General features: G+C 38.1%; 2 protein-coding genes and 1 pseudogene across 4 annotated transcripts; 1 reads left to right on the top strand and 2 right to left on the bottom strand.

The window, feature by feature from the left end:
• ABCB5 (ATP binding cassette subfamily B member 5) lies at positions 112,081 to 227,722 on the top strand. Its single transcript, XM_005679028.2, has 27 exons — positions 112,081 to 112,133; positions 114,200 to 114,254; positions 114,582 to 114,732; positions 118,051 to 118,105; positions 127,889 to 128,080; positions 128,166 to 128,337; positions 131,737 to 131,861; positions 132,624 to 132,801; positions 134,136 to 134,249; positions 134,560 to 134,670; positions 136,780 to 136,905; positions 138,673 to 138,876; positions 145,505 to 145,675; positions 165,255 to 165,416; positions 168,099 to 168,239; positions 176,504 to 176,647; positions 177,595 to 177,699; positions 177,880 to 177,957; positions 185,289 to 185,372; positions 196,450 to 196,653; positions 200,263 to 200,363; positions 202,069 to 202,209; positions 211,181 to 211,337; positions 214,210 to 214,407; positions 215,877 to 216,083; positions 225,097 to 225,243; positions 227,475 to 227,722. Exons 1-27 carry the CDS (start codon positions 112,081 to 112,083, stop codon positions 227,670 to 227,672), a joined length of 3,774 nt encoding a protein of 1,257 aa, XP_005679085.2. The 3' UTR covers positions 227,673 to 227,722.
• Positions 161,720 to 163,448, bottom strand: LOC102176492 (annotated as a pseudogene). Its single transcript, XR_001918000.1, has 2 exons — positions 163,424 to 163,448; positions 161,720 to 162,823 (listed from the first exon to the last, which is right to left on the bottom strand). The product of XR_001918000.1 is annotated as a solute carrier family 25 member 39 pseudogene (transcript).
• SP8 (Sp8 transcription factor) lies at positions 248,841 to 253,387 on the bottom strand. Of its 2 annotated transcripts, XM_018047527.1 has the most exons (3): positions 253,276 to 253,387; positions 252,439 to 252,535; positions 248,841 to 252,285 (listed from the first exon to the last, which is right to left on the bottom strand). In XM_018047527.1, the coding sequence occupies exon 3, from the start codon at positions 252,250 to 252,252 to the stop codon at positions 250,792 to 250,794; it is 1,461 nt and encodes a 486-aa protein (XP_017903016.1). In that variant the 5' UTR covers positions 252,253 to 252,285; positions 252,439 to 252,535; positions 253,276 to 253,387; the 3' UTR covers positions 248,841 to 250,791. The 2 variants fall into 2 exon arrangements, with proteins under 2 accessions (XP_017903016.1, XP_017903015.1); XM_018047526.1 differs by lacking the exon at positions 252,439 to 252,535 and having other exon boundaries at positions 253,276 to 253,381.

Raw genomic sequence — 288,358 nt, 5'->3', positions numbered from 1 at the left:
CCCTGGGTGTTCATTGGAAGGACTGGTGTTGAAGCTGAAACTGCAATACTCTGGCTACCTGATGAGAAGAGCTGACTCATCTAAAAAGACCTTGAGGCTGGGAAAGATTGAGGGCAGGAGGAGAAGGGCATGACAGAAGATGAAATGGTTGGATGGCATCACCAACTCAATGGATATGGGTTTGGGTAGTCTCAGGCAGTTGGTGATGGATAGGGAGGCCTGGTGTGCTGCAGTTCATAGTGTCACAAAGAGTCAGACACGACTGAGCAGTTGAACTGAACTGAACTGAAGATCCCTTCCAAGTAAAAATTCTACTATTCTATTACATGAGTCTGGTTTCCCTCATGTTCTTCAGTTTCAGGTAATCATTTACAGGTAAATCAATGTATGTGATACATGCTTTTGCTGAGGAAAAATTTATGGATATGTTGAGATGACTCGCTCAGGCTTCAGTAGTCACAGGCACTTGTTATATCAATCCCAGTGTGAAAACCAATATTATCGTTTCCTATACATGCCCTGAGTTTGAAATAGTGATAACTACAAAGATAAGTATACAAATACTTAGATCTGTTTTCCTGTTCTTTAACTTTCTTACAGCACAGATGACAGTTCCCTTTTTTACAGATCAACTCTGAAAATATCTAGAGAAATTCATAGAAAAGCAAAGTGAGGCTTTGCTTTTATCCATTGGCCATGAAATTCTGCAATATTTTTCCTATGATATTTTGTCTGTCTTTGAAATGTTCCTAATATGTTTAACCTAATAAAATACATTCAAAAGACTGCTACTAATCAAGGATTATTCATTGTTATGGGCTGAATGATGTCTCCTTAAAAGTCATATGGTGAAGTCCTAACCCCCCAGTATCTCAGAATATGACTATATTTAGAGACAGATTCTTCTACAGAATTAAACTAATTAATTAGCATTAAATTAGATCATACAGTTCAGTTCAGTTCAGTCACTCAGTTGTGTCCGACTCTTTGCAACCCCATGGACTACAGCACACCAGGCCTTCTAGTCCATCACCAACTCCCAGAATTTACCCAAATTCATGTCCATTGAGTCAGCGATGCCATCCAACTATCTCATCCTCAGCCATCCCCTTCTCCTCCCGCCTTCAATCTTTCCCAGCATCAGGGTCTTTTCCAGTGAGTGAGTTCTTCGCATTAGGTAGTCAAAGTATTAGAGCATTCAGTTCGGCTCAGTTGCTCAGTCATGTCCGACTCCTTGCGACCCCATGAATTGCAGTACACCAGGCCTCTTGTCCATCACCAGCTCCCGGAGTTCACTCAGACTCATGTCCATCAAGTCAGTGATGTCATACAGCCATCTCATCCTCGGTCGTCCCCTTCTCCTCCTGCCCCCAATCCCTCCCAGCATCAAAGTCTTTTCCAATGAGTCAACTCTTTGCATGAGGTGGCCAAAGTACTGGAGTTTCAGCTTTAGCATCAGTCCTTCCAAAGAAATCCCAGGGCTGATCTTTAGATTGGACTGGTCGGATCTCCTTGCAGTCCAAGGAACTCTCAAGAGTCTTCTCCAACACCACAGTTCAAAAGCATCAATTCTTCGGTGCTCAGCTTTCTTCACAGCCCAATTCTTACATCCATACATGACCACAGGAAAAACCATAGCCTTGACTAGACGGACCTCTGTTGGCAAAGTAATGTCTCTGCTTTTGAATATGCTATCTAGGTTGGTCCTAACTTTTCTTCCAAGGAGTAAGCGTCTTTTAATTTCATGGCTATAGTCACCATCTGCAGTGATTTTGGAGCCCCCCAAAATAAAGTCTGACACTGTTTCCACTGTTTCCCCATCTATTTCCCATGAAGGATGGGACCAGATGTCATGATCTTCGTTTTCTGAATGTTGAGCTTTAAGCCAACTTTTTCACTCTCCTCTTTCACTTTCAGCAAGAGGCTTTTTAGTTCCTTTTCACTTTCTGCCATAAGGGTGGTGTCATCTGCATATCTGAGGTTACTGATATTTCTCCCAGCAATCTTGATTCCAGCTTGTGCTTCTTCCAGCCCAGTATTTCTCATGCTGTACTGTGCATAGAAGTTAAATAGGCAGGGTGACAATATACAGCCTTGACGTACTCCTTTTCCTATTTGGAACCAGTCTGTTGTTCCATGTCCAGTTCTAACTGTTGCTTCCTGACCTCCATACAGGTTTCTCAAGAGGTGGTCAGGTGGTCTGGTATTACCATCTCTTTCAGAATTTTCCACAGTTTATCGTGATCCACACAGTCAAAGGCTTTGGCATAGGCGGCCCCTAATGTCATATGACTGGTGTCCTTATAAAAAGAACAGATCAGGACACAGACATGCACAAGGAAAGACCACGTGAAGATATACGAAGAACATAACTATGTACAAGCTAAGAAGAGCAAACTCAGAAGAAATCAATGCTGCCAATACAATGCTCTCAGACTTTTAGCCTTCTGAACTCTGAGAAAATCAATCTCTGTTGTTTAAGCCACCTGGTCTGTGCCACTTCATTATGGTAGCCCTAGCAAGCTAACATACTCATATTTACCTAACATCTTGCACATCAGTGTTCTCAAACACATGCTCTCCCAACTCCTAGGATAACTTCGGCTTTCTCTAGAGAGGATTAAGGAAACTTATTACAAATGAAGATAGCCATCTTATCCAAGGGACTTTTTCACAGCTTAAAATTATAAATGATATATAGTAGGGCCTATAGTTTCTCAAGTAAGATGACAGTCTTTCAGGCATGGAGAATCAGCCCTCTAAAGCAGGCTCTAAAACAGAAGACAAAATTCCCATTTAGAAAACATTTGTACCAGTAGCCTCTTCCCTTGAGAAGGCCTCCTTTAAGAGACTTGATTTCAGAGCAATACTTAGTCTAGTCTTACGTAGGGATCCCAACAATTTGCAATTTTAAATTTAGAGACTGCTTCCCAAGGAGACACTTTTTGGGCAAAAGGTACCAAAGCACAATTTGTTAAATCACAGTGTTCACCAAGAATATCACTATCAACATTATGAACAGAGGAAAGAGGAAGAACACTCTGGCTGGGACACTTTCAATCTGCATCCCTTAAAAAGGGATAATTTGTCTTACTGCTATTCAAAAAAAGAAAAAAAAATTAATAGAAAAAGAGGAGTAAGTACTGAATGGGAACCTTTTTCAGTGTGTTCTTGTGGAAGACAGCAGTGTCTCCCAGAGCAATCCTCTTAGAATTCTAGCTTTAGTAGATGCTCATTATAAGAGTTCATGATGAAGTGGATTTTGAAAATACTGCACTCTCAATCACACACTTAGGAACTCACAATTTACAGAAAAATATATAAGACCTTAAAAACCTTGCAAGTAAAATATAAAAATAACCAAGTCTGTTAAACCCAGAATTTCTCAAACCTACCTAACCAATCAAGCTTTATGAGAATTATTAACACACACCCTGTGATACAGTTGGGGACTAAGTTTTGAACAGGGTGTCAAGATGAAACCCTGCTATAAAGTGATGAACAAGATGAATAACCATACAGTAGAGTTAGAATGTCAGAGGAACTGAAATTTCTTTTAATAATACATAGTTGTTTAGAGAAAAGCAATATATTTCCACCACAACCTCTCACTTCTTAAAATGCCTATTTGATTATATACTTCTTTAATGGCATACACTATACTAAATGCTAAAACAAATACACAAGTTTATAATTCAGCCTTCCTTTTTATTTCCAAAGAATGTTTGGCATTTATTTGTAGTGGAATAATGGCCACTCTGAACTGGGTTAAGAGGCAGCATGAAGAACAAAGAAAAAACCTTCTGTAAGCATGACTTGACTCCAATTACTTCTAACTGAGTAACCTCAGTAGTTCTATAAATATCTTTCAAAAATATGACTGGCTCAGAGAAGCTTGGCCCTAATCCCTTGGCAACCATTTTAGCTTTGTGATTATTTATGCCAAAACAGCCCAAACTGTACACATTTCAGATGGGGGAAAAAAAAAACTTATCCAAAATGGTATGAAGTGAAGTGTTAACCTTTTCATATAAATTGATAATTTTACAGTTTTACATGGAATATTTTCCTACCAGCCTTGACTCTAAAGGGTAGCAAAGCAGGCAATCTATGTTTAAGATACAAAGTTAATATTGGGTTGATTTTGTTTAACTTTAAAATAGTTAGCTTGCATTCTTTAAAAAGAACCTGGCATTTGGAAATTTATTCACATTCATCTGAAAAAAATCAGGTATTGTCAAACCTAGGAAATATAACCAGGGTGACTCATTACAATGGAGTAGTTGAATGCTAATAATTTCTCACTAGCAAAGACCAAATTGTTTAATTACCCCCAATTATTTCCAAAGATTCACAAGCAAATGAGCTAACTGCCACCATTGGTTACATGAGGTTTTAAGATGATTCAGAGACAAACTGAGCCTGGCCTATTTCTAGATAAACATGTCCCAATATATATAGCTCAATCAAAGGAATTTCTCCAGTATCTGTCATTGCTGAGGAATAAGCATTCCACTTAAAAATTCAATTAATTCTAGCTACTAATTACAATGTTATTATCATTGTTGTTATAATGTTTTTAAGAAACAGTATCAGTTATAAAATATAAAATCAACAGGAACATTAAATAATATATGTTCCTTTTTTCACAAGAAAATCTCATAATTGATGACATCTTAAAGGAAGAGGTTCCTTAATATTTTTTTCTCTATAGAAATCTTTTGAACAGCATTGGATTAATATTGTATGCTGGTTCATGAGACAAACTCATTAGTCTGTAGATGTGCCTAGTAACAGAACACCAAAATGCATGAATCAAAATTGATAGCAATGAAAGACAAAAGCGAAAATTCAACAGTGAGAGTCAGAAATTTCAATAACTCACTATCAATACTGGACAGAAGAGTTAATAAAAATCAACAGAGGCAAAAGACTTGAATAAAACTCTAAATCAAATGGGCCTAATCGACATCCATAGATTATTCAATATAACAACAACAATAACAGAATATATACATTCTTTTGAAGTACACATGGAACATTTCTCAGGACAGACCACATGTTAGGCCTTAAAGCAAACCTCAGTAATCTGAAAAGACTGAAACAATACAGAGTATATTCTTTGACCATAATGGAATGAAAGTACAACTAAATAACAGAAAAAAAACATATCTGGTAAAATCAAAAATATGTGAAAATTAAACACTTCATTCCTAAATAACAAGTGGCTCAAAGAAGAAATAAAAAAGGAAATAATATATATTGAGACAAAACACAACAAAACTTAGAGGGAAACTTATAACTATAAATGCCTATATTAAATAATAATGATTATAAACTAATAACTTAGTCTTCCTTCTTAAAACACTGAAAAAGAGTAAATTAAAACTAAAACAAGTAGAAGCAAAGTGAAATTGTTAGTCACTCAGTGATGTCCAGCTCTTTGTAACCCCATGGACTGTAGCTTGTCAGGCTCCTCTACCAGAAGGAAGGGAATAATAAAGATTAGAGCCAAAACATATAAAATAGAAAACAGAAAAACAATAGAGAGTATCAATGAAACTAAAAGCTAGTTCTTAGAAAAGATCAACAAAGTTGGAAAGTATTTAGCTATATAGACCTAGAAAAAAATACAATACTCAAATTACTAAATAGTAGTGAAAGAAGGTACATTACTGCTGACATTAGAAAAATAAAAATAATTACAAAGGAATATAATAAGTAATTAAATGTCAACATATTAGATAACTTAAAGGAAGTGAAAAAATCCTGGAAAGACACAAAGTAACAAAATTTACTCAAGAATACTCTAAAATGTGAAAAATATTGCTGAAAAATACTAAATGTGATCAAAATAATTCTCTAAAAGAGACTTCCAAAGTAGAACTCATACTTCCTGACTGTAAAATTTAACTACAAAGCAACAGTAATCAAAACAATGTGAGACTGGCACAAGGACAGACATATAAACCAATGGAATAAAACTGAGAGCACTGAAATGAGAACATTGTATCTGTAGTCAACTGAATTTTTAATAGGATGCCAAGATCATTCCATGGGGTAAGAATAGTCTTTTCATCAGATGGTGCTGGGACAACTGAATAGCCACATGCAAAATAATGAAGATCTTTACCGCACACATTCACAGAAATTAACTCAAGATGGATCAAACACATAAATATATGAGCTAAAATTATAAAACTTTTAGAAATAAGCATGGGATAAGTCTTAATGACCTTGGATTTGGCATTAGATTCTTAGCTTTGACATCAAAGCCATGAGCTTAAAAACACATACATTGGACTTGATCAAATGTAAAAACTTCATACTCTGAAGAACACAAAAAAGAACATAAAAAACCCACATGATTTTAAATATGTATACATATACACATATTGTATATATGCCTGATATCTGACAAAGTCTTATATCTAGAACATGTTAAAAAAAAAAAAAAAAAAAAAAAACCTCTTACAACTAAATAAAGATAATCCAATTTAAGCAATGGACAAAGTATCCAAACAGGTACTTCTTAAAAAAAATTATGGAAATGGCCAACAGGCACATCAAAAGATGCTCAGCATCATTATTCATCAGAAAAATGCAAATCAAAACCATAGCAAGATAGCACTTCATACACACTCAATTCAGTTCAGTCACTTAGTCGTGTCTGACTCTTTGTGACCTCATGAATCGCAGCACGCCAGGCCTCCCTGTCCATCACCAACTCCGGGAGTTCACTCAGACTCATGTCCATCGAGTCAGTGATGCCATCCAGCCATCTCATACTCAGTCGTCCCCTTCTCCTCCTGCCCCCAATCCCTCCCAGCATCAGAGTCTTATCCAATGAGTCAACTCTTCACATGAGGTGGTCAAAGTACTAGAGTTTCAGCTTTAGCAGCATTCCTTCCAAAGAAATCCCAGGGCTGATCTCCTTCAGAATGGACTGGTTGGATCTCCTTGCAGTCCAAGGGACTCTCAAGAGTCTTCTCCAACACCACAGCTCAAAAGCATCAATTCTTCAGCGCTCAGCCTTCTTCACAGCCCAACTCTCACATCCATACATGACCACAGGAAATAGCCTTGACTCGACAGACCTTAGTCGGCCAAGTAATGTCTCTGCTTTTGAATATACTATCTAGGTTGGTCATAACTTTTCTTCCAAGAAGTAAGCGTCTTTTAATTTCATGGCTGCAATCACCACTAGGATGGATCAAATAAAAAAGTTGGACAATAATAAGTGTCAATGAAGATATGAAGAAATTGGAATCCTCATACACTGAGAGTAGGAATGCAAAATGATGCAACCATTTTGGAAAATAGTCTGGCATTTCCTTAAACAATTAAACATAGAGTCATAGTAAGATCCAGCAGTTCAACTCCTAACCATATATTGAAGAAAAACAAACATGCATGCCATCACAAAATTGTACATGAGTATTTACAGCAGCAGTATTCATAATATCTACATGATTTTTAAGACTCCAAGATGTTGGAGTAGAAGGATGTGTGCTCAGCTTCTCCTGCAAGAACTCCAAAATTACAACTTGTTACTGGGCAATCGTCAAATGTTGGATCCCACCAAAAAAAAGATACCCCATATCCAAGGGCAAAGGAGAAGCTCCAACAAGACAGTCAAAGGGGCAAAATCACATTTAGAATCAAACCCCATACTCACCAGACACACAGAGGGCTCAAACAAACCTTGTGCCCACCAGGACCCAGAGACCCCACAGAGACTGAGCCAGAACTGTGTTTGAGTGTCTCCTGTGGAGATATGGGTCAGCAGTGGACTGCTGTAGGGGCAGGGCTCTGGGTGCAGGAGACCTGGGTATGGCATAAGACCTCTTGAAGGAGGTTGCTATTAACTCCACCAGAGAGCCGTCAGAACTTACACAGGACTGGGTAAACAGACTCTTGGAGGGCACAAACAGAACCGTGGGGCACACCAGGACCCAGAGAAAGGAGCAGTGACCCAACAAGAGATTGACCCAGATTTGCCCACGAGTGTTCAGGAGTCTCTGGCAGAGGGGTGGGTAGGTGGTGGCCTAATGCAGGTTGGGGCCAGGGAGTGCAGCAGTGCCTCCTGGGACCTTTTGAAGGAGGTCAAACTATCTTCAAATTATCTTCATTACCTCCACCAAAGCTTGGCCTCACAACAAAACACAGGGAGGGAACACAGCCCTGCCAATCAACAGAAAATTGGAATAAAGATTTACTAGCATGGCCCCATCTGGTGATGTCCATGTGTAGAGTCTTCTCTTGTGTTGTTGGACATCACACATGGACATCACCATATGGTCAACACCGAAATCAGGTTGATTATATTCTTTGCAGCAAAAGATGGAGAAGCTCTATATAGTCAGCAAAAACAAGACTGGGAGCTGACTGTGGCTCAGATCATGAACTCCTTATTGCCAAATTCAGACTTAAATTGAAGAAAGCAGGGAAAACAGCTAGGCCATTCAAGTATGACCTAAATCAAATCCCTTATGATTATACAGTGGAAGTGAGAAATAGATTTAAGGGTCTAGATCTGATAGATAGAGTATCTGATGAACTATGGAATGAGGTTTGTGACACTGTACAGGAGACAGGGATCAAGATCATCCCCATGGAAAAGAAATGCAGAAAAAGCAAAATGGCTGTCTGGAGAGGCCTTACAAATAGCTGTGAAAAGAAGAGAAGCGAAAAGCAAAGGAGAAAAGGAAAGATATAGGCATCTGAATGCAGAGTTCCAAAGAATAGCAAGAAGAGACAAGAAAGCCTTCTTCAGCGATCAATGCAAAGAAATAGAGGAAAACAACAGAATGGGAAAGATGAGAGATCTCTTTAAGAAAATTAGAGATACCAAGGGAACATTTCATGCAAAGATGGGCTCGACAAAGGATAGAAATGGTCTGGACCTAACAGAAGCAGAAGATATTAAGAAGAGGTGGCAAGAATACACGGAAGAACTGTACAAAAAAGATTTTCATGACCCAGATAATCATGATGATGTGATCACTAAGCTAGAGCCAGACATCCTGGAATGTGAAGTCAAGTGGACCTTAGAAAGCTTCACTACGAACAAAGCTAGTGGAGGTGATGGAATTCCAGTTGAGCTGTTTCAAATCCTGAAAGATGATGCTGTGAAAGTGCTGCACTCAATATGCCAGCAAATTTGGAAAACTCAGCAGTGGCCACAGAACTGGAAAAGGTCAGTTTTCATTCCAATTCCAAAGAAAGGCAATGCAAAAGAATGCTCAAACTACCACACAACTGCACTCATCTCACATGTTAGTAAAGTAATGCTCAAAATTCTCCAAGCCAGACTTCAGCAATATGTGAACCGTGAACTTCCTGACGTTCAAGCTGCTTTTAGAAAAGGCAGAGGAACCAGAGATCAAATTGCCAACATCCGCTGGATCATGGAAAAAGCAAGAGAGTTCCAGAAAAACATCTATTTCTGCTTCATTGACTATGCCAAGGCCTTTGACTGTGTGGATCACAATAAACTATGGAAAATTCTGAAAGAGATGGGAATACCAGACCACCTGACCTGCCTCTTGAGAAATCTGTATGCCAGTCAGGAAGCAACAGTTAGAATTGGACATGGAACAACAGACTGGTTCCAAATAGGAAAAGGAGTACATTAAGGCTGTATATTGTCACCCTGCTTATTTAACTTCTATGCAGAGTACATCATGAGAAACGTTGGACTGGAAGAAACACAAGCTGGAATCAAGATTGCCGGGAGAAATATCAATAACCTCAGATATGCAGATGACACCACCCTTATGGCAGAAAGTGAAGAGGAACTAAAAAGCCTCTTGATGAAAGTGAAAGAGGAGAGTGAAAAAGTTGGCTTAAAGCTCAACATTCAGAAAACGAAGATCATGGCATCTGGTCCCATCACTTCGTCCCCATTCACAGATGGGGAAACAGTGGAAACAGTGTCAGACTTTATTGTTTTGGGCTCCAAAACCACTGCAGATGGTGACTGCAGCCATGAAATTATGACACTTACCCCTTGGAAGAAAAGTTATGACCAACCTAGATAGTATATTCAAAAGCAGAGACATTACTTTGCCGACTAAGGTCCGTCTAGTCAAGGCTATGGTTTTTCCTGTGGTCATGTATGGATGTGAGAGTTGGACTGTGAAAAAGGCTGAGTGCAAAAGAATTGATGCTTTTGAACTGTGGTGTTGGAGAAGACTCTTGAGAGTCCCTTGGACTGCAAGGAGATCCAACCAGTCCATTCTGAAGGAGATCAACCCTGGGATTTCTTTGGAAGGAATGATGCTAAAGCCTGAAACTCCAGTACTTTGGCCACCTCATGCAAAGAGTTGACTCATTGGAAAAGACTCTGATGCTGGGAGAGATTGGGGGCAGGAGGAGAAAGGGACAACCCAGGATGAGATGGCTGGATGGCATCACTGACTCGATGGACAAGAGTGAGTGAACTCCGGGAGATGGTGATGGACAGGGAGGCCTGGTTTGCTGCGATTCATGGGGTCGCAAAGAGTCAGACACGACTGAGCGACTGAACTGAACTGAACTGAGCATGTCCCCGCCCATCAGAACAAGACCCAGATTCCCCCTCAGTCAGTCTCTCCCACCAGGAAGCTTTCATAAACCTCTTATCCTTCTCCAACAGAATGCAGACAGAATGAAAACCACAATCACAGAAAACTAACCAATCTGATCACATGGACCAAGCCTTGTCTAACTCAATGAAACTCTGAGCCATGCCATAAGAGCCACCCAAGACGGACAGATTGTGGTGGAGAGTTCTGATAAAACAAGGTCCACTGGAGAAGGGAATGGCAAACCACTTCAGTATGCTTGCCTTGAGAATCCCATGAACAGTATGAAAAGGCAAAAAGATAGGACTCTGAAAGACGAACTCCCCAGGTCAGTAGATGCCCAATATGCTACTGGAGATCAGTGAAGAAATAACTCCGAAAGTATGAAGAGATGGAAGCAAAGCAAAAACGACACCTAGTTGTGGATGTGACTGATGATGGAAGTAACGTCTGATGCTCTAAAGAACAATATTGCATAGGAACCTCGAATGTTAGGTCCATGAATCAGGGCAAATTAGAAGTGTTCAAATAACAGATGGCAAGAAGTGAACATCAACATTCTAGGAATCAAAACTAAAATGGACTGGAATGGGCGAATTTAATTCAGATGACCATAATATCTACTACTGTGGGCAAGAATCCCTTAGAAGAAATGGAGTAGCCCTCACAGTCAACAAAAGAGTCTGAATGCAGTACTTGGATACAATCTGAAAGACGACAGAATGATCTCTGTCCGTCTCCAAGGCAAACCATTCAATATCACAGTAACTCAAGTCTATGCCCCAACCAATAATGCTGAAGAAGCTAAAGCTGAACAGTTCTATGAAGACCTGTAAGACCTTCTAGAACTAACACCCAAAAAGGATGCCCTTTTTATCATAGGGTACTGGAATGCAAAAGTCAAGAAATACTTGGAGCAACAACAAATTTGCCCTTGGAGTTACAAAATGAAGCAGGGCAAAGGCTAACAGAGTTTTGCCAAGAGAACACACTGGTCATAGCACCCTCTTCCAACAACACAAGAGATGACATCTGGTGATGTCACAAATGGTCTATAACTGAAATCAGATTGATTATACTCTTTGTGGCTAAAGACGGAGAAGCTCTATATAGTCAGCAAAAACAAGACCAGGAGGTGACTGGCTCAGATCATGAACTCATATTGCAAAATTCAGACTTAAATTGAAGTAAGTACGGAAAACCACTAGACTGTTCAGCTATCACCTAAATCAAATCCCTAACGATTATAAAACAATGGAAGTGACAAACAGATTCAAGGGATTAGATCTGATAGACAGAGTGCCTGAAAGACTATGGATGAAGGTTCTTGACACTGTACAGGGGGCAGTGATCAAGACAATCCCCAAGAAAAAAAATCCAAAAAGGCAAAATGGTTGTCTGAGGAGGCTTTACAAATAGCTGAGAAAAGAAGAGAAGCAAAAGGCAAAGGATAAAAGGAAAGATATATCCATTTGAATGCAGAGTTTCAAAGAATAGCAAGGAGAGATAAGAAAGCCTGCCTCAGTGATCAATGCAAAGAAATAGAGGAAAACAACAGAATGGGAAAGACTAGAGATCGCTTCAAGAAAATTAGAGATACCAAAGAAACATTTCATGCAAAGGTGGGCTCAATAAAGACAGATATGTTGTGGACCTAACAGAAGCAAAAGATATTAAGAAGAGGTGGCAAGAATACACTGAAGAACTATACAAAAATGATCTTCATGACCCAGACAACCATGATGGTGTGATCACTCACCTAGAGCCAGACATCCTGGAATGTGAAGTTAAGTGGGCCGTAGGAAGCATCACTACGAACAAAGCTAATAGATGTGATGGAATTCCAGTTGAGCTGTTTCAAATCCTGAAAGATGATGCTGTGAAAGTGCTGCATTCAATATGCCAGAAAATTTGGAAAACAGCAGTGGCCACAGGACTGAAAAGGGACAATTGTCATTCCAATCCCAAAGAAAGGCAATGCCAAAGAATGTTCAAAATACCAACAATTGCACTCATCTCACACACTGGCAAAGTTCAAAATTCACCTTGCTAGGTTTCAACAGCAGGTGAAGTGGGAACTTCCAGATGTTCAAGCTGGATTTATAAAAGGCAGGGGAACCAGAGATCAAATTGCCAACATCTGCTAGATTACTGAAAAAGCAACAGAGTTCCAGAAAAACACCTACTTTTATTTTATTCATTATGCCAAAGACTTTCACTGTGGGATCACAACAAACTGTGGGAAATTCTTGAAGAGATGGGAATACCAGACCACCTGACCTGCCTCTTGAGAAAACTGTATGCAGGTCAACAAGCAACAGTCATAACTGGACATGAAACAACAGACTGGTTCCAAATCAGGAAAGGAGTAGGTCAAGGCTGTATATGGTTACTCTGCTTATTTAACTAATAGGCAGAATACATCATGAGAAACGCTGGGCTTGATGAAGCACAAGCTAGAATCAAGATTGCCAGAAGAAATATCAATAACCTCAGAAATGCAGATAATACCACCCTTACAGTGAAAGCAAAGAAGAACTAAAGAGCCTCTTGATGTAAGTGAAAGAGAAAAGTGAAAAAAGCAGGCTTAAAACCCAACATTCATAAAACTAAGATCATGGCATCTGGTCCCATCAGTTCAGTTCAGTTCAGTCACTCAGTCATGTCTGACTCTTTGCGACCCCATGAATCACAGCACGCCAGGCCTCCCTGTCCATCACCAACTCCCAGAGTTCACTCAGACTCACGTCCATCGAGTCAGTGATGCCATTTGGTCCCATCACTTCATGGCAAATAGATGGGGAAACAAAGGAAGCAGTGACACATTCTATTTTGGGGGGCTCCAAAATCACTACAGCTACAAAATTAAAAGACATTTGCTCCTTGGAAGAACAGCTATGACCAACCTAGGCACCATATTAAAAGCAGAGACATTATTTTGCCAATTAAGGTCCATCTAGTCAAACTTATTTTTTTCCAGTAGTCATGAATGAATGTGAGAGTTGGACTATAAAGAAAGCTGAGTGCCAAAGAATTGATGCTTTTGAACTGTGGTGTTGGAGAAGACTCTTGAGAGTCCCTTGGACAGCAAGGAGATCCAACCAGTCCATCCTAAAGGAAATCAGTCATGAATATTCATTGGAAGGACTACTGCTGAAGCTGAAACTCCAATACTTTGGCCACCTGATGTGAAGAACTGACTCATTTGAAAAGATCTGATGCTGGGAAAGATTGAATGCAGAAGGCAAAGGGGATGACAGAGGGTGAGATGGTTGGATGGCATCACTGACTCTATGGACATGAGTTTGAGTGAGCTCTGGGAGTTGGTGATGGATAAGGAAGCCTGGCGTGCTGCAGTCCATGAGGTTGCAAAAGTTGGACATGACTGAGAGACTAAACTGAACTGAACTGAAGTGTTCATCAGTGGACAATGCATAAACAAAATGTTGTAAACTCAGTTCTGCTGACCACAACCAAGGACAGACCCTCAAGTCAACTGTTGCAATCCAAGGAGGCCTGTCCACATGGCAGGCAATACTGAGTTTCAGTTGAGTCAGAAATCTCTTTTGTGTTCTTGTGCACTGGCTTTTCAAGCTCAAGTAAAGGCACTTTCATTCTGGGTGAATTTACTCTTGGTAGACTAGATGTAGGCTGATCTTTGGAGAGAGATCAAGTCCTGAGCCTTTGGAGTGAGAGCACTGACTCAAAGACCCTAGACTACCAGAGAACTAACCCTACTGCTGCTGCTGCTGCTGCTGAGATGCTTCAGTCGTGTCCGACTCTGTGTGACCCCACAGATGCCAGCCCACCAGGCTCCCCCGACCCTGGGATTCTCCAGGCAAGAACACTGGAGTGGGTTGCCATTTCCTTCTCCAATGCATCTAAGTGAAAAGTGAAAGTGAAGTCGCTCAGTTGTGTCTGACCCTCAGCAACCCCATGGACTGCAGCCTTCTAGGCTCCTCCATCCATGGGATTTTCCAGGCAAGAGTACTGGAGTTGGGTGCCATTGCCTTCTCCGAGAACTAACCCTAGTGAGTATCAAATAAGGAGAACTCACCCAAAGGAAACCACTTGGATACAAGACCTGGCATCACCCAACCACCAGCAGCACACTGTGCATGACACCTCATCTAAACAACAAACAAAACAAAAATGCAAACCCAATCATCAGCAAACAGGATTACCACCTCACTCAGCCTTGCTCATCAGAGGAAAAACAAACAAACAAACAAAAACTCAGCACAAATGTCACCCTATACAGGTCTTACAAAAACAACTGGACCAGCCTTAGGAGGGCAGAAACCAAAAGGAAGAAAGAATTCACCTTCTTCAAGGAAAGAATTCAACTTTCCTTCAGCCTGGGAAAAGAAGACTTCAAGCACAATAACTTAAAAAAATATAATGGAAAGGCAGAGAAATACTGCACAAATGAAGGAACAAGCTAGAAACACAGAAGTCCAAATAAATGAAGAAGAAATAGGCAAACTACCTGAAAAAGAATTCAGAATAATGATGGTAAAGATGATTAAAAAAATCTTGAAAACAAAATGGAGAAAATGCAAGAATCAATTAACAAAGATCTAGAAGAATTAAAGAATAAGCATACAAAGGCAAACAACACAATTACTGAAATTAAAAATACTCTAGAAGGATTCAATAGCAGAATATCTGAAGCAGAAAAACAAATCAGTAGGCTGGAAGATAAAATTGTGGAAATAACTTCTGAAGAGCAGAACAAAGCAAAAAGAATGAAAAGAGCTGAGGACAGTCTCAGAGAACTCTGGGACAATATCAAAGACACCAAAATTAGAATAATAGGGGACCCAGAAAAAGAGGAGAAAAAGAAAGGGTATGAGAAAATTTTAGAAGAGATTATAGGTGAAAATTTCTCCGAGATAGAGAAGGAAATAGTCAATCATGTCCAAGAGACACAAAGAGTCTCATACAGGATAAACCCAAGGAGAAACACGCCAAGACACATACTAATCCAACTAACAAAGACTAAACAAATGAAAGAATATTAAAAGCAGCAAGGGAGAAGCAACAAGTAACATGCAAGGGAAACACCATACACTTAACAGAGTTTCAGAGAAACTCCGCAGGCCAGAAGGAAATGACAGGATATATTTAAAGTATTGAAAGGGAAAAAATCTACAACCAAGATTACTGTGCTCAGCAAAGATCTCATTCAAAATTGATGGAGAAATAAAAAGCTTTTCAGACAAGCAAAAGTTAAGAGAATTCAGTACCACCAAACCAGCTTTACTACAAATGTTAATGGGACTTATATAGTCAAGAAACACAACAGGAGAAAAAATATCTACAAAATCAATCCCAAACAATTAGAAAATGGCAATAGGAACATGTATATCAATAATTACTTTAAATGTAAATGGATTAAATACTCCAACCAAAAGACACAGACTGGCTGAATGGATACAAAAACAAGACCCATACATATGCTATCTACAAGAAGCCCATTCAGACCTCAAGACACATATAGACTGAAAGGGAGAGAATAGAAAAATGCAAATGGGAAGCAAAAGAAAGCTGGAGTAGCAATCCTCATATCAGACAAAACAAACCTTAAAATAAAGAATATTACAAGAGATAAGGAAGGACACTACATAATGATCAAGGGACCAACCCAAGAGGAAGACATAACAATTGTAAATATCTGTGCACCCAACAGAGGAGCACCTCAATACATAGGAAAAACACTAACACACATAAAAGGAGAAACTGACAGTAACACAAGAATAGCAGGAGACTTTAACGCCCCACTCACACCAATGGACAGATCATCAAAACAGAAAGTTAATGAGCAAACACAAGTCTTAAATGATCCATTAGAGAAGATGGATCTTGCTGATATCTTCAGGACAGCCCATCCAAATGGAGAAGAATACACCTTTTTCTCAAGGGCACATGGAATATTCTCTAGGACAGACCACATCTTGGGTCACAAATCAAACCTCGAGCATCTTTTACGACCACAACACTATGAGACTAAATATCAATGACAAAGAAAAACTGTAAGAAACGAAACTCATGGAAATTCAACAACATGTTTCTAAATAATCAACAGGTTACTGATGAAAACAAAAGGGAAATCAAAAAATCTCTAGAAACAAATGACAATTAAAACACAACAACTCAAAACCTATGGGATGCAGCAAAAACAGTTCTAGGAGGGAAGTTTATAGCAATAAAATCCTTCCTTAAGAAACAAGAAAAACACTGAACAATCTAACTTTATACCTAAAACAACTAGAAAAAAAAATTGGTAGAAAAAAAAAAAGATCTGCGCAGAAATAAATGAAAAAGCAACTAAAGAAACAATAGAAAAGATTAATAAAACTAAAAGCTGGTTATTTGAGATGATAAAATTGACAAACTTTTAGTCAGACTCATCAAGGAAAAAAGAGGGAAGAATCAAACCAACAAAATTAGAAATGAAAAAGGAGAGGTTACAACAGACAATGCAGAAATACAAAGGATTATAAGAGACTATTATGAACAACTGTAGGGCAATAAAATGGATAACCTGGAAGAAATGGACAGATACTTAGAAAAGTTCAATCTTCCAAGACTGAACCAGGAAGAAATAGAAATTATGAACAAACCAATTATAGGCACTGATATTGAAGCTGTGATCAAAAAATCTCTGAAAAAACAAAAGCCCAGGACCAGATGGCTTCACAGGAGAATTCTATCAAACATTAGACAAGAGCTAATGCCTATCCTTCTAAAACTCTTTCAAAAAATTGTAGAGGAAGGAACACTTCCAAACTCATTCTACGAGGCCACCATTACCCTGATACCAAAACCAGACAAAGACAACACACACAAAAAAGAAAACTATAGGCCAATATCACTGACAGATGCAAAAAATCCTCAACAAACCTTTAGCAAACAGAATTCAGTAGCACATCAAAAATCTCATACACCATGATCAAGTTGGATTTATTCCAGGAATACAAGGATTCTTCAATATACACAAATCAATGAGATACACTATATTAACAAATTGAAAATTAAAACCATATGCAGAAAAAGCCTTTGACAAAATTCAGCACCCATTTATGATTAAAACTCTTAAAACAATGGGCACAGAAGGAAGCTACCTCAACATAGTAAAGACCATATATGTTAAGCCTACAGCAAACATTATTCTCAGTGGTGAAAAACTGAAAGCATTCCCCCTAAGATCAGAAACAAGACAAGGGTGTCCACTTTCACCACTATTATTCAACATAGTTCTGAAAGTCCTAGCTTCAGCAATCAGAAAAGAAAAAGAAATAAAAGGAATCCAGATCAGAAAAGAAAAAGTAAAGCTCTCACTGTTCACAGATGACATGATTCCCTAATGACAGTATCAGAAAATTACTAGAGCTAATCAGTAAATTTGGCAAAGTTGCAGGACACAACATCAATAGACAGAAATCATTTGCATTTCTATATACTAACAATGAAAAATCAGAAAGAACAATTAATTGCTCAGAAAGCAATTCCTTTCACCATTGCAACAAAAAAAATTAAATGTCTAGGAATAAACTTACCTAAGGAGACAAAAGAACTATACACAGAAAATCATAAGACACTGATGAAAGAAATCAAAGATGACATAAACAGATGGAGAGATATTCTATGTTCCTGGCTAGGAAGAATCAATATTGTGAAAATGACTATACTACCAAATGCAATCTACAGATTCAAAGTGATCCCTATCAAATTACCAATGGCATTTTTCACAGAACTAGAACAAAAAATTTCACAATTCATATGGAAACACAAAAGGCCCCAAACAGCCAAAGTAGTCTTGAGAAAGAAGAATTGAGCCGGAGGAATCAACCTTCCTGACTTCAGATTATACTACAAAGCTATGGTCATCAAGATAATATGGTACTGGCACAAAAACAGAAATATAGACCAATGGAACAAGGTAGAAAGCCCAGAATAAGCCCAAGAACTTATGGGTACCTTATTTTTGACAAAGGAGGGAAGAATACACAATGGGGCAAAGACAGCCTCTTCAATAAATGGTGCTGGGAAAACTAGACAGCTACATGTAAAAGAAAGAAATTAGAACATTTCCTAACACTATACACAAAGATAAACTCAAAATGGATTAAAGACGTAAATATAAGACCAGAAACTATAAAACTCTTAGAGGAAAAATAGGCACAACACTCAATGACATAAATCAAAGCAAGACCCTCTAATACCCACCTCCTAGAGTAATGGAAATAAAAACCAAAGTAAACAAGTGGGACTGTTATGCTCAGTGTCCGAGTCCCCAAAACTGAGAGAATAAGACATCCACAGCAATGCAAAAGCATAAAGGGGTTTATTGCTAGCTCGAGCCAGGGCTCCTGTCACATCCAACACAGTGGAGTAGAACAAGAGCCCCGAGCCCAGATTTACAGCAGTATTTATAAGTTTAGAACAAAGACAGGGAGTTGGCAAGGGTTGATTGGCTGCAGGGGTTTCCTGGTATTTACTGATTGGCCAGTTATCATCCCTCTGATTGGCCAGAGTTATCATCCCCTGAAGCCCTGAAAGCATGACTCAGGGATTATTTTTGGCCTAGTGCACCTCTCTGAGCTTGTCATGGCTCTGGTGAGGTTGTAACAGGACCTGATTAAACTTAAAGGCTTTTGCACAGCAAAGGAAAGTATAAGCAAGGTGAAAAGACAACCTTCAGCATGGGAGAAAATAACAGCAAATGAAACAACTGATAAAGGATTAATTTCCAAAATATACAAGCAGCTTATACAACTCAATACCAGAAAAACAAACAACCCAGTTAAAACGTGGGGTAAAGATTTAAACAGACATTTCTCCAAAGAAGAAATACAGATGGCTAACAAACACATGAAAAGATGCTCAACATCACTCATTATTGGAGAAATGCAAATCAAAACCACAGTGAAATATTACCTCACACCAGTCAGAATGGCCATCATCAAAATGTCTACAAACAATAAATGCTGGAGAGAGTGTGCAGAAAAGGGAATGCTCTTGCACCATTGGTGGGAATGTAAATTGATATTTGGAAGACTATGGAAGTCTTCTATAGAAGACTGTATGGAGATTCCTTAAAAAAAAAACTAGGAATAAAACCACTACGTGACCCAGCAATCCCCCTTCTAGGCATATACCCTGAGGAAACCAAAATTGAAAAAGACACATGGATCTCATTGTTCACTGCAGCACTATTTACAATAGTTAGAACATGGAAGCAACCTAGATGTCCATCAATAGATGAATGGATAAAGAAGTTGTGGTACGTATACACAATGGAATATTACTCAGCCATAAAAAGGAATGCATTTGAGTCAGTTCTGATGAGGTGGATGAATAGAGAACCTATTGCATGGAGTGAAGAGAGTCAGAAAGAGAAAGATAAATATTGTATTCTAATGCATATATACAGACTCTAGAAAAACAGTATTGAAGAATTTACTTACAGGGCTGCAATGCAGAAACATAGAGAATAGACTTATGGACATGGGGAGAAGGGAGGAGAGGGTGAGATGTATGGAAAGAGTAACACAGAAACTTACATTACCATAGGTAAAATAGATATCCAACAGGAATTTGCTATATGGCTCAGGAAAATCAAACAGGGGCTCTGTATCAATCTAGAGGGGTGGCACGGGGTGGGAGATGGGAAGAAGGTTCAAAAGGGAGGGGATATATGTATACCTACGGCTGATTCTTGTTGAAGTCTGACAGAAAACAACAAAATTCTGTAAAGTAATTATCCTTCAATAAAAAAAAAGTTTATAAAATGTGGTAAATTCAATCAACAGAATACTATTTGTCCATAAGAAGGAATGAATACTAGTACATGTTACAATACAAATAAACCTTGAGAATATTATTCTAAGTGAAAGAAGCTAGTTATAAAAATGCACAAATTATATGATTTCATTCATATGAAAGTTCAGAATAGGGAATCTCAGAAATAGAAAATAAACTAGCAGCTATTAGGACAGGAAGGAAGAGTATGAGTGATGGTCAGGTGACAGTCAAACGGTACAGGGTATCTTTGTGAGATGATGAAAATGTTCTAAAATGAGAGTAACAATGGTCACATATATCTGTGAATATACTAAAAACCATTAAATTTACACTTTAAGTGGGTGAATTATATGATTGTATGTATAGTTTCCTGGAGAAGGAAATGGCAACCCACTCCGGTACTCCTGCCTGGAGAATCCTATGGACGGAGGAGCCTGGTGCATGGGGTCGACAAAGAGTTGGACACGATTGAGCGATTTCACTTCACTTTATGTATGATACAATTGTATGATACATGAATTGTATTTCTAGAAGACTATATTAAAATTGATAACACAGCAAAAATAGTTAATAATAAGGCAAACTGATAAAAACTGACAACACAGAAAAAAGTATTAATGGAAGAATTAGACCACTTCACCAGCATAATGAGCGATTTGAACATCTCTCTTCCAACTATTGACAAAGCCTCAGTAAAGAATCAGCTTACTAAAGAAAATCTCAACATTACTAAATAATATGGAATGAATGGTCCCAAATATTGGGTATATATTTTTATGAAATACATGGAATATTTACAAAATCAATCTTGTATAATGCCATAAAATACTTCCCTAAAGTTGAAAAAATTGTCACACAAAATCTCATTCTTTGAATAGAATGTAACTTATAAATTAATAACAAAAAGGTTTTTTTTGTATATATGCTGTAGCTTTTCTTTTTTTTAATTTGTTTTTTTTTTAATTTTTATTTTTCCTTTATTTTACTTTACAATACTGTATTGGTTTTGCCATACATTGATATGAATCCACCACAGGTGTACATGCGTTCCCAAACATGAATCCCCCTCCCAAAAAGAAGTTTTAAGCTTACATATTTAGAAACTAACTCCTTGGTCAAAGGAGAAATCATAATAGAAACTTTAAAAATATTTCCACATATTTTTATCCATTTTGGAGAAATCTAAAATATAAGGCTACAAATACTACCTATAACACAATAAAATTTTTCACAAATAAGTATATTAGAACTTTGCAGTTTCTCAAGGACTGCTGGGCTTATAAGCAGCAGTACCAAAACACAAGTAAGAATAAATGTTAGCTGATAGGAAAGATTACTCAGATATACACAAGAAATTGGATATTGCTGAAAGACTCCTCTATGAATGGTCCTATGGGTAAAAGCTAACAAAGCTAAACTTTTTCAGCTATTCTTATAAACATAATTCTCCATATCTATTTCCATGGGAGAAGTGTCAGAGTGTTTCCGATTTTTGAGATCACTCTCCCAACAACAATTATTTCAGTCAAAAAGATATTCAGATAGGAAGAGTCTGAATAAATAAGGCTTTATAAATAAATTCTTTCCTAAGATTTTCCTTTCCCCACCTAAATCCAGTCAAAGTTTAAATACATCTATTTTAACAGGCTTCCCAGAAACAACATCAGAACTTCAACAAGCAAAAACAAAACCATATTTTTGTTTCATGGGGCACTAGTTGACATAATAATTGCATAGATGTGATAGATATTTTATTGACCAGCTTAAAATGTATTTTCCTTGGTAAAAATGGTATGGTACATACAGAAAAAGGTTGTATGGCACTAATACTTGAGTGAAGATAGTGAGGAATACCATGAAATTAAAATGCACTATTTTCTATGTTATATAAATACAACTTCCAATTTATTTTTAGAAAAAAAGTAGTTGGCTAAAATATGTCAATCATATTTCTGGTACATATATACAAGTTTAGGTACCAAATTGACATTTCTGGAATCTAAATTGTCTTTTGGCATTTAGAACAAAACTCAAAAATCTCAATGCTAAAACTGAAGCCATAGAACACGGTAGGATTTTTGTTCTATACATGTATCAGAAACATGAAGTATTATCAGTAACAAAAAGCTAAAAAAGTTTCAAAAATATTGTTACTGTGTGAAAATTCTCAGTAATGTTTCAAGACATATGATGATAGTTATTTATAGAATGTTTTGGTTTCCTCTGGACGGCTCTCAGAATCAAAATCTCTCTTTTCAATGCTTTACCATCATATACACTAGAGCTGATTCTGTTAAACAGCATACATGTTATGAGCATGCCTATGTGTGTGCTGCCTCTGGACTGTAGCCCACCAGGCTCCTCTGTCTGTGGGATTCTCCAGCCAAGAATATTGGAGTGGGTTACCATGCCCTCCTCCAGGAGATCGTCCTTACCCAGGGACTGAACCCATATCCCCTTGGACTTCTGCATTGCAGGCGGATTCATTACCTACCAAGCCACTGGGAAGCCCTGTTGTATCATATTTCACTTCTATTCACTCTCTATTTAATGAATGTCACTAATAATGATGATGACATATGTTACCATTAACTATTTTCTTTATACCAGGCTTTGTGTCATATACTTACCATGTTTATCTCTAATTCTCATGATAACATAACAAAGCATCAGTTGTTATTATTATTTCATTTTAAAGAAATCACATCTGAGACGACAAAAGTTTAGTTAGATCATCTACCCAAGAAACAATCCCTAATCCGCAGTTCTCAAGGGTCCAGAATCTTTCCTCCACTCCATGATTTAATCTGCATTTCCCTGTTGATCAGTTATAAAACCAAATTCAAATAGGTATGTCTATACTCCAGGCTGTGATAAATACATTTGACAATATACTATTACAAAAACATACACTTCTTTCAGACTTTAGAATAAAACACAAGAATTCTGTTAACCTTGGATTAGAGACTCCTTTTTCCTGCCTTTGGCTGTCTGTACCTACCAGTGAATATCCATGTATCCCTCAGGCTTCCTTTATAGAGTTGGGGCTGTTGATTTACTTAATAGTTTCCCATTCTCAGGAAATTGTGTGTTACATATGGTTTTGAATAACTTTAAAAGGTGAAATGGGGCACGTATCATTTTCAATTTATGTTTTTCCAGCTTTCAATACCCTCTTCTAAAGCAACAGCTCTCAAGTTTTAATGTACATAATTAAGTGTGTATGGGACTTGTTATAATTGCCATATCCCAGAACCTCCTCCAAGATTCTGGCTCTGTAGGTCTGGAATGAAACTGGGGGTTTCCAAATAATCCTTTTTTTCCCAAATGATTCTGATGCAGGTGGTGTTTAGATGACAAAAGGACTGGATGTTATCCTTTTCCAAGATAAACTAAATATGATTATAATCATATTTAAATAAGAGTGGCAAGAAGATGAGCTCCAGGTCTAGATTAACCTGTGGTTATGTTCTACTTCTGCAGCTTTCTATCTCTGAACTATGACAAATCTCTTAAACTCTATGAGCCCCAGTTTCGGGAGGATTTAATAAGATAAAATGTAAAAGCCCTTAACCCAGTGCCTACTGCTCACCAAAGTCCTAAAAAAACATTTGTTCCCTGTCATTCACTCCCCCCTTTTAAAGCTCAGATCTTCATATTCCCAACCTTCCTTTCTTTCTTCTCCACAAATATGACTAAGAGCAAAATGCTGCCTGCTAGAACTGCTACATCTCAAAAATGCTGCCTGTCTTTTTAAATTCCTATGCATTAAACCAAAGCTACTATTCATTTCCTCGATGATTAATCTTCTAGTCGCCACTAGATGAATTTTCCACCGGCACCAGTTTGTTTTGACATTTCGAGCCTTCTGTGGACAATAATGCCATTTATTTGGAGAAAATAAAATGATGACGGAAATTCAAAACTTTAAAAAAAAAAAAAACACATTTATAAGGTACTATGTTCCAGGCAGTAGGAAGTCACCCGAATTTTGTCAGAGACCTATTACTTTTCTGGTTTCCTTGTGAATATGGCTGGCAGATAGCTTCAGTCATCATGGCCTGTCCAGCTTTTACTCTGGCTAAATAGACATAAATTACCTTCTATTATTGGACACACTTCAGGAGACATAAATGGCTTGGAAGACACTAAAAGAATACATTCTTTACATTGTAAAATAGCTGTGCTATGGAAGAGGACAGAAAAATCGTGTAAAAAGTTGGGTAATTGATACTTCAATCTTCATGTATATAGATCTTTGATATAAATTATAGGTTCAGTTTGGTGAAATACAAATATTCTCTCATTTTTTAACTTCTCACAGTCTATGGACATTTTATCTTAGAGAAGTTCTTAATTTTAAATGGTTTTCTAATAAAAAGTAAATGGTAGTAAAGGTTAAGAAAGAACAGAATGGTATAGTCATTAAAACATTATTGAAGGAATATGAAATACTTATTTGAAATGACTACTGGCATAGCCAGAAAGGATTTTTAACCTTTCAGTTAACTTTATAGCTCTGATTCTTATTCCCAAATTTAGATTTCACCAGTCCCAACAGAAAATATAAGAACAGTATCCTCACTGTAGGTTTGGTATAGGATTTGTTTTGATCATCTTTCACTTATAGTTCTAAAGATAAAAAAATAAACATTTGGAAACAAAAATGAGATACAATTATATTTATTAGTACTTTATTTGCAGCTTATTTCTTTCAGACAATAAACTACCATCAGGAGTCTAATTCTCAATACTTATTTCATCCAGAACTAAATCTGGCTGTTTTTAATCTGTGCTGCTTAAAAACTGGCTCTGCTGCTTTTAAGCTGTGTACCATTGGTAATGTTACTCAGCTTCTTTGATCCTTCATTTTCTTATGTGTAATACAGAAATAACATTAATTTGCTTATAGAGTTATTGTGAGGATTAAATTAAGCATCTATAACCAATGCTGAAACATAGTGGGCAATCAACAAATAAGAATTTTTAACATACTCTGGATATTTAAAAATAAAATGAAGGCCAATTAAAACTACAAAAGAAGACAGGCAGAGCATTTTCACACAATATCTACTTGTTTGAGGACTAGAATAATAAAAACTTAATTGCCAAGGGAAACTTAGGAAGTCAAAATGTATGCATTTCTTTAGAACCAAAAGTTTGAGCTTTTGCTGTTTTAAGGTTCAGTTCAGTTCAGTCGCTCAGTCGTGTCCAACTCTTCATGACCCCATGAATCACAGCACGCCAGGCCCCCCTGTCCATCACCAACTCCCGGAGTTCACTCAAACTCATGTCCATCAAGTCGGTGATGCCATCCAGCCATCTCATCCTCTGTCGTCCCCTTTTCCTCCTGCCCCCAATCCCTCCCAGCATCAGTCTTTTCCAATGAATCAACTCTTCGCATGAGGTGGCCGAAGTACTGGAGTTTCAGCTTTAGCATCACTCCTTCCAAAGAACTCCCGGGGCTGTTTTAAGGTTGGGTCATCACAATTAATCTTTGATTTTAATGAATTAATTAGTGCTTATAAGTATTGTGTCTGAAACTCTCTACAGCATACCTACCTCTTCATTAATGTGGAGGTCTACAGATAGAGAATATAGCCTACTATACAGTGATACCTAGGATTTGAAAGCACATTTATTTATTATTATAACTATAAAAAATTAAGGATATAATTTTCAAATTTTTAATTGTGCATAGGCAAAATTACTGAAGCCCCAAAATATGCAACAGCTTGAAGTTTAATTGCAACTGGAAAACTATGCTTTGGAAAGTGTATGTGGATGGAAATATTTATAAGTTAGCACCAAGAGCTGGCACAGTACATTTGCTATGGAATAATTTTAACTGTTAACCTTGTTTTACAAGCTGGATTTTATCTGGCACCTTTATGGGGGAGCGAACAAGGCTATTATATGTACTTTAAGTGCTGAGATTTCTGTTTTTATTTCAATTCCAGATATGCTTGAGAAGGTTTTAGTAAACTTCTTACAGAAAAATGATCAAATGAAACAAACTAGAAACATTTTCCATATAAGAATGACATGATATTCACGTACTCTACTGTTTCATATGTCATCAATTTTGCACCAGATTTTGGCAAAGGAAAAGATCCTGCCTCCAAGAATTTTTATTTCTTGGACCACAAATAAAAATCCAAAAGTAAACAAAGACCAAACCAAAGAAGAAGGCATAAAACAATGAAAATCAGAACCATGACTTGCATGTAAACTGGAAAAAGAAATCATACAATAAGCTTTCTGCTCATTCTGATTATAATTAATACTTATCAAAACAGAGCAGTCTTGCTCACAAAAGATTCAAAATCCTTGTTTACTCTTAAATATGAAAATAGCCCCACTGTGGAAATAATACTTCGTGTTCACCTCTGAACGCATGCCTCAAAAATACTAAATTTTAGGAATATCTTATGGAAATACCATGAGTCTACCAAATCTGTATGCACAAAGATGTCCATTCAATATTATTAAAATAGAAAAAATGTTTAAAATCTATATTTTTCTAAAGTAAGGAGCTGATGAAGAACATACATTCACAGTACATTATTCTGTAGTCATTGAAAAAGTATATGTAAGAAAATATAATGAGGTAGAGAACTGGCATTTGATCTCAAGTGGAAAAAAGTAAGGTGATTCTATTTTAGTTGAAAAAAAATGTGCTTATGCATCAGAAAAATTTTTAGTTTTATTCACCAGCATTTATCTCAATATGATATATAATTTCAGCAGTTTATTTGCATTGAAATGAAATATATTTTCTAAAATTTCTAGCAATGTACATACTATCTATATGATAAGAAAGCATTTATTACAATAAATAAAAATCTGTATAAATAGTGGGAATTATCTTTTTTACCAATAGGAAGACTACTTCTTAATTGATATTTCTGCTTTCAAACTCATGTCAGAATGTTCACGTATGTCTAACTAGGACAAATCACCATCAAGGAAAAAAACTGAACAAAGGACAAAAGCAAGTTAAGAATTAGGGAACCATGCTCAACACCACTCATTATTAGAGAAATGCAAATCAAAACCACAATGAGGTACCACTTCACACCAGTCAGAATGGCTGCGATCCAAAAATCTGCAAGCAATAAATGCTGGAGAGGGTGTGGAGAAAAGGAAACCCTCCTACACTGTTGGTGGGAATGCAAACTAGTACAGCCACTATGGAGAACAATGTGGAGATTCCTTAAAAAATTGCAAATAGAACTACCTTATGACCCAGCAATCCCATTGCTGGGCATACACACTGAGGAAACCAGAATTGAAAGAGACACATGTACCCCAATGTTCATCGCAGCACTGTTTATAATAGCCAGGACATGGAAACAACCTAGATGTCCATCAGCAGATGAATGGATAAGAAAGCTGTGGTACATATACACAATGGAGTATTACTCAGCCGTTAAAAAGAATTCATTTGAATCAGTTCTGATGAGATGGATGAAACTGGAGCCAATTATACAGAGTGAAGTAAGCCAGAAAGAAAAACACCAATACAGTATACTAACACATATATATGGAATTTAGGAAGATGGCAATGACGACCCTGTATGCAAGACAGGAAAAAAGACACAGATGTGTATAACGGACTTTTGGACTCAGAGGGAGAGGGAGAGGGTGGGATGATTTGGGAGAATGGGAATTCTAACATGTATACTGTCATGTAAGAATTGAATCGCCAGTCCATGTCTGACGTAGGGTGCAGCTTGCTTGGGGCTGGTGCATGGGGATGACCCAGAGAGATGTTGTGGGGAGGGAGGTGGGAGGGGGGTTCATGTTTGGGAACGCTTGTAAGAATTAAAGATTTTAAAATTTTAAAAATAAAAAAAAAAAAAAGAATTAGGGAACCAGAGCAAGGGTGGAAGCCAGGGAACTTGAGAAGGCTACAGAGGTCATCCCAGTGATCAAAGGGCCAGATGCTGAAACCCAAAGAGGTCAAAAGCAACTGTTTCCTGCCCAGATCCATCTTCCACATTAAAGGGTCTCTCTTTCTCTCAGATTTTAATAGAGTTCTAGGAGAGCCCTAATATTCCTGAAAATACATTAGGAAAGGCAACTTTAAAATAAATGCATAAATTATGGTTTTCTCTGAATATCTGTCCAGGAATAGGATTGCAAGATTATATGGTAGCTCTATTCTTAGTTTTTTCAGGAGCTTCCATACTGTTCTCCATAGTGATTGTATCCATTTACATTCCCACCAACAGTTTAGGAGAGTTGCCTATTCTCCACACCCTCTCCAGCATTTACTGTTTGTAGACTTTTTGACTATGATCATTCTGGTTGGTGTGATGTGATATCTCACTGGAGTTTTGTTGTGCATTTTTCTAATAATTAGTGATGTTGAGCATTTTTTCATGTGCATCTTGGTCATCTGTATGTCTTCTTTGAAGAAATATCTATTTAAGTCTTTCTCCCATTTTTTGTTCAGGTTTTGTATGTTGAGAAGCATAAACTGTTTATATATTTTGGAGATTAACCCTTTGTTGGTTGCTGTCCTTTATTGTTGTTCAGTCACTAAGTTGTGTCTGACTTTTTTCGACCCCATGAACTGCATGCAGCACGCCAGGCTTCCCTGTCCATCATCTCCTGGAGTTTGCACAAACTCACATCCACTCGGTGATGCCATCTAATCATCTCATCCTCTGTTGCTCCCTTCTCTCCTCCCACTCAATCTTTCCCAACATCAGGTCTTTTCCAACGAGTAGGGTCTTTTCCAATGAGTCAGTTCTTTGCATCAGGTAGCCAAAGTGTTGTCCAGCACCAGTCCTTCCAATGAATATTTAAGATTGGTTGATTTGTTTGCAAATATTTTCTCTCATTCTGTGGGCTATCTTTTCATTTTGTTTACATTTTCCTTTGCAGTCCAAAAGCTTTGAAGTTTAATTAGGTCCCATTTGTTTGATAGGGATTACACTGAATCTAGATTGCTTTAGATAGTACAGTCATTTTGACAAGACTGAGTTTTCCAATATAAGAACATGGTGTATCTCTCCATCTGTTTGTGTCACCTTTCATTTCTTTTATCAGTATCTTATAAGATACATATATCCCAGTGTTCACTGCAGCATGATTTAAAATAGCCAAGATGTAGAAGCAACCTAAATGTCCATCAACAGAGGAATGGATAAAGAAGATATGGTCCGTATATACAATGGACTATTGTGTGCTAAGTCACTTCGGTTATGTCCAACTCTGTGACCCTGTGAACTATAGCCCGCCAGGCTCCTCTGTCCACAGGATTCTCCAGGCAAGAATACTGGAGTATTTTCAGTACTGAAGTGGGTTGCTGTGCCCTCCCCCAGGGTATCTTCCCGACCCAGGGATCATACCTGCATTTCCTGTGGCTCCTGCATTGCAGGTGTATTCTTTACTGCTGAGCTACCAGGTAAGCCACATGGAATATTACTCAGCCATAAGAAGAATGAAATGCCATTTTCAGCAACATGGATGGGCCTAGAGATTGTCATACTGCGTAAAGTAAGTCAGAGAACGACAAATATCATATGATATAACTTACATGTGGAATGTAAAAAAAAAAAATAGTCACAAATGAACCTATCTACAAAACAGAAATAGAGTCACAGATATAGAAAACAAACTTATGGTTACCAGGTGGGAAAGGAGAGGGAATAGAATGGGAGGTTGGGATTGACATATACATACTACTATACGTGTGTGTGTGTATGATATGTATGTGTGTGTATATATATATATATATATAAAACATATATGTATATACACACATACACACAAAAGATAACTAGTAAGAACCTTTTGTATACTACAGGGAACTCTACTCAATACTCTGTAATGGCCTATATGGGTAACTAATCTAAAAAGGAGTGGATGTATGTATATGTATGGGCTTTCCCTGGTACCTCACCTGGTAAGGAATCTGTCTGCAATGTGGGAGACCCCAGTTTGATTCCTGGTTCAGGAAGATCCCCTGGAGAAGGGATAGGCTACCCACTCCGGTATTCTTGGGCTTCCCTGGTGGATCAGCTGACAAAGAATCCAACTGAAATGCAGGAGACCTAGGTTCTATTTCTGGGTTGGGAAGATGCCCTGGAGGAGGGCATGGCAACCCACTCCAGTATTCTTGCCTGGAGAACCCCCATGGACAGAGGAGCCTGTTGGTCTACAGTCCATGCAGTCGCAAAGAGTCAGACACGACTGACCGACTAAGGGCAGCACAGCACAGCACAAGTATATGTATAACTGATTCACCTTGCTGTACAGCAGAAACTAACAGAACATTGTAAATCAACTATACTCCAAAAAATTTTAAATAAAATAAATACATTAAATTCTACAGGAAACCAATAGCCTAAATATAAATTCTAAACTCTAAAAAAAAACTTCAGTCTTCAATTCCAGAGTGGTTTTGGTATGCACATTATGAAGAGAAGAAGAAGCTGTACACTGCTTGGGAATGTACCTGCTAATGTACCCCCAAATTATAAAGACCATGCCAATATTACTGATCACTATAATGGGAGATAACTACTTAATGAATTTTAAATTTTTATCTCTAGATTAAAATAATATTGATTTAACTGAATTTTCTTTAAAAGCTGACAAATGCTTTTCTTTCTTCAACTGGTCCCTGAACTTCTCAAATGTTTTTTCTGAAAAAAATGTCCAAAATTGAAGCTAGACCTGCTGCATTGAATATCATAGGATTCCATTCTCAGCACTTCTATGATATTTAATCTCATATTATGAATAGACAACAACTTTTAGAACAACCTGTTCAGTTCAGTTCAGTTACTCAGTCATCTCCTACTATTTGCGACCCCATGAACCATGGAATGCCAGGCTTCTCTGTCCATCACCAACTCCCAGAGTTTACCCAAACTCATGTCCATTGAGTAGGTGATGCCATCCAGCCATCTCATCCTCTGTCATCCCCTTCTCCTCCTGCTCTCAATCTTTCCCAGCATCAGGGTATTTTCAAATGAGTCAGCTCTTTGCATCAGGTGGCCAAAAGTATTGGAGTTTCAGCTTCAACATCAGTCCTTCCAAAGATCACCCAGGACTGATGTTCTTTTGAATGGACATGTTGGATCTCCTTGCACTCGAAGGGACTCTCAAGAGTCTTCTCCAACGCCATAGTTCAAAAGCATCAATTCTTCAGCACTCAGCTTTCTTTAAAGTCCAACTCTCTCATCCATACACGACTACTGGAAAAACCATAGCCTTGACTAGACGGACCTTAGTCGGCAAAGTAATGTCTCTGCTTTTCAATATGCTATCTAGGTTGGTCATAACTTTCCTTCCAAGGAGTAAGCGTCTTTTAATTTCATGGCCGCAATCATCACCTGCAGTGATTTTAGAGCCCAAAAAATAAAGTCTGACACTGTTTCCATTGTTTCTCCATCTATTTCCCATGAAGTGATGGGACCAGATGCGATAATCTTCATTTTCTGAATGTTGAGCTTTAAGCCAACTTTTTCACTCTCCTCTTTCACTTTCAGCAAGAGGCTCTTTAGTCCTTCTTCACTTTCTGCCATAAGGGTGGTGTCATCTGCATATCTGAGGTTATTGATATTTCTCCCAGCAATCTTGATTCCAGCTTGTGCTTCCTCCAGCCCAGCGTTTCTCATGATGTACTCTGCATAGAAGTTAAATAAGCACAGTGCCAATATGTAGCTTTGACATACTCCTTTTCCTATTTGGAACCAGTCTGTTGTCCCATGTCCAGTTATAACTGTTGCTTCCAGACCTGTATACAGGTTTCTCAAGAGGCAGGTCAGGCGGTCTGGTATTCCCATCTCTTGAAGAATTTTCCACAGTTTATTGTAATCCACACAGTCAAAGGCTTTGGCATAGTCAATAAAGCAGAAATAGATGTTTTTCTGGAACTCTCTTGCTTTTTTGATGACCCAGTGCATGTTGGCAATTTGATGTCTGGTTCCTCTTCCTTTTCAAAAACCAGCTTGAACATCAGAAAGTTCACGGTTCACGTATTGCTGAAGCCTAGCTTGGAGAATTTCGAGCAGTACTTTACTAGCGTGTGAGATGAGTGCAATTGTGCAGTAGTTTGAGCATTCTTTGGCATTGCCTTTCTTTGGGACTGGAATGAAAACTGACACTTTCCAGTCCTGTGGCCACTGCTGAGTTTTCCAAATTTGCTGGCATATTGAGTGCAGCACTTTCACAGCACCATCTTTATCTCTTCTTGCTATTCTTTGGAACTCTGCATTCAAATGGGTGTATCTTTCCTTTCCTCCTTTGCTTTTTGCTTGTGTTCTTTTCACAGCTATTTGTAAGGCTTCCTCAGACAGCCATTTTGCTTTTTTTCATTTCTTTTTCTTGGGGATGGTCTTGATCCCTGTCTCCTCTACAATGTAACAAACCCCTGACCATAGTCCTTCAGGTACTCTGTCTATCAGATCTAGTCCCTTAAATCTATTTCTCACTTCCACTGTATAATCTTAGGGATTTGATTTAGGTCATACCTGAATGGTCTAGTGGTTTTCCACTTTCTTCAACTTCAGTCTGAATTTGGCAATAAGGAGTTCATGAACTGAGCCACAGTCAGCTCCTGGTCTTGTTTTTGCTGACTGTATAGAGCTTCTCCATCTTTGGCTGCAAAGAATATAGACAATCTGATTTTGGTGTTGCCCATCTGGTGATGTCCACGTGTAGAGTCTTCTCTTGTGTTGTTGGAAGAGGGTGTTTGCTATGACCAGTGCATTCTCTTGGCAAAACTCTATTAGCCTTTGCCCTGCTTCATTCTCTACTCCAAGGCCAAATTTGCCTGTTACTCCAGGTGTTTCTTGACTTCCCACTTTTGCATTCCAGTCCCCGATAATGAAAAGGACATCTTTTAGGGGTGTTAGTTCTGAAAGTCTTGTAGGTCTTCACAGAACCTTTCAACTTCAGCTTCTTCAGTGCTACTGGTCCAGGCATAGACTTGGATTACCATGATATATAATGGTTTTCCTTGAAAACGAAAAGAGATCATTCTGCTGTTTTTGAGATTGCATCCAAGTACTGCATTTCGGACTCTTTTGTTGACTATGATGGCTACTCCATTTCTTCTAAGAATTCCTGCCCTCGGTAGTAGATATAATGGACATCTAAGTTAAATTCATCCATTCCAGTCCATTTTAGTTCACCGATTCCTCGAATGTCGACATTACTCTTGCCATCTCCTGTTTGACCACTTTCGATTTGCCTTGATACCTAGCATATTCTAAAACCATCAGATGATAATTTCAATTAGTGATTATTATTTATTAAGTTGGTAATAGTAATGACAGTGATAACATAGTTTTACTCATTACACCTGTGATAAAAATATGACCCAAACACTGGTTTTTCAAGCAGAAGTTTTCCAGCTGGCTTCTCAGATATTCCCAGCTTTCCATAGAGTCCCATTATCTCCCAATGGCAAACCTCAAGGGTCAGTTTCTTCTTCAAGCACTTGACTCCTGCTCCAAAGGGTCTTTCCTTGCACTTCTTATGAGACCTCCTTCACAGCTAATTTCAGTAGAGCTATCCACAACAGCTACTTAAACTGCAAAAGCCACCTCTCTCTGTGTGTGGATATCTCAGTGTACAATACATTTCACCAAGTACAGGCTGGCTACTCAATTTATCTTAGTTTAGGTTAACATATAAAGCCAGGATTTACAGCCATCTCCAACTCCAATTATACTCTACGTTCACTCAGTGTGACATCTGAAAATTTGTGCTTAACCACACACCTTACTGAGCCAACCTGATTTCATACGGTCCACTAGGCAGCAGAGGTGTTTACAAGGAATTGAAGATGAACAATACCCAAAGTGAAGATGTGTGTTAGTCGCTCCGTCGTATGGGACTCTTTGCAACCTCATGGACTGTAGCCCACCAGGATACTCTGTCCATGGAATTCTCCAGGCAAGAATATTGGAGTGAATAGCCATTCCCTTTTCCAGAGGATCTTTCCTATCAATGGATTCAACCCAGGTCTCCTGAATTGCAGATTCTTTACTGCCTGAGCCATCAGACAATGCCCAAGGCTCCTTGAAGAGATCAGCAAGGAGAAAATGAAAGACAACCTAATTAGAGGAATATATGGTATTTATAAGTTATATAATACACATGTGGAAGTGCAAGTGAAAGTCACTCAGTCATGTCCAACTCTTTGCAACCCCATGGACTATCCAGTCCATGGAATTCTCCAGGCTTTGGCCTGAAGAATACTGGAATGGTTAACCATTCCCTTCTCCAGGGGATCTTCCCAACCCAGGGATTGAACCCAGGTCTCCTACATTGCAGGTGGATTCTTTACCAGCTGAGCCAAAAGGAAAGCCAAAAAAATACTGGAGTAGGTTGCCATGCCCTCCTCCAGGGTATCTTCTCAACCCAGGGCTCAAATCCAGGTCTCCAGCATTCAGGCGGATTCTTTACCAACTGAGCCACCAGGGAAACCCAAAGAAAGTGAAAGTCGCTCAGTTGTGTCCTATTCTTTGTGACCCCATGGACTATACAGTCAATGGAATTCTCCAGGTCAGAATACTGGAATGGGTAGCTGTTCCTTCTTCAGGGGAACTTCCCAAGCCAGGGATCAAACCCAGGTCTTCTGCATTACAGGTGGATTCTTTAACCACCTGAGCTCCCAGGGAGGCCCAAGAACACTGGAGCGGGAAGCCTATCCCTTCTCCAGCAGAGCTTCCTGACCCAGGAATCGAACCAGGGTCTCCTGCATGGCAGGTGGATTCTTTACCAGCTGAGCTACCAGGGAAGCCCTATGTATCATATACGTATCACATATGTATCAAAATGTGAAACCACACACACACATAAACACAAATTTGAATTTTAAACAAGATTCAAAATCTACCACAAATAGCAAAAGTTACCTAGCTAGCTAACACTGCTTGTATTTAATAATTATTTAAATAAAATGTGCCTCTTTTATAATTCTTTAAAAAAAGCTGACATTAAGAGGCTAAATGGGCAGTGTGTAAGGTCCCACTTTGGCACTGATTCTGACTACACCATTGCTCAAAACATTAATGATGGGAATAGTATAAACATTATTAACCAGGAAGGGCATAAAGAGGCAGATAAAATTTAAAAATATGCATGCTTCATTGACACTGGCCTAAGGCACCATGGAACCTTTTCTTTGTTATTCTTTTTCATTATATAAACTGTATATCTAATTCCTAATTCTGCATGACCTGTCATTATGGAGAAATAATAGAGAATATATCCAGGGTGAGTTGTGGCTTCCCTTAAAAATGAAAATTCCATTTAAAAAGGATGAGGGCTCCCCTGGTGGCTCAGTGCTAAAGAGTCCACCTGCTAATGCAGAAGAAATGGGTTCGATTCCCAGTTCAGAAGGATCCCATGTGCTGCATTGAGCCTGTCCTCTAAATCCCAGGAACCGCAACACTGGGCCCACATGATACAACTACCGGAGCCCATGTGCCCTAGGGCCAATGCTCCACAACAAGAGAAGCCACTGCAATGGGAATCCCTGCACTGCAACCAGAGAGTAGCCCCCACGTGCCACAGCTAGAAAAAAGCCTACATAGCACCAAAGACCCAGCACTGCTGCTGCTGCTGCTGCTGCTGCTGCTGCTGCTAAGTCACGTCAGTCGTGTCCGACTCTGTGCGACCCCATAGATGGCAACCCACTAGGCTCCTCTGTCCCTGGGATTCTCCAGGCAAGAACACTGGAGTGGGTTGCCATTTCCTTCTCCAATGCATGAAAGTGAAAAGTGAAAGTGAAGTTGCTCAGTCTCTTAGCGACCCCATAGACTGCAGCCTACCAGGCTCCTCCGTCCATGGGATTTTCCAGGCAAGAGTACTGGAATGGGTTGCCCAGCACAGTGAAAAATAAATAAATAAATAAAATTTTAAAATAATAAGAATGAAATAAGATGGTAATGATAACCCTGTATGCGAGACAGCAAAAGAGACACAGATGTATAAAACAGTCTTTTGGACTTTGTGGGAGAGGAAGAGGGTGGGATGATTTGCGAGAATGGCATTGAAACATGTATAATATCATATATGAAACGAATCGCCAGTCCAGGTTCGATGCATGATACTGGATGCTTGGGGCTGGTGCACTGGGACGACCCAGAGGGATGGTACGGGGAGGGAGGAGGGAGGGGGGTTCAGGACGGGGAACACGTGTATACCTGTGGCGGATTCATGTTGATGTATGGCAAAACCAATACAATATTGTAAAGTAATTAACCTCCAATTAAAATGAATAAATTTATATTTAAAAAATAAATAAAATAAGAATGAAATAAGACTGAGCAGAAACAGAGTTAAAAACAATGGCTACTCTGATGATACAGAATAGGAACTTTAGATTTCAACATTCATAAGGTTGGGGTAGCCAACATAAAGAAAATAATCACAGAGATATGGGCAAAATTGAACCCCGAAAACCTGCATCCAGAGAGATACAACTCTTTTCTTAGCACACAAAGTAGGACTTTCAAGGTTTCTTGCAGTACAAGTTGAGAGTACCAGTAATAGGTATGCATCATACTTCGATTTTAGAAATGAATCAATATTCAAAGTGACAATTTTTAAAAGCATTCTAAATGGCAAAACAATCATAGCCATAGTGTGAAAAACATAACCTATAAGATATCATAACAACCAAAATATCATATTATTAAACTATAATATTATACAAATCATATAAAATCACAGTATTATTAAAGCTCAAAGTATTGTCATTGGCAGTTAGAAAGCAGCTTGCATACTGGAGTTCTCAAATGGAAAAAATATTGGGTCTTTTAAACTGCGATTTAGAAAACACAAATGGAGGGAATGACCAAGGATGACCATATAAGGTCTAGTTATAAAGTCACTATAATTAAGAGATCTTATAAACCTTAAAAGGAATTCTACTGCTTGAAGTGATAGAGTAAACTGAAGTAAAAATTAATTTACTTTGCTGAACTTATTTCAGTCCTCTGTCCACCATTTTAGCCAATTTTTCTAACGCATATTACCAGCCCTCATTTTACCTGGCATAATCTGTTATGCCCAGAGTCCGAGTCCCCAAAACTGACAGAATAAGATGTCCACAGCAATGCAAAAACATGAAGGGGTTTTATTTCTAGCTCGAGCTAGGGCTCCCGCCACATCCAACGCAGTGGAGTGGAGCAAGGAGCCCCGAGCCCAGATTTACAGCAGTATTTATAGGTTTTAGAACAGAGAGTTGGCAAGGGCTGATCGGCTGCAGGAGTTTCCTAGTATTTACTAATTGGCTAGTCTTTATTGGCTGCAGGGGTTTCCTGGTATTTACTAATTGGCTATTGGCTGCAGGGGGATGTCTTTTACATCCTGATAAGCTCAAACCAGGTTACGGGGAGTATGCTGATTAGACAAGTCCTGACATCCGCGGGGATGACCTCACTGGGCAATGACTCAGCCTTTCCTGTAGTCCTACCTTAGTCCCTGAAGCCTATCATGGCGTTTGTTAGGTCCCAACATAATCCATACAAGCTAACAACCCAACTGCAGCTTCCCCAGGTGCCTACGACTTAGCGAGCATGCACACAACAACACAATGATCCTATTTTCTGACTTACAGTCTGATAGGGACTTTTTTCCCCAATTTTTGATAATCTTGCAATGGCATAAGAATTAAATATACTTATGAAAGCATGTAAGAAGTTGTTTTTGTTGAAAAACATAAAATAACATGAAATAAAGACTAGGAAAAACTGAGACAGTTAAACACAGTTAATGTTATCTTTTTTTTTTTGAAAGTAGCAATCAAGACTTAATCATACAGTTAATCTTATATTTGAAGTCAAATAACTGATGTATAACCAACCAAAGATGTGTGACAGCATCTGTAATGCAAAATCTTAATGTAATGCAATACTTTTGTATTAATATTTCATGTTTAAGGTGTTCAATTTATTTATTCCTTAAAATTATACTTGTGTGTGAATAAATTTGATTAGCATATTCACATAATTTATTTCTTATTAAAAGGAAGAAACTAGAAATAAATAAAACTCCTACCTCTCCCCACCATGCAGAGTGGAAGAGGCAGTTCTCCAGGGGCATTTGTTTTCGGTCCTGACAGGAAGGAAGCACTCAGAGAATCCATTTCCTGTAGTTGCTATTATCAGTCTCCACAGCCATAATAAAAGTCTCTCACTCTTCCTTGCTTTCAGATGTCCTAAAAAGTCATAGATATGCTTTCTCATTATTTTAAAAATACAATAAAATACACCAATTAAAGAGAAGGGAGTATGGTGGCCAGAAATATGTATTCGCTTTTGCTTAACTCTTAATTTGAAGGTATGTTTTATCTTTTGTTCTGAAATAATTTCAAACTTACAGGAATGTTGCAAAAATTATACAAAGGACCCTGTACGCTTCACTCAGATTCATCAACTGTTAATTTTTGGACTCATTTGCAGTCTCTCTCTCTCTCTCACTTTCTATATATATGTATCTTTATATACACATAAAAAAATTTCCAAAACAAATTGAGAGGAAATCTTAGACACTGTACTTCATTATTCCTTTAGTACTTCAGTGTGATCTGTTGAGAAAACGACATTTTCTTACAAAGCTCCAGTATATTGAAAAATTTTAGGAAATGAACAATGATGCTGTTATTTAATCCACAGTCCATATTCAAAATTCACCAATTATTTAGCCACATCAATGCCTTCCTTCTGCTGAGGCATTCTTAGGGCTTAAAGTAAAACCTAACCTTCATACCATGACAGTTTACAATGAAATTATCAATATGAGAGAAATGGGCTTAATAATTCAATCAATAAGGGGACTTCACAGTAAGTAGTCTTCACAAATGAACTGGACATTCTATCTTCATTAAAATACAATGGATAACCAGAAGTTGTAAAAAGCCATTTTTTCCCAGAAGGCATAGGTACTAACATATATTTATAACTATGAACAAACATAACAGAATGTCTTCTGCTGTCTACATAGAAAAAAATATATTGAACTATGGTAACATAGCCTAGCTACCTACTAGAAATGGGCAACTAGGAGAATATACAAATAACAGAATTAACATTTAATCAACTCTTTTATTATATGATAATCATGAAAGAAAAATAGAATTCAAACACATTTACAGTCTGTAGAATCCTGATCTCACAGATTCATAAAGTTAATTCACCTACTGCCGTTTTACAAGTTTAACAGTGTGAAGATCTTCCAATAAAACAGCAAAGGCTAAAGAACAAGTGTTTTTTCAAAGTTTGAGTTCAGTATTTGCGGAATTAGGGCTTAAAGTAAAACCTAACCTTCATACCATGACAGTTTACAGTGAAATTATCAATATGAGAGAAATGGGCTTAATAATTCAATCAATAAGGGGACTGCTGAAGCAATCTATTAAAAAAAAACAACAACACAATATCCTTTACATCACTGTACACACTGCTCAGGAAACCTTGGAAGACGTCCCAAAAGATAAAAGTACTAATGTTAAGGCTAATTCCAGGACAACTATACAAGATGAAGACATCATGGACACTTCCCTGACCAAACTGATGAAATAGGAAATTCCAGCAGTTTTCATTAAAAGATAGTCAATATTTGACTTTGTAAATGCATAAACACATTTAATGAACACTGTTATTAAAGTTAGAGCATTATAGTCCAACAAATAATACTAGAATGAAGATTAACTTAACGTACCATAGTACTGTAAGGGGTACAGGCCTGTAAGGGGCAAATATGAGTGGAAATCTCAGCTCTCTTACTTCTTTACCTAAATAAAATCTTTTTCTGTTTAAACTTTCAGAATTCCAGCCACTCCAATACCAAATTTATCTGTATCTGCAACAGACTCTCTTAAATATTAATAAAGAAAAGTAATTGAGTCGTATTCTACTGACTGTATCACACTCCAGTATTCTTGCCTGGAGAATTCCAGAGACATTCTGGTGGGGTGTGCTGTAGTCCATGCAGTTGTGTATCACTGATCATATTCATAATGCCAATTGTCTTGCTGTTTACACTCTTCCCACTGTTCACTGAACCAAGGGTAGGCAAGGTGCGAGCTAACAGGCTGGAGGGAGACTCCAGGAGCTGTAGGAACTACAGACATGTTTATTCTCTCCTAGCTGGCATGGCAGCCATAACACAACCTCTCTCCTGACTGACAGAGCAGCCGCAGCAGCAGCCACAACAAAACCATAATATAGCCATAACGGAGCCATAACAGAACCTCATATAACACAGTCATGATGTCACTCCAGTGTAGCCCCAGTGCAGCAGCAGCCAGGGCTTCCCTGGTGAAGTTCATACAGGCTTACCACACACAGGAGCCCATGACCAAGCAAGTACCTTGTGACATACACGCACAGTGCTTTAAGTGATCAGAGTTGTTACAGTATCTTGCTAAGTCACTGCTTACAGAACACGGGGCAAGAAGTGTGAGAGCATGGGACAAGAGAGCTTGACTGATGCCATCTTGTTAATTTCCCCATAGGTCACAGAGTCAGGCATGACTGAGTGACTAACACACACACACAGAAGGAATTTTTACCATAACTGCTGCTGTACTTTAGAACTAAAATATGTATAAACTTTTCTGTCAATTCAAAATTTTAAATATTAATTTTTAAAGATATGCTATGCTCTCCTTTTAAAAGGAAATTATGTATTTCAGGTTTTTTTAATATAATAAGAAAAGTTTTCACAATTACTTAGAGTTTTGCTTCTTGTTTTTTTCATTTAGAGACCATGTTTAAAAACTGCTAGTTGGAAATTTTGTAAACAATATTTATAATCATTTCAATCCCCTCAGTATGCCTCTGTAAGCAAGTCTTCTATTTTGTGCAATTAAATTATATATATATATATATTTGAAAATATATATTGAATATATATTATATAATTGAAAATATATATTATATATAATTGAAAATATTTTGTTTTTTAACAAAAGCAAATTTAGCTAAATTACAGATAAAAATAAAAACTTTAAGGTGCTTGGCAGATAATTCAGTTATAATATTCAACTTGCAGAAAAGGAAACTTAAATAAAGCAAGACCAAAAAAAGTTCAAACAAAATCAAATTTGATATCTCATTTGTGCACCACGTTCACATGAACAATGTGAAAGAAATTACTTTCTCACTTTACATAAATTCATTCTTAGCTTCATTTTTAAGGATAATTAGGTTTTAATTTGAAAAATTCTTTTAAAATGTATTGTCTGCTGATGCTATTACTAACAACCCCAAGTACAATATTCCTGGAGCCATGCCACCCCCAACAGTCCATCTGGCACCCTCCCTGCATAAATCATCCATCTAATTCACATCTTTACATTGTAATATTTAATCCCCAAGTCAAAATTTTGAAAACAATGGTCAACTAGGGGTAAAAAAAAAAAAAAAAAATCAAAGTTCCTCGGAATAGGGAATGTGAAAACATGGTAACAGCTGCTAGGTACTGATGAAGAGTTTTTTTATTTTGCATCCAAAATATAAATCATTAAATTCTCCAAGAAGAGTCAGAGACAGCCTTAACTTTCTGTGCTGTTTTTAAAAGCTTTACTACATTTCCAAGGAAGGGAGTGGCTACCTTTAACATTTATTTGGTAGCTATTTACTTGGAGCAAAAACTGAGGGCACCTAACGAGCTGAATAAACTATAAGTATCACATTTTCTTAGATTCATCTCCTCGGGTTTCAAATACCCACTTCTTCCTTCTGCTTTTCAAACCTGAATCAAGAAGAAGCACCTGGGGTAGGGGTTCACTTCACTACAACTTGGGCTTCCCTGGTGGTTCAGACCGTAAAGCGTCTGCCTGCAATGCAGGAGACCCGGGTTCAACTTCTGGGTCGGGACTAGAGGGGCTTATAAGCAAACAATATAAATAAAACAGGTTGAGTTGTCTGCTTACCAGGCTTTCTTAAGCTGCTCTTACTAAAGTATATATTTCATAAATGTGGGTAACTTTGTCACGGAACCATTCAGGGAGGAAAAATCCAATGAAGGAAGTTCTACTGCACTTGGACTCCAAAACATACAATGTTTGTATGAATTCCATGAGGGTATTTATCAGCATTATAGGCTAGAATCTGACAACTTGATTTTGAATTCCAACATAATGCAAGAAGGGAATATCCCTTGGAGAAGGAAATGGCAACCCACTCCAGTACCCTTGCCTAGAAAATCCCATAGCCTGGTAGGCTACAGTCTATGGGGTCGCAAAGAGTCAGACATGACTAAGCGACTTCACTCACTTCAATGCAGGAAAGATCACAGAAGAGCAAAAGAATTAACTTCTCCTCATCTCTTTACTTCATTCATACATAATAGCTGGGAAGATCCCCTGGAGGAGGGCATGGCAAGCCACTCTAGTCCTCTTGCCTGGAGAATTCCATGGACAGAAGAGCCTGGTGGGCTACAGTCCATAGGGTCGCACAGAATCAGACACAACTGAAGCGACTAAGCAGCAGCAGCAGCAGCAGCAGTTAGCTCATCACATGGTAAGAGTGAAATTTAACAGAATGTGTAAAACTTTCATGGCATATAATATTTAACCATGCTTTGGGCTCCAAGTACCAGACTTCTAGAGTAGCAACATCTTGAACTCATATACCAAGTTGCTGAAGGTGGGCACCTGCACACATGGGCTCAATGACTCAACACTATGAGGGTCACATCTCTATTAGATTCATAGCCTTTTTCTTGTGTTAATAAACTCATGGTTACAAGATGACTTCCTTAGTTCTGATCATCACATTAATGTTTTCTAGCCAGCCTCACCCCAGGTTTCATTAACTGAAAATATGCAATCTCTATCAAATTACTAATGACATTTTTCACAGAATTAGAGCAAAAAAATTTACAATTTGTATGGAAACACAAAAGACCTCAAATAGCCAAAGTGATTCTGAGAAATAAAAATGAAACTGGAGGAATCAGGCTCCCTGACTTCAGACTATACCAAAGCCACCATCATCAAAACAGCATGGTACTGGCACAAATACAGATCAATGGAATAGGACAGGAAGTCCCGAGATAAAGCCAGACACCTATGGTCACCTAATCTATGACAAAGAAGGCAAGAATATACAATGGAGAAAAGACAGTCTCTTTGATAAATGGTGCTGAGAAAATTGGACAGCTACATGTAAAAGAATGAAATTGAAACACTCCCTAACACCATACACAAAGATAAATTTAAAATGGATTAAAGACCTAAATATAAGGCCAAACACTATAAAAACCTAAGAAGAAAACACAGGCAGACTACTCTTTGACATAAATCACAGCAAGATCTTGTTTAACTCACCTCCTAGGGCAATGCAAATAAAAACCAAAATAAACAAATGAGACCTAAGCAAACTTCAGAGCACAGCAAAGGAAACCATAACAATATGAAAACACAACCCTCTGAATGGCAGAAAATATTGGCAAATGAAGCAACTGACAAGGGATTAATCTCCAAAATATACAAACAGCTCATGCAGTTCAATATCAAAAATAATTGGAAATAGATGCTTTAGCTTCAAGAAAGTGCCCAAGGGAGAGAGGGTGGAAATGGCTGTTAGAAAAAATAAGGAACAGTACCTGCCACATAATTTCCTTTGAATAACTATAAAAAGTATGTTAGCAATGTTAATAAATCCCCATAAAAATATTTTGTTTTTACTCTACATAGTGTACATTTACATTTGTCCTATGGTTGCTTACTTCATCAAATCCCATAAGCCTCCCTCACTCTGACCTCAACAGTACATGATAACAGGTGTTTTTCACAAAAGGTGATTAATATGCCTTCTGTAAAACCTGGCACAGTCATCAGAACAACAGCGGGGACATATCATGGGATCATCCTAAGGAATAAAAGATCAAATATATCCAATTATTTTATTTAGTCAATTTACTAAAATTATATTTTTAATAACTAAAATATCAAAGTGTGCAATTTAAATACAATGCTTCCTTTAAACAACTACTCTAATTAGTTCAGTGAGGTAAGATGTCCTGCCTGAAGTTGCAAAACCTGACTCTATACTTTGCACATTGGTTCTGCTAGCTTACACATGCTTAATCTTTATTGCCATCTTCTGGACGATGTGCTTCTATATACAAATAAGTAATACTCGGCCAATACATTTCCTCTGGAAACACATGCCCTTTTGGGTGTCTCAAATTAAAATATAGGTCAAATGCCATAATCACAGAGCATCTTAACCTGGGCCATGGAGACAAGTCACTTTAGAGTGCATTTCAGAAATAACAAGAAAGCCACTTGCCAAGAAAAACAAGAGCCCATTTATAAGCAAAGGTTTGTATTTCCACTATTATAGTTCCATATTAATAGATAAAATGAACCATGGCAAAAAACAGGTACTACTGGAAATAGTGATCTTTCAAATGTATCAATCACCTCCACATTAGTGTAAATGAGTTTGGAGTGCCTTCTTTTTATGACAGATGATGAACGAGGTGCAGGGGTGAAGAATACAATTCATGAATGGCATGAATATCATTTTTCTAAACATCACATAGTTCAGCCCTGCTGCCAAATAGGTAGACACAAGAAGTCACAGTTTGAATCTGGAATTGCTTAGAGAAGGAAAGACCAAGCTGTGAAAGAAACTGATTTTATTTGGCAGCCAAGGCATGGCATCCAAGGGAGTATGGCACCACAATTTGTAAACAGTTCGCATCTGGGAATCCAACCTCAATTCATTAATCATCCACAAGGCAAGGTGAGCAGTCATAGGAAATAGCTTAGGTAGAGGGGCTGACAGCTAAAACTGGAGAAATCCATCAGCACAGTGTAGCAACTCAGTCACCTAGCCATGGCTCAAGATTAAATTCCAGTCTCTGAGTCCATGGCTATGAAAAGGAGCACAACAATTCAGTCCTAGAGTTACTGGGGTATTGAAAGTGTATTATGGCAAGAAACACTAGTACAGTGCATTTTACCCTCCTTGCTTTTAGGTTTACAAAGAAAATGGATGCAGGTGCTCACAGAAGAGGCTCTGGGCACTCAGCACTTCTATAATCCTCCATCTCCACATACCAGAAGGGACAATGCAATGGGGAGAAGAGACTAAAGACTGGTTCTCTGAATCACACCCACGGGCAAAGCCAGAAGGAAGAAAGTAAGAAGAACCTGAAGCTCAAACTCAGGTCTGGAAGGTACCTAGGGTTGTGGCTGAGCTCTGAATAGAAAGCAGATGGCTCTTGCCATGCAAGTAGAAGACCCAGTACCTATAGTGTCCTTTATTTAAAGGATATACTCATATTGTTCATTCATTAATGAAACAAATATTTACTGAATCTGTACTATAGGAGGAGCATAATGTTAAGCACTACAGATGCACCGTGAAAAAAATAGATATGGTCTGCTCTTTAAAATATTACTGACATTAAGTAACAAATTCAAAACTTTTCTTACATATTTCAGTAAGTATCATATGGGAAAAGAATACAAGACTTGTTCTAAGAAAGAACAGAGCCAGGTGGCCAAATACTTTTTGAGTTAAGAGATCAAAAGTGATCTTTCTAAGAAAGATATGTTACAAGAATAAGCAACAGAGAAACATAAATTCTTTTCTAACACTTTAAATAAATTTAAACTTTAGTATCATTATATATGTGATATTATATAGTAATACATAATAATATATACAGATATATTACTATAGAGGGATTATCGTCCAATGATTAATGGCAAACAACTAATATCAACTTTCAAAAGACTGGTTTTACTATGAAATATAACACTACTGCTGGATTCTTAACGACCTGTCCTTTCAGGTAAGAGAAGAGTTTAACCTTTCATGAGAGACCCAGAAGATGAAGAGAGAAGATCATATCCCATATACTAGTTATATATAGGTATATCTACTTCTAAAACAGCAATATTTAATCTTGGTTATTATTTATGCAATCTGAATATAACAGCTGAAATTTGGGCAAACAAGCAAACTCAAATGGGTATCTATGTTCAAGATCAGAGGCTTCCAAGTTGATAGAAGAATCTTGAGCACTAGTGGGTACACCTAGTTCTGGGAAAAATATCAGAGTAATTTCAAGGAGTATTTATAGAATAAGCAGACAAACTTATTGGGGTATAATGTACAATCAAATTCACAATGCTATCAATTCCCAAAGGAGGGTAAGAGTTCTAAAATTTGAATGACTCAACTGGAGGTTAATGGGCCTACAAATTTTGCTTTTATATATAAAAGTTTGTGAGCATACAGAAGGAAATATGAAGGGGCCCTCCAGGGGTACATTTTATATGGTGTCTTAAATGTGTGAAAATTTCATCAAGTATATGCTTATAATTTGCACAAACTTTTCTGTTGGTATATAATATGAAAATGCCAGTTAAAATTTGTCTGGCATTTGTTAGTTTGAGAAGAAAAAACTCAAGTCCAGGAAAATTCAGATATACTTTTATGGGACACAACAGAAGAATATCTTAAAAGGAAATCACAATTTAGAATTGTGAATCAGTTAGGAAGCCATTCCCAAGCATGCTACTTATTTTAAATAATGGGAGAATTTTCAAGAAGTACACGAAAGCTAATAAAATCAGAAATCATTGTGTTTACCTAAAACAAAATTTCACCTTAACTGCAGATTTTGAAAATCAGTATCATCTTTTAATCTGTATTTTAATCATAACTTTATCTTCACATATGGTCTAAATTTACACATACCTGGAAAGTTTATATTTGCTCTGTTGCAATTTCAATCACTGATGCCTAAGGCAAGTGCTCATAAAACTATAAACACTGTGTTTGCATCTTTCATCTATCAGGCAAAAAGTAAAAGGAGCAGGATGCTTACTCCATAAGAACAATGGAGAAAAATCTGAAGTTGTACTTATTAGTTATGAAATCATCTAAGCTAAAGTAAAAATGTTTCTCTTTTGAGACTCATTTTGCTGTGCTTTTCTCTACTCTGTGTTTTAGATACTTTCAGACATGAAACAATTTCTTCCAAATGTTCATCCTTATTCTTCTGGTTATTTCCCATTTACTAATATATTTTTTATACCAATATCCACTTGAAATTTTGGATTTCTAAATAGCAAGTAATTATACAAGGATAAGGTTCTCTTCTATTCTGTCCTCATGGATTTTTCTTAAATAACATACAGTTGATAACGATTATCCCCTCTACATGTATAATAGCAATGAAGCGGTTAAAGAGAATTGGGGTCAATTTGTATATTGTACTTGTACTTGTGTATCCTTACTCTTAGAAAGTTCTACATCATTACTCTTAGGGAACTGGTCAGACAATAACCTAGGACACAAGTTATACAGATTCATGACAGTCATTTATTTGTGAGCAAATGACAAAAGCAAAGAAAAGCGCAGAGTTTGAATACAATGAAAAATCACAATTTTCCATATCTGTGATTTTCTTAACAAATGAAACCTTAAATTCACTGGAGAAAAAAAAAATCCCTGAGCACTTGCTAATGCTGCGGTTTATTCCAACAGTTGCTTCACATCAGATCATACAATCCTTCATTCACTTTGTGAAACCAGTTACTCATGGTCACTCAATTTCATTTTCTTTCTTATTGGACTCTAACAGAGGCATTCACCAGGCCTTTTGTTCTCAAAGGTTAAAGTACCCCATGAACCACTACATCACTTTTAAAGTATGTCCCAGTCATAGGAACAAACTCAGCAACATAACTCCAGGGAAGGGAATGGGGAAACCTTAATTTTAATCTGATCTCTGCTACTAACTAGATGAGGAAAAACTCAGCTAATTTTCCATCTCAAGTCTCTGCCTCAGATACAGTTTTTTAATAAAAAAGCAGTTTTCTAGTGCAGAAGTTCATAAGATGTATTCCAAAGCACTAAAATGCTTCACAAAAAGTTTGGGCAAGACTATATATATAGAGAGAGAGACTATATAATAGACTATATAGCTCTCTTGGAAATCCACAAGGAGCATTAACACAGCAAAGGTTCTGAGAATTCCTGCAGCTCTGTTTAATTGTGTTCAACCTATACAGACTATTTTTTATGACCTAACATCCCTAAACATCTATGGAACCTGTACTGAGAAATGCTGCACTGGTGGTTTTCAAACTATGTTCTGCAAAATGGAGGTGAAGATCAGGAAGCACTCAGCAAGAAGGACATTGGGTCCTCCACCCCAACTTCAATCATTTTACTTTTGAGCCTCAAAATACAACATTACTTTGAATAAAAGAATTCATTACTTTAAAATTCTTTTGTGTTTCAAACATTTTCTGACTTAGAAATGATTTCTTTGTAGCCTGAATCAACAAGTTGAGCTTATTATGGGATTGCACAGAAAGAGTTCACACTAATTCCAAGAGAAGTTCTTATGATAGGCTGAATTATTATTCATGTCACTACCTCCACATCCTTACTGTGCTTTCCTGGAGGCTGAGTTCACTTCTCTGCCCCTATGATTTGAGGCTAGGTCACATGACCTGCTTTGGTCAATGGATTATGAGGGTCCAATGTACTTATGTGGTTTACTCCCTTGATCTCTCTTCATCATGAGAAGAGAATGGCCCAGACATTAGAAGAGACATGAATCCCAGCTGATACCAACAAAGCCAACGAGCAACCCACAGGCCTCATGTAAACATGAACAAGAAATAAATGTTTACTGTTGCAAGCCTCAGGTATTTGGGGGTTACTTGTTGACATAGCAGAAGCTGAAACTGTAAATCAGATCTACACTGATTTGACTCTAAATCGTATCCCTGCAATATTACCCTTGAATAGCTTTGGATTAGAAAATAAACTTAAAGGTAGGTATTGTTAAAGCCACCAATAGTCTTGCAATACATCTGTATAACTTTGAAAAAGTAAAATAATGCTATGTTTCCTCACTCTATAACCAATTTCCTTTCTTCACTCTCCAAAGGTAAATGCTTTACCCACCATGATTCATAGGGACAATCAATGGTTAACATCAGTGTCAATAAAATTCACTATATGGTGTTCAGTCATGAAAATCAAGTGATTTTCCCTTTGTTCATGAAGCCAAATTCTGCTTTTGAGTTGAGATTTAATAAGAAAAATCTAGTATGCTTTATCCATGCTTATAATTATTTTCAGACAGCTAATTATGTCAAAATTAAAACTCAGTTATATTTAATCAAGCTGTAACTCAAACAAGAGCCTTCCCAACCAACAGGCATGAAAAGCAATCCAGAAATAATAATAAAAAAAGCTACATTCATTTTCATTCTAAAACTGAAACCACAACTACTAAAAATGGGTACATAGGGAATGAATAAGCTTTCACTTTACTCAAGTTCTTTAAATTTACAGGAGAGTTATATATGAAAATAGGTCCCATACTACATGGAATGACCATGGAACTACTCTATTTAATAGAAAATACAGTCAGAAAAACACTTAACTCTGAGAAAAAATTCTACCAGTAAGGTATCAACCCATGGCCATGCATAAGTAAATGCAAAATGAAAACCTTCTGGAAGCAGTCTATCTTCATGGAGTTAAACATGTGCACAGAAGGGCCAAACAATTAAAAGGAGAATTATATAGGAATGATAAGAGACAAATAGAAAGATTTAAAATTACTAAGCAGTAAATACTAATGATACACGTGAACTTACACTTCATTATTCTTTTGAAAAAGAATGAGAAAGGGATTTGTGATCTATAGGGAGAGAGGAATTCCTCTTTTACTTAAATAATTTAAAATAATAGCCGGGTCTCCCGCATTGCAGGCAGATGCTTTACCTTCTGAGCTACCAGGGAAGCCCATTTATTAAGCACCAGGAATGTGACAGTAAAGAGTTTAATGTAAATAGGAAACAACAAATTGACACAGTAATGATATGTTCATTTTACAGATGAACAGATGAAAACTTCCACAGTTTAAGTAACATGCACGTATAGCATGCTCAGTAGCTTCAGTTGTGTCCAACTCTTTGCGACCCTATGGATGATAGACTGCCAGGCTCTTCTGTTCATGGGCTTTTCCTGGCAAGAATCCTGGAGTGGGTTGCCATGCCCTCCTCAAAGGGATCTTCCTGACCCAGGGATTGAACCCACATCCCATGCATCTACTGCACTGCAGGCAGATTCTTTACTGCTGAGCCACCAGGGAAGCCCTTAGGTAATACATTTTCACAACTATTAAAAATGGATGTGCTTAAATATAAATTAAAGTGATAAACAAGTGACAAGATTAAGATAAAAAGAGAAAAGACAACTAAAGTAAGAAATGAAAGAGAAGATATTATAACTAATACCACAGAAATAAAAAAAAAGTCACAGGGGACTATTATGAATGCTGCTGCTGCTGCTGCTAAGTCACTTCAGTCGTGTCCGACTCTGCAACCCCACAGACGGCAGACCACCAGGCTCCGCCGTCCCTGGGATTCTCCAGGCAAGAACACTGGAGTGGGTTGCCATCTCCTTCTCCAATGCATGGAAGTGAAAAGTGAAAGCGAAGTCGCTCAGTGTTGTCCGACTCTTAGTGACGCCATGGACTGCAGCCCACCAGGTTTCTCCGTCCATGGGATTTTCCAGGCAAGAGTACTGTAGTGGGGTGCCATTGCCTTCTCCACTATTATGAATAATTATACCTAAAAACTGTACAATCCAGGAGAAATAGGTAATTTCTAAAAACATACAAAGTACCAAGGCTGAATTATGAAGAAACAGAAAATATGAACAGATTTATAACTAGTAAGGAGGATTAATCAGTAATTAAAAATCTCCCAACAAGAGAAGAACCAAGGACCAGATGGCTTCACTGGTGAATTCTACCAAACATTTAAAGAATTAATATCAACCCTATTTAAACTCTTCCAAAAAAAGAAGGAACACTTCTAAATTCATTTTATAATGTCAGAATAACCCTTTATATAACAAAGCCAGAAAACACACTACAAAAAAAAAAAAAAAACTAATTAAAAATCATGATCTCCAATTAATACTGATGCAAAAATCCTCAACAAAACACTAGCAAACCAAATTCAATGGTGCATTAAGAAACTTTTACATCATCACCACCAAGTGGAATATGGTTTATTTATTCATTTATTCTTACAATGCAAAGGTAGTTCAACATACAAAAATCAATCAAATGTAATCACCACAAGACAAAATGAAGGACAAAAAATTACTTCAGTTGATGCAGAAAAAGAATTTGAGAAAATTCAACACCTATTCATGATTTTAAAAACTCAACAAACTTAGAAATAGAGGGAAATCATATCAACATAACTAAGGCCATATATTAAAATTTCTGCAGATCCACTGCACAATAATGTGAATACACTTAACACTACTGAACTATACATTTAAAAATGGTGAAGATGATGAATTTTACATCATGTGGTTTTTTTCATTTTTATTTATTTTTTACTTTACAATATTGTATTGGTTTTGCCATACATCAACATGAATCTGCCACGTTCAGGATTGGGAACACGTGTACATCATGCATTTTTTATAATAATTTTTAAGAAGTGAACATGTATCCAGATTGTTTCACAGATGTTTTCCTGAAACATGTACCTGGAGGAGATTGAAAGGAACAAACAGTAAGCAGTCCAGGTGGAATGAAGTGGTGAGATGAATAAGTACTGACAGTAATATGTGTCAAATGATAATAACACGGTAGGAAACCAGAACTGTTTTATAAGTACCAATATAAACAGTAGCCTGTAGTTCAAATGTCAGGATATGTACCTTTATAAGAGATTTAAATGACAATAATTTTCTTCAAAGATTTAGAACCTACTTCATTATCATCACTGTATTAGTTGCCAAGATAGCCATAACAAAATACCACAGACGTGTTTTCTCTTACAATTCTTCAGGCTGAAAGCCCAAGGTCAACAGGTCTGCTTTCTCCTCAGATCTCTCTCCTTGGCTTCCAGGCGGCCTTTTCTCAGTGCACATGCATCCCTGATGTGGTTCTCTATCTGTCCTAATTTTTTCTTATAAGGACACCAGTCAGACTGGATTAGGGCTCACCATAATAGCCTCACTTAATCATAATTAACTCTTTAAAAGCACTATCTCCAAACGCAGTAAGTCTTTAAGGTAACAGGGGTTAAGGCTTCAACATACGAATATAGAAGGAACAGAATTCAATGCATAACAATCACACTGTTTAATGCCTTAGTTAATTGTACATGTGGTTTTTGCGAAAGAAAAACAGAACTTATGGGTGAATGGTTCAGGTCATATGCTATCAGCCAGGGATAATAAACTCAATGGACAAGAGTTTGAGCAAATTCCAGGAGTTGATGATGGACAGGGAAGCCTGGTGTGCTGCAGTCCACGGGGTCACAAAGAGTCAGACATGACTGAACTGAGGGAAAATAAGAGAATGTAATTCTTTTATGTTCTCAGCATCACCAGCCACTTATGATTTCACAAATTATACACTTCTACAGATGTAGCTTTTTTTTTGTTTGGTTGGTTAGTTGCACGATTGGTTAACTATTCTATATTTTACTCAGTAGCAGGGAAAATAAAAACATCAAAAAGCAGGCTGTCAGGGCCAAGTGAAAGTTTGAAAGAACATCTCTATAATTCTGCAAGATTGTTCCCAAGAGATTTCACATTTCCTTGGGGAAGTCTGAGAGCATAACTTTTCTTCAAAAAGTTTTAATATTCTGGCCTTATCTGATGTTCAGGACTTACCCTGGACTGGGACATCTCTAAGTATTTTTAAATGAAATTTTTTAAAAAACTGTAGGACTATTTCAGAAGTTTTTCTTTTAATATCGTAAACGAAAACGTGACTTAATTTTGACCCCTGGAAACCAGGTATGTTTTCTATTTCTCATGTTCATTTTATAGTCACTTCTGTAATACACTCAACAGCCATTTCTCTTCTGAATTTTTAACTGATTTAAATTCTTAAGAAAATTATATTCTTGCACACACTGACTAATTTTCTCAGTATCACTAACATCAGTAAATATTTATGAAGGCCAGCTGCATTAACTACATACATACACATATATTCTTAACAAAATACAACACAAGAGCTATTTTTAATTTAAGAGCCTAAATAACTGTGTTTCTTTGATGATTTAGTTTCTGTTAATGGAATCTGACAGAATTAAGGAAAACAACCCAATTTATGATGCTGCTGCTGCTAAGTTGCTTCCGTCATGTCCAACTCTGTGTAACCCCATAGACAGCAGCCCACCAGGCTCCCCCATCCCTGGGATTCTCCAAGCAAGAACACTGGAGTGGGTTGCCATTTCCTTCTCCAATGCATGAAAGTGAAAAGTGAAAGTGAAGCCGCTCAGTCGTGCCCAACTCTTTGCGACCTCATGGACTGCAGCCTACCAGGCTCCTCCATCCATGGGATTTTCCAGGCAAGAGTACTGGAGTGGGTTGCCATTGCCTTCTCCAACCCAATTCATAACTGTCTATAATTTATGAAGAGCTATGTAGCAGAGACATTACTTTGCCAACAAAGGTCCGTCTAGTCAAAGCTATGGTTTTTCCAGTAGTCATGTATGGATGTGACAGTTGAACTATAAAGACAACTGAGCACTTAAAAATTGATGCTTTTAAACTGCGGTGTTGGAGAAGACTCTTGAGAGTCCCTTAGACAGCAAGGAGATCCAACCAGTCCATCCTAAAGGAAATCAATCAATCCTGAATATTCACTGGAAGGATTGATGCTGAAGCTGAAATTCCAATACTGTGGCCACCTGATGCGAAGAACTGACTCACTGGAAAAGACTCTGATGCTGGGAAAGACTGAAGGTGGGAGGAGAAGGGGACAACAGAGGATGAGATGGCTGGATGGCATCACCGACTCAATGGACATGACTTTGAGTAAACCCCAGGAGTTGGTGATGGACAAGGAGGCCTGGCGTGCTGCAGTCCATGGGGTCGCAAACAGTTGGACACAACTGAGGGACTGAACTGAATTGATGTACCAAATATATTCCCTTTTCAATAATATGAGATCTGGCACATTTTAAAATCCATAAAATAGAGAAAAATACAAGATAATAATTTAGAACAATTTCTAAATGGATGAGAAAATAAGATTGTTCAACTTTAAACATAATTTGAGACCACTTTACCATATCAGTAAGCACATCTCTGTTTACACAGATTTGATGTTCCCAACTATCATATTTTTAAATGGACAAGCAAATTCATGAACTTTACACCCCAAATACTGTTTACAAAGGCCCAAGTTTTTTTCTCTGATTATCTTACAAATATTGATCTACATGAAACATTATTTTAAAAGTAACATATTTCTATTTGTAGGTTAGAGTGATGGTTAATTATTTAATCCCTCTAGTACACTAATAATATTCTTACATTCAGCTTACTGAAGGAAAAAATTCATTCTAGTTCAATAGGAATATCAGCTAGAATACTGAGTACCAAAAGCAGGCATTCCACATTCAAATGCAGTGACTAAATGTTAAATTTTAAATAGATTGATATAACATTAAATTTTCCTCTATAAACCTAGATATATAGACACCAAATACTCTTCTACTTCCCTGAAAAGTTCAAGAAACAAAGCAATGTCATGTTAGTATTTAAAATGTTAACATCAAAGAAATAGTGATGATGATTTATATTCTGCTCCCCTTTTTTAAAATTTCTTTGAAGACACAGAAAAACCAATTTTTTATAACTCCTGGATTAGACTGGACCCTGGTGTCCATTAATATAGCAATAAAGGGCTTCCCTGGTGGTCCAGTAAAGATACACCTTGCAATGTGGTAGACATGGGTTCGATCCCCGGTCCAAGAAGATCCCACATGCTGTAGGGCAACGAAGCTCATGTGCCATAATTACTAAGCCTTCACTCTAGAGCTTGCAAGCCACAACTACTGAGCCCGACTTTGCTGCAACTACTGAAATCAGAACACCCTAGATCCTGTGCTCCACAACAGGAGAAGCCACCGCAGAAGGCAATGAGAAGTCCATGAACCACGAGAGTAGTCCCTGTTTGCCACACTAGAGAAAGCCGGCTTGTAGCAACAAAGACCCAGTACAGCCAAAAATAAAAATAAATAATTAAGTAATTTTTTAAATATAGCATAAAACAGGGGATAGGATGAGTTGACACTACATCATATTTAAATGTTAACTTCTATCTAACTGTCAGAGCACTGATGTCTTCTTGGCTTCTGAGGTCATCCTACAAAGTAAATATGAGAGCATAAATGCCAGGCAATATTCCTTCCAGACAGTCTAAAAACATGAGAAGACAAGTCTGTGACAGCCATTTAGAATAAGCCCTCACTCTGCATAAGACTTACATAAGGCAAACATTTTCATCTCCTAATTATCAGCCACCCTGTGTACTTCTGGACTATCCTTTACCATTAATTTTTCCGCCTAATGAAACAAATCAATTGTAGTACAATTTTTTTCACTTTTTATTGAAATATAGTTGATTTACAATGCTGTGTTAATTTCAGGTGTACAGCAAAGTGATTTAGTTATAAATATACATTAATATATTCTTGTCTTACATTTTCTTCCATTATAAGTTATTATAAGATATTGAATAGATTTCCCTATGATATACAGTAGGTCCTTTTTGGTTATCTATTTCATATATATTCATGTGCATATTTGAATCCCAAACTGCTAATTTATCCTTCCCTTTGACAGAGTCAATTCCTAGGCAGGTTGATAAGAAGTCCAGGGGTCCCTGAGGAGAGAGGGGTCTGGAGTTCTCAAGGAGGAAGAAAGGATAAGCTATTTTTTTCTCTACATTCCTTCGTTTTAGTCACATAAAACGTGTTTTGTTTTTTTTTTCTTTAAACCCGGAACTGATGATTACACAACAACTTAAACTCTGTACTAAGGATTATACCACAACAATGTATCCTGCTTGAGGACAGTTTCTCCTTCCTGAAAACCTTCTGGCTAATCCTGTTATTTAAAATGTAAATTATGGGAGTGAGTCTAGTAAGATCTTTACAACCTTGAGACATTCTTTTGATCTATTATAATAACCAATCAAAAAAGTATATAACTCGCTTGCTAACACTAGAGAGGGGGTACTCTCCATCCCCCTTCTCATGTCTATGTCAGAAGCCTTTCCATACCTTAATAAAACTGCTACACAAAAGCTCTTGAGTGATCAAGCCTGGTCCCTTGTCCTCAAGCTAAATCTTCTTGGGAGATCACGAATCTGACATCATTCACTGTAAACTATCATCTTCCTCCCCTTTAGTAATCATAAGTTTGTTTCTATGTCTATGAGTCTATTTCTGTTTTATAATAAAGTTCACTTGTATCATTTCTTAAGATTCCACATATAAGTGGTATCTTATTGTATTTGTCTTGGTCTGGCTTACTCCACTTAGTATGATAATCTCTAGGTCCATTTATATTGCTACAAATGGCATTATTTCATTATTTTTCATGTCTAAGTAATATTCCATTGTATATGCATACCACTTCCTCTTTATGCAGTCATCTGTCTATGGACATTTAGACTGCTTGCATGTTTTGGCTATTATAAACAGTGCTGCTATGAATATTGGAGTGCATATATCTTTTTAAATTTTCTCTGGTATATGCCCAGGAGTGGGATTTCAGGATCATATGGCAGCTCTGTTTTTAGTTTTTCAAGAAAAAGCCATACTGTTCTCCATAGTAGCTGTAAAAATTTACATTCCCAGCAACAGTGCAGGATGGCTTTTTCTTCCACACCTTTAACATTATTTTCAGAATCTTTAATGTTGGCCATTCTGATTGGTGTGAGGTGATACCACATTGTAGTTTTTAATTGTATTTATTGAATAATTAACTATATTGAGCATCTTTTAGTGTGCCTATGGGCATCTGTATGTCTTCTTTGGAGAAATATCTTTTTAGAGTTTCTGCCCATTTTTCTGCCCATTTTTTTTCACACAGCCATGAAATTAAAAGACACTTGCTCCTTGGAAGAAAAGCTATGACCAACCTAAACAGCATACTGAAAAGCAATGACATGACTTTGCCAACAAAGGTCCATCTAGTCAAAGCTATGGTTTTTCCAGTAGTCATGTATGGATGTGAAAGTTGAACTATAAAGAAAGCTGAGCACCAAAGAATTGATGCTTTTGAACTGTGGTGTTGGAGAAGACTCTTGAGAGTCCCTTGGACTGCCAAGGAGATCCAACCAGTCCATCCTAAATGAAATCTGTCCTGAATATTCACTGAAGGGACTGATGCTGAAGCTGAAACTCTAATACTTTGGCCACCTGATGCAAAGAATTGACTCATTTGAAAATATCTGATGCTGGGAAAAACTGAAGGCAGAAGGAGAAGGGGATGACAGAGGATGAGATGGTTGGATGGCATCACCAACTTGATGGACATGAGTTTGAGAAAGCTCCAGGAGGCAGTGATGGACAGGGAGGCCTGGCATGCTGCAGTCCATGGGGTCACAAAGAGTCAGACACAACTGAACTGCTCATTTTTTGACTGGGTTGGGTTTTTGCTTTTTGGATACTGAACTGTAAGAGCTGTCTGTATATATTGAAAATTAATTCCTTGTCAGTCATATCAGTTGCAAATATTTTCTCCTGTTCTGTAGGCTGTCTTTTTATTTATGATTTCCTTTGCTATGCATAAGTTTTTAAGTTTAATTAGGTCTCATAATTTTAATTAGACCTAATTAAGTTTAATTAGGTCTCAAAAGTTTTTAAGTTTGATTAGGAAATGGATCCAAAAAGATATTGCTTCAAATTATGTTAAAGAGTGTTTGTTCTATGTTTTCCTCTAGGAATTTTATAGTATCATCTTAAAATCTAGGTCTTTAATACACTGTGACTTTATCTTTGTGTATGGTGTAAAGGAAGTGTTCTTAATTCATTCTTTTACATGTAGCTGTCCAGCCTTCCCAGTACCACTTATCAAAGAATCTATCTTTTATCCATATATTCTTGCCTCCTCTGTCATATATTAGGTGACCATGGGTTTGTGGATTTATTTCTGGACTTTCTATCCTGTTCCACTGATCTGTATTTCTGTGTTTGTGCCAATACCACACTGTTTTGATGACTGTGGCTTTGTAGTATAGTCTGAAGTCAGCGAACCTAATTCCTCCAACTCCATTTTTATTTCTCAAGAATAAAATAATAATAATTTTATTTCAAGAATAAAATAGTAAAATTGCTTTGGCTATTTGGGGTCTTTAGAGTTTCTACACAAATATTAAATCTTTTTGGTCTTGTTCTGTGAAAAATGCCATTGGTAATTTGATAAGAACTGCACTGAATCTGTGAATTGCTTTGGGTAGTATAGTCATTTTCACAATATTCTTTCAATCCAAGAACATGGTATATCTCTACACATGTTTGTGTTGTCTTTGACTTCTTTCATCATTTCTTATAGTTTTTTGAGTACTATTCTTTTACCACCTTAGGTAGGTTTATTCCTAGATATTTTAATCTTTTTGAAAGATGCTTACTACTTGGAAGAAAGTTATGACTAACCTAGATAGCATATTCAAAAGCAGAGACATTACTTTGCTGACTAAGGTCTGTCTAGTCAAGGCTATGGTTTTTCCAGTGGTCATGTATGGATGTGAGAGTTGGACTGTGAAGAAGGCTGAGCGCTGAAGAATTGATGCTTTTGAACTGTGGTTTTGGAGAAGACTCTTGAGAGTCCCTTGGAATGCAAGGAGATCCAACCAGTCCATTCTGAAGGAGATCAACCCTGGGATTTCTTTGGAGGGAATGATGCTAAAGCTGAAACTCCAGTACTTTGGCCACCTCATGTGAAGAGTTGACTCACTGGAAAAGACATTGATGCTGGGAGGGATTGGGGGCAGGAGGAGAAGGGGACGACAGAGGATGAGATGGCTGGATGGCATCACTGACTCAATGGATGTGAGTCTGAGTGAACTCTGGGAATTGGTGATGGACAGGGAGGCCTGGTGTGCTGTGATTCATGGGGTGCCAAAGAGTCGGACATGACTGAGCGACTGAACTGAACTGAACTGAATCTTTTTCTTGCAATGGCAAATGGGATTGTTTCTTTAATTTCTCTTTCTGACCTTTCATTTCTAATGTATAGAAATACAAGAGATTCCTGTGTATTAATTTTGTGTCCTGCAACTTTACCAAACTCATTGATAAGCTCCAGTATTCTGGTAGTATCTTTAGAATTTTCTGTGTATAGTAAGTATCATGTCATCTGCAAACTGGTCTTACTTCTTTTCCAATTTGGATTCCTTTTCTTTTCTTCTGATTATCCTGGTGAGGATTTCCAAAACTATGTTGAATGAAAGTGGCAAGAATGGACATTCTTTTTTTATTCCATATATTTTAGAGGAAATGCTTTTAGCTTTTCAGCACTGAGTATGATGCTAGCTGTGGGTTTGTCATATATGGCCTTTATCATGTTGAAAAACACTAAAATGAAAATATGGAGCTACACTGAGTACATAATACAGTGAAATAAAAATGCTTTTATGTTTTTTGCCTTTGCTCACCTTCTGAGTGAGAAGTTGGTTGCATTTTATAACTGATTTCTATGCTTCTATTTCTCCATTAAAACATTACTAAGTCATCAATGATTCTACCTTTGGTTAGTGGTCAGAAAACCTCTCCTGTCAGCACTTCTGTCTAATCTTACAATGAAAAAACTGACATGTATACATATAAGAGCAGATATTGACTATGTTCGATAGTTGGCACAAATTGGAAACAAAACACATTACCTAACACATTATCCACATTACTAAGAAAGCAGGCTTCTTTTGTAAGATTTATTCCTAATTCTTTTGAGGTTAGAGAGCAAAATGTAGTAAGAACGAAAATTGCTTTTGAAACCAGTTATATTCCTCTTGCTTCTCTGTAAGGACTCTCCTGTTATCTCAGCCATCATTTTGATGTGGATAACTTTAGCCCAACTCCTTCCCTTCCCTCCAGGACAACATTTCAGCTTTCCAGTCCAATGGCTGACACTTCCATCTGGATGTTCTGCTAACACCTCTGGCTTTAAAATGTATTCAAAATGGAGCCTCTTATCTGGGTCCTCCGTCTGCCTCCCTTTCTCCTATCTTAATAAATCTCCCTTATTATTATTTTAAAGATTTTTTTGATGTGACCATTTTTAAAGTCTTTATTGAATTTGTTACAATATTGTTTCTGTTTTATATCATGCTTTTTGGCTGCTAGAAATGTGGAATCTTAGCTCCCCAACCAGAGATCAAACCTGCACCCACTGCTTTGGAAGGCAGTCATAACCACTGGACCACCAGGGAAGTCCCATCCCTTCTTACTTTTCTGCTTCCTATTTGCCATTATTATCCCCATCTTTGAAATCATAGTATGGGTCCTTCATCCATGTGGATGTTACATCAGCCTGTCCTTACCAAGTTAAGCTCCTATTTTTGTGTCTACTATTGTTAAAGCCTTCAGTCCCTCCTTGAAGCAACTGGTCCTATAATCTGCTCTAAGATGTGTCTCCCTTCAGCACATCTGTCCCAGGCTACTTCTAGCCCATTTGATGCTTTTGTATAAATCAGAAGACATCCTACCTTCAATACATTTGACTTATCTGTCAGGAAACTTGCAATAACATATTTACAATGACTGAAACATGGTCACAAAAGAAGGAAATGGCAACCCACTCCAGTACTTTTGCCTAGAAAATTCCATGGATGGAGGAGCTTGGTGGGCTACAGTCCATGAGGTCACCAAGAGTCGGACACAACTGAGCGACTTCACTTCAAAGAGTTTCCATGTGAATGGCACCCTCTAAGATTTTCAGTGGAAAATCTGCATACAACACTGGGCAGCCCTATGACCCTAGTGTTCCTCAACCGTATACATTTTAACAACCCCATCACCTGTGGAAATAAATGCACACCTGTCAGCTTAGTACAGGAAACTCATCATACTTGGCATCAGCCTGCATCTTCTGTATTATTTCCTATTTCCTACATTTTTACATACCTATGCTCCACTCTAGCTAGCACATTTTTCCAGAAACAACTCACACTTGCCTGTCATCTTGCGTTTAATCCTTTGTCTCCTTGGTATGCCCTCTATCCCTTTTTTCACCTGTAAATATCCCATCTGTTTTTCAAATGTCATTTCTTCCATGAAGACATGTATCTTTTTCCCACCCCAAATAGAAGTGAGCATTCTCTTTGAATCTCACTGAACTTTGTTTACACCCCAGTTACAATATTGTAATTTACTTCCTTTTATTAGAGTTATAGGCTCATTTGATTGATCCTGTACTATATTGTAAACTTCGTGAGGCTCTGGGTATTGTGTTTGATTTTACATCTTCTTTAGGGTCAAAATGACTTCCCTGGTGGCTCAGATGGTAAAGCATCTGCCTACAATGAGGGAGACCCAGGTTCAATCCCTGGGTCAGGAAGGTCTCCTGGAGAAGGAAATGGCAACCCACTCCAGTAAGTATTCTTGCCTGGAAAATCCCATGGATGGTGGAACCTAGTAGGCTATAGTCCATGGGTCGCAAAGAGTCAGACACGACTGAGCGACTTCACTTTCTTTCACTTAGGGTCACAATGAGGATTTCATGCAGAATATTTTTAATTTGCTTAGTTGAACTAAATTAGTAGGCCTTACTTGCAATAAGTATGTACTATATTTTTTTGGTTAAAAGCCTTCCTTATTCCTTAGGAACATCATCAAGGAATTTTTCTTTACTACTGAATTGGCAAAAAAAATAGAATAAATAACTATGTTTCTAGTCTTCTTATCTGTATCACATTTCATTTGATTTCTCCTTTAGCCGAATAACAGGCAATTGCTATAAAATGTATAACTCATAAGATATATGCTCACTATTTTATTTTGTTCAACCAAGCAATGTTAAATATAATTCTTTCTTGCCTACAGGCTAACTATAAAGTCAGTCTATCCCTAATTATATAGATCTCATTCCTCTGACATTTTCACTGCAAATAAATAAGAAAAGTCTTTCAAAGAGAGTGGGTAATAAAGTATTTTCTTATTTAAAAAGGACCAGATCCAGCTCACAAACAATTATGGGACAGAAAGCATCTTCAGTCTTTCACCTGCTGTGACTACTATGCCACTATGGATTTTAAAGGGTTCAAGAGCTCAACTGAGCTGAGCACTAGTCATTCATTTTATCAATATTTTTCAAGTTATTTATTTTACTTTACAATATTCTTTGGTTTTGCCATACATTAACTTGAATCCACCATTGGTGTACATATGTTCCCCATCCTGAACCTCCTTCCCACCTCCTGCCTCATCCCATTCCTCTGGGTCATCCCAGTGCACCAGCCCCAAGCATCCTGTATCATGCATCAAACCTGGACTGGTGATTTGTTTCACATATGATAATATACATGTTTCAATGCCATTCTCACAAATCATCCCACCCTCTTCCACTCCCACAGAGTCCAAAAGACTATTCTATACATCTATGTCTCTTTTGCTGTCTTGCATACAGGGTTCTCATTACCATCTTTCTAAATTCCATATATATGTGTTAGTATACTGCATTGGTGTTTGTCTTTCTGGCTTACTCCATCTGTATAATAGGCTCCAGTTTCATCCACCTCATCAGAACTGATTCAAATGTATTCTTTTTAATGGCTGAGTAATATTCCACTGTGTATATATACCACAGCTTTCTTATCCATTCATCTGCTGATGGACATCTAGGTTGCTTCCATGTCCTGGCTATTATAAACAGTGCTGCAATGAACATTGGGGTACACGTGTCTCTTTCAATTCTGGTTTCCTTGGTGTGTATGCCCAGCAGTGGGACTGCTGGGTCATATGGTGGTTTATTTCCAGTTTTTTAAGGAATCTCCACATTGTTCTCCATAGTGGCTGTACTAGCTTGCATTCCCACCAACAGTGTAAGAGGGTTCCCTTTTCTCCACACCCTCTCCAGCATTTATTGCTTGTAGACTTTTGGATAGCAGCCATTCTGACTGGCGTGAAATGGTACGTCACTGTGGTTTTGATTTGCATTTCTCTTATAATGAGTATCACTTTGTGGTTAAAGTTATACAGACAGTGCTAATGAGACATCATTTATTTGAGTCAATTTATTTAACTTGTAAATATTTGATAAATATATGATTTTTAAAGAATATGTTTCTCAGGCCCTGAGACATACTGAATAAGCATGTGTCAGAAATTGGGCCCTAGACGTCAATCGAAAATGGTGATCAATGACACAAGGATACAAACGCAAACAGGGCTGACAACATTAATAATTTAAAATCATTTTTAAATCCCTGTTATTTCATACTTCTTTCATTGATTGAGACGCTTCACATTCAATTGTCCTCTGAGATTCAGTTCAATCGTGTCCGGATCTTTGTGACCCGTGGACTGCAGCATATCAAGCTTCCCTGTCCATAAAGAACTCCCAGAGCTTACTCAAACTCATATCCATCCAGTCAGTGATGCCATCCAACCATCTCATTCTCTGTCATCCCCTTCTCCTCCTGCCTTCAATCATTCCCAGCATCAGGGTCTTTTCAAATGAGTCAGTTCATCACATCAGGTGGCCAAAGTATTAGAGTTTCTGCTTCAGCATCAGTCCTTCCAATGAATATTCAGGACTGATTTCCTTTAGGATGAACTGGTTGGATCTCCTTGCAGTCCAAGGGACTCTCAAGAGTCTTCTCCAACATCACAGCTCAAAAGCATCAATTCTTCGGCATTCAGCATTTTTTACAGTCCAAATCTCACATCCATTCAGGACTACTGGAAAAACCATAGCTTTGACTAGATGGACCTTTGTTGGCAAAGTAATGTCCCTGTTTTTTAATATGCTGTCTAGGTTGGTCATAACTTTTCTTCCAAGGAGCAAGCGTCTTTTAATTTCATGGCTGCAGTCACTATCTGCAGTGATTTTGGAGCCCAAAAATATAAAGTCTCTCACTGTTTCCATTGTTTCCCCTTCTATTTGCCATGAAGTAGACCAGATGTCATGATCTTAGCTTTCTGAATGTTTAAATTTAAGCCAGCTTTTCATTCTCCTCTTTCACTTTCATTGAGAGGCTCTTTAGTTCTTCTTCAGTTTCTGTCATAAGAATGGAGTCATCTGCATATCTGAGGTTATTGATATTTCTCCCAGAAATCTTGATTCCAGCTTGTGCTTCATCCAGCCCAGCATTTCTCGTGGTGTACTCTGCATATAAATTAAATAAGCAGGGTGACAGTAGATAGCCTTGACGTACTCCTTTCCCGATTTGGAACCAGTCTGTTGTTCCATGTCCAGTTCTAACTGTTGCTTCTTGGCCTGAATGCAGATTTCTCAAGAGGCAGGTCAGATGGTCTGGTATTCCCATCTCTTTAAGAATTTTTCCACAATGTGTTGTGATCCACACAGTTAAAGGCTTTGGCATAGTCAATAAAGCAGAAGTAGATGTTTTAGGGCAAAGAAAAGGTTCACTTGCATTGATAAACTAAATTTCTACCTGTTAATCAACTTGAGAATGCATTTTCCCTCCTTGTTTTTTCTCTGAGGAAAATCAGGATTAGACTTGACTTTAAACTCTTACTTTCTAGGCCCGAAAATGCATATGAACTCTGACATTTAGGAGCTTTCAAGGGTGATAATTTTCAATCACAAGGAGTGAAATTCACCTAGTCTGCCATTCCCACTCATATCTGAAATTCCTCTACAGCTTCTCTAACATATGGCCATTGAATGCTCACTTTAACATGTCTAGTATTATAATAGGAAGCTCAGCTTCACAAAGACTCCTTTTCCTAGAATTAATTCAAATTTTAGAAAACCTTTCCTTATGATGCACTGAAATCTACGTTTTTGTCTAATTTCCCTTTCATTCCTATCTGTTCCTCTTTTACCCTCCAGGGCTACAAATATATATATATATATATATATATATATATATATATTTTTTTTTTTACTTTACAATACTGTATTGGTTTTGCCATACATCAACATGAATCCACCACGGGCGTACATGAGTTCCCAATCCTGAACCCCCCACCCTCCTCCCTCCCCATACCATCTCTCTGGGCCATCCCAGTGCACCAGCCCCAAGCATCCTGTATCCTGCATCGAACCTAGACTGGCGATTCATTTCTTACATGATATTATACATGTTTCAATGCCATTTTCCCAAATCATCCCACCCTCTCCCTCTCCCAGTTAGTCCAGAAGTCTGTTCTATCTACACATCTGCATCTCTTTTGCTGTCTCACATACAGGGTTATCATTAATGGAAAAGAAAGCTGTAGTACACATACACAATGGAGTATTACTCAGCCATTAAAAATAATACATTTGAATCAGTTCTAATGAGGTGGATGAAACTGGAGCCAATTATACAGAGTTCAGTAAGCCAGAAAGAAAAACACCAATACAGTATACTACAAATATTTTTTAAACTCCCTTTTAAGTTATGTTCCTCCTTCAAAATTTTAGTGAAAATTATCTCGCTCTTCATTATATTTTAATCCTAGCTCTGCTACTTGCCAGCTTTGTCATGCTAGCTTTATATGTCTAAAAATATTAATGACCCTGGAAAAGTTACTTAGTATCTTTAATTGTCAATGTTTTCCTCTATAATATGGAGCTAAAAATACGATCTGTCTCATACGGTTTATCTTAAGGATTTCATGAGAAAAACACTTACAAAAGTGCTTCACACATTTTCAGTACTCCCTTTGACTATTACAAAGACCTCATTTTTAAGTGTCCTCTCTCACCTATCTGGAAAGCCCTCTTTTTCTCAGTCCATCACCATCCCTCCTTTTTGTTTTTGTTCAAATTGCTCTTTTCAGTGCCTTTTCTACCTGTCTGGCAAACAAAGAGAAAGTGGCAGTGATGTTGCTGTGGCCTCACACAGTTCTAGTGACTCCTGATAATATATTCAAGTCTTATTTGTTCCTTTGAGGTATACCTTCTCTATAGCTTGGAGCTCAGCGCAATGTTAAAGAAGGCCACAATGCTGACTGGCATCGCCTGCTTTCCTCTTGAAATTTCCACTCTTTCCACCTGAGAACAACTTCCCAAGTGGTGCAAGTGGTAAAGAACCCACCTGCCAATGCAAGAGACATAAGAGACTAGGGTTGGATCCCTGGGTCAGGAAGATCCCCTGGAGAAGGGCATGGTGACCCACTCTGGTATTCCTGCCTGGAGCATCCCAGGGACAGAGGAGCCTGGCAGGCTACAGTCCACAGGTTCACAAAGAGTCGGACACAACTGGAGTGACTTAGCACACATTCATGCTCCCCTCTTGAAATTTCCACTCTAGGCTCCTCATCCCAGCCGTTAATCCCCTCTCTGAGCTAATCCCCTCTCTGACAAAATCTAGACCATCACAGATACTCTTTCTCCTCCAGCTTCTCTGGCACTGCAACAGAGAAAAAGATAACTAAGCTTGTATGCTCCACGTTCTTTTTCTGTCAGTGCCCTTGCATTAGCCAGCTAATCTTACAAAGCAATTTTGCTATTGAGCTAATGGGAACTAATGGTCTAATATTTTGCCCTTCTAAATAACAAAAAATGCTATATTTTAGACCAACTACAGAACCTAGATATGACTTCTACGTGTTGGATAAGACTTAATTTTATCCTGTAGGTGTTTTAACAATTATGCTTATAAGGTTATTTTTCCTAGCATTTTAAATTTACCTTAATTTATTGTCCTGTGTGCTGGAACCATGTGCTGCAAGAAATGATGACCCAAACGAAACTCAACACAGCCACAGATTAATAAATATGTATTTTTTTAAATGTGCATGTATGCAGCACTTCACAGGTCTCCATATCTATTAATAAGAAGTGGAAACTACTTGGAAAATCAGTGACGGCAATTTCAGGCATCTCACTAGTGTGAGATGGGCTTCTCAATGAGAAATTTTGCAACATTTTTGTGCCCATAAAAGTTCACACCATGTATTGCTAAGTCCAATCCTAAAACAAATTACGTCTGATTCTATTCTAGAAACATGCTTATATGTAAAGAGTTATTTCATAACTATTGCTGTTACTTTTGGGAGGTGAATGTTCACTGTCAACAGATGATTACCTAAAGATTATGAAATTAACCTAAACAGAGAAAGGAAGAGATGAAATCAAACTTTTAACCAAAGTCAACAAAAGCACAACTTTCCTGCCTATTCTGTCTATCTCCAAAACAGGAAATGATCGAAATTCTTCTAATATTTATTCTTTGCACAGCATTCCTTCAACCTTTTCCATTTAGAAGTTGTTCATGCTAAGTATGAGATCTCTCTTTGAAGTAAATTTACAGTAATATGTACAAACCAAGATTGCTTACATTAGTGGCTGGCTTTTCTGAGAAATATACTCTATTGGCTTATTTTCTATTTTAAGGGAAGTGGTAAATTTCAAGAAGCCTATCTTATAGAAATTTAGATGGAATTAAATTGATATTAATTAATATATTAAGATATTAGTATCTGATAGATAGAGTGCCTGATGAACTATGGAATGAGGTTCATGACATTGTACAGGAGACAGGGATCAAAAACATCCCCATGGAAAAGAAATGCAAAAAAGCAAAATGGCTGTCTGGGGAAGCCTTACAAATAGCTGTGAAAAGAAGAGAAGCGAAAAGCCAAGGAGAAAAGGAAAGATATAAGCATCTGAATGCAGAGTTCCAAAGAATAGCAAGGACAGATAAGAAAGCCTTCTTCAGCGATCAATGCAAAGAAATAGAGGAAAACAACAGAATGGGAAAGACTAGAGATCTCTTCAAGAAAATTAGAGATACCAAGGGAACATTTCATGCAAAGATGGGTTTGATAAAGGACAGAAATGGTATGGACCTAACAGAAGCAGAAGATATTAAAAGAGGTGGCAAGAATACACAGAGGAACTGTACAAAAAAGATCTTCAAGACCAAGATAATCACAATGGTGTGATCACTCACCTAGAGTCAGACATCCTGGAATATGAAGTTAAGTGGGCCTTAGAAAGCATCACTACGAACAAAGTTAGTGGAGGTGATGGAATTCTAGTTGAGCTTTTTCAAATTCTGAAAGATGATGCTGTGAAAGTGCTGCACTCGATATGCCAGCAAATTTGGAAAACTCAGCAGTGGCCACAGGACTGGAAAAGGTCAGTTTTCATTCCAATCCCAAAGAAGGACAATGCCAAAGAATGCTCAAACTATCACACAATTGCACTCATCTCCCATGTTAGTAAAGTAATGCTCAAAATTCTCCATTCCAGGCTTCAGCAATACATGCACCGTGAACTTCCTGATGTTCAAGCTGGTTTTAAAAAAGGCAGAGGAACCAGAGATCAAATTGCCAACATCCGCTGAATCACCGAAAAAGCAAGAGAGTTCCAGAAAAACATCTGTTTCTGCTGTATTGACTATTCCAAAGCCTTTGACTGTGTGGATCACAATAAACTGTGGAAGATTCTTCAAGAGATGGGAATACCAGACCACCTGACCTGCCTCTTGAGAAACCTATATGCAGTTCAGGAAGCAGAAGTTAGAACTGGACAAGGAACAACAGACTGGCTGCAAATAGGAAAAGGAGTACGTCAAGGCTGTGTATTGTCACCCTGCTTATTTAACTTCTATGCAGAGTACATCACGAGAAACGCTGGGCTGGAAGAAGCACAAGCTGGAATCAAGATTGCCGGGAGAAACATCAATAACCTCAGATATGCAGATGACACCACCCTTATGGCAGAAAGTGAAGAGGAACTAAAGAGCCTCTCAATGAAAGTGAAAGAGGAGAGTGAAAAAGTTGGCTTAAAGCTCAACATTCAGAAAACGAAGATCATCGCATCTGGTCCCATCACTTCAAGGGAAATAGTGGAAACAGTGTCAGACTTTATTTTTTAGGCTCCAAAATCACTGCAGATGGTGACTGTAGCCATGAAATTAAAAGACACTTGCTCCTTACAAGAAAAGTTATGACCAACCTAGATAGTATATTAAAAAAACAGAGACATTACTTTGTCAACAAAGGTCCATCCAGTCAAGGCTATGGTTTTTCCAGTGGTCATGTACGGATGTGAGAGTTGGACTGTGAAGAAAGCTGAGTGCCGAAGAATTGATGCTTTTGAACCGTGGTGTTGCAGAAGACTCTTGAGAGTCCCTTGGACTGCAAAGAGATCCAACCAGTCCATTCTGAAGGAGATCAGCCCTGAAACCCCAGTACTTTGGCCACCTCATGCAAAGAGTTGACTCATTGGAAAAGACTTTGATGCTGGGAGGGATTGGGGGCAGGAGGAGAAGGGGACGACAGAGGATGAGATGGCTGGATGGCTTCACTGCCTCGATGGACATGAGTCTGAATGAACTCTGGGAGTTGGTGATAGACAGGGAGGCCTGGCGTGCTGTGATATATGGGGTCACAAAGAGTCGGACATGACTGAACTGAACTGAACTGAACTGAACTGAACTGAAATTAAGAAAAACAATCAGTGACTTGAAGGGTTGTTTCCGCTGTTAAACAAGGTATTTTGGGTCTTCCATTCCACTCACCACAAAGAGACCATTTGTGTCAATTAAGTTGATTAAGCTAATAAAGACTAAGGCATCAATAAAGTTCATCTTCTGTATTCACATTCAAAATTCTCATTTATAAAACAAGGAAGAACATGTTCATGACTTCACAAAAATTACAGAAACAACACAAACACATCATGAACAAAAGTCATTTAAGAGATCTCCTCTAGAAACTGGATGTCAGGTGTGGGTGAAAGACATGAGACAATGGGAGAATTTAACTGGGGTCAACTAGTTAACCAGTTAACTGGACTTGCAATCTGATGTCTGAGATCTTTAAAATAATCAAAGAGTAAAACACTTAAGTATCTCACATTGTTAAAAACTTTTAATTTTTAAGGAGATTAAACTACTTTTTGATTCAATATTCTATATATCCTAGATGTGCCACTGTTTTGAGGAATATGACAGTTTCCTAACACATGTATTATCTTACTGTATAAAAGCCCCTCTTGATCTCAAGCTTCCTTTCCCTTTCCCCTTTAGAACATACATGAAGGGACTTTGCATAGTTATATGCCATCCTAATGGTCAGCCCCAAGCTGCTGAGACCTTAATTTTGATAAGGAGTAACACAACGGCAGTAACTTACTCTGCAGTTCATCTTTTTATCCCTGGCAAGTAAAGAACTGGAAAAATCCTTAGACAGGGAGAAAGCAGTCTTTGGATGTCATATTAACTATGCCACCTGTTAGCTATATGACTTTGGGCAAATTACTGTACTTCATACAAGTTCAGCTTTTTGTGTGTCTAATGAGAATAATACTTTGCTCATTTACTCATTCAGGAAGGACTGGAGCCTAAGGCCAGGCATGACCTTCAGAGCTAGAGACATCTCTTAAAACCAGACACTACCTCTGGCCTTGAGAGGTCTATGATTTAAAAGAGAGGAGGCAGACATCTGAATTGGCAAGTAGAATAAAGGGTGATAAAGCGTCAAGCAAAGGGGCCCGATGACCTCCCTAAAAAAATTAACATTTCTCAACATTATTGAAAAATATATTCCTGACACTTAAAGTTGTAGCAAAACAGAGAGAAATATAAGTCAGCTAATGTACTGTCAAAATGTATACAAATCAAACAGGGAATTAAAAATTTTTTTGTGGTTGCTAGTAGGGTATCAACTAGTAGGGTAAATGTGTATATAACTGCAGTTCAGAGGATAACTAACAATGTATGCATGATTTGGTGAGTATGTTCTAGAAACAGGGTCCTTAGCTTTTATCAGATTCTCAAAAAGTTGAATGACTCCAAAATCCTAGGGGTCAATAGTTTCTAAGATAGATACATTTTGGAAGAATTATAAGTAAAATGCTTGGGAAAAAATATAGACAGGTAGGTAGGTAGATGGATAATAATGTAGCTCAAACTCTAGATATATGACTTTTTAAATATGTTATTTATATCACTCTTGGCAAAACTCTATTAGTCTTTGCCCTGCTTCATTCCGCATTCCAAGGCCAAATTTGCCTGTTACTCCAGGTGTTTCTTGACTTCCTACTTTTGCATTCCAGTCCCCTATAATGAAAAGGACATCTTTTTTGGGTGTTAGTTCTAAAAGGTCTTGTAGGTCTTCATAGAACGTTCAACTTCAGCTTCTTCAGCATTACTGGTTGGGGCATAGACTTGGATTACTGTGATATTGAATGGTTTGCCTTGGAAACGAACAGAGATCATTCTGTCGTTTTTTAGATTGCATCCAAGTACTGCATTTTGGACTCTTTTGTTGACCATGATGGCTACTCCATTTCTTCTGAGGGATTCCTGCCCGCAGTAGTAGATATAATGAGTTAAATTCACCCATTCCAGTCCATTTTAGGTCACTGATTCCTAGAATGTCGTCATTCACTCTTGCCATCTCCTGTTTGACCACTTCCAATTTGCCTTGATTCATGGACCTGACATTCCAGGTTCCTATGCAATATTGCTCTTTACAGCATCAGACCTTGCTTCTGTCACCAGTCACATCCACAGCTGGGTATCGTTTTTGCTTTGGCTCCATCCCTTCATTCTTTCTGGAGTTATTTCTCCACTGATCTCCAGTAGCATATTGGGCACCTACTGATCTGGGGAGTCCCTCTTTCAGTATCCTATCATTTAGCCTTTTCATACTGTTCATGGGGTTCTCAAGGCAAGAATACTGAAGTGGTTTGCCATTCCCTTCTCCAGTGGACCACACTCTGTCAGACCTCTCCACCATGACCCACCCATCTTGGGTTGCCCCACGGGCATGGCTTAGTTTCATTGAGTTAGACAAGGCTGTGGTCCTAGTGTGATTAGATTGACTAGATTTCTGTGAGTATGGTTTCAGTGTGTCTGTCCTCTGATGCCCTCTTGCAACACCTACCATCTTAATTGGGTATCTCTTACCTTGGGCGTGGGGTATCTCTTCACGGCTGCTCCAGCAAAGCACAGCCGCTGCTCCTTACCTTGGATGAGGGGTATCTCCTCCCACCGCCCTTCCTGACCTTCAACGTGGGATGGCTCCTCTAGGCCCTCCTGTGCCCGCACACCACCACTCCTTGGACATGGGGTTGCTCTTCCTGGCCGCTGCCCCTGGCCTCGGGCATGGGGTTGCTTCTTCCTGCCGCCGCCCCTGGCCTCGGGCACCACCCCTGGCCTCGAGAAAATGCACTGGTCATAGCAAACACCCTCTTCCAACAACACAAGAGAAGACTCTACACATGGACAACACCAGATGGTCAACACCGAAATCAGATTGATTATATTCTCTGCAGCAAAAGATAGAGAAGCTATATACAGTCAACAAAAACGAGGCCAGGAGCTGACTGTGGCTCAGATCATGAACTCATTACCAAATTCAGACTGAAATTGAAGAAAGTAGGGAAAACCGCTAGATCATTCAGGTATGACCTAAATCAAATGACTTATGATTATACAGTGGAAATGACAAACAGAATTAAGAGCCTAGATCTGATAGATAAGAGTACCTGATGAACTATGGAATGAGGTTCGTGACACTGTACAGGAGACAGGGATCAAAACCATCCCCATGGAAAAGAAATGCAAAAAAGCAAAATGGCTGTCTGGGGAAGCCTTACAAATAGCTGTGAAAAGAAGAGAAGCGAAAAGCCAAGGAGAAAAGGAAAGATATAAGCATCTGAATGCAGAGTTCCAAAGAATAGCAAGGACAGATAAGAAAGCCTTCTTCAGCAATCAATGCAAAGAAATAGAGGAAAACAACAGAATGGGAAAGACTAGAGATCTCTTCAAGAAAATTAGAGATACCAAGGGAACATTTCATGCAAAGATGGGTTTGATAAAGGACAGAAATGGTATGGACCTAACAGAAGCAGAAGATATTAAAAGAGATGGCAAGACTACACAGAAGAACTGTACAAAAAGGATCTTCCCGACATGGATAATCACAATGGTGTGATCACTCATCTAGAGCCAGAATCCTGGAATGTGAAGTCAAGTGGGCCAAAAAAGCATCACTATGAACAAAGCTAGTGGAGGTGATGGAATTCCAGTTGAGCTGTTTCAAATCCTAAAAGATGATGCTGTGAAAGTGCTGCACTCGATATGCCAGCAAATTTGGAAAACTCAGCAGTGGCCACAGGACTGGAAAAGGTCAGTTTTCATTCCAATCCCAAAGAAAGGCAATGCCAAAGAATGCTCAAACTATCACACAATTGCACTCATCTCCCATGTTAGTAAAGTAATGCTCAAAATTCTCCAAGCCAGGCTTCAACAATACATGCACCGTGAACTTCCTGATGTTCAAGCTGGTTTTAAAAAAGGCAGAGGAACCAGAGATCAAATTGCCAACATCCGCTGAATCATCGAAAAAGCAAGAGAGTTCCAGAAAAACATCTATTTCTGCTTTATTGACTATGCCAAAGCCTTTGACTGTGTGGATCACAATAAACTGTGGAAGATTCTTCAAGAGATGGGAATACCAGACCACCTGACCTGCCTCTTGAGAAATCTGTATGCAGGTCAGGAAGCAACAGTTAGAACTGGACATGGAACAACAGACTGGTTCCAAATAGGAAAAGGAGTAGGTCAAGGCTGTATATTGTCACCCTGCTTATTTAACTTCTATGCAGAGTACATCATGAGAAACGCTGGACTGGAAGAAGCACAAGCTGGAATCAAGATTGCCGGGAGAAATACCAGTAACCTCAGACATGCAGATGACACCACCCATATGGCAGAAAGTGAAGAGGAATTAAAAAGCCTCTTGATGAAAGTGAAAGAGGAGAGTGAAAAAGTTGGCTTAAAGCTCAACATTCAGAAAACGAAGATCATGGTATCCGGTCCCATCACTCCATGGGAAATAGATGGAGAAACAGTGGAAACAGTGTCAGACTTTATTTTTGGGGGCTCCAAAATCACTGCAGATGGTGACTGCAGCCATGAAATTAAAAGACGCTTATTCCTTGGAAGAAAAGTTATGACCAACCTAGATAGCGTACTGAAAAGCAGACATTACTTTGCCGAGTAAGGTCCATCTAGTCAAGGCTATGGTTTTCCCTGTGGTCATGTATGGATGTGAGAGTTGGACTGTGAAGAAGGCTGAGCGTTGAAGAATTGATGCTTTTGAACTGTGGTGTTGGAGAAGACTCTTGAGAGTCCCTTGGACTGCAAGGAGATCCAACCAGTCCATTCTGAAGGAGATCAACCCTGGGATTTCTTTGGAAGGAACGATGCTAAAGCTGAAACTCCAGTACTTTGGCCACCTCATGCAAAGAGTTGACTCACTGGAAAAGACTTTGATGCTGGGAGGGATTGGGGGCAGGAGGAGAAGGGGACGACCGAGAATGAGATAGCTGTATGGCTCGATGGATGTGAGTCTGAGTGAACTCCAGGAGTTGGTGATGGACAGGGAGGCCTGGCGTGCTGCAATTCATGGGGTCACAAAGAGTCAGACATGACTGAGCAACTGAACTGAACTGAACTGAACTGATTTCACCCCATGAAGTTCTTTAAAGCATTTTTAGAGATTTGCAAATACATAACTATCTCCCTTGCACAAAAACAAATAATCAAAAAAAAAAAAATAGCTGTATAGTAACTATCAGAACAAGAGAGACAGTATTATAAATTAAAGTAGCTATATCGCTTCATGACAAATAGATGGGGAAAAGGTGGAAACAGTGACAGATTTCTTTTTCTTGGGCTCCAAAATCACTATGGATTGTGACTGCAGCCAGAGAATTAAAAGATGTTTGCTTCTTGGGAGAAAAGGTACAACAAACATAGACAGCATGGATCGGAAGAATCAATATAGTGAAAATGAGTATACTACCCAAAGCAATTTACAAATTCAAGGCAATCCCTGTCAAGCTACCAGCCACATTTTTCACAGAACTAGAACAAATAATTTCAAGATTTGTATGGAAATACAAAAAACCTCGAAGAGCCAAAGCAATCTTGAGAAAGAAGAATGGAACTGGAGGAATCAACTTGCCTGACTTCAGGCTCTACTACAAAGCCACAGTCATCAAGACAGGATGGTACTGGCACAAAGACAGACATATAGATCAATGGAACAAAATAGAAAGCCCAGAGATAAATCCACACACATATGGACACCTTATCTTTGACAAAGGAGGCAAGAATATACAATGGAGTAAAGACAATCTCTTTAACAAGTGGTGCTGGGAAAACTGGTCAACCACTTGTAAAAGAATGAAACTAGATCACTTTCTAACACCACACACAAAAATAAACTCAAAATGGATTAAAGATCTAAATGTAAGACCAGAAACTATAAAACTCCTAGAGGAGAACATAGGCAAAACACTCTCAGACATAAATCACAGCAGGATCCTCTATGATCCACCTCCCAGAATTCTGGAAATAAAAGCAAAAATAAACAAATGGGATCTAATTAAAATTAAAAGCTTCTGCACAACAAAGGAAAATATAAGCAAGGTGAAAAGACAGCCTTCTGAATGGGAGAAAATAATAGCAAATGAAGCAACTGACAAACAACTAATCTCAAAAATATACAAGCAACTTAAGCAGCTTAATTCCAGAAAAATAAACGACCCAATCAAAAAATGGGCCGAAGAACTAAACAGACATTTCTCCAAAGAAGACATACAGATGGCTAACAAACACATGAAAAGATGCTCAACATCACTCATTATCAGAGAAATGCAAATCAAAACCACAATGAGGTACCACTTCACACCAGTCAGAATGGCTGCGATCCAAAAATCTGCCAGCAGTAAATGCTGGAGAGGGTGTGGAGAAAAGGGAACCCTCTTACACTGTTGGTGGGAATGCAAACTAGTACAGCCACTATGGAGAACAGTGTGGAGATTCCTTTAAAAATTGCAAATAGAACTACCTTATGACCCAGCAATCCCACTGCTGGGCATACACACCGAGGAAATCAGAATTGAAAGAGACACATGTACCCCAATGTTCATCGCAGCACTGTTTATAATAGCCAGGACATGGAAACAACCTAGATGTCCATCAGCAGATGAATGGATAAGAAAGCTGTGGTACATATACACAATGGAGTATTACTCAGCCGTTAAAAAGAATTCATTTGAATCAGTTCTGATGAGATGGATGAAACTGGAGCCAATTATACAGAGTGAAGTAAGCCAGAAAGAAAAACACCAATACAGTATACTAACACATATATATGGAATTTAGGAAGATGGCAATGACGACCCTGTATGCAAGACAGGAAAAAAGACACAGATGTGTATAACGGACTTTTGGACTCAGAGGGAGAGGGAGAGGGTGGGATGATTTGGGAGAATGGGAATTCTAACATGTATACTGTCATGTAAGAATTGAATCGCCAGTCCATGTCTGACGTAGGGTGCAACATGCTTGGGGCTGGTGCATGGGGATGACCCAGAGAGATGTTGTGGGGAGGGAGGTGGGAGGGGGGTTCATGTTTGGGAACGCATGTAAGAATTAAAGATTTTAAAATTTAAAAAATTTAAAAATTTAAAAATTTAAAAAAACAAACAAAAAATAAATAAATAAATAAAAATAAAAAGCCGAGACATTACTTTGCTGACAAAGGTCCGTCTAGTCAAAGCCATGGTTTTTCCAGTAGTCATATACAGATGTGAGAGTTGGACCATAAAGAAAGCTAAGCTCCAAAGAACTGGTGTTTTCAAACTGTGGTGCTAGAGAAGACTCTGGAAAGTCCCTTGGACTACAAGATCAAGCCAGTCAATCCTAAAGGAAATCAACCCTGAATAGTCACTGGAAGGACTGATGCTGAAGCTGAAGCTTCAATATTTTGTCCACCTGATTCAAAGTGCCGACTCACTGGAAAAGACCCTGATGCTGGGAAAGACTAAGAGCAAGAGGAGACGGTTGGATGGCATCACCAACTCTATGGACATGAGTTTGAGCAAACTCCAGGAAATAGTGAAGGACTGGAAAGCCCGGCATGCTGCAGTTCATGGGGTTGCAAAGAGTCTGACAGGACTTGGTGACTGAACGACAACAACAGTAATTGGAGAGAGCCTGCAAACTTTTACAAGGACATATGCAAAGAAAAGGAGATTCACTTTGTTCTATAACTGATTTGATCTTGTTCTCAAGTCATACACTGCTACATATTAAGAGAAAAAAATCAATTAAACATATTAAATTTCTCTTGTGGCCTAAAAGAATAGTTATACAAGGTATACACCCACCCATCCACACATATAATGAGAATCCCTCTGAATCCCTTGCATGCCAAGGTACACTATGAGGAACCAGAAAACTTTACCTCAGTTTTGTATATTGAGAAATCTCCCTTTGCTAATCCTGCATTTTGACTCTGAATCAGGATGTGTAACTCTGGAGTTTAAATGTATAGAATACCCTAGATGCCTTGCCAAGGGAGCAGGCCACCAGGCCACACATCTCCCCAGATTTCTCCTGTCCATCTGGATGTAATTATGGCACTCCACCTCATCATGTCCACTGCCACAATATTCCTCAACAGAGAAAAAAGCAAAGACATTGCTCTTTGCTCCATTTAAAATCATTTCCAAAAAAAAAAATCTTATATTATCAAAAGTTCTAAATATGAAAACCACAGAAGCCAACTGTATTGCTGATCCTGTCAGTGATGCCAACTGTCTTGCTGTTCACACTGTTTGCTGAACCCAGGGTAAGAAAGGCTGGAGCTAAAAGGCTGGAAGGAAACTCGAGGAGCTGCAGGAACTGCAGACATGTTTATTGTCCCCTGGCTGGCACGGCAGCCATAACACATTCTCTCTCCTAGCTGACACAGCAGCCATAGCAGCAGCCACAACATAACCATGATGGAGCCATAACATAACTTCAATGCAGCAGCAGCCAGGGCTTCCATGGTGAAGCTCATACAGGCATACCACTCACAGTAGCCCGTGACATGCATGCACAGTGCTACAAGTGATCTCAGCAGTTACATAACTGTGCAGTCATTGTTTACAGAACATGGGGTGAGAAAGCCTGACTGGTGCCATCTTGTTAATTTCCCCACACCATAGGCCAACTACATGACTTTGGATAAATTAGAACCTCAACTAAAGAGTAACATTGGAAGTTTAGGTCTTCCAGTTCCAATTTCATTATTTTTTCCGGTGTTCCTTGTTTCCTTAATTATGTCTTTGATACTTCATAAATCAGATGCAGTCCATATTTTAAAATCACTGGAGTTGAATATTAGCCACAGAGTGTCTTCCATGTAATAGTTATACACACAATGTTATTTACATTACAGTCAGAGTGATACTTTTCAAAATACCTTTACTAATGTAGTAAACATTTTGATAGCACTTAGTATGTACCAGGAACTATTCAATGTACTTTAAAGATATAAATTACTTTGATCTTCATTCTAACCTCATGCTACATGTGCCATGGTCATCCCATTTTACAGTGAAGAAAACAAACACAGAAAAAAAAATTAACTTGTCCAACGTCATCAGCTAACCTCAGGGAAGCAAGATTCAATGGAGGCAGTCTAGCTCCTAGACCATTCACTCAGATAATGTCATTCCCCTACTTGGAAACATCCAATATCTTCCCATACTATACAAATGCCTTACTAGGTCCTATATGTCTCTGGTCTACCTTAAATGAACCAAGTAGCCTCCCATGTCAGGATCTTGGAGTTGTCCCTCCACCTGAAGCATTCTTCTCCTATTTAATGTTTGGCTTGCTCTCCTGCCTTTCCCAGCTTCACACCCAGACTTTGCCCATCTTTGCTATTCTGCTTTACTTTTCTTCAGATCACTTAACTGCTGCCTAAATATGTATTTTTTTGCTTTTATTTTCCCACCATTCAAAATACAAGCTACCCAGCTCAGTGCTCTGTGATGACCTAAGTAGAAAGCCAGTTGGTGTGGGAAGGAGGCTCAAGAGGGTATGTATATGTACACATATAGCTCATTCACTTTGTTGTACAGCAGAAACTAATATAACATTGTAAAGAAATGATACACCAATAATAAAATTTTAAATGGTAAAATAAAGTGAAGCTCCCTGAGACAAGGGCTTTGTCTTTTGTTCATTGCTGTTTATCTCCAATGCTTAGAATAATAGCTGGCATATAGCAGAGACACACTGAATGACCCTCTGTTGGACAACTAAATAATGATTGGATGAATGTGCAGAAGATGTATACATATATTTGGGGGGAGGGGAGGAAATTTGTATTCTACCTCTTTCTAGCCTGCCTTTTTGATCCCAGTGCTATTTGATCTGACATTCTGACTCTGCTGCTTGTTTTGTGTTTCAAAAGGACACAGACTGCAAAGTGATTCAAAGTATACAGAAAGTTAGACTTATTTACAGCAAGGCGATCCTGAACATGGGCTTCCCTGGTGGCTCAGATGGTAAAGAACCTGCCTGCAATTCAGGAGACCCAGGTTCAATCCCTCAGTTGGGAAGATCCCCTGGAGGAGGGCAATGCACTCCAGTATTCTTTCCTGGAGAATCCCCATGGACACCGAAGTCTGGCAGGCTACAGTCCATGGGGGTCACAAAGAGTCAGACATGACTGAGAAACTAAGCACAGCAACCCTGGACATAGACTAATCCTAAACTATTTGTGGGAAATTATCAGCTTTCTCACAATTAAGCTAAAATCTATGTACAACATTTTAAATAATTTATAATAAATACTATTACTAGAAATCAATATATTTTCTTCACAACACAATTTTTACAGGTTGTGGGCTAGTTGCTCAGTGGTGTCTGACACAACTCCATGCACTGTAGCCCACCAGGCTCTTCTGTCCATGGGATTTTCCCAGCAAGAGTATTGGAGTGGGTTGCCATTTCCTCTTCCAGAGGATCTTCCTGATAGGGGATTGAAATCACCTCTCTGGCATCTCCTGCATTAGCAGGCAGAGCTTCCATGGTGGCTCAGAGGTTAAAGCGTCTGCCTCCAATGCGGGAGACCCGGGTTCGATCCCTGGGTCAGGAAGATCCCCTGGAGAAGGAAATGGCAATCCACTCCAGTATTCTTGCCTGGAGAATCCCATGGACGGAGAAGCCTAGTAGGTTACAGTCCACTGGGTCACAAAGAGTCGGACACGACTGAGCGACTTCACCTTCACCTATTTATCACTGAACCACCTGGGAAGCCCTTTTATAGGTTAAAAACTGACTAAATTTATTAACAGAACTTATAGCTACAAAGAGCAATAGTCATGTATGGATGTGAGATTTGGACCATAAAGAAGGCTGAGCGCCGAAGAACTGAGGCTTTCAAATGGTGGTGTTGAAGAACACTCTGGAGAGTCCCATGGGCTGCAAGGAGATCAAACCAGTCGATCCTACAGGAAGTCAATCCTAAATATTCATTGGAAAGACTGATGCTGAAGCTCCAATACTTTGGCCACCTGATGCAAAGAGCTGACTCATTGGAAAAGATCCTGATTCTGGGAAAGACTGAAGGCAGGAGGAGAAGGGGATGACAGAGGATGAGATGGTTGGATGGCATCACTGACTCAATGGACATAAGTTTGAGCAAACTCCAGGAGATGGTGAAGGACAGGGAAGCCTGTTGTGCTGCAGAGTCAGACATGACTGAGCAACTGAACAACAACAATAGCTACAAGAGCAGAGAAACTAATAATTGTACTTTATACAAATAAATAATAAAAAATTGAAGTTAACAGTCTTAAGTCTCTGTACTTTTTTCACTTACAAATACCTAATAGTTTTTTTTTATATAGTTCCAGCCACTACTCTGAAAGCTTTAACAAAAACATAGTTTACAGGCATGTGTTTGCGCTCAGTCACTCAGTCGTGTCCAGCTCTCTGTGATCCCATGGACTGTAGCCTTCCAGGCTCCTCTGCCCAAGGAATTTTTCAGTCAACAATACTGGAGTGGGTTGCCATTTCCCCCTCCAAGGGATTGTCCTGACCCAGGGATTGAACCTGCATCTCCTGTGTCTTACAGGCATACCTCAGGGATATTTTGAGTTCAGTTCCAGACCATTGCAATAAAATGAATATTGCAATAAAGTGAGTCACACATGTTTTTGATTTCCCAATATATATATATTGCAAAAAGTATGTGTATACTATACTGTAATCTATTAAGTATGCAGTAGCATTATGCCTTAAAAAATGTACATACCTTAATTTAAAAATACTTTAATGCTAAAAATTGCCAAGACAATTGTAATAGTGACATCAAAGATCACTGATGACAGATCACTATGACAAATATAATAATGAAAACATTTGAAATATTGCAAGAATTAGCAAAATGTAATACAGAGACACGAAGTGAGCAAATGCTGTTGGAAAAAAATGGTATTGATAAACTTGATCGACACAAAATTGCCACAATCTTCCACTTGTAATAGAAGTAGTAGTATAATGTACTAATTCCTTTATTATTGACTAGAATATTAAAGAATATTCACATCTTCCTACTCGAATTCATATCTGCAAATTTTGACACACTCAAACTGAGCTTGTTAGAAATAATGGCCATAAAACTCTCAAAGCATATAGATCAATGGAACAGAATAGAAAGCCCAGAGATAAATCCACACACCTATGGACACCTTATCTTTGACAAAGGAGGCAAGAATATACAATGGAGTAAAGACAATCTCTTTAACAAGTGGTGCTGGGAAAACTGGTCAACCACTTGTAAAAGAATGAAACTAGATCACTTTCTAACACCACACACAAAAATAAACTCAAAATGGATTAAAGATCTAAATGTAAGATCAGAAACTATAAAACTCCTAGAGGAGAACATAGGCAAAACACTCTCAGACATAAATCACAGCAGGATCCTCTATGATCCACCTCCCAGAATTCTGGAAATAAAAGCAAAAATAAACAAATGGGATCTAATTAAAATTAAAAGCTTCTGCACAACAAAGGAAACTATAGCAAGGTGAAAAGACAGCCTTCTGAATGGGAGAAAATAATAGCAAATGAAGCAACTGACAAACAACTAATCTCAAAAATATACAAGCAACTTAAGCAGCTCAATTCCAGAAAAATAAACGACCCAATCAAAAAATGGGCCGAAGAACTAAATAGACATTTCTCCAAAGAAGACATACGGATGGCTAACAAACACATGAAAAGATGCTCAACATCACTCATTATCAGAGAAACGCAAATCAAAACCACAATGAGGTACCACTTCACACCAGTCAGAATGGCTGCGATCCAAAAATCTGCCAGCAGTAAATGCTGGAGAGGGTGTGGAGAAAAGGGAACCCTCTTACACTGTTGGTGGGAATGCAAACTAGTACAGCCACTATGGAGAACAGTGTGGAGATTCCTTAAAAAATTGCAAATAGAACTACCTTATGACCCAGCAATCCCACTGCTGGGCATACACACCGAGGAAATCAGAATTGAAAGAGACACATGTACCCCAATGTTCATCGCAGCACTGTTTATAATAGCCAGGACATGGAAACAACCTAGATGTCCATCAGCAGATGAATGGATAAGAAAGCTGTGGTACATATACACAATGGAGTATTACTCAGCCGTTAAAAAGAATTCATTTGAATCAGTTCTGATGAGATGGATGAAACTGGAGCCAATTATACAGAGTGAAGTAAGCCAGAAAGAAAAATACCAATACTGTATACTAACACATATATATGGAATTTAGGAAGATGGCAATGACGACCCTGTATGCAAGACAGCAAAAAAGACACAGATGTGTATAACGGACTTTTGGACTCAGAGGGAGAGGGAGAGGGTGGGATGATTTGGGAGAATGGCAATCTAACACGTATACTATCATGTAAGAATTGAATCGCCAGTCTATGTCTGACGCAGGATACAGCATGCTTGGGGCTGGTGCATGGGGATGACCCAGAGAGATGTTGTGGGGAGGGAGGTGGGAGTGGGGTTCATGTTTGGGAACGCATGTAAGAATTAAAGATTTTAAAATTTAAAAAATTTAAAAAAAAAAAACAGAAAATGTAAAAAAATAAATAAATAAAATAAAGTACAAACAGTAAATCACTAAAAAAAAAAAAACTCTCAAAGCAAAAGCTAAAATCAGTGTGATATGATATGAACAAAACAACTATGAATTAATAATTTATAGGAATTTACACAAAAAAATAGTTGATTGTGAAAATATATCAACCATTGATTTCTTTAAAAAATGAACTTTTTAAGTGACCTAAGTAGGCAATACAAAACAGTTATCTAAGAGTGAAATAGGTTTTATGGAATCTGCTTGTCTATACTAGTTGGGGTAGGCCAAGGAAAGCTATGGTAATAGATGATAAATACATTCCAGTTACTTCAGTGGTGTGAAACTGAAAAGTTCATTTTTCATGCATGCTATATGTCTTACATTTTGGCAGGGGGTTCTATACCCATTTTTCTTAGCTGGGACTTTCTGGAATGCCATTGACTGAGGTAACAAGCATCATCTTTTATTTCTTTCACCACAGCAAGTCATATGGCTGTGCCTACCTTCAAGCAGGTAGGGAAGTGCTATCAGAAATAGAGGGGAAGTATTAGTGAGGTTTTCAATCAAGATTTATTGACACATAGTTCCTAGATAAATACATAAAATCAGTACTCAGGTTAAAAGGAAGATAGAGAAGCAGGATGTGATTATAGATAAGCAACCAACATTTTCTGCTACCATCAGAAATGCTAGAAATAATAAATATGATAACAGTGGCCAACATTCATTGAGAACTCACAAAAAGCCAGTCACTGTGCACTGTAGCCACTGTCATTTAAACCCAAATCCCACAGAGAAAGTGCTTTTTTGTCTATCTTCTAGAACACAAAACTGAAGAACAGAGAAGTAAAATATCTTTCTGGACCTCAGAGCTGGTAACTTGGAGCTAGGTTCAAGAAACTAGATAACCTGGTAATACTCCCTCTTAGAATGACTCCCCAATACCACTTCCTGTATAGAGCTTCTCTTCTGAGTTGCACATGATTCAGCGTTTAGAGCATTTTACCTCTGGATATTACAGGCTTTGCAACTATATTCATCACTGGATCATGAGTGCAAAGTAGACACTGACCCTGGTGGTTTAACTATAACCGAAAAAGACAACTTCCACAAAATTTTCTCATTAAGCCTGTTGCCAAGATTGTTGAGAACAACATGCGCTTTCCCAGATTACAGTGATAAGAAGGTCAATGTTACTGAGGGCTGCAAGTCCTAACGAAGCAGAAGGTCTCCAGGAGAGGGATATTTCTGCTGGCCTCCACAAAAGCCTGTGCAATGGTTTCTTGGGGAGGAGCTGGCTAAGTTGGTTGGAAAACATTGACTAGATTCATGCTGTTGGAAGGGCCATCAACAGGAAATGGTCACTAGATTCTCTTAAATCCACTGAGCTTACAGTGGGGTACTGCTGCAATCAGCTGAGTATTACCATGCTGTCCATTTACTTGAAGACTGCAAGACTCCTTCTGTTCTAAAGAAGGAGTAATTAAAGAAAAAAAGAGTGTCTGCCAAAATTAAAATTAACTATTCAAATTACTCACCCACAACTGGGAATTTACACCAATCCTACCAAGAAAAAGGTAACTATTTCAGTGTCTGGTATCTGCTGAGCTGTAAACCTCTTCAACAGGTGTTTACTGTCATGCGCTGGCAGGTGCTAGTGTCAAACAGCCTCTAGCAAACACATACAAACACATACACACTCCAAGTCTTCTTTTCATGTCCAAGTTCTTTTAAGTCCATTGGATCTCTGCACCTCCACTGGATCCTTTCTCTCACTCTTGGGGTACACAAGACTCAGAGGGGATCCTCAGAGATATTACATAAGGCTCTTCATCAGGCCATGGCTGGTCTGCTACTTCAGCCCCATGATAAACAAGGGGTTTCTCTTTATTTTATTTTTAGGCTGTGTTAGGTCTTCACTGCTGCACTCGAGCTTTCTCTAGTTGTGGCCAGGCGGGGCTACTCCTCATTGCAGTGCACCAGCTTCTCTTGTTGTACAGTACAGGCTCAAGGGTGTGCAAGCTTCGGTAGTTGCAATGTGTAGGCTCAGTAATTATGGCACACAGGCTTAGCGGCTCTGTGGCACATGGGCTCTTCCAGGACCAGGGATTGAACTAGTGTCCCTTGCATTGCACGGTGGATTCTTAACCACTGGACAACCAGGGAAGCCCCCAAGGGGCTTCTAACAGTACTCCAGTCTCCCTGGTTACACCTTGGAACCCTGGGAAGTGACGTACCAATTTCCTTCTGCTTAGGGTGAGGGAATACAGAGCAGGATTTGGGTCTCTCTCATTAACTCTTACATCATCATACATTCTTTGATTTTGGCATAATCTCCGTGCTTTATCACCTTCAGGACCTTGGATTCTAATACCCAAAGCCAAGCACTTGAATTTTAAAGTGCCTTATCTGTCTCAAGCACTTGGTTCCTAAGAATTTCACCTCTGCTCTAAGTTTCAAAATCCATTCATCATTCCAATTATTTCCTTTCAAAGCTACATATGCCCTCCCTCTGTGGGTGGTGTATAAAGAAAATTATATTGTGGAGAAAAGGTAAATGGGTTCCAAGCTCCCCTACAGAGGAGTAGAAAATGGGGTCAAGAACTCTGACTAATGTATCTCAAAATATAACATTATTTGTTGGATATGTATGGGTGTTTCTCCTATTTTGAGGTTATTCTAATAACTGTAATAGCTACACTTATGTAGCATTTGATGATACCATGTGTCAGTATCTTAGATGACTTTATCCTCTAACCCTCACAAAACATTATGAGTTGGAGTTTTTATCTCCTTTCACAGATAAAGAAAGGGAGTCTCAGACATGCTTATTAATTTGGCTAAATTCACACAAGTTAGTAGATGGTGGAGCCAGGCACTATGTTAGGCCCTGAGTGTTGAAAGATTAACGGTACAAAGATGAATGTACCAACAGGTACAGACATCAGAAACTTAAATGGACCCAAGACAGCCCATGTGACTAGACCTGCTGATGAGGTTTACACACACAGGAAGGACATTTGACTAAGGACTATGAATGACTTCCTAAAGAGATTAAGTCCTGAGTTGATTCAAGAAGACTAAGCTGGAAGGTTAGACAAGTGAAAGAAATGGGAGAGGAAGAAAATAAAGGGTATTTCAGGCCCAAGAAATAGAATCCACAAAGGCACAGAGGCAAGATTACATAGAATGATTTGCTCCCTATTTAGGCTTATTTCTCTGGTTACTGACTTCTGTGTAACAAGCCACCTGAAAACTTAATGTCTTATAACAGCAGTTATTTTGCTTACAGAGCCTGCAATTTGGACAGGGCTTTGTGGGAACTCCTTATCTTATCTCTGCACTGCCTGGCTTCATCTGGGAGAACTTAAAGGCTAGAGCTAGAATCAACAAAGGCTGACTCATATGCGAGCTGATAATGGCAATAAGCTGAGACTTCAGATGAGTCTGTGGGCTGATAAATCTAGCCCTGGCATGTCCCTGTGGGTTAAGCTTCTTCACAACATGGTTGCTGGGTTGCAAGAGTAACCACCCTGAGAGAGAATAAACTAGGTAGAAGCCATATCACATTTCTTTATGTCACCTTTTAGTCACCAAGTGTCACTTCCACCACCTCCTCTTTGTCAAGAGAGCCACAAAATGTCACCCAGATTCAAAGAAAGGAGCAAAATCTCAACCCTTGAGGGCATATGGCAAAGTTTTGGAGGAGCACATGGAACTGGAAATAAGTCTGTGATCACTTTTTAAACATACAATCTGATGGCGCTATAAACATGAAAGAATAATATACAATGCAGATAGCCCTCTCCCATAACAGTCATGTCATTCCTGATCTAATCACACTATTAGCTGTATGAGATCACTGATTGACTCATCTCTTATTAGGAGGAGGTTAACAGCACTAAGTCAAGAAAAGTATTTAAGTCATTCACTATCCATGCACTAAATTGGACACAGGGAAATCCTGTCATCACTCCACAAAATTCAAAGAATACATTCATGAACTGTCTACAACAAAGACTCAGCTAAAAATTGTGTCCAAAAGCTTGAATTTGACTTTTGCAATTAAAAGACCATTTGAACCTTTGTCCCATGCTGCCATGGGACATGTGGTAATCTGTATGTCTTCACCAAGAATGCCTAACAGTTTTGCAGTCATTCAGGGAAGGTTTTATTGTTTGTGGAAATGTATTCAAAATGGCTTAACCACTTTTAGCTTCATCTCACTTGCAGAGTACAAAAATCACAGCCCCATGCCATTTAATCATAAGATTGTAAGATGCTGAGGTTTCTATGCCCTACAGGGCTCAGAGAACAAGTGGGTCAGTATTTCTTGCCATGTTAAGAAAATGTAAAGTTGCTTTTCTCAGGCAACTTGGAATGAAGCTAAAAAGATAAGAGCTCTCTTATCTAGGAAAACTTAGCTCTGAATTTTCAGCTTTTTAACCACCTCATCTCCACTCCCCTGGGGTCAAAACAGACACAGAGTAGAGCTAAGGTTTTTTTGTTTTCGTTTTTCCCAGGTATCTCAGAGATAAGTTTAGAACTAGAAATGAACAAATGCAGACAGGAACCCTGTTACCAAGCAATTTAATTCTAACAGGCACAAAGGTTTATCAAAGTCACACAAATATGGGATGTAACTGAGAAGATAAATGCTATTAAAAAAAAAAAAAAAGCACCTGAGACTACTAAGAAAGAAGAAAGAAAGTGAAGTCGCTCAGTCATGTCCGACTCTTTGTGACCCCATGAACCGTAGTCCACCAGGCTTCTCCATCCATGGAATTTTCCAGGCATGAGTGCTGGAGTGGGTTGCCATTTCCTTCTCCAGGGAATCTCCCCGACCCAGGGATTGAACCCGGGTATCCCGCATTGCAGGCAGACAGTTTACCATCTGAGCTACCAGGGAATCTCCCGAGGCTACTAAAGCATACTATAAGTTGACAGATGCCTGGGGAAGGCTTCCCAGAGGAAGTGACAATCGGGCTGAAGCTACAGAACAAGTATAGCTAACTTGGAGTCTGGCCTGAGAAGGGGAAAGGGACAGAGGCTGGTTCCAGACAGAACTAAATGAGCCTGGTGAGCCCCAGGAAAGAAGGCACAGCATACAGGATGCTTGGAAGTTGTGGAACTAGGTGCTCCTGGGGAGGCTTTGTCCTAAACCTGGTGCTGTGCCCAGGGGACACACACACACACACACACACACGCCTCACAATGAAGAAACAAAAAGCAACACACACACACACACACGCCTCACAATGAAGAAACAAAAAGCCACACACACACACACACACACACGCCTCACAATGAAGAAACAAAAAGCAACACACACACACACACACACACACGCCTCACAAAGAAGAAACAAAAAGCATCAGACCCTTATAGCCCGGCTCGCCATGTTGCAACTGTTGCAGAATTTTCAAGCCTTCTTGGGCAACATGGCTTGTCTTTTTCTCTCATATAAGGAAAGGTATTCGTCCTGTTCTCTCCTTTCCAGTAAAAGGAAAGTATATGTACCCCACGCAGTCAACAAGTGACTCAGAAAGATTTCTTTGTTCCCCAGCTATAAAAACAGGGAGATGACCCACGTTCCTTGAGGTGACCCAAGGTTCTAACAGCATCTCCCGCTCTAATAAACTCTATTCTCTTCATTCTGCTTCCTGTCTGGAAATTCTTTTCCAACACATGCATGGACTAGGACACTGAGGTCAATGAGAAGCCATTAACAAGATGTTAGTCCCTCGGTTTATAAATTCACTGCATTCAGTATCATACAATTTTCAACTAAAAGGAAGCCAAGCCAGAGCAGGGCGGCAGTTTCGGCACTGAGGTACACGTCTTCTGTCACAGCCTGGCCCTTGGACACTACCGCTACCGTCCGCTTTGTTTAACCATACGTTGTATCCTTACCCTGTGCTCCTCTCAGAGCGTCTTCAGTGGTCCACACGGCTGGTAAGTGCCCAGCTACCTCAGCACGGACCCCGGCCGTGCGCCGCTATGGCGGCGAGGACGCCAGCAACTCCTGGACGCCGGCGTAGGACCCGGATGGTGAGGACGCCCTCTCGGTGAGAGGAACCAGGCTAGCAAAGGGGCCGCCGAGAGCTTCGTGGCCCTGTGGAACGTGTTGCCTGTCTTCCGCTATGGCTTCTCCATCCTCTTGGTGTTTGGCAACATCTTTCGTGGCTTCTCTGCCTGAGGACAAGATGCCCGAGTGGGCGCGCGGGAAACTGAGAGGCCCGTGAAAGTCCAAGAAGCCCAAGGCTCCGGATCTGCCTCGACTCCACTGAGGACCGCCTGCCGGACCGTAGTGAGGACGTACCAGTTGCCGCGGGGGTTCAAGAAGTGCCGCCTTCTCCGCTCGCCGGCCGCCCTCTGCCCTCTCCTCAGAGCACTTAAGCAAAGGAACTGAAAGGCTGAACTCCACCATCCACCCCCAGTGCTTTCAGAACTTTATTAGGTGAATTTTGGGCAGAAATGAAAACCCTTGAAACTGGAGAAGTGGGGTAGAGGCGCCTTGGCTTGGAGACGTTTCTCTCACTGAAAAGAAAGCCATCTGGTTTGGTTTGTTTGTTTGTTTTTCTCTGTTTTTTGTTTGTTTGTTTTTTTTTTGTTGTTTTTTTTTTTTTTCCTAAAGAGGAGCTGACTGGCTGAGTAAATCTGAACACAAATTATGTTCAGAATGGAGAACCAGAGGAAGGCAAGTCTCTGGGCACAAGACCAGACGAGAAGCAGAAGCCCCTGCTCTATAGGAAGGCAGACAGGTGCCAGTTTTATGTTGGGCACGGGAAAGTTAAGGGAAGGATATCTCTGCTCTTTGTAAATCGACATTTGGTGAGAAGGAAACCTGAAAAATGGCGAAAAGACCGGGATAAGGGATATAGTCACACGGGGAAGAAAACAGATAACGGAGCTCAAGAAGTCGTGATCCTTCTTCAGCATCTGCCTAATACCCAAGAGTTCATCTTCCTACAGTGAAATATTCCTCATGTCATTCTGCTCAAAAACTTTTAGAGGCATATTCAGAAAGAAGAATAAATTCCTCCTCTTTGTTATTTGTCATTTCTGGTTCTATACAATCTGTCTCCACAGCCAGCTCCCACTCTTCCCCAAATCTTTCGCTTCACCCGAACTCAGTATTTGTCGCCACCTCCTCGCTTGTGCTCGTCAGTAGGCACGAGCTTGCTCTCTTCCTGCCTTGGCCAGCTCTTACTAATTATTAGAATATCACACTAGTCCCACATCTGTGGAAAGTTACATTTTACATTTATTTCTCTGAGAGCTTATAGCTCCCGTTACCTATACCCTTTCTATTTGCTAAGGCTCTTCAGTCGTGTCCGACTCTGTGTGACCCCATAGACGGCAGGCCACCAGCCTCCCCCGTCCCTGGGATTCTCCAGGCAAGAACACTGGAGTGGGTTGCCATTTCCTTCTCCAATGCATGAAAGTGAAAAGAGAAAGTGAAGTCACTCAGTCCTGTCCGACTCTTCGCGACCCCATGAACTGCAGCCTACCAGGCTCCTCCATCCATGGGATTTTCCAGGCAAGAGTACTGGAGTGGGGTGCCATTGCCTTCTCCGCTTTCTATTTGCAACTAGTCACAAATGAATGCACACGCCTGTGTTATTCTGTAACTGTTCACATAGGTCTGTCTTGTCTCTTCCAAGAAAAACACAAGTTCCTTGTCAGAAACCTTGCCTTTAATCTCTTGAACATTAACCTGCGTTGGCCGTTCCATTTCTTAAGCAACAGTGCCATCTAGTGGTTGGAAGTTTTCATGGCTTCGACTGAATTTAATAGTTACATTTATAAGAAGGTTATAGATTAAGTAATGAACTCAAATGATTCCCATCAATTATGCTTGCTCATGAAGGGACTTAAAATGCATATTTATGTGCTCTCCCTTCCCAGTGCTTTCCCCATCCTCCTGTGGTCCAGTGGCCCACAAACTGCTGGTAAGGGGTCTCTGCATGTGCTCCCTGCAAACCACAACATCCCTTTCCCGTAGGAAGATCACTAGACGCTTTTATGGTGATTATGCGATTTTTAATTCTGTGCTTCCTGTTGACATAGAGGTTTATGTGCATAAATATTTATTTTGGAAATAAAATATGTACTTGAGAAAGAAACTTGAGATGATAAATATGATAGCCAGAGCAGAAACTCATTTCAAAGCCAAATGGGAGAGGCAGTGTGGTGTAAAGGAAAGCTTGTGTACTTTGGCTTCTGAAGGACTTGGGATCAAATGCCAGGTCTTTCCATTAAAGTCATGTGGTAGTTGTGACAACTAACATCTCTGGAACAGTTTTCTCATCCCAAACAAAGAAAATGACCTATACTTTGCCAAGCTGCTTTGGATAGGATTAAATAGAATCGTGTACCAAAAAATTCTGGTCCAAAGTAGGCAGTCATAAATGATAGCTATTATTATTGTTGTTGTTTACATTTCGCTAAGAATTATTACCATCGTGCTTCCAATTTTGTATCTTTTAAAAACAAAATCCTAGTTTTTAAATTTGGAAACATCAGTAACTAATTTTGATTCTGATTAAAATTACCTCATCATTCTTGGTTTAAAATGATAAAGCTATAAAGTAATGAATTTGGGAAAAGTATTTTAAATCTCTGAAAATGAAACAGGAATTCTAATCTTCTGTAGACATCAAAATTTGAATAGTAATGAAGGATTTAGAAGAAATGAAGCAGACTGAAATTATCTTTACATAGAGAACTTGAAAAACAGCCACTTTAACTCAAGTTATAAATTTCGATGACAACCTGGATTTCTGGAGGGATAAAAAAGCACCAGGACTAAATATGCAAATAAGTTTAGCATAAGAAAATATAAAGTGCTGACTTGTGTGGCCCCCTTGTGGGCAAAATGTGAATAACAATTACCCTTTTTAAATGTACTTTTTTTGTTTTTAACAATTACCCTTTTTAAATATGATTTGAGTTTTATCTGAACTTTAAGGTAAACCAAGAATTTGTTTTAAAGTTCACTTTTTTGCCTATTATTTGGAAAACTTTTTCCATATAAGGGATGTTATATATGGTGGTTTATTTTTCTGTCAGCCTCAGATTAATGCTACATTTATGCCTCAACAATATAGCCCCACAAATTGTATTAGCCCAAGTAGCAAAAATAGACAATGATGTTTCTTTAAGCACATCAAAGAACAATAGAATTTCTAGTTTGGAAGAAATCTGAGATCTCTATTCTAAATTCCAGCTAAGTATACCAAAAACGGGCTTTCCTGGTGGCTCAGATGGTAAAGAATCTGCCTGCAATACAGGAGGCCTAGGTTTGATCCCTAGGTCAGGAATATCCCCTGGAGAAAGAATGGCTACCCACTCCAGTATTCTTACTTGGAGAATTCTATGGACAGAAGAGCCTGGAGGGCTGCAGTCCATTGGGGTCACAGAGTCAGACACAACTGAGCGACACACACACACACACACACACACACACACCAAAAACACTCCTTCCCCCCAACTGCCATCCCATCAATGGAAACAAATAATTCCTTCTTCTCTTAGATCAGACATAGCTCTCTTATCCTGTTGAGAATTATAATAGAAACAGCAAGTCTTGGACAGAAGACCTGGGCTCAGATTCTCACTTCTTTTATAGTTGTTGTAGAAGAAGAGTAGAGAGTTGGGATTATCATCCCAAAATTTCATAAGAGTAAGCAAAATTATCCTTTGTGCTCACGTTAAGGGCCTCCACAGGTTGACTGCTACTCTCTTCCCAAGTCTTTTTCATTCTGCTGTCTTGACTGAGACAGCAGCCACTGACCAGGAACATGATAGTCTGGTGGCAGAAGGGAAAAATAAATTGACCAGTGAAATGCCTCAAAGTGCCTGCTTGGAAGCAGCGTGGGCCTCTTCCGCTCACATTCCTTAATCAAAGCAAGTTATAGGACCAAGCCCAATGTTAACAGAATAGTAAGTATACTCCTTTCACAGGGTAGAGCTCCAGAGAAGGGCAAGATAGGGAAGTCAGCAAATATTTTGAACAAATACTGAAATGTATCATTTTTTGTGGCAGTAAATAGATCACCTATGATCTGTTAGTCTTAAGACTCAACCCCAAAATTGGAGGTAACAATCCTCTCCAGCCTAAGCTCAGGATTGTGGTAAAGATCAAGTATTTGTTATTTTATCTTTTCCCATAGATTTTGTACAGCAAGTCTCATGTGGAACCCTGCTATCTATATTTTTTAAATGTCCCCATACATTTCAGAACCCAGAGAGCTTTTAGGGAAGACATACTTTTGGGCCTTATGCCAAAAATTCTGATTTCACCAGGACTGGGATGGAGTTCTAGACATTGTATTTTTAAAAGCTCCTCCAAGTTTCTGATCTAAATCTGGGCAAGAAACCCTGAACTATAGATCGTTTTTAACAACAAAATTCTGTAATGGATATAGTCAATAACCTCTCCCTTTTTTTTTTTCAGAGAGCAGGGTATTTTTATTAACTGTTTATATAGCTTTCTTTAGAAACGTCATTTTTTATATCTCAATCTAATACTGGAAAAAAACAAAAAAGATAGGTAGCAGATAAGTAAAGAGGAAATAAAGGAGAGAGATACCTAAAGTGACTACATAGCACTGAGTGAAGAAATAACAATGACGGCACTCATTAATTCTGTGATCTCAGGCTCTGGCTTGACATGTAATATTTCTCTGGAACCTCAGGATATCATTATAAATTAAGAAATATTATACTATATTAACCTGGGTGCCAAAAAAGTTAAGTCAGAAATAGATAAAGCAAGATTCATGCTCAAAACTGTCTAACTCAAATCTCAGGAATACTAGAATGTGTTGTCATTTCCCTTCTCCAATTTAATCTGTGCTACATTCTCAATAGGTGGCCAATAAATGTTTATTCAGTTCAGTTCAGTTCAGTCGCTCAGTCGTGTCCAACTCTTTGCCACCCCACGAATCGCAGCACGCCAGGCCTCCCTGTCCATCACCAACTCCCGGAGTTCACTCAGACTCACGTCCATCAAGTCAGTGATGTCATCCAGCCATCTCGTCCTCTGCCGTCCCCTGCTCTTCCTGCCCCCAATCCCTCCCAGTATCAGAGTCTTTTCCAATGAGTCAACTCTTCGCATGAGGTAGCGAAAGTATTGGAGTTTCAGCTTTAGCAGCATTCCTTCCAAAGAACACCCAGGACTGATCTCCTTTAGAATGGACTGGTTGGATCTCCTTGCAGTCCAAGGGACTCTCAAGAGTCTTCTCCAACACCACGTTTTTTATTAGACAACATAAAAAGAAAAATTAGGGCTTCCTGATTGATTTTCATGATCCCAATATACACCTGGAAGCATTTTTCTTCTCCAGTCAGCTTTCAGAATTCTGCTTCTTTGGCCTCACCTAGGAAAACCTACAGGAAGAATCATCCTAATCCAGTGAGCACCTTGGGGCTTCCAAAATGAGTGCCTTGGCCCACAAGCCTTCCACATCTTCTGGTAGAGTGAGACTTGGAGAAAATAATACTAGTTCCCCATCCCACCAACCTTAAGTCTTTGTTTTATGCTAAAGCTGTTTGGCACTGGCTTTCTGTCACTTGTAACCTAAAGAGTCTTAACTAATATGTTCTACTCAGAAATATCCAACTTTTAACACATAAAATTTAAAAAGTAAAGCAGGCAGGTAACCTGGTTCTTCAGACCACCAGTGCTAAAACAATTCATGCCATACCACTGCTTCCCTTGATGTTGAGGCCTTTTAGTCACTTATAGATGTCTCTATGGTACTAGAGACAGAAATAGGAGAAAGAAACGGCAACCCACTCCAGTATTCTTGCCTGGAGAATCCCAGGGATGACAGAGCCTGGTGGGCTGCCGTCTATGGGGTTGCACAGAGTCGGACACGACTGAAGCAACTTAGCAGCAGCATGGTACTAGAAGCCAGACTTCCAAGAAACATAAAATCTCTCATAGGTGTTTCAGGAAGGTAAAAGAAAAACCACCATTGTGACCAGATGAGGACATTTGGAAAAGGGAGGAATACTGTACTCAAAGAGCCTTCCTTCCAGGCTTCTCTGACTCTTCCAGTCCCTTTTGTCTACATTCTAACCACTTCTACTCCATACCTAAATCCTTTACCCCATTCCCCTTTTTCAGAGATTCTTTAGATAGCCTTAGCTCTATGTAATAAAGTATCCTTTTCATCAAGAAACCAAGGGAATCTTAGCTCACCTCCTACTCCAGTGCCTGTAGTGGCAACTTTTGAGATGTAGCTGTTCCTCGGATTTACGGGTTTCTGGAGCAGGTCTCCTTCATTCTTATCTCATAACATTCAATTCTTTGCTGCTCCAATTATTACTTCTCTTTGGCTACACACCAAATTTCAGAACAGATGGACTTGAATTGACAAACGCTGCTGTAAAGTTAAACTTTTTTCTTGCTCTAAATTTAAAATGTCACTATAGAACTGCTGGTCCCATCACTTCATGGGAAATAGGTGGGGAAACAGTGGAAAAAGTGTCAGACTTTATTTTGGGGGGCTCCAAAATCACTGCAGATGGTGACTGCAGCCATGAAATTAAAAGACGCTTACTCCTTGGAAGAAAAGTTATGACCAACCTAGACAGCATATTCAAAAGCAGAGACATTACTTTGCCAACAAAGGTCCGTCTAGTTAAGGCTATGGTTTTTCCAGTGGTCATGTATGGATGTGAAGAAGGCTGAGCGCCGAAGAATTGATGCTTTTGAACTGTGGTGTTGGCGAAGACTCTTGAGAGGTCTCTTGGACTGCAAGGAGATCCAACCAGTCCATTCTGAAGGAGATCAACCCTGGGATTTCTTTGGAGGGAATTATGATCCTGAAGCTGAAACCCCAGTACTTTGGCCACCTCATGCGAAGAGTTGACTCACTGGAAAAGACTCTGATGCTGGGAGGGATTGCGGGCAGGAGGAGAAGGGGACGACCGAGGATGAGATGGCTGGATGACATCACTGACTTGATGGACGTGAGTCTGAGTGAACTCCGGGAGTTGGTGATGGACAGGGAGGCCTGGCATGCTGCAATTCATGGGGTGGCAAAGAGTTGGACACGACTGAGCGACTGAACTGAACTGAACTGATAGAACTTAGTCTATTGAGAATTTAAATTTATTTATTAAAGTACTCTGTAAGTCCTTGAGAAGCAATATAACATTAACACATTACCTCAGAATAGAGTTAGTATATAGAAAACAATCCACCCACATATGCTACAAGTGCATCTAATGTATGAATTCAAAAATTTGTCCTGTTTTATACCAACAGCCTAAGAACTTTTTCTGTATTTTTCATGTTTTTTGTTTTCTTTATTTTCTGATGCTTTTACATCTTGGGGCCTTACTGATCCTAGAGGCAATAACCCTCCCAGGGTTAGCTAATACCTAGAGAAATAGACAATTCAAGCTCGAGTGTTCCTTTTATATGCAAACCATATGAAATCCAGAGCCCGTACCCTTAATCATCTCCTTTATTAGGCTGAGTAATAAACATGCTGAGTATGCCACTATCCTTCTGCCCTAATCACCACAAGGAAGGTCAGGTACCAGACAACTAGAGACAGAACCTACTACACCCCAGCATCCACAGAAAGTATTCAGATCAGCAAATTCTAAGCCTGCTTATCCTGCTTTGCTTTGGCCTTTTCACAGAAACTGCAGCAAAGCCTCTTATACATGGTTTCTTTTGCTTCCCCTGCTTCCTTTCCAACCCTGGTACTTCTTTATGTGCAACTGCATGAAGTGGTATGCTTCGTGTTCCTAGGCTCTAAGAAGTCTCTACAACCTCTTTTGATATGAATAAAATACTGTGAGTCACCCAAGGGAAAATAATTTCTCCTTTTGTTGATTAGAAGTGATACATAAATTTTTACAAAACTCTAGGGGAAAGGCATTGTTTCTAACAATTTACCTAATTCGAATCTGGTGGATTATCTTGCAGTTTATTTAAGACAGGGCTATTGAGAAGCAAGTGGCCCCTACATGTGACTAGCTAGTGTTTCCTTCCCTGGAGGAAATTAATCTTGTGGCAAATTATGCATTTTCTTTTAGTTAATCTTTAAATGAGTGTGGAGCTGATGGCCTACCTGGCTACCTGATGGGGAGATTTTACACACAAGGGTTACATTAATGTAATCTGTTGTAATTCATATTAAAAAATAAAAACACCACTGTCCCAGAGAAGTTATTTTTCCTCTATTTAGAAGAGGAAGTTTAAAAAAGAAATTCTGCACATGAAAACAACCAGGGGTAGAACCAGCTGTCCATTATTTTATACAATGGACCTCAAATTCTAATTTGAATCAAATCCTTTGTGGAGTGTGTTTAAAATGTGTATTTATAGATCATACTCTCCAGAGATTCTGATTCAAGAGTCTAAATAGAAGGTCAAAATCTTTATTTTATCAAGAAGTCCGTATCCTGCCACACGTGTTCCAAGAATCACAATTTAATAACACAAGGAAACCACCAGCCTACTTTGCCTGATTCTGAAGATTTATTGTTGAGTCACGTATGCAGTCAGCTGCCAGCTTTTAGGTCCTAAAGTATCTCCTAGTAACAGCTTCTCTCTAAACATTGGATTGATAATATTAATATCACACATATATTACATATACATTTATAGACAGATAGATCTAGCTATCTAGCTATAGATATGGTTTTGATATCACTTCATCTGAGCCAGACATAAATGAGTAAAATTTCTATCTCAGTCACTAACTGTCTGAGTCAGGGCAAGTTAAACACTTTGAATCTATTTCCTCATTTTTAAAATGGGATTATTATGCCACTTCACAGAATTGTGATAAGGATTAAGGGAGCATTTGTGTATAATGCATTTAAACCAGTACCCAACAAAGAGTGAGGATAAGAGTGGAGACAGTACTACTGATTGATGTTTTACATGTATAGAAAGTGTTACATGGTTTCCAGAGCTCTTTCACATGTATCATTTAATTATATCCTCAAAATGTGCATGTGAGGTAGAGGCTACAGATTATTGTTCCAATTATGAAAGTTTTAATCTCAGTCTGCCACCATGGTCGTAGGAAAGAAAGGAAAGTGTTAGTCTTTCAGACATTTCATAAATGTCCAACTCTTTGCAACCTCTTCGTAGCCCGCCAGGACTCTCTGTCCATGGGATTTTCCAGACAAGTATACTGAAATGGGTTGCCATTTCCTTCTCCAGGGTATCTTCCCAACCCAGGGATTGAACCCGGGTTTCCCATATTGCAAGTTAATTCTTTACTGTCTGAGCCATCCTCAGTGGGAAAAAAAAAAATGAGCATCAGAGTGTCTGAGAGTATAGGAGTTTCTTTCACCTTTTGAAGCCGAGGAATTAGTGTGTCCCAGAATACTTCACACTTCAGAGTTCAAGGTGAGTTTCAAATTTGTAGAATGGCAGAGTAGTAGTGGTTAGGAGCATGGGTTTTCCAGCAGACAAATTTGGCTCTGTCACTTTAATAACTGTATTAACTTGACAATGTTATTTAAGTCTTCTAAGCTTCAATAGCTTCTTAGGAAAACAAGACTTATAAAGCAATGGTTAAATAATTTTCATAAGTGTAATAATGATATCTAGTATTTATCAAAGCCTCCATAAAATATTTTGTAGAGTGTTTAGCAGAGTAGTGCTCATAATAGAGCTAGTATGTAAAAAACCATCCACCCACACATGCTGCAAGTACTACTAATGTATGGGAACAGTTATTACTATTGCTAACAAAGAATAAAGCAATAAATTTTTTAACTTGAAGAGATAGCTAATGGGCAAATTCTTAGTTACTATTATAACCACAGACTTTATTAGAAAGCAGAGTAAACGTGAAGAAACTATGTAGATAGACCCAGATCACAAAATGACTCCATAGCAGGGTCAGGTTTCTGCCCTGTCCAAGACCTTGTCTCTTCTCCAGGGATTACTATGATCCTTTCATTTTACTCAGAAGAAGGACTTACACTTGGAGAATTCCCTTGTAGAGTTCCATGGTTTTATACCAAATGCTCTGAGGTCTTGAAGATTGCCTTGTTTAATATGTTAAATTACCTTGTGTTTGATGTTCTGTGTTTATGTTGAAAATGGAGTTTTTGCAGAGTGAAAGGCCTACACAGTTCTTACAGGTTCCAGTTTGGAACCAACCCTAATTCTTTTGTGGCTTTGAGTTAGTCTTGGCAGAAGACTTCCAGAGTGGGAGGATTTTTAATGGTTTCTTTAAAAGATTCACTTTAAAACATTCATTTAGGCTCAAACCAAAGTAAACTGACCAATCTATTCCCATGGATTTTAGAGGAACAAGGGTTAGAATTCAGAGGAAATGTGGTAAGCAAAGCCTACTGAGAATTTGGTTGATACTGAGGGCCATTAAGTGAGCACAGTGTCACTAAAAGCAACTTTCTCACAAAGAAACTTTCTCACAAATATCCTACTATATTATGCTCCCATAATATTAGAGGTGTTTTGAATATATACATATATGTATACACACACATAATTTATATACCTTGTATCAATCCCAAAGATTGTCATAAAAGTGATATTTTGCTGAACTTAAAATCATAAAATAAACTTCTAGTACAAAAGAATAACTCTAAATTTTTTTTGTTGACAATAGTAGTAAAAATTTAAAGGTCTAAGATGACAGTGAAGACCTATAATTTTCTAAAGATTGTCATCTGTTAATAGCTCCCACGGTCATTATACAGCACATCTGTCTTACTAAGTAGCCATTTTTCGAAGTGAAATATAAATATATTTTCCCACAATACTTGTTTTCTCTCCCCCATAGTTTTTCTATTCATTTTTAGATCTGAAAATTGTATATGGTTTTGGAGCTTTTTCACCGTCAGGAATATTTGAGATGGCAAACTAGTATTCTGCTCTTAATTACTTCTCATAAGTTGTGAAGAATCTTAATTGGGAATTTTTCCTGAAAGAACTCATGGCTCAAATATATTCTAAAAGTTAAGCAATATGTGTTCTAATGATGACATTGTTTAGTATTGGATGAATGTTAGTGTCCAATAATTCTATAAAGATTAAAAGTATAAACCATTTCATTTCTTTTACACTCTATCTTTAAAGTCATATAGTGATTATTTTTAATAGTTTTCCTAAATCTATCTAGCTGAAGTACCTTCTCTTCTTTTAACACTCAATCAAATTTCTTACTTTGTTAATTCTTCTATTTTTTAAATTGAGATATAACTGACATACAATATTGTGTAAGTTTAAAGTATACAGCATGTTGAATTAATACCTTTATATATTGCAATATGATTACACTGTAGCATTAGCTAACATCTCTAGCACATCACATAATTTATAATGTCCTTTTTTGTGAGAAGACTTAATATCTAATATCTTAACAACTTTGAAGCATATAAAACATGATTGCTGACTATAATCACACTGCTGTGCATTAGACCTTCAAAACTTATTTAACTTCTAACTATAAATTTGTGCCCTTTGACTACTGTTTCTGCATTTTTTCCACTTCTCAGACCCTGGAAACAGCCATTCTACTGTTTCTCTGAATTAACCTTTTTTAGATTTTATATACAGACATGCATCAGAAATATTGAAGATTTGGTTCCAGACAACTGCAATAAAGCAAATATCACAATAAAGCAAGGCACATAAAAGTTTTGATCCTCAAAAAATTATAAAAGTTACATTTACACTGTACTATAGTCTATTTTGTGTCTTTAAAAACATGCCCATATCTTAATTAAATAATACTTTATCACTGAAAATGTTAACCATCATATGAGCCTCCAGCAAGTTTTCATCTTTTTGCAATAATTGCACCTGATATAACTGATCATCAATCACTGTAACAAAATATAATGAAACAGTTTGTAACGTTGCATAAATTACCAAAATGTGGCACAGAAGAGACATGAAGTGAACAAATGCTGTTGGAAAAAATGACACTGATAGACTTGCTCAACACAGGCTTGCAACAAAACTTCAATTTGTAAAAAACTGAATATCTGCAAAGTGCAATAAAGCTAAGTGCAATAAAACAAGGTATGCTGGAGTTTACTCAAACTCATGTCCACTGAGTTGGTGATGCCATCCAACCATCTCATCCTCTGTTGTCCCCTTCTCCTCCCGCCTTCAATCTTTCCCAGCATCAGGGTCATTTCCAATGAGTCAGTTCTTCGCAACAGGTGGCCAAAGTATTGGAGTTTCAGCTTCAGCATCAGTCCTTCCAATGAATATTCAGGACTGATTTCCTTTAGGATGGACTGGTTGGATCTCTTTACAGTCCAAGGAATCTTGTCTAACACCACAGAGTCTTGTCCAACACCACAGTTCAAAAGCATCAATTCTTTGGCGCTCAACTTTCTTTATAGTCCATCTCTCACATCCATACATGCAATAAACATGAAGAGCATATTTCTCTTCAATACTGTTTTTATTTTCTTTGTTTATCTACACAAAGTGGTATTTCTGCATCATTATGGCTGTTTTATATTGAATATTTTGAAGAACCTCCATACTGACTTTAGTATCAGGGTAATGTTGATTTTGCAAAATGAGTTTGGTGTGCTCCTTCTTCTTCAAATTTTGGAAGAATTTGAGAAGTATTGACATTAATTCTTCTCTGTTTGGTAAAATTTATGGGGAAACCATGTGGTCTTAGTCTTTTCTTTCTTAGGAGATTTTGGATTACTGATTGAATATTCTTACTTATTGCTGATCTGTTCAGCTCTTCTATTTCTTCATGATTCTTGATTGGTTGTCTTGAGTCTTGATAGGTTGTATCTTTTTCTAGGAATTTATCCGTTTGTTCTACATAGATTATCTAGTTTGTTGGTATGTAATTTTTCATAGTATGATCCTTTGTATTATCAGTTGTGATACCTCCTTTAACTTACTTTTCTTTTTTGGCCACATCTCACGGCATGCAGGATCTTAGTTCCCTGATCAGAGATCAAACCTGAATGTGCTGCAGTGGAAGCTCAGAGTTCTAACCACTGGACCACCAGGGAAGTAAGTCCCTTAAATAAATGTTTAATCTTTTTTTGACACTTTTAATTTCTGATTTTACTTGAGTCCTTTTCTTAGTCTACCTAATGATTTTTCAATGTCATTTATCTTTTTTAAAAAATTAGCCGTTAGTTTCTTTTCTGTCGTTTCTCTAGTCTCAGTGTCAGTTATTTCCATTGTGATCTTTCTTACTTCCTTCCTTCAACTAACTTTACGTTTAGTTTGTTGTCCTTTTTCTAGTTCCTTGATGTGTACAGTTAGGTTATTTGAGATTTTTCTTTTTCTTAATATAAGCATTTATCATTATAATCTCTCTTAGAACTACTTTTGCTACATACTATAAATGTTGACATGTTGTGTTTCCATTTTTGTTTGTTTCAAGATTTTATAAGTTTCTCTGTTGACTTTTTCTTTGATTCAGTGGTTGTTCAGTGTATGTTGTTTAATTTTCACACATTGTGAATTTTCCAGTTTTCTTCCATTATTGATTTCTAGTTCCAGACTATCATGGTCCAAAAGACACTTGGCATTTCAGTCTGCTTAAATTTGCTAAGACTTGTTTTGTGATCTAACATATGATATATTCTGGAGAATGTTCCATGCATGCTTGAGAGGAATGTGTATTCTGCTGCCGTTGGATGGAAAGTTATGTATGAGTCTGATAGGTTCATTTGATCTAAAGTATAGTTCTGGTTCAGTATCTCTATTAATTTTCTGCCTGGTTTAGCTGCTACTGCTACTGCTAAGTCACTTCAGTCATGTCCGACTCTGTGTGACCCCATAGATGGCAGCCCACCAGGCTCCCCCGTCCCTGGGATTCTCCAGGCAGGAACGCTGGAGTGGGTTGCCATTTCCTTCTCCAATGCATGAAAGTGAAAAGTGAAAGGGAAGTTGCTCAGTCGTGTCCAACTCTTCGCGACCCCATGGACCGCAACCTACCAGGCTCCTCTGTCCATGGGATTTTCCAGGCAAGAGTACTGGAGTGGGGTGCCATCGCCTTCTCCAAGGCTATCCACTGTTAAAAGTGAAATATTGAAGTTTCATACTATTATTATATTGCTATCTGTTTATCTCTTTAGATCTGTTAGTATTTGTTTTCATGTTTAGTGCTCCAGTGCTGGGTGTATAAATATTTACAATTGTTATATCCTCTTGGTGAATTTATCTCTTTATCATTATATAATGATTACCTTCTTAATCTCATTACAGTTTTGATTTAAAGTCCATTTTGCCTAAGTGTGGCTACTCCCGTTCTCTTTTGATTTCCATTTGCATGGAATATCTTTTTTCATCTCTTCACTTTGCACCTTTGTGCGTCCTTAAGGATGAAGTGAATCTCTTGTAGGCAGCATGTAGTTGGGTCTTGGGGTTTTTTGTTACTCTGTCCTCCACTTTATACCTCTCAATTAAAAATTTTAATCCACTTATATTTTAGTGATTATTGATAGGTGAGGACTTACTAATGCCGTATTACTATTTTCTGGCTAATTTTGTAGTTCCATTGCTTCTCTCTTCCTTTCTTGCTATCTTCCTTTATATATTCATGATTATCCATAAAGATATACTTTACTTCCCTTTTTTTATCTATTGTGTATCCACTGTAGGTTTTTACCTTATGGTTACCATGAGGGTTATTTAAAACATATTTTGTCAGTCTGTTTTAAGCTAATAGCAACCTAACTTTGATCATATCCAAAAAGTCTAACCTTCTACCCCTCCTCCCCCACCTTTTATGTTTTAATATAATAATTTAACTCACTTTATATTGTGTATCCATTAACTAATATTATAGCAATTGTTATTTTAATAATTTTGTCCTTTAACCTTTATACTAGAATTAAGTAGTACCACCATATTACAATATTAGAGTATTCTACATCTAACAATATACTTAACCTTACTAGTATTCTTTACGTTTTTATATATTTACATTACTAGGGTGGCTCAGGCAGTAAAGAATCTGCCTGCAATGTGGGAGACTTGGGGTCTATCCCTGGGTTGGGAAGATCCCCTGGAGAAGGGAACAGCTACCCACTCCAGTATTCTTGCCTGGAGAATTCCATCAATAGAGGAGCCTGGCAGACTATAGTCCATGGGGTCTCAGAGAGTCAGACACAACTGAGCAACTTTCACTTAGGGTTTCCCTGGTGGCTCAGATTGTAAAGAATCTACCTGCAATGCAGGAAACCAGGGCTCAACCCTTGGGTTGGGAAGATTCCCTGGAAAAGGGACTAATTCGTGTCCTTTCATTTCTGCTTTAAGAATTCCTGTCAGCTTAGGCAGGTCTTGTGGTGTTGAACTCCCTCAGCTTTTGTTTGTCTGGAAAAATCTTTATCTCATCTTTATCTGTGAATGACAGCTTTGCAAGGTATTCTTGGTGGACAGTTGTTGTTGTTTTTCTTTTAGTGATTTAATACAATATTCCACTTTCTCCTGGTCTGCAAGGTTTCTGCTGAAAAATCTGCTGTTAGCTTCATGAGTATTCCCTCACATGTGAGAAATTTCTTTTGTCTTGTTGCTTTTAAAATTCTCTCTTTGTCTTTAATTTTAAACAATTTATTATATAAGTGTGTCTTGGAGAAGATCATTTGGAGTTGAAACTGGAGACCTATGAGCCTCTTGAACTAGAATGTATAATCTCTCCCTAAAAATGGAAAGTTCTCAGTCATTCTTTTTTTGTTTTTCGTTATTTGTTTAAATAAGCTTTCTACCCCTTTCTCTGTCTCATCTCCTTCTGTAACTCTAATAAAGCTGGGCTTTTTCTCTTCATAGTGTCTTACAGTTCATGGGAGCCTTCTTCACCTTCTTCACTCTTTTTCATTCATTCATCATTTTATTTTCATTTTTCCTTTGTTATTCTCTTACCAGTAATTTCAAATGACCTGTCTTCCACTTCATAGATTTCTTCTTCTGCTTGATTGATAGGCTGTTGATTCCTTCTTTTTCATGTATCTCCATTCATTGTATTCTTCAGCTCGAGAATTTGTTTCTCTCTTACGATTTTTATTTCTTTTATACTTCTCATTTTGCCCATGTATTGTATTCCTGATTTTGTTGAATTGTCTTTCTGTTTCTTAGTAGCTCACTGAGCTTCTTTAAAACAATTGTTTTGAATACTTTATCAGGCAAATCTCAGTTCTCCATTTCTTTGGGATCAGTTACTAGAAAATTATTGTGTTCCTCTGATGATATCCAGTTTCCTTGATTTTTTGTTTCTTGAGGTTTTACATTGCTGTCTTTGCATTTGAAGAAGGAACTATCTCTTCTAGTCTTTCCTGACTGACTTCAGGAAAGAAATACACTTCTTCAGCCCTGTTAGGGAATTTTAGGTGTTCTTAGACCTTTTCTATGGTTATGTTTACTTTACACTTCTTGCTTCCTCATGGAGGGAGATTCTTAAGATTGTGTGCCTTCTCTTGATCCTGCACAGCCAGACCACATACTGACAGCTTCTCACTTTCTTTATTTTCCTAGGGCAGTGCTCAGTTTTGTGTGGTTTTTCACAATCCTGTAAACTTCTCTCAGTTTTCTGTGCATATGCATGCATGTTCACTAGCTGTTTGTAAAGCCTTGCTTACACCATCCTCAGGGGTGCACACAGGGAGCCAGTCACAGGTTGGGAGGCAGTAGAGTGTGCGTGAGGCATGCAGAATGTAGGGGGTACTCATGGGCCAGTTGAGGAAATCCGTAAGCAAGGCATCCCAAGAAACTTTCGAGCTGGCTTCTTGATATGACTAGTAGGATCATATCAAGACTAGTAGGATCTGCACCCCTTTGATATGTTTCATTCTGAGCCCTGGCTGCTATTATCCCAGCTACTCCCAGCCCCCTAGTCATGCAGCACACCTCAGTATTCTAGATAGGGCTAGAAAGAAATGGGCATCTTTAGAGGCTTCCTATATAGCTGAGAAAGTTAAACTATTTCTCTTACTCTCTTCAATCCATTTAGTCTCAGGTTTTTACTGCAATAGTGAGCTGAAACTTCTCTGCTGGACCATCCCAGACATCTCCAAAGGCACTCTTGTCTGTGAGTGATTGTCTAAATCAGTGTTTTTGGGGTGGGAGATGGTAGAAAGCTCCTATTTCACCATTTTGACCTCTGCCTTCACTTCTTTTTTTTTTTTTTTTAAATCCTGATGTTACACTGACATCTTGTGGTAATTGATATGGCTTGTTTGTCCTAAGCTGACAAAATGAACCAAGTAGTTACATACTTTAGAAAAGGAAGAGAGGTATTGAGTTGTAGACACTGTGCTTAGTGCTATAGTAAGGATTAAATGTCTTACCCAAAGTTATATGCATGGGGAGTACAGAATTTGAGTCTAGGCAGTTTGACTCTAGAAATGTACTTTCTAATATGATAGCCACTAGCCATGTGTGGTTTTTAAAAGTTAAATTAGTTAAATTATGTAAAACTAGAAACTTAGTTCCCTCAGTAGCTACATTGTGGTCATGGTGATTTGGTCGCTAATTCAGGTCCACCTCATGGGACCCCAGGGACTGTAGACTGCCAGGCTCCTCTGTCCGTGGGATTCTCCGGACAAGAATACTGGAGTGAGTTGCCATTTCCTTCTCCAGGGGATCTTCCCGACCCAGGTATTGAACCTGGGACCCCTGCATTGCAGGCAGATTCTTTACCAAATGAGCTATGAGGAATACCCCTAATAGCCACATTACAGGTGCTCCAATAGCTACACATGCCTAGTGACTACATCTTGGATGATATAGAGAATATCTTCATTTTTGCAGAAACTTCCATTGGATAACACTGCACTAGAAGCAAAACTCTTGACTTCTCTACTATACCACTTCACCTGTACTTGTATATAACATTGTCAGATTATTAAAGCAAGTTTATCCTCAGATTGAAATGGTACCCCACTCCAGTATTCTTGCCTGGAGAATCCCATGGACAGAGGAGCCTGGTGGGCTATAGTCCATGGGGTCTCATAGAGTCGGATACGACTGAAGCGACTTCACACGCATGCACGCATCCTCAAATTTTTAATCATTCATTCTGTGCAGATGACTATCACAAGTATTCATCTAGCTTAACAGTGTTCCTAATTATCAGTGTCACATTTCCATCTCTATGAAAGATATGTCCATGAAAGATTTGGACACACAAATATTAACCAAGCTTTCATTTTTAATCTAAATGTAACTTTTTCCCCTAACCAACTTTCTCTCCTGACTTCCCTATTACCATCTTTCTTACTCTTTTATTCCCAGTTTCTGAAGTTTAGTTATTGAACTTGTTCTAATTCCTTCTTTCTTGTTTCCTGACTCTATATCTTGTCAATTTTTCCTTAAAAATATTTCTCAGATTTGACTTTCTTACTGCTGTTAAACTAGATCATAATGGGTCAACCTGGATTTTATCTTTTCCCATGTCCTTATAATCAACATTTATCAGGTTAATTGTATCAAATATCAATGGCCCTGTCACTCTCATTCTCAGAAAATCATAACAGTTGCCCTAAAATTTGGTTCAGTGCATTCTACAATCTCATCTACCTTATCTCTTTCTTGATTTTTGCATGAACTGTTAATTCTAACCAGACCGGCCTCATTCCTCTATTATGAGATAATTCATCTTTGCATTCCTGAGATTATGTTCCTATTCCTCCTCCACACATCTCTACTTATTGACATATTAACCACCCTCCAGAGATTAACCTCAGGGCCCTTCTTGTCTTTGTGGTGAAACAATTTAGGTCATAATGTTCTTCTTAGATGCTAGAAAAGTCACTCTATGTACTATTCATCATATAACTTCCTGTCTTGCTGGGTATAATAGTCAGGATTCTCCAGAAACTACCTATTGGTTTTGTCTATGTCTATATCTGTATCTATCTATCTATCTATCTATCTAGAGAGAGAGAGATTAGAAAAGGGGAGCATTAAGTTTTAAAAATTGACTCACATGAGTGTGGTGGCTGGCAAACCCAAAATCTTCAAGAAAGGATAGAGGTTAGAAACTCTAACAAGAATTTGATATCTTGAGCCTCAAGACAGTCTAGAAGCAGAATTATTTCCTTTTTAGAGAAAAAAGAGAAAACTACAAACAAATATCCCTTATAAATATTTATATAAAATTCCTCAACAAAATGCAGTAAGTTCCCTATATATGAACCTAAAGTTCCGAACCTTCAAAGATGGGAACATGCATTCACATGTCCAATCACATAAGTTAGTTCACGTGTCTGATGTACGTTGTGATGTTCATGTATCCTCTACAAGGGTTTGTGCTTTTGTGTACTTTACTGTACAGTACTGTACAGAGTATAGTAGTATAGAATCTTTATTTCAAGCCCAGGATGTCCAAAAACTAGGGTAAAAGCTGTGGTGACGTAGCTGATACTGCTAAGAAACACTGTCTGTTTCACTGTACTACTATACTTTTTAGAGTACTGTACTATAAGACTAAAAGTATTTTCTTTACTTTTTGTGCTTGGTTTTTTGTGTATTATTTGTGTGGAAAGTATTTAAACCTATTACAGTTCAGTACTATATAGCCGATTGTGTTAGTTTAGGTATTATGTTAGTTTATGTTAGTTCAGGCTAATTTTGTTGGACTTAACAACAAATTGGACTTTCAAACACGCTCTTGAAATGGAACTCGTCCATATGTAGGGGACTTGCCGTACTAGCAACCAAATTCAACAGCTTATTAAAGTGATTTCACATCTTGAAAAAGTGAGATTTATTACCAGATTGCAAGGGTATGTGAACTTTCAAAAAGCAATCAATTTAATGCATGCGTGCTTGCTAAGTCACTTCAGTTACATTCAACTCTTTGCCACCCTATAGACTATAGTCTGCCAGGCTCCTCTGTCCATGGTTTTTCCAGGCAAGAATACTGGAGTTGGTTGCCATGCCATCCTCTAGGGGATCTTCCCAACCCATGGATGGAACCTGCATCTCATACCTCTTCTGCACTAGAAGGCAGGTTCTTTACCACTAGCACCCCTTGGAAAGCCCCAACCAATTTAATACATCTCATTAATAGACTGAAGAAAAATTTGTGTCTATCTCAGTTGATACAATAAAAACATATGACAAAATTCAACACCATTTAATGATAATAACACTCTACAAACTAAGAATAAAAGGAAACTTCTTCAACATGATAAAGACCATTTATTCAAAAACCTACAGGTGACATCATACTCAATGGAAAAAAACTGAAAACTTTCCCATTAAGATCAGGAGCAATTCTAGGATGCCTACTCTCACCACTTCTGTTCAACACAGTTCCAGCCAGCACACTTGGGCAAATAAAGGAAACATAAAACATCAAAATTAGAAAAAGAACTCTGTTCTCAGACAAGATCTTTTATACAGTATCTGTATACAAGATCTTTTATACAATATCTGTCTCTGTCACTCACACACACACACAATTGTCATAGCTAATACATGTGTTCACCAACATGCAAAAATCAGTTGCTTCTTACTATTCACATTAGCCAAGATATGCAAACAACTTAAGTGTTCAGCCACCAGCAGATAAATATATAATGTATATCAGTCAATGAAAATGTGTTGTGCAAATGTGCCATTGACATTAGAGACATTTATTTTACTTATTACAATTACTAACTCAGCTAATAAAATTATATGGGACTAAACAATAGAAAACTGGGTATATAAACACTACACATCTTTAAAAAGAGTGTTTATTTGGCTCAGTGAATTTTCTTTGCTCATTTTGTTTCCCAAGTACACTATGACAAGAACACGGTGTGCTTTACTTGAAAATTCACCCTTGCTGTAATCAGATATTAAGGTGTGGTCAGAAAATAGGCTTTAGCAAAGCACAGTTCTGAAAGTGCAGTTGTTTTTTTTGTTGTTGTTGTTGAAGAGGAGAAACCACTGACGAGTTTGGTATAAAGCAGCAGATCATGCACTTACCAAGGTGAGCCTAAATTGTTTTGGTTTCTTTTAATGAATTTATGAGTTTTATTATAGAATTGCTAATTTCTATGAAATGCAATGTTTGATAGATTCTATTTAATTACTTACACATATGTTAAATAACTGGAGATGGTATAACATCAGTATAGCAATTATGAAGATTTCTTGTATGAAGTTATAAACATTGGTTTCCAAAACAGGAAGAATATGCCAGTGTATTGGTATCATGCCTTCTTTCTCAAGGTCTCCCCTGGCGGCCCAAATAGTAAAGAATCTGCCTACAATGCGGGAGACCTGGGTTCTATCCCTGGGTTTTTGGAAAGGTTCCCTGGAGGAGGGCAAGGCAACCCACTCTCATATTCTTGCCTGGAGAATCCCCATGGACAGAGCCATTTCTGACCCATTGAAATCATTTCTTCATGGAGAAACTTACTATTTGAAAGTGTATTTTACAGGTTTTTACAGATGCTTAGGTAGTACAGTCCCTGGATCTCAAAGAATCAGACACAACTGAGCAACTAACACTTTCAGGTAGTGTTTAATTGATTACTAAGTCCACTCTACAGTTTAAGTCCATATATGTTATAATCATCTCAATATAGATATTACCCCATGAACTATACAGTCCATGGAATTTTTCAGGCCAGAATACTGGAGTGGGCTGCCATCTCTGGGGTCACACAGAGTCGGACACGACTGAAGTGACTTAGCAGCAGCAGCAGCCTTTCTCTTTTCCAGGAGACCTTCCCGATCCAGGAATCATACCCAGGGAGAACCCAGGTCTCCCACATTGCATGTGGATTCTTTACCAGCTGAGCCACAAGGGAAGCCCAAGAATACTAGAGTGGGTAGCGTATCCCTTCTCCAGAGGATCTTCCCAACCCAGGAATTGAACTGGGGTCTCCTGCATTGCAGGCGGACTCTTTACCAACTGAGCTATCAGGCCCATAGATATTACATGGCCTAACAAATCATATTGAGTCAGAAACATCTGTGTATTTGCAAAGAAATGATAATTTATGTTGATAATTGCAATCCTGAGACTAGCTAAGATCCTAACTGGGCTTCATTGGTGGCTCAGATGGTAAAGAATCTGCCTGCAATGCAGGAGACCAGGGTTCAGTTCCTGTGTTGGAAAGATCCCCTGGAGAAGGAAATGGTGATCCACTCCAGTATTCTTACCTGGAGAATCCCATGGACAGAGAAGCCTGGGGGGGCTACAGTCCATGGGGTCGCAGGAGTCAGACACAACTTAGTGACTAAATGACCACCTAAGATCCTAAAATATAATCTAAAGGAAGAATACACTATATTTAATATAATGAGGTCTTTTTAATATTCTAATTTTTAAAAGCTATTAATTCATATATAGTAGAAGCTCTAACTTCCTCATATTTAATAAACTAGAGAACTCTGCTCCCTCAAGCTACTGGCTAACAGAAACTATTGCACCAGTTTTTTATTTGTTTGTTTTTTGTTATTTTAACAGAGAAAACTAAGCACTAGATAATTTAAAGGTTTTTATTAGTAACAATAAAATCCAATATCCTGGGAAAACATGCATTGGTCATGAAATCTGGCTTTTCTCCTTTTTATTCTATTTCTAGAATTTTATTAGCTCCAAATCTAAGCCCAGAATGAAGCAAAGAAGTTATAAATTCATGTTAAGTTCTGAATAGGTGAGCTAGGTAACCAGAAACTTATTTGGTGTGTCAGGGTTGGGGGGGCATGGTGAAACTCAGCAGCATGCTTTTCTAGAAGCCCTTAGGGATGTAAAGAATGCTTCATATCAATTAAGTGATAAAAGTTCACATTGTCATGATATACTTGTTGATATTTTATTTCAGAAGAATTAAGTTGTAAATAAGATGGCAAATTCTGAACAAACTGAAGAAATGCAAAAAAATTACCAGAGAAATGGGTATGTTTTGCCTAAATTCTACAAAACATGTTCTGCAACTTCAATTATATCTTATCCTTTTCTCAACTGTAGCAAAATGTCAATAATATTTTCCAAAAATAACAGTGCTGTTTGCATTTTGCTAGACTTTAACATAGTGCTATAACTGGATTAATAGTAAATTTAGGAAGCATAATTGCTACAAGCTTTGATTTTGTATTTACTTCAGATATTTATTCTTCCAAATTTCTTATCTCTTACCAACATGTAGAGGGAAAATACTTAAATATTTTTAATTCTTTGTGAATCCTTCATTCCATGTGGTACAGTTAATAAAAGAAAATATTGGATTCTAACTATTTTTTCTATATGTATATTTGTATGTTATAAAATTTTCCTACACCTGTAATTCATTAACTTAGAGATGTAAAATGGAAATGATTTTAAATATTTTATTTCTATTTTTACCATAATAATTGAGTTAAATTTCAATGTATAAACTATAAAACTATAGAGGCCTGCTTTAGATCACTAGTTATATATTCCTGAAACAAAATTTATCAAAAGAAGATAGGGCTCACTAGATCTAGAGCTTTAAAAGTCCACATTTGAGCTGGGAGAAGGAGTTGTAGGGCTTTATCATCTTGAAGCAATAATTTTTGTCATCTATGAATTATCTCTGAGCAAACTGGCCCAATATGTTAGTAAATTATTAACTTCAGGTGGAATAAAATTAAGTGACTTGTCATTTATCAAAGCTGCCAGAACAATATGTTATGAAGCTGAAGAGAGGAGTCAGGAGTTCATCCTTCTGTGACATCTTTTTTAGGAAATTTAATCTGGTCCCCTCCACCCTTCTTTTAATGCTTCAGAGTCTTGTGTGTGTGTGTGTGTGTGTGTGGTGTGTATTTAAAGACAGATTACAGATTCCCTGAAATCAGTGGACAAAAATTTACATTCTTGTCTGGAACTCCTTGAAAGTGAGCTAAGAAATGAAATTTTCAGTGAGTACAAATTTCTCAATACACTTGTTTAATGTGTACCTAATAGAACTTCTTTCATTTAAAGTATACAGTTTCTCTTGAGCAATTTGTTACAAAGGGTTAAAAATCCTAATTCACCACCTCATACTCATTAGGATGGCTCCTATCTAAAAATAGCAATAATAATATAAAACAGAAAATAAGAAGTGTTGTTGAGGATATAGAAAAATTGGAATACTTGTGCATGGCTGATGAGAATGTGAAATAATGTAGGAAACAGTATGGTGATTCCTCAAGAAATTAAAAGAATTCCCACATGATCTAGAAATTCTACTCTTGGTTGGATACACAAAAGAATTGAAAGCAAGGACTTGGAGAGACATTTTTATACCTATATTCATAGCACTATTGTTCACAATAGCCAAAAAGTAGAAGCAACCCAAGTGTTCACTCCTGGTAAATGGGTGAACAGAATGTGAGATAATACTTGCAATGGAATAGTATTCAGACTAAAAAGGAGGAAAATTCTGACAAGTACTACAACATGGGTTAACCTTGAAGACATTTTGTTAAGTGAGATAAACCCTTCAGAAAACAATAAAACACTGTATTATTCCACCAAAATGAAGTTCTTAAAGTAGTCAGATTCCTGGAAAAAGAAAGTACAATGGTGATTGGCAATGGCTATGGGGGAGGAGTTATTTATTGGGTACTGAGTTTCTTTTGGCCAAGATGAGAGGTCTATGAGTGGTTGATGATGATAAAAGCAGTATGATTGTACTTAATACCATTATATTCTTAAAAATAGTTGAGATGGTAAGTCCTGTGTTATGTGTATTTTATCACAATTAAAAAAATTCTACTTCAGATGTGTGTCTTTCAGTTGTTACCTAATAATGCAGAGACAGCCAGTGATAAATTACTTTCCCAGTGATTATACTAAAAACCTTTGTACTGTATATCATTGTTTGATTTTAAAATTTCAGTGTTGATATAAACTTATTACCAAGAGTAAAATTTGATACTTCAACACAGTTTTAATTAGAAAATTCTACAAATTATATTCACATTGTAATCTTTCCATTTTAAACATTTGTTTTCCAGGAAACTCCAAGAACTGCCTAAAGTAAGAAAGCAAGTTGTTGGACCTATTGAAATAGTAAGTAAAATTAGTTAGAAAGTGTGTCTATGTATCAGGAAATTTTAGGGAATTGACGGGAGAATATAGAATAATCGTGTTTGTCTCATACAAACATAATTTATTTTTGTGTTTGGGGGGATTTTAAGAAAATAATTTATAAAACTATTATTTCCAACAGGAAAAATATATGTAAGTAACCCATAAATGCTATAATAAGAGATTTTTTTAAAATAACACAATACCTGTACAAAGATCCAATTTTGCCCAAACTAATGGCAAAAGCTAAAGGCTGATTTTTGGTGTTTATTTTTTAACATGCTACCATGTTTTATTCATTTTCCTCAGTTTCGCTTTGCTGATGGACTGGATATCACACTCATGATCCTAGGATTACTAGCATCACTTGTAAATGGGGCCTGTCTTCCTGTAATGTCACTGATACTAGGAGAAATGAGTGACAACCTTATAAGTGGATGTCTAGTCAAAACCAACACAAGTGAGTACAATATTTACCTTTCTATGTTGCTAGGGACTCAAAAGTATTAAGGAAAGCAGACATTAAACTCATAATACAGATTATTCTCTTGTCAAACTGTGTAATATTTATTCTTCTGTGTTGCCAGGGACTGAAGAACCAAAATCCATATTTGTCAGCCTTCTTCAAAGAAACAGAACCAATAGAATGTGTGTGTGTGTGTGTGTGTGTGTGTGTGTGTTTATGTAGAGAAAAAGAGAGACATGTATTTTTAAAAATATATATATAGCTCACATGATTAGGGGAGATCATAAGTCCAAAATCTGTAAGGTAAGTTGACAAACTGCAGACCCTCTGTTCCTTATTTGACTTTAAATATTAATTTATACCATATTATTTTCCACCCAAATTTTAATTTTTTAAATGCCCCAGTTTTGTTCAAGTGGAATAAATTCATAGTTTCCATTTCTATTTCCTTCCATGTGATGACATCCTGTCTACACAGTTATTAATTTTTTGATATTTTAATGATAGAGTCTAAAGATGTCATTTCATTTGGTAAACAAATGGAGCTGCCAATTCATTGAATATATGTTTGTTGATTGCCAGTTATGTCTGTCTGTCTCTTTCTCTGAATGAGTGAGTGAAGAAAGGGAAGGAAGGAGGGGGAAAAAGGGAAGGAGTAAGGACAAACTTAGCAACTTAAGACAATCTCTTTGGGAGTACTCCTTCAGTTGCAGGCAAATGTGCTAAGTAGCTTCAGTCTTAGATCTGCTCTGTAAATGATTACTTTGTTAACTTTAGATAGGGTAGTCATGTGTGAAAGCGAAAGTCACTCAGTCCTGTTTGACTCTTTGCAAACCCATGGAGTATACAGTCCATGGACTTCTCCAGGCCAGAGCACTGGAGTGGGTTAGTTAGTTAGTTCAGTCGCTCAGTCGTGTCCAACTCTTTGCAACCCCATGAATCACAGCATGCCAGGCCTCCCTGTCCATCACCAACTCCTGGAGTTCACTCAGACTCACGTCCATTGAGTCGGTGACTCCATCCAGCCATCTCATCCTCTGTCATCCCCTTCTCCTCCTGCCCCCAATTCCTCCCAGCATCAGAGTCTTTTCCAATGAGTCAACTCTTCGCGTGAGGTGGCCAAAGTACTGGAGCTTCAGCTTTAGTATCATTCCTTCCAAAGAAATCCCTGATCTCCTTCAGAATGGACTGGTGGGATCTCCTTGCAGTCCAAGCTGTTCCCTTCTTCAGGGGATCTTCCCAATTCAGGGATTGAACCTGTGGTCATGAGTATCTGACTGATATTGCTGAATTTTAATTTTATTTTTGTTTGAGCTGTGTTACTCAGGGTTTCATTGTGTGTTGTTTCAAATGTAATGAATACATAAAGAGGTTGAGAAATATCTAGGTAAATAATGGGTTTTATTTGTATAGGGATTCCCAGGTGGCTCAGCAGTAAAGAATCTGCCTGCCAGTTTAGGAGATACAGGAAATGCAGTTTCGATTCCTGGGTCAGAAAGATCCCCTGGAGGAGAAAATGGCAACCACTCCAGTATTCTTGCCTGGAAAATCCCATGGACAGAGGAGCCTCGTGGGCTACAGTCCGTGGGGTCACAAAGAGTTGGACCTGACTTAGAGACTAAGCACACATCCTATTATTGGTATAGCATATTATTTAAAAGAAGTGGAAATATTAAGGAGTATATCTTCAGCCTTCTAACATTGGTTTTCTGAAGGATAACAGAGGAGGATTTTTTGCTCCTACAATTAAAGATATATTTAATAACTATCATTGATCAGAGGCCCATTTTTATTCCAGCACTGAACTTTTTCACATTTTACCTCTATTAATATAATCTCCAAAATGAAATTATACCATTTTTATGTGATTCTAGGTATGATTTTTAGAAACAATATATATTCTCTTTGTTGTTGTTGTTGTTTTCCAAAAGATATATTGTAGGAAGAGAGCTGACTTCAGAGGCATTTCTCATTCAGAATGCAGAAATAGTTTTCTTCACAGTCTCCAAAAACCAAATTAAGAAATTGGCCCCATTCTTCACAAGACTCCTCTCCGCTTCAATAAGAGACCTTGTTCTGTCTAAACAAGTGCTTCTGAGGAGGAGCTTGTGAATTATAGCCACATGCAGAGTTCCCTTTCTCCATAACTCCTTACATCCCATGACCTCTTTTTTTTAATATAAATTTATTTATTTTAATTGGAGGCTAATTACTTTACAATGTTGTATTGGTTTTGCCATACATCAACATGAATCCGCCACGGGTGTACATGTGTTCCCCATCCTGAACCCCCCTCCCATCTCTCTGTTAATTCAGTTAAATTTCCTTAAAACTTTGTACTGAGGTTTAATATTTCTATGTCAACTTTGATATTTGTGATAAGCTGCTTTAAAAAAAGTTCCAAAAATGGAATAAAGGAAAAATGCACATAAAGATCATATACATCATCATATAGGATGTTATTGCGTTTATGTAAGAAATGAAGAGCATGAGGTCTGTTGATTTATTACAAATGTTTATTATGATCAGAAAGGAAATGGCAACCCACTCCAGTATTCCTGCCTGGAGAATCCCATGGACAGAGGAGTCTGGTGGGCTACAGTCCATGGGGTCGCAAAGATTCAGATACGACTGAGCGGCTAACACACACACATATTATGGCCCTTTAAGAAAGAAAATTATGATAGTTGATATCAACCTCTGTTTTGTGCTGTTGGTGAAATTACAACCTTGGTATACTAATTAAGGTATGATGTAGGCTATTTTAGAATATATATAGAAATTTTACATGGAAACAGGTAAACCAAGAATTACTTAAATACTATTTTATGATGTTGCCATTCTTGTACCCAACAAATTTCAATGAGCTTCTTTTAAATTTTTCCCATAACTACTACAACTTTCATTGGTATTCTTGCTTTTCCTGGACTTTCTATATTATTTCCTGGGGTATTTCAAACTGAATTCTAAATGCATAATCTCAAAGGAAAGGAAATTCTGTTACTATTACTTACATTCCTGTTACCCAAAATCAGAGATATCCTAAAGAATTATTTCCAGGTATGAGCTACATGGTTAATGTTTCCTTGCAATTTTTCATGTTGCATGTGTACTTCTTGTGACCAGAGATAATAAATTCAAATTTCAAATTTTAGTTTGAAGAATATAAAATAAAGATGATCATTAGCTATTGTGTTAAGTCCATTTTCTTGAGAAGGCATTATGTTTTGTTTGGAGGACTATGTATAAAACATATCATGGCCAATTATAAATAGATTAATATCCTTTATAATTTGAAAAACTTTTCTACAGCAAATTATCGGAACTGTACTCAGTCTCAAGAGAAGGTGAATGAAGATATGATTGTGTGAGTACAAATGAAATGTTAATATTATATTTATTGCATGCTGCTTTGTATGTAAAAAACTGAAATACCTATCTGATTATTAATATTACATATAAATAAGTAAAGTAAACATGTCCTCTTCTTTCATTAGATATATAAAACATAATTATATATTATTTTTTCACCTACTTGAAAGGTGTATAGCTTCATATGCTTTCAGTTTTGACAAAATTGTCATAATAGAAATGTTGTATTGGGATTTGCATTTTTGTATCAGCTTTGTTTCCTGGAACTGAAGACACATATCCCAGAGGTTAAATGACTAATTTTTCCTTTTTTTCAAGTAATTTTTCTTACAAAACTTCCAGAAAAAGTGCCACCCCAGTAAACTTTAAAAGCCAAAAATATGTGCAACAAATAGTTAAGTGAAAAAAAAAAAAAGTAAGGAATAGTAAAGTTTTATTCAGATGAATTTTGGAAATGAACTATTCAGATTATTATCAGTTCAGTTCAGTTCTGTCACTCAGTCGTGTCTAACTCTTTGTGACCCCATGAACCGCAGCACACCAGGCCTCCCTGTCCATCACCAACTCCTGGACTTTACTCAAATCATGTTCATTGAGTCGGTATTGCCATCCAGCCATCTCATCCTCTGTCGTCCCCTTCTCCTCCTGCCCTCAAACTTTCCCAGGATCAGGGTCTTTTCAAATGAGTCAGTTATTTGCATCAAGTGGCCAAAGTACTGGAGTTTCAGCTTTAGCATCATTCCTTCCAATGAACACTCGGGACTGATCTCCTTTAGGATGGACTGGTTGGATCTCCTTGCAGTCCAAGGGACTCTCAAGAGTCTTGTTCAACATCACAGTTCAAAAGCATCAATTCTTTGGTGCTCAGCTTTCTTTATAGTCCAACTCTCACATCCATACATGACTGCTGGAAAAACCATAGCCTTGACTAGATGAACCATTATTGGCAAATAATGTCTCTGCTTTTTAATATGCTATCTAGGTTGGTCATAACTTTCCTTCCAAGGAGCAAGCGTCTTTTAATTTCATGGCTGCAGTCACCATCTGCAGTGATTTTGGAGCCAAAAAAAAAAGTCAGCCAATGTTTCCCCATCTATTTGCCATGAAGTGATGAGACCGGATGCTGTGATCTTAGTTTTCTAAATGTTGAGTTTTAAGCCAACTTTTTCACTCTCCTCTTTCACTTTCATCAAAAGGCTCTTTAGTTCTTCTTCACTTTCTACCATAAGGGTGGTGTTATTTGTGTATCTGAGGTTATTGATATTTCTCCCAGCAATCTTGATTCCAGCTTGTGCTTCATCCAGTCCAGCATTTCTCATGATGTACTCTGCATATAAATTAAGTAAGCAGGGTGAGAATATACAGCCTTGACATATTCCTTTCTTAATTTGGAATCAGTTTGTTTTTCCATGCCCAGTTCTAACTGTTGCTTCCTGACCTGAATGCAAATTTCTCAGGAGGCAGATCAGGTGGTCTGGTATTCCCATCTCTCTCAGAATTTTCCACTTTATTGTGATCCACATAGTCAAAGGCTTTGGCATAGTCAATAAAGCAGAAATAGATGTTTTTCTCGAACTCTCTTGCTTTTTCCATGATCCAGCAGATGTTGGCAATTTGATCTCTGGTTCCTCTGCCTTTTCTAAAACCAGCTTGAACATCTGGAAGTTCACGGTTCATGTATTGCTGAAGCCTGGCTTGGAGAATTTTGAGCATTACTTTACTAGCATGTGAGATGACTGCAATTGTGCAGTAGTTTGAGCATCCTTTGGCATTGCCTTTCTTTGGGATTGGAATGAAAACTGACCTTTTCCAGTCCTGTGGCCACTGCTGAGTTTTCCAAATTTGCTGGCATATTGAGTGCAGCACTTTCAAAGCTTCATCTTTCAGGATTTGAAACAGCTCAACTGGAATTCCATTAGCTTTGTTCATAGTGATGCTTCCTAAGGCCCACTTGACTTCACATTCCAGGATGTCTGGCTTTAGGTGAGTGATCACACCATCGTGATTATCTTGGTCATGAAGATATTTTTTGTATAGTTCTTCCATGTGTTCTTGCCACCTCTTCTTAATATCCTGTGCTTCTCTTAGGTCCATACCATTTCTGTCCTTTATTGAGCTATCTTTGCATGATTTATTCCCTTGGTATCTATAATTTTCTTGAAGAGATCTCTAGTCTCAGAATATTTATAGTAAAATTGTATTCAGATTAGAAATTGTAAATTCTGAAATAGATAACTTATAAGGACATTTTGTTTTTGTAGGCTTGTGTCTTAAGCAATATGCTTTCCTCTGTCACGTGTCGTTTGTTAGAGAAATGCAGTCTTACTGGGTATATTCACTGGATTTCAGTAGTGTCTCACTAAAACTATCTGTCTTATCAGACCTAAAGTGAAAGTAAAAGTGTTAATCGCTCAGTCGTGTTGGACTCTTTGCAACCCGTGACTGTAGCTTACCAGGCTCCTCTGTCCACAGGATTCTCCACACAAGAATACTGGAGTGTGTTGCCATTCCCTTCTCCAGGGGATCTTCCTGACCCGGAGATCAAGCCTGGGTCTCCTACATTGCAGGCAGATTCTTTACCATCTGAGCTACCAGGGAAGCCCTTATCAGACCTAGGGGATCTCTTATTCTTTTCCCCCAGAAGTGAAGCCTCCATGTTATATAACCCTAAGACACTGCAATGGCACTGTCTAGGGTATAATTCTTGATCTTCCACACTGTTAGCCACAACCTCATGTGACTGTGGCTTCATAATCTTCAATTAATTAAAATTAAATAAAATTTAAAAATCAGTTCCTCATCTTCAGTCACATGCCAAGTGCTCACAAGTCATGTAAGGCTGGTTGCCATATTGTACAGCATCAATATGGAACATTTTCTTCATCACAGAACATTCAGTTGGGCTGTGCTGTTCTGCAACTAAATGTGAATAGTACTGCCTCAAGTTTCGCTTTGCTGCAGTCTCATCTTTCTTTGAGGGAACGTTTCTAACTTTTTAAGCAATTTTCTCATAAAATTTATTGGTATTGGATCTTTTGAAAATTCCTAATTAGGATCCAGGAACTTCCTTCTATTGAATATACTAGTCTTACAGTATTAGAACAGGGCTCTTATGTTACAATCATGAAGTATGAGTTTCTTACCAAAAAAGTTTGGAACCTTTAAAATTAGGGACATCTATTTTAAAAACAGATAATAAAAGGGCTAGAGTAAGATATGTCTATGTAGTCTATGCACAGTTATTAAGAGATTACAAAATTTATGAGGAAATATTCCTAACATTTATAATGTAATATTTGTTATGATGTTGTTTCTCAAACTAGTGTATCAGTTTCGAAATATTTGAGGTATGTAATGAATAATAGTTCCACAGTCAAGCTGGTTTAGAAAACACTGTATATGACACCCTTGTTGGACACTTTGGACGGATAAGCATAGTTAAGGCTCAGTTTAACCCAAGTTTTCCAAACCTCTTTAATTATGGAAACTAAACATCCTGCTGAGCTAGTGTTTTGATGAACAGCTATCTGGGAAACAGTTTTTTATAGAACTCTTTTGGTAGGAATAAGGTTGTGCCTCTTACCTCTGTAATAATCAGGAACTGAAGAATTTTATTCTACCTCAGTCATTTTACAAAAAGAATCACTCATAGCTTTATGTAATTTTAATGTTTTAATGTTGTCTGTGCCTTATGTCTTACTAATTAGACAATTGTTCTGAAAATAAGATTCCTCCTTTGTAATCAGTTCTCATTTCCACCCCTCAGTCCATTTCAGTTCAGTCGCTCAGTTGTGTCCGACTCTTTGCGACCCCATGAATCGCAGCATGCCAGGACTCCCTGTCCATCACCATCTCCCAGAGTTCACTAACTCACGTCCATCGAGTCGGTGATGCCATCCAGCCATCTCATCCTCGGTTGTCCCCTTTTCCTCCTGCCCCCAATCCCTCCCAGCATCAGAGTCTTTTCCAATGAGTCAAGTCTTTGCATGAGGTGGCCAAAGTACTGGAGTTTCAGCTTTAGCATCATTTCTTCCAAAGAACACCCAGGGCTGATCTCCTTTAGAATGGACTGGTTGGATCTCCTTGCAGTCCAAGGGACTCTCAAGAGTCTTCTCCAACACCACAGTTCAAAAGCATCAATTCTTCGGCACTCAGCTTTCTTCACAGTCCAATTCTCACATCCATACCCCCAAGCAAATACTTCTCTGTTATCTTTAAAGATTTGCAGAATTCAGACACTGCATGTGCTTAGAGACATACAGTATATAGGATTTCCCACCTAGCTTCTTTTATTAAATGTAATGTTTTTGAGGTTCATCCATATTATAATATGTATTAGTAGTTTATTTCTTTTCATTGCTTAGTAGTAATCCACTGCAAGGATATATCACATTTTGTTTGTCTGTTCACCAGATGATGGACTTTAGGACTGTTTCCGTTTTCTTTTTTTTTTTTCATGTGCAATTTAAAAATAATGTTTCTATGAACATTAATATGTAAGGTTCTGTGTGGACATATGTTTTTATTTCTCTTGGAATTGCTGGGTCATATGGTAATTTCACATTTAACTTTTTAAGAAATTGCTAAACTGTTTACCAAAGTGGATACACCATTTTACTTTCCCACCAACAATGTGTGTTTCAGTTTCTCCGCATCTTCACCAACACTTGTTATTGTCTTTTTCATTATAGCTATTTTGTAGGTATGAAGTGGTGTGATATTGTGACTTTAATTTGCATCTCCCTGGTGACTAATAACGAGTATTCTTTTTCATTTACTTTTTAAGCATTCATGTATTTCTTTGGTAAAATACATATTCAAATATTTTGCCTATGTTGTTGTGTTTTTCTTAAATATTGAATTGTAAGAGTTCTTTATAAATTCTAGATATGAGTTCTTTGTCAGATATATGACTGGCATATATTTTCTCCTAGTGTGTGGCTCATTTTCTCATTTTTCTTAAAGATTCCTTTTGAGGCTGAAAAGTTTTAAATTTTGATTAGGTACAGTTTATCAAGTTTTTGGTTTATGAATTTCCCTTTTGGTTTTAGGAATTCTTTGCATAGGATCATGAAAATTCTCTTCTATATTTTCTTCTAGAAATTTCAACATTTAAGCTCATCCTTAGGTTTTTGATCCATTTGGAGCTTATTTTTGTGACTATTGTGAGGTAAGGGTCTAACTTCTTTTTTGCATGTGGCTATTCATTTGTCCCAAAACTATTTCTTAAAAAAACTTTTTTTTCACGTTGAATTGCCTTGGCACTTCTGCTAAAAATCAAATGCCCACAAATGTAAGGGCTTCTGTTCTCTCATTTTTGTTGCATTTATTGATATGGTTATCCTTATACTACTGTCGGGCTTCCCTTGTGGCTTGGACAGTAAAGAATCCCCTGCAGTGCAGAAGACCTGGGTTCGATCCCTGGGTTGGAGAGATCCCCTGGAGGAAGGCATGGCAACCCACTCCAGTATTCTTGCCTGGAGAATTCCATGGACAGAGGAGCCTGGCAGGCTGCAGTCCATGGGGTCGCAAAGAGTTGGACAGGACCAAGCGACTAAGTACAGCACATGTTGGTATCACACTGCCTTGAATACTGTAGATTTAGAGTTTAAATAAATAAATTTTTTAAAATCAGGTAATGAAAATCCTCCAGCTTTGTTCTTCTCTTTAGACATCTCATCTCTACATACATTTCTACATCTATTTTGGGATTATCTTTCAAAATCTGCAAAATAGCTTGCTGAGATTTTTGACAGGGGTTAATTGAATCTATAGATCAATCTGGGGAGCTCATCATCTTATCAACACTGAGTCCTCCAAGCCATTTATTCAGATCTTTAATTTCTCCCAACAATGTTTTATAGTTTTCAGTGTACACGTCTTCCATTTCTTCTTTGCATTAGGTTTTCTTAACCCTTTTTCCTCTTATGATATTGCAAACGTTTTCCCCACAACATTCCCCACAAAAAGTTCAATAAGATTTCTATTAAACCTATAGCATCCTGTGGTGTCTTTGGGCAGTCCCTTCTATTAGAAAACAGTCATTTCTCATTTTTGTAATAATTATCTTCTATTAAAGTCATCATGAACACTGAAATACCAATACTGAACCATCACTTCTAGGTTTCTGTGAACCTCCAGTCACAACATTTTCATTAATCAATTAATATTGAACTCATGGTCAACAGCACTGTAACTCGTGTCTGAATGACACTTGCCTTTCACATGTATTTTCATGCGCCATAGGGGACTTCACAGCTTCCTGCACTTAGGAACACTAGACAGGACTTCAACTTGCTTCTGGAGAGTTATTTTAAACAGTGAAATCATCAACAACAACAAAAAAAAAAAAACACAAAAATGAGGACAATTTGCCACTACCTAAATCACAAAAATGACATTGAAGGACAGGGAAGCCTGGTGTGCAGCAGTGCATGGAGTCACAAAGAGTCAGACACAACTTAGTGACTGAACAACAACAAAAAAACAATGAGAGCTAAAACAGAGAAGCAGAATGTTGCCTTGTTCAGCCTCAGCTGGGAACATCTATCTATGTTGGGTGACTCAAAATTTTTACCACTCTGCACACGTCCATAAATAACAATGAAAACAGCAATAACTGATTTTGGGGTTACAAGTAAATTTTATTGAACAGGCACATTTGCCAACAGAGAATCTGGGAATAATGAGACTCAAGTGTACATTTCTTTGTGCTTTTCTTGGTACTTTACTATCTTGGCTTTCCAATTACCTCACTGGCCATTTCTCAAGCTTTCTTTACTGGTTCTTTGTCTTCTTCTTAAACTCTACTATGTTTGGAGAGTACTTGAGCTCAGTCCTTGGCCTTATTCTCTTTTTCTTATTGATATCTACACTTTATTCTGTCTCTGTGGGTGATCTCAGCCAGTACTTTAATTGCCATCTAGAGCTGTTGACCCAAATTTTCATCTCCAGCCAATACCCCTCTCCAGCACTTCAGCTTCTCATTATCAACTTGTTATTTGGTATCCACTTTGATGTTTAATGGGCATGTCAGACTTATGTCTAAATCAGAACACTTAAAATCTCATGCAAATCTGTTCCTCTGTCAGCTGCCCACATATGTAAATGGCACCCCATTCACTCAGTTGCTCAAGACAAAATCTAAGCAGTTATGCTTGCTTTCTTCCCTTCCTGCTTTCCTCACATCCAGTACACTGGCAATTCTTGTTTGTTGTTGTTTTTCCAAAATATAACTAGAATCTGTCTACCTCTTTGCAATCAGCTTCCACCATCTACGTCCAAGCCTCCATCTTTCTTACTGTGACCATTGCAATTGCCTCCTATCTAAACTGTCTTTTTTTCTTCTTCTTTTGTTGTTGCCTTCATCCATTCTCAGAGAGGATCCAGAGTAATCTTTAAAAGTTGAATAGATAAGGACATTGCATGTTTAAATGGTCTCCTTATCTCTTGGAATAAAACTTGTGCAGTGCACCATAGCTAAGAGCCCTATGACACACCAAATTCTCCAGCCTCACAATTTCATACCACTTTGGACTTCTTTTTTACTGGGAATATGGTAAGCTCTTTCCTGCCTCTGAATGTATTACTTGCTCTTCTCTGTTCCTGCAATGCTTTTCTTGCTTTTTTATGGCTAGTTCAATTTCTTCTTTTGAATCCCAGCCATTATATCATTTCCTCAAAGGAAATTTTCTTAATCATTCTTTTTATCTCCACTAACTCTCCTGACTCACCTTTTTGTTAGTCGCTAAGTCCTGTCCAACTCTTTTGGAACTCCATGGACTGTAGTCTGCCAGGCTCCTCTGTCCTTGGGATTTCCCAGGCAAGAATATTGGAGTGGGTTGCCATTTCCTTCTTCAGGGATCTTCCCGACCCAGGGATTGAACCTGCATCTCCTGATATATATATATAGCCATTGATCCGTCAGTGACACTTGGGTTGTTTTCATTTCTTGGCTATTGTAAATAATACTGTGATGAATGTAGAGGAGCATATGTCTTTTCAAATTATTGGTTTTATATTCTTCAGACAAACACCCAGAGTGGAATATCTGGATCATATGATAGTTCCATTCTTAATTTTTTGAGGAATCTCCATACTGTTTTCCATAGTGCCTTCAGCAATTTAAGTTCCCAGCAACAGTGCACAAGGATTCCCTTTACTCCACATCCTCGCCAACACTTGTTATTTCCTGTCTTTGTGATAATAGCCATTTTAACAGATGTGAAGTGATATCTCATTGTGGTTTTGATTTGCATTTCCCTGATGATAAGTGATATTAAACATATTTTCATGTGTCTCTTGGCCATCTGTAGGCTTTCTTTGAAAAAATGTCTCTCCCGATCCTCAGCCCATTTTTTATTTGAATTGTCTGTTTTTTCCTTGTTGATTTTCATTAATTTTTATATATCTTGGATCCCAGCCATTATATCATTTCCTCAAAGGAAATTTTCTTAATCACTCTTTTTATTTTCACTAACTCCTGACTCACCTTTTTGTTAGTCACTAAGTCCTGTCCAACTCTTTTGGGACTCCATGGACTGTAGTCTGCCAGGTTTGTCTGTCCTTGGGATTTCCCAGGCAAGAATATTGGAATGGGTTGCTGTCTCCTTCTCCAGAGATCTTCCCAACTCAGGGACTGAACCTGCATCTCCTGATATATATATAATATTAGATATATGACTTGTAAATATCTTCTCCCATTCAGTAAGTTGTCTTTCTATTTTGTTGATAATTTCCTTTGTTGTGAAAAACTTTTTGGTCTGATGTCATCCCATTTGTTTATTTGAAAGCTTGGCTGATTCTAAGAACCCATCTATTTCTTCTAGGTTGTCCAACTTGTTGGCAAATAACTGTTCATTATATTCTCTTATAATCCTTTGTATTTCTTTGGTATCTGTTGTAATTTCTCCTCCTTTGTTTCTGATTTTATCTAGGCCTTTTCTCTTTTCTTAGTAAGTTCAGCTAAAGGTCTGTCAATTTTATCTTTTCAAAGAACCAGCTTTTAGTTTCATTGATATTTTCTGTTGTTTTTTTGTCTCTATTTCATTTATTTCTGCTCACCACTGTCTTCAAGCTTCATTTCTTTTTCTTTTTCTAGTTCCATGAGGTGTTGTTAGATTATTTATTTGAGATTTTTCTTATTTATAGGCCTGCTGTGAACTTCTCCTTAGTACTGAACTTGCTGTGTCCCATAGATTTTGGCATGAAATGAATAAATTTCTTATCTGGTCTCCCACTGTTAGATATTTAGAATGTTTACAATTTTATGTATTAATGCTGCAATAAACATTCATCTAGATTAATCTTTGTACATATTTCCTCAGGGTAAATTATTTAAGTTGGATAATTTTGGATTTAATGGTGTATATATATATATATAAAGCGTTTAAAATATATATTTAAAGCATTTTATAAAATGCTTTTGACTACTATCATTTCTTTACTCTGCCTTTTCCACATACAACTAAAATAATTACATCAATGTAGCACTTTCAAATGAAAGTATTAAAAATATGGAAAGAAGCTATAACTAACAAACATATTTTGAAATACTAATCTATGCTAATAATATAAGAGAGATATATTCTGAATATCATACAAGGGTAACCTAGATTCCTCTATCAGCATACTCAGTCTTTCTGATGGTGGTTTATTTTTAATTATGTGCTTTAGCACAAACTCTCTTAGTCAAATATGACAAATCTCATTTTTTGGTAACAAAGAAGAAAAAGGTGTACGTCAGTCTCACTAAAATTTCCAATAATCTTTTTTCCAGGATAACCTTGTATTATGTTGGAATAGGAGTTACTGCCTTGATTTTTGGCTACATACAGATTTCGTTTTGGGTCATGACTGCAGCACGGCAGACCAAGAGAATTCGAAAACAGTTTTTTCATTCAGTTTTGGCTCAGGACATCAGCTGGTTTGACAGCTGTGACATCGGTGAACTCAATACTCGCATGACTGAGTAAGAGAATGGATGTGCAGTGTATCAACTTTGTTCTTATACATGATGTATAAATGACTTAATTTCATGTGTTTTCTTGTTTCAGTGACATCAACAAAATCAATGATGGTATTGGAGACAAGATTGCTCTGTTGTTTCAAAACATGTCTACTTTTTCTGTTGGCCTGGCAATTGGTTTGGTGAAGGGCTGGAAACTCACACTGGTGACTCTGTCCACATCCCCTCTTATAATTGCTTCAGCAGCCATATTTTCTAGGGTAGGTAAGATGGCTAATGCAGTGTTAACTGAAAGCAAGAATGTGAAGATATTTTACTGAGATTGTATAAAAAGAAGGCAGTTCTATTTATTTATGTGTCCCCAGATAAGAAAGAATATTATTATATGCCACAAATATTTTTGATTTTGTTCATCATTAACCACCTTTCTATCTTCAAGTAATTTGACTACAATGAAGTCTGGTTTTAATATCTTACTAATATCTAAAAATATTCCTTTCATTTAGAATCTAATGCAGTTTCGAATACTAGCATGGATAAAGTTTTATGCCACTATACATTGAATGCTGGAAAAATCTTGCATATTTTCAATTCCCAGATAAATGTGTTTCAATTAATTTCACTAGAACAGAATGGAGAAATCATAAAACAGTAAACATTTAAGCTGTTATGTGACTATTTTATGTCAACCATTCCAAATTTATATTTTATAAGGTTCTGAATAACCATTTAAAATGTCTGCTAATGTATAGGTTTATATATTATGTCAATCTGTTTCAATTCTTTAAAACAAATTATGTATTTATACAAGTTATAGTTTATCACTGTTATGGTGTGAATATTAATCTTTTTACAAGATATTAATCTGTTTACAGCCTGGTTTTGAAATCAGTGCCCTTTGTCAAGGGCAAAATATATATATATCCCTGCACCAATATATCCTTAATATCTCTCTCCATGTTAAGTCTTTGGCAATACTACAAATGTGTATACCCATTTCCTAGATTGGAGGCACAGTGTACTCTTGAAAGATGGAGTTTTGTTTTGTTTTGGGGTTTTTTGAGTTTGAAATTTTTCAAAGCTAATTGTTTTTTATGGAAGTAAAAACCATAAAATTCACTGAGTTTATTTTTTAGCTATATACAAATTCAACCAGACAATAACTTTCAGCAATAAAAAATATTCTGTGATTAAAACTCCCTTCACAATAGATTTGGGTGTTTAGACAACAGATCTTTATTTAGTGAATTCTAGTGTTGACCTTGTAACCCTTGTAAAAATCTTCATCCCCAGCTTACTAGAAATGAGGACCCCTCAGTAGGAAAATTACCCATGTTACTAAAATCAGAGTTTTAACTTCCCAAGAAGTGAAGCGGACAATGAGTTTAAAAAGAACAGCAGTGGGGAAAACTAAGGTCTGCTCTTGTTATTAACTGGTTGCAATAGGAAGCAAAGTCAAAATTATCTAAATGACTGAAGAAACCAGGCTGGATGGTTTCTAGCATCTTTCAATTCAATTTAATTTGACAAGCATTTATTGAATACTGGATATGTATTGGGTTGGCCAAAAAGTTTGTTTGGGTTTTTCGATAAGATGTTACAGAAAAGCCCAAATGAATTTTTTGGCCAACCCACTACAAGGTTTTTTGCTATGTGCAGCTTCCCCTTCAGGGATACATTATAGAAATAGCTATCTTCATTAAGTGAATTTGGTAAATAATGAGGATTAGTCAGTTTATAATACCTTCTGCTTTAGCAAACATCTGAACATGTCTTACATAAAATTAGTTCCAATTCACTTCAGTTCAATTCAGTCGCTTAGTCGTGTCCGACTCTTTGCGACGCCATGAATTGCAGCACACCAGGCCTCCCTGTCAATCACCATCTCCCGGAGTTCACCCAGACTCAACATCCATCGAGTCAGTGATGCCATCCAGCCATCTCATCCTCTGTCGTCCCCTTCTCCTCCTGCCCCCAATCCCTCCCAGCATCAGAGTCTTTTCCAATGAGTCAACTCTTCGCATGAGGTGGCCAGAGTACTGGAGTTTCAGCTTCAGCATCATTCCTTCCAAAGAAATCCCAGGGTTGATCTCTTTCAGAATGGACTGGTTGGATCTCCTTGCAGTCCAAGGGACTCTCAAGAGTCTTCTCCAACACCACAGTTCAAAAGCATCAATTCTTCGGCGCTCAGCCTTCTTCACAGTCCAAATCCCACATCTATACATGACCACTGGAAAAAACATAGCCTTTATATAGACAGACCTTTGCTGGCAAAGTAATGTCTCTGCTTTTGAATATGCTCTCTAGGTTGGTCATAACTTTCCTTCCAAGGAGTAAGCGTCTTTTAATTTCATGGCTGCAGTCACCATCTGTAGTGATTTTGGAGCCCCAAAAAACAAAGTCTGACCCTGTTTCCACTGTTTCCCCATCTATTTCCCATGAAATGATGGGACCAGATGCCATGATCTTCGTTTTCTGAATGTTGAGCTTTAAGCCAACTTTTTCACTCTCCACTTTCCAATTATGTGGAGTGTATTTTGAAAGTGGATTGATTTGTTATGTGAGCAAGCCACAGTTACAGACTCATAACCCTAAGGACCATTTCCCTGCTTCCTTTCATTGAACTGTTATGCTAATTACTAAATTAAATCCTTCACTTATTAAAGGAATAGTAAGTGAGATATATAATAGAGAAAAAGGCACATGGTGATTAAAAATTTTGAGAAATCAAGTAAACTTGACTAATATCACCAAGAAATAGTCTCTCTCTCTCTCATTCCTCTTCTTGCTACAACTCTCTAAGTCACCCTTGGGAAGTGTTTTTCTTTTTTATTTTTTACATAGTAAGAAATCAAATCAAGTCAAATCAGGCACACTAATTTCCAAAATACACTTAAGAAGAATCATGTCCCTAATATTCTTCTCCAAATCAAATTTTTCCAAACTGTATTGAGATAGATACTCATTTTCTAAGCTTTTAAAAATATAGAGGAAAAAACAGTGAAGCTCCATTAGAAGGAAAAACAGAGATTTAGACTCTAGGTTATGTTAAGCTAAGCTTATTCACTGCTGTGAGATTCTAAAATGTCAGTATCTGTCATCATTGATTTCCTTATTTGCAAACTGACTGGGTTAGAATGTTATAAAGTATCTTTTCAATAGCAAAATTTTGTCATTCTAGATTCTACCTGAATTAAATTCTCTGCACATTGTTAGTATCTCAGGTTATTCTTTTTTTTTCTGATAATCGGTCACACTTTTATTTTTTATTGGGGTATAATTTACAATATTGTGTTAGTTGAAGGTGTACAACAAAGTGAATCTGTTATGCATATACATATCTCCATTCTTTTTTAGTGTCTCTTCCTATATAGGCCATTACAGAGTGCTGAGTAGAGTTCCCCGTGCTCTACAGTAGTTCCTTACTACTTATCTGTTATATATATGTGTTTGTATGTGTCAAACTCAATCTGCTAATGTGTCCCCTTACCCTTATCCAGGGTAGCCAGAAATGTATCTTTCACACCTGTAACTCTATTTCTGTTTTGTAGATAAGTTCATTTGTAGCTGTCTTTTGGATTCCACATGTAAGTGATATCATATGGTACTTGTCTACCCTAAGTTATTCTCAGGTTAACTGTGGTCTTTGTTTATTATAGATAGTTATTTCATTATCCAGTAAGGAATTAAATGCCTATTCCAAAGCTGGCGCTGTAGCAGAAGAAGTCTTGTCATCAATCCGAACAGTCATAGCCTTTGGGGCCCAGGAGAAAGAAATTCAAAGGTGTGTTTCTTTAATCATGATAATATACACTTGCTTTTATTTTCCCCCGAGGCTATTTCCACCAGGAGTCAGTGGTCCAGCTGTGATGGGAACACATCTCTGTCTGACGTCACAGCTGCAACTTTTTTTTTGGTGGTTGTTTTTTGTTTTGTTAAACAAGATCAGTAACTTTATTATTTGTGTAAAAGTGTTGCAGTCATATTATAAAAATTCAAGCCATTGGAGAAATACACAGAAGAAAAATAACTCATCTTGTTTCACCCTCTTCAGAAAAACATAATATTTAGTGACTATCATTCCAGGCATCTTTTCACATATATACACAGACATCAGAATAGGGAGGTCAGTGCAAAGATCAGTGAAAATTATTCTGCTAAGTGCGAGCCTACTCTTCATCTTATTCATAACAAAAATAATGACTTTAACTTTTACCTGAAGAAAATTAAATGGAAATGGAATTTGAAGAAATTGTCATTTAGACAGCAAATCTCTTCCCAGAAATAATCCTCATCCCAAAGTTATTCCTCTAAAGTGAAGAGGAAAATTATGGACTCATTTCATGGCTAGAATCTTTGTTTTTCAGCAACTTGTTTCACTTTATCAAGGTTGGAGAAGGAAATGGCAATCCACTCCAGTATTCTTGGCTGGAGAATTCCATAGACAGAAGAGCCTGATGGGCTATAGTCCATGGGGTTGCAAAGAGTCAGACACGACTGAGTGACTATCACTCAAGACTATTATATTTTGTTGTGTCTTTTAAAGGTATTTGCAGAATCTAAAAGATGCGAAGGATGTTGGCATAAAAAAAGCTATTGCTTCAAAACTCTCTCTTGGAGCTGTATACTTCTTTATGAATGGAACCTATGGACTTGCTTTTTGGTATGGAACCTCCTTGATTCTTAGTGGAGAACCTGATTATACCATCGGAACTGTTCTTGCTGTAAGTCTTATTTGAGAACAAAGGTGACTGGCTTAGATAATCTTTTCTTACCTAGCGTTTATTAAAAATTTCTCTTTGAATGATAGTGAATATTTAAAGATGAGTGTTTTAATGAACAAGTATTTGTTTCCTTCAAATGATTTGTATGCACCTTTATAGTTGTATGTTGTCAGGATTTACTCATCCAGTATGATTTAGTGTCTTCTAAAGCGTGATGCTTTTGAAAGAATCATAACTGAATTCTTCACTGGGGGTTAGAGTCATCTTAATCCAGGATTCAAAAAGACCAGTTTCTTGTAAGACTGTTTTCTTTCCATCTTGCTGAGATAAGAGGGTGCTCTGCATTCACCTTGCTAAATGTCTTCTTCTGGAAATATTCTCTAGATTGGACTCTCCTACTCTTCCTCTGTCCTTTCAGCTCATAGTAATGTTTAAAACAAACTATATACAGCTATGTTCAACACCACAACTTAGAGTTTTTTAAACTCTTAATGGTTATACATGAAATTATAATTTTTTCACTTACACTCCTAAGTTTCAATAATAAACATATCAGTTCAAGGTTAAGAGTCATTTGTCTTGATGAACTAAATGGATCTGGCTGATATACTTTAGTTCTCATTTGGCCTTCCCATTCTATGTAGATTTCTTTTTTGTCAACTAAAGTCATCTTTTAAAGTTTAGACTTTTAAGACTTTAAGCTATACATTAATTTCTGGTAAACAAAACTTGAGTTTGAGAAATTTTTAGCACCTTTTTCCTCTTCAATTTATGTGTGACTCTAGGCTTATAACTAACTTGCTAAGCTTTAGCTTCCTCATCTATAAGACAGGGAAACTAGCACTTAGCTTGTGAGATTCTTTGCTTATTTGTCTTTTGGCAGAGATGTGTCTGTCTGAAAATGGACAACTGTCCACTAACACAAGTAATCAGAAAAGTTGGGGAAGAATATTACAGCATCTCTAAGACAATGAAATCTATAACATCCTTCCCTTTAAAGTTAAGAAGTTAACCAGCATGCGAGAGAGTACAGCCTACCTCCTCACCTATCCAGGTTCATGTATGGCTAGCAGTCCTCAGTAAGCAGATTTTTCTGCTCAGCTTCCCCACAGGTAATAACAAGATGATTACAGGACAATTAGAAATTGTTCAACATTAAGAAAAGGCCAACTGCACTTGGATTAACTAATATTTCCTTTCTGTTTGACAACATCTTCCAATCTTTCCTATGTAATTTCTCTAAAATCCCGCTGAATCTCAACCAAGTATATACTTCATTCTGTGGTCCCTCTTATATAACTGTGAAGGATAAATATTATTTTTTGTTTCTGTAGGTTTTTTTTAGTGTAATCCATAGTAGTTACTGTATTGGAGCAGCAGCCCCTAACTTTGAAACGTTCACTATAGCCAGAGGAGCCGCCTTTAATATTTTCCGCATTATTGATAAGGTAAGACTCTCAATTGATTTGAAAGATAACTATCATTACTGCAAGAAGAAAACCAAAGAACAGGCACACTCATTTCAGTACGAAAAGGGACAAAATCCATGCTGACCAATTGGCTATGGAAAGAGGAATTGTTTTAACTCTTCTATAAGGAGATTGTGTTTTATCAAAGCCTTCATATCCAACTCAATGCCCTTCTAAAGCAGAAAGGAAAATATTGTAAAAGAAAACACATCTTTAAACTACTTTTAGAATATAGAGAGTGTCCGTTTAGTTTCTCTAAGATTTATAATGCCCTCTTTGTTTTTCCAAGAAACCCACTATAGATAACTTTTCAACAACAGGCTACAAATTGGAATGCATAGAAGGAACTGTGGAATTTAAAAATGTTTCTTTCAGTTATCCATCAAGACCATCTATCAAGGTAAGTAAAATTTAATTACGGAAATGTACAATTTTCTAATATTACTTTCCACTGGCTCGATCACTTCTTAGGATATTGTTTCGGATTAGTCTGACCAAGATTTGGCTGCTTTGTTTAGAGATTTGAGGGGAGAGATGGAGACAGAGACACATAGAGAAAGAGGAGAAGGAAAGAAGGAAGGATAGATCACAAATGCACAAATAACTCTGGAAAAACTACTTGCATTTTGCAGCCTCTTGTCTGTATTCAACTGACTAAAGTATTCTCACCTCCCTGGAATTCCTTCACTTTGAATTTGGGAGCACAGCAAAAATGTCTTGAATTGACGGTGCCACCTATTGGTGGTCCCTGGATATTTTCCCACTCAGCATAGACAACTTGGTGAACTTTTTGAAGTTTCTAATCTGGGGGAATTGTGTATATGCTGTGTCTTTCCCTTTTCCCTTCCCTAAAGCCTTTACTACACCAGCTTTTGTGCCTCAGCTTCCGTCTCTTACTTTTACACAAGCACACACTGACACACACACACCACTCAGCAAAAGTGCATCCTTCTCCGTTTATCATTCAGTCTTGGACAATTTCTAGTAAAAATACACCTGTCTGTTCTATTGTTTTCATCCTTTCATCTTATTAGTGTATGTATCTAAAAAAGTAGTTACTATTAAAGATTGTAAGGAATAATTCCTACTAAAATACCTGTTTTATAGAAAAAGGATGAATTTTAAGTGAAATAGGTAAAATTACTATTGCCATCAATCCTTACTGTCTTTTAAAGTGTCCAAATATCTCCTGCATAATTTGCATTGAAAAAATATTTACCTACTCCTACTACCTTATTTTTTTCTATGTATTTGATTGAAATTATTTTTTTCAAAGATCGCTATTTTAAAAAAATTTGTTACTCAATTACCATTATTGGAACAGTGTTGTCTTCCATCATTTTTCTTAATATAAATAGAGCATTTTAATTCCATTTTGCAACTACATTTGGGTTGGCTTCCTGGAAACTTAAGCAGCAGTTTTGCCGGTACATTGCTTGGTAAAGAGCTCTCTGGGTTGTTGTTGTTGTTGTTGTTTTTCTGGGTTTTAAACAACTATTTCTTAAATGAACCTTTGAAACATAGCCTTTTTTGTTAAATTTAAAAATGAATAATTCCCCCCGGAAAAAAGATCTACCCACTGTAAATAAACAAAACATAGATTCTTCGAAAGAAAGAACAGAAGTGAATTCTAGAGTAAAATTGCAGATGGGAGGGGAGGTACTCCCACTGGGTTCCCTTATTTCTCATCTCTTTTAGCGAATTTTTCTCTGCTTGGCCCTTTGAAGGTTTTACCTTTGGTCTCTTTAAAGAGTCTCTTTCTTTACAAATGTGGAGATCAAAGTGAAAGAATTCAAGAGAATATTCCCATGTTTGGGAGAAATGTAAGCAAAGATAGGTGAGTTTCTCAACAGGATTACTGTTGTCATTTTGGGAGGGCAGTTTTTTGGAGTTTCTCTCATAATGCAGGTTCCAGGACACTAAATGCTGGTAGCAACCCCCAGGTATTGAGAAAAGTATAAAAGCACTTACTCCCCCTAAGTTAAAATGTTCCTATGAGATCTACCACTAGAAAAGGAGGCTTTCTAGTGGTGAAATCCTATTCCAGTGAATCCCTAAGAAGTCTGCCAGTTGTTTTACTTTAGAATATATTTTGCAACAGTGTTAAATATATTCTAAGAAAGAACTTCCTTAAACTGCTCACAGAGATATCTGGCAAGGTTTCATTCCTGTTGTTGCAAGTTAGAAGATATAACTTTCTTTAATTTGGTAGTCATGAAATTCACATGAAATATTTTGACTTAAAAGTTGAAAAGTTTTCTGCGGCTCATTAATAGTCTGAGTACTCAACTTAGATCTTCTTTTTGTATAGAGAGATGATTAGTTCTTTACTGTTACTTTCTAAAATTGTGTAGGTAATACACATATATGAAAAAAACATAGCAAGATCTAAGTTTGTTGTTAAGTGCCAAAATTTTTCTGTTTGTAATTATACATTAAATTTCTGAAGATAGGAAAATCATATTACTTATCCTACTTTTATGAATTTTCCTCCCATACATTTCAATAGATTCTAAAAGGTCTGAATCTCAAAATTAAGTCTGGAGAGACAGTAGCCTTGGTCGGCCCCAACGGCAGTGGGAAGACTACAGCAGTCCAGCTTCTGCAGAGGTTATATGATCCTGATGATGGCTTTGTAAGTGCACCTAGTAAGATCATGTACAGTCCTCACAACGAGATATGGAAATGCCCACCTGTTACAGAGAGCTTACAGCTATGTCAACTTTTAACTTTTAACAGTGGGGCTGGGAGAGAAGCCATATTGTTTTCTCTCTTGGATATTAATTCATTCAGCAAGTATTTATTGAACACCTACCAAGAGCCAGACATTGTTCTATGTGCTGGGAATACACTGCTGAACAAAGCAAAAAAAGCCTCTCTGCCCTCATCAAGATTACATTCTAATAAGCGGAGACAGACCATAAATAAAATCAGTAAATTATATAATGTTAGAAGATAATAAATGCTGTAGAGAAAAATAACTAGTAATTTTTAACACCAAGAACTTAACAAGAATTTCAGTCTCTCAAAACTTCCCAATAGAATAACATCTGTAGAAAATAAGCACTCTCATTTTTTTGCATCATCCATATGTTGCACTTAATTTTTTAACCTGTAAATAGCATAGAAAACAAGACTATGACAGTCACAGAAGCATAATTTGCACTGCTTCTATTCAGTTTTTCAACTGTTACTTTTAAAAGAAAATATATTCTTCTGAAACATAAATTTAACATCTTAAGTCTCTATGTGGAGTATACTGCTGCTGCTGCTAAGTTGCTTCAGTCTTGTGCAACTCTGTGTGACCCCACAAACAGCAACCCATCAGGCTCCCCCGTCCCTGGGATTCTCCAAGCAAGAACACTGGAGTGGGTTGCCATTTCCTTCTCCAATGCATGAAAGTGAAAAGTGAAAGTGAAGTCGCTCAGTCGTGTCCGATTCAGCGACCCCATGGACTGCAGCCTACCAGGCTCCTCCATCCATGGGATTTTCCAGACAAGAGTACTGGAGTGGGGTGCCATTAGACCTACGTATTCATGCTAATATTGAATAAATTATTGGCCAAGTATCCCATATATAAAGCAGTTGCATGGAATGCCCGTGCCCTGACAGAATACCAGTTGGTGTGAAATACCAGAGTTACGATTATCATACCTTGGCTTCTGTCATTGAAATATGTTGGGATAATGGATAATGGCATTATCTATGGGGAATACAATGTTCATTTAAGATTATTTATAGCAGGGAGTAAAATGCGCTTTTATCTTTTGCAGAGGATTGTGGTGTTGAAGGGAAGGAAAGAATTTCCTAGAAAACAATGCAGAAGTCATATAAGTCTTAAAACAACAAAACTGAAGTTTTTTACATGTGTCTACATAATAACATTTGTGACTCCTAGGGTATATATCCTCATAATACCTAATTTGTGAATCATGTTAGGGCCTGTAGATCACGTTAGTCTTAGTGTTAGGGCTTCCCTGGTGGCTCAGACAGTAAAGAATCTGCCTATAATGCAAGAGACACTGGTTCAATCCTTGGGCCGGGAAGATCTCCTGGAGAAGGGAATGACTACCCACTCCAGTATTCTTGCCTGGAAAATTCCATGGATAGAGGAGCCTTGCAGGTTATAGTCTATGGGGTAGAGTAAAGATATTCATATAGTCTGACCAAATTTTAAGTCAATTTTTTTAGGTTTTAAGTCAATTTTTTTAGCTTTTATTAGTTCCCAACTGCCAGAAAAATTCTATTGGCAATGTACTTGTTATACATATTTTATCAAAATATAGTCAGTCTTTGTTTCCTGAAACAACCTGCTTCTCAGCTTATGTTTTGGAGTAGTAAAAAAGGTTTTAACCCAATGCAGTGAAAGGCATCACAATGATTCATTTCTTTGGATTTGTAGATCACGGTGGATGGTAACGACATCAGAACTTTAAATGTGCAGCATTATCGAGAACATTTTGGAGTGGTCAGCCAAGAGCCTGTTTTGTTTGGAACCACCATTAATAACAATATTAGATATGGACAAGATGGTGTGACTAATGAAGACATTGAGAAAGCAGCAAAGGAAGCAAATGCTTACGATTTTATAATGGAATTTCCCAAGGTAAGCACACTATGTAACCTATAATCTTAGCTTAAACCTAAAGCACTGAAATATTCCAAAATAAGTTAAATAATGATAACATCTACACAGTAAGGTAAGTGTGATTAATTTTTGCATTGTCCTAGATGAAACAACTATAAATGAGAGAGCATGATAACAACCCAAAGTATACATTGTTGAAAGGTCAATTTTTAAATCTGTTTTGTTCTTACTCGTTCTCACTGCTAATGGAAAAGAAAAATAAAGGATATGTTCAAATATAACAAAGAAATATGAAAGAAAATCATCAGTCCACCCTGAGAAATGTGTTATCTGCAAAATGTTGATTTGCAAGGCCATCTTGTGGCTAAGAGTGGGAATGTCACAGGCAATGTTCAGATTGGTTCTGTGTTAAGGCAAAGGAAAAAATTTTGTTTTTGAAGTATATGGAACTACTATTGGATAAGAAATGTGAAATTATAGTTGGAAAGAGATACAGTAAACTATAATTTGGGGTATTAGGACATATGAGATCCTAATGGAGATTTTCCAGGCAAGAGTACTGGAGTGGGTTGTCATTGCCTTCTCCGTTAAAATTGATAGAGAGCTACAAAAATATGTATATTTCTTAAAGTATTTGTTCATTAGTAGCATTTCATTTTCAGTTATTCATTTAATTTTCAATTTCATGCCAGTATCACCTGAAATTATTATGGGGAGCACCTTGTGAAATAAGAAAGGATGATACGTGAAAGTAAAACACAAATAAAATTCTAACATCCCAGAAGGCAATAATAACAAAAAAGTTATTTTAATGAATATATTTTACAAACCACATTCCATAGGTCATAATAATTTTGTTCTTTTGTTTTATTCATAAAATTTTTGTTATGCTATTTATTACCTCCTTTCCCCATTATTTAGGGTCATACTTAGGACAGAAAAGTTATTCTTTGAGGTCATTCTTTGCCTTGTGGTTTGGGAAAACACAAACTTCCTTTCTTTGACCTTCATTCAACACTTTCACTGACTTCTTTTCCTCAAAAAAAAAAAAAAAGATCTTCAGGTTTCCCCTTGGAATTAAGGAGTTTTCCGGTGTCTCTTGTCATTTTTTGAACTGCGGTGTTGGAAAAGACTCTTGAGAGTCCCTTGGACTGTAAGGAGAGCCAACCAGTCAATCCTAAAGGAACTCAGTCCTGAATATTCATTGGAAGGACTGATGCTGAAGCTGAAACTACATTGGAAAATACCCTGATGCTAGGAAAGATTGAAGGTGGGAGGAGAAGGGAATGACAGAGGATGAGATGGTTGATTGGCATCACCTAATTAATGGACATGAGTTTGAGTAAGCTCTGGGAGTTGGTGATGGACAAGGAAGCTGGCGTGCTGCAGTTCATGGGGTCGCAAAGAGTCGGACATGACTGAGCAACAGAACTGAACTGAACTGAAGTCATTCCCTGTAAGTTATGACTTATTTTTACTAAAAGCCCAATATTTACACAAAGGTGTCCTTGCTATAAATCTAATAGTAAATCCTAAAGATATAATCCAAAGAACAAATTAAAATTGCTGGTTTATTATGATAGAAGCTAAATCCCACAGCCATGATGGTTAAACTGGGACATAAGAATAAACATAATAATAAATAAAAGTTACAGAAGTGGTTTCATATAGGTGAAAATTTAGGGAAAGCTATACTCAAAAATAAATACCATTTCTGGGCTTTCTATCTTGTTCCATTGGTCTATATTTCTGTTTTGTGCCAGGACCATACTGTCTTGATGACTGTAGCTTTGCAGTAAAAGGGCTTCCCAGGTAGTGCTAGTGGTAAGGAACCCACCTACCAGTGCAGGAGACGTAAGAAACGCAAGCTCAATCCCTGGGTTGAGAAGATCTCTTGGAATAGGGCACGGCAACCCACACCAGTATTCTTGCCTGAAGAATCCCAAGGACAGAGGATCCTGGTGGGCTACAGTCCATGTAGTCGCAAAGAGTTGCACATGAGTGAGGCAACTTAGCAAACACGCATGCACATGAGAGTAAAATCAACATTTTCCTCAGAAGAAAACAGAACTGAGTCTCTTCAACATATTATGCATAGATTTCAATATGTATTCTACAATACCTAAATGTGCAAAGAAACAGGAAACTATGACCCATAGGCAAAAAAACCCCACCCATAATCTCAATATTTATTCACTTAAGCAAAATTTCAAGGGACTTCTGTGGCAGTCCAGTGGCTAAGACTTCCCCTTTCAGTGCAGGGACTGCAAGTTCGATTCCTGGTCAGAAAGTTAAGATCCCACATGCCTCAGGGCCAAAAAACCAAAAACATTAATAAAAGAAGAAGAAGCAATATTATAACAAATTCAATAAAGACTTTAAAAATGGTTCACATCAAAAAAATCTATAGGGCTTCCCTGGTGGCTCAGTCGTAAAGAATCCACCTGCCAATGCAGGAGACGCGGGTTTAATCCCTGGTCCATGAGGATCCCACATGACTTGAAGCAACTAAACCCATGCACCACAACTACTGAGCCTGTGCTATAGAACTACTGAGCCCTCCCACCGGAAATGCTGAAGCCCATGTGCCCTAGAGCCCATGCTCAGCAACAAGAGAAGCCACCGCTATGAGCAGCCTGCACACTGCAACTAAAGAAAAGCCCACACAGGAATGAGCACCCAGCACGGCCAAATAAATAAACAACACTATTTTTTTTTAATCTATGAAAAAGAAGTCTTTTCTTTTAAGTTTCAAAAAAATTTCAAAATGCATGAAGCAAAAAGAATACATCTGAAAGGAGAAACAGGCAAATCCACAATTTTAGCTGAAGGCTTTAATACTTGATAGAACAAGTAGGCAAAAGATCTGAGGATATACATAACCTCAACAATACTATCATCCAACTAGATATAACAGATATTTATAGACAGTTTCACCCAATAACAGCATAAAACATTTTTCTTCAGTGCATGTGGAATGTTCACTGAGATAAACAATATTCTCGACATTGAAAGAAAAAACGTGTATAATTTCAAAGTACATATAGTTCAAAGTTCAAAGGGAACATACAAAGTATGTCCTTGGGCCATAATAGAATTAAAATGTAGACATCAATAACAGAAATATACCTGGAAAATCCACAAATATTTGAAAATTAAAGAACCTACTTCTAAATAATATATGGACCAAATAGAAAGTTTCAAGAAAAATTAAAAACTTTTGAAGTAAAAATGAAAATACAAGGTATCTGTATTTGTGGAATACACTTGATCTTTCAACAACATGGGTTTGAACTGTACATATTCACTTATACAGGAATTTTTTCCAAAAAATACATACTGTAGCACTACATGACCCCAGCTGGTAAAATTCAAGGATGTGGACACAGAGGACTGATTGTAAAGTTATACTTGGATTTTTGACTGGGTGGGGGTTGGTGTCCCTAGCACCTATGTTGTTCAAGGATCAACTGCTTTAAGAGAAACTTATAGCATCAAGTGCTTACTTTAGAAAAGAAAAAGATCTAAAATCCATTAACTGAGTTTGCATCTTGAGAAACTAGAGTCAGAAGAGCAAATCAAATGCAAGGCAAGTAGAAGAGAAATAATATAGACTAGAGCAGAAAACAGTGAAATTAAAAACAGAAAACATTAGAAACAGTCACTGTGAAACTAAAAGCTGATTCCTTAAAAAGATCGATAAAATCAGTAAAACTATAGCAAACCTGATGAAGAAACAAAAAAGAGAAGAGAATATCAGGGATCAAAGAAGGTACATTATTATTAATCCCAAAGACATTAAAAGATTGATATAGGAATACTACAAACAAAGATATACCTATAATATTGACAACATAGAAGAGGTTCTATTCCCTGAAAGACACAAACCACAAAAACTCACTCAAAAAGAAGTGGGTAGGTAACCTTAATAAGATGTATAACTATGAAAAAAATAAACTGGCTCTCAGAATAGTAGCAACAGCTACAAATGAAATTAAAAGTGGCATTCACAATAGCATTAAAAATATAAAATAGAATAAATATAATGAAAGATCTGTAAATCTTCTATGTGAAAACTATAGAACGCTGCTTAGAGAAATTAAAGAATACCTAAATATAATAAATAAGATGTTATCTTATTCGTTGATTTAGAGGTTGAATATTTTTAAAGATATGCATTCTCCCCAAACCAATCTATAAATTTAGTGCTATTTCAATCAAAATCTCAGCTGTCTTTTTCATGTGCAGAAGTCTGCAGTCCATGGGGTCGCTGAGAGTCAGACGCGACTGAGCGACTTCACTTTGACTTTTCACTTAGGAAATGGCAACCCACTCCAGTATTCCTGCCTAGAGAATCCCAGGGACGGGGGAGCCTGGTGGGCTGCCGTCTATGGAGTCGCACAAAGTCGGACACGACTGAAGTGACTTAGCAGCAGGAGCAGCAATCAAAATCTCAGCTGTCTTTTTCATGTGCAGAAGTCAACAGGCTGATTAAAAATTTTATTTAGAAATCTAAGTGAAAGTGAAAGTGAAGTCACTCAGTCGTGTCCGACTCTTTGTGACGCCATGAACTGTAGCCTATCAGGCTCCTCCGTCCATGGGGTTTTCCAGGCAAGAGTGCTGGAGTGGATTGCCATTTCCTTCTCCAGGGGAACTTCCCGACCCAGGAATCGAACCCGGGTCTCCCACATTGCAGGCAGACGCTTACGCTTCACCGTCTGAGCCACCAGGACCAATAATCGTCAAAACAATTTTGGAAAAAGAGCAACAAACCTGGAAGACCTACGATAGTTAATTTTAAGACAGCAATTAAGACAGTGATAATTACCTAACAGCAGGTTTCCCAGGTGGTACAATGGTAAGGCAAGACGCATAGGAGATGCGGGTTCGATCCCTGGGTTGGAAAGACCCCTGGAGTAGAAAATGACAACCCACTCCAGTATTCTTGACTGGAAATTTCCAAGGACAGAAGAGCCTGGCAGGATACAGTCCATGGGGTGGCAAAGGGTCAGACATAACTGAGCATACACAGGCATTGACATAACAGTGGACGTGTAAGTCAGTGGGACACAACACAGAGTCTAGAAATAGACCCACATATATCTACTGAATTGATTTTTGACAAGGCCAGTGTAATTCAGTGGGAGAGAGGAAAGTCTTTTCAACAAATGGTGCTAGAAAAATTGGGTAGCCATGTGTTAAAAAAAAAAGAAATGTGGCCCTTACCTCATACTGTATACACATATAATTTACCATGAATCTTAGACCAAATGAAACTTAAGCCATCTAACTTCAGAAATAAGTGCACACTCTGTGATTCTATTTATATGAAATTGTAGAACTAGCAAAATTAATTTATAGTGCTAAATATCAAATCAATGGTATCTGAGACAAGGTGTGGGTTTTGACTGGAAAGGGTCATTTGGAACCTTTCTAGGATGATGGAAATTTTCTGTTTTTATTTGGATGGTAATAACATGGATACATGCATTTTTCAAAACTCATACAACTATTCTCTTAAAACAGGTGCATTTTATTATGAAAAATTATTCATCAATAAGGTGTGTGTGTATATATATATACTTTTTTTTTAATGTGGGGCTCCCCAGATGGTGCTAGTGGTAAGGAACCCCCCTGCCAATGCAGGTTATCCCTAGGTCAGGAAGATCCCCTGGAGGAGGGCATTACAACCCATTCCAGTATTCTTGCCTAGAGAATCCCATGTACAGAGGAGCCTGGCAGGCTATTGCCGATAGGGTCGCAAAAAGTTGGACATGAATGAAGCGACTTGGCATGCACATTTTTAATGTAAAGTCAAACTCTAGAAGTTAAAAGTTTAGAAATAGTATTTGAAAATAAGTCCTTGAAGAAATGAAGTTTGTATCAGGGACTTAGCACAATAGAATATTACTAATTATGCTTCATTAATTCTAGAAATTACTCCCACTTCAAACATCTAACAACATATAATTTGTTGAAGATATACATACCAAAAAAAAGTAAAAGAAGGCCCAAAAATTCTCCCAAGATTGAAAAAACATTTTGAGAAAGAAGTTTGTTTTTGCAGCAATCTTTTTCATACTATTTTTCAGAATATAAAGGAAATTTTGAGTAATACATTAAATTACTAATAAACATTTTAAATAATAAATTATGTGTACTACAGTGCATTATAAAAGTGTCTTTAAAACTTTGAAAATCGGTTCAAATTATTGTTAATCTTCCTTAAAATCCTAGATTATGCTATGTCCTCATTTTTTTTAGTCCTAGCCAAATTTTCCTTTGGTCTTCTCTTCAACAGATTCTTTTTAAAATAGTTATTTATTTTTACAAAGAACAAATCATAGATCAAATACTATCCAGACTGCAGCAGTGACTAATCTGGCATTAAAACACAACTATCTGGGGGAGAATGAATTCACATATATATATATATGCATATATATATATATATATATATGGCTGAGTCCCTTTGCTTTTTGCCTGGAACTGTTAACAACATTGTTAATCAGCTATACCCCAATGCAAAATAATAAGTTCAATAAATAAAATGAGAAAAAAATCCACAACTGTGACTGCCATTTCCTGTTCTAATCATCTGACCATGCTGCCTTCTGTTTCTGTTTTCTTTCCTAATTTTCATTAGAAATTTAATACCTTGGTAGGGGAAAAAGGAACTCAAATGAGTGGAGGACAGAAACAGAGAATTGCAATTGCTCGAGCTTTAGTTCGAAACCCGAAGATTCTGATCTTAGATGAGGCTACGTCTGCCTTAGATACAGAAAGCGAATCAGTAGTTCAAGCTGCACTGGTGAAGGTAAGTAAGCAGATTCATTATTTTAATATTCCTGGTTCAGCATTATTTTTAAGTACAAGGAAGTATGGCTCCATAGTGGATTATTTATTCATTTCAGAGCCCTCCTTAAGTTATGAATGCAGAGTGTTCATCCTTGTAAAAATTTCTGTAATGTTTATAGGAAGTGATATGGAGGAGAAAAGAAGATGCTATGCTTGGTGTTAAAAATATATATGAGGCTCTTAACCAAGCAATCATCCCATATATACAGGTCTGCATCCCATTCCAACAGGTCTGCACTTTCCACTTCCCCAGGGTAACTCCATACCCTTACCACAATTATAATCACATCCACCCTTTATCTCTTCCATATACTGCTATGGGGTTCTCTTCTCTGACCATTTTTTTCCTCTCTAGGATAATCCCAGAGTACTCATTTTAACTTAATTTCACTTCAAGTGGAGAAGCATACCGTGTGTTTTGCCTTGACCTTGAACCATCCTCCTTCAACAGCCCTAAGGCCCTCATTCTGCCTTCCTACTCACTGTGTGGATGCGTGCTAAGTCGCTTCAGTCGTGTGCGACTCTTTGAGACCCTAGGGACTATAGCCTGCCAGGTTCCTCTGTCCCTGGGATTCTCCAGGCATGAATACTGGAGTGAGTTGTTATGCCCTCCTCCAGGGGACCTTCCCAACCCAGGGATTGAACCCACATCTCCTGCGGCTCATGCATTGCAGGCGGATTCTTTATTGCTGAGTCAACAGAGAAGCACCCTACTCACTACAAGCTGCTGAATATACTTCATGGCCACAATGCAGAACTGGCCTTTTACCAAAATGCACTGCATCTGGGAAGGAAGTTAGTGGTGGTGACATGAAAAACCATAGAATACTTTTTCCAATAGCCAAACCCTCTTTGCAATCATGGCCTTCAAACCCTTTAGAAGGCTTAATGACACTTTTTACTTTGTGCTTCTCTAAAAATGGATTGGGTTTTTCTAAGAAAATTACAGACTTTTCTTTTTAAATACTGAGTTTGCATGACTAGAAATGGATACTGGCAACCAGAGTCCCAACCAATTATTGAAAAATCTATTACTTACTATTGTCAATTTGCAAATCAGAGCTTTACAAATTTATAAATTTTTACCTTGTTTCCATCTCACATGATAAGAGTACTGAAAGGTGCTCATATTTCTTATTTTCATAAAATAAGTAATATGAAAATCCATGTTCATTATAGACATTTTGCCAATTTGGTTCATTTTGGTGAAGAAATGATAATTTCCTCAAAGGCATGACTCATATTCTATTCATTTCTTAACACTTAATAACTAAGACAGGGCTCTATTTATAAAATACACTCAAATTGTGTATACTAATGGTGATGTTTAGTTACTTAAGGCTTGAATGTACTAAAAAATGATTAGATTTAACTGTTTCAAATTACATAATTTTTCTAGTTTTATTGAAATATAATCAACATATATATAAGATTTTTTAAAATATTATACTAGGCTCTGAAGTTGTTTACAGGTTAAATGTTGTGCCCATTGCCTTTTCATTCAATATGTTAATCACATCAGGCAATCAAAATTTGTTCAGACTTTGAAAAAACAGTCAGTCCCCTACATATGAACAGGTTTCATTCTGAGAGTGCATTTTTTAAGTCCAATTTGTTCGTAAATCCAATAAAGATAGCCTGGGTACCCAACTAATACAATTGGCTATATAGTGCTGTACTATAATAGGTTTATAATACTTTTCACACAACAAATCCATTAAAAACAAACAAACACAAAAAATAAAACATTTTTAATCTTACAGTACAGTATCTTGAAAAGTATGGTACAGTACCAGCTATATCACCTCTGCTTTTACTTGCTTTGTGATATCATTGGCTTGAAATAAAGATACTGTACTCTATATAGTATTGTACAGTAAAGTACACCAAAGCACAACCACTTGTAGAGAATGCACACAAGTGATGATGTATACCAGACATGGGAGCTAATTTATGTGATTGGACATGAGAAACATCTTTGAAAGTTCACAACTTGCAGGGGGAACTTACTGTAAATAGTTGCTTAGAGTCACGATAAACTAATCAATATTGTTTTCTACTGCCTGAAATGAAATCTATATCATAAGTGAAAATATAAAAATACAAAATGCTTGTAAATGATTATTCCAAGTGTATATTTTTAAAATTCAGTTACTGTTATTCTTTTTCAGTTTTTAAAGGGTGTAATTAAATCAGTGTTATAGAGATATATAGGTGTGAAACTACTTTAAGTAGACTTTGCTGATCTTTTGTGAGGTGAGGGTAAATGGTTACTATGGGGTGACGAGTGGTGCAGCTCATTAAATATGTATGCTTCAGTATTTAATTGACGTGTGATGGAGAGGAGAGTTGGAGCTTCCCCATTGGCCCAGTGGTAAAGAATCTGCCTGTGATGTGGAAGATGCAGGAGACCTAGGTTCAATCCCTGGGTTGGGAAGATCCCCTGGAGGAAGGCATGACAACCCACTCTAGTATTCTTGCCTGGAGAATTCCTTGGACAGAGGAGCCTAGCAGGCTGCAGTCCACAGAGTTGTACTGAGTTGGACACAACTGCAGTGATTTCACACACACACACACACACACACAAACGAAAGGAAGAGTTAAAATACAGGCAAAGCTATGAACACTCCAGCGCTGTGAGAGTTCTGTACACTCACTACACAGATGGTGATTGTGGAACCAAGCTTTAAAGAGGTCCCCACCTAAAGAGGGTAGGGCATCCAACAGGTCTCATTTCTGCTCAGACATCTGTCTATAAATTCTAGAACCCTGTGGCATGATACAGCCTAATCCACAGCAGTTAACAGATTTTTATAGCTCAAAATATCCTGTAAACCACTAGCCAACAAAAAGGGAACAGTAAAATGTATTCTTTCTCACTGGTGAATGCAGCATCCACCTCCTTCCATACCCAGCCTTCAGATATCCTCCCAATCCTCCCAACTCCCCCTCTCCATTACCCCATCGTCTTCCTTTTGTATGAAGCTATAGAACCAGCAAAATTAATCTACAGTGATAAAAAAAATCAAATCAATAGTTTACTGGTAGAAGAGGGTGGATTTTGACTGAAAAGGGGCATGAGGGAAATATCACTCTTGTCCTTACTTGGATTATTGCAATAGCTATCTCCCACGGGCTTCCTTGGTGGCTCAGATGGTAAAGAATCTGCCTGCAATGCAGGAGACCCAGGTTCAATCCCTGGGTTGGGAAGACCTTCTGGAGAAGGAAACGGCAACTCACTCAAGTACTCTTGCCTGGAGAATCGCATGAACAAAGGAGCCTGGCAGGCTACAGTCAATGGGGTCACAAAGAGTTGCACACGATTGAGTGACTAACACATAACATAATATCTCGCATACTGCTCACTTCAGTCTGTTCTCAGCACAGCACACAGACAATATTACTAAAATGTAAATTTGATCATGTTGCCCTTCTGCTCAAACTCTTCAGTGGCTCCTTATCTTACTTGTCACTCTAAGTAAAAACCAAATTCCTTACAGAAGCTATAAGGTTCTATGGAGTTGGGCACCAAGCTCTTTCTGGAACCGAGCCACTCTGTCCCACATTGGCTACCCCTTAAACATACCATAGCCCTTTATATCAGCTAATATATTATACACATATTTGTTTATTTTCTCTCTTCCCCTACTAAAATATCTACTCTCTTCTACTAAAACATCTGCTGTCTATTATCAAAGGTGTTGATTGTTTAACTGCAGCATACTCAGCAATAGAACAATGCCTGGCCCTCATTAGTCAATAAATATTTGTTGACTAGTGTTTGGATGAGTGTGATACAGAAGAGTTTCAAGGCCTGAAGTGCTCTTTTCTGGACTTTTTTAGTGTAGGCTTGCTACCATCTAGTTTCGCTTCACTAATCTTGTTCAAGAGGAGGATTTAGGATCAGTGGATAAAGATCTATATCACAGCTATGGAGTTTTACTCTGCTACTGGTTTGGACCTGGTGTGCCAATGCAGCAGGCTTCCAAGCTGTCCTACTATGAGGAGGCATGGCAGTGAACACCTGCAAGCCCCTGGAGAAGCAGAGAAAGCCCATGTTGATTTTAGGATTAAGCCTATGAAAACTCTTTGAAATGTTAAAAGTTGTATGCAAATCTAAGGAATAATTATTTAGGGAGGTTCAGCTATACCACATCAGTGGAGAACCTTTAAAAAGGCCCTTTGCTGATTATGAAAGATGGGTTTCCATCACAGCTTTATTCTTTGAAGAGACTGAGCTACTTTGTTGCAACAGCCATGGGCTTTTCTTTATCATCATTTTTGTTTCTGATATGATGCATTCTGTTGGTCTTCCTCTGAAGTCCCTTACATTATATTTATACTACTTGGAGAATTAATAAGTAAGTTGGTATATTGTATTAAGCTGTGGACGACTTTATTAAATTAAGCCCCAAGAAGTGAGGTTAATTATATTACACACACAGATGCACACACATACATACACACACACACACACACACACACGTTTTGGTGTGCCTGTGTTAAATATCTTTCTCTTTATATGTGGAATGGGAAATACTTTAGATCTTTTTCTTTCTGCCCTCCCTGTTTTTAAAACTATTTTTTAATAGTTGGGAACAGAAAGGGAATTTCTACAAGGGAAATTCCTTGGCTGGAATTTAATTAGGAGAACAAAGGTAACACAGATAATACCTCACCCCAAGGCATCATGGGACATTTTACAAGCTTGCTTAATCAAGCTCACATGCATAAGACTCGGTGTTGTTATAGGCCACTAACTCCTTTCAGAATAGTGTTTCGCCCCATTTGAAAGATCAGGGGCCCATTGACAATCTGACTAAGAAAGGGAAAAATAAACCACTGTAAGTCTTCCCCAAAATCTGCAAATTCACTTGTACACTTAGATTTATGTATAATATTGAGGGGTTCATAGGCCCCCAAAGCCATTCATAAGTCATTATTTTAGGTGTAATAATGGAACAGATAAATAAGAAAAACTAATCCTTACAAGAACCCAGTGAAAGTTGTACATTTATTCTCCTGTTTCACAGATGTGTAAACTGAAGCACAGGGAGGTTGAGTAATAGCTAGGAAGCAGTGAAGCCAGAACCTGGACCCAGGGAGTCAGCCCTCCAGCTCATCCACGTAACCACCATGGTTCAGTTCAGTTCAGTCACTCAGTTGTGTCCATGGACACAGAGTCACTCACCCTGTGACCCCATGGACTGCAACACATTCCCGGAGCTTACTCAAACTCATGTCCATTGAGTCGGTGATGCCATCCAACCATCTCATCCTCTGTTGTCCCCTTCTCCTCCTGCCTTCAATCTTTCCCAGCATCAGGGTCTTTTCCAATGAGTCAGCTCTTCGCATCAGGTGGCCAAAGGATTGGAGTTTCACACTAGCATCAGTCCTTCCAATAAATATTCAGGGTTGATTTCTTTTCAGACTGACTGGTTTGATCTCCTTGCAGTCCAAGGGGCTCTCAAGAGTCTTCTCCAACACCATAGTTCAAAAGCATCAATTCTTCAGTGCTCAGCTTTCTTTATGGTCCAACTCTCGTATCTGTACGTGACTACTGGAAAAACCATAGCTTTGACTAGATGGACCTTTGTTGGCAAAGTAATATCTCTGCTCTTTAATACGCTGCCTAGATTTGTCATTGCTTTTCTTCCAAGGAGCAAGTGTCTTTTAATTTTGTGGCTGCAGTCACTGTCTGCAGTGATTTTGGAGCCCAAGAAAATTTATTTAAGTCTGTCACTGTTTCTGTTGTTTCCTGTCTATTTGCCATGAAGTGATGGGACTAGATGCCATGATCTTAGTTTTTTGAATGTCAAGTTTTAAGCCAGTTTTTTCACTCTCCTCTTTCACCTTCATCAAGAGGCTCTTTAGTTCCTCTTCACTTTTTGCCATAAGAGCAGTGTTATCTACATACCTGAGGTTATTGATGTTTCTCCCAGCAATCTTGATTCCAGCTTATGCTTCATCCAGCTTGGCATTCAGAATGATGTACTCTGCATATAAAGTTAAATAAGCAGGGTGACAGCATACAGCAATTTGGAACCAGTTTGTTTTTCTATGTCCAGTTCTAACTGTTGCTTCTTGACCTGCATACAGGTTTCTCAGGAGGCAGGTAAAGTGGTCTGGTATTCCCATCTCTTGAAAAATTTCCACAGCTTGTTGTGATCCACACAAAGGCTTTAGGGTAGTCAATGAAGAAAATATTTTTCTGCTTTTTCTACGATCCAATGGATGTTGGCAACTATTCTCTGTTTACAGCTTATTGCAAATAAGACATTTTTAATGTATCATTTTTTGGTCAGTGCTCTGAGCTAGGTTAGACTTTATTTCCTCTTAGAAGAAAGATGAGCTAACTATTGTAATATTTTATCTTCTTATTCACTGTTTACTTCTTCATTTAGTTTTTGTTGTAAGTTTATCCACAAATGTTAGCTTGTTAATAAAGTTAAGAGAAGGAAAACAGTATTAAATGATTATAAATAATTTTATTATCTTCAATTGCCAAATTGTTTGTTAAGTTATTTAGAAATGATAATGAAGAGATTCCAGGATATAAAAAGAAAATTCTGTACTATAGAGTCCTGTTCCAGTTTACTAACTTGGTAGACCACATGGCTTCAACTCAGCAGAGTTTAGATTTTCAATGTGTTTTCCTTTCTAAAGAGTCTTAACCTAAGCATACATACATATTCACATGCAAGTTGAAAGAAAGAGATTGGGAAGGAGGTGAGTCCCTTATTAAACATAGCTTCTACGTCCTTAATATTTTTCTTTTCGTCACATTTTATAAAAGAGAAAGCATTCTTGGACAGGTGATGAGAGGGGGCAGTAAATTCTTGTTCAGCTATGGAACTAGTATTGACCCAGAAGAATACCAAGCCAATGGGCTCTCAACATCATGAGGTAGTTAAGACTTCCAATATCCTGTGATTCCCATATAACTACGATACATATATGCATACATACAGTCACTAAGTCGTGTGTGACTCTTGTGACCCCATGGACTGTAGCCTGCCAGGCTCTGTCCATGGGATTCTCTGGGCAAGAATACTGGAGTGGGTTGCCATTTCCTCCTCCAGGGGATCTTCCCAACAAAGGGATTGAATCCAGGTCTCCCGCATTGCAAGCAAATTCTTTACCTCTTTTATTAACTATGAGCTATGAGGGAAGCCCATATATAGAGCTTCTTATAGCAGATGAGTTAAAATTTGGTAGCTAAAAAAGATGGAAACTTGCAAAAGAGTAGTGACAGGTTTGTCAGACTTTATTTTTGAAGTACTAGGGTTTTCCAGAAACCTCTTGAGGTGTGGAAGAAGGCAGGGAGGTGGAGTAGGATGAGCAGGTAGGGCTAAGGTCAACAATTCATACAGAGGAGTTACTCATTAATCTGTATGGTTTATTTAAACATATTAAGTTTCTATGTGTCCTTTCATTTGATGAAAGGATTTTTCATCTTAAAGAAAAAGAGTTTGAAGACCACAGGCCTGGATCATGGAGCATATGTCATCAGTGGGCCCCAAGTCCACCTGAGGCAATCTTCTAGGAGGCAGTCAGTGAGAACTTGTGGTTCCATAGGTTTCTTACATCATGCTTGCTGTTAGACACTAGAACTCTGTGTTTACAGGCTTCTCCAGAGAGTCTATTAGCCCTGTTAATTGACCCAGCAGTCAAATGCAGGCCCTCTCAAATGCTCACAGCTTTTTATTGGTCTCCCTTCTTTTCCTGCTGCCCACTCTTGTTCAAGGCTTACGGCTGCCAACGGTGAGAAGTTAGATGACCTCCTCAGGCCCTTACCTCTGCCCTAGCAATTCTGGGAGGGATGTTTTAAGGCATGCTGTCTTTCAAAATCCAAGCTAATTACCTGATGATTTATGGTTGTGCATGAAACTGTGAAGTAATCTGAAAATGCCAGCAAAGTGTCAAGCAGAAATCTTTCTGTTGACCTTTCTTTGGTCAAATACCTAATGGTTTGTCTTTCAGCATTGTACAAACTGTGAAGGAGCAGAGAAAATGCCAGGAAATTCATTCAAATTGGTACTTTCTAGAAGGAATAATAGCAACAATGACATATTGAAAATCTACTACACCTGAGCATCTGAAAAAAGCATGGAATGAATTGAACTACCTTCCTTATCTTTACAGTGAAGTGAAAGTCGCTCAGTTGTGTCTGACTCTTTGCGACCCCATGGACTATACAAGTCCATGGAATTCTCCAGGCTAGAATACTGGAGTGGGTAGCCTTTCCCTTCTCTAGGGAATCTTCCCAGTGCAGGGATCAAACCCAGGTCTCCCACATAACAGGTGGATTCTTTACCAGCCGAGCCATAGTGGAAGCCCTATCTTTATAGTAATTATTGCTAAAAGACAAAGCATCAGCTCACACTTCTTTGATCAGTTTTCTAAGAGGCCTTGGCTTCCAAAATCTCTTCTCTGTTTTAAGTCTGAAATGAATGAGTTCTAGGTCACACTTATGATGTAGTTAAGTTGTACTTTATGGGCTTCCCAGGTGGCACAGTGGTAAAGAACTGCCTGCCAATACAGAAGACTCAAGAGACTCAGGTTTGATCCCTGGGTCAGGAAGATCCTCTAGAGTAGGAAATGGCATCCTACTCCAGTACTCTTGCCTAGAAAATCCCTTGGACAGAGGAGCCTGCAGGCTGCAGTCCATGCGGTCACAAACAGTCAGATACCTGAGCAACTGAACATACACACACAGTGTACTTTATGGTACCTTAACTGCATACCTTGATGCTTGCAGGCTCCATTTTTTAGGCCTTTGGAGCAGTATTATGTATTTCTGTAATTTGTTTGAAATGCTCAGATTCTAATGCATGATATCATAAATTAATTGTAACATAATATATGTACTTGTGCTCAGTCATGTCTGACTCTTTGCAACCCTATGAACTGTAGCCTGCCAGGATCCTCTGTCCATGGGATTTCCTAGGCAAGAGTACTAGAGCAGGTTGCCATTTCCTATTCCAGGGGATCTTCCCATTCCAGGGATGGAACTCAAGTCTCCTGCATTGGCAGGTGGATTCTCTACCACTGTGCCACCTGGCAAGCCCCAGCACAATATATACTTTAATCAAATGTCTGTAGTTTACATCAGGATTCTGGCAGAGTAAAGATGATACAAACGTGTAAGCTCAAGCCATTCCTGTCGGGGGAACATCAGTGCAGAAATGCTTATCTCTTAGTGCCAGTTTTCAGGTGTCTGACAACAGTATGAACTTTCTCAGAATAAGTACACCCACACCATGTGTAATGCCTAATATATGAAGAAATACGAGAATATGTGTGTGTAAAAGTGCCTGAGTCCCTCTTTGAAGAAGAGAAGGACTAAACAAACTGCATAAGGAAACCTTGTGATTCTGACTCTGTCTCAAGAGGCTGCACACAACTCAGACCTCTTCTAGGTGCAATCTCCAAATTGTTTGATTTTTACAACATTCTCTCTCCCCACATTCTCCTTTGAACATGAGGTGTTATATGTGCCCTTTCATATTTTTAATTAAATTTCATACGCATTAATTTGTTTCAGAAATATTTAATAGTAGTGGGAAAATCATTGAACTAATTGATAACATAGCTTTATCAATAAGGTTTGAACTCTGTTGCTTTTAGGAAATAACATTTGTAACCTCATGGAAAAGTAATTGAATAAATGGGAGCAATATAGAGCAGAAGCCTGAGTGTCTGGGTGTTTTCACCTTTGTGGTGATAGTTCTAAATCATATCCACTTAACAACATTATTAACATTCTCTTTTAAGGCACTGTTGTTAAGTCCTAGGATCTCCAAGTTTGAATGAGAAAAGTGGGATCAGTATAAGCTGAATACCGTGCCCCTAAAAACTAGACACATCAGACATACCCAAACTGAGGGCCCTTCCACCAAGTATGTGACAGATATTCCTCAAAATTGTCAAGTTCATCAAAAATAAGAATAATTGAAAAATTGTCACAGTCAAGAGAATCTTAAGGAGTCATGATGATTAAATGCAATGTGATATCCTGGAACAGAAAAAAAGGGGTCATAAGTAAAAATTAAGGAAATCTGAATAAAATTTGGAGTCTAGTTAAAAATAACATAGTATATATTAGTTTATTAGTTGTGACACATGCACTATAGAAATATCAGATGATGATACTGGAGTATACTATGTGCAGGTACCTGGATACTGTACTTCCTTTGCAAATTTTCTGTAAGTCTAAAACTACTCTAAAATTAAAAATTTATTTAAAGAAACTAAAAAAGTCTCATTACATTTTTTACTAACCTTTTATACCATTCATAAGGATCCTTCCATATAAGGAAGGTTTAGAATTACCACATAAAAGTAAGTAAGAGACTGAGGAAAACAAAGCAAACAATAAATATTCATTGCCTAAATATATCCACTCATTAGTTTAATAAAAAATTATGTATTTGGCAATATGAAAAATGAAGGAAGCACTAAGCATTGTAGTACTTAGACCTCTCTTCTACTACAGGGTATGTTACATAAATATCATCCATAGAAACTCACAGTGTCCATTATCAGACTTTGCTGAAGTTAAGAAAAAGAAAGCTTCCTACCTACAATGCAGTTAGTTGATACTCAGTTCACTTTTTCATTATATTTGCATAATATCATTAAAATATCTATCTCATTGGCGATTTTTGCAGAACTTCAAGATTGGCCACCTGGGGTGCTGTAAACATGCTTCTTTTATTTGACTTTCTTTTTCTTAACAGCTTTTTGACTTGCCATAACTGCACATACTAAAGTATACAATTGGAAAAGTTTGGGCATATATATACAATTATGAAACCATCACCATAATCAAATCTGTCAACCAGTCACTCCCAAATATTTTCACATGCTTTTTAATCCCTCCATCCCAACCCCTCTACCCTTCTTTGACTCTTGACAGCCACTGATTTGTCTACTGCCACTATAGAGCAGTTTGTATTTTCTGGAGCTTTATAGTATGTATTCTTTTCTGGCTTCTTTCACTCAGTGTAATTGTTTTGAGACTCATCCATGTTTAGTTCCTTTTTTATTGGTGGATGGTGTTCCATTATATAGATATAACACAGTTAGAGTTATTGGTATTGATGCCCATTTGAGTTATTTGGTTTGTTTGCAGGTTTTGAATATTAACGGATAACGAAGCTCTGAACATCCATATGTCATTTTTTTCTGTGGGCATACAGTTTCGTTTCTCTTAGGTAAATACCTAAAATTTGAATGGGTGAATCTTATAGTAGGAGTATATTTAAGTTTTTCATTAAGTGCCAAACTATTTTCCTTTTATGTTCTTTTCTTTTCATAGATACCTTTTTCATTCTTTCTTTTTTGTTTTTTTGTTAGGAAAATATGATAACACATTTACAGTAGACTTGGAAACAGCAGAACAAAGGTACATATAATTCCACTATATATTACAATTACTTTTAAGCAGATAAATCAAGATTTTTATTGATGTTTCAATACCAATCTCTCAAAAATTAATAGAATGAATAGACAGAAAAGTAGAAGGATATAGTAGATCTGAAAAGCACTATGAACCAACTCAACATAAATAAGATTTATACAACTTTCACACAACAGCAGGATACAAATTCTATTCAGCTTCCTATAGTCTATAAACCCTGACTATAAACCCCTATAGACTATAGACCCTGGAACATATCCAGGGATATAAAACAAGATGCAAAAAATGTATGGCCTAAAGATAGTGAAATGATAGTCTGTTCTCTTATCACTGTGGAATTATGTTAGAAAGCAATATCAAAAAATATTTGAAAATAACCCACATATTTTCAAGTGCAATGTGACATTTACCAAGACAGATATTTGATTTAGCCATTGAAAGCCTCAATAAAATTCAGTTCAGTTCAGTTTAGTTCAGTCACTCAGTCATGTCCTACTCTTTGAAGCCCCATGGACTGCAGCATGTCAAGCCTCCCTGTACATCACCAACTCCCAGAGTTAACCCAAACTCATGTCCATTGAGTTGGTGATGCCATCCAACCATCTCATCCTCTGTCATCCCCTTCTCCTCCCACCTTCAATCCTTCTGAGCATCACTTTCAACTAAAGTTTCCTATAGTCTTTTCCAGTTTCAACATCAGTTCTTCCAATGAACACTCAGGACTGATCTCCTTTAGGATAAACCGGTTGGATCTCCTTGCAGGCCAAGGGACTCTCAAGAGTCTTCTCCAACACCATAGTTCAAAAGCATCAATTCTTCGGCACTCAGCTTTCTTTATAGTCCAACTCTCACATCCATACATGACTACTGGAAAAACCATAGCCTTGACTAAACAGACTTTTGTGGGCAAAGTAATTTCTCTGCTTTTTAATGTACTATCTAGGTTGGTCATAACTTTCCTTCCAAGGAGTAAGCGTCTTTTAATTTCATGGCTGCAATCACCATCTGCAGTGATTTTGGAGCCCCCAAATATAAAGCCTGCCACTGTTTCCACTGTTTCCCCATCTATTTCCCATGAAGTGATGGGACCAGATGCCATGATCTTCGTTTTCTGAATGTTGAGCTTTAAGCCAACTTTTTCACTCTCCTCTTTCACTTTCATCAAGAGGCTCTTTAGTTCAATAAAGTTAAAAGACTGAAAAAACAAAGAGGGCAGCTGCAGTCTGACATAGGGTGCAGCATGCTTGGGGCTGGTGCATGGGGATGACCCAGAGAGATGTTGTGGGGAGGAAGGTGGGAGGGGGGTTCATGTTTGGGAACGCATGTAAGAATTAAAGATTTTAAAATTTAAAAAATAAAAAAAAAGAAAAAAAAAAGAAAAAAAAAAGAAAGCATTTAAATGAGAAATTAATATCAAAGATACTTTAAAACCCCCATGTATTTGGAAATTAAATATCCACTTTCAAATTAAATATCTAAGGAGCCATAACAAGGAAAATTAGAAAATATTTGTAACAAAATAAAAATGAAAAGAGAACTTAGAATTAGTCACATGCAGCTGAAGCTACTCAGTGTAACTAAATGCAATGTGGAATCTTGAATAAGGTATGAAAACAATTAATGGGCACCAGCAGAAAGTTTTGTGAAATTTGAACAAAATCTGTCCTTTAGTTAGTATTACTGTATCACATTAATTTTTTTTTACAACATAGTATTTCTTTATATTCTCAGAATCAGATTACAAGTTTCCAGCCTCATTCAGATTTTTTAATCACTAAAATAATAAACTTTCTAGACTTTTAGCAGTCATACTAGATGCCAGAATAAATGGAATTATATCAAAGTTTTGAGTGAATATAAATTAGAAATCTAACATTCTGTTTGTACTGTGTATAACAAGTGTAAAATGTCATAAATTCTTTAGCTAAGCAAAAATTCATGTTTTCTAAAATATATATTATACATAGTATTTATATACATGTGTGGGTATACAAAAGCTTTTCTACTACACTTGATAAAGATTTGAGAAAGAACAACAAAGAACAGATGGAGAAACTGGAAGACATAAACCAAATGAAATACGAGCACTGAATATGAAATAGTAAAAGTGAAACAAACTAGATAAAAATAAAAGATCATCATATAATCCAGTTGTTTTTAAACATGGATGCTCATTAGAATCATACCTGGAGCTTTGGAGAAAGAAACAATACCCAGGCATTTGCATTTTTCAAAAAATTCCAAGATAATTGTAATGTGCATCTGGATTTTTAAAAATCATTATAGGTTTTTGTATTAAATGTTAGTTGTAGTGGTATAGAATTCTGTTATTTTCTGTTGAACAATCATGATACAATGGAATTAAAACAAATAATAGTTACATAATCACAACAGTAAAAGATATTTATCAGCTATATGAGAATTCCTGCTACTCCACATACTTGCCAACACTTGGTATATCCAGACATATTAATTTTAGAACTGTTGAGTGGTGCTTTATTTTTATTTTAATTTGAGTTTTACTGATGACTAATGATCATTCAGTTTTGCTGAATGATGCTAAAGCTGAAACTCCAGTACTTTGGCCACCTCATGTGAAGAGTTGACTCATTGGAAAAGACTCTGATGCTGGGAGGGATTGGGGGCAGGAGGAGAAGGGGATGACAGAGGATGAGATGGCTGGATGGCATCACAGACTTGAAGGACGTGATTTTGAGTGAACTCCGGGAGTTGGTGATGGACAGGGAGCCCTGGCGTGCTGCGATTCATGGGGTCGCAAAGAGTTGGACACGACTGAGCGACTGAACTGAACTGAATGATGTTGAGCATTTTTTTGTGCTTTTTGAACATCCATATCTCTTCTTTTTTTATTATATTTTATTTTTAACTATAAGATAATTGCAATATTGTGATAGCTTCTGCAATACATCAGCATGAATCATATCTCTTCTTTTTTAAAGTTTCCATTCACGTGTTATGCTTATACCATTTTTTGATTGGTCATTTGATCTCTTGTCATTGAGTTTTGAGATTTCTTTATATATTCTTTACATTCTGAATATAAGGACTTTATCAGATAACTGGAAAATATTTCTTTAATCTGAGACTTGTCTTTGCATCCTCTTAGTATCTTCCAAAGAACAGAAGTCTTTGATTTTGATGAAGTTATTTTATCATTTTTCCCTTTATAAATCAAGCTTTTGGTGTTTCTACTTAAGAAACTTTTAGCCAAATTCAAGATCAAAAACATTATTTCCCTGCTTTTCTTCAAGAAGTATTATAGTTTTAGTTTTTACATTTAGGTTTATGATCAATTTTGAGTTAAATTCTGTACATGGTGCCATGTATGGTTTGAAGTTTGTTTTATTTTTGGTTTGTTTTATTTTCTTTGCACATTAACTTTCAACTGTTTCAGCAATATTTGTTGAAGAGACTGCTTATCTCTGCACTGAATTAGCTTTACATCTTTGTAGAAAATCAGTTTTTCCATATATGTATGGGTGTATCTTTGATCTCTCTTATACTGATGTCTCTCTTTTTGACTTATTTTCCTCCTTTATATTTAATTGTTTTCTTCTCGGATCTTTATTATTTCCTTTCTTCTGCTTACTTTGAGTTTAACTTTCTCTTCCATTTTTTGTTTTCTTAGGTTGACTCTGAGGTCATTTACTTGAAAAATGTTATTTGGTTTCCAAGTATTTAGGGAGTTTCCAAAGATCTTTCTGTATTAAATTTTAATTTAATACTATTGTGGTCAAAGAACATACTTTGCATGATTTGAATACAAAGTCATACTTGTATGACTTCAATTTATTAAGATGCTTTAAGAAACAGAATATGGTCTGTCTTGGTAAATATTCTATGTACACTTGGAAATAATATGCATTTGCTGTTGATCAAATGTTCTATGAATACTGATTATGGGAAATTGGTTGATAGTGTTATTCAAGCCTTCTTTATCCTTACAGATAGTCTGTGTACTTGCTTTATAAATTGAGGGAGAGTTATTGAATTATCCATCTTTCCTTGTGGATTGGACTTGTCCTTGCAGTTGTGTTCATTTTGGTGTCATGTATTTTGGAACTCTGCTGTGATGTACATAAACATTGAGGATCGCCAGGTCTTCTTGATTAATTGATCCCTCCATCATTATGGAATATGCTCCTTTACTCTGGTTATATCCTTTGCTCCTTAGTTTTCTTTGTCTGATACTGATAATACAGTCCGCTCCAGCTTTCTTTTGCTTAGAGTTAGCATGGTATGTTTTTTTTCATCCTTTACTGTAGGCTTATTTGTATCTTGATTTTAAAAATGTGTTTCTTTGTAGTTGGCATACAGTTGGGTCTTGGTTTTGTGCTCAGTCTGACAATCTTTGACTTTTAATTGGGGCATTCAGACTATTTACATTTTCTGTGATTATTAGATCCCCTGGAGAAGGAAATGGCAAGCCACTCCAGGATTCTTGCCTGGAAAACACTATGAACAGAGGAGCCTGGCAGGATATACTCCGTGGGGTCACAAGAATCAGATATGACTTAGCGAGTAAACCACCCAATTTATTAGTTTTTCCACTGGAAAGAAGTTTATCATCTTTAGACTCAACAAATTAACAGGGGTGCATGCAGACTATGCCAGGCCCAGGGTTTTGTGGCTCCTAGAGACAGGCTCACTTACAGCAAACCCACAGGGAAATGAGGGGAGAAGTGAGCAGATTTGGTCTTGAACTTGAGGGGAGAGAGTGATGATTCTCTGGCTGGGGAATGGGGAACAGCAAGAGGCAGTCGGGGGTTGGGGGGGTGCTCTGGGTGGGTGCAGAGGGGCATTCCCCTACCCCTGGGGCTGAGTGGGGTGGAAAGAGAAATGAGGCCCCTCCCCTCAGTGCTGAAGGAAAAGGCACTTGGCTCAGTCTCCTCCTGCCCCACCCTGTCCATGGAAGAGGTAGGGTCCTTGTCCCTCACTCCTTTCAAGGGCTCAGAAGCTGTTCCCTGTTGAGCCTCTGGAAGAAGCTTTTGCGGAACTCATAAGTGCTGATCATGATGGCGCAGGAAGGGGTGGCCTTGATGATCCTTGGGAGGAAGCCTGCAAAGAGGCCCCTGGTGCCTGACTTGGCCAGGATCCTCCGGAGCAGCAGCCACGTGGAGTCGGTGTACGGGGGCATCACTCTCACAGCCTCCACTGCTCCTAGCGCGACCTGGCGCTGAGTCTTCACCACGTCGAAGGGTAAAGTCAGGGTGGCCGCCACCATCCCTGAGATGCCGCCAGCAACAAAGCTGATGCCCACGGAGGTCTGGTCCTTTGGCCTGAGCCCACTCAGCCAGCTCTTCACCAGTTCATAGTTGAACCAGTACAGAGCTGAGAAGGGCACATCCCGAAGGGCAGTGGGACCCCAGCCCAGCCAGAGTGAGTGCCAGCCACCCTGAGCCACAGCTGCTCGGACACAGGTGCCCAGCTCCCGGTATGATAGGTGCTGAGCCTGCAGCTTTGTCCGCACCAGCTCTAGGGATCTGATCACAGTCACGGTGCCCAGGCAGGCCAGTGCGACAGCCACCATGGGAGCGTAGAGGTCAGAGGTCAGGGCTCGACCACACAGGAAGGCCTTGAGTTGGTCCTGGGTGGTGAAGTAGGCGGCAGTGTCTGGCACAGTCATCACCAGGGTTAAACCACCCAATTTAAATAGATAATCTTTGTTGTTTTTTCTACTCTTATTTCTGTTTTCCACTGCACTTGTTTCTGTTTTCCTCATGTTCTCCCTTTACATGGATTAACTGAATACTTTTTATTATCCCATTTTATCTCTTTTTTAAGTATATTAGCTATAACTCTTTTTTATTTCAGTGACAGGTTTAAGGTTTAGAGTATGTACCTTTAACTTATCACCATCTACCCTCAAATGACATTATATCACCTCACGTATAGTAAAAAAAAAACTTACTTCCATTCCTCCCTTTCTGGCCTTCAAGCTATTATTATTATTATTTTCTAGCAAGAGATGCAAGAGACATGGGTAGGGAAGATCCCCTGATGTAGGAAATGGCAACCCACTCCAGTATTGTTGCCAGGAAAATTCCAAGGACACAGGAGCCTGGTGGGCTGCAGTTCATGGGGTCACAAAGAGTCAGACATGACTGGGGCAACTGAGCATGCACAATAATAATATACATGTGTTGTACACTTATGCATGTGTTATAAACCCCAAGCTGTTAATACATTGGGCTTGCCCTCAGTAAATTGTCAAGGGTCTGCAGCCTGAAAACAGTTAATGGTATAAAAGCTATTATTTACTGCAAACTTTCCATCTTTGAGGCATGGTACCAAGAATATTGGTACCTCTTACATAGCAAAAAAAACTTGCATTAGCATACTTCCACAACTGAGCGACTTTCACTTTCACTTCACTTCACCAAGAACATTAATCTGCATGATAACCCTAAAATATAGGTAGCATAATTTACCCCATTTAATAAATGAGGAAACTAGTCTTAAGATCTCAGACCCAAAAAGTGGCAGAAAAAAGACTGAAACCTAGGAACTGTGACTCCAGAGAACACAAATGATGAAGAAATTATTAAAAATTAAACTTTCCTTTATAAGCATGGTATATTTTATAGTCTATATATGAGATTGTTTACCATTTGTACTTAATTAGCATGTAATACAGTAAGTTGGACTTCCTAGGTGGCTCAGTGGTAAAGAATCTGCCTGCTAATGCAGGAGACATGGGTTTGATCCCTGGGTCAGCAAAATCTCCTAGAGGAGGAGCTGGGAACCCACTCCAGTATTCTTACCTGGAATATCCCATGGACAGAGGAGCCTGGCAGGCTACAGTCCCCAGGGTCACAAAAGAGTCAGACACAACTTAGCAACTAAACAACAACATTATGTCCATCAATATATATGTCAGAGTAACTGTATTGTGAGTTTTAATTGAAACAGTGGGCTCCATTCCTAGTTTATTGCTTGCTTAGCTATTCATGCAGTGTGATGATCTGCTTTCAAACTAAAAAAATCAAGGGCAATTTGGTGCCAGTCATATTATCTCATATTATTTTTTAAAAAGATCTAAAATATAGGTAGGCCTGCTGAGGGCAGTAATAACTACTCTATCTAATCTATGTGACAGAAGATGTGGATTAACTGTGATACAAGTTTAGATGCTTTGAATAATAATTACAGTCTGATTATTAGAATGTTATTGAGGTCATGACAAGAAGAAACACTGGTAAAATATACATGACATTAAATTTACCATTCTAAAACCATTAAAGAAAAATTTACTGACATATACTTGACTTACAATATTATATAGTTTCAGTTGTACAACATAGTGATTCAATATTTTTATAGATTACACTACATATAAATTTATTATAAAATTTTAGCTATATTGGCTGTGCTACATTTTTCTGTATATACATAATACTTGTTAAAAAGTTAAAAACATCTATTATCTTGAACCTGTACCTTTAGTTTAGAGATGAAAAATAAGAAATAATTAGTTACTTTTAGTTACTGATAGCCAGGCAGTTGTTAGGTGGCTCAGATTAAATAGTCTTTAGTTTCCTTTCCAGCTCTAAGATACTGTGTTGGTGTTTAAGTATTTATTTATTTATTTTTGGCTGCACTGGGTTTTCTTTCCAGTGCGAGCAGCTGCAGTGAGTAGGGGCTACTGTCTAGTTGCAGTGCATAGGCCCTCATTGTGGTGGCCTCTCTTCTTGCGGATCATGGGCTCTAGGGTGCGAGGATTCAGTAGTTGGGACTCACGGGCCCTAGAGCACAGGCTCAAAAGTTGTGGACACAGGCTTAGTTGCTCTGCAGCATGTGGGATCTTCCCAGACCAGGGACTGAACCCATGTCTCCTGCATTGGCAGATGGATTCTTTAACACTGGGCCACCAGGGAAGCCCTACTATGGTTTTATAAATTCAACAATTTGGAATCTAACTTCCTGCTTTTTAATTTTAATTTCTATTGGCCTTCCAAATCAGCTAAAGTTTTCAAATTTCTATATCCAAAGGTAAGATTCTTTTATACTTAAATAATAGTATAAGTTTTCCTGAATATTCCAAGTTTATTTTTCCTACTAACGTTCATTTTCTATGCTTATTGCTTTATAGGCAAGCAAAGGTCGGACTACAATTGTAGTAGCTCACCGGCTTTCCACGATTCGAAGTGCAGATATGATTGTGACCATAAAAGATGGGATGGTGGTGGAAAAAGGGACACATGCTGAATTAATGGAAAAACACGGTCTATATTATTCACTTGCAATGTCACAGGTAATGTTTACATGACATATGTTGTGTTTGCATATTTTAACTTTTCAGAGATCATGCCATGCTAGAAAACAGAAGTCCTGAATTATTATCTTGTGTTTCATGAGGCAATCAAGGATATTCATAGCTCCTTAGTTTAGAAATTCAGCGTGTCTAATATCCTCAGCATTGTTATAGATAATGATGAAAGTTAAAGAACTAATTGGTATATATATATACATATATATATATATACACATACATATATAGTATTTTTACCTAATATTTGCCATGCAGATAACAAATAGGCTTCAAAGTTGTATCTGGAATAATACAGATCCAGAATAATCTAACTCTGTATACTGTGATCTTTTTGTTAAAACACAAAGACCTATAACACACAATCCCTACTTAAAGGCTTAAAACTTACTTAGCTACAGAGGTAAAATGCAGAATCGCATACAGATGCTACAAGTTGTAGAAATAAGAAGCAAGATTGTTGGAGACATGAATCCCATGAAAGTATTCATGAAGAAATCTTGCAGGCAAGTAGCGGGGTGAGGAGAAGAAATCTAGGTAATATGAAAGTAAGAAGGAACTTGGTTTGCAGGTCAACAGAAAGGAGACCAGAAAGTAATAATGAGTGTTGGGAGAATAATGGAAAATTTGGATAATGAAGATCAGACCATGTAAAGATTAAGACTTCCTGTGTAGAAAGCACCTAACCCAGTGCCTAACACACAATGGGCACTCAAAAAATATCTGCTAAATGAAAGGATGTATAATACATGTCCATGCTGTGTATACACTACATTATCACAGGTATACTGGAAAGCTTATGTTAGGTAATCAAGAGGATACATGACAATACTGGGGCAAGCTGGCAAATCCCAAATTTGGGATCCAAATTTCTGTATGTCGTGTGATCTACCCTACTGAATTTCAGTTTTTTGTTAGGGCACATTAACATAAGTGGTAGTGATTAGGCTCTAGCTATCTTCATTCTGCCTTGTTCTCTTGGTCAAGAAGGCAGCCCTCTTTCCAAGGGGTCTTCTGCAGGCAACTAATATTAACCTTTTTTTGGTTTATTTTACTTCTTTAACTTTCTGACTATATTTTTTATATCAACATTATTATTTCACAAATTAGGAAATTTAGAAAGCTATGAGCCTATATCTCACGAAACTTAGAATTTCAGGCCCCAGCTTTCTCCCTATGCTAGAATGAAGGATTTTTAAATACAGCCTATAAAGCAAAGATAGCTTTAAAAAGAGAGAGAGAAAATAAAAAGTTTGAAAATGTAATCTCACACTTGATTAATTTTAAAACTTCATTTCAATTTTATTTCATGTTAGGCCATATTCCTCTTTAAAGATAAAATTTATGTGTTATTTTCCAGTTGAATTTGTCTGGTTTTCATTCCATAGTAAATTTAACAATTTATGAATTTCAATATTTTCAAACTAATAATTGTAAAAAATAAAAGGAAATAATTGTAATCAAACTAACCCTATTTTAAGATTCTTAAAAACTACTACACTCAGATCTTTCTTTGAAGCAACACATATTTCATTATAGCCAAACTAAAACTCCATTTTTAGGTGTTAGGTTAAAGAGCTCCACAATGTAAGGAAAACAAAAATGGAGTGTTTACGGTATAACTGTGTAAAACTTCTATTCAAAATCTTATTCAGAATGGATTAGTACTCTCTGATTATCTAAAATAATGTTCATTCTGATATAATAATATAATTTTTAATATTAATACTCAATGAACAACTCTAATATTCTGGGAACTGTATATAGTAAACATAACATACATGATATCTGCATAAACAGTAACACAGTTCTGAAACTCTGGATGGACTTATTGGCTACCATTGCCTGTAGTGTCCAAATGAATCAGTTTATGACAATTCATGATTTTCTTAAGTATTACAAAGTTATAAAGGCCCTGGTTGGGCCTTCATCATCCTAACCAAACTCTTCGTTTCTGTCTTTACCCCTCCTCCCATGTCTTCATAAGGAAGTCACTAAAACTGGCCTTACTTCCTGGAGTAGCAAGAAAAAAACAAAAACTAGACTTAGAGGAATCTGGTTTAGAACTTTATCCTATTCTATGATTTAAGCAATTTCTTTAAGGTTAATTTGATGTCTTTGGAATTTCTCATTCTTTTGGAGCTGACCCCACCAAATTTGCTTTTTAGTTTGTTTGGAATGGGCAGCAGTGGCCAGCCTGCAAAATATTATTGTCTCCTGAGATGTACCTTCCTCCCTAGGGCCAGCTTCACATTTGAGTGCCTAACTATATGTTATAAATTTGTAAGCTCCAGAAAAGGCTGGGAAGAAGGAATCAGAGAGAGAGAGAGAGAGAGTATATTTGAGTCATTGCCCTCACAAATCTCATTTTACTAAGATCTGTTCTTGCTAGTGGAATAATTGTTTTTAATTAAGGCATTATTTTCTGTGGTTAATTATACAGGTCTTTGGGGGGAAAGACACAATAAGCTATTGTCACTCACTAACATTTTAGTATGAATTGGACTTACTGGTTCTGTATTGAGTCTAAAAACTTCAGCAAGAACTGCTCAGAAATACACCACTTTCAGTAACAAAGGCAGTACAATTTTAGAGGGATGCTTAATAGAGTTGCTTTGAATTTTTAAGGCATTATTCTGGTGATAACATGGGTATTCTTCATTTAAGGATATTAAAAAAGCTGATGAACAGATAGAATCGGTGGCTTATTCTGCTGAAAAAGATACCAGCTCAATTCCTCTGTGCTCTGTGAATAGCATGAAGTCAGATTTTACTGACAAGTTTGAGGAATCCACCCAATATAAAGAGGTAATGGGTCAACTATCAACAAGTTACCAACATGTTCTCCAATGAATTTTGATACAATCCTTATAATATATTTAGAATGTATATATTATAAAATGTTATTATAGCACTTAGGTTACCAAACCTAAGTCTTTGCCGAACTTCACTCTAACATCACTGTGACTGTAAGAAAGAAGCTTCAAATAAGACTGCACTGAATGTCAGAGGTCATTTCTGGGGCAAGAAATCTTGTGAGAATCCTTTCCTATATGGCAAACCATGGGTTAAAACAGTGGCTTGTGTGGTATGGTACTAACAGTGATGCTCAAGGTCAATCTAAGTCAGATTAAGACCCAAATCCACTCCACACACTGGATGCAGATAAGCACTAGCACATACAGGATCCAGTCTTTCAACCCCAGGGTGCAACCCTAATAGCTTTGCTCAGCTGGGCAAGAAGTACTTGTTCCCATGCTTGCTTCCCTACACCTACCCCCAGGCTCTTCCTGAGTCCAGATCAGTCTCCTTTAAGCCTCCTTATGTCTCATAACTCTCTGTACTATCTCTTCAGTCTTCATTCTTACCTCTAGTCTAATTTCTCTTTCCCATTCAGCCTCCCTTTTCTTAAAATTCCCAGCACCTTCTTTGGACCTCAACTTCCACTGTAACTCTTTCCCTCAGCATTCTTTCATAAAACCTAGTTCCATCTCACCGCAACCTGTGATCCTTCCAGCCTCCTCATTCCCTAAGTCCAGCTCTCTCCTCAACCCCAGGCAGCCTCACTCAGCCCTTTTGGTGCTTCTCAGTTGTAAACTCATACACCATGAAGTCTCTCACCTCAGCCCCTGAATATTAGCTTCTGTTTTCCTAAACTCCAGCTCCCATATCATCCACTCTTATCTTTGGCTCACTATTTCTCACAAACTGGAGTTCCCTTCTTCTCCTTGGGTTGACAAATACTTGAGATTGAATACGCCTTAGCCATTCCCGCCATCTTCCTGCCCACGCTTCCCAGGCTCATCTATTATCTGTCTAAAGCCCTGGGATGACCTGTCTCAAACCTCCTCCTCTGCCTTTCTCTGGCACTGCCAGTCTGTTGCTTTTAATTCTAGATGCAGTTTTTTCCCTTTTTAGGTATGTGATCCTACATAGCATTCACATTTGTATGTTTGCTTATCTATTAATTTTATTTAAAAAATGCATTTACGTAAACATTAAAAGAACAATATTAAGTAAATAATAGCATAGGTAATTTTCTCTATGGCAAAAGGCCTGAGTATAAGAAGACAGTAAAGAGTTTATACTGTATAAGAATTTGTGAAATGCTATGCAAGAGTATAAAAAACACTATGTTAAAACATCTGTTAACAGCTACTGGACCTCCCACTGTAACTGTTAAAAACAGAATGAAAGTCCACCTTGAAGTCTGAAAATTCACTAGGTGTATAAAGTGGAATTTTAAAATCTGATAAAGGTGAAAGTCATAAAATTAAAAAACAACTCAGACTTACAGAGAAAATGATAGGGTAAATTTATACTCTGATACAACTGCTCTGCTCCATACACATAGTAATGATAGAGAAAACATAAAAAGGGAAGAAACAATAAGACATATCCAGGCTCCAAAACAAGATAAATATCTCTACTTACTAGAAACAGAGCAGAAGTACCAAGTGGTTAGCTGGGCTTCAGTCATGCGTCTCCTCTTTTGTTTCTGTTTTTTTTTTTAAATTGGAGTTTAGTTGCTTTACAATGTTGTGTTAGTTTCTGCTGTACTACAAAGTGAATCAGTTATGCATATACACACAGCCACTCTTTTTTGGATTTCCTTCCCATTTAGATTGCCACAGAGCACTGAGTGGAGTTCCCTGTACTATATAGCATGTCCTCACTAATCATCTATTTTATATGTAGTAGAAAAAGGAGACTACAAACTTGGTGACCAGTGCCTGGTGCTATAGCGAGTAGAAAGCTGAGAGCCTGGAAGGAAGGATACAGTCTTACCAAGGGAAGCAAGCCAAACCTCAGCTCCATGGCCATATTTGCAAATAACTTTTTCAGACTATAGTAATGCAATGAAAAGTGAACAGAGACTGTAAAAATAAATAATGAAATGGAAAATATGAAGTAGGGTTTTAGAACAGAATTAATAGGAGGTTGGGTTGAGTCAGAAGACAGAAACCATACAATTTGAACAGAGACAGTTTAGTGTAACAAATCATTAGGGAATTAAAGTAATAGGAATTGGTTAGTTAAAATTAAGAGAACACTAAAGAATGCCGAGGTAGCAGATAAAAAGTGCCAACCACTATCCCTGGGGTGAAACAGAGACCCAAGGAAGAGCCCTCTTTAGTCCCTGCAACTAAATGACTCAGTGGCTAACCAAGAAGATACCAAGGTACCTTGCTGGTGAAGTTTACTTGAAATCTGTCCTTTAGGATGCCGGGGGAGGGTCTGAGCTTCAGAATAAAAAGATTCAACATTATTTGGAAGTCATTACTTCCCAAATTGGGTCCATAGTTCAAAGCAATCCCAGTCAACATCTTAGCAGATTTTTTGTAGAATTTGGCAAACTGATTCTAAATGGAAATTCAAAAAGATAAAAAGAGAAAAACAACTTTCATAAAGAAGAACAAAGTTGTAGGATTTATAATTACTAATTCCAATTTTTAGTATAAAGCTATAGTAATCAAAATAATGTGCTATTAGAACAAAAATAGAGAAATAGATCAATAGAACAGAATAGAGAGAATCAAGAATTAGACCCACACACTCTTTAGAGACTCTTTTGTCTCTTTTAGCTGACTCTTTTGTCAGCTCTTTAGACAAAAGTGCAAAGGCAATTTAATATAGAATATATAGTCTTTTTCAATTTTATTTGTTTATTTTGGTTGCTGAGTCTTCGTTGCTGGGCGGAGACTCTTCTCCAGTTACCTACCACAAGTGGGAGCTACTCTCTAGTTGCTGTGCATGGAGTTCCCTTTGTGGTGGCCTCTCCTGTGGCTGAGCACAGGCTCTAGGGTGTGCAGGCTTCAATAGTTTTAGCACCCGGGCTCAGTAGCTGTGACTCTTGGGCTCTATAGTACAGGCTAGTTAATGGAGCATGGGCCCAGTTGCTTGGCAGCATGTGGGATCTTCCCTAACCAGGGATCAAACCTGTGTCTCCTGCATTGGCAGGCAGATTCTCCACCACTGAGCCACCAGGGAAGCCTCAAAAATATACAGTCTTTACAAGAAAAGATGCTGAAAGAAATACCTATGTATCCAAAAGAATCATCTTCAATCCATACTTCAAAACACAGATGAAAATTAACTATAAATTGAATTCAGACCTTACTGAAAAGATAAAAATAGAAAGTTTTCATAAGAAAATATAGTAGAAAATCTTTATGGCTTTGAGTTGAGCAAAGATTTCTTAGCTACAACACAAAAATCACAATTTGTAAAAGAGAAAGATAGATAAATTAGACTTCAAAATGAAGAAAATTTCTGTTTGTAAAACTTTTTTTTTTTTGGCTGCATCACAAGGCTTGCAGCATCTTAGTTCCCTGACTAGGGACCAAACCCAGGCCCTGGCAGTGAAAGCACAGTGTCCTAGTGACAGGACTGTCAGGAAATTCCCAGTAAAACTTTTTAAGAAATGAAAAGATAGACTATAAACTGTAAGAAAATATTTGTAAGTCACATATGTGATAAAGGACTTGTATCCAGAATATACAGAGAACTCCCAAAGCACAGTAATAAGAATACCAAAAACCCGATAGGAAAATGGGGAAAATATTTTAATAGACATTTTGACAAAGAAGATATGCATATGGAAAATGAGCATATGAAAATATGCCTAACATCATTAGGCATTGTTATTGTCTAATCACTCAGTCTTATCTGACTGTTTGCAACCCCATGACTGTAGTATGCCAGGCTTCCCTGTCCTTCATTAGGCATTAGAGAAGAACAAATGAATTATAATTGAGATGCAATGATACACCTTTTAGAATAGTTAAATCTAAAAAGACTGTACCAAGTATTGATGGTGATGTGGAGCATCTGGAACCCTACATTTTGCTAGTGGGAATAAAAAGTAGTAATCCCAATTTGGTAAAATAGTTCAGCAGTTTCGTTAAAAGTTAAACATGCACCTACTATGATCCAGCCATTCTTTTTCTAGGTTTTGTTGTTGTTGTTGTTGCTAAGTCATGTCCAACCCTTTTTTGACCCCATGGACTGCAGTCCTCCAGGCTCTTCTGTCCATAGGATTTCCCAGACAAGAATATGGGACTGGGTTGCCATTTCCTTCTCCAGGGGATCTTCCCAGTCCAGGGATCAAACCTGCATCTCCTGCATTGGTAGGAGAGTTCTTCACCATTGAGTCACCAGGGAAGCCCTTCTGGGTGTTCACTCAAGAGAAATGAAATCATATCTCCACACAAAGTCTTGTATGTGAATGATAGCAGCTTTATTTGTGATAGCCCATAACTTGGGATAATCCAATTTATGTCAAGAGGTAAACTGTGGTATATCCAAACAATGAAACACTTCTCAGCAATGAAAATGAATGAAATATTAATTCATAGAATAGCATGACTAAATCTCAAAGCAGTTATTTTGAACAGAAAGAAGCCACATGAAAAGAGTACATACTATGTGATTTAATTTATATATATTAAATAAAACTCTAGAAATTGCAAAGCAGTCTATAGTGACAAAAATATATCAGTGGTTGTAGGGGAAGAGCACCGGCAGCTGAGAAGTGTGGAAGAAAGGGATTAGAAATCAGGAGGAAACTTACCAGGGTAAGGAGTATGTTCATTATGTTGACTGTGGCAAAGCAGTCTATAGTGACAAAAATATATCAGTGGTTGTAGGGGAAGAGCACGGGCAGCTGAGAAGTGTGGAAGAAAGGGATTAGAAATCAAGAGGAAACTTACCAGGGTAAAGAGTATGTTCATTATGTTGACTGTGGTGATAGTTTCATGGGTGTGTACTGAAGTCTAATCTTATGAAAATGTACACTTTATATATGTGTAGCTTGTATGAAAATTATAACTCAATAAAGCTTTAAAATATATCCGATTAAATTTTAAATTTTAAAGTTTTTTTAACTTTTAAAAATCTTTTCATATCTCTTTATAAAATGACTCTGATTTCATATATTTTTATATCAAGTTCTCTTAAAAACACACCATTAATATAACCTGTAACACAGTTAAGTAGTCCAGACTCTCATGATTTTACTAAAATTTTTCATTTTGTTTTTATTTCAATTTATTCTTTTCTCTCTTTATAGCAATAGTTAAGTAATACCCTTTTTTCAATCTTTTTCGTATTTTTAGAGGTAAAAAGGTATTTTACAGAAGCTGATAGACCTTTTACATTAGCTGGCTCTGTAATGTACTGGTATTGTGTCCTGGGACATGCTTGTAGTTTCATTACAAAATGAGATAATTTTGTAAAGAGTTTGACAAAAAAGAAAATCCATGTTTAGGACTTCACAAAGAGTTGGAATGGAACTTTTAAAATTTCTCTATATTCTGTTGGACAGTGACCTAACTGAAAAGTGAAGCTCTTTATGATGAAAATCCTCAGAAAACTTCAGAAAGGAAGATAATAGATAATCAAATTATTAAGTGAAAGTTACTTGCTCAGTCGTTTCTGACTTTTTGCAACCTCATGGACTGTAGCCCATCAGGTTCTCTGTCCATGGGATTCTCCAGGAAAGAATACTGGAGTGGGTTGCCATTTCCTTCTCCGGGGGATCTTTGTGACCCAGAGATCAAACCCAGATCTCCCACATTGCAGGCAGATTCTTTACCATCTGAGCCACTAGGGACTCCCCCAATATAAATTTGGTTTAGCCATCCTGAAAATAGACTTTAAAGGCTTTAGAATTTTAAAAGTTCTTTTGCTCAAACAATAGAGTTTGTATTATAATTGCCAGGCTCAGATTAAAACAAGAATTACATACTATTTTATATCTTACCTGAAATCTTTCCCTGGTTATCAGGTTCATAAATTTCATTACTTCAACAGTGAATGCCATGAGGAAGTTTCAACATATAAAATGCCTAGTAGTTTGCTACCTACATTCCTATTCAAAAGACTTACTCACCGCAGAATTTATTCACAAGATTTTTGAAGTTTCTTAAATAAATCCCCTAGGTATTCCAGACAAGAGAAAGGAGAGATCATTATTATGTTATTTATCCTCTGATCATCATGACTACTACCTCCCCCATGGCACCCTCCATGGATCAGGAAGGACTGGCAGACACCAGTGTTATTTGCAATATTCATTCTCTGTATAAGACCCAAGATTTTTCATAACATTGTCCTTCCTTTCACAGTAACATCAATAATAGCTAACATTTATTTGGTATTTATTGTTGTTGTTCAGTCATTAAGTCATGTCCGACTCTTTGACCCCATGGACTTCAGTGCACTAGGCCTCTGTGTCCTCTCCCAGAGTGTGCTCAGATTCATGACCATTGAGTCCGTGATGCTATCTAACCATCTCATCCTCTGCTGCCCTCTTCTGCTTTTGCCTTCAATCTTTCCCAGCATCAGGATCTTTTCTAACTAGTCAGTTCTTCGCATCAGGGGGCCAAAGTATTGCAGTTTCAGTTTCAGCAGCACTCCTTCCAATGAATATTCAGGATTGATTTCCTTTAGAATTGACTGGTTGGATCCCCTTGCAGTCCAAGGGACTCTCAAAAGTCTTCTCCAACACCACAATTCAAAAGCATCAATTCTGCAGCACTTAGCCTTCTTTATGGTCCAACTCTCACATTCATACATGACTACTGGAAAAACCATAGCTTTGACTATACGTACCTTTGTCAGCAAAGTTGTATCTCTGCTTTTTAATATGCTATCTAGGTTTGTCATAGTTTTTCTTCTGAGGAGCAAGTGTGTTTTAGTTTTATGGCTGCAGTCCCCATCCACAGTGATTTTAGAGCCCAAGAAAGGAAAATCTGTCACTGCTTCCATTTTTTCCCTATCTATTTGCTGTGAAGTGATGGAACTTCATGCCATGATATTAGTTTTTTGAATGTTGAATTTAAGCCAGTTTTTTCACTCTCCTCTTTCACCCTCATCAAGAGGCTCTTTAGTTCCTCTTCATTTTCTGCCATTTAGAATGGTATCTGCATATCCGAGGTTGTTGATATTGGGTATTTATTGTGTGCAAATACTGAGTTAAGCTTAATTCTGAAAACAATCCTCTACTCAGCATAAAAATGAATGAAATAATGCCATTTGCAGCAACACAGATGGACCTAGAGATTATCATACTAAGTGAAGTAAATCAGAGAAAAACAAATATTATGTGATATCACTTATATGTGGAACCTAAAAAAAAATGATACAAATGAACTTATTTGCAAAACAGAAACAGACTCACAGACTTAGAAAATAAAAGGGGAAATGTATCGGGGAGGGATAAATTAGGAGTCTGGCATTGACATATACTCACTACTATATATAATAATAATCAACAAGGCCTTATTGTATAGCACAGGAAACTCTACTCACTATTCCGTAGTAACTTACACAAGAAAAGAATCTGCAAAAGAATGGATATATGTATAACTGAATCACTTTAGTGTACGTGTGAAACTAACACAACATTGTAAATCAACTATCCTTCAATATAAAATAAAAAATAAAAAAACACCAGTCCTGTAAGATAGGAACTCTTATCTTCCTCAAAAAGATAAGGAAAGTGAACCGTGGTGATTGTAAGTAACATACTCAGATATTGCAGAAATTAACTTATAATTGGGAACCCCCAAACAAGCTTTTAACCAAGGTATTAGAAAAATGTTTCCATAAATAGTCATGAAACTAGAAAACTTTCAAGCTTAAAATGCTAGAAAAACTTTTACCTTTTGTCTATGCTTAGTTCCCATCTAGATTTTGTCCTATTCTAGGGCATGATATTCAATCCAGTTTAACAGGTGTAAAGGAAAATATGCCTGTCATTTCTTCTAAAGTCTTAGCTATCAGCACATGTGTGTTAATTTATACTTTTTTAATGATAGTGACTGAGTGAAATGCCAAAAGGTGATAAATTGCACAGTCACTTTTGTATAAAATTTATTTTATGTTTTGATATCATTATCAGTATTATAGGCAGTAAATTTTTTCTAAGAGAAATTCTGCTTTCTTCTCTATTACCTATTATATTTGATATTTTATATTATAGATCTATTCAAGATGGGCTAACTTCTTTAGATTCCATTATGCTCCCAAACTGGGGTTATAAACAAAGTATTTCATTTTATCTATAGACAAATCTTCCTGAAGTTTCTCTATTAAAAATTTTTAAATTATATAAGTCTGAATGGCCTTCTGTGGTTCTGGGGACACTGGCTTCTGTTCTAAATGGAACTGTTCATCCAATATTTTCCATCATCTTTGCAAAAATTGTAACTGTAAGTAAAACTAATTCTCTAATATTTTTAACCATTTTAAATGAAGTGTGACCTGAGAGAACAGACCTTGGGTACTTTAACTCAACAAGGGGAAAATTGAGACATGTAGTGGGTCACCCCTAGTGTGGGATCCATGATAGAAAGGTTAGCTAATGTTCTCAGGGGATAAGCCAGCCTCTATTGTGAAGTGTTGGGCTGTACCTTGTTAATCTGGCAATCAGTAAAGAAATTGCTTTGTTTTCTAATTCTGACTCCAGTGCTGTATCAGCATTCCAAAACACTGAAGTAATAAAAGAGACAAATACGGCTACTCTTTCTGTCAACTGGTCTGAACAATGACAATTTTTTATTACCAGTCAGAAAGAGGAAATAAGGAGTTCGGGACTGTGCTGGGGACCCAGGAGAGCTGATGAATTCAAGGATCTTATTAGAGCCATGTTAAGTCTTCAGTTTTAACAACAGCAACAGTCCAAGACTGTTGACACTGTGTCAACATAAATGCCAATATATGTATAGTTACTAATTTTAGGAACAATTTCTAGAGACATGTTAACGGTCTCATGTTGCAGGTGGTACTCTGAATAGAGGAATATTAAGAAACCTGAGTTATTAGAAATAATATTTCAATTAGAAAACTAATTTCAATAGTTTCTTTGAAAATATACAGTGACATTAATAGCAGATAGAGGACTCATTTGTCTGATCCCTTATTGATGTATCTTAAGTGAGAGGATTTATGACAAGTTATTTTTCATTAAAGTAGTGTTATTTTTTATTTTATGTAATGAATGTAGAGGATAGAATAAGGTGCATTTTTCCCCAGAAATATGTGGAAATTATTATGTTGAAATTCATTTTTTAAATCCTGATGAATAGATATTTTAGTTTTTTTCTTCCTTTTATATTCTCCTCCAATCACCTGATTTTAAAAATCTACTCCTTTTCAGATGTTTGAAAATGATGATAAAACCACATTGAAACATGATGCAGAAATTTATTCCATGATATTTGTAATTTTGGGTGTTATTTGCTTTGTCAGCTATTTTATTCAGGTAAGCTTTTATGAATTAACTCTGTACGTGATTACTGTTTTGTGTCATCCTATTTGAGTTAAAAATAGTAACTAGATATAACTAAATAAAATACAAATATGTAAATATAGTAACTAAATATTCCAAAGAAATGGAAAAGAAAGTTAAGAATAAATGTAAATTTGTTTGTTTCTTTTCCAGGGATTATTTTATGGCAGAGCAGGGGAAATCTTAACCATGAGATTAAGACACTTGGCATTTAAAGCCATGTTATATCAGGTTGGTGGTTAGTTATTTTTATCTTATTTTATTTAAAATGTGTTTTTAAATATTCTAGTTTTTAGTTTTTTCTTCATAAACATTTTCTTGACATAACCTTTCCTTTGATCATTTAAAAGCATCCTTTTTGTGTCCCAAGCAGCATCTAACATCAGAATTCTTGTGGTGAACTTTCCTAACAGAAGCAAGTCAAAAATTGCTATGTTCAAAAATACAACTTAGAGAAAACAAAATTTAGAGTTCACTCCTTCTTCCTTGCATTTATCTTGACAAATCTCTTTCAATGTATAGTGTTCTAGAATCAGAATGGAAGGCTAACTTAAAACTGAAAAGGAGTGTTAAGAACTACAGTATCTCGAGGAACATGTTGAAAAAGGAGGAGTTAATTTCTCATAGTGCTCATTCACTGCTGCTTCTTAAAGTCATTCTTTCTGTCCGCATCACAAGAGTACTGAATTCAGATAACATCTGTCTAGCTTGTGACATATAATCATGCACACCTATGAAATAACTAAAAATAGGTGAATCCAATAATAATCTTGAAAAGTGAGTCGTGAGGGCAAATGGCAGGAATGTCTCAGATTGGCACCTCTAAAATTCTTTCAGGAGGCTGAGGTGTATTGGGTTACCCTGAAAGCCAGTAATCATTTGAAGCCCTTTGCCACACTTTCTGTCACCGGAGCTCACCATGCAGGAGTAAATAGCTTCCTGCCAGGGTAATTTCTTTTAAAAAGTAGAGATACTATCCCTCCAGCCGAGTCATCAAAACCAGTTTTTACATCTTGTGACTTTTAGCAGCAGTGCTCAAAGGACTGCTGAGTAACAAAACTCCTCCACCTTTGTGTGCTGTTAGAGGATTACAGATTAAAAAAAAGAGAGAGAGAGTGAGTTTCCAAGCAACCTGATGCTTGGAAGCAGTTGGTACCTAACATCCTCTCTCAAAACGTCCTGTTAGAGACAACTGGAAGCACTCAGTCCAGAAAAACAAAAATCTACTTGATGGATCATAAAATGACTTAAAGATTGCACATCTTGTGTAATTCTCATTAAGCTTCTACTTTTTTTTTCCTATGAATAGTTTATGTTTTTATCTCAGATCTTTGATGAAATTAGGTGTGATTTTATTTGGCTAATACTGTGTTTCACATTTGTTGAAAATTTCTGCTCATTTTTGTTTTTCTTTGTGTATTTATGTTTTCTCACATTCAAGGACATTTGTTTTCAATTTCCAGGAACTTTTGAAAATGTTCCCTGAATTTCTGAATATCTTAAATAAAAGAATATAAATTTTAACTTTTCCAATTATTACTTTGAACTTCTTTCTAGAGGTTTACAGGATGCTTTTGGTGGCATATCCTAAAGGCCATAAGCCAGTTTAACCAGTAGATATTGTTAATCCAGTATCCTGATGGCTGATACTGGACACTAATCCTCTGCTTAGCATTAGCCATGTGACCACGAGGAGAGTAACATTCTTGGATTACGTAGTGTCTGCCCATGAGAATACACCTACCTGTAAACTATAAGCTCTCCTTCTTCAGAACATACAAAGACACAAATAGAAACTGTGCTATTCAGCAGATGTTATTCATTTCTCCCATAAATTCAGCTGAGCCCCTTTCAGCTTACCATTTGATTTCCCTCTTCATTCTTCAGCACTCTTTTTGCTTATTGGCTTTTTTTAAATTGGAAAAAAGGAGTAATGTAATTGGCCTTTTCTTCATAAATGTCTTAGAAATTTCACTTTTGTCTGTTAGTTAGGGAAATTCCTAATGTACAGCTTTGCCCTAACTTCTGTTACTTGTTTTTTCCCCTAAGATAAGGTTGTTTTTTTTTTCAGTCTTAGAAAGCATGCTGAAACTTGCAGTGCTTTTTATAACCATTTTGAAACTTCAGTTGAAGTTGAGGTATTTATGGAATCAGGTGTGGTCTTTTTGTAGGTATAAAATTGCTATTTTATTTGATCACTTGAGATCCTTCCAGTTGAAAAGAATGTTCAAATTGTTGCTGATTTCAGTGGTTATAAATAACTCATTGTTTATTATGTTTAAGGGCTTCTCTTATGGCTCAGCTAGTAAAGATCTGCCTGCAATGCGGGAGATCTGGGTTTGATCCCTGGGTTGGGAAGATCCCCTAGAGAAGGGAAAGTCTACCCACTCCAGTATTCTTGCCTGGAGAATCCCACAGGGGTCACAAAGAGCTGGACATGACCAAGTGAACACAAAACGATAAATATTAGCCTATAGATCTATTTGGCTTTTTAAAAGATGTAAAGCTTATTTTTGCCTATTTCTCTCTAAACTGAATTGGGTAGGGCTTTGGCACGGGGGGTGGGCAGGAGGGAGGTCTAAATCATTAGATGATGGCGTTAGTGGAGATCACTAAGGAATCTCCAAAAAGATTTGAGGTAACAAATCCTGAAGCAGGAAAAACATATCATGAAACTCAACTGTAATGCTTCAGTTAGATGGGAGGCAGAAAAGGGTTTTGATTAAAAATTCTAGCATTTGGTTGCCTAGGTTTAAATCCTGGCCTCAGTTCTTTCCAGCTGTTTTACCTTGGGCAAGTTACTTAATCTCTCAGTTCCTCCTTCTTCTCATTGATAAAATATGGATAATCATAGTATCTGTCTTATACTTGTGATGATTAAATAAGCAAAAACATACCAAGTACTTATAATGCCACTACTGTAGATTTTTACTTCTATTAGAATTATTGGCAGGAAAATGGGTTTTCTAGTATCAGAAAACTTAATGAAAGTGAAAGTTGCTCAGTCGTGTCCAACTCCTTGTGACCCCATGGAGTGTACAGTCCATTGAATTCTCCAAGCCACAGTACTGGAGTGGATAGCTGTTCCCTTCTTCAGGGGATCTTAGCCTAACTTATAACCATTTTACCATCAGGAAGATAAGAAGCAAGCTAATTTTTACTCAATACCAGCTGTGTTCCAGAAACTCTGCTAAGTGTTTTAGCATATAGGGCCTATGCTGAAAAGCAAACCGTAGAGTGAATAATTGCTGACTTGTTGAAAAGCAAGCTTGGATATCTTGCTGATTGAACATCATCAGATAAGGACTAAGACTAGTCATATATGTATCCTTTGCCTTATGTATTAGAGCAATTACTATACTATAGAATCAGGAATGTTTACACTGTGTAATTATTTCTATATTTCAGCATGACATGGAATACCCAATGAAGTTTTAGATACAATATGAAGTATAAAAAAGAATTTATTATTTAATACTACACTCCCGATTCTATAGACTCTATACTATAGAATCCATGTCATGCTGAAATACAGAAATAATTACACAGTGTAAACTATGTATATATATATACATATATATACACACACACACACATATATACACATATAATTGTGTTTGTGCATGCTCAGTCAGTCATGTCCAAAACTCTTCATGACACCATGGACTGTAGCCCACCAGACTCCTCTGTCCGTGGGATTTCCCAGGCAAGAGTAGTTGGCAAATCACCCCAGTATACTTGCCATGAGAGCCTCATGAAGTGTATAAAAGGCCTTTTAAAGAGATATGACACCTGAAAATGAGTCTCCCAGGTCTGAAGGTGTCCAATATGCTACTGGGGAAGAGTGGGGGAGAATTACCAATAGCTCAGAGTAAATGAAACAGCTGGGCCAAAGCGGATACGATGCTCAGTTGTTGATGTGTCTGGTGACACAAGTAAAATCTGATGCAGCAAAGAACAGTATTGTATGGGAATACTGGTCAATATGGGATATGGTCAAGCAGGAGATGGTAAGAACATCGACATCCTAAGAATCAGCAAACTAAACTGGACAAGAATGGGCAAATTTAATTCAGATGACCATTATATCTACTACTGTGGGCGAACAATGCCATAGAAGAAACAGAGTGACCCTTATAATCAGCAAGAGTCTGAAATACAGTACTTGGGTGCAACCTTAAAAAGGACAGAATGATCTTGGTTCGTTTTCAAGACAAACCATTCACCATCAGGGTAATTTGAGTTTATGCCCCTACCACTGATGGAAGAGATAGAAAGAATACATGGATGAACTGTACAAAAAATGATCTTAATGAACCAGATTACTACCATGATGTGGTTAGTCACCCAGAGTCAGACATTCTGGAGTGTGAAGTCAAGTGGGCCTCAAGAAGCACTGCTGTTAATAAAGCTAGTGGATGCAATGAAATTCCAGCCGAACTATTTAAATCCCTAAAGGAGGATGCCATCAAGGTTTTACATTCTTTATGTTAGCAAATCTGGAAGACCCAGCAGTGGCCACAGGACTGGAAAAGGTCAATCTCATCCCAATTCCCAAGAAGGGTAGTACCAAAGAATGTGCTAACCATCAGACAATTGCATTCATCTCCCATGCTAGCAAGGTCACGCTTAAAATCTTGCATGCTAGACTTTGGCATTATGCAAACCAAGAACTTCCAGATGTCCAAACTGGGTTTAGAAAAGGAAGAGGAACTAGAGATCAAATTGCCAACATTCGCTGGATTATAGAGAAAGCAAGGGAATTTCAGAAAAACTTCTATCTCTGTTATATCGACTACACTAAAGCCTTTGACTGTGTGGATCATGAAAAATATGGAACGCTCTTAAAGAGATGGGAATACCAGACTGTTTTACCTGTCTCCTGAGAAACTGTGTTCGGGTCAAGAAGCAGCAGTTAGAGCCCTGTATGGAACTACTGATTGGTTCAAGATGGGGAAAGGAGTACAACAGAGCTGTCTGCTGTCACCCTGTTCATTTAACCTATGCTGAGCACATCATGAGAAATGCCAGGCTGGATGAGTTACAAGCTGGAATCAAAATAGGCGGGAGAAACATCAACAACCTCAGATATGCGAATGATACCACTCTAATGGCAGAGAGTGAAGAGGAAATAAACAGCCTCTTGATGAAGCTGAAGGAGAAAAAATGAAAGAGCCGGCTTAAGACTAAATATTCTTTTAAAAACCAATAAGATCCAGCCCCATTACTGCATGGCAAATAGAAGGGGAAAAGGTGGAAGTAGTGACAGATTTCCTCTTATTTGGCTCCAAAATCACTGCAGACAGTGACTGCAGCCATGAATCAGAAGACGATTGCTTCTTGGCAGGAAAGTGATAACAAACCTAGACAGGGTGTTGAAAAGCAGAGACATTACTCTGCCAACAAAGGTACGTATAATCAAGGCTATGGTATTTCCAGTGGTCACATACAGTTATGAGAGTTGGACCATAAAGAAGGCAGAACACCAAAGAATTGATGCCTTTGAACTGTGGTGCTGGAGAAGAGTCCTGAAAGTCCCTTGAACAGCAAGGAGATCAAACCAGTCAGTCTTAAAGACCAACCCTGAATATTCACTGATGCTGAACCTGAAGCTCCAGTATTTTGGTCATCTGATTCAAACAGATGACTCATTAGAAAAGTCCCTGATGTTGGGAAAGATCAAGGCAGAACGAGAAGAGGGCATCAGAGAATGAGATGGCTGGACGGCATCACCGATGCAATGAACATGAACTTGGGCAAACTCCAGGAGACAGTGGGGGACAGGGAGGCCTGGTATGCTGCAGTCCATAGGGTCACAAAGAGTCCAACATGACTGGGCGACTGAACAACAGCAACAGAAACAGGAATGTAATATTAAATAATCAATTATTTTTTATACTTTTACTTTATATTGTATCTAAAACTTCTTTGGGTGTTCCATGTCATGTTGAAATATAGAAATAATTACACAGTGTAAACTATATATATATATATTCTATGACTGCATGCTCAGTCACTCAGTCCTGTCCAAAACTCTTTGCAACCCCATGGTCTGTAGCTCACCAGACTCCTCTGTCCATGGGATTTCCCAGGCAAGAATACTGGAATTAAGTTGCCATTTCCTTCATCAGGGTATCTTCCCAACCCAGGGATCAAGCCTGCTAGTATACAATAAAAACCAAGTAATGTCTTCTAGATCAGGAGTGCTGTAGTTAAAATTACCACTCATGTGTATTCACAATAAGATAGGCTCTTGACTGGGGTTCTGTTCTCAACACCACTACTGTATAGTGCAGGTCGTGATCTCTATTAAATGTCCTTTGAGCATCTAGACCCTAAGTTGTTTGGGACACATTCTCAATCCAGGGGTTTACAGAGTAGTGATGTCATGCTAGGACTGCAATCCCCCGACCCCTCCCATATTCCTCCACAGGGGCTTTCTTCTTACATAGCAGCATGATTAATGCATCATCTTCTATCTGTCTTGTTTTTGTTTCCTTAGTTGGCAGAAACGTGTTACCTGGGCATCAGGGCCCTGGCTGGGTTTAGTAATTCAAGAATTCTTTTGCTCTTCACTCACTAAAAATCAGTCATTTTTAGAGCCAGTCTCCACATAGTTTTAAGCCATAAGAGGTTTAAGTAGTTTGAGTGCATGGGAGGAAACATTTAATAGCTAAGGAAAGAAAATCAGCATTCCTCAAAGTTGAGAAGTGCTAAGTGCTATCTGTATTTGATGTTGAAAATGAAATTGGTTATAACATTATGCTTTTATTGTGTGTATTTTTGACCTATCAAATTGCATGCTTTTTTGGCTGCAGGGGTTTTACAGCAGGCCTGCCTCTTTAGCTTCTCACAATGTCCAGTACTTATAAGATCTAGGTGGGAATGTAAAGTGTCAGGGAAAATCTTGCCTATATAGGTCCTGAAGAGAAGGAAACAGATTTTTTTTTTTTAAATCATTTCTAAGTTTAGATAGAAAGTTTGGAAATATTTCTAAGGTGTGTTGTGCATTACCTTACTTTTTTAGTAAAATCTGCTCTCCACAAAAATTACTTGTGCAGTAAAATTATAAATTACTTGGTGGTTCAAAAAGATCATTTTAAACACCGATTATTATATAGTGTTGTAGCATGGTAAAGAGTCTAAGCTGTTGGGCTTAAGTTCTTCAGTTTGTATCTACATATAGATCTTCGTGAAGTCAGAAAAAAAATTTATTTGCTCCACAAATTTTAAGTGCCTGTGAGTAAAGAGGCAGGCAAATAAATGCTTTCAAAGTTAATATAGCGCTTCCCTGGGGGTTCAGACAGTAAAGAATCCACCTGGAATGCGGGAGACCTGGGTTCGATCCCTGGGTTGGGAAGATCTCCTGGAGAAGGGCATGACAACTCACTCCAGAATTCTTCCTGGAGAATCCGCTTGGATAGAGGAGCCTGGCAGCCTGCAGTCCATGGGTTGCGGAGTCGGACACGACTGAGCAAATAGGCGCAGAGCAGAAGTTAATACAGCACAATCACAAGTCAAAGAATTTTTTGATAACCATTTTAATTCCCTTTTTTCTTTAGGATATTTCCTGGTTTGATGATAAAGAAAACACCACAGGAGCCTTGACAACAATATTAGCCATAGATATAGCACAAATCCAAGGAGTATGTATATTGCTTTTATTTTTAAATGGTGTATGTTTGTGTTACACATGAGTGCATGTACACGTATGTGTCTTTGCCTATATGTGATCTATGCTGAGATGACCCACATCATTAAGGAGACCAGGTAAGTCTCAGGGCTAACAGGGAGCTCTCAATGAAAGATATAAGGAAGCCTTTCAGTTCTGGACATTTTTAACTAAATATAAAGGGCATTTAGGACACATAATAGGATAACCAGAGGACCACAGAAAATACCAAGAATGGGTTAGACAAAAAAGCTCAGAATTAGATAGCAATATAAGATAAAGTAACAAAATTAAAACACACAAATAACTTGGAAGTTTTAAAAGAAGAAAGTTTAATTTTTCTTTCCCCCCAGAAAATAAAATCTCATTTAAATAATATGTAACAAGTTAAATTCATGTGTATCTGGAAATGGTTCTGTGCTGTTGTTATACAGATCAAGTTAAAGAGTTATGTGTAATCATGACTGGTCATAATATGTGTAAATAAAATGTACACTGATGTACAATATTCAAAATCAATGACAGAATAACTAGCATAATGTATGTCAAAGTGATGCGTAAATAAGTATGGGGAGAAGGATAGTATGGAAGAGATAGAGAGTAATTTATTAGCTTTCATCCAGTTATTTTAATAAAATTAATCTTTTATTACAAGTGGAGTTTCAACTATGATTGAGAAAAGAAATGTAAAACAAAATTTTCCCACTTTGAATATAAGTGAGATAAAGTTTTTGATCTCTTCGTTAAAATAAGAATTCTACCAGAGTTACAAACTTTCCTTTTTCCTTATGCATGTAGAGAAAAGGAAAGTCAATGATGCACCTCTGAAGGACAGAAAAATCTTAAGTTTTTGGTTGTTGTTATTGTTTAGAAATACTGAAATGTTGATTGCAGCATTGCTATCAAAGCAACAAATTGTCAACTAAAACAGCTCTTCAAAATTGTATTTTCTTTTGGAAGCTATTTCCACAAGACATGGCCACTATTCTAATTTTTGTAACTTTTGCAAAACCTCTTTTTCAATATATACATTCAAGGAAATAGATTTCTAATACTAGAGAACAGAGCAAGTTGGTTACAATTATAAACATTCACATGCTTCTGTATTGGTTTAGAAAACTAATTTTATGATGTAGAAAGACCTAAAGAGGAAAGAGGGCATCATCTTCATCGCTTCCTGAAACTCTTTTCTATAATTTTTAAAACAAGGCTCTAAATTTCATTGGATAGCATTTAAATTTTAAACTAAGGCTGAGAAGTTGAATTTTACTGATATAAATGGGAAAAAAATGATGAATAGAATTTCACTTAGTCATTAAGGAATGAGGATAGCAACAACAGAATTAGATGAATGACATCTGTATTTAGAAATTCAAGGTTTCACTAAATTTGGCAGAAATATCAGTCCCTATAATTCCATTTGGATCTCCATTCTACAAAACTTTCTTTTCCTTTGCTGTGTGGATGTTTTTCTCTTACTACCTATCATCATTCAGATCTTTTAAGAATTCAGTGGATTAGGTATTCTTACTACCAGCTATACTTTATAAGTAAGACATTTCTTTAATAAGTATTTGCTCGAATGAAAAGAACAAATTAGTACTAAAGACCAACATTGCTTTCCTAAAATCTTTAGTTGTGTCAAATGATAATCTTGTCTCTTTTCAAGAGAAATTAATGAGAATATTTGTCCTTATAAGCATTTGACTAATACCATTTGATCATTTGAAAATGTCCTGTTGCAGTTAGTAAATGTTGTTCTCATGATAACTTCTGGGCAAGTCAAATCATTTTCATTGAATAAGAAGTAGTAGCTAAAGGCTAGATGGCTGGAATACCAATGACCCATTTAAAGTTGCAGAATTTGAAAAGCAAAGCAACCAAAGAAGGATACCAAGAATGAGACTGTGTCTGGTGCTGCTGCTGCTAAGTCGCTTCAGTCGTGTCCAATTCTGTGTGACCCCATGGACTGCAGCCTACCAGGCTCCTCCGCCCATGGGATTTTCCAAGCAAGAGTACTGGAGTGGGTTGCCATTGCCTTCTCCGGAGACTGTGTCTGCTAGCATATAATTCACATAAGCCCTTGCTTTGCCATATATAGGTAGAATCATATCTAACTTGAATGGATTCTCTATCAAAGGGAGAATTATTTCCAAATCCCATTTGACCAGTATTTCTTTTCTCACAAAGACACACCACACTACAGATTAGTCAGAAAACAATAATCCAGGGTCATATGTCCTATCATATCAACTTAAGGAAGATATATTTCCATCTCAGTTTCTTCATCATGAAATTTCAGTCACATGTTACTTTTATCAAATGTAATAGGGTGAATGTTCATGAACTAGCCCCTTAATAACAATAAATATTATTATGAAACCCTTACTAATGACCAAAAGTCTAAGCTCCAGGTCATTTTTAAATGTTCTGATACTCTGAGGGTCTTGAGAAAAACATGTTAGTGAACTAAGGTTATAGAACAAAATGATTCCTAAAACAGTTGATTGAATACAACCAATTTAACTGGTATTATTTCAGCCCAAGGTAATGGCTTATTGCCAGTAGAGCTGTCAACAGACTTTTCTGTGTAAAATGTAGTTTTATTAAAGGTATAGAGCCATTTAAAATTCTTTGGGAGACTGAATTTCACAGAATTACAAGGTACTATTTCTGTATATTTTAGCAACTCCTCTTCATCAACCAGAAGTCTTACCTCCCTTTTGTCCTTAAGAAAGCCATAACGTACACTTGATATACCACTGACAGACACAATGTTAGTTCCAAGAATTCTCCTCATCAGAACTATAGTTACATTGCCTCCCAAGAAATAAAAATTTCATTTATTAATTCCAAGAGCCAAATGATTTGATTAGGTAGAGCTTGGCTATCATTGCCTAGACAATGGTGACCTCACTTCTTGATTAAATTTTTTAATATGGAAAGAGTATAAAACAGCTTAACATTACTTACGATTCAAACAATGTGAGTAGTCACTGAAATCACTTTACTACAGTATAATGTTGGTGTATACTTGCTGTTTGCCTTACAATTTTAGGTAGAATTCATTGAGACATTATCAAGTCTACAGCAAAACCTAATATAGTGGTTTAAGGCGGTTCTTCTTATAAAGAAAAATTTCAATCTCAGTCCTGAACTCACTACTCCATAGTAAAACTTTACTGCTGCTAAACCCACAAACTTTTGGGAAGACAAATCAAGAAATTCAACTTCCACTTTTGACCAAAAAAATAAGAGAAAGCTATAGGGACAAATGGACTTCATTGAGCATACTGGCCCAATAATGTGTAATTAGTTCAGTTCAGTTCAGTTCAGTTGCTCAGTCGTGTCCGACTCTTTGCGACCCCATGAATCGTAGCACACCAGGCCTCCCTGTCCATCACTATCTCCCGGAGTTCACTGAAACTCACATCCATCAAGTCGGTGATGGCATCCAGCCATCTCATCCTCTGTCATCCCGTTCTCCTCCTGCCCCCAATCCCTCCCAGCATCAGAGTCTTTTCCAATGAGTCAACTCTTCACATGAGGTGGCCAAAGTACTGGAGTTTCAGCTTTAGCATCCTTCCTTCCAAAGAACACCCAGGACTGATCTTCTTTAGAATGGACTGGTTGGATCTCCTTGCAGTCAAAGGGACTTTCAAGAGTCTTCTCCAACACCACAGTTCAAAAGCATCAATTCTTCAGTGCCCAGCCTTCTTCACAGTCCAACTCTCACATCCATATATGACTACTGGAAAAACCATAGCCTTGACTAGATGGACCTTTGCTGGCAAAGTAATGTCTCTGCTTTTTAATATGCTATCTAGGTTGGTCATAACTTTTCTTCCAAGGAGTAAGTGTCTTTTAATTTCATGGCTGCAATCACCATCTGCGGTGATTTTGGAGCCCCCCAAAATAAAGTCTGACACTGCTTCCACTGTTTCCCCATCTATTTCCCATGAAGTGATGGGACCAGATGCCATGATCTTTGTTTTCTGAATGTTGAGCTTTAAGCCAACTTTTTCACTCTCCTCTTTCACTTTCATCAAGAGGCTCTTTAGTTCCTCTTCACTTTCTGCCATAAGGGTGGTGTCATCTGCATATCTGAGGTTATTGATATTTCTCCCGGCAATCTTGATTCCAGCTCGTGCTTCTTCCAGCCCAGCGTTTCTCATGATGTATTCTGCATATAAGTTAAATAGGCAGGGTGACAATATACAGCCTTGACGTACTCCTTTTTCTATTTGGAACCAGTCTGTTGTTCCATGTCCAGTTCTAACTGTTGCTTCCTGACTTGCATATAGGTTTCTCAAACAGCAGGTCAGGTGGTCTGGTATTCCCATCTCTTTCAGTAAATTCATTTATTTTCCACAAAATACTTTATTAATGAATAATATGAATACAATGAATAGCAACAAGCCTTAAACACCTTCATTTTCACAAACTTTATAAATTTGTCCAACAAAACCTTTTATTTTCCTCTACAAATATTTTTGCTACCATCAGTTGTAGTACATCTTAGCAGGTTACACTTCAGGTTGTACTCATCTAGGTTTTTGTCTCAACTTCTTTGAAAATATTCTCAACTGTAGTTGTTGCATACAGATTATCCATAGCAGCTAATTTTTCAGTCACTTCAAACTTGACATTGACTCATCAAAAAAAAAGAACAATTAAGCAGTGTAACTATTTAGGTCAACCCATCAAGAGCCAGGGAAACTACTCAAAATGACCTACCTTGATTTTCAATTGATCATTTATATTTCTGTTGTTCTCAACTTTTTGAGCAATAGTTTTCATATCATCTGATATAAGTTTATGCTCTCTGAACACATTTCTTCCACTACTGCAATCAAACATGATTTAATTAAGTCACTATCTGTGACTTTCTTTACTTAGCTAATAAATGAGATGCTCAGGAACTTATTTAGATTCAGCCCCATTTTCACTTTTTAGTTTTATGAATAAATTGTTAAGATGTGTTATTCCATTTTAATTTTCTAATTTTTATAAATGTTACCTTCCTGTGAATTAGGAATTTTATGATGAGTGCTGTCTCCTAATGTTGACCTGTTCTGTTTATTTTTAGAACTATACAGTATCATAGCATAACAAAGTCCACACTGTGGCATCTAATTAGAACACAAAGTGATCCACAGCCTATTGTGCCTTAAAAGCAGACATTCCAAAGTCCACTTTTCTCTTCCTTTCTTGTCTTTAGATGATGGACATCAATGGTAATTTGAAAAATCTGAATAAAATACCATAGTACAGCAACACATGTGGCACTCAACATGCCGCCAAGTCACAGTTGCCTGACACTGCGCAGCAGTACAAAGCGAGGAGAGGGGCACATAAGGGCTCTCCAGCAGTGCCTCAACTTCCATCGTTTTAGTGCTGAGATAGCCGTAGACAATAGGTAAACAAAGAGACATGGCTGTGTTTCAATAAAACTTTGTTTATGGACACTGACATTTTCATTTGCAGAAATTTGATGTGGGTCTTTTTCATTTATCCTCCTTATCTCTTAACTTTTTGAGTGTATGCTATACATTTATAATAACTTTCAAGGCCATTATCTGCTAAATCTAACATTTCTGTCAGTTCTGAGTCAGTTTCGATTTATTGATTTTTATGCTCATTAAGGGTCCTTTTTTGCTGCTTTTTGGCATACCTGATAATTTTTGACTAGATGCCACATGTTGTGAATATAAATTTTTAGGTGCTGAATATTTTTCTATTTCTATAAATATTCTTGTCTTGTTCTGGGATGCAGTTAAATTACCTGGAAACAGTTTGATCTCTGGGAGGGAGGGTCTTGATTTTAAGATTTATTAAGCAAGACTGGAGTCAACTACTGAGGCAAGACATTGAACATGCACTACCCAATGCTGGGTGAATAATGAGGTTTTCCAGTCAGGCTGGTATGACCAAACACTATTTCTAGCCTTCACATATGCATTGTTCAATTGAATACTCAAGGGGGACCCTTTCTGGATATTTAGATTTCTTTCTGTATACCTTTAGTGTTCTGTATTGCAAACTCTAGCTTCCTTGGACTCTCCAGACTCTCAGCTTTGTCTGTTCCACTTAGTCAGTCAGGTGGGCTCAGTCTTAGAGGTCTTAGAGTTCACCCTTTCTATTCTACAGCCTTGGAGCTCTTTCAAGGCATAAGCTGGGGCAATCATAGGGCTCACCTTGTTTGTTTCCCATTTCCCTTGGTTGTCTTAGGTCTAGTATCTTGAAACTTATTGTTTCACATATTTTATCTATTTTTTGTTTCAGCTGAAAGGACAAATTCATTCCTTCTGTTCATGTTCAGTTCAGTTCAGTTCAGTTCAGTCGCTCAGTCATGTCCGACTCTTTGCAACCCCATGAATCGCAGCACGCCAGGCCTCCCTGTCCGTCACCAACTCCCGGAGTTCACTCAGACTCACATCCATCAAGTCAGTGATGCCATCCAGCCATCTCATCCTCTGTCGTCCCCTTCTCCTCCTGCCCCCAATCCCTCCCAGCATCAGAGTCTTTTCCAATGAGTCAACTCTTCGCATGAGGTGGCCAAAGTACTGGAGTTTCAGCTTTAGCATCATTTCTTCCAAAGAAACCCCAGGGCTGATCTCCTTCAGAATGGACTGGTTGGATCTCCTTGCAGTCCAAGGGACTCTCAATAGTCTTCTCCAACACCACAGTTCAAAAGCATCAATTCTTTGGCGCTCAGCCTTCTTCACAGTCCAACTCTCACATCCATACATGACCACAGGAAAAACCATAGCCTTGACTAGACAGACCTTAGTCAGCAAAGTAATGTCTCTGTTCATGTTAGCCAGAAGCAGAAATCCTGCCATATGGAATTTTGTTTCTACAATTACATACTGAGTTTACATCCATTTATTTTCTTATGGTAGCCATTTTCTGGAATTTTCTTATCAAAGTTGTATTCCCCACATTTAGCACAGTACCTTGGACATAGTAGATACTCCATAATGGTTATCTGCAGAACTATTTAATTATTAAGTTCTGCTTTTAATTTTCAAGGAAAAATTCTATTTTTTGCACCACTGATAAAGAATCTAAAGAAGTTTAATTAAATTTCTTCTGATTTCCAGTTCTAAATTCTTTCCAGAATTACACTATTACTCTAGGTTTTAAAGGCAATTTTTTATTTTCCTTTAGTTCTTGTAGTATTTTTCAAGGCTGAATTTCTTTTTTAATTCTTCCTGGAATAAGAAAGATATATTTGGATCCTTCTTATCCTGCTACCATCACCAAAAGGCAGGGACTGTGGCCTGTCCATGGCTGCACTGACTGAATATTTCAATAAGTTTCTGGTAGCTTAAACTAGAATGCCAGTAGAAATGTACATGATCTTATTTTCAAGAAGCAGATTAGTACAAAAGTGGATAACTCAAGCTTGTTGAATAAACAAGGATATGCAAGTACAAGTCAGTTTATAGAAAGTTTTTACGTCCTAAACAAAAAGTTCAAACACAAGACTGTTCCATCAAAAATTTGGCAGGTTTACACTTGAATGTTTTTAGACAAGAGGTTGGTATGCATAGTGTATACCCTAATTTTCAGTGATTCTCAAATGTTCATCTACTGTGGCACCTACAGTTCATCTGCTGTACTTCTCTCTCTCTTTCTAGCACGCTGCATAATTTCACACACAAAAACTACAATCCTCAGTATACTTTCTGTCTTTCCTCTTCTGGTTTTCTACCTCTTTACTTCCTTTCGATCTACTGTCAAGAATTTTAATTTTTAAAGAAAATAGGATAAAAACAGAGGAAGGCAGTGAAGAAAAGAACTATATTATGGCCACCTAATAGGAAATATCCAAACAGAAAAGAATAACTGTCCACTGGATATATTTCATACTTTTGTTAATATACATATAATGTTAAGAACTGTCATCTGAAAAAGGAAAAGTCATTGACTTCAACCTAAGAAACTACAAAGTGGAAATTAATGAATGTATAAAGGCCTACAAAACATAGCTATCAAGTAATTTCTTACTAATATATACATAAATTTTATATTAAAAGAATATCTTATTCTTAACAAAGCCTGATTGTAATTTTTTAAATATTTCTATTTTATAGAAAAATATATAGAGTTTATGTGGCTGTAGGGGCATTCCATAGTTAATTTGATATGGGGGTGGGAACTTCAACATTACAAGTGCTTAAGTTCCACAGCCTCTTCATCCAACTATATGATCTATATAACTCTGAAACTCATGGTGAGCGTGGGAGGAAAGGAGCAAGTTGACAGTATATTAGTTTGCTAGCTTGCTGTAACCAAGTACCACAGTCTGAGTGGCTTAAACAACAGGAATTTATTTCCTCATGGCTCTAGAGGTTAAAAGCCCAGGATCAAAATGTTGGCACAGTTGGTTTCATTCTGCATCCTCTCACCTTGACTTATAGTTTTCTTCTTGTTGTGTCTTTACTCTGTGCAAACATGTTCACATTGAAATTTCCTTTTTTTTTTTTAAATAATGAAACCAATCATATTTGATTAGGGTTCACCCTCCAAAACCTTATTTTAACTTAATCACCTCTTTAAGGACCTTATTTCCAAATGCAGTCACATTCTGATGAACTGGGAGTCAGGATCTCAACATATGAATTTGGGTGGGAGGTGCAAGACAATTCAGTCATAATATACACATCATATATCTCTGCATCATCCAGAATCCTCAAGAGACAGAGTGTGAGTAAGTATTAAGTACCAAATGATGTTCTTATTTTAACCTCAGAGATTAGAGTTAGTCTGTAATAAATACCCTAAGGCATATTTAAAATACATTACCTGTCTGTCTGAATTTTCAGTATTTAGTTGTTTGTTTGATGTTTGCTATTGTTATTTGTTTTTACTTTGGGGAGTTTTCTTTGATTGTTCATTGAAAAATGGGAAAATAGTGAATCATTATGAAATGCAGTCTTGAAACTAAAACCACAAAATTTCTTTAGGAGTAAGTCAGAGCCCTGTCTGATAGCTCAGTTGGTAAAAGAATTTGCCTGCAGTGTAGGAGACCCCAGTTCGATTCCTGGGTCAGGAAGATCCCCTGGAGAAGGGAATGGTTACCCACTCCAGTATTCTGGCCTGGAGAATTCCATGGACTGTACAGTCCATGGGGTCGCAAAGAGTTGGAGACAGCTGGGCAACTTTTTACTTCACAGCCCTGTGGGGAAAGAAGATTTTTCATTAATGTTATTTTAATGATGATACTAATTTGGGGGGGGACGTCAGTGAATAGTAATATCATTTTTTAGAGAAGCAATTTGACAATATCTATGAAGAATGAAAGGGTATATACACTTTAACATATAATTCCAGGCTAGAAATTTAATATCGGGAAATAAGAGATGAGCACAGAGATATTGCACACAGATGCTCATTACGTCTTTGTTTTTAGTAGTGAAAAATTGGAAGCGATCTACTAAAAAATTTTTGAAGACTATTTCATGACCCACGAAAAAGCTTGCAGTGTAATATAAAGGGATAAAAGCAGGATATAATGCTGAATACACACAATAATCCTAATCTGAATGTGTATGTACTTATGTCTGGAAGGATGTCATTTTAAACATTATTTAGACCTTTTCCAATGACCATGTTTTCATGATCAGAGCAAAACATATGTTCTAAAATGTGAATTGATATCTCAGTTGATTGTAGCTATGTTTCTAGGTAAATAGGGGTTTCCTTTTTTCATCCCAGTATAAAGGAGCTTAAAATTTCAAGACATGTAGTTCTCATAAAACAGTGATGAAGATATTTCTACCTATTTTAAGTTTTTCCCCAAATTTCTTTTACATTATCTTATACCATAATGTTTCCAACTCTTTTTCTATCTTGATGTTGCCTCTGTAGAACTTTGCTGAGTGAAATTGTTATAAAGTGCAGAAAAGGGAAGATATTATATACAAAGGATATACTTCAGTGAATATCCTCATTCAATTCAGCACTACTATAGTATAGTAGCTAGGAGTACCAGCCCTTTTTCGGTATAAGAGGAAGGGGGCAGGACTGGGTTGTGGAGACCACATATGGTGAGTTGGTCATTCATATGAGGCAGCAGCCTCATGCAGGAAAGCAAAGCCAGAGCATGCAGAGGAGAGGGTATGCGTCCTGGGCAGAGACAGGGGTCATGATAGCTGATTGGTCATGAGCTGCATGATAGCAGAGAGACTGATCATGAAACTTTGTTAAAGAAAATGGGAGCTAGGTTTCTTACTATTGAAGAAGTGGATAACAAATATTAGAAGGGAGAAAGCCAGAAATAATAACCTTGTGTTTTTGTTAATTGGAACTGGATGTATTGATATAAATCCATGGATTTCAAGAAATGTAAAGAGAGAAATATAGATTTCAATATGTGCATGCATCTACACACATACACACACACACACACTCCCCTGTTATATCCACTAACATTCCACTGATAATGAACACAACTAGCACTATATATTGACTTCTAAATAACATCCTCTACTACAGAAACTCAGTCTACAGGAACTCAGACTCCTTGAAGAAATGACAAATTTAAGGTGTAGGGCCTAGAAAATATTTTTTATCAGAAAGCAATAATATATTCAAAGAATAACAGGAACAATTCAAAGGACAATAATATTGGACATAGGCATACAAATAAAACATAGTGACCCCATAGTAGAGGACATTTTTAAACTCTAAATATTATTTAATCTCTAAATGGACTTCTCTGGTGTTTTAGATGGTTAAGAATCTGTAATGGCTACCTACTCCAATATTCTTACCTGTAGAATTCCATGGATAGAGGAGTCTGGCAGGCTACAGTCTATGGGGTCACAGCCAGACACAACTGAGAGACTAAAAAAAAAATCTCTTAATTATTGGGTTGACCCAAAAGTTCATTTGGGTTTTCTGTAAGATGTTATGGAATATATTCAAAATAAAAATATATGTATAAATTTAAAAAAAATCTTATTTTGTAAGAAACTATCATCGTAATTCTTATAAATTTAAAATTGACTGGCTTTTCCCCAATTTATGTCTGATTATAGGCAACAGGTTCAAGGGTTGGTGTCTTAACACAAAATGCAATTAATATGGGACTTTCAGTTATCATTTCCTTCATATATGGATGGGAGATGACACTGTTGATTTTGAGTATTGCTCCAGCACTTGCTCTCGCAGGAATGATTGAAACAGCAGCAATGACTGGATTTGCAAACAAGGATAAGCAAGAACTTAAGCGTGCTGGAAAGGTAAAATAAAGACCATTGCTACCATCATAACATTTTAAGAGAAAATCAATAAGAGATTCCATATTTAACATTAACTTCCTTTCTTAAGAATCTGTAAAGTGGTGTATATGTATTGAAATCCATACAAATCAGTTTAGGATGGGTATAGATATGTCATAGCAATAGGGGGGCACAAAATTTAGAGCATGGGCTATGCAGTCAAATTGCTTGAATTATAATTCAGATTCTATCACTAACAAATGTGTGATATGAGCAAGTTATATCAACATTTCTGGACTTCAATTTCTTCCTTTGTAAAGTAGAAATAAAATACTATCCACTTATAGATCTTCATGAGTATTATAGAAAACAGTCTTATTAGGTATATGCAATAGTATCTGGAAGGCAGTAAGCACTCAATAATGTCAGTCATTATTACTGTTAGCAAATTGTGGGGGAATTTGTTAACATTGTGATTATCCACTCTCTAATTGTTGAATAATTAAATTTCTTGAATAATTACGGGTGTTTCATTTTTCAAAATAAAGAGGAAATGTAATATTTACTAAATGCAACCCTGGTGGCTCAGAGGTTAAAACGTCTGCCTGCAATGCAGGAAACCTGGGTTCGATCCCTGGGAAGATCCCCTAGAGAAGGAAATGGCAACCCACTCCAGTATTCTTGCCTGGAGAATCCCATGGACAGAGGAGCCTGGTGGGCTACAGTCCACGGGATCGCAAAGAGTCGGACACGACTGAGCAACTTCGCTTTCACTTTCACTTAAGGCAAGGTACTGCCATTGGGAGTGCCTAAAACAAAACTTTATACTGATCAAAAAGAACAATGTATTTACTTAGAAAATGCTTTGACATATATAACTTTCTTCCCTAGTACCTCAGTCAATAAAGAATCTGCCTGCAATGCAGGAGACCAGGGTTCAACCTGGGATGGGAAGATCCCCTGGAGAAGGAAATGGCAACCCACTCCGCTATTCTTGCCTGGAAAATCTCACGGACAGAGGAGCCTCACGGGCTACAGTCCATGAGGTTGCAAGGGTCGGACATGACTTAGCAACTAAACCTACATGTAACTTTCCCAAGATCAGTCATATTCATAACAATCATCATTGTAGTAGAGCTTTAGGGAAATATTGGAAACGTAGTACCATAATATTTAAGAATTGAAAGAGATGTCATTTGATCCAGCCACTCACCCAAAGTAGGAATCTCTTATGTAACATCCCTGTTGAGTGTCTATCCATCTTCTATCCTCCCTTTTCTGCAGTTGCAGGTGGTTTATTACTTTCCCAGGCTGTTGCCTACCCCTTAGATGATAGTCACCTTTTTTGTTTGTTTGCTTTTGGGGACCTTCTATCCTTCTTGGTTTTCATCTCAGTAGAGGTCCAAAACCTGTTTCTCATGACTTTAGGAAGCTGCACCATGTAAATGTCAAGTCTTCTCTTGGCCATCCAGCCCAAGATATAGTATTAAAGATTTATATCAAAGCTGGTGAACATGCCTGGGTATGAAAATGATTTTAATATCCTTATGGTCTGAATCACAGTGACTGTATCATATTAGATATAGATCACATATTAGATGTAGATTAGATATAGATATAATATATCATATTAGATATAATATCATATTAATATCATATTAGATATGTATCTAATAAGATACAGTCACCTATTCATGAATAGGGATCCAACGAAGCACAAGACTCAAATAAATCTGGTTTTCATGACCCTTGGACCTTTCCACCTTTCCTGCACTAGATAAGGACCTTTAGAATGTCTACTTGAGCAAGAAAACTGAACTGTTTAGCATGAATTTGCCTCCAAGGGCTGAAATTTTGTTCAGCCCTCCATGTGTTTGCAAATTATCACTACTTCCAAGTTAAACTGGCCCTAATTAATTGTATTTTATTCATCTTAATTTTTATGTCATGGTGGTGGTGATTTAGTCACTAAGTCATGTCTGACTCTTGTGACCCCATGGACTGTAGCCTGTCAGGCTCCTTTATCCATGGGATTCTCCAGGCAAGAATATTGGAGTGGGTTGCCATTTCCTTCTCCAGGGTATCTTCCCAACCCAGGAATCGAACCCAGTTCTCCTGCACTGCAGGCAGATTCTTTACCAACTGAGCTATGAGGGAACACGTCATCAGCTTTAGTTATAAATCAAAAATATTTTATTTTTTTCCTTTTTGCATTATTAGAGTAACCTCAGACTATACAATTAATAATTCCAATCAAATAGGCAACGTGTCCTTTTCCTACTGGCTTTTTAATCTGTCACTTTACCAAACACCAAAACTTAGAATATGGACCAGTAAGAATATGGTCCTTCTTTGGTTGCATGTATAGATTTGGACAAATCATCAAATGTTTTCTTTTTCAGATTTAAAATGATCAGTTTAAAATAAAGGTTATTTTCTAAGGTTCTCTTATTAGTCCTTTCTCCCTTGTGAAAAGTGAACCCAAGATTTTGTGTTCATTTCTCTTTATTTTCTTCAAGATTTCAGCATTCTTATCCATTTTCCTTATGTACTACAAAATATTACAAATGGAGGTTTCTTTGAGTTTCTTTTGAAATTACAAGACTTTAGAGCAGAATCCAGGTGTCCTGATCATGGTCTAGATATCCAATTCTCTCCCATAACCCAAGTTCCCCTTCAAACAACCTTGAGTGTCTACCTAGGTCTTCATCTTTCCACAGTCCACTCTGCCAGTCTGGAAACAGACTGTGAAAGCAGGAAATTTCTCTTTCAGATCAACATGTGTTCTCATGTCCAAATTATTCTAAGCCAAAAGTCTCCTCCATTTTTGATACCTCTTCTTTTTGAAAACTATGTAACTATGAAGAAGCATTAATATAATTAAACTAAATATCATTTTTAAGGGATATCTCTGGCAATCCAGTGGTTAAAAATCTATGCTTCGTTGCAGGGAGCACAGCTTTGATCCCTGGTTGGAAAACTAAGATCCTATGTGTTCTGTGGTGCAGCAAATAATTGAATAAACAAATATCCTTTTAAGGTTACAGAAATCAAAATGAAAAATAGCCATAAAATATCTTATACAGAATTGAAAAGCCACACTCCATGTTACTTTATGGCAGTGTTCCTAAGTCCTTGGGTTGCTATTTGCATTTCTGTGCTAGAATGAAACAATTATTTATTTGATTCTCTCTGCTGTCTTTTTCTTGAATTAGCTCGTAATTCATAAGACAGCTCCTTTGCATAGTTACATATGGATATAATGTTCACTAATATTTGATCCCTCTGCTTATGGAACTAGTCTAAATAGAAATTCAATGAAGACTTAAAGAAGGCTAAATTTAGATCAGTGGACTAAATCTTTTCAAAAGGAATTTTCCTTGAGTGCATTATCCTGATATATTACTTTCTTATCTTATTTTGTCCATGGGATTGCAAAAAGAGTCAGACACAACTTAGCAACTAAATCACAACAATCTTATTTTGGGGAAAGAAAAAAAGAAGCTAAGAAAACTCATCAGAAAAACTTATTGACTTGATGTACTTAACATGTCTTCAGTGTGACTGTACTTCACAATCAGAAGTTTAACCACTACTAATTTTATTTCTCTTATTATCTTGTTTTATAAGATAGCAACTGAAGCTGTAGAAAATATACGTACTATAATGTCATTAACAAGAGAAAAAGCCTTTGAGCAAATGTATGAAGAAACTCTTCAGACTCAGCACAGGTGATTGTAGATTTATATTGACTGTATTAACTATAGTTTGTTCCTATAAAGGCAATACTCCCAGGTGACTGCAGTGGTTTGCCTGCCAATTCATTTGCTCTGGAATCATTCCTAATAATGGCATATCAGAATTTCTCACATAAGTCCACCAAGAGGAGACTAGAAAGAGGAGTTGAGAGTAAGCACATTTAGAAAATATGTTTTAGGTCCTCTCACATTGCCATGAAGTATAACTGGGTGAGCATTTTATTATTTCCATGAAACAAGGTTGAGGAAATAATATATTTAAGAAAAAAAAATAATATTGCTTAGCCCTTTATGGGGAAGGAAATGGCAACCCACTCCAGTGTTCTTGCCTGGAAAATCCCAGGGATGGGGGAGCCTGGTGGGCTGCTGTCTATGGTGTCGCACAGAGTCGGACACAACTGAAGCGACTTAGCAGCAGCAGCAGCAGCAGCCCTTTATATTGAATCTCTTAAAAAATATATTTACACATCAAATGTGATCACTTCTTTTAATTTTAAACTACCCCTCCTTACTTTATCAGAAAGATAGCTTTGTATTCTTTCACACTCATGCTTCTTTAGTTAGTACTGCCCTTTAATTTCCATCATTTATTCTCTTAGTGCAAGATTAGGATAGAAAATATTTTTAAGCCAAATCTCTTTAACTCTTTCATTAGGTCTTCTTTAACAGACCTTGCCCATTCATTTGAAAACGCATCGAGTCAGTTTTGTTACATCAAACTATAGAGCCATATAGCTATAGGGAAAATCATTATTTCTGTTGTTTTCTCTGTAATAATTACTAGTAGTTAAAAAGGTACACTGTTGGTGGGAATGCAAACTAGTACAGCCACTATGGAGAACAGTGTGGAGATTCCTTAAAAAATTGCAAATAGAACTACCTTATGACCCAGCAATCCCACTGCTGGGCATACACACCGAGGAAACCAGAATTGAAAGAGACACATGTACCCCAATGTTCATCGCAGCACTGTTTATAATAGCCAGGACATGGAAACAACCTAGATGTCCATCAGCAGATGAATGGATAAGAAAGCTGTGGTACATATACACAATGGAGTATTACTCAGCTGTTAAAAAGAATTCATTTGAATCAGTTCTGATGAGATGGATGAAACTGGAGCCAATTATACAGAGTGAAGTAAGCCAGAAAGAAAAACACCAATACAGTATACTAACACATATATATGGAATTTAGGAAGATGGCAATGACGACCCTGTATGCAAGACAGGAAAAAAGACACAGATGTGTATACCGGACTTTTGGACTCAGAGGGAGAGGGAGAGGGTGGGATGATTTGGGAGAATGGGAATTCTAACATGTATACTGTCATGTAAGAATTGAATCGCCAGTCCATGTCTGACGTAGGGTGCAGCTTGCTTGGGGCCGGTGCATGGGGATGACCCAGAGAGATGTTGTGGGGAGGGAGGTGGGAGGGGGGTTCATGTTTGGGAACGCATGTAAGAATTAAAGATTTTAAAATTTAAAAAAAAATAAAAAATTATTAAAACCCCCCCCCCCCCAAAAAAAAGAAAGGTAAATTCTTAATTCTTAGAAAAAATTCTCTAAAATTCTAAATAATAATGTATCTTGTTTTCTATGTTCATTACTCTACATTTATTTAAAAGACCTTGCTATACCTCATGCCCCATTATCTGGTAAATTTTGTGCATTTCAGAAATACCTTGAAGAAAGCACAGATCATTGGAATCTGTTATGCATTCAGCCATGCCTTTGTATATTTTGCCTATGCAGTGGGATTTCGATTTGGAACTTACTTAATTCAAGCAGGACGAATGACCCCAGAGGGCATGTTCATGTAAGTCATGCAAATATATAAACTCTGTAAATGGGTTATGTACTTAAAGTAACCAGAAAGATGTGTAGATTAGAGTGCAATATCATTTAAATAATATATGTGTAAAAGACATACTGGGAAATTTAAAAATAATTGTTATTTAATAAGTACAGTCAAGTCAGTAAAATACTGATATAACACAGGACTTCCTGGTGGCTCAGATGGGAGCCACCTGTAAAGCATCTGCCTACAATGCGGGAGACCTGGGTTCGATCCCTGGGTCGGGAAGAGCTCCTGGAGAAGGAAATGGCAACCCACTCCAGTACTCTTGCCTGGAAAATTCCATGGACAGAGGAACCTGGTGGGCTACAGTCGTGGGGTCGCAGTTGGACACAACTGAGCGACTTCAGTGTCAATGTCAACACAGGCGTATGTGTGTGTGCTGTTGCTTCAGTTGTGTCTGACTCTCTACGACCCTATGGACTGTAGCCTGCCAGGTTTCTCTGTCCATGGGATCCTCCAGGCAAGAATACTGGAGTGGTTGCCATTTCCTTCTCCAACACAGGTACTCTGAATTAAACTCTCAAATGAATCACTTACTACTTCAGTTTACTAGATGTGAGAATATAAGGTAAAATATGTCTTCTTGTTATCCATTATCTCTCCAGGTAGAGATGGCTTTTAACAAGTATGATTGTAGAACAGTGAGGTGAGTTCCTTGCTAAGCAAACACTCCAGAAGAAACTCATGTAAATGAGTATTTCTCCTCAGAAAAGTCACACTGAGAATTGATCTTGGCATCCCAATGAGGCTGCTTCTTCCCAAAGCATTTGTTGGTGCTTCTATTTGAAACTCTCTTCTCATAGTTATGAATTTCTTTACTTCATACAAATACCTAAATTCAACTTCTGAAATTAGAAAAATTAATTTTGAGTATTAATTCTGAGCTTCTTAAGTCTCCCTAAAATGTCAGAATGTTACTAATCTATATCATAAATGTCACTGCTAAACATTTAGAGCTGCCCTGAGATTTGTTTAGAATTTAGAAAGATGGTAATGATAACCCTGTATGCGAGACAGCAAAAGAGACACAGATGTATAGAACAGTCTTTTGGACTCTGTGGGAGAGGGAGAGGGTGGGATGATTTGGGTGAATGTCATGGAAACATGTATAATATCATATAAGAAACGAGTTACCAGTCCAGGTTTGATACAGGATCCTTGGGGCTGGTGCAGTGGGATGACCCGGAGGGATGGTACAGGGAGGGAGGTGGGAGGGGGGTTCAGGATGGGGAACACGTGTACGCCTGTGGCGGATTCATGTTGATGTGTGGCAGAACCAATACAATATTGTAAAGTAATGAGCCTCCAATTAAAATAAATAAATTTAAATTTAAAAAAAATCTAAGCAAACAATCTTCTTAGTTAAAGAATGATACAACCTCAAAATCACACCATCACTATCATGCCTGCAAATGACATCAGGCAGGATATTTTGAATGGGGCCTCTCAAGACTGCCAACCATTCTGTTTCATATGATAATCACAGTAACAACAAACTTGATTGAGTCCTTATTCAGTATTAAGGATTTGTAGTACACTATTTGCTTAATCTTCTCAACTGCCCTGTGAAATGTTATGATTCCCATTTTACAGGTGGGGAAAATTAACACTCAAGGAGGTTACCTAACTTGGCCAAAGTCACTTAATCAGTAAGTGGCAGAGCACAGATTCAAGTTCATGCTTCAAGATGCTAGGGGCTTTGCTTGGTAGACATTTATTATTATTAATCATTAGTTATTGTTATTACTAACTCTGTGACAAATTTGCATAGAATATTTCTATAAAATTATTATTTTTAAAATCTTACGTAGTTTTCTGAACATTTAAATATCGAGAGGTGGGCTAATGATTACCATAAATGGAACAAGTAACTTGCTTAATGTTATTTTATGGCCCTAAAATGTAGGAGAATCAAAAGGCCCCCATACAAAAACTCCTCCTCCTGCTGGCCTACCACATTTCCTGAATTTTTTTAAATTAAACTCATTAAAAAGGATAATTTCTGGAGACATAAACTTTTTACCTGTCAGAATATATGTTAAGACTATTAACATGAGAGCATTAATGAACAGTGTCACATGGGTACTTCCCAGTGCCCTGAGGGAAGGAAGAAACAAGGAGCTATGCACTAGTATCATTTTTTATTTGTTTCATTCAACCAGACTACAAACAGACTAAGGATACTGATACTTTTATAGTGTGGACACAGGGGATGGGCTCTGAAAAATACGGGAATGGGACTGTGCAAAATGTGAACAGATGAGATTTGTCTTCAATAGCAAAATCTTCAGCTTTCTTGGAAATCCAAAGTGGTCTCTGACAACTATGATCATGTCATGAGTGTCCTTTTATCAACACTAAATTATACCTAGCTTGAAGCATGCTGCACTTTCCAGAGTAGGACAGCTTTCTATCTCATCAGCTAAGTGAATGGAAAATTTTACCAAGTTACACACTTCCTACTAGAACCCTCTTTAGGTAAAAAGAACTTTGTGCTGTTTTCTAAATTAGTGATTTCCTGATTCATTAATCGAGAAACTGGTTAAAAATGAAGATATTTGGAGCTCACCCCACAGACCTAATCCAGAGATATGTAGATTTGGTGTAGGGCCAGGAACCTACATTTTACCAAACATCCAGATTATTCTGAGGCATAGAATCTGAAGATCACTCTTTAAGAAATATGAGTATAGGGACTGAATCCCAGGCTGCTCTCTATAGTTCTTTAAAACCTTAGAGTTTTCTTTTGATCATTTCAGAAACTTTCCTAGAATTATCTAAAAATTGGGAAATTCATATTTTAGTTTATTGTATAAAATAAAAATGTTTTATTCACTCTATAAAATGTAAATGTATTTTCATGATTTATAGCTACCAGGATGGGTAAGCTGTCTCTCTTTCAGAAATGACAGTGTGTCTTTAGAAGGCTTCCCTAGTGGCTCAGATGACAACGAATCTGCCTGCAGTGCAGCAGACCCAGGTTTGATCCCTGGGTTGGGAAGATCTTCTGGAGAAGGGAATGGCTACCCACTCCAGTATTCTGGCCTGGAGAATTCCATGGACAGAGCCTGGCAGGCTACAGTCCATGGGGTCATAAAGAGTCAAACATGACTGAGCGATTTTCACTTCACTTATAAAAGGAGATATACAGAGGGAGTCTTATCAGCAGAATTCCTTGATGTGCTCATAATATTACTTTATCAGCCAAGCTACTATCAACCTTAGCTTTTTCTTCTTAAAAAAAAAAAAAGGTCATATAGATTTCTTATGGTAAAAGCTGTCTCTATTACCGTAAAAGTTTCTCTGAAATGAGCATTTTTTAAAAAGGTTTTAAACATTTTCACTCTGTTGCCTTGCAGCCAATGCATAACCATTTAGAAAAATTTCTTGCTTAGGTTTTCATTACACCTATGTGTAGTAAAACTCTCCGCTTCTGCCTCTGTTAGTCCTTGTAACACTTTGGGTTTACTCTAATATAAATGTACACACTTTGAGAAATACAACATAAGTTTATTCTGTCTGAATTTTAGTGTCTTTAGGTTAGTTTCTAGCTGACTTGTCTTGTGCAATGTAGTGCAGAAACCTTAGTGTCCAGCAGAGGTTTCTGTAACTTCATACTCCAACTTCAGAACTTGCCTCTCTCTTGTTTCTTCCTTCTATGCTATGCATATTAGAAGGAAGCTAAGCAGAGCAGATGGGTAAGAAAGAATCAAGGCCTGACGCCTTCAGATAGTTAAAATAAAAGCCACAGCTTTGAAAACTGCCTGACAAGCAGAGCCAAGCAGCATATGTGTTGCGGCCTAGTCCTCCAAAAATCCAAATACAGTTAATGACAGGAAATCATATTGGACTTTGAATATTCAATCTCAGGTAGCTCAGTGATAAAGAAATTGCCTGCCACGCAGGAGACAGTTTGATCCCTGGTTTGGGAAGATTCACTGGAGGAGGAAATGGCAACCCACTCCAGTTTTCTTGCCTGGAAAATTTCATGGACAGAGAAGCCTGGTGGGCAACACCCCGTGGGGTCACAAAGAGTCAGACACGACTTAGCAACTGAGCACGAGCACAGAAAGCAAGCTAGATCCTCACTATTATCTTTGCTCTGGTAAGCCAGGGAGCCATGGAACAGTGTTAACATTTTATTGATAGTTAGGAAAACAACCTTGATTAGCCAAAACAAGGAAAACAGGAAAGTCTTCTTTCAGTGTTTACTGCCATGACAGCTACCCAACTTCTCCCCAGAGATTATCCAGGAGAGAGGAGGACAAGATAAGGAGACCAGATGGAGGGATCAAGCATTGAAGGGATCTAAAGGAGACAAATCAGGGGAGATTTGATATCTAAGGTTGTCTGAAGATTCTAAAATGGGAAACAAGTGGTAACAAACCCCAACATGCAGGACACAGCTCAGGTCAGCTTTCCACCGAAAGGAGTACTGTAGAAGGGAAAATACAGTAAACGAGGAAGTTCAAGTTCCAGGCCTGAGGTTTTCACAGCTATGTGATCCTGGGCAAATTGCTTATTTCTCTAAGTTAAGAGTCTCCTGATTTATTAGAAAGGGATAAATTTTCCTACCTTACTCCTAAGTGATCAAATGGCGTCATACATATGAAAATATTCTATAAAACCTAAAGAAACAAATAAATATAAGTTGTATATTTTCTTTCTTCCTTCTGTTGAGAAAGGGATTTAGGGTAAAAAGAAAAGGATCTTTGTACTGTTACCTAGATGCAGGGAGAAAGAGTATGAGTATAGGAATAATTGTAATGGCCACCTGTGTGAGGAAAGATACTTTATCTTCCAATTCAAAAACAGAAACTTACTGGGTAGGGACTTCAGAAGTTGTGGTTTGACCTGCTGCACTAATCTACATCCATAGAAATGTGTGAGCTTATTTTCCAACAGGAAGTGTCCCATTAACTTTCAGTTCTGTGAAAGGAATAACAACAACTTAAACATTCACTGAGCACTATTCTAAACACTTTACATTATTAACATATTCAATTCTCACAACAGTCCCGTAAGATGCAGATAGTCTTGTTATCTCCGATTGTCATGCAGAAGCAGAACCACAAAGAACGTGCAGAGGGTCACAGAGCTAGTACAGAAAGGATAGAGTTTGGATGTAGGCCCAGTGGTCTGGCTTCAGAGTCAGTCTCAGAACCCCCTAGTATACTTCTTGAAGTCGTCAAAGGTATACACACTGGATATGGGAGCAGGGTTAAGGGGAGACATACAGACATGAACTAGTTACTATGCTAGATATTTCTATTTGGAGCAATTGTATTAAAATCAGGTTTGTTCATTTCTATGCTTTTTTATTGTTGTTCCTAGCCAAAAGACCTTTCAAAAATTTGAATTCTATTTCAGCAGCAATGATGGGCAAGGAGATTTCTCCATTGTTTGGAAATGCTTCAAAGGATCATTGTAGCAAGACTGCAGTGACAATGACCCCATGCACCCATGAAGAATCCATATAACAAGGAAAGCTCAGCACGTGCAAACCCTCTCCAGATCTCTATTTGCTCAGTATTCTCTTTCCTTAACTCTAGCCATCCCAGAGATGTTTGCTGTAAAATCAGTAAAGCAGTATAAATTCAGAGTAAATCCATGTAAGGATAAGCTGTAGATTTCTTCTTCCATGGACAATTTAAATTTAAGAAAGCTATAGGAGTTAAATTTTAGGTTTTTTAATTCTTACATTACATATTTGTGGCTCAAGAATTTTTTCTACATGCAAATCATTTCTGAACTGTGCAATGTTTCTTGTAATCTTATTTAGGCATGAAGAGGCTGTATAATACTATCATACATTAATAAGTACATTATACTATAAGTTATATAGTATATATATAATACTATACATTATAAGTTATATAGTAGATATATAATATATATATAAGTACTATATAAGGATACTATATAGTGTTTATATATAGTATATATAGTACTATTATATATAGTATACTATTACTATACATTATATATACTTCTATATAGTATATATAATTACTATATATTTTATATGTATACTATATAACTTATAGTATATATAGTATACTATACTATATACTATATGTAGTACTATATATACTATATAGTAATTATATATAATACTATATATATACTATTATATAAGTATATATAATGTATAGTAATTATACTATATAAGTACATTAATACTTTGATGAATGTGTTATTGGTGACTTTAAAACATTTGTCATCATAGCAAATTATTCCTCTTTATATATCTTAAATGGGCAAAATTCCCATGACCAATATTGGCATGGGAAGTCAGCCTGAACATTTCCTGGAGTAAGCTCTTGGTTCAGAGGCCTCCAGGAGCTGGGACCAATTTGAAGAGACTTAACACTAGGCTGCAGTCCATGGGGTCGCTAAGAGTCGGATACGACTGAGCAACTTCACTTTGACTTTTCACTTTCATGCACTGGAGAAGGAAATGGCAACCCACTCCAGTGTTCTTGCCTGGAGAATCCCAGGGATGGGGGAGCCTGTTGGGCTGCCATCTATGGGGTCGCACAGAGTCAGACACGACTGAAGTGACTCAGCAGCAACACTCTCATGGAGTTAGAGCACTGGTTATTGTGCAATAAATACTTAAGTGGAAGTGAATTGCACTTTAGTTCATTCTATCTAATTGGGCCAGATGAGGTTAGGACAGATTCTGTAGCTTTGGTCTCTTTATACAGCACCCACTGGGAGAAAAGTATAATGGAGAATAATGTCCCTGACTAAACCCCTAGACTTTATTTTTGGGGGCTCCAAGATCACTGCAGATGGTGACTGCAGCCATGAAATTAAACAACGCTTGCTCCTTGAAAGAAAAGTTATAATCAACCTAGACAACATATTAAACAGCAGAGACATTACTTTGCCAACAAAGGTCCGTCTAGTCAAAGCTATGGTTTTCCAGTAGTCGTGTATGAATGTGAGAGCTGGACTATAAAGAAAGCTGAGCACCAAAGAACTGATGCTTTTGAACTGTGGTGTTGGAAAAGACTCTTGAGCATCCCTTGGACTGCAAGGAGATCCAACCAGTCCATCCTAAAGGAAATCAGCCCTGGATATTCATTGGAAGGACTGATGCTGAAGCTGAAACTTCAATACTTTGGCCACCTGATGCGAAGAACTGACTCACTGGAAAAGACCCTGATACTGGGAAAGATTGAAGGCAGGAGGAGAAGGGGACGACAGAGGATGAGATGGTTGGATGGCATCACCAGCTCAATGGACATGAGTTTGAGTAAACTCCTGGAGTTGGTGATGGACAGGGAGGCCTGGCGTTCTGCAGTCCATGAGGTCGCAAAGAGTCAGACACGACTGAGCGACTTAACTGAACTGAACTGAAACCCCTAGACAGTCCCATCACCACAAAGTTAGTTTCCTCAATCTAATCCTCATCAACATCAATGCCCGTTCCATTTAGCCTCTCCTCAACATAAACATAATGAAGACAGCATAGAGCTTTCAGCTGGTGCTCTCCTTCTTACTAAAACTTTTCTTCTTAATCTATTTTGCATCTTTGTTTTCCCTTCTCCCCTTCTCAGTAAATTTCATTTTATGGGAGACCTAACAAAGACTCGGTACACTTATGCCAAATAATTAAATTGACTTTTAATTATGCAAATTTTAGGACAGTAAGATATTCTGGCACATTTCAGATACTAAGGTATGTTCTTAGTTGTTCTGAGAAGCCTATTCTCATGTATTACCTAAATTCGATACTCACTTCTGATATTTATAGCTGAGTATTAAGTATTTTGAATGGAATTTTGAGCTCTGAATATCGGTAAATATTAGTACTAAAAATGCCTTGACATCACAGAGCTAGTGACTACAAAATTTTAGCATCACACATCTCAGTAAACCAGTTGTTTGTATCTTTTATATGGTGTTTGACCTTTATAAAGAAAACAAGGTTCAAGATCTGAAGTCTATGTTGCTGAAAAGATTGCATCAAAATCCACCCCTTGATAGGTCCCATCTCTGGAAAAATTCATGAGACCAGTGTGTTTGTGTTTACCTTGCTATGATACAGCACGGCAAACAAGCAACTGGGTTCTGTGTATCCTTTTATTGCCTAATGTTTAAATATTGCCAGTGAAACTTATTTAATTGTTAGCTGAATTACACTTTTAGCTCTGTCACTGAGATGCAGTATTTTTCATTCCAGTAATGTGTTTCCATGACTAAAATGAAAAATGAGAGGAAAAATATTTAACCATGGCCACATGATATGCCACATTTCCGTGACTATTATCCTGTGTGCTATCATCTGCATACTTACCATTTTAGAATTAATCATAATCCGTAGCAGACCAAAGATCATAGCACTTCTTCCAGTCTGGCTAACCTGTATTTTACTCATATATTGTTTTTAGGATCTTAACAAAGAACAGTCTCCATGCTTTGCTCTCTTTAAATCTTGTAGCACTTCAGGCAGATAACCAATCATCTGGCATCAGAGTATCTGTTCTAACTACATTATATGCAAAAACGGGGGGGAAAAACCGTTCATATCTACTGTGTAAATTCAGACCTCACTACTGGAGAATCCATTCTTCCCATTGTTAGTTGAATTCTCTGTCAAATCTCCAAGCAAATGATCCTTATATCAAAGAAGCTAAGAAGTTTTATACTCACTAGTTAGAGCCTTTGATCTGTCTTTCTAATTGGAAGAGAAATTTTTAAGATTACCTGAGCTCCAGAGTTATTTCGTTGTATAGGAAAAGGATAATCGATACGTGGTAGAAAATTACAAAAGAGCTATATCATTTTTGAGCCTTGAGCATTAATGGCTCTATCTGGGTCAAAAGATTATATCCCAGCGCCTGATTTTTCCTTCACTTTTAGAGCTCTTATTTGAAAACAGACCTAACTGAGATTCAAATGCTTTATCTTTTGATAGAGTTTTTACTGCAATTGCATATGGAGCTATGGCCATTGGAGAAACACTTGTTTTGGCACCTGAATATTCAAGAGCCAAATCTGGGGCTGCACATCTGTTTGCTTTGCTGGAAAAGAAACCAACTATAGACAGCTATAGTCAAGAAGGGAAAAAAACAGTAAGCACAAATATGATTTTAAATGTCCACTTATTATTAATTCTTCATATGCATGCTCTCTAATTAGACTTAAATGAAGGCATTATTTGATAACTGCAAATGAGTGCTGTAAATAATTAAAAGCTTGTATAAATAACTGTTATGGTTATAAAAGGAGAAAGGGGATCTTGTCTTAATCAAATTTTCACCTCTCCTACTAAAATGTACAGATTTTATATTAAAAAATATGTGCTTCTGGTTTATTTGCCAGAATATTCTTGAACACAGGATTGATTTATACATTTGATTTTATTTAGACTGCAAAAGTTTTAATATTGGATAAAGCTTTGCATTAAGATTTATTCATTTTTTTCTCTGATAACATATGCAAAGTAAATAGTATCCTGCTACTTCAGACGTCATTTTTCATGGAAAATATATGTGTAAACAGAAAAGAGGAAATGGGAACTATATTAAATTATTAATATTAAAACACATGTACACATTTAGTCACAAACTCTAAAAGATGCATATATTAAATAAATATTCAGTTTTTCTAGACATTTTAAATTTAAAAGAATAACTATTAGGTATACACTTAAAAGGAAATTTTCATTTAAATGTATTTCCCTCTAGAATTTTAACAGTAGATTTATATGTATGATAGCTTAAAATAGTACATTATCACTCAAACTTCATAATTATTAAAAGAATGCTAGTTGTTAGAAATAAAAAGATCATGACAGTCTCAAAATAGAATGCTTTAAGAGACATGAGTGTCACAATAAAATTTCATACTTGTCTTTTGAAAAGTAATGTAGGAAAATTTTTAAATCTTAGGATTTAGATATTTAGTAATATTACTAGTCATTTCTTTCTCAATGTTACAATAGAGGGATTGAGCGTCTCACTGATAAACATCCCCATAGAACTGTATCAAAGGGATAGAATGTGGAAATGTTTCTATAAAGACTATAAAATTAAGTTATTTAATCTTTATTTTATTTAATAGACACATACTTCTATCACTCCCTGTTTTATTTTTCATTTTAACTTTTATTCATTTATTTTTGGCTGTGCTGGGTCTTTGTTGCTGCGCTGCCTTCTCTCTAGCTGCGGTGGGCCGGGGCTTCTCTCTAGTTGTGGTACGCAGGTTTCTCCTTGTGCTGACTTCCCTTATTGAAGAGCACAGGCTCTAGGTTCAGCAGGCTTCAGTAGCTGCAGTTCCCGGGCTCTAGAGCACGGGCTCAATAGGCTCAGTTGTTCTGTGGCATATGGGATCTTCCCAGATCAGGGATCAAGTCTGTCTTCTGCATTGGCAGGTGGATTCTTTACTACTGAGCCACCAGGGAAGCCCACTCTCTATGCTTTAAAAAAATAAAGTCTGATAAAAACAAAACTGGCAAACAATGATAACTACTGACGTTGGGAGATAGGCATATATACAAACAGTCCATTATATGTTATTCTCTCTACTTTTATAGATGTTTGAAATTTTTTCATTACAAAATGTTTAAAATAGTAAAAATTTAAATGTATTAAAGTCTGGAAGTCTAGAATATCTCTCTATACCTTTCCAAAAGGCATCAGAGCATACAGAAATAATCGCACTCTCCAAGGTTTTTAAAAAAATTTTTTTTTGCAAATAATATTCATGTGCTGTAATGGGCAAAACAGAAAGCATTGAAAAAGCTAAAAACAAGGTGCTGTTAAACTTAATATTTTGGTACATATCGTTTCAGGATTTTTTTTCTAATTCTAAAATACTTAACCACAAGTTAACATTTCTTTCCTTTGACAACAGAATAATTTCATTGTCAAATATTTTTTGATACTCCTCCCCTCCACCTATCCCTGCCTCCTACCTATATACTGGGCTCAGAATATGCTGATCATGATTATTAAACCTCACTAGTTAAAATGCATTTGATTGAGGGCAAACATGGAATTCAAAAGAACCTAAAATCTTATGAACCAAATATATAAAGAGAAAGTTAATCATCATTTAGTGATTGTTCTGGAAAGTCTTTTATAAACATCATACTTATGATATACATAAATATTGGTTTATAAATTATCAATCACTAAAGCAATTGAAGCATAAAGAGAAAAATAAATTTATAGGCAAATGTCACTGCCAAAAGATTAACACAGATAACTCTGAATTTAAAATAGAGATGTATATAAACTGTAAATCATGGTCCAACTTATAAAAACAACATTTATACATATAGTTTATGAGGGCTCTAGCTATTCTGAGTTAAGCAATAATACCTAAAAGCACAAATAATATCTGTAAAGCACAAACTAATTTTTTTAAAGATGTATTTATTTAGAGCAGGTGGTCAAACAGCTCTTCTGCAGATCAGACTGTGACTGGGTACTGAAGCCAAAGGAAACTAGTGTTTTTAGCAAGTCTGAGAGTTAAGACCACAAAAACTACAGACATAAAAATCTCAACCAAAATGACAGAAAGTACTGAGGCTGAAGCTGAAACTTTGCCCACCTGCTGTAAGGGTCAACTCACTGGAAAAGACCCTGATGGCTGGAAAAGTTTGAGGGCAAGAGAAGAAGGGGGCGACAGAGGATGAAATGGTCGGATGGCATCACCGACTCAATGGATGTAAGTTTGAGCAAACTCAAGGATATAGTGAAGGACAGGGAGGCCTGGCATGCTGCAGTCCATGGGGTTGCAAAGATTTGGACACGACTTAGTGACTGAACAACAGCAACAATGTGCAGTCAGCAACTCGACAGAGAGGAACATGATGTTTAAAATTAAAATGGTTGTGGAAACATACACAGTTTTCAGAAAGCACTCAGCCAGTGTGCTGTGGTTTGTTACAGACTTTCTAAGTCATCCTTCTAAACACTGCCAACTTTCTTTCACCAGGACATATGTGAAGGGAATATAGAGTTCCGAGAAGTCTCTTTCTTCTATCCAAGTCGCCCAGATGTCCTAATCCTTCGCAGTTTATCCCTCAATATTGAGAAAGGAAAGACAGTAGCATTTGTGGGAAGCAGTGGCTGTGGGAAAAGCACTTCTGTCCAACTTCTGCAGAGATTTTATGACCCAGTGAAAGGACAAGTGGTAAGACTGAATTCAAATACAATTTATCTGGAGGTTAGTGGAGCTGTTCTTAAACATTCCCTTGGGCTTAAGTTCAAGCTTCCTGCTATTCACTCTGGCCATCTCCACACCACAATTCTCAAAACCATAGGCATGATTAGAGCTCTTTTGAATCAGCTCCATTAAGTTCTGCATCCTGATCTCAAAAAAGAAATGCAACCTCTCCCTCCTTTGAACTCCGAGGACGGATTTTCTTACCTGGCACTTTTCTTACTCTAACTTAGATTCAGATTTTCAACTATTCTGTCCCTTCAAACACCACCACATTACAAACACACACAGACAACTTCCTGTTCTTCCTTCCCCTACCACCGCAAAACACAAGAAGCCCGTAAAAGTCAGTGATCGTCATGACAGTCATTTTGCTGCAATGTACAGTCTTTTGACCATCACAGTCACAAAGATTATTTGCAAAAGGCTGTCTTCACAGAAAACAATGAACAATGAGGACCAAAACTAGGGAACACTCAGCTGTTTGCATATAGCATAGCACACTCCTTCTTTTAAACTCTCCAATGATTTTCTATCGCAGTTAGAATAAACAAGAGTCCATACTATCAAATCAAGGTCCTTTGTGATCTAGCCCCTGCCTCTCCCTCCAAACTCCTCTCCTATCATTCCTACCTCACTATACACTGTTTATCAGTCTCATTGACTTCTTTATGTTCTAGAAATACACAATGTTCTTTGAACACACATTGTTCTTGCTGTTCCCTTGATCACAATTTGTTCTTACTATAACTCCTTTGCCAATACCTTCTCATCATTCATGTCTCAGTCTAAAAATACTACTTCCTTAGAGGGACTTCTTAGAATATAATGCATTCACCTGTCCCCTTCCCAAACCCTCAGCACATTCTTAGTCGCTCTCTATTTCATTACCTTGTCTCATGACACTTTATTTTTCTGACGTTGTTGTTTGTCAGTGTGCTTATTACCTGCCTCTCTCCGCTACAATATAAGCTAAGGAGGGTAAGACCTTTGTCTTATTTATTACTCTTTCCTCAGTGCCTGAAGAGTCCTCATCACATAGTAGGTATGCTTATGCTCATCAGATGTGAGTTGAATTTTGTTACATCACTAGGCTTTAATAAAGCAGGGTCCTTTACAGTGGAGGTTGGTCGTTTTTCCTCTGACTTTAGTACAGAACACCAGACTTCATTCTAAACTCTGGGCGGGTCTCTAGAACATATGGCCATTCCCAGAAATGTCAAGTAAGTTTAAGAGTTGGTACTTCAGTTAGTTATTAATACGTGCTGTCTGCTTCTATACGACATATGATTTATGAGCCCTTCTTGGGTAACATTTATGCTATGAAACAGCTTGAATTCCTAACCTGCTTGTTATGATTTGTATATGTTTGAATGCAGTGAGTAACATGATGCAGTTGTTGGATCTTCACATACCATTCTCCCTTCTGCCTTTGGCAGCTATTTGATGGTGTGGATGCAAAGGAATTGAATGTACAGTGGCTCCGTTCCCAGATAGCAATCGTTTCTCAAGAACCTGTGCTCTTCAACTGCAGCATTGCTGAGAACATAGCCTATGGTGATAACAGCCGAGTTGTGTCACTGAATGAGATAAAAGAAGTAGCAAATGCAGCCAACATCCACTCTTTTATTGAGGGTCTCCCTGAGGTAAGAAAATGCCTGGAATCTTGAACCAAAAGCTGTCTAGTATTTTACTGGGCTTAAGTGGTTATTTTTATGTGCTCCTTGGATTACACAATTTATTGCTGGCATCTAATGTAAAGTGAGATATAAAAAGCAAAATTTGAGATTATGTTTGGGTGACATTTTCCAAGACCAACTGTATTAATATTCACTGAATATCAATTAATCTTCATATTTTGATTTTATACCTTCTATTCGTTTATACTCTACTCATGGCTACACCACCATCATCCCCCTCTGGACCACCTTGAAAGTGAGTGAAAGTGTTAGTCGCTCAGTCACATCTGACTGTTTGTGATGCCATGGACTCCTCTGTCCATGGAATTCTCTAGGCAAGAACACTGGAGTGGGTAGCCATTCCCTTCTCCAGGGGATCTTCCCAACCCAGGGATTGAACCTGAGTTTCCACATTGCAGATGGATTCTTTACCATCTGAGACATCAGAGAGGACCACTTTAGTACCTTCTTAATCTGTCTTCCCTTCTCCAGTGGACCACATTCTGTCATGAGAACCCCATGAACAGTATGAAAAGGCAAAATGATGGGATACTGAAAGAGGGACTCCTCAGGTCAGTAGGTGCCCAATATGCTACTGGATTTCAGTGGTGAAATAACTCTAGAAAGAATGAAGGGATGGAGCCAAAGCAAAAACAAAACCCAGCTGTGGATGTGACTGGTGAGAGAAGCAAGGTCCGAGGCTATCAAGAGCAATATTGCATAGGAACCTGGAATGTCAGGTCCATGAATCAAGGCAAATTGGAAGTGGTCAAACAAGAGATGGCAAGAGTGAACATCGACATTCTAGGAATCAAAGAACTAAAATGGACTGGAATGGGTGAATTTAACTCAGATGTCCATTATATCTACTACTGCGGGGAGGAATCCCTCAGAAGAAATGGAGTAGCCATCATGGTCAACAAAAGAGTCTGAAATGCAGTACTTGGATGCAATCTCAAAAATGACAGAATGATCTCTGTTCGTCTCCAAGGCAAACCATTCAGTATCACGGTAATCCAAGCCTATTCCCCAACCAGTAACACTGAAGAAGCTCAAGTTGAACTGTTTTATGAAGACCTACAAGACTTATTAGAACTAACACCCAAAAAAAGATGTCCTTTTCATTATAGGGGACTGGAATGCAAAAGTAGGAAGTCAGGAAACACCTGGAGTAACAGGCAAATTTGGCCTTGGAATGCAGAATGAAGCAGGGCAAAGACTAATAGAGTTTTGCCAAGAAAATGCACTGGTCATAGCAAACACCCTCTTCCAACAACACAAGAGAAGACTCTACACATGGACATCACCAGATGGTCAACACCGAAATCAGATTGATTATATTCTTTGCAGCCAAAGATGGAGAAGCTCTATACAGTCAACAAAAACAAGACCAGGAGCTGACTGTGGCTCAGATCATGAACTCCTTATTACCAAATTCAGACTTAAATTGAAGAAAGTAGGGAAAATCGCTAGACCATTCAGGTATGACCTAAATCAAATCCCTTATGATTATACAGTGGAAGTAAGAAATAGATTTAGAGCCTAGATCTGATAGATAGAGTGCCTGATGAACTATGGAATGAGGTTCATGACATTGTACAGGAGACAGGGATCAAGACCATCCCCATGGAAAAGAAATGCAAAAAAGCAAAATGGCTGTCTGGGGAGGCCTTACAAATAGCTGTGAAAAGAAGAGAAGCAAAAAGCAAAGGAGAAAAGGAAAGATATAAGCATCTGAATGCAGAGTTCCAAAGAATAGCAAGAAGAGATGAGAAAGCCTTCTTCAGCGATCAATGCAAAGAAATAGAGGAAAAGAACAGAATGGGAAAGACTAGAGATCTCTTGAAGAAAATTAGAGATACCAAGGGAACATTTCATGCAAAGATGGGCTCGATCAAGGACAGAAATGGTATGGACCTAACAGAAGCAGAAGATATTAAGAAGAGGTGGCAAGAATACACAGAAGAACTGTACAAAAAAGATCTTCACGACCCAGATAATCACGATGGTGTGATCACTCATCTAGAGCCAGACATCCTGGAATGTGAAGTCAAGTGGGCCATAGAAAGCATCACTATGAACAAAGCTAGTGGAGGTGATGGAATTCCAGTTGAGCTGTTTCAAATCCTGAAAGATGATGCTGTGAAAGTGCTGCACTCAATATGCCAGCAAATTTGGCAAACTCAGCAGTGGCCACAGGACTGGAAAAGGTTAGTTTTCATTCCAATCCCAAAGAAAGGCAATGCCAAAGAATGCTCAAACTACTGCATAATTGCACTCATCTCACATGCTAGTAAAGTAATGCTCAAAATTCTCCAAGCCAGACTTCAGCAATACGTGAACCGTGAACTTTCTGATGTTCAAGCTGCTTTTAGGAAAGGCAGAGGAACCAGAGACCAAATTGCCAACATCTGCTGGATCATGGAAAAAGCAAGAGAGTTCCAGAAAAACATCTATTTATGCTTTATTGACTAAGCCAAAGCCTTTGACTGTGTGGATCACAATAAACTGTGGAAAATTCTGAAAGAAATGGGAATACCAGACCACCTGACCTGCCTCTTGAGAAATCTGTATGCAGGTCAGGAAGCAACAGTTAGAATTGGACATGGAACAACAGACTGGTTCCAAATAGGAAAAGGAGTATGTCAAGGCTGTATATTGTCACCCTGCTTATTTAACTTATATGCAGAGTACATCATGAGAAATGCTGGACTGGAAGAAACACAAGCTGGAATCAAGACTGCCGGGAGAAATATCAATAATCTCAGATATGCAGATGACACCACGCTTATGGCAGAAAGTGAAGAGGAACTAAAAAGCCTCTTGATGAAAGTGAAAGAGGAGAGTGAAAAAGCTGGCTTAAAGCTCAACATTCAGAAAACGAAGATCATGGCATCCGGTCCCATCACTTCATGGGAAATAGATAGGGAAACAGTGGAAATAGTGTCAGACTTTATATTTTGGGGCTCCAAAATCACGGCAGATGGTGACTGCAGCCATGAAATTAAAAGATGCTTACTCCTTGGAAGAAAAGTTATGACCAACCTAGATAGCATATTAAAAAGCAGAGACATTACTTTGCCAGCAAAGGTCCGTCTAGTCAAGGCTATGGTTTTTCCAGTAGTCATGTAAGGATGTGAGAGTTGGACTGTGAAGAAGGCTGAGCGCCAAAGAATTGATGTTGCAGAAGACTCTTGAGAGCCCCTTGGACTGCAAGGAGATCCAACCAGTCCATTCTGAAGGAGATCAGCCCTGGGATTTCTTTGGAAAGAATGATGCTAAAGCTGAAACTCCAGTACTTTGGCCACCTCATGCGAAGAGTTGACTCATTGCAAAAGACTTTGATGCTGGGAGGGATTGGGGGCAGGAGGAGAAGGGGACGACAGAGGATGAGATGGCTGGATGGCATCACTGACTCGATGGACGTGAGTCTGGGTGAACTCCATGAGTTGGTGATGGACAGGGAGGCCTGGCGTGCTGCGATTCATGGGGTCGCTAAGAGTCGGACACGACTGAGCGACTGAACTGAATCTGTCTTCCTGTTTCCAGTCTTGCCCCTTTATAATTCTTCCTCACATCAATTGGATCTTTTAAAAACATAAAGTAAATCATATCCCTCCCTGCCTAAAACCTCCTAACATCATCCCTTTGAACTAAGAATGAAATCAAAACTTCTTATAAGACTGGCAGTGCCTTCTGTGATCTGGCCCTGATCTCTTTATGTGCTGACTCTCTCCAGCCATACTGACTTCTTTCTGTCTCATGAACTTTTTTATTCCCTACTGCAGGACATTTACACTCAAATTTATTCAGCTGGGTTCTCCCTTCCCACGACTCTTCGAAGAGCCAGCTCTTTAAATTTCAAGCTCTTTCAAATGTCACTTTTGCAGAAGTCTCCCGTGGCCATCTTATTTTAAAGAGGACCCATGAGCCCTTATAGCCTATCGCATAGTCTTTAGAGTGCTTACCATAGTCTAAAATTACCCTGGTGCTTATTAATTTGTTTAGGGTCTCCTTTTCTCACTAGAGTGTTAGGTCCTTGCCTGCCATTTTTGTCATCTCTCTGTATTGGCTGTTACAGCTGACACAAAATTTCAGAAAAGTTGAAAATCTTGGCTAACTGTCAAGAGGGCTTTAGCATAGCAAGCTTTGATACAAATCCAGAATTAGTGCACAGACACTAATGTTGGTTGCAACTTATAAGTTCTTACTATTTATACCTACATACATACATAGATAAAATAAAAATATAGGGACTTCCTGGTGGGCCAGTGGTTAAGACTCCACACTTCCTAAAAGGGGCACAGGTTTGACCCTGGTGAGAGAGCTAAGACCCCATATGTTGCACAGTGCAGCAAAAATTTTTTAAAAAGTATATGTATGTACCTACTTATATATATATATACATACACACACTTACTTTTGATTAGAAACAAATTTGTATAATGTGGTTTTCTAGCTCACTTTAAAAGGAAATGCCAAAGTTCAGTAAGCATTATATTAAACAACTAATCTAATGCCCTGTTTTGGGAGAAGGATAATGGTCACCATACTCTCTTTTATACTACTAGATCATCCCTCACCATCTCCTGTCCACATTAATTGGTTCCTCTAACTAGAAATGGGCCATTAATACAGTTTCCCTAACTTCAGTAAGGTTCTGCATTACTAACTATAACAGAAGGAGTAACAAAATATTGTGACCCTATAGCTTTCCCTTTTTTAACCAAGACATTCACTGAATTATTGATTCAAGGATAGATTATTATCTACATAATCCTAAGAGGGTTTTTCTTTAATTTATGTATGGTAACATGCTTTCCGTTTTATATTTGTACCATTTGACTCTTACTCTTAAATTTTTTTTTATCTTTCATTATTTTCATTGTACTATTTCTCAGATTTACCCAAAACTATATACTGCAGAGATTCAGCATTCTTTTTACAATCAACTTTGAGAATCATAATGTTATTTCCAAAAGAAAGAATAGCTTGTTTCTAAGCGTTTTTAAATAAAACTGTAGTTTACTTTCATATCACTCTTACCTGGAAACTATATAGAACCATAAAGAAATCTGGTGCCAAAATATCCTTTTGGAATAGGACAGGGAAATTACTAGTCTAGCAGTAAAGGACGAGGGTTTTGGGAAATCAACTCGGAGCTATTTCCAGTGTTTAGTTATGAAGGTCTGAATTAATAAAGTAAAATAAAACAAGGAAAAGGATGTAAAAAATATCATAAAAGTGGAATTGTCAGGACTGAGCTTCAGGTTGTCTGTAGAAAGTGAGCAAGAAAGTACATAATACACTGGGCAGCTTTCTGGCATGAAAACACAAAGAGCATGTGATGAGAGGATGAAAGCAGGAATGACGAAGCTTCACAGAAAATCACACAGAGGACATTGCTTTGAACTGGCTTTTGAAGAATGAGTAGTTCACTAGGCAGAAAGGGAGCAACACCATTTTTAGGAGACAGAATAAGCTCATGCAGAAACACATACATGTGAAAGGGTTTTATGTGTTTGAAGGAAAATAAGTTTAAAGTTCTGAGCACAAACTATAAAGTGGGGAATTAAGAAGAAGCCACACAAACATGAGCATGGACTAAATGTGAAGGTTCTGAATTACCAGACTAGGTTTGGACTCTGTTATTATTGGAAAGAGGAAACCGCTAGACCCTTTTTACACAAAGAAGTGACATGATCGAATTTTTAAAGGAAAAAAAAAAATCATTTGAAGCTCAGCCTTTTGTTTGCTCATTCAAGAGACGCTGTGGCCTCTGTGGCAATGGCCCAGACTACATGAAAGGGGCAAGTCTTGGTACATTACAACATTGATGAGAGAAATTCAGGTCCATACTTTTCTTTCCCCCAGTTCCAATTTCCAAAAGTTCTTAAACATCACACACTCCCCTCCACACACAAAGACCATATGTTTGAAGTAAATTTGTTGGGTGGTCAAAATGACATGAGGTTTTATGTAGTCTTTATTAATCCTACTTAGAATGAATTGTCAAATATTTCTACAGAAGTATTCACATATTTGATTACTGATTGCTACCCAGCCCTTTCTGGGGGTCTTAAATAATATATGTGTGTGGGCTCAGTTGCTCAGTCCTGTCTGACTCTTTGAGACCCATGGACTGTAGCCTGGCAGGCCACACTGTTCATGGAATTTTCCAGGCAAGAATACTGGAGCATGTTGCCATTTCCTTCTCCAGGGGATCTTCCCATCCCAGGCATCAAACCTGAGTCTCCTGTGTCTCCTGCGTTGGCAGGCGAATTCTTTACCCCCGAAGCCTGGGAAGCCCAAAATAATATATATTGCATATTAAATATAAATAATGTATGATGTGTACAATTTATAGTATATTTTATTCTAAAGTAAAGAAAAATAGAATTGTTAAGTAAGTATAGCCCTGTGGGTTTCAGGTAAAGGATTATGGACCTGTCTGGCAGATCAAGGCTAGAACGTGAATAGCAGTCAACTTAGAGTGTGCTAAGGGTAACAAATCTACGGTGTATGCCATGAATAGAACCTCCAGGCATTTGGAAATATCAGCCTGGGAGAGAAGTTCAGATAACACTGGCTTGGTCTTGAGGATCCCTGAGAAATACATCAGATGTAGAAATCCCCTAGTGCCCACAATTTCACACAGTCAGCTCTCAGTCAAACCACTTCCTGGCTCCACTGGAACCACCCTAAAACTCCTTTAAAGGGCCTGCAGAGAATCTCCAGCATGCAGCTGGTTTAGGATTAGACTATCTGATGTTCCTTCCAGGATGAAATTGGTATTTAGACCCAGGTTTACATTGAACAGCTACTGCTTCTTGAGTATCTCATAAAACAAGTGATTTCAGGGCACTCACCATCCTAGTGTTTGCCGGAAAACTGATTTAGATTTTCAGCTGAAACAGGAAAGAATGAAATCCTGTAGTTCTTCATTAGAAACAAACAAAAAGACAAAAACCTTCAGTTTAAGTGTCTGAAAATGTTTTTAGATTACTATTGAGACAACATGTATATTCATATTTATAATCTGTTCTGCTTGAAAGTGTTAGTCTTTCAGTTGTGTCCGACTCTTTATGATCCCATGGACTGAAGACTGCCAGGTTCCTCTGTCCATGGAATTCTCTAGGGAAGAATACTGGAGTGGGTTGCCATTTCCTCCTCCAGGGGATCCCCCCAACCCAGCGATTGAACCTGTGTCTCCTGCATAGCAGGCAGATTCTTGACCATCTGAGCCACCAGGGCTTAATGATGGGCAAAAACATCTGAATTGTATTTTCATCCAGTTCATTCTTACGACTTATATCTTCCTGAAAGCTAAAGAAAGCCAAGAAATGCAAAGTGATTTCCAAGCTAGTATTATATCTTCTTCAGCTGTAATAGAAGAATCCACATACAATTTAATCTAGACTGGCAGAAAGAGCTACAAGTCCATTATCATTGCCACCAAATCCAGTTTTTGGCTTAAGATTGAATCCTCTAATTTAGATGGGAAACTTGCAGTGTGTGGATATGAACCACTGAGTTTTACCTGATTATCTATAGCCCTGTGGTTCCAGTTTAAAAAAAAAAAAGTGTTTTAGAAGGAAAAGGCCCAGTGGGCTAGCAGTCTCGGCTAAAATCACAAAGAAAAACGAATGAAGGTGAAGTAGCGTCCGACTCTTTGCGACCCCATGGACTCTAGCCCACCAGGCTTCTCCATCCATGGAATTTTCCAGGCAAAGGTATTGGAGTGGGTTGCCATTTCTTTCTCCAGAGGATCTTTCTGACCCAGGGATTGAACCTAGGTCTCCCGCATTGCAGGGAGATGCTTTACCATCTGAGCCACCAGGGAATCTCTCAAATCACAAAGGAGATAGCTGAAGTCTGTTTCCTTTGTAGACCATTCACAAAGGACACTTTTACTGGGCTTCAATAATTCACCCATTGTTTGATATAAAGTAAACAACTAAGCATTTTAAGTTGAAAATGAACTTTGAGATTAAGGAGACATATCTGTTATTAAAGTTACTCACAAGCTTTCTCAAAACCTCCTCTGCTGGAGAAACATCTCCTGAAGGCAGCAGGTGCGGAGGGAAAGGCAGTTGAATCAGGCCTCTCCAAGGTCCTAAGCTAAACAGTACATTATCACGTGCTGCGTTTCTCTATGATGATGCTACAGGATCCACCTTTAGAAAGTTGTACAGTTGGACTTACTTTCCCAGTGGAGCTGATCCACCCACACATCCTTGTTTGGGTACCAAGGGCATGTATTTCTCAGACAACTGGCAAGGGCTAATAGAGAGCAAGGTGAAACCCTGGAGGAAAGCAGAGTCAACAGGATAATGCGGAAAACAAGTGGGAGCCTGCTTGCTGATCCATTATGATTTAGATATGTGAGAAATTTCCTTTACCCTTCCATGGAGTGTAATACTGAAAAGGGGGTCATTAGTAAGTAGGAGAGTGTAGCAATTTGTGAAGTGCTAAATATCACTATCACGGCCTGAAAAGTTGCTAGGATGATACCTGCACCACTGAGAATGGCATCATGACACCTGGAGAAATGTGCCCACAGAGATTTAGTAAGAGCCACAACTAAAAACCCAGTGATTTCTTTTAAAATGATACTTTAAATCATTTTGACCTGAAAACAGAAGACAATTTAACTTAATGGGGAAAGATTTGTGTTTACTGGGAACTTTTTCCCTAATGATTTTTTTTTAATGCTTTAATTTGAACAATTCCTTTGTAGAAGCAAAATGGCAAAGGTCTACTATTTGTGATCAGATTAGATATGTAAATGAAATAATAGTGTTTACTGTTGGTTTAGCATTTATTTGCAACAAAGCCCAAGAATAGATTTCAGCACTTGTTGGGACACAAATTTTAGAGAGTAGCAAAATCTGAAATATTTAGATGGCTCTCGCCCACAGTTGCCATGTTAATTTAAATAACCAAGACTTGCTTTCTTAATTGCATGTTCCTGTAATAGAAATACAACACAAACGTTGGACTGAAAGGAACACAGCTTTCTGGCGGCCAGAAACAAAGACTAGCTATTGCAAGGGCTCTTCTCCGTAAACCAAAAATTTTATTGTTGGATGAGGCCACTTCAGCTCTTGACAATGAGAGTGAAAAGGTAACTTTCTCTTCTTTCATCTCAGGATTAATATGAAATATGAGAGTGGAGTATTTTGGAAGAAATTAAGGTCAGTTGGTGGGGAAAAAAAAGGCCTGGAGAGAATTGTAGTCATAGGGTCACCAGTTGTAATTAAGGTTTTGACCTTTATGTAAAGGTCAGAGGCTGGTGGGGAGTGGGGAGAGAGTTGGGGCACAAGGCATCCCGTGTGTTAGAAAGGTTTTCTCATTAGAATTGGTCTCATCATCAAAAGGGTCCCAATTCTTGAAATGCTTCTCCACTCAAGTAAAAAGCCCAAGGAAGATTACTTTCCTGTTTTATTATTATTCTAATGATACCAAACAAAATAATAAGGTAATCTACATATGTAAGAGAGTGATCTACACAGCAATGTTGGAGCCTGCTAGTTTCTCTACCTTCTTTAGAATATTTGCTCAGTTTGAAAAGGAAACAAGGGGGCAAATAGACATGTAACAATAGGCGTACAGTTAAAGCTTCTTCTCATGTTTAATTTTACTATATTCTTGTCCCTTAGTAGTTCTTACATATATAGTATGTTCTTATTTGTTAAATGAAAGCTGGTTAAATGAATAATAATCTTCAATATTTATCAAGTGCTTATTATACACTACTATCTCAATCCTCACAACAGTTTGATTATTTTTTACTATGTTCAATTTACAGATCAGCACATTAAGGCTTAGAAAAAGTTAAGTAACTTCCTTAAATCCCTTGTGGCTCAGCTAGTAAAGAATCCATCTGCAGTGAAGGAGACCTGGGTTCCATCCCTGGGTTGGGAAGATCCCCTGGAGAAGGGAAAGGCTACCCACTCCAGTATTCTAGCCTGGAGAATTCCATGGACTGTATAGTCCATGGGTCGCAAAGAGTCGAACACGACTGAGCAACTTTCACTTTCACTTTAAATTCTAATAAAGTGTATCTGAGCTAAGATCCCATGAGATTAATCAGTACACAACTACTATTTGTAGATGATTATCATTCTTGATTTCCAAGGAGACAGTGTGTTATGAAAGAAAAAAATGGGACTTTTGGAATCAGACATATTTGGGCTGTAATTCTCGATTCATCAGGTACTAGCAGTGTGACCTAGGTCAAGCGACCTGAATTTTTCAAATCCTGGTTTATTTATCAGGAAAATGAAAATACTCCTTACAGAGATACTGAAAGGATTTAAATGAGATAACCATCATTAGAATATCTTATATATTTAGCAAATAATCGGATTTTACCTTCTGCTTCCATTTCTTGTTTGTTCTTGTTGTTTTGTTTTTGGCTACACTGCGAGGCATGTGGGATCTTAGTTCCCCAACCAGGGACTGAACCTGTGTTCCCTGTAGTGAGAGCACAGATCCTACCACTGGACCTCCAGGGAATTCCCTTATTTCTCATATACAGCATAATTACCTCTTTGTCACTGAGATGCTGGTTTAGCTAGGACAGTTTTACAACTAAATTCTAAAAAGAAAAACAAACAGAAACTATGAGAAGAAATGAATTTTTAAATAGACAATTAAGTATGGAAATACTACTTTCTGGGTTTGACTTTGAAACCCCCTGGTGGCTGAGAGGTTAAAGCATCTGCCTCCAATGTGGGAGACCCGGGTTTGATCCCTGGGTCGGGAAGATCCCCTGGAGAAGGAAATGGCAATCCACTCCAGTATTCTTGCCTGGAGAATCCCATGGAGAAGCCTAGTAGGTTTCAGTCCATGGGGTCGCAAAGAGTCGGACTCCAGGCAAGAGTGCTGAAGTGGATTGCCATTTCCTTCTCCAGGGTATCTTCCTGACCCAGGAATCGAACCCAGGTCTCCTGCATTGCAGGCAGATGCTTTACCATCTGAGCCACCAGGGAAGCCCCAGTACTATTGCCTGGAAAATCCCATGGATAGAGGAGCCTGGTAGGCTACAGTCCATGGGGTTGCAAAGAGTCAGAGTCGGACACGACAGAGTGACTTCACTTTCACTTTCACTTTCAAATACAAATAACCATCTAATTTTTATTGTCACAAAAGCTACTCCAACTAAAAATCTTATTTAGTGTCTATAATTACTTTTTCTAGATTTCTATTAAGATATTCCACAAAGAAGGGTAGTTTCCTTGAAGATAAGCAAATACACAATGAATGTTATTAGATTTCCTTAATCAATTTGACTTGGGCAAGTTTACTGGCATTTAACCAAAGCTAGCAATCACAGGCCCTTCTCTCTTCCAGGTGGTTCAACATGCCCTTGATAAGGCCAGTAAGGGGAGGACGTGCCTAGTGGTGGCTCACAGACTCTCCACGATACAGAACGCAGATTTGATAGTGGTTCTGCACAATGGAAAAATAAAGGAACAAGGAACTCATCAAGAGCTCCTGAGAAATCGAGACATATATTTTAAATTAGTAAACGCACAGTCAGTGCAATGATGCTGTTAGAGTTAACACATATTTTGATCTTCATGTAATGCAAAGAAAGACTGCCTAATAATTATTTGGTATGCTTTGATCTTGTTTATTGCATGTATCAATAAAATCATGCTATTCAAGTAGACATGTTTTGTTCACACACCATCTACCCTTCAGGTTCTTAAAAGGAAACAAAAATTCATTTAAGTGAGATAATGCATATATCCTTCAATTTATAAAAAGCACATTTGCTTATAAAGCAATTTGCTGAAAAGTGAGTATTTTCCTATCAATTTCTGCTATAAAATTGGGAATATATTCCTAGAGGGAAAAATTACCCAACTAACTAAATTAAAAGATTTTAGCAAATAGACAGTATGATATAGTTGGACCTGTGGCATTGCAGGAAGAATGATTTGGAACATCTCGAATTTTCTAGCAAATATTAGAGTAATTTGAGCTGGTCCTTTTCTCCAGACCATCGGATGTTCTCTCACAGTATCTCTCAATGCTTCTTTCAGTGAATATCCACTATTATTCAAAATTCCATTATAACCTTTTGTCATGAATATCCACTATTACCCAAAATTCCATTATATCCTTTTGTCAAGAGAATAGGGAAAATTATAATGTAATTAAGAATGTAAAATTTCTGGCAGAATTAGGTAGTTATCTTCCACTTCAGTAAATGAAATGGTTTACATGATCCATTCTGAAGATTCCACTATTTCAAGCTTTGGGTTTGGCAAGTAAGTCACAAGCTTACTCTATATATGAACACTTATTTACTTAAAATAAGAGCTACTTTACTATGGTGAAAAAATTTAAATGCCTTCATTATTGTTGAATCAAGTAATTTGTTTAAACTTTGTATGTAATACATGTACGATTTTAAAATTCCATGTAAATAACAGTATTGATAAACTGAGTCATGTTTTATATTTATTTAAATATGTAATTTCATCCAGTGATTTTATGTCTATTTTTCATTGTATTTCTTTCTATTTACAGTGATACTTACAACCAGCCTTCCTAAAGTGCACTCTGCCAGTAATCTGAAATGTTGTGAAAAAAACTAAAACCATTTGTGTTTTATGTCACACTTTAGAAAATGCAAAATAAAAATAGGATTGGGGGATTGAGAACCAGATTATTGTTTAAAAGCATTGGCATGAAAGCCTGTGGCCCCTTTGCTATGTGTGGATGTCGAGCTCTTGGTGATTTCTCTTTCCTGAGTAGGGTGGTAAGGAGGGAGAGAGCAGTATGGTATTGGATATGCTTAATTCCTCAGAGCAGGAGCAGTCCAAGTTTCAATTCTGTAATGCCTCCTAGATTAGAAATACCTGCCAAGCCTGTATTCTCCTTGGCCTTAGCCATAGCAGTTCCACAGTCATACCTATAGACGTCAGTGAAACACTTTCTAATTAATAGCCCCTTCTAATATTTTATTTTTATTTCAAAAGATTTTAGACAGATCAACTAAACAGAAAATTAACAAAGAAACACAAACTTAAAATGATACAATAGACCAGTTAGACCTAATTGATATCTATAGGACATTTCACCCTAAAACAATGAATTTCACCTTTTTCTCAAGTGCTCACGGAACGTTCTCCAGGATAGATCACATCCTGGGCCATAAGTCTAGCCTTGATAAATTAAAAAAAATTGAAATCATTCCAAGCATCTTTTCTGACCATAATGCATTAAGATTAGATCTCAATTACAGGAGAAAAACTATTAAAAATTCCAACATATGGAGGCTGACCAACACACTTCTGAATAACCAACAAATCACAGAAGAAATCAAAAAAGAAATCAAAATATGCATAGAAATGAAGGAAACTGAAAACACAACAACCCAAAACCTGTGGGACACTGTAAAAGCAGTGCTAAGAGGAAAGTTCATAGCAATACAGGCATACCTCAAGAAACAAGAAAAAAGTCAAATAAATAGCCTAACTCTACACCTAAAGCAACTAGAAAAGGAAGAAACGGAGAACCTCAGAGTTAGTAGAAGGAAAGAAATCTTAAAAATTAAGGCAGAAATAAATGCAAAAGAAACAAAAGAGACCACAGAAAAAATCAACAAAGCAAAAGGCTGGTTCTTTGAAAGGATAAATAAAATTGTCAAACCATTAGCCAGACTCCTCTAGAAACAAAGGGAGAAAAATCAAATCAATAAAATTAGAAATGAAAATGGAGAGATCACAACAGACAACACAGAAATACAAAGGATCATAAGAGACTACTATCAGCAATTATATGCCAATAAAATGGACAACGTGGAAGAAATGGACAAATTCTTAGAAAAGTACAACTTTCCAAAACTGAACCAAGAAGAAACAGAAAATCTTAACAGACCCATCATATGCATGGAAATTGAAACTGTAATCAGAAATCTTCCAGCAAACAAAAGCCCTGGTCCAAACGGCTTCACAGCTGAAATCTACCAAAAATTTCGAGAAGAGCTAACACCTATCCTCCTCAAACTCTTCCAGAAAATTGCAGAGGAAGGGAAACTTCCAAACTCATTCTATGAGGCCACCATCACCCTAATACCAAAACCTGACAAAGATGCCACAAAAAAAGAAAACTACAGGCCAATATCACTGATGAACATAGATGCAAATATCCTTAACAAAATTCTAGCAATCAGAATCCAACAACACATTAAAAAGATCATACATCATGACCAAGTAGGCTTTATCCCAGGGATGCAAGGATTCTTCAATATCTGCAAATCAATCAATGTAATTCACCACATTAACAAATTGAAAAATAAAAACCATATGATTATCTCAATAGATGCAGAGAAGGCCTTTGACAAAATTCAACATCCATTTATGATAAAAACTCTCCAGAAAGCAGGAATAGAAGGAACATACCTCAACATAATAAAAGCTATCTATGACAAACCCACAGCAAACATTATCCTCAATGGTGAAAAATTGAAAGCATTTCCCCTAAAGTCAGGAACAAGACAAGGGTGCCCACTTTCACCGCTACTATTCAACATAGTTCTGGAAGTTTTGATCACAGCAATCAGAGCAGAAAAAGAAATCAAAGGAATCCAAATTGGAAAACAAGAAGTAAAACTCTTACTGTTTGCAGATGACATGATCCCCTACATAGAAAACCCTGAAGACTCCACCAGAAAATTACTAGAGCTAATCAATGAATATAGAAAAGTTGCAGGATATAAAATCAACACACAGAAATCCCTTGCATTCCTATACACGAATAATGAGAAAGTAGAAAAAGAAATTAAGGAAACAATTCCATTCACCATTGCAACGAAAAGAATAAAATACTTAAGAATATACCTACCTAAAGAAACTAAAGACCTACATACAGAAAATTATAAAACACTGATGAAAGAAATCAAAGAGGACACTAATAGATGGAGAAATATACCATGTTCATGGATTGGAAGAATCAATATAGTGAAAATGATATACTACCCAAAGCAATTTACAAATTCAATGCAATCCCTATCAAGCTACCAGCGGTATTTTTCACAGAACTAGAACAAATAATTTCAAGATTTGTATGGAAATACAAAAACCCTTGAATAGCCAAAGCAATCTTGAGAAAGAATGGAACTGGAGGAATCAACCTGCCTGACTTCAGGCTCTACTACAAAGCCACAGTCTTCAAGACAGGATGGTACTGGCACAAAGACAGAAATATAGATCAATGGAACAAAACAGAAAGCCCAGAGATAAACCCACACACCTATGGACACCTTATTTTCGACAAAGGAGGCAAGAATATACAATGGAGAAAAGACAATCTCTTTAACAAGTGGTGCTGGGAAAACTGGTCAACCACTTGTAAAAGAATGAAACTAGATCACTTTCTAACACCATACACAAAAATAAACTCAAAATGGATTAAAGATCTAAACGTAAAACCAGAAACTATAAAAATCCTAGCGGAAAACAGGCAAAACACTCTGCGACATAAATCACAGCAGGATCCTCCATGATCCACCTCCCAGAATACTGGAAATAAAAGCAAAAATAAACAAATTGGATCTAATCAAAATTAAAAGCTTCTGCACAACAAAGGAAACTATAAGCAAGGTGAAAAGACAGCTTTCTAAATGGAAGAAAATAATAGCAAATGAAGCAACTGACAAAAAACTAATCTCAGAAATATACAAGCAACTTATGCAGCTCAATTCCAGAAAAATAAATGACCCAATCAAAAAATGGGCCAAAGAACTAAATAGACATTTCTCCAAGACGACATGGATGGCTAACAAACACATGAAGATGCTCAACATCACTCATTATGAGAGAAATGCAAATCAAAACCACGATGAGGTACCATTTCACACCAGTCAGAATGGCTACAATCCAAAAGTCTACAAGCAATAAATGCTGGAGAGGGTGTGGAGAAAAGGGAACCCTCTTACACTGTTGGTGGGAATGCAAACTAGTACAGTCACTATGGAGAACAGTGTGGAGATTCCTTAAAAAATTGCAAATAGAACTGCCTTATGACCCAGCAATCCCACTGCTGGGCATACACGCCGAGGAAATCAGAACTGAAAGAGACATGTGTACCCCAATGTTCATTGCAGCACTGTTTATAATAGCCAGGACATGGAAACAACCTAGATGTCCATCAGCAGACAAATGGATAAGAAAGTTGTGGTACATATACACAATGGAGTATTACTCAGTCATTAAAAAGAATCATTTGAATCAGTTCTAATGAGGTGGATGAAACTGGAGCCGATTATACAGAGTGAAGTAAGCCAGAAAGAAAAACACCAATACAGTATCCTAACACATATATATGGAATTTAGAAAGATGGTAATGATAACCCTGTATGCGAGACAGCAAAAGAGACACAGATGTATAGAACAGTCTTTTGGACTCTGTGGGAGAGGGAGAGGGTGGGATGATTTGGGAGAATGGCATTGAAACATGTATACTATCATGTAAGAAACGAATTGCCAATCTATGTTCGATACAGGATACAGGAGGCTTGGGGCTGGTGCATGGGGATGATCCAGAGAGATGATATGGGGTGGGAGGTGGGAGGGGGTTTAGGATTGGGAACTCATCTACACCCGTGGCTGATTCATGTCAATGTATGGCAAAACCAATACAGTATTGTAAAGCAAAATAAAGTAAAAATAAAAAAATTTTAAAAAAGGATTTTAAAGGGTACTCCATAAGCAGAATTCTCTTAAAGCTACTGCCTTCACTGGAACAAGTAACCAGGCTGAGAACTGGGGTCCTGGATAGTATACAAGGATCTGTGGGGTTATCAGCTGATGAAGGCAGAAAGTAAGTAGAGACCAGTTGCTTTTAGTAAACATCACAATTTAAAATTTTTAAATTGCTCTATTATTTTAAAAATGGTTTTAAAATATAACCCAACCAACTCACTTTTTATCCTACCATTCCTTAAAACAAATGGTGGTATGTTTTTATGTTCAGTAATCTTAGGTCATAGCTAATAACCTGGCTTTTAGCCTACTCAATGTGTCGGTTTCATAGTATATATAGAGTGCTTTGCATATGACTTATTGTATGAAAATATTTTCTGTTAGTGTCCACCTGTGTATTCATTGTTTTAATTTGAGCTCTTATTTCCAGAGAACTACTGAAGCGGAATCATAAGTTGACTAGAATATTCACTCATAAGAACTAGTCAAGGGAGGAAACTGGGAAAATTGGAAGTAAAGAAATTTAAAAGCTCATTTAAAAGACATAATTATTTTTTAAAAAATGCATGGATCATCAATCTACTATGTGTAGACACATAGTAACCTCAAGCAACACAGCTTGCCTCCTTTTAGCAAAAGCACGCTAATAAAGTTTGTATTACTTTTCTATTGCTGCTGTAACAAATTACCACAAATGTAGTGGATTAAAAAATATATACATTTGTTATCTGGCAGTTCTCGAGAACAGAAGTCTAAAATCAGTCTCCATAGGCTCTAGAGACAAATCCATCCCTTGTTCTTTACCCATGTACCTCAGCATGCATCCCTCAGATCTCTGATTACTTCATTATACCTCCATCTCTGCCTTTGCCCTTCTTCTCGTCCTCTTATATAAGGACCCTATGATTACACTGGGCCCATGTAGGTAATCCAGGATAATTTTCCCATCTTAAAAAAAAGCATAGTATCTGTGAATATAATGTCTATGGAAATACACTGAAAACCATTACCAATGTAATTGAATTTGTTAGGCATGTTTCCTTAATGATTTATACTTAATTATAAAGGTACAGTTCAATCCTATTAAAATATTTTACTTTTAAAACTACTTGAGGAGCTCCTTAAAGATGTTTGAGATTTTAGAAAAGCAAAAGTTATAGACAATTCAGTGTGAAAAACTATAAATGAATGCAATCACTACTGCATTATTAAACTGAAGGAAAGAATGGTCTCGTAAACTGATCTGTGTTTCTGTAGATGTAGTAAATGATGGAATGCTATTCTTTATAAGCCAAGTAAAATTTTCTATTGAATGGAGGTATTTTGTTTGACCATCAGCTTTACTACAATCCAGTAATGTAATACACGGCTAAAATATTTTCTCCCCAGCTGAAAGTCAAGAAAAGATTCTAGGAAGATAGTTGAAGTTGTTAAATTACCAGAACATTCTGGACAACTGTACAGCAAAAAAGGAGAGAAAGCAAGAGAAAGAATGAACTAGAAAAAGAGGGAAAAAACTATTTGAAAATATTCAAACTGTAAAGAATATAATAGACTCAAGGATTCAGCTTAGGACTGAAAGGGAAAAAATATTCCACCATGAAATCCTCAGAAAATCTAAAAAAAAAAAACAACCCTACAAATTTAAATTTGTAGTTTCGTGGCCCTAATTAAAGCAGAATTACTTTGCCTATATTAGTTTCATAAGTTCCTTTAGCCCCCACTTTCCTAGAACTAAATCCCCTGGGAAGAGATGGGTTAAGACCAACATACAAACCAAAAAGGAAAAGCCTGGCTCTCACAGCATGGTATATACAGGACACCAAAGGAAATCAGGAGCAGGAAGGGGTCATCAAATAAGAGCAAGGTCAACAGGGCTCTCAAAGAGAAAAGGAAAAGAACCTCCAAAGTAACAAAGAGAATGTCTTCCATTATAAAATGAAATGCTCCTGTCATTAGTATCCATAATAATAAGATCAATGATATAAAATAAGCTAATTTATAAGTTCCAGTTTTCATATACCATACATACTTTTTATACAGAACTTATAAAATTAAGTTCACATTCATTAAGCACTCATCCATCAGGCACTATGATTGAGCCGTACAGGCATTAACCTACTGACAGTAAGATTCATTCTTTTATTTAAACTTTACCAAATGAGGCACAGATTAATTAAGGAATCTTCTCAAAGTCAAACACCAAGGAAGTAACAGAATGAGGATTCAATTCAGAAAATCTGACTCTATAACCCACACTCAACTAACACATTACCCTTCTAAGATGGAATTGGAAGTCGTACTTTTGAATTGTTTACATAGAAAATAGCTTGCTATGTGCCTCCTCCTTACAGAGGAAAAACATAAAGGTGCATGGTTCCTCCTTGGTTAACATTCTGATGTGAATCTAGATTTTTTTTTTTCTGCCAACCCACACTCTGAAAAAAATTCCCATGCACAATCTAATTATGATTTGGAAGGCTTAGAAATATAGCTGCTATGGCAATAGCACATTTTCCCCACAATTGTTCAATCTTCTCTACCTTCAGACATCAGTGCTCACAAGCGTAGAGGAAGATTAGACCCAAGGTGTACATAGACTGCCTCTCTCACTGTTGAATCACCCCTTCTATCTTTATTTTCAGGGTGTTTATCGTAACTCTTTTGTTCCATTTACAGCCCACTTGCTGATGCATCATTCTTCTCTTTGGTTAAGATAAAAAAGATGTTGATAGCTGTATCATGCAAAAACTAAGACAGATTTACAAATGTTGTAACTGACAAAAAAAAAAGATAGTAACATACACATTGGATAAAGTTTTGGCTAAGGCAGTGTGCATCAGAAGTGGTTTGGGTTTGCTCAACTATACTGAGGCTCCTATTCATATGAATGACTTTCCAAATATTAGAAAATAAATACTGCTTCAGTAATAAAATTATTTTAAAGTGGGATATTTAATGATGTACTATAAAATTCCATCTATTTCCATATTAACAGAAGGCCTAAGACTTTAGCCTAGACAAAATTAAAACATCTGGAGTGACCACTAGTATATCACAGACCCAGCACAGAAAAGTACAAACATCACAAAATTTTACTCATACATTTCTGAAATGTGAAGGACAACACCCTGGTAGTTCTTCTTTATTGGAATCTTCAGAGACATTCCAGTCTGTTGGAAAAGAGTCAACCTTTCTCCACATTCATTTTTATCAAGGTTAGATAACAGGGTCAAAGAAAAAAGACACTTTCTTTGACTTACTCAAGTAAAATTCCTCTAAAAACATGTGCATTTTAGTAGAACATACAAACTAAGGACTCACCAGTATACATCTACCTCTAAATCTTGAGTCAATTTATAGGTATCAGAGAGGTATTGAGATGAGTATATTCTTAAGATAAGATCCATAACCTGAATCAAATTTTCAAAGGGGTCTGTTAACAACAACAAAACTGAGAACCACTGTTTTAGAGAAGAATTAAAAAAAAGACAAAACAAAACAAAAACTGTCTCCAAAACTAGCCACCTTAAATATAGGATTCATAAACAAAAGTTGTAAACTTGAGCATGGATAGAACAATTAATTAAATCCAATAAGTGTTACCTTATTTTCTTTGTTGAAGTTTAGTTTTATAAAGGCTCTTGGATCTTATAAAAGCTCTTTGATCCATTTTTTTTGGATGTATTCAGAATTTCTTATATATAGTTAAAAAAGGAGAGCAATTACTTTTACAAAAGTCTATTTAGCAACATCAGTGACTATCAGTTTATTATACACAATAGAATATTTACATTTAGTTAATAATCAATTAACCTTATTTGGAGGATGAACTAATACTAACTTGTTCTCTTATAACAATTTTAGATTAAAAATAGATTGGGCATAATTCTGGGTAAGTACATATACACACACAGACTAAAGTTTAAGTTATTTTAACACACTTTGAGCATTTCAAAATTATAATGCAAAATCATACTGTTAAATTTTTAAATAGTTGATTTTAATCATATGGTCAGAATGATGGAGTGATTTCTTTTCAAATGATTATGTTTTTCTTAAAGAAAGGACAAAAGAAATATTTTACTCCTGTTTACAATAATATAAGTTCTCAAATTATGTCAGTGATTCATAATAATGCTTAAGGCTTATTTTTAACCCAAATGACTGAAAACAAAGTAGGCATTTGGTATTTGTTATTTAAAAAAATTTTTGAACAACAGCAAATATATCATTTAAAATATCTCTATGACATACTGTTATCTCTATTACAAGCTGAGGCTATATTAGAGATATGTCCAATCTACTCACCCTCTTCTTCCTTCTCTTCTCCCAGTAACTCAAGGGTTTGACTCTTTAACGGTTGTACTTAAGCATTCCTTTCAAGGGCTAATGAATATGTCATGTAGTTATTACTTCAAGCTTGTTAAGGAATAATTATGTAAAAAACTTTTTTAAAAAGTTAGAATTCATTAGTGATTATGTAGACCTCACTTTACTCTTGGACATTTTTCTCCAATGGTCATAAAATATCAAAAATTTTAAATAGATGTTTCTGTCCTGCTAAAATAGCTGATTCAAATCAAACTCATTATCTATGGTGGCCAGGAATTAGTTGAGTGAGTGAGTGAAAGTCACTCAGTTGTGTCTGACTCTTGCAACCCCATGGACTGTAGCCTGTCAGGCTCCTCTGTCCATGGAATTCTCCGGGCAAGAATACTGGAGTGGCTATCCCTCTTCATCAGGGGATCTTCCCAACCTAGGGATCGAACCCAGGTCTCCTGCATTGCAGGCAGAGTCTTTACCGTCTGAGCCACCACGGAATGAAATAAGTCTCTTGAAAGATCAAATCTGTGGCTTCCTGCAGCCAGAGGCCCTAGCTACTTCAGTTTAAAAAGTAAACTATTAAAATTATAAGTCATTTTTGGGGACCATCCCATAGACTCATTTTTTTTTTAAACTTTTCAAACAGTTACAGCTAACATGTTCAAGTGAATCTATACTTAGTACTGTGTGACAGCGCAAAGCAGTGTTCACACTTAGTTGGAAAATACAACTGGTTGTTTCCAAAAATTCTTTTGTAAAATGATAGCATGTATTTATGTTCCACTCTGCCCACTTACTGCAATTAATCTGGTACCAACAAAAGGAAACCGATCTGCAGGTTTCACCTTAAGGGAACTGTATGGTGCAAAGATGGAAAAGGAGTTTCTGCTTCCAGAGCCAACACTGTTTCTCCACAGTGTTCTTCAATGGCCCAGATCATCTGCTTGATTTTGCAACCAACTGGACAATCATTCAGGAAAGGGCATAGTCATGGAAGGACAATTTACAAAAGAGAGAATAAAAATAACAAACACACATGTCGAAGAAAAGTTTAGGAATCAGAAATATATGACTTAAAGCAATAATGAGAGTCATTTCTTTCTTATTAAATGAACAAAGAATTCAGTGCACTTAAGTCAGTTCTTTCAACTGCTGTTTCCTAAAGTATAAACTGCTATATACTTCAGGGTCAGTAATCTGGTCATCCTTATCTAGAGTCTTTAAAATGTTCTTATCCCACAAACTCTCTCCTCTTTTAGTATCCTAAGGAAATAATCAGAAATTAGAACAAAAAGTCATACATAAGGATGTTCAATCATTTGGGAACAACTAGATGCCCAGTATTAGGAAAGTAGTAAAATTTTGATATATGGGGTCCATAACCACTGAAAATTGTATTTGCAGATAACTTTTAATAGTGAGGAAAATTAATTTTGATATTAATGAGGAAAAAGTAAATTATACTCATATAAAAATCACAAAGAAAAAATTATAAGACATAATGTATCTCAGAAGTGGGTTTAAGGTATCTGTTTTCTCTGCTTCTTCACAATTTCTTGAATTTTCTAGGATATCTTCAGTGAGGCTCTCAGTTCAGTTCAGTCGCTCAGTCGTGTCAGACTCTTTGCAGCTCCATGAATTGCAGCACGCCAGGCCTCCCTGTCCATCACCAACTCCCAGAGTTCACTCAAACTCACGTCCATCGAGTCGGTCATGCCATCCAACCATCTCATCCTCTGTTGTCCCCTTTTCCTACTGCCCCCAATCTCTCCCAGCATCAGAGTCAACTCTTCGTGAGGCTCTAATAGTCTCCAAAAACTGAAGTTTTTCAAACTTTTCTTGAAATGGAAAGTCTTTGGATTAGGATGGAGGTAGTATGGTTTGACAAATTTGCATTTGTATATGAATGCCTCCCTTAAAAGTCACAGAGGTAATTACATTTAAAAAAATTAACCGAAATGAATATCTAATTAGCTTTATAAAACAAAGTAAAGTGGAGGGGAAAGTAGGGCACTTGGTGAAAACTTGCCTACAATTTAATTTTCAGGGAGTGCTACCATCAAGACAGCTTCCTAAATAAATTTTCCTACACGTCCCACTTAGCCATTTCTTCCGACCCTTAGAAAAATAGCTTAACTGTCTGATAAAAGCAGCTACCTTTAAAGTCTGGGCTTTTGATAAATTCCTTGTTTATGAATAAAAGACTGCCTGTATTGTTCTTAATGATTTATCTCATTGGTATACATGGCCTGTTAATGTCTTTACTTACTCTTTGAGCTGTGTGAAAGCAACATGGATAAACCTCAGATGCCAGGTTCACTGTCCCCCCTCACCACTTATTTATTAGCCTGTATTGTATCTAAGCTATATAGAATTATACTCATTATTTTTAGGAATAATCACAAATAATAATTGCCAAGAGATAGGAAATTGTTAGAAAAATTAATAGTATAAATGAATCACAAGGAGGGAAACTATTATGTTAGGATAATGGATTGCTACTGGAGAAAATGTCATGAATAAATAAGTGGATATTACCTTTATGTCCTACAGCAATACTTCCACAGAAGGAAAAACAAACTCTCCTAGTAGGGAGAACTTTAACTTCTAGTTACTTAGTTATAATTTATAGACTACCTGGCAAATGAATTTCATATGCAGTACTGCTGCTACAACTTATACATGACTTCTGGAAATACAGGAATCCACATTTATGCAGTTTAGGTAAGAGCAATTAAGTAGGTGTAAAGTACCTGGGGAGTAGAATTTGCAAGAGCAAAAGTTTACTATAGGGTTTTAACTGCATGAATCTAATGACTAGAAATTAGGGTGATTTTTTAGATATCTCCTTTTTATAGCATTAATATTAGAAAGAAGAGTGTACATATCAGCATAATATTACTTTCTTGAAAGCTAGGTAAATGTAGATTCTTAGTATGGCAAAGTAGTACCCGCATTATTCTAAATGTGTAAGGAATCCAGTTTGAAGCCAAACAAGCTGAAAAATAAAAAACAGAAAAGAGGAAAACCAATTTTATATTTTCATCCTACACGTAAATTTTAACTTTATTATGTCATGTACTTCCTTTTTAAATAGCACAGAATGCTATCTTTAGCATTTTCATGAACAAGCAGAAGTTATTTTGTATTTACATTACCTTTTATTTTTAGATTTATCCTTATAAATACATGAATTTCATTTAAAAAAGGAAAAATAAATAATCAGGACACCCAATTAAATCTGAATTTTAAAAAAACAACAAATCATGCTTAGTATAATTATGTCCCAAATATTACATGGGACATGCTTACACTAATTAAATTATTTGTTGTTTACCTAAAACACCAGTGTAACTGGATTTTCTATATTTTATCTAGCAACTCTATATAAAGTTAAAATACATTTTAAATAAAGAATACTTCCTTTTTATGAAACTGCTTATAATCTCACTTAAATGAGACAAAGATCCAAGCAAATGTATTGCTCCATGGAAACACATTTATCTGTGTTTAAAAAAAGAAGAAAAATCATTAAGTTTCAAAGCTTTCTATATGCTGACAAACTCAGTTCCTTAGTAAAAGTGATCCTAAAATTTAATTTGGAAAACAGGAAATAAATAGAATCATTATATTATCACAAATAATGAGCAAATAAGTCATTTTAAATTACAGGAGAAAAAATAGTTCTAGGCTACAAGTCGAACATTGCTAACAATAATTGCTTTATAATTTTAAGTGAAACCATCAACCGAAAATTTAATCTGATGCTTTCATACATGAAATAAAAATGAAAATTGAACTATATATTTTCATAGATTTTAACTATGAATTTTAAAAAACCATTTTATTCTAAGAAACAATATTTTAAAAACACACCCCTGTAGAGTAGCTTTCTATATAACTTGTTTATTAATGTAGTATATAGCCTCTGCATAGACAAGTTGACTATAAGAAGCTGAACAAAAAGTCAGCATTTTCCTAAGCTGCTATCTACACTGACAGATATGCAGTGTAACATCTGTAAACTTTAATTCTTTATTTAAAAAAATTATATACCAATATTGATTTCCTGGATGTGATAAATACACCATCATAATATAAGATGTTATTAATAGAGAAAACTACTAGAGCTCACTATACTGTTCTTACAGCTTTCCTGAGTCTAAAATTATTCCAAAATGAAAAGTTTACTTTAAAAAAAAATGAAAAAATGCCACTGCTTTTGGATTATAAAAATATTAAAAGTCATTCTAAACCTCTTCACAGACATAAATACCATTTCTTTACAATAGGAATCACTATTATATCCCACTTTTGAAACATTTTCTCTGTAAAACAACAGGCAGAATTTTAAGAATGGAACACTTCACAGATTCTGATTTTCTTGGGTATACATATTAAAACATTCAAGTGAACATGTCACTAAGCAAAGTACGTTCACATTTAATAATTACACCATATACTAAATAAATTATATCATATACTTTCTACAAAGTATATGCAGCTAAAGAATATATAACGTTCTATTGCCAAAATATTTTCAAGGCTGTTTTATTGCCTTATATTCCTTACTATTACAACAGTCAATTGTGATAATAAACTAAAATACGTCACTACTGAGGGCATAGGAAATATGATATATGTATATCATACTCCAACATAACCACTACAGTTTTAAACCAAATAGTTACTTATTGGGAAAATGAGAACAACTCAATTTGCCTAACAGTACAAAGGACACTGAACTGTCATCTACAAGAGTCTTACTTTCTTAAAGGTTTAAGAGAAACAGAATTTAATGTTAGAAAAATGATTATTTTTCCTTAAACTGAGACTTCATATATTTGTAGTCAAATTCTGTTAAGAGTGTGTATATATATGTATATATATATACATACATACATATACATAACTTGATAATATTGATTCACTAAATCAATGTGAATAACTCTTAAATTCACTTCCACCTACTGGTTCCCCCTTCCTTACAAAGGTCATTGTTTGTTTCATTGAAAGGGGAAAGCGCTTAGGAAAAAAAAAAAAAAGCCAAAATAAGGGACAGGTATGTAAAAGAGAAACGAAATATTGATCGGTACAGAAGAATGAGCACAAAACTTCCTGAAATGATGGGAAACCTGATGATAGAGTACCTGAATAATTAGGGGTATTAAATTGGGTGCAAAATTGGGCAGTACAATCTTTATTTTCAGTTGAAGTAGACAATCACCTGAACTCTGGGGGAGGTGGGGGTGCACAACATCTATTTTCTTTCTTTCTTTCTTCTGTTTCAGGGCTTAAAATGGAGTGGCTAAAAAACTTAAAACTGGAAGGATCAGTCCCCTTCAAAGATATAAAGATAACCCTAGGTAAATTATTGAGTTTTTTTCTAACATTCACAAGAAGTATAGAGTGAAATGAACGTAATGTAAATCAACTCATTGTTTGGGCACTTTCAAATTAGTTGCCAAGAAAGGAGTGAAAACTTGATAAGCAGGCTCCAGTTTCCATGTGTTAAGAAACCTTAAAACTTGTGGGAGCACAATAAATTTAAAAGGAAGAAAAGTAAACAAGGAAAATGCTAAGCAGTGAAACACTGATGTGAACAGGGTATAAAGGATTTTCTTTAAAGAAAAAAACTATAAAGAGTTCCATTGTGCTTTTAAATTACAAATTTGGATTTCTTTGATTTAAGCTGAGTCTGATTTTAAAGTATCTGTCAGAATGTCCTGATCCATTTAAATATTCAAACTGTTGATGCTATTTCTTACCTATCTTGGGGAAAAATTAAATATAAATCAAAATCTTAAGGAAGCCCACATTTTCAAACAGGTAAATAGCTATTTTGAATGAAGCAACAATGTAGTATACTTTTTATCCTCCCGCTCTGGCACAGAAAGTGCATTTCTGAAGCGCAAACCAGGTATGTTCACTGTTTGCAGCAGTTCCAGGTCTTGAGCCTTTTCCCCAGGAACCAAGCAAAAAACACACAAATTCACTAAAATAAGTGACAAGAGATAGCAGGCAAATCCCAGGTGGCTCATCTGCCTTTTTCCAGGAAAAATGTGGCCTCAGCTTTCACGAATGTGTACTTTGTCTTGATAGGAATGCATATTTAATCATCAAAGCAAAAATTTTTACACTCAAACATCAGATCCTTTAGTAGAGATTTTTAAACTTTTTTAAAGCCACAAACAAAATGTAAAAAGTGATGCCAAACTGTTTTGCAGGCACAAGAAAGGTGAGAGCAGGGAAAGATTAGATCATCCAGACGGGGATTTTGAAAGACACTTGTAGTTTACTTGTGAAGCTTCATTTAGCATTGAGGTACAGGGGAAATGCTGTTCCTGGTGACATCGCAGTGGGAATTCCCACTCCAACAACCCATGAAATGTTACTGCATAATTATTCACCTTCTGAGGCCCATTAGAACTTATCAGCAGAGAAAGAAATTTAATTTAAACTCACCCCTCGGTGGTAAAGAATGACCGAGACATGAGATCAAAGCCGGAAGCTCTGTCCTCCAGTGGTTTGCAACACCTAGGCACAATAGGGTGAGAGAACGCTACATTCCAGCACTTTCCGGCTTTCCGGACCCTGGAGAGAGGGGTGGAGGTGGGGGCCTCCACACCGGCTGGTTTGAGGGAAGGACTCCGGAGGTGGATGTGTCAAATACACCCTTGAATTCCAGGAGGCCAGACTGCTTCTACCCGAGGCTTCAGGGGCTTTTCGAGAGAGGCCCAAACTGCAGACCAGTTAAGCCATTCCCCTCCCTTGCCTGCTACTGGGATTGCGGGTCAGTGGTGCCGTGGATTTAACCACAAGCTGGACATGGTTGGAGCCATAGCACACGCAGGTGTGCAGCTCTGCGAACTCTTGAATATTGAAGAAGACGCTCAGATTGCAGCACATCACAGGGCACTTTAAAAGCCTATAGAGGCTGCATGCATAACCAAAAATAAACTCCAAATTTAATCCCTGGCATATCTAGAGAGCACAAAGTGGAACTCAGATCCAAACCTGCTGAGAGGGGCCTCTGTTTCTCAGTCCACCCCAGGGAGCAGCAGGTACATTCTCAAAGTAAAGATGATCTTTAAAGTAAGTATGGTACTTTTTCTGAAGGACTGACCCGTTCCTCCTTTCAGATGTCACCAAAATATGGGGCCCGGAGAATATTGCTGGCGCTCCTCAAATATTCAGCTGCCAGAAGCGTGGACTAGCAAGAAGGGAGAGGAAGAAGCCCAAAAGAGGTTGTTGGGTTTTAGGTACAACGCAGCAAAGACAAGTTGAGTCAGCTCAACAGGTACAGTGATTATATATCTATATATACCTGTCGATAAGATTCTCCTCTAGATCGTCATTTGTGATTCCTGAAATAAAAAATCACAGTCAATCGGTCCTGATTTTGCTTCCCTTATGCCAATAGTGTGAGAAAATGTGCACAAATTCCTTCATTTGAGTCCGACAAACCCTTAATAAAATGACAAGAATAAAACTTACTGCCGACGGAAGACCGCTGCAGTTTGTTGAACTGCTACAGGACCAGAAACGGGTAAGAGACAAGTGAGAGTGAACAGAGTAATTTAGCCAGGAAAAGAGCACAGTCGATGCTATACCGAAAGAAATCCAACAGGTTCAGGAAGAAGGACCTTGGCCCGCCACGCCGCGGGAGGCCCGGGTAGTACCGGCAGGACGCGGCACTTGGCCTGCCATCCCGGGATAGGGTGGGATAGAGGCCCGAGGGTGCCGGCGCTCGTATGGCCAAGGGCAGTGGGCGGATGCTGGTGATTTGGCGAGCAAAAGGAGGGAATCCGCCCATCCCAGGCCGGCCGGCTTGTCTTTTGAGCCGGGAAGTGAGCGCGGGAGAAGTTCACCCGGCGATTCCCGCGGTGGGTTCGCGCGGGGCCAGAGAGGCTCTGGGAAGCGCGGGCTGGTTGGGCCGGTGTCGGCAGCGGCTGGCGCGCTGCAGAACGCGCACGGGGCACAGGGTGGCGCTCGCTGTCCGTGCAGCGGGAGGAGGCGGCCGCGCTGCCTTTGTGTGCGCGGGCGCCGCGCGCGGCGGCTCGGCTGGCAGCACAAGGGGGAATGCGGGCGGGTACGGTGGTCCGGGATAGACTCGACTGCCGCCCTACCCTTCGCTGCAGCTCTTGGGTGGACAACGCGGCTCGTCCGCTCATACGCTTCCGGGGAGTCGGAGAGGCTTTTTGAGAGCAGCTGGCAAGTCGAGAAGGGAAAGCAAAGAGGAAGTAGCGTTTAGAGAGGCTGGAAAACTCTCTTGGGCTCAACACATCGCCTTGAATTCACTGAAACAGAATAAGGGCAACTTTGGGCAGCCCAAACTCAGCCTCGAGCCCCGCAAGAGAAGAAGCGGGCGTCTCCACCTGCCCTCCCGCGCGGCCAGAAATGGCTTGTCTGAGAAGTAAAGTTAGGGAGTGGGCTTAGAAGAAATTCCCCAAATGGACAGGAAAGAACAACAGTGAAAAGCAGCAGTTTTGAGCGAGCGCTTCATTCCCGGTTCTCAGTCATCCTCCAGCTCCCTTCGCTGTCCCTGAAGCTCTAGAAGCCCCGACTGTCGTTAGGAATCGAAGCAAAATGTATAAGGCTGCTTCCTCACCGCCAGGAGACTCCGCAGGAAATTAAATTAAATTAACACGCGCCCAGGGACCAAAGAAAATAGATACCACCCCTAAACCCCCTCCCCCCGCTAAGCAAATCAACACTTCAGCGTACAGGGAATGCGGCGAACCTAAAGAGATCGCCACTGACGCGCATCCCCTTAAACCTTAGCGGCTGGAGCAAGGAATGATCGGCTTTCCTTTAATCCGGAAGCAGGGAATAAATAGGGCGAAAGCAAATTCTGAATCTTAATTTTTAAACAACAGCAACAACTGTATATCGAGCAAAGTCTTCAAAAGATACCACCCAGAACGACAATCCAAAGTTAAAAATGAGTACACTTCACTCCTACTGATCCTTTACTTAACACGATTTTCTTTCAAGATAGTGATAGAATTAATCTGCTTCTCTACTTTTTAAAGAAAAAAAGGGGGGGGGGCGACAACATAGAAATCATATTTTTAAAAGAGAGAGGGGCTTGATCATACCTGAGTTTTTCTTAAGGGTGTAGGGAGAAATAATAATGCCTGTTTGGACAGAAGCAGTAAAAGTCAGCAGTAAATTTTAAACCCCAGTTTATTCAAAATATCTACGTCAAATTAACCCCTCTTTGGGGCTGTTTGAAAAATTGAGCAAAATGTATAATTTCTCTACCAGTTTAGGCAACCAGAGAACAATTAAATCTACACTCCCCCTACCCTCAAAGTTCCTGCCTTAATTTATCAGCCTAAAAGATCAACTGACCTTTAAGCTAATCCTCTAAAATAAAACATTTATTTTAAAAAATTCCTCCACAGGCCCTCTGTAACATTCCATTCAATAATTTCAACAAAAGATCCATGGGGAAATGAAAATGTAGATGGCAGGATTATCGATTTGTCCACTCAGGAGTCCAGTCTCATCATATGCTTGTCTTCAATTTTTAATTTCAGCATTCTGTCCCCAGTTGAGAAGGTATACCAAGATTGGGGTAAGATGAGAGTGGAAGGAGGACAAACCCATCCAGGAACTTTTTCTAGTATCAGTTGATAAAGAAGAGTACCTCATCATATTTGCTTAAATTGTTTCAGCTTAAACAAATTTTGCTGATAGTCTATCTCAACAAATCATAGTCATGTTCCTAAGCAAAAGACATCACTCAAAAAGAAATTGAACCCGAACAGGAGAAAGCAGGGTAAGGAAGAAACACTCAAGTTTGGGGATGAAATGAAGCAGGTTAACAGAAAAGCCGGACTCAGCTGCAGCCCTATTCTAGTCTCCTGAGGGTAGACTGATATATGCTGGCCTGACTGTGGGTCAACAACTAGTTTAACTCTACCTTGATCTGCAAGACTGAAAGCTTGTCCCTTGGTTATAAGTGAGACCAAGACTTTGGCTTCATTTGAGTGAGCCTGCAGGCACTGTTATGGGGTGTGTTTGCATAGATAAAACGGGGAGAAACCAGAGTTTTATACTTCATCCTCTATCCTCCAAAAAGATGTGCACCCCCAAAAGGAAACCCCGGCCACCCTGCAGAAATGAATTTGTTGGCTATAGCCAACAATACAAAATAAACCAAAGCTAAAATGGGGAGAAGCCAAAGGAAGAAAGTGAAAATCTGAACATCCATACTACAGAAAAATCTGTCCCCGTTTACACACCCCAGAATCTTCTTCCAGACAATATCTATCCTTATCATCAACCACTTTGTAAATCAAATGTGATCCTGGGTAAAATGCAACTGATATAATGAAGGTACCAAGCAGCTTTTTTCTTACCTGCCACTACATTTTAACTCCTTCAGAACCGTTTTCTCTGAATCCCTCAGCACTGCAACTTTCAATAAAAAAGAAACAACACTTAAATTGTGTTCTGCATGTTATTCCTAGGAAGAAAGTGACAGAAAGAGACCATTTTACTTTTTAAAACCATTATGTAGAGCTATAGTATACCAAAGAATTAGAGCTTACTTGCTTGCCTAAAGCCATAGGGGTTGGAGTTATCAAACATCAGCACAAGCAACAGGATTAAGGCATGCTGTTACCTGGGCAAAAACCACATTATTCTAAAATACTTTATCCCTGTCTTTTTCTTATGAATTTACAGTATTTTTAACACTCCGTATTTTCACTTGTTTCTATGGATAATAATGACTTTGTATAAATTTCATTGAAAATTTGTCAGTTCAAGATGCACACCAAGACTGAATTTAGGGTGGGAAAATGCAAACGGAAAGAAAGAAGCTAAACTTAAAAGAATCTGAACACACTAACTTTTTATTCAGTTTGTTTCAAAATAATATTAATCTAATAGTGAAATACTTTGATATAACAGCAATCAACATTTAAAGTATTTTATGTTTCAAAGTATGGCTCAAGGAACACCCATTGCTTAAATGCACTTAGACATAACAAGACAGTATTTTTTTATTGGCATCATTGACACCTATGAACAATAGCCTAGTAGATAGATTAAGGTTTAACCTTCCTTTTCTTTGGTGGCTGTTTAGAGACTTTAAAAGAACAGATAACTCATTTCAACAGGAATCTACTACTGATATTTACCTCTACATAATCTTTAGCTAAGACATGGAATGCCAAAAACAAGCTTTTGTTAGCTTGACCTCCTCCACCCCCTAACAACAAAAAGTTATTCCCAAACCCATGTTTTTATTTTAGATGTACTGATCTTCTAGTGTAAGGCTTGGCCTTTTAAATACCAAATGCAACCAATGGCCAACAACCTGACTCCTTCTGGAGAATGAGAAGAAAGCAGAACGAAGAAATTTCTTTCAATTGTTTGGTGACTTTGTATAAATTTTAAGAGCTCAGTAAATCCTGATGCTTGGAGCTAAAATCTACTGGTAAATAATTACATTTCTTAGACACTACAGTCTTTATCTTGGTAAACAGAGAAAACACAGCTTCCCCAAATATACCATTCCATCTAAGTAATAGCTTAAAAACAATTATTTAAATATTACCTCAAAACAGGGCTATGTTTTGTTTAAATTAGACATTTAACTGAAGATAAAATGCGAATGTCCATAGTTTAAAAAGGAAAAAAAATACAAATTAACTGACCTAGTCTTTATCTGAGTTTATTAATACCATTTAAAATATTACAAATAAATCAATTACATTTCATGCATTTAAAATGCAAGTCTAAAATGTTCCAGAGAAAGGCTTTTCATTTCAATGTGAAATATCCAAATTATTTCAACATTACAATGATCAATTAGTTTGCAGAATCTGCAAACATTTAAATGTAGTGTCAGGAGTGTTTATTATTAACAGTTAACAATATTACCTTCAGGAAATACACAAAGGCCAAAGTTAGTTGAGATTCACTTGGACATTTTATTTAACACATGGGTTTTTGGCAGACCCAGTTATTATGAAATATAAGAGAACTCTCACTTTAACTATGCCTGAACTGCCAGCAAATGCAAGTAAGTACATGCTTCATTAAATTAAGTGTCATCCCACATTTATCAAATATTGTCTTAGTTACAGTTTGATACCTATCTAAATTCATATTCGAGCAAAACTAGGCCCCGAAAGTGCGTTTGTGGCTCTGCACCTCCAGAAGTGAGTTCAAAAAATCTGCAGCTCATCAGAACTGCAAGAATAACTCTTAATATTTTCTTGTGTCAAAAAAAAAAAAAATCAAGTTTACTTCAATATATTTTCAAATATTTACTGGAAGTAATGTACAAGAAAAATACTATACAAAATCGTCTCCTGGACAACTGCACCTCGCACCCATACACTGGTGGAGTTATAGTTAATTGATATCTAATCTAGAACGATTCTCCAGTTGTACAAACCATTAGGTTCAGATATATCTTACAATTTTTTTCTGTTTTTCCCTTTTGGCATTTAAACTACAGCCTGGTCCGAAATAAACAATTGCTTCTTTACTTGTTTATAAGTTTAGATCACACACAAAAAAGTTAAACCCTAAGAATCTTCAACGAATTGCAAGAATTTACAGAAATGGGTTCTATACAAATTGACTGCTGGACTAGGGAAAAAAAAGAGATTATGCTCGGGAGTGGTGAAAACGAGGTAGCAAAGGACAAACACGGATATAGTTAATCTGGTCTCACCGGAAAGGGGTATTTTTGCATAAGAAAAAGACACCTACCCTCACCCCCACCCCCAATCCCATAAGTTAATGCGATCAAAATAACTTTGGGATCAATATTAGCACAATTTTGAGAGAAAGACTTGCTTACTGATAGAGGAAAAACTACCTACAAGGGAAACCAAATAGAAGGATGCTGTTGTGTTTTCTTTAGATTTTCCGTTTAAAAAAGTTATAAAGGTTAAAGAAGGCTGTTGCATCGATTCACCAAGACTGCCCTTAGCTAAAACTTGCATCGGTACCACCCAAGGGAACAAAGGGAAAGAGTCAGGGCTGGCGTTGGAGAGCTGAACTAGGCAAACTCCCGGTCTCCGTGCCCCGAGATGGGCACCCGACAGCTCTGCGAAGGGCAAGCCGCGACGCCCGGCTGCAAGGCAGGGCGCTTCGCAACTCAGACGCCCGAAAACGCGGTTCTGGTAATGGTACCTAGCCAGTCGGCGGCTGGCCTGCCCCGGAGGCCCTGAGTGGCGCTCAAACTTGCTCAGCCTAGTTGTTAACCGCGCGTGGAGGCACTGGATCGGTCCACCCTTACCTCCAGCGGCCACTTCCCTCTAAAAGATGTGCCCGTCCCAACTGGGGATGGTGACGGGAGAACAACGAGAGGACCAGAATTAAAGGCCTAGCGAGGGGCCGGCTGGGGCTGTTCTGGGCCCCAACGGTGTTATCCGGTAGACAGACAGCTAGGGCCCAGGAGAGCAACGCGTATTACTTACATGTCCACATTCCCTTTACAAAGTTGTCACAGAGAGAGTTAAGAGAGAGAAGGGCAGAGGCAGAGATAGTGAGCAGGGTGGAGAGAGACTGAAGCCAAAGCCAGGACCCACAAAGCCCAAACGGACCAAGGTGGGAGGAGGAAGGGGAGAGGGGCAGGGGCGGGGTGCACGTCACTCCAGGCCGTTTCGGTGCCCGGGCTCGGGGGGCGGCAGCAGCTCCGGGGAGTGGCAAGGCGGGCTGCCTGCGGCGCTGTGCTCGCTGTCGGTGTCGCTGCCCTTCTTGCCGCCGCTTCCAGACCCCGCCGAGCCGCCGCCGCCGCTGCTGTGCGTCTTCACGTGCTTGCTGAGGTGGTCGCTGCGCATGAAGCGCTTGTTGCACACCGGGCAGGCGAAGCGCTTCTCGCCGGTGTGGGTCCGAAGGTGCCGCTGAAGCTCATCGGAGCGCGTGAAGCGCTTGCCGCAGAAGAGCCAGTTGCACACGAAGGGCCGCTCGCCCGTGTGCCAGCGCAGGTGCGCTTTGAGGTGCGACGTCTTGCCGTATACCTTGCCGCAACCCGGGATGTGGCAGCTGTGCAGGCCCTTGCGCCGCAGGCTCGCCCCGGCCGGGCCCAGCCGCTCCGCCTCTTGGCAGTTGGGGCAGTCGCAGGTGGCGCGGCCAGAGTAGCGGCGGGCTGAAGAGCGCGGGGAGCCCCCCAGAGGCGCCGACGGCCCCGCGCTCAGCATGGAGCCCCCAGCGCCGGCCAGCGGCGACGGGGCCGAGTCCGGGTAGGAGCCGGGCAGCACCGGCTTGAAGCCGTCCATGAGGTGTTGCCCCGCGGGGCTGAGCAGGTGCGAAGAGGCGCCGCTGCTGAAGGCTGAGTGGCTCAGGCCTGAGTAATCCGAGTTGTAGCCTCCGAGCGGCGAGTGCAGCGAGGTTTGGAGCCCCCCGGCGGCAGGGTGCAGGGAACCGGGCAGCGCCGCCGCGCCGTTCGGGTTCTGCACGTCGATCCAGCCCGCGCCCACGTCCCACCAGCTGGAGGCGCCGGCCGACCCCACTTCGCCGGCGGCGCCCAGGCCGGGATGCGAGGGCTTGAACCACGACTCGTAAGGGTGCGCCATGCCCACGCGCGGGTAGATGCCCTGCAGCCCGTCCACAGAGGTGTGCACCTTGGAGATGAACACGGGCTGGTGGGAGCCGTCCTGCGAGTGTGCCGAGGAGCCGCCGCCGCCACCCCCGCCGCCGCTGCCCCCCGACACGCCAGGGGCCTGGAACACCGAGTAGTCGTTTGCGAAGGGAGAGCTCGAGGCGGCGGCGGCCGCGGCGGCGGCGGCGGCGGCGGCGCTGCTGGAGGTTAGGGAGAAGGCGCTAGAGCCGGGTGAGCCGCCACAGCTGAAAGAGTCGGACACCAGAGCCGCCGCTGCCGCAGCCGCCGCCGCCGCCGCCGCCGCGGCCGAGGATGAGCCGCCGTTTCTGGAGGGCCCCGACACGCCGAAGCTTGAGAGACTGGAGCCCACTACGTTGCAGCTGCCTGAGGACGAGGACGAGGACCGTTTCCAGGGGTGGAAGCCTTTGCCGAAGGAAGATGAGCTGTCCGAGAGGGAGGAGGGAGACGGGCTGGGGCTGCCGATCTTATTACAGGTAGCAGCAAGCATGGCCAAAGGAGTTGATCCCAACCTCGGTTCTTCCTGAGAGAAGGAGAGGAGAAGGGGTGGGGGAGGGGAGGTGGGCAAAGGTCCGGTGGGGGAGGGAGGAAGGAAATGTGCATCAGTCCTCCAGTAGCCTCCAAAACGCCCCCAGTGCACCCCATTTCTCGCTGCGGCGCGGCGCCACCAACTCACCTGGCTCCCCCAACAGCCCCGGCGCCCGGCTGCTTCCTACTCTACGGGAGGGGACAAGTTTGGCTGCCGGCGTCTGATTCGGGAGTAAAGCGCCACGCTAAAGAAGAGTTTGACAAGTATTCTCACCTAAAACAACACTCTTTTGCACACAAGGCCCCAGGCACTTCGAAACAAACAAGCAAGCAAAAAGTCCAGATTGGGGAGGAAGATTCCTTTGCGGAGAAGCCTGGAGAAAAACCATTGGATTGGTTTTAAGAGCTACTCCTGAAATCCACAGAAGAGCTTTGAAAATCCTGTTGCAGTTCCCAGAAACCCATCCTGGGTTGTTTCTCCCAGGCCAAAAGACGTCAAACTATAGGGCTCGATCGCTCTTCCTGATTGTCTTAAAAAAAAAAAAAAAAGTCTACAATACTAAAAAAGAGAAAATGAGAGAGAGACGGGTTCAACGTACCTGCACGACAAGGCGGGCTGAGGAATTTTTTAAGGGGAAGAGGGGAAAATCTGCAGTTTGCCCAGGAGAAAAAACTTGCTCTCTTTACCCCCGAAATCGTCTCACGTAAAATAGGCTGGACGCACGTCTCCGGGGCGGGGAGCGGCCGGGCGCTGCGAGGTGGCTTGTCTAAATGCCCTCCGAACCTTTTCCTGCGCTGAAAAAAGTGACTCTGCCCCCCCTCCCCCTCTTTCTTTTCTCTAAACTCACTTGTATTTAAAGGGGGGAGGAAAAAAGCTCTCAATAGAGACTGATAGCCCGTGGCCTGGCCGGGGCGACTTTAACCCCCTCCGATCGGCAATAAAAGAAAACTAATTAAACCAGCAAGAGAAAATCCTGAGACTCACCCCTAGAAGTGAAGTTGCCATCACACAAAAGTGCCCTCCTCCTCTCAGAGGATCTTTTTTATATTGATAAATCAGAGGCAGTGTTTTTTTTAGAGGTGTGCAATACAATGATCAGTTCCGCCCATTCCACCACAATTGTAGCTCCCTCTCCGGCTTTGAAGTGCCGCGGAGGCGCGGCCAGCCAATCTGCGGCCTCGCCGGGCCGCGCGGCGCGCGCGCCGTGAGGTCATCGGCGCCGCCGCCGGCCGCCGTGGGGGGGCTGCGGGAAGCGGTAGCGGGAGGGGCGCGCGTGACTGCGTGTGTATTACAAAGCGGTTTTGTGCGTGTGTGTGTGTAACTATGTGCAAGTGCAACCAAGCTGAGAACACAGTGCAGCCGGGGGAGGGGGTGGGGGGGGATGCGGAGAGGTTGGGGACTAGAGTCTGGCAGTGTAACAGTGACGGGGGGAGGGGAGGGACAGTGCAGAGAGGGAGAGGGGGTTGTGAGTGACAATTTAACTGTATGTGTGACAAAGGGTAGCAGACCAGTAAATTGTTGAGGGGAAGGGTGAGTGTAGTGCAACTGAGTGATAAACCTGGGGAGGGAAGAGGGACAGTGCAGAAGAGTGTGTGTTGCGGGGACGGGGGGGGGTTGTAATAGGTGGTGTCTGAGTGTTTGGTTTGGAGAAGAGGAAGAGTGAATATGTGGGTTTGTGTGTGTGAAAAAGGAGGGAGAGTGGATGCGTGTGTGTTCGCTTCACATGGGAGAGGCAAGGGCAGTGTGTCACAAACGTGGGGAGGGGATGGTGTGTGCTTGTGTGTGTCTCTGCAACGAAACTGTGATGGAGAATAGGACCGGTGCAGTAAAGTGTACGTACGTAAAAGACATGGCGATTAGAAGAGTGAAACTGACTGCGAAGTTGAGTGAGGTTGAATAAATATTCACAAATGTTATCACTGTCGCCGACTTCCTCAGGTTTTCTTGTAGCTCAAATCTTGACTGGTTTTCTTCCCCTTAATTTTTCGGGTACTGTCACTACATTTTAAAACAATCATACCATCCTCTCCTTGCCTAGCTTTACAGCGGGAGGGTAGAAATTTAGGGAGGCTGACGGGTATTTTCAGAGCGTTCGGGAGGGTGTGCGCCTGCGTCAAAGAGTTGTTACTTTGATGCGGTAGCTTTTTTTTTCTTCTGAGGGGGGATTCGCCTTTGGAAGTGCAAGTCTCTCTGTAGGGGAGACCGTGTGTTTGTCCCGTGGCGATGAGTAAATTTCAATACAAAAGGATTAGATAAAAGGGGGGAGGGTAAGAGTATTGTTTTTTTTTTTCCTGAGGGGTGAGAAATTGAGCGTTTTATAGAATGTAGGAGTTTTCGTAGGATATCCCACCGCCTCTTTCTGAGAAAATAAAAATCGGGATTTTGATTGAAATCTGGGGATTTTATTTATCTGAGAAGAGAAACAAGCTTTTAACATATCTTGGACCACGTGCATTGGAAGCTTCTGTGTCTAGTGGGGTTTGGGCCAGATATTTGTTAAATGTATGCATGTGAACAGTTCAAATTTTGTGGATTTTAGAACTTGCTTGCCATTTGTGTTAGTAGTTGCCTACAGAAATGTAATTACAATTTCACTGCCACCACAATGAAACATCTTAAACTACAGAAAGCACCACACCAGTGTAACAAAAAGTCCACAGCCTTTGGAGCCCTGTTGAATATCCATATGTTTTTAAAAAGTAATTCACATATTTAAGCAATTACAAATGCTCCCAGAAATCTATTTTTAAGTCAGAATTGATTTTTAAAAATGTTACTAGCTGAGAGAGGTGTTTTGTTTTGACAGAGGAAACCTTTTCATTTTATTGTTGTTTTGAACCTTCCTCAAGTACATCACAGCTTCTGGGGATGTAAAAAAAAAAAATCCTCCCGGGGTTTACTGAAGTCCAAAGTCAGGTTGTAGCATTGTGTAAGTTTCACTGAACAGAGTTGAGGCTGATGTTTGTGGTGTGAGAGTGTTTCTGACCCCTTTATAACAGTGTTGAGATATTGACTGTACATCATATCTATTGATTAAGGGGATAAGGTACATTCTCATACTTCGAAGTAAGTGTGAAGTAAATTAATGAACTGCTTTCTTTCTCTGAAGGCTGACGCTTACCATAAATGTCGTGTTTCTCCCTGCAAGCCACTCTGAATGATTTTAGCGTGTTGAGAAGGCGTGACAGGCCAGCCCAGAAGGAGGAAGGGGTGGGGGAAAGGAGGGAACTCCGTTTAACAAATAAAAGAGAATTAACTTCATTGCTTTGGTCTCCTTCTATAATGATATTCATTTTAAAGACCTAATATACAGTTGTTCAAATTTGGGATTTAATTCTAATCAATACCGTCACCCTCAAAGGTGGAGAAAGAAAGCTTTAGGGAAGACTCCCTTCTATGAATAGTTATTTATTTTATCTTTTTATCCTCCTATCTCTAGTAGGAAGTGAGGCAAGACTTTTGAAAAGTTAAAAGCTGATTCTGAGAGTAAACAAACATTAACCATTGTTTCCTCAAAAAATGCAGGAATTAGAAAAACACGCATCATGTGATTACAAATTTGAGTATCTACTTTTAAGATTGTATTTATATAAATTCACTTTAGAATCATGTAATTCTGCCTAGGACAATGGGTCACAATGTTGGTATGGATATAATGAGTATACTGGACTCTTCAGTTTGCATAAGGTTGACTTGCAGATTTTCAAAGGTTTGTATGTGCATCTTCATTATGAAAAAATATGTTTTCATATATATATGTATAGTCCCTTTACTCCCACTTTAAAATCAGGTGTTTATTTTATACTAGTATTGTCAAAGTTTCTTTTTCACCCTACCCCTCACCCCAAAATAAGTGGTTAGTGTTTGTCCTAAGGCATAAGACAGAAGAATTAAAAAGGAAAGGCAAAGAGAATTATATAATTGACCAAAAATCGAAACAACAATAATCTTGAAACAGTGACCAGCAACCAACCAGACCAACAATGAAACTGGTCTTAATGGCAGCTCTTTCTCCGCTTTGCAGAAGTGACTATTATTTTTGAATCCCCCCACAGGAGGAAACATCTGTAATCCATTGTAGGTACAGTCTGTCAGGGAAAGCATTTCATAGCACATCCAGTTCAGTTTACCTTTTGTGATACTGATGACTGCTCTTGAGTATTAAACTGTAATAATATGGAGGTTTGGAAGGGGAAGAGGAAGAAAGATAGGAAGTGCAGGCTTTCTAACATCAGTTAAAAGTTTCCCCCACCTCATAAGTTTAAGTGCTGCCTGGGAGAGGAGTAGATGGCTATTCTGCTGTTTCTTGCAAACCTGTGAGATCCACTTTCAATAAAGCTAAAATCTATTAGCATTCTGTATGCATCTGCAGCATAAATTTCATTTGAATTTCAAATTTAATAAACCAGGAGGTTTTTAATCATCCCTGGTTTTATTTGTTTGATATTAACATGCTTATTGACCGGGTCTGGTGACCAGTTTGATCATTACAGGACAGCAAAAAGTTAATTAAAACGACCACAGCCCCTTAATCATATCATCTGTCTCATCCATGTCGCTCTCTTTATTACCGGTGATGATGGATAGTCTCCCAGATTAATTTCTCTGTTTCTTCGATTTGGACAACAGCTTTTGGGACCTAATTTACATCCTGGGAACAACTTGCTCAAGTATATCTAACACCTTGCAGCTACAATATACATCAACATCTCTTTAGATAGAGTGGAAAAGGGGAGCTTTTTTGCTGGCTGGTTTGAAGACTAATCAATGCTGTGATTTGGAGTTCTCAGGTTTTCACAACCAAAGAAATAGAAGGTCCTAAAAGCAAATTAGAGGCTTCGGTCCATGATTTTCCTTTTCGTGGAGTAGGGAGTGAAATATACCTCTGCTGTTTGGTTAAACAGATTAAAATGTGTAGATAGAAGGACAAGTAAATAAAGCCATTTGTAACCATTGAGTACAATTGGGGATTTATAGTCGAAAACATCAAAGTTATCCAGGCTTTCAAGTGTCCAGCAACAGATCTACACCAAGTAAGGTTTTGAAAGTGTCAAGTGTGGTCTGGTAAATACACAGAGCTGAAAAAAGCCTAATAAGAAAAGAAAAAAAAAAAACGCACATGAACTATATAGGCGAGTACCTCTGCTGGGTACGTTTAAACAGGGGTCTACGCTTCTCGGTTTCCTGAGCATTGGCGGAACGCGTAAGCTCTGGAAGCTGATTTGGCCGGTGCCCGCTGAAGACCCAGGTGACCTGGTGGGCGCCCCTCCTCAAAGAGGGAGACAGCTCCTAATCTGTGGCCATTGTGCAGGGACCTCGCGCGCGGACTCTTGGCTACTAAATAAAACGTGAAGAAGGGTAGGGAGCGAGCCTAGCGCAGCCAGCGGCTGCAAGGAGCAGCAGTCTGGGCCAGGTTGGAGGTGTCTCCTCGTCCGGAGCTCTTTGATCAAAGTTTCTTTCCTGCTGAAAAGAAAACCTGGCCAGGCATGGACCTGTGGATTCCCGAGGGGCATCCTTTTGCTTTCGGGCGGCTTTACTAGGAAGTTGCCTAACATTTCCTGGGAAGGGAGGTAATAAAAGCCCCTCGCTGGTGGCAGATTGTTGAGCCGTAGGTGGGAAGGGATCAGTCAGCCAGAGTCCAGAAAGGGCTGTATTTTCCTGATTGGAAAATGGGAACTTCCATACTAAACAATAGCCCCTATTAGTGAGGTTATTCGGTTTCAAACTATCCGGCCACATTTACAGCCGAGTCCTTACTTTCCTGGTTCTGCTTAATTGGATGCATTTGTTGACCACAGCGAAGCAGTGGTGACTCTTGATCTACGTGCAAGGATCTCCTGCAAAGCATTGCTTTGGCGACTCTTTTAAATAAATAGGGTCGCTTGAGAAAGCATATTGTTTCTTAATTGACTAGATTCCCCCCACCCCCACCCAGTATCACGCTGCTTAATATTTATTCTTTCTCTCTGCCACTTAGAAACACTCAAAAGTTAGGGACATTTTAATTAAAAGGGACTCATCTAACTTAGGATATTACGATGCTTTGATTCCTTTTAGCCAGGGCAGTGAAATTGCATATATTCAGAAAAACAAGGAAGACTTTAATGTAGCAAAAATATGAATGTGTTGGCAAATTCATAGATAGGAAAAACATGAAGATATTTACCCAAATAGGCATTTTGGCATATATTAAAGGAAGATAATAATTTCTTATTTGTGTGCATGCATAATGTTCATATCTTCATAGTATGTTGATATGATTGCCTGCTAGTTCTACAGGCAGGCATGTACTCAATGGTATATTTCATATTCATTTCCCTGCTACCCCACAGATGAAATTGATAATTAATTCTACAGCATTTCATATTCCTCTTTCATCATGCAAATGAAGGAAACACACGTAGGGAAGAGAGTTTGCTCATTTGTGGTGGGAGGTGTGTGTGCGTGTGTGTTTGTGTATATTCTAGTTGAACAAGGCAAGAAAGAGAGAGGCTTAGACATTCAGACAAGTTGGCCTCTGATTTTTCCTAGAGTGGATTTGTTTCAGCTGTTTTCTCTTTTGGTATTATATATCACTTTATCACAGCTAACATGCAGAGTTAAAAACTACTGAATTCTTATCCTCAACACTATTGATTTCTTTTCATTCTGTTCTGTTACTAGAGGAGGTAATGCTCCCAGATTACCTCCTTGGTCTCTTCCAGACGGTTGACAATTGCAATCGCAGTTTCGGGAAGATAAATGTTACTTTGGGAATTGTGTTTAATTACAAATAATCTAGGAGCTGCACCCGGTCTCTAGGTTTAACCACACTTATACATCATTGTACAAGATTTACAAATGGGTGATATTTGTGAAAGGGGATACAGTTCACTTTTCCAAAATCAGGGGGCAAACTAGGATGCCCCCACTTGGGGTTTGTCTCAGATATAACATAGACCAGAAAACACTGACAACAGAAAGTATGGGGCCTCAGGGTACTTGAAAGCTTAAGAAATCTTTTTCCAGTGAAGTTTACCTTCAGATCAATTTTATTAAAATGAAAACCTGAAAATAAACCACTTTGTTGAGTCTTTAAAATCTCTTACATAAAACCATTTTTGTAGACAGCATTTCTGAATTCATATATTATATTTTCTTTTCTTTTTTTTTCTCACAGTCCTGTAGATTTTCACTGAAATAGCCCAATGGTTATTTTTGCAGTTCCTCTTGTAACTCAGCTGCTACCTTTGTGTGTCTGATTCCTTGCTTCTAGGGTAGCTCAATTAGTGTTGTTTGTGTGTGTGTTCGCTTTTTTTCTAATAGTCTTATTAACAAGAAAAAAGGTGGCGAACAGGTTATTCTCTTAACCTGACCTGGCTGTAAGAGTAAGATGAGCAGCACTGAACAGATGTCCCCATTTAAGCCGTTCCTTTCCCACATGCCTGCTGGATATTGCAGGCGCGCAGGAAGCTCGCTTCAAACCTGGCCCATTTCAGGCCATAATGGCCACGTTATTTCGGCCCAGTGAACACGAACAAAATCGCGTGCTTTAGAATCATTCGACTCTGAGTCCAGGAAAAGCAGGGGGTGTGGTGGCAGTGGGGGTGGCTAGGGAGGGGTGTGTACGAAGGGGAGGTGGGGTGGGGAGCCCATTTCATCTGGGATCTCAGGAAGAGAACTTGCTCAAAAGAATTTTTCCCTAGCAAATATGGTATAATTTACAGCGCAACTTAATAATCCGAGGGGCAATGCAAAAGCCCTTTGCGTTGTAAACTGCTTCTAATTACCTGCCAGAGCAATTAGCTGACTATCACGAAGAAATTAGATCGCTCAATGTAGCATAAATAATGCGAATAATTTTGTAAGAAGAATGGAAAGCGAGACCTGGTGTTTCTTTATAAGGAAATAACACCTCGTACTGTACGAGCCCTCCATGAACACATATTAATGTCTAGGCATGCATGGCAATGAGTCCGAGCAGGAACCCTCTGGCTGCTGTTCAGCACTTTTTCCGTTTACGTATGCGGGGTGAAAGTCGGCTTCCAGGCGTTCGATCTCCAGCCTTCCAGCTCACAGTAATTAACACATAGCGACTTCAATGGGAAAACCTGTTTTCCAGATGATTTTTACAATGCAGCTTTATGTCTCATTTGGCAGTTTAAATAGCTGGAGTTGTTTTCTGGCTTCATCTCTACTATCATCTGTTGAGCATATTTTGGTTAGAATACTGAATCTCACCCAAAACTTGGGTGCAGGCTTTCTCTAACTTTTTTCCCCTAAGAAGTAGGGCTATCAGAAGTCACTCTGAGGCCACTAGGGCAAAGAATTCTTGGGGAGACGTGAAAGAGACCTGCTTTCCTGAATGTGATTGCCGGGTATATTGGAATATTTTGATGTGCTTCATTTTAACTTTTTATTTAAGTCTACCTCAGTCATATTGTTATAGATGTATATAATTTCTCTTGTTTCCTATAGGAAATTTATATGGTGAGTTCACACATAACTAAGCAAAAGATTTTAAGTCAAGTACTGTGTTTGTAAATCACAAATGAGCAGACAGATTCCAAAGATGTTTGGAAGTCGAATACCTATGCCAACACCTACACACACACACACACACACACTCACCCACTCACTCACACACACACACACACACGATTTCCAGTGCCGCCGAAGTGAAGGGAGTCACGGGCCCCTCTTTCCATGGTTAAAGAGATGGGTCACACCCTTGGGTCAAGTTGAATCAGTCTGGAGAGCTTCCGTGGTAATCGAACTGGACGTCCGCCCTGGTCACTGCAAAGGGTAGCTTGTGAATCCGGGAGCAGCCTGGTCGCGCACAGTCCTCAGGGTGTGTTCCACCCCCGCGACCCTAGTGGCTTAGGGCTAGCGCCGCCACACCCCCATACCCTACTCAGCCCTACACATCGAAAGCTTCGGCCCAGGTCATTGGTGAGCATCTTTCACGCCTGTTTTCACTGAATTTTGCAAGACTCCTCAATGGCCTTGGCCAGACCAGCCGTACTATGCCCAGTTTTCTGCTTCTGAGAAGACAGACTGACTGGTGATTGGGGAGTTCTAGATGGAAACGCAAGGAACCTCCGTGATTAACTGAGTCAGCCCAGTCTACAAATTTGAGTTACTGCTGTTTATGGCTTCACGTCTATGCAGCCCTCCCTCTTAAATAGATGGGCGCTAGCCACCTTAGGCTCCTTTCCTGGAGCTCAGGGCTGCGGGGTTAGCGGGAAGGATATAAGGGTACTAAGAGGGGAACCTGCTTAGCACACACCGCCCCCACCTTAGAAGGTGTTCGAAATAAAATATCTACATTTGCTCTAGGAAAGTCGTGACGTGATGCGCTAAACTTTTGAGTTCAAGGGTGTCTACCATAACCGGTGCGAAATTCCCCTTTCAAACCCTTAACAGAAACGCCCATCTAGACTGAACAGAGGCACGTTTTCATTTAAGGCTAGACAAGTATTGACTTCTTTACTCAGCAGCAGTTGCTTGTCAAGAGGAAATAAAACCTTGAATCTTGCTTATGGATTCTGGAAAAGTAATAAAGTTTGCCCAAATACTGAGAACGCAATTTTCCACAATCGCCTCACCGGAACAAACCAATTTACGGTATTTCATTTTGTAGCTCGGTTTCTTTGGAACTCTTAGCACCACCCCTCCCCCAACGTCGCTGTGAAGATTCTCCCTCTTAAATGACAAGGATCTTGCTGGCCACTAAAGAAGGCTGCCGCCCCATTTTAGTTCAAAACAAGAGCAGGACTGCAGGGTTTAGAGAGTGGGTGAGTGAGGTTCGAGCTTTTTTCCCTTGAAGTAGCTGCACTAATTCGCAATAGCCAGTGTAGTCCTTCTTTCCTTATCTGTCGTCTTTACTTAAAAGTTTCTTTCTAAAAAATTCTCGCAGCCTTTCTTAAGATGGGACAAATAAGCTGAACTGATCATTTTGTCTGTTAATTGCTCTAAAAACATCTTCCAAAGGGGCCTCATAAGACAAACACATAGCTCTTTGATCAACACTGAAGAAAGCAAACATTGGAAGGACGGAAGCCCACTACCTTGGAGTCTACACTCAGCATTTACAGCCCTGAGATGGAATGTCCATTACCTTCAAAGGGTCAGCTATTAACGGCAGAACGTTCTCATTTTTCTGTAGATGGTACTTTTCTCAAGATTGCTACTGCTATTACACCTGTGCTAATATAGGCATAATCTCCTCCTCATCCCACCTCATCCTCCTGAAGCGGGAAAACGCGCGCACGCGCGCGCACACACACACACAGACACACAATTGCTGCAAATTGAAACGATTTGACAAGTACTGTCCAAGATCAGTTTATTTGAAGTTTTCTGGATAAAAGTGTTGGAAGAACTAAGGAATCCACTTCAAAACTCTCTCTGCTCTGCTTCAAGAAGCTTAGAGAACAAAAGGAAAACAAAAGTGATTTCCACAATTCCGGCATACCTACCCACTGGAACTCTAAGAAGTGTGTAGCAACCTAATAAAAGCCAAAGTCAAACCAGAAGCAGCAGTGTTTGTTGTTGCTGAAAGACACCCCGCACTACTGACTTTATTGGCTGACTGGTATTAGGACATTAAAGTGTTTTGCCCACTTTCAGTGCTTTAACAGATTTTAGCAGATTTAACAGAAAATCGGCCAATTAATATAGGTATCTAAAGTTTCAAAACAAACCTTAGATGGATATACACAACTAATTTTGCTAGGTGATGCTGCTGATTGACCAACCAAGTCAAAACTACTCTTTTTCGGAAGCTTCGGTCATTCGAATTTCCTTCCCCATAGTTACTAGGAATTAAGGACAGAAATTCCAAAACGGCCAGAAATTGTAGGAAATCTGTGGGAGAAAAGTCAACCCAGTGTTGACTTTAAAAAGGCCTGATATGTACAAGTTCCTAACTCAGCTGCAGGTGAGACCCTTGCGGACAGACGGTTCCAGTATCACTTTAAGCACCAGCAGCCACCACGCTCTGCGACAGGCAAGACTCGCGAGGCCGCGGTCGCTGCGCGAAGACGCGAACATCCGCGAGTTCCCGCGATTAGTTATCCGGGCCACCTCAGAGGCACTCCCTTTTTTGCCCTCCAGCGTGTACCGGTGGTCTCATGTCCTTTCTCTGTGCTATGCCATCTAAGAGGTCAGGAGACTGGCAAGGAAAACTCAAGGCTGTAGCCGACGGGTGGGGTAGGGGGATTAGAAAGACTAGGAGAGGCTCCCCCGTCACATCCGCCTCCCAAGGTGGTAACCGCCCAGCGCTTTCCTGGAGCTGAAGCTCCCCAAGAAGTCACTTAGTGTCCTGTCCTTGGGACTCTAGAATAAAACGTGAGTAGTGGACAACGTTCCCCACCCGTCTCAGGTCGGGATGAAATGGGCGCCGGTTGTCTGGAAGGCAGTCACGAAGACCTTCCAAACGAGGGCCCGTCGGGCCTCCCGGGTTTCCCAGGGCTCGGAGCCGGGATCTCCGACAGCACGGAGGAGAGTTTCCGCACCCAGCAGTCACAATATTTGCACAGCCTTTTCTTCCCTCCCCTCGCCCTACCCCCACCTCGACAGCCGCCCGTCCCCAGGCCCGGCGCGCAGGCCGGCGCCGCCTCGCACCTCCTGGTCTCGGGCGTACGCCGCCCGCCCGCGCGGTCCGGACACCGGTGGCGGCGGCGGCGGAAGGCGGAGGCGCGGCCGCTGGGCTCAGCCGCGGCCCGGCCCAGCCCCGCCCCGCCCCACCCTCCGGCCCTCCCCTCCGCTTAGCCGCGCTCTCCTGCCGAGCGCCGCCGCCGGCTCCGCGCTCTGCCCCGCTCGGCCGCCGCGCTCCCCGGCCGGGAAGGCTGCGTTGGCTCCCGCCAAGGGGGAGGCGCCACCCCGCCTCGGGGCGGGCGTTCCGCGGGGACTCCCGGGCCGGCCACAAAAGCCCCTTTTCGCGGGCCGGGCGGGACGGGAGTCGGGTGTGCGGCGGCGGCTCCCCACCCCTGCACTCAGCCGCCCGCCTTGCTCCTCCTCCTTCCCTCCTCGGTTCCTCCTCCTCTCCCGCCCCCCGAAGGTTCTCACACCCCGCGGGCGGGAAGGTGCCGCCCTCGGGGCGGACAAAGGGGCAGGCCGGGCGGAAGGGGGCTGCGGCCGGCACGCGCGGTCGCGGGAGGGGCTCCGAGTCCCGGGCTGTCGACCCGACTCCCACTGGGCGGCCGGCGCGGCCTGGGGGCGGAGGGGGGCGGGCGGCGAGGCCGGGGGGCGGGGTGCCTGCCCCACTCCCCCCGCCCCACCCCCGGGACCGCGGGGGGCGTGTGTGCGGAAGGGGGTCGCGGACAGGTCACGGGGCCTGGGACTCACCCCACCCCACCGGGGCAGGAATTGAACCTCCTGTTCTGCTCGTCTCCCCCTCCAGGTTTGACTGGACTGGACTTTAAAGCTCCTTTAGAAAATTTATAATCTTGTTTTTCTGTCAGTGATAATACATTAGAACCACCCAAAGGGCTAGTTAAACGCAGATTGCTCGGCCCCAACGCCAGAGTTCCTGCTTAAGTAGGCCTGGGGGGGTGGGGACCGATAATTTGCATTTCCAAATAGTTCCCACGTGATGCTGAACTGCACATTCGGGTACCACACTTGAGAATCACTGCTGCACCATTCTTTCCTCACCACTCCCTTCCTCTAGAATTGTGGAGAGGCTCTCCCACAGGAATTCCCGAAAGCACTGCTTGTGCTGTCATTGCCAAGGTAGTTTTCCCTCTTTTGAAGGTAAGCTGTACAGAGAGTATGAACTGGATGTTCTTGCCAGCGGCTCTAAATTTGAGACTGACCAAATGCTGGAGTGTAATACTAGTGTGGAAGGATTTCCTCGTGGCTCTGTTGGTAAAGAATCTGCCTGCAGTGCAGGAGACCCGCGTTCGATTCCTGGGCTGGGACGAACCCCTGGAGCAGGAAATGGCAACCCACTCCAGTACTCCTGAGAATCCCAGGGATAGAGGAGCTTGGCAGGCTACAATCCATGGGGTCGCAGTAGTCGGACGACTTAGCGACTAAACCACCACCAATCCTAGTGTGAGTGGTGCTTGAGAAAGAGGCTGCAGAGATGAACCCGAGCAAGCCATAGTTCAGCTGGTCATTTCCCCACATTCAAAACCAGAGCCAGGGAGATGAGTCCTGTCGCTCCAGCACAAATTCAGAAGGGAATCAAGTAGTTATATCTTACTGAAGGACCTAAAAATGTTAAAACAGGGCACATGAACTAGATAAACAGATAAGAGATAAGTATGAAACTTCATTTAAAAGCCACATTACTGTTGAAATTTTCTCTGATGCTTTAAAAAAGCATAGCTATGTATTTAAAGCTATGCATTATTTATAAATTAAATAATAATTCGTCTTATTTTAAATGCATCCCCTGCCGTCTCAAATCTGATTTCTCAAAAAAATTTTTTTTTGAAAATCTAGTGTGAGATGTATTTTGATATTTCAATTCAGTTAAAGTTAGTTGAGGAAACTCCCCCTAAAAGAGACATGCTAAAGTTTTCTTACCCCAGTGGACGTTGTTAGTCATCTGATCTGAGCCTTGTAGTTTTCATTGTCAATACTTGGGTTCTCTCAAAGGAAAGAAAGTTGGGAACTTGCATTCACTGTTTTTCAAGAGGAGATTAAACACAAAATCGATTTAATGGAGCATCTGTAATCTTAAATACAAGAAGTCAAGAGCTAAGGTTGTAATAGAAAGGTTAGCTTTTCTCCATTGTTCACACTCTCTAACTCATATTTTTGGAACTTAATTATCAAAGAAAGCTGCTACATCGATGCAATACAGTATAGGCAAATTACAAGAACCTTTTACTTCTTCCAACTGGGTTTAAATTGCAAATCTTAACAGTGAACTGTGTGCTTTTGGCACTGAATATTCAATACAGTGAAATGTGTTTTAAGTGAACCACCCAAGGACCCAGGAACATTTGCTTAATAATGATACTTTGCAATTCTATAGGGCCTTTCAGGCAAGGATCTCAAGTGGAATGCTCTTTAACTACACCCTGCATGGGAAACCTTGAGACTATTTTAAAGTGCTCACTTAAGGCTTATTGGAAAGAATCCTTAGTATAGATTTCACAGTGTGGTTTTAAGAAATGAGGTACTGCAGAATTTTCAATCTCAAGGGTATCATATTCATGGGGGTTTGATGGTTACTGAATATTTGTTAGTTATTTTCTGTGAAACTTAAAATGCATATATTTCCCCCAACTTTTTATTTTGAAAAAAGTTCAAACTTACAGAAAAGTTTGAAATAATAGCACAATGAACCATTTCAGTGAACACTCATATTCCTTTCTTCTAGGTTAACAGTGCTAACATTTTGTGACAATTTCTTAGATTCTTTCTCTCTCCCTGTAGATAGGTAGATATTGACATACTGTATCTATATAGGTAGACATCGATATAGAATAAAATTGTTTTCTTGTTTATTCATGTACCTTCATATAGTTCTGTAGTTCCTGTTTAACTTATGAACATCATTGCACTTCACTCTTAAATGCTCCTCCTGATTCTTCTACCTAACTATAATGCCTATAAAGAATGTATTCTTGTTGTTGATTTTTAAAAAGAATTCCAGTGACCTTATTTTTGAGTTCAGAATTTTGTCAGTGTTGTCTATGAATTCTGAAAAGAGATTTAAGCCAATGCTTGTGTAAATGATCTAAAATAACTAGGTATCTTGGGAACTTAATCCAATTAAATAATTATTATAGAAACAATATATACTAAGTGTTTTGAAATCTAATTTCAAAAATAATTCAAGAAACAGAAAATCTTTTTAACAAGCTTATGAAACAAGAGGAACATTTATATTCCAATCCAAGCCCATCCCCACCCCTCCACCCCCCACTAAATTTAATCTGCTTTTACCTTAATTAATGTTTGATCTAAATTATCAGGATAATTGTCTTAATTATCCACTTCATTTTGCTAGCTAGTGTAGACTTGACCAAAGTGAAAATAGCATTGGCAGTTATGTACTTTGAGAAGTGTATGCAGACAATTTACATAATTTAGCCAAAATGGCCAATTAATTGGTGTAATTATGAATGTCTAGACTTGGCCTTTATTGGGTAGGCAGAAGTAAAACCACTCCTCTTTCCAATGGTTGTTCGCCTCTAGCTTGAAAGATCCATATTTTTCTTGTATTGAATATTTTTACATTCCTAATTTAAAATATTCTCATATTTTTATTATTTAGGCATGTTAATTAAGAGTAATTATCCAAAGACTATCAAGTGCATCTTCTTGCCTCTTACAAATCCTTGGATTATGACATAACTTAATGTGTGATTTATCCCACTTTTGGAAATGTATGTAATTACATATTTATCTCCATAGTGTTACTGCCTTATACTTAATATTCAGTCATTAGCATTATTCTCTCTTCTATGGAAAGTCAACTTCTAACTGCATGAAATTCCCAGAGCTTAAAGTCATTTTACAAATAAATGTTAATGAATTTTTGCAGTTTTTCAAGTGTGAAATTCATATAACTTTATGTAAAAATTAGTGGGAACTTTAAATTTTTTGCATACAGTTACCTCCTTAGATTAGAATCACTGCTACTTTGACTATTTGAATATAACGTCTTCTTTTATTCTTATGTAGCTCACATTTTAAAACATGTTTCAATAAAGTCTTAATCCTCTAAAGCTGTTTGTCAAGGCAAAGCAAAAGTACTGATGGTTGTGCTAATCCTACTAAGCAGAGAACTACAGTATGATTAGTTTTAATCAGAACTTAAGCATCAGAAATGTACAACCTAAATTAGAAAACATGTTTTTTGACAACTAGTAATGGTTATTGTCCTCATCCATGGGAAATTTTTTAATACTAGTCAATGAAGGCAATTGAGAATAAAAGTACTTTTATAATTAATGTACTTGTACATACACTTGAAACTGTACCTATAATGAATACTGACTTATAAATTGGGAAAATTTATTTCTATTTCTAGTTTCACTGATTCTGTGTTGGTTAGAAGACATATCACTTAACCTGCTGAGTCTTAGTTTTTCATTTCTAAAACATGGGTATTACTTGCCCTGCCAGCTCCACAAGTTGGACAACATGGCTCTGAGGCTCCAGTGAGACAAAGTATATGAATCTTCATATTTATGGAGCACCTACTGTAGGAAGAAAGGAAAAGATAAGCAATAGATGCCTGATTTCAGATTATTTAGAGTACCTGAGTAGAAGAGCAAAAGTGCAAGAAGTCATTGGCACATATGGTAGGTAGAGAATTGAATATGTGTTTAATGAATTGTACAAATCATTAGTTAGGGTCAATAGGGAGTTGCAAGAAGACAAAACCTAGGGGTCTTGAGTGGATTATAAGACGATAACATGTAACAGATGTGGAATATTCTGAAGATTAAAATTTTTATTTTTCAGATTTTTTATATGTACTAAGATAGATCTAGAGCTGCACTTATTATTTGATACATGTGATAAAGCTGTAGATGGAACTGTAGCATATAATATATACCTGGCAATGTAGATATATATATAGCAATATATGTGATATATATTATATACATATATATATAATTAAAAGGTAATCATAAGTTAGGGAAAAACCAATTGTTGGTGTTTGCTTGTATTCTGAGGTAAAAATGGTATTCTGAGGCTTAATCAGTAAATATTGCCTTATACCAGTATCTTGTATATGTAAAAAAGGCAGCTGGCTTAAAAAAAAATTTATTGAAGTAAATGGGGCTCCAAGACTGTCATTCTCTTTTGTTTGTCCGGGATGAGGTCCTGCCCACTTCGGGGCACTGGCTCTACATCTGTCATTCCATTTGCCAGTGAATCTCAAAGTCAGGACACTACAGCTGTCCTGTTCTTTTCAGCCTTTTCTGTGATGGAAGAGATGAGATGACTGGCTGGCTGGTCAAGGCTTCATCACATATTCAGCAATTCTGTACAAGTACTATCCTGTAATTGTATTGTTCTCGCCTTTATTTGTGGAGCAGAACTTTTCACTCTGAAAGGTCATTGGAATGTTTATTTTACTATGTGTCCCTATTTAATTATTTTGCTTTGAGTTGTGTTTGTTAATAAAACAATGGTGTCAAACTGTTAGCCGTAATTTATGTTCCACCACGCACACGCATGCATTTGCATAGCCAGGAATAGTGAATGGAAGGGGAAAGAACACTGCAGTTGGAAGGTTCCCTAGGTTTCCTTCCAAATAAGGACTAATCTGTTGACTTCCTAAATAAGACATGTGGACATAAGCAACGTCTTTTGTGTTTGAAAGTACCAAAGTCTACTAATTCAATATTAATGTCTTGGATTTGTCAGAGGAACCCGGATATAAATAATCAGATGCATTTTCTGTTGGTTGGTGACTGGGCTGGTTCTGGCTAAACTAGCTTTGAGTTGGATGGAATTGGTGGAGACAAATTCGAAGTTCATTTGCACTTTCTTTTCCTTGGCTGGGATGTGTATGTGTTTGAATTAGTCTTTAATCAAACCAAAAATTTTGATGGAGGAAGCACTGTAATGAGGCATCTCTAAATGTGCTATGTGATAGTCCTTGCACAATTGCCATGAACTTGAATGCATGATCTTGAAGCATAGCAAGATCACATCTTTTGCCTTCTCCCTTGAGTCTCAGTTGTTTTTAACCTTGGCTGTACAATCATACTCTCTTGAGAAGGTTTCAGAAATCTTGATGTCTGGCCCGGATACTCAGAGGTTGATTTAATCGGTCTGAGATGTGGCCTGGGGCTTGGGATTTTGAAAGCTCCTCCAAAGAGTTTTGCCACTTGATTCTAACTTAGAGCTGAGGTAGAAAACCACGGACTCAAGGGTAGACTGTTTACTGAGTGTGCTTAAGCACTTGCTTTTGAGTTTGGCATCTCCTCTCCAGGTCTTTCCTGCAGGTCTTCAGTTATAGCTGACAATCCCAAATATCTAGGGGAGAGAAGTAGGTAGGGTGAGTTACATAAATTCAGAATGAGGCTAAAGAAAACAGGATTCGGAGCCCTGTGGTTTAAACACTTTCTTATTTAATTACCTTAATATCCTGCACTAAATAACTCCATTTGTGTTAAAACTACTGTTAGATTTTAAACATTTTTTAAAAAGGAAGTGTGATTGGCTTACAATAATATGTTGGTTCCAGGTGTACAACATACTGAAATTCTCTGTTTCTATACATTACAAAATTATCACCATGATAAGTCTAATTACCATCTATCACCAAAAAAAGTTTTTACAATATTATTAACTATATTCCCCATGCTGTACATTTCATCCCCATAACTCACTTATTTTTCAGCTGGAAGTTTGTACTTCTTAATCTCTCTCACCAATTTCAGTAGAATTCACCTGTGAACCTGTCTGGTTTTACACTTGTTTGTTGGGAGATTTTAAAATATCTGATTCAGCTTAATTACTAGTAATCTGTAAGTTCGTATTTCCTTTTTCTACCTGACTCAGTCTTGGGAAATTGTACATTGTAGGTATCTATTTATTTCTTCTAGGTTGTCCATTTTATTGGCATATAATTGTTCAGAAGTAATCTCATGACTTTCGTGTTTCTGTGGTGTTTGTTGTAACTTCTTTTTCATTTCTGATTTTGTTTCATTTATCTGTGTCCAACAAAGAGTCAGACACACTTAACAACTCGAGAACAATTCACTAAAAAAAAAAAGAACAACAGCATATGGGTATAACTGCAATTTAAGATAATCAGTACCAGTAGTTAAGTGATCAGATTAAGTATATAATTTGATTTTTATTGTTGTTCTTCAGTTACTAAGTTGTGTCCAACTCTTTGCAACCCCATGAACAATAGCATGCCAGACTTCCCTGTCCTTCACTATCTCCCTGAGTTTGTTCAACTCATGTCCATTGAGTCAGTGGTGCCAGCCTACCTTCTCATTCTCTGTCCCCCTCTTCTCTTGCCGTCAGTCTTTCCCAGCATCAGGGTCTTTTCCAATGAGATGGCTCTTTGCATTATGTGACCAAAGTATTGGAGCTTTAGCTTTAGCATCAGTCCTTCCAGTGAAAATTCAGGATTGCTTTACTTTAGTTGTGGACTGGTTTGCTCTCTTTGCTGCCCAAGGGACTCTCAAAAGTCTTCTCCACCACCACAGTTCGAAAGTATCAATTCTTCACTGTTCAGACTTCTTACGGTCCAACTCTCACATCTGTACATGACTACCAGAAAAATCGTAACTTTGACTATATGGACCTTTGTTAGCAAAGTGATGTCTCTGCTTTTTAGTACACTGTCTAAGTTTGTCATAGTTTACCTTCCAAGGAGTAAGGGTCTTTCATTTCATGGCTGCAGTCACCACCTTCAGTGATTTTGGAGCACAAGAAAATAAAATCTGTCAATGTTTCCATTTTCCCCCTATCTATTTGCCGTGAAGTGATTGGACTAGCTGCCATGATCTTAGTTTTTTGAATGTTGAATTTTAAGCCAGCCTTTTCACTCTCCTTTTTTACCCTCATCGAGAATAAAGACAACAAATCTACTTCCATTATAAAAAGCTATCTCAGTGTAAATAGTTTTTGAAGAAAATGAGATTTAGGGACATATAGTTAATATAGCAGATTGAACATGTATACTTTTTTCACTTCTCTTCAGAAACCTATCAAAATTATAATGGAATAATATAAGAGAGCAAAGTAGAACCAAAAAGTAAACTATGAAATGAATAGTCATGGAGTCCATGAAACAATCCAGTCAAAGAAAAGAAGTGAAGAAAAGAATGACAAATGGGTTTAGAGGGAGCCACCAACCCATATTGAAATAGGAGGCTATGGGAGGGAGGATTTTAGGAAAAAAATGTAAAAGTAATGAATTGTTTGATGTACATAAACTTTTAGAAAAATTAATGAACACTTGACAAGTCTGTAGTAGCATTTGGGGGAAAACAGAGTAAGTACATAGAAAACTTGGGCTTCCCTGCTGGCAGAGTGGTAAAGAATCTGCCTACCAAGCAGGAGATGTGGGTTCAATCCCTGGGTCAGGAATATCCTCTGGAGAAGGAAATTTCAACCCGCTCCAGTATTTTTGCCTGGTAAATCCCATGGACAGAGAAGTCTGGGTCTTCAGTTCACTGGGTCACAAAAGAGTCAGACATGCCTCATTGACTAAATAACAACAACATAGAAAACTAAACCAATGTGAAATCATTAGAATTAATAACTACAGGAAAATAAAAAAGTATAATAAGAGAAGAAACACAGTAAAACATATCACTTGGTTCACCCAATAGTAAACAGTTTTTATGTAGTTGTAATATAGTAAATATCAATTATTAATCTAAATAAAATTTTTGATGTAATTATATTTGGTGGATGGGGGAGAAAAATGTGTATTCCTTTTTTTGGAAGGTAGGTGAGGTGGTGTAAGAGAGCTCAATTGTCATCCATGTCATCCGTGATAGAAAATCAGTTTATATGAAAAAAATTTTATATATTTACAATTGGAAAATATGTACTTAATTACTAACAGCAGTTGCTTTGGGCTGTAGGATTTTGTTGGGTGGGGGATGGTGGACAGAGTGGGAATGGGATAGTGGAGACTTTTTAATACTAGTCGATTTGATTTTTAATAGTAATTGATTTAGTGATAGTTTTGATTTAGTAGTACCGTGCACATGTATTACATAGGGAAAAATTAAAATTAATTTAAAGAAATTCTTTTAAAAAGACAAAACATGGTTTGAAGAAGCACCTTCAAACTAATCTTTCACTCCTAAAATAGTTAATGTGTACGTGTGGTTTTTTTTTTTTAAGTCTTCCCAAATCAAAATATTCTTTTCAGGTTATTATTTTTGGGAATGCTCAAGTCCTCAGAAACTCAGTTCAATGGGCTCAGACTTCTAATGAAACAATTAAAGCAAAACCAAATTATAACAATGAAGGAAATAATTTACTTTTGATTTTTATTTCACCTCTGATTTCTTAGTGGTGAAGTGCAATGGAATCAACATTCCTGAGTTTGAACAAGTTCTATTACTTCCTGACTAGGTGATCTCAGGCTAATAGTTTAACTTCTCTAAGCATCAGTTTCTTCTCTAAAAATCAAATGATAAGATTTTCTATCTCATAGGGCAGTTGTGAGGATTAAATGAAATGAATTACTTAGCAAAGTGTTTGGACTATCATAGGCATTGCTTAATGCTAACTGCTATTACTCATCCTTCTTTCTTCCTAGAAAACAATATTCTCTAACAGCTCTATATGCATTGTCTTCTACCACTGAGCAACTAGATGCTTTTTAACTTGTCCTATTAGTTATCACTTTATCTCTAGCCACATCTATTTTTATAAGCACATGAATTATGGACCATTATATCACAGCTGAACTAATTTCTTAATGAGAGTCCTAATTATAGGAGAACAAGTAACTAGTTTCTGATGTTCTAAGGAAGTAAATTTTTTCTTTTTTTCCTGAGGGAGTAAATTTAAGATTAATTACAATTGTTTAGAACTTTCATTTGTCAAGCTTAAATTGCTATGTAAATAAAATCTGATTAAACCGTTGAGTAATTTATGATCCCCATTTGGCAGATGAGAAAACTGAGGTTTAAAAGTTATAGGTTTCTAGGTTATATAGTTTGTCTTTAAAAGACCTGTTATAATATGTTATGTGCCTTAATTCATTTTAATTTCCTCATTTTAGCATTATCATAAGTGTTACTGAATAGGTAATAATACAATGTTTCAAAACTTAAATATGCAGTTAGTGATAACTTTGTTCCGCAAATTAGGTAATATTTCTGAATACGAAAGAGCTGTAGGACTATCCTTGATTGCTGCAGGGTCAGTAAGGTTTTTCCCCATGAACTACTTTGGTTTATTTGTGTGTTTATGCATGCAGTAACCACAGAGGGCTCTCTGTATGATAGGCACAGTGGTTAAGGTTGGGCATCCATAGTGGAAAAGGTATGGTTCTTACCTACCCCCAAGCAGTTCCAGCAGGGAGATCTATCTGTTTGCATTTGTAACACATTGCTGTCAAGGACATGATGCAAATGTGAACAAAGTTCCCAGAAAAATAGCACCTGGGTATATGGCTATGGTTTTTCCAGTGGTCACGTATGGATGTGAGAGTTGGACTGTGCAGAAAGCTGAGTGCTGAGGAATTGATGCTTTTAGACTGTGGTGTTGCAGAAGACTCTTAAGAGTCCCTTGGACTGCAAGGAGATCCAACCAGTCCATCCTAAAGGAGATCAGTCCTGGGGGTTCATTGGAAGGACTGATGCTAAAGCTGAAATTCCAATACTTTGGCCACCTCATACAAAGAGTTGACTCATTAGAAAGGACCCTGATGCTGGGAGGGATTGGGGGCAGGAGGAGAAGGGGATTACAGAGGATGAGATGGCTGGATGGCATCACCGACTCGATGCACATGAGTTTGGGTGAACTCCGGGAGTTGATGACGGACAGGGAGGCCTGGCATGCTGCGATTCACAGGGTCGCAGAGTCAGACATGACTGAGCGACTGAACTGAATTGATATCCAGAGAATATCAAACTGGTTTAGGCCAGTCCCACCTACACTATCCAGGGGCACAGGACCTTTCCTCTGGAGCTTGTCCTCCTCTCTCTGAGAGGAAACCCCAGGCAGATTGTGTTGGCATTACCCTTTCAAAGAACTTTTCTCATGGACAGGGCCATGGTATTTACTTCTCCTTTCTTGCAGGGTCCTTTTGACTACCCCCTCAGTTTCTCTAAGATCCTTTACTATGAGGGACAGTATTCTAATCTCAATCTTTATCTTAATGAATGGACCTCTAGTTGCTGAGACAGTTGGCTTCTTGTCTTTGGATACCAATTGTCAAGTGAATAACGGATTCGTTTTCTGAGGTCCAGCTCATGAAGGCACTTGACAAACATGACTGCAAATTCTGTGCTGCATCACTACATTGTACTGCCTCTGAAGCACATTTGCAGTCTCTATAAATAGCAGAAATATGGGATTTCATAATGATCTGATAATGACTTTTCATTAACTTGTTTGTGTTGTCCTTTTGACTTCCTTATACTGGAATACAACAGACAGGTATAGTGTGACCACAAAGGCTGATATATCCCCCCTAAACTTAAGGTGGTCTGTACTGGCTAAGAGTACAATGATTTGAGTGTTGGCTCTTGTTCATGGCCCTCTTGGGTGAATTACTTAACTCTCTAATGCTGAGTTTCCTATCTGTGAAAGGAGAATACAGTAGTATTAATTTCATATAGTTCTGAAGAATAAATCATTGTAAGTACCTAAATCAGACTGTTCGGCTTTACTGTTTGCTCTGTCCTAGCTTGGCGTGAATATTTGAGGAAAATACAAGTAGGGAGAGGTTGCCAGCACGTCTTCTGCATCTTCCCTCTACTGTGGTTGATTAGAGGATTGTGCCGTTTCTCCATCATATCTTACTTTGGTATTTGCCTCATTTCCAGAGACTGGATCTACAGATGGAGCCTTCCCTACCCTCCTTCCATCCCTGAAATTGCAGCTACTGTGAGATTTTATAAGTCTAGGGGATATATTAATTGGGGTATTGGGAACTGGTTGAATTTTACTTGTCTGATGGTTATTTCCCAGAGTTTCAAGATTGTAAATAGGTTAGTACCATTATTCCCAAAGGGGTGTGTTTTAATATCATATAGTTTGGAGCACCTAATAATTTATGAGAAGTATTGCTTTTTCTCTATAATATAAACAAAAATAATGGATTGTTGTGACTTAAGATACAGAAGTAATTATTTTGCAAGTAAAAATAGTGTGGAATATTTTTATTTATCATAATGTATATCTTAATCATAGATTCCATAAATATCCTAACTTTTTTTGAATTTTTTATTTTGTATTGGAGGATAGCTTGGGAAGTGCTTCCCTAGTGGCTCAGCTGATTAACATTATTAACAATGTTGTAATAGTTTCAGGTGAATAGGGAAGGGACTCAGCCATACATATACAAATATCCATTCTTCCTCAAACTCCCCTCCCATCCAGGCTGCCAGGTAACATTGAGCAGAGTTCCTTCTGCTATACAATAGCCCTTTATTGATTATTTGATTAAGCAGTGTGTACACATCCATCCCAAACTCCCTAAACCTTCCCCCTAGCAACTATATGTTTGTTTTCTAAGACTGTTAGTCTCTTTCTGTTTTGTAAGTAAGTTCATTCGTATCATTGTATTTTAGATTCCACATATAAGGGAAAAATCCCAACATTTTAATCCTAAAATTTCAGCTACAAAATGGTTATTTACTAACTTATATTTTGATAATATATATTTTATGTCTCTTTAAGAATTTTTCTCTTAAAGTTATTTCTTAGTATAATTTTATTAAAGCATTAATCACCAAGATAATTTTCTAAATATCTGCATAGTGCTTTTTCTAGTTTTATTGAGAAATAATTTAGTTTATCAGCGTATAAGTTTAAGATTTATAGCATGATGGAGAAGAGAATGGCAACGCACTCCAGTACTCTTGCTTGGAAGATCCCATGGATGGAGGAGCCTGGCAGGCCCCAATCCGTGGGGTTGCAAAGAGCAACTAACACACATACAGCATGATGGTTTGATTTACATATATTTTGAAATAATTGGGCTTCCCGTGTAGCTCAGTTGGTAAAGAATCTGCCCGCAGTACAGAAAACCTGGGTTCTATCCCTGGTTTGGGAAGATCCCTTCGAGAAGGAAATGGCAACCCACTCCAGTATCCTTGCCTGGAAAATCCCATGGACAGAGGAGCCTGGTGGGCTGCAGTCCATGGGGTCGCAAAGAGTTGGGTATGACTGAGCAACTAACACTTCACTTCATGAAATAATTACCACAGTAGTTCTAGTTAACATCCATCATCTCACAAAGATTAAAAAATAATTTCTCCCTTGATTACAACTCTTCAGATCTACTCTTAACTTTTCCGTATATCATACAGCTTTGGTAACTGTAGTCAGCATGTAATATTAATACATTATATCCCTAGTACTTATTTATCTTATAAGAGGAAGTTTATACCTTTTGGCCACCTTTCTCCGGTCCCTCCGCCCGCCACTCCCACTTTTGGTAACCACAAATCTAATCTCTTTTCTTATGAGTGTGGTCTTTGTTTGTTTTTTTAAGTTCCACATATAAATGTGATTATATAGTATTAGTTGTTCTCTGTCTGACTTATTTCATTTTATAACAATGCCTTCAAGATCCATGTGTATTGTTGCAAATTATAGGACTTCCTTGTTTTTTATGACTGGGTAGTATATGTGTTCAGTTCAGTTCAGTTGCTCAGTCGTATTCGACTCTTTGTGACCCCATGGACTGCAGCACACTAGGCTTCCCTGTCAGTCACCAACTCCCAGAGCTTGCTCAAACTCCTGTCCACGAGTCGGTGATGCCATCCAACCAACTCATCCTCTGTCGTCCCCTTCTCCTTCTGCCTTCAATCTTCTTCAGCATCAGGGCCTTTTCCAATGAGTCAGTTCTTCACATTGGGTGGCCAAAGTATCGGAGCTTCAGCTTCAGCATCAGTCGTTCCAGAGAATATTCAGGACTGATTTCCATTAGGACTGACTGGTTTGATCTCCTTGCAGTCCATCTTTTAACAGTTTTGGATCAATAATTTGGATTAATAATTCCATAAATCTGTTAAAGGACTGTTGCTAGTTTGTGAGATGAGTGCAATTGTGAGGTAGTACAAAAAGTAGTATGTGTATATATATATATCTGTCTCACAACTTCTTTATCCACGTTGAGATCAAAAGACTTTGATCTCAAAAGTCTTTTCCAATACCACAGTTCAAAAGCATCAATTCTTCAGCGTTCAACTTTTCTTTATGGCATAACTCTCACATCCATAGATGACTACTGGAAAAACAATAGCTTTGACTAGACGGACATTTGTTGACAAAGTAATGTCTCTCCTTTTTAATATGCTGTCTAGGTTGGTCATGGCTTTTCTTCCAAGGAGCAAGTATCTTTTAATTTCATGGCTACAGTCACCATCTGCAGTGATGTTGGAGCCCAAGAATATAAAGTCTGTCATTGTTTCCCCATCTATTTGCCATGAAGTGACGGGACTGAATGCCATGATCTTAGTTTTTTGAATGTTGAGTTTTAAGCCAGCTTTTTCACTCTCTTCTTTCACTTTCATCAAGACACTCTTTAGGTCTTCTTCACTTTTTGCCATAAGGGTGTTGTCATCTGTATATCTGAGGTTATTGGTATTTCTCCTGGAAATCTTGATTCTAGCTTGTGCTTCATCCAGCCCAGCATTCTACATGATTTAACATGATTTAACCTCTGTATACAGGTTAAATAAGTAAGGTGACAATATACAGTCTTGATGTACTCTTTTCCCAATTTGGAAGCAGTCTCTTGTTCCATGTTTGGTTCTAACTGTTTCTTCTTGACCTGCATACAGATTTTTCAGGAGGCAGGTCAGATGGTCTGGTATTCCCATCTCTTGAAGAATTTTCCATAGTTTGTGATGATCCACACAGTCAAAGGCTTTGGCATTGTCAATAAAGCAGGAGTAGATGATTTTCTGGAACTCTGTTGCTTTTTCAGTGATCCAGTGGATGTTGGCAATTTGATCTCTGGTTCCTCTGCCTTTTCTAAATCCAGCTTGAACATCTGGAAGTTCATGGTTCACATACTGCTGAAGCCTGGCTTGGAGAATTTTGAGGATTACTTTGCTAGCATGTGAGATGAGTGCCATTGTGTGGTATTACAAAAAGTAGTGTGTGTGTATATATATATCTATATGTCTCACAACTTCTTCATCCATTCATTCATAAATGAGTTTATAGGTTGTTTCTAGGTCTTGGTTATTGTAAATAATGCTTCTCTGAACATGGAAACACAGATATCTTTTTCAGTTAGTGTTTTTATTTCCTTGGGATAGATTTTCAACAATGGAATTGCTGGATCATATGGTAGTTATATTTTTAAGTTTTTGAGGAACCTCCATATACTTTTCCATAGTTGGAGGTATAAATTTATAATCCTGCAATAGTGCACAAGAGTTTTCTTTGCTGCATATACATGTCAGCATTTGTTATCTCTTGCCTTTCTGATGATGGCCATTCTAACAGGCATGAGGTAATATCTCATTGTGGTTTTAAGCTTTAGAATTTTTTAAAACAGAATTTTTCATGAGACAACTCTTCAACCTATCTACCCCTCTGCTTTTAAGGCTGTGCCACTTGGCATATGGGACCTTAATTCCTGGATCAGAAATTGAACCTGTGTCCTCTGTAGTGGAAGTGTGGGGTCTTAACTCCTGGACCACCAGGGAAGTCCCTTCATGAGACATGTCTTAAGGAAAGAATATTTGATACAAAATTTGAAATACTTGTTCTCCTTGAAAGTAGATCTGTAATCAACTTGAGGTCTCAGTGACATATAAGTTCAAGAGTCAAAGATGGTGTATGCTGGTTTACTAAGAGGCTAAAATTAATCATTTCCTTTATCAGCTTGAAAGTTCTTTGAGAACAATGACAGGACCTTAGGACTCTTTATTTCCCTTCCAGTATACATTATCTTTTTATAATATTGTGTGCTATAGTCCAAGGGCTCACAAAAAGTCAAACATGACTGGGAAACAACAACAACAACATACATTATCTTGCCTTACACATAGAAAATTCTAAATGAATACTCAAATGAATTAAATGAACATCAAACAAGATGAAATTGAGGTCTGAACTTTTTGGAATGAACTCTAATTTTTAACTTGGGTCTAATAATTCTTATCCATATTAGTAGAACATTTGGTTCGGTTGTGGATCAATCTTTACGTTAATTTGCAATGGTAGACAGAGTTTATCATGTTTTTTTGAAAAAAAAAAACTAATAAAACTCTGGGTTTGTAGATAAGATATGATTGGTGAAATACTTTGGAGGTGTTTTTCTCAAAAATCATGGTAAAATAGTGGCTTGGATGAACATATGGAATCATTTGTGTAAGATAGACTGCTTCTAATTCTTCTGTTTTTTTTTTAAATACTAAGTATTAGACATAAGATAGGATGAAATTAATATTCAAAATATATAGTGTCTTGGTTCTCTTAAAGTCTTGATTTATTTATTTCTTCCTTTTCTTTTTTTAAAAAATGGCTACTGTAGCACTTGAAAAATCATATACACTTCATTCCTAGAAATAGTGGTATTGCCAAAGCAAAACATCTTCTATTTGCATATAAATATCCTCATTCAGCAGGACTGAATACCTTTCTCATTTATAATGAAATGACAGCAACCACAACAATCAAATTCTAAGACATAGATACTAGATTAAAGTGACTGAGGATATCTCAGCATCGAAAAAAAGTCTTTCAAAAAATTCAGCCTGGTCCTCCTGTATAATCCTTCTTAAAGCAGTTTTGAGTTACTGCCAGATCCCTGGGTATGATTTTGCAATCCCAGCCAATCAATTCATAAGACCTTTGGAGGAGAATATCAGAACTTCCTGCCTTATCCAGTGACACAGAGGGAGTGTTGATGTATTTTCACTATACCATCTATCTCTTACTGAAAGGCCAATATTTTGCATTTATATAGTGACTTATAGAAGTCAGTGAACATTGTGGTTTTACATTAACCACAGTACTGTCATTTCAAAGGTAATGTACAAGTTCATCACAATTTATCCTAGCCCTTTTACGTCTGCAGAGCAGTAGGACGCCAGTTTATGTGGTCAGTTGACTTTGATGTACATAATTTGTGTCCTACTCTGATCATTGAACTTTAAATATCTTTATTTATTTAATACTTTTTCATTAATTAATTTATTCTCTTTTTGGCTGAACTGTGAGGCATTCAGGATTCTAGTTCCCTGGTCAGGGATCAAAGCTGTGCCCAGCTACAGTGGAAGTACAGAGTTTTAAACATTGGACCACCAGGGAAATCCAGAACTTAAGATAGCTTTAAAAAAACTAATCAGAATACTTAAAAAGCTGAGCACAATTTACTCTGCAATTTTTAATTTTAAAATTTAAAGTAATCCAATTGCTAATTTATTAATCTTTGAATAAATGTCATTTAATTATCACTCTCTCTACCAATTTAGCATGCTCTTTTAAATCATTTTCTTTCTCTTACATGTAATTTTGTATCTTCCATTTTGACCCTTTATTCATCCATTCATAAAGCATAATTCCATAAAACTGTTAAAGGACTAAAAGTTTTTCAACTAGTATGAGAAGGAAGGATTGGTACAGGTGATTTTCATAAAGTTTATAATACTTTGGCTTCTGCATTCAATTAATTATTTATTTCTTAAAGAGATTCCATGAACCTTTGACTTCAATATATGATTTCTATAGAAGGAATGATAAACAGCCTGAATGATGTGTGACTGGGAAAGTAATTGTTTTGCATATTTGAATCAAGTTTATTTTTACAGTGTAAGAAAAATTAATAAAGAATTTTCCAAGTTTGTCCATTTAATATTAATGCTTGTAATTATTGGTCTTATATTAATATTCAATCACTGTTGCATTTTAAGAATCTGAACTATATGAGTTTAATTATTAAGCATCTAACATGAAATTAAAAGATACTTGCTCTTCGTAAGTAAAGCTATGACCAACCTAGACAGCATATTAAAAAGCAGAGACATTAATTTGCCAACAAACATCCATCTAGTCAAAGCTGCGGTTTTTCCAGTATTCCTGTGTGGATGTGATAGTTGGACCATAAAGAAAGCTGAGCACCAAAGAATTGATGCTTTTGAACTGTGGTGTTGGAAAAGAGTCTTGAGAGTCCCTTGGACAGCAAGGAGATTAAACCAGTCAATCCTAAAGGAAACCAGTCCTGAATGTTCATTGGAAGGACTGATGTTGAAACGGAAACTCCAATACTTTGGTCACCTGATGCGAAGAACTGACTCACTGGCAAAGATTCTGATGCTGGGAAAGATTGAAGGCAGGAGGAGAAGGGGACAACAGAGGATAAGATGGTTGGATGGCATCACCGACTTGATAGACATGAGTTTGAGCAAGCTCCAGGAGTTGGTGATGGACAGTCCATGGGGACGAAAGGAATGAGACATGACTGAGCAAATGAACTGAACTGAACTGATCTGATCTGATCCAGTGGTGTAGCTGCTAAGAAGGTGCTCAGATGCAGGGTCTAAACTAGGCATCCCTGATTTTACCAAACAAAGTAAACAAGGAAGTAATTATACTTAAGCAAGGATAAGGATCTTTGGGGGAGTGCAAGTGGAATTAGTGCCAACAAGTTTACCAGAGAATCAGAGATGGAGGCCTAGGGGCCTCAGGTAATTTAGTGTCATTGCCCTGATGTTGAAGAATGTTCTTAGAGAATGGCTGCTGCAGAATTGAAACCAGTATCTGCCATCATTGCCTGGACAGTACAATGGGGTCGTAGCCCACTGCTCCAATATGGTGTTAGAGCTACCTCAGCCTCGCCCTTATATGTTTCCAGCATACTTTCTGTGTCAACTTGTGCCGCATACTTTCAGATGCTTCTCTGGTAATGAGCTTTTGTGGGACCCTTATAAAGCCTATGACCTGAATGGCAAAGCATCAACCCTGGTTAAATTTTGCCATCTCTGATTTCTTTACTCTGGAGCTGGACAAATGGCAGGAATGCAATTCCTTTTAAATGAAATTATGGGTACATAAAAATGAGGAGCATATAAAGTAGAGCATGAATCCACTTTATTGAGTTCCCTTTTTGAATTGTTATATGAGGTAGAAGGAAAGGCCTTGGCAACCTGGATGAAACTGAGAGGGATAAAATATGCCCAAGGTAAATAACCAAGAAGAGGGTGATTGAGGTCACTGTACCATTGGTAATCTATGTTGCTTTGTAGTGGAATGTGCAAACAAGCCCAAGGCCTGACCGGTGCTCTTCACTTGTAATGCCTCACTTCCTTTCTTGCCTAGTGGAGTACTGAATATCCTTTAGGTAAAAGTGAAGTCGCTCAGTCGTGTCTGACTCTTTGTGACCCCATGGACTGTAGCCCACCAGGTCCTCCATCCATGGAATTTTCCAGGAAAAAGTACCAGAGTGGGTTGCCATTTCCTTCTCTGGAGGATCTTCCCACCCAGGGATCGAACCAGGGTCTCCTGCATTGCAAGCAGATGCTTTTACTATCTGAGCCACTTGGGAAGATGTTTTTTGGAACTCTCTTGCTTTTTTGATGATCCAACAGATGTTGGCAATTTGATCTCTGGTTCCTCTGCCTTTTCTAAAACCAGCTTGAACATTTGGAAGTTCATAGTTCACATATTGCTGAAGCCTGGCTTGGAGAATTTTGAGGATTACTTTACTACCGTGTGAGGTGAGTACTGCAATTATGCAGTAGTTTGAACATTCTTTGGCATTGCCTTTGGGATTGGAAGAAAAACTGCCCTTTTCCAGTCCTCTGGCCACTGCTGAGTTTTCCAAATTTGCTGACATATTGAGTGCAGCACTTTAAGCTAAATATGATCGATGTTCTTATAGTGAACTGATAAATAGTTGTTTAAACATCTCCAGAGAAAACAGAAAGGACTGAACTGCAGTAAGTTTTTCCTAAAAAGTAGCATATGAATATGAACTATATTCTTTTGTGAAATACATAAACTTGTTTGGTTGGTATCTGGGAGAAAGAATTGGCCAGTGCCCAAACCACTGGATCCCATTGTCAAATACTAAAGAACACATTGAGCATCAGCAGAGGACTTTCCGTTAAAAATCATTCCCCTAAGGAAACCAACTCCCTGGGATTTAGAAGCTGTAGAAAGAGGTCAGAAAAAACAGATTTGCAAGAGTTTTTAAAGTAAAGGGAAACAAGTCATGCATTTCTTCAGAAAGGGGCTCTCTCTAATGACAGTGGAAAAGGAAGTAAGCAAGAAAGGAAGGAAGATAGGAACGGAACAGGGAAGCAAGAAAGAAAAGGATTATTTCTAGTACTGTATTCCAGAAGTTTTCTAGTCAACTCTTAGGAAAATAATAGCTTTACTGAAATATGATTCACACACTATAATATTTATCTGTTGACTATGCTAAAGTCTTTGTGTGGATCACAAAAAGCTGGAAAATTTTTGAAGAGATTGGAATACCAGAACACCTTCTCTGCCTTCTGAGAAACTGTGTGCAGGTCAAGAAGCAACAGTTAGAACCAGACAGGAAAGAACAACTAGTACAGCCACGATGGAGAACAGTGTGGAGATTCCTTTAAAAATTGCAAATAGAACTGGCTTATGACCCAGCAATCCCACTGCTGGGCATACACACCGAGGAAACCAGAATTGAAAGAGACACATGTACCCCAATGTTCATCGCAGCACTGTTTATAATAGCCAGGACATGGAAGCAACCTAGATGTCCATCAGCAGATGAATGGATAAGAAAGCTGTGGTACATATACACAATGGAGTATTACTCAGTCGTTAAAAAGAATTCATTTGAATCAGTTCTGATGAGATGGATGAAACTGGTGCCGATTATACAGAGTGAAGTAAGCCAGAAAGAAAAACACCAATACAGTATACTAACACATATATATGGAATTTAGAAAGATGGCAATGACGACCCTGTATGCAAGACAGGAAAAAAGACACAGATGTGTATAACGGACTTTTGGACTCAGAGGGAGAGGGAGAGGGTGGGATGATTTGGGAGAATGGCATTGTAACATATATACTATCATGTAAGAATCGAATCGCCAGTCTATGTCCGACGCAGGATACAGCATGCTTGGGGCTGGTGCACGGTGATGACCCAGAGAGATGTTATGGGGAGGGAGGTGGGAGGGGGGTTCATGTTTGGGAACGCATGTACACCTGTGGTGGATTCATGTCAATGTATGGCAAAATCAATACAGTATTATAAAGTAAAATAAAGTAAAACAAAAACAAAAACAAAAACATAAAAAAAAATAAACGTTAAAAAAAAAAAAAGGAAAGAACAGACTGGTTCAAAATTGAGAGTACCAATTATAAGCAAGGAGTATGCTTACTCCTTGGAAGAAAAGTGATGACCAACCTAGATAGCATATTAAAAAGAAGAGACGTTACTTTGCTGACTAAGGTCCGTCTAGTCAAGGCTATGGTCTTTCCAGTAGTCATATATGGATGTGAGAGTCGGACTGTGAAGAAGGCTGAGCGCCGAAGAATTGATGCTTCTGAACTGTGGTGTTGGAAAAGACTCTCGAGAGTCCCTTGGACTGCAAGGAGATCCAACCAGTCCATTCTGAAGGAGATCAGCCCTGGGATTTCTTTGGAAGGAATGATGCTAAAGCTGAAACTCCAGTACTTTGGCCACCTCATGTGAAGAGTTGACTCATTGGAAAAGACTCTGATGCTGGGAGGGATTGGGGGCAGGAGGAGAAGGGGACGACAGAGGATGAGATGGCTGGATGGCATCACTGACTCGATGAACGCGAGTCTGAGTGAACTCCGGGAGTTGGTGATGGACAGAGGGGCCTGGCGTGCTGCGATTCATGGAGTCACAAAGAGTCGGACGCGACTGAGCGACTGAACTGAACTGAACTGAACTGACCTTGCTTATAATACTCTTATTATATTCAGAGGACATCATGCAAAATGCCAGGCTAGATGAAGCACAAGCTGGAATCAAGATTACCAGGAGAAATATCAGTAACTTCAGATATGTGGATGATACTACCCTAATGACAGAAAGTGAAGAGGAACTAAAGAGCCTCTTGATGAGAGTGAAAGATGAGAGGGAAAAAGTTGGCTTAAAACTCAACATTCAGAAAACTAAGATCATGGCATCCAGTCCCGTCACTTCATGGAAAATAGATGGGGAAATAATGTAAACAGTGACAGACTACTTTCTTGGGCTCCAAAGTCACTGCACATGGTGACTGCAGCCATGAAATTAAAAGACACTTGCTCCTTGGAAGAAAAGTTATGACCAACGTAGACAGCGTATTAAAAAGTAGAGACTCACTTTGCCGACAACATTCTGGATAGTCAAAGCCATAGTTTTCTCAGTAGTCATGTACAGATGTGAGAGACCATAAAGAAGGCTGAGTGCCGAAGAATTGATGCTTTTGAACTGCGGTGTTGGAGAAGACTCTTGAGAGTCCCTTGGACTGCAAGGAAATCAAACCAGTCAATCCCAAAGGAAATCAATCCTGAATAGTTATTGGAAGGACTGATGCTGAAGCCGAAGCTCCAATACTTTGGCTACCTGATGGGAAGAGCTGACTCACTGGAAAAGACCCTGAAGCTGGCAAAGGTTGAGGGCAGGAGAAAAGGGGGTGACAGAGGGTGAGATGGTTGGATGGCATCATCAACTCAAGGGACATGAGTTTGAGCAAGCTCCAGGAGATAGTGAAGGACAGGGAAGCCTGCTGTGCTGCAGTCCATGGGGTCACATAGTTGGATATGACTGAGTGACTGAACAACAAGAAATTTAAAGTGTAAAATTCAGTGGGTTTTAGTGTATTTACAGGATGGTTCAACCATCACCACATTGAATTATAGAACATTTTTGTTACCCCCTCAAAAAACACCCATGCCCTTTAGCTATCACTTCTGAAATTTTACCTCTCTCCCTCACCCCTGCCCAACACAGTTTCTTTCTGTCTCTGTAGATTTGCCTTTTCTGGACATTTTATATTGATGGATCACGTAACGTGTAGCTTTTGTGATTGACTTCTTTCCCTTAGCATAATGTTTTCAAGATTTATTCTCTATCAGTGAATACTGTTCCATTGTATGGATAGATGACTTTTTATTTTTCCCACATCAGTTGTTGGATAAGTTCGTTTCCACCTTTTGACTATGGTGAATGATGCTGCTGTGAATATTCGGGTACAGGTTTTTCTGAGGATATATGTTTTCATTTCTTTTAGGTATATACCTGGGCCTGTTTCCCCAGATGCTTAGCAGGCAATCTCCACATATATAGCCAAGGTCCTTTTGTAAGTTCTTAGGTTTATCCCCCTGAGCCTCTGACTGTAAACCTGACAGTGTAAGCCAGAATTTTAGTCAGTTCTCAAGGCCTATTTCATTCATTTATGCCTTCACTATTTATTCAGTCCCTACTATGTGCCAGATATAGTGCTGTGTCCTAGAGATGAAATGGAGGTGGTAATTTAGTTGCTGAGTTGTGTCAGACTCTTGGGACCCCATGAACTATAGCCCACCAGGCTCCTCTGTCCATGGGATTTTTAGGCAAGAATACTGGCAGGGCAGAAAATTGCTTCACTTGGGTCTGACTGTTTGTGACCCAGTGGACTGTAGCCCGCCAGGTTCCTCCGTCCATGGGATTCTCTAGGCGAGTATAATGGAGTGGCTTCTGTGCCCTCCTACAAGGGATCTTCCTGCACCAGGAATCGAACCTGCATCTTTTATGTCTCCTGCATTGGCAGGCAGGTTCTTTACCACGAGCAACACCTGGGAAGCCAATACTGGGAAGAATACTGAAGTGGGTAGCTATTTTCTTCTCTAGTGGATCTTCCCGACTCAGGGGTTGAACCCAAGTCTCCACATTGCAGGAAGATTCTTTTACTGACTGAGCCACCAAGGAAACCCAGGAATACAATAAGAAACAACAAAACCAAAGTTATTACCAGAACTTATTTACTTGTTGTCACTCAGTCATGTCCGACTCTTTGCAACCCTATGACTGAAGCATGGCAGGCTTCCCTATCCTTCACTGTCCCGCAGAACTTGCTCACACTCATGTCCATTGAGTTGGTGATTCTATCTAACCATCTCGTCCTCTGTCATCCCCTTCTCTTGCCTTCAATCTTTGCTAGCATCAAGGTCTTTTCCAGTGAGTCAGCTTTTCCCATCAGGTGGCCAAAGTATTGGAGCTTCAACTTTAGCATCAGTCTCTCCAATGAATATTCAAGGTTGATTTCCTTTTGGGTAGACTGATTTGATCTCCTTGCAGTCCAAGGGACTCTCAAGAGTCTTCTCCAACACCACAGTTTAAAAGCATCAGTTCTTTGGTGTTCAGCTTTCTTTGTGGTCCAGCTTTCACATCCATAGGTGACTACTGGAAAAACCATAGCTTTGACTAGATAGACGTTTGTTGGCAATGTAATGTCTCTGCTTTTTAATACGCTGTCTAGGTTGGTCATAA

Source organism: Capra hircus, chromosome 4 (genome assembly GCF_001704415.2).
Source record: "Capra hircus breed San Clemente chromosome 4, ASM170441v1, whole genome shotgun sequence".
NCBI lineage: Eukaryota > Metazoa > Chordata > Mammalia > Artiodactyla > Bovidae > Capra > Capra hircus.
The sequence above is the reverse complement of the archived record's forward strand: the minus strand, read 5'-3'. Positions and strand labels throughout refer to the sequence as shown.

What these genes read in the sequence shown, in the direction of transcription:
- ABCB5 (XM_005679028.2), top strand. Translation starts at nt 112,081, where the DNA reads ATGGCAAATTCTGAACAAACTGAAGAAATGCAAAAAAATTACCAGAGA. An exon ending in TTCAAGCTGCACTGGTGAAG is followed by an intron (nt 145,676 to 165,254) that starts GTAAGTAAGCAG and finishes ATTGCTTTATAG; the next exon opens with GCAAGCAAAGGTCGGACTAC. An exon ending in AATCCACCCAATATAAAGAG is followed by an intron (nt 168,240 to 176,503) that starts GTAATGGGTCAA and finishes TTTTATCTATAG; the next exon opens with ACAAATCTTCCTGAAGTTTC.
- SP8 (XM_018047526.1), bottom strand. Translation starts at nt 253,296, where the DNA reads ATGGCAACTTCACTTCTAGGG. An exon ending in TGGCAACTTCACTTCTAGGG is followed by an intron (nt 252,286 to 253,275) that starts GTGAGTCTCAGG and finishes TCCTTCTCTCAG; the next exon opens with GAAGAACCGAGGTTGGGATC.